The sequence below is a fragment of the Hyperoodon ampullatus genome, assembly GCF_949752795.1.
Source record: "Hyperoodon ampullatus genome assembly, chromosome: 2".
NCBI classification, from domain to species: Eukaryota; Metazoa; Chordata; class Mammalia; order Artiodactyla; family Ziphiidae; genus Hyperoodon; species Hyperoodon ampullatus.
In genome coordinates, this window is record NC_136915.1 from 85382502 (window position 1) to 85670859 (window position 288358).

The 288358-nt window shown below is 39.1% G+C and overlaps 1 protein-coding gene across 1 annotated transcript; it reads left to right on the top strand.

Moving 5' to 3' along the window:
• Positions 1-31945: 31945 nt before the first annotated feature.
• LOC307048575 (pyridoxal phosphate phosphatase PHOSPHO2-like) lies at positions 31946-32691 on the top strand (the record flags this gene model as incomplete). Its single annotated transcript, XM_079697687.1, has 1 exon — positions 31946-32691. The coding sequence occupies exon 1, from the start codon at positions 31966-31968 to the stop codon at positions 32689-32691; it is 726 nt and encodes a 241-aa protein (XP_079553813.1). The 5' UTR covers positions 31946-31965.
• Between the last annotated feature and the right edge of the window lie 255667 nt (positions 32692-288358).

Consider the following 288358-nt stretch of genomic DNA (forward strand, 5'->3'; position numbering starts at 1 on the left):
TTGAGAGTCCGCCTGCTGATGCAGGGGACGAGGGTTCCTGCCCCGGTCCGGGAAGATCCCACATGCCGCGGAGCAGCTAGGCCCGTGAGCCATGGCCGCTGAGCCTGTGCGTCCGGAGCCTGTGCTCCGCAACGGGAGAGGCCACAGCAGTGAGAGGCCCGCGTACCTCAAAAAAAAAAAAAAAGAACGAAAAGAAAATCCAGGCATGGTGACAAGTTCCCTCTTGGTCAGTCACTTCTGTCATCACGGTATCTTTCAGGCCTCCTAGGCTTCCTTTGGAAAAAAAACCTTTTAAGGAATCTGACTTCTATAAATTACAAGTGACAGAAAACCAACCCACCTAATGTGGTCAGGAAAGGGGACTACTGAACTGTGAGCCAGTCAGGCTACAGCTGACCCCATGGGTGGCTGGAACCTGGGAGTGAGGGTCACTGAGGCTCACTTTCTTCTTCTGTCATGTGGGTCTCCTTCATTTTCATCAGGCAGTCAGGCTTTTCCCACAGATGACCTGGGACAGGGTTTCTAACAGTGGCGTGGTATGCATCTTCCCAAATTTTCCACCACAGAGTAAGGGGATCTTTCCTTAGTTCTAGTCTGACTCATCCTAGGTGAAGGCTCTGCTTTCCTTAGCTCAGGTCACATTCCTGCCTAAGGTGACAGGGTCCTTGGGAGGCAGAGTGGGAGAAAGGACAGATCCCCTACAAATGTGAGACATGTGCAAGAAAGGTAATCTGGGTGTGCAAGTGTGTAAGTATCTAAGTGTATTTCAAGAATATGTGAGTGTGTGTATGAGTGTGAGTGTGGGAGTGTTTGTATATATATGGATGTGGGTGAGAGTATGTGTAGTGAGTCTGTGTGTGAATATGTGTGTGTATGTGTGATTGTGTATATGCATGGGAATACATGTATGTATGAATTTGTAAGTGTGTACATGTGAGTGTTATGGGTGGAAATGTGTCCCCCCTCAAATTCATATTTTGAAGTCCCAACCCCCAGTACCTCAGAATATGACCTTATTTGGAGATAGGGTCTTTACAGAGGTAATCAAGTTAAAATGAGGTCATCAGGGTAGACCCCCATCAAGTATGACTGGTGTCCTTATCAAAAGGGAAAATTTTGACAGACACACTCATAGAAGGGAGACCATGTGAAGAGACACAGGAAGAAGATGGCCATCTACAAACTAAGGAGAGAGGCCTAGAGCAGATCCTTCCCTCACAGACCTCAGAAAGAAACAACCCTGCGACACCTTGATTTTAGAGTTCTAGCTTCCAGAACCGTGAGACAATACCACCCCATCTGTGGTACTCTGTTATGGCAGCCCTAGGCAACTAATACAGTGTGTGTGTGACTGTGGGCATCTGAGTGTCAGTGTGTGCATTGACTGGGAGGTGGCCCTAGTTACAAATCAAAAGGTGTCCACGGTGCCTCTTCCTTTTCTTTGCTTATTCAGTCCCACTTACATTTCAAGGCCCATCACAAATCCCCCCTCTCCTTGGCATCTTTAACAGGTTCTCAGTACTCCAGGAACAATTCATGCCGCCACCAATTCGTTGTGTGATTCACAGTAACCTGAGGCAAAGAACCTTCCTCATTAATCTTTGAATTCCCGGTGTTTGTCATACAGCCTAGCACTTAGTTAGTACTCAGATAATACTCATTTTGTTTACTTCACCTTCCATTTGAAATTTTTACTATAAAATAAATATAGAGAAGTATACAAAACAAGACTTTATAACCCAATGTCTTATCACAGAGTGAACATTGTGTAAACTACTGCGCAGAGCAAAAAGACAGTATTGCCAGCATTCAGAAAGCCCCTTACCTTCTGCATGTCTCCTAGTATTTTATCTTCCATTTCCCTCAATTTTTATGGTAATTTTTTATGGTAATCCTTTCATTGGTTTTCTTTATAATTTAACTACTTAGCTAGGCTTGCATCCCTAAATATTATAGTTTAGTTTGCATGACCAATAATGATAAAAGTGTTTAACCTCATCACTAATCAAGAAAATGCAAATCAAAAACATGACATCATAACACTAAACACACAGCAAAATGATGAAAATTAATATGACTGGTAGTGGTGACAAGGATGTTAAAAAAAGGGAATTGTAAACACTGCTGAGAATATATAAATGCTTTAGAAATGTTTGGCATTTTCTCAAGGTGAACTTCTGTGGGCCCTATGACCCCACAGTTCCCAGTAGAAGTGTGTGTGCACGTGCACCGATGACATGCACATGCATATTCATAGCAACACAACCAACTGGTAATAATGATGTGATGGGAAAAATGCATTGTGCTTTGTGTTTGCCACAACCTGATTACTAGTGAAGTTAACCACCTTCTCATGGTTATTGGTTATTGATGGCAGGGGATTCTTTGATTTCTTTTTTTTTTTTTTAATTTTTATTGGAGTAGTTGATTTACAATGTTGTGTTAGTTTCAGGTGTACAGCAAAGTGATTCAGTTTTACGTATACTTTTATCCACTCTTTTTGTTTAAGATTCTTTTCACGTATAGGCCATTACAGAGTACTGAGTAGAGTTCCCTGTGCTATACAGCAGGATCCTATTAAGGATCCTATTATCTATTTTAGTAGTGTGTATTTGTCAATCCCAATCTCCCAATTTATCCCTCCTCCCCACTTATCCCCTGGTAACCATAAGTTTGTTTTCTGCAGCTGTGACTCTACTTCTGTTTTGTAAATAAGTTCATTTGTACACCCCCCCTTTTTTTTTAGATTCCACATATGAGCGGTATAATATGATGTTTGTCTTTCTGTGTCTGACTTACTTCACACAGTATGACAATCTCTAGGTCCATCCATGTTGCTACAGATGGCATTATTTTGTTCTTTTTTATGGCTGAGTAATATTCCATTGTATATATGTACCACAACTTCTTTATCCATTTCTCTGTTGATGGACATTTAGGTTGCTTCCATGTCCTGGCTGTTGCACATAGTGCTGCAGTGAACATTGAGGTGCATGTATCTTTTTGAATTATGGTTTTCTCTGGGTATATGCCCAGGAGTGGGATTGCTGGGACACTATAAAACTCTTAGAGGAAAACATAGGCAGAACACTCTGACATAAATTGCAGCAAGATATTTGTTGATCCACCTCCTAGAATAATGAAAATAAAAACAAAAATAAATGGGATCTAATTAAAAGCTTTTGCACAGCAAAAGGAACCATAAACAAAGCAAAAAGATAACCCTCAGAATGTGAGAAAATATTTGCAAACGAAGCAACTGACAAGGGACTCATCTCCAAAATATACAAACAGCTCATGCAGCTCAATTTCCAAAAAAACAAATAATCCAATCAAAAAAATGGGCCAAAGATCTAAACAGACATTGTTCCATAGAAGACATACAGATGGAAAGACATACAGACATACGCATGAAAAGATGCTCAACACCATTAATTATTAGAGAAATGCAAATCAAGGTATCACCTCACACCAGTCAGAATGGCCATCATCAAAAAATCTACAAACAATAAATGCTGGAGAGGGTGTGGAGAAAAAGGAACCCTCCTACATTGCTGGTGGGTGTAAATTGGTACAGCCACTATGGAGAACAGTATAGAGCTTCCTTAAAAAAGTAAAAATAGAACTACCCTGTGACCCAACAATCTTTGATTGTTTTGCAGTATATCTGCAGAGATTCCTGTTGGACATCCAAGTGGAGATGTCATGTAGGGAGTTGGATATATGTATATGAAGTTTATGGGGGGCTTCCCTGGTGGCGCAGTGGTTGAGAGTCCGCCTGCCAATGCAGGGGACATGGGTTCGTGCCCCGGTCCGGGAAGACCCCACATGCCTCAGAGCGGCTGAGCCTGCGTGTCCGGAGCCTGTGCTCCACAACGGGAGAGGCCACAACAGTGAGAGGCCCGCGTAACGCAAAAAAAAAAAAAAAAAAAAAAAAAAAAAAAGAGTCTGGGCTTACTGAAGTTTATGGGAGAAGTTTAGGGATGGAGATATAAATTTGGGGCCATCAACACATAGTATCAAAAGCAATGGAAGGATTAAATATGAGAGTTGAGAGAGAAGAGATCTGATGACTGAGTCTTGGATGGAGTGAAGAATCCAGTAAATGAGATTGGAAGTAACTGTGAGGCAAGAAGAAAACCAGAAACATCTGATATTTTCAAGTCCAAGAAAACAAAGTGTTCCAAGAAAGAGGGAGAGAGAAGTTATCAAATGATGCTGAAAAACCAAATTAGATGATGACTAAGAAAAGGCTTAAATATGGCAATTCAGAAGGTCTTTAGAGACCCTGAAAGGAGCTGTTTTAGTAACATGCCTAACATTCAGGGGACTTAACCTGAATGGACGGGGTTCAAGAAAGAATGGGAATGAGAAATTGGATACAGAGAGCATGGACACTTGAATAGTTTTGTTGTGAATGGGAGCCAAGAAATGGAGAGGAGAGTTAACAGGAAGAGGAGGAAGATGTGGGGTCAACGGAAGGCTTGTTTTTTTTCAAAAGGAGAATATTACAATTTTGTTCGCTGATATGTGTGATCTGGTAGCAAACTCAAAATGCTTATTCAGGAGACAAGGTTGTTGCTGTGCCAAAGTCCTTGAGCAGGCAAGGGGAGATTGGTCCACCTCCTAAGAGGAGGGGGTGGCCTCAGAAAGGACACACAGCTCAGTCACCATGATAGGAGGACAGCCAAAGTGTGGGCACAGCAGCAGATAGGATGTCAGATTTCATTGCAGGATGAGAAAGTTCTCTTCTGCCTGTTCCTTTTTAATTTATAAAATAAGAAACGATGTTATCACTTGAGAGAGGAATGTATAGGAAATGTTGGAGTTCTAAGCAAAGAGTGTGTGAGATATATTTGTCATAGAGGGCAGGAGGATGAATTGGCCAGGAGAATTTGTTGGAATTCCTGGTTACTGTTGAGGACTTAGCTGAAGTTTGTGGTCATGATTTTAAAATGGGATTAGTCAGAAGGATTGAGTGTTTTTCTCTAGCATTTAGTGTTGGTTTGGGTGTAGGCACAGAGTAGCTGAATTTAACCAGGACTGCAGTTTTATCAGCTGAGTACATGGTGGGAGAGATGAGCAGGAGAGTTGAGAGTGTATATGAGGGAGTGATTTTAGAAGTGGAATTTAAGCTGGGGAAGGGGGGAAGTGAGAATCTGATGGACAGGCAGTACAAGAGTGGTAAGACCAATGATTTGGATATTCTGGGGGAGCCAAAGCATTGTTGGAGTTGAGGTAAAAGAGAAGCTGAAAAGATCATGGTTTATAATTAGAGGAATACTTGAAACTGAAAATTTGAAGGAGTGAAATTATTGGTGATGAAAAGAGAGAGGGTTTGATTATGGAAGTAAGTAGCTGAGGTGGGATACAAGATAATGTCAATGGCAGGTGAAAAGATCAAGGATCCGACAGATCTGTGTGGCCATTGAATCCACCAAAAATTATTACGGAAATAGAAGTGGAGAGAAAGGCAGTGAGTAAGAGACAAATCCTTTCATTTAATGAGAGTAGTTGTCAGAGAGGAAAGTGGATCATTGCAAGGAGAAGTATGGGTGGTATAGCTGAAGTTTGCAGGGCAGAATCAGAATACTGGTCTGGAAGTGGCAATGAGCAATGAAGAGACTGACCACCTCCTTCAGGACAAATGGTATCAGAGAACAAACATCCACCACTTGGGAGAGCTGCAGCAGAAGCAGTGCCTTGAAGATCTACTTGAGATTTCAGTTGGATTGAGAACTTAGTATATTCAGAGAAGTTGAGTAGAAGCTGTTTTTACTCCTGACAGACCATGAGTTCCAGAGGACCCAGGGGAAGGGTTTGGAGGGTGTTGAAGGGAAAGGAGATCGGATAGATTGGGGGATAGAGAAAACTATATGAGGCTGGGTAGGTGACAAGGATGAAAGGCATTGAAATTGGTCCCTACGTCTTCTAAGGAAAGGATGGATAATTAATTTTAAACAGAGTCTCTTTGAACTGGTCTCTGTCAGTGAGCAGTGGTCTGAGAGGAGATGTTGAGTGAATGTGAGCATGAATGTCACACCAGGACTCCCTTCAGTTCTGCTGTAAGTGGGTCCAGGCCAGGGGAGGGGAATTTTTACCAGTGGCCCTTCAATTCTGCTAGTGAGATGTCAAGGCCAAGGGAGGGGCCAGTCTTGCCACTATGAAGCAATCTCTTATAGACACAATTATGGAGAAATAAGACCATTTAGGTAAAGAAGGCTCTGGGTCATCATACTTAACTGATTTTTGTTTGCTGATCTCAGAAGAAAATACTGGGACAAGATCTGCTGGAAAAAATTTTGTTTAAATCATAAGCAGATGAAAACGCTTGGATACTTAAAGAATATTCTTGTCCTTGATGTTTTTAGCAGCTTATATTTAACCAACTATAATTCTTTTTAAGCACCATTTTGTTCAGTCTTTTGAAACTGAAGATTAGTCTTTCAATGAGAAATCTGCATTTCACCGTAAAGATGGAACACAATGCCTTCGGCTCACTTTCTCTGTGGAGGAGCAAGCTTCTTTTGGTAATATATCTTTAGCACATTGTAAAAACAGTGATTGTAGCAAATTTATTTCAGGCAAGACAGACTGAGACATGCACATGTATGGCTCAAGGGCCCTGAAAGGTATATCCTCCATTTCCCATACTTCAAGTAATGAAAAAGGCAGAGGTGACGTCAGTTATCTTTGATTTCAAAATGGGTGTCTGTGATAAAAGAACCAGTGAGGAGGAAAAAAAGTAATTTCAGAATGAGAGATTATTGTAATTAGAGACAGCAGCAGATCTCTGTGCTATGAAGATGTTTCTTTACTTCCTACTTCCTTTGGGAAAATACAGAATCTTGAGAATTTTCCCATTAGGTCAGAACAGTTGTCATTTCTGCCTCAGATTCTAAATATTGTACCTTAGTAGGAATTGTAAGGAAAAAGCTTCAGGTTCTCTCCATGGCCTCAGCCTCATTCCCAAACAGATTTCTGGCAAGAAGCATCCATAATTACATCCACCATCAGCCATCTAGCCCTGATCATTTGATCACCATTATGGATTTTGAATCTATTCTCTTTTGTGCATTCCTGCTACCATTGTTCTAACTCAGACCCTCAGTGTCTTTCAGCTGTGTAATTACTGTAATTTGTGAAAAGGTGAGTATGATGACGTCCGTCTGGGGAAGTTAAGGGAGGGCTTTTAAAGGGGGTGGTTTTTGAATTAAGTATTAAAGAATAGTTAGAATTTTTAAGGGTATTCTATGTGGTGAGGATGTTTTGAGTGAAGGACTCATGATGAGAAAGCATAGGGCCCTTTTGGACGGTACTGAGCTGAGCAGTTGACCAGAATTCTCCATTAAGGAAGATGAGATGGGAAAGTTGGGTTAGGGCCTGATTTAGCAGCATTCTGATCACCCAGTGAAGGAGACTAGGCTGTATTTGGAGAGTTGAGAACTACTTTCCTCCTTTATTTTTGGTTAAAAGGAGCTAATTTTCAGTTCCCTGATGTCTTAGATCACCCTGAGGTAGAAATTGTGCAGGGGTTATAGAGGATGTTAGTTGCAGTAAAAATCTCTCCATGAAGAGACCTGCACATTGCAATGGTGAGGAGACGGGACAATAGTGACAAAATCTGCCACAGAGATCTACCAGCTAATGTGGCTCCTAGTCACTGCCAGTGGGAAGACATTTAGAAGTCAACTGAACACTCCCTCTATATGCCATCAACAGGACTTTGGAATATTTTCTGTTATAATAGACTTTTTGTTGTAATTGTAATTGCTGTAGAAGGATCTGGCCTGAGGACTCAATTTGCTGCAATAAAATACCATAATTTTTAAAAGCCCAAGTCTGATAGAAGCCTAAGTGGAAATGCAGGCTCCAACAGAAGTTCTAATTTTACCTAGAAATAGGACAGCAAAGCAATCGCTACAAAAAAGACTTTATGCTAATTAAGGAGATTGTCTCACAAGGTGAAGATGGCCAGTGGCACATTCAAAGTGCTAAAATGTAAAAATCCATCATCCATTTTACTGTTTCCTGTGTTGTGCCTAGTACAAAGCCTGGCAGAAAATAGGTGCTCAAGGAACATCTCTTGAATGAATGAATGAATATGAAACGTTATGGGCTCAGGAAGTGGTACTTATAATATGCCATTGGCTTAAAATTGCTTTTTTATTGTCATATACTAGGATTATGCAGTAGAAACAAAGCAAAAAGATACTCCACTATCTCCTCCAACTTTTGAGATTCTCCAGACCAGGATGAAGAATAATTTGAAGAATCCACAAAGCAAATAGATTCTGGACACTTGATTCTGACAAAACTATCACACACTTGTTGAAGGCATCCTAGTAAAAGGAGGAGATAAACTAGTAATTTAGGGTTTTGAATTATTGGGAAAGTGTGGAGTCTGTTTACCAAAAGGTTTGATTTGATTTTAAAAATGTGAATATTAAAGCAGAGTTATTTGCATGTCCCTGTTGGCCTTCCCTGGAACCTATTACCTTTTTTTTTTTTTTGCTTTATAACAAATTTAATCAGTTATACATATACATATGTTCCCATATCCCCTCCCTTTTGCGTCTCCCTCCCACCCTCCCTATCCAACCCCTCCAGGCGGTCACAAAGCACCGAGCTGATCTCCCTGTGCTATGAGGCTGCTTCCCACTAGCTATGTACCTTACGTTTGGTAGTGTATATATGTCCATGCCGCTCTTTCACTTTGTCACAGCTTACCCTTCCCCCTCCCCATATCCTCAAGTCCATTCTCTAGTAGGTCTGTGTCTTTATTCCTGTCTTACCCCTATGTTCTTCATGACATTTTTTTTTCTTAAATTCCATATATATGTGTCAGCATACAGTATTTGTCTTTCTCTTTCTGACTTACTTCACTCTGTATGACAGACTCTAGGTCCATCCACCTCATTACAAATAGCTCAATTTCATTTCTTTTTATGGCTGAGTAATATTCCATTGTATATATGTGCCACATCTTCTTTACCCATTCATCTGATGATGGACACTTAGGTTGTTTCCATCTCTGGGCTATTGTAAATAGGGCTGCTATGAACATTTTGGTACATGTCTGTTTTTGAATTATGGTTTTCTCAGGGTATATGCCCAGTAGTGGGATTGCTGGGTCATATGGTAGTTCTATTTGTAGTTTTTTAAGGAACCTCCATACCGTTCTCCATAGTGGCTGTACCAATTCACATTCCCACCAGCAGTGCAAGAGGGTTCCCTTTTTTCCACACCCTCTCCAGCATTTATTGTTTCTAGATTTTTTGATGATGGACATTCTGACTGGTGTGAGATGATATCTCATTGTAGTTTTGATTTGCATTTCTCTAATGAGTAAAGATGTTGAGCATCCTTTCATGTGTTTGTTGGCAGTCTGTATATCTTCTGTGGAGAAATGTCTATTTAGGTCTTCTGCCCATTTTTGGATTGGGCTGTTTGGTTTTTTGTTATTGAGCTGCATGAGCTGCTTATAAATTTTGGAGATTAATCCTTTGTCAGTTGCTTCATTTGCAAATATTTTCTCCCATTCTGAGGGTTGTCTTTTGGTCTTGTTTATGGTTTCCTTTGCTGTGCAAAAGCTTTTAAGTTTCATTAGGTCCCATGTGTTTATTTTTGTCTTTATTTCCATTTCTCTAGGAGGTGGGTCAAAAAGGATCTTGCTGTGATTTATGTCATAGAGTGTCCTGCCTATGTTTTCCTCTAAGAGTTTGATAGTGTCTGGCCTTACATTTAGGTCTTTAATCCATTTTGAGCTTATTTTTGTGTATGGTGTTAGGGAGTGATCTAATCTCATACTTTTACATGTCCCTATCCAGTTTTCCCAGCACCACTTATTGAAGAGACTGTCCTTTCTCCACTGTACATTCCTGCCTCCTTTATCAAAGATAAGTTGGCCATATGTGCGTGGGTTTATCTCTGGGCTTTCTATCCTGTTCCATTGATCTATCTTTCTGTTTTTGTGCCAGTACCATACTGTCTTGATTACTGTAGCTTTGTAGTATAGTCTGAAGTCAGGGAGCCTGATTCCTCCAGCTCCATTTTTCGTTCTCAAGATTGCTTTGGCTATTCGGGATCTTTTGTGTTTCCATACAAATTGTGAAATTTTTTGCTCTAGTTCTGTGAAAAATGCCAGTGGTAGTTTGATAGGGATTGCATTGAATCTGTAGATTGCTTTGGGTAGTAGAGTCATTTTCACAATGTTGATTCTTCCAATCCAAGAACATGGTACATCTCTCCATCTATTTGTATCATCTTTAATTTCTTTCATCAGTGTCTTGTAATTTTCTGCATACAGGTCTTTTGTCTCCTTAGGTAGGTTTATTCCTAGATATTTTATTCTTTTTGTTGCAATGGTAAATGGGAGTGTTTCCTTGATTTCACTTTCAGATTTTTCATCATTAGTATATAGGAATGCCAGAGATTTCTGTGCATTAATTTTGTATCCTGCAACTTTACCAAATTCATTGATTAGCTCTAGTAGTTTTCTGGTAGCATCTTTAGGATTCTCTATGTATAGTATCATGTCATCTGCAAACAGTGACAGCTTTACTTCTTCTTTTCCGATTTGGATTCCTTTTATTTCCTTTTCTTCTCTGATTGCTGTGGCTAAAACTTCCAAAACTATGTTGAATAAGAGTGGTGAGAGTGGGCAGCCTTGTCTTGTTCCTGATCTTAGTGGAAATGGTTTCAGTTTTTCACCATTGAGGACGATGCTGGCTGTGGGTTTGTCATATATGGCCTTTATTATGTTGAGGAAAGTTCCCTCTATGCCTACTTTCTGCAGGGTTTTTATCATAAATGGGTGTTGAATTTTGTCGAAAGCTTTCTCTGCATCTATTGAGATGATCATATGGTTTTTCTCCTTCCATTTGTTAATATGGTGTATCACGTTGATTGATTTGCATATATTGAAGAATCCTTGCATTCCTGGAATAAACCCCACTTGATCATGGTGTATGATCCTTTTAATGTGCCATTGGATTCTGTTTGCTAGTATTTTGTTGAGGATTTTTGCATCTATGTTCATCAGTGATATTGGCCTGTAGTTTTCTTTCCTTGTGACATCCTTGTCTGGTTTTGGTATCAAGGTGATGGTGGCCTCGTAGAATGAGTTTGGGAGTGTTCCTCCCTCTGCTATATTTTGGAAGAGTTTGAGAAGGATAGGTGTTAGCTCTTCTCTAAATGCTTGATAGAATTCGCCTGTGAAACCACTGGTCCTGGGCTTTTTTTGTTGGAAGATTTTTTATCACAGTTTCAATTTCAGTGCTTGTGATTGGTCTGTTCATATTTTCTATTTCTTCCTGATTCAGTCTCGGTAGGTTGTGCATTTCTAAGAATTTGTCCATTTCTTCCAGGTTGTCCATTTTATTGGCATAGAGTTGCTTATAGTAATCTCTCATGATCTTTTGTATTTCTGCAGTGTCAGTTGTTACTTCTCCTTTTTCATTTCTAATTCTACTGCTTTGAGTCTTCTCCCTTCTTTTCTTGATGAGTCTGGCTAATGGTTTATCAATTTTGTTTATCTTCTCAAAGAACCAGCTTTTAGTTTTATTGATCTTTGCTATCGTTTCCTTCATTTCTTTTTCATTTATTTCTGATCTGATTTTTATGATTTCTTTCCTTCTGCTAACTTTGGGATGTTTTTGTTCTTCTTTCTCTAATTGCTTTAGGTGCAAGGTTAGGTTGTTTATTCGAGATGTTTCCTGTTTCTTAAGGTGGGATTGTATTGCTATAAACTTCCCTCTTAGAACTGCTTTTGCTGCATCCCATAGGTTTTGGGTCGTCGTGTCTCCATTGTCATTTGTTTCTAGGTATTTTTTAATTTCCTCTTTGATTTCTTCAGTGATCACTTCGTTATTAAGTAGTGTATTGTTTAGCCTCCATGTGTTTGTATTTTTTATAGCTCTTTTCCTGTAATTGATATCTAGTCTCATAGCATTGTGTTCGGAAAAGATACTTGATAGAATTTCAATTTTCTTAAATTTACCAAGGCTTGATTTGTGACCCAAGATATGATCTATCCTGGAGAATGTTCCATGAGCACTTGAGAAAAATGTGTATTCTGTTGTTTTTGGATGGAATGTCCTATAAATATCAATTAAGTCCATCTTGTTTAATGTATCATTTAAAGCTTGTGTTTCCTTATTTATTTTCATTTTGGATGATCTGTCCATTGGTGAAAGTGGGGTGTTAAAGTCCCCTACTATGATTGTGTTACTGTCGATTTCTCCTTTTATGGCTGTTAGTATTTGCCTTATGTATTGAGGTGCTCCTATATTGGGTGCATAAATATTTACAATTGTTATATCTTCTTCTTGGATCGACCCCTTGATCATTATGTAGTGTCCTTCTTTGTCTCTTCTAATAGTCTTTATTTTAAAGTCTATTTTGTCTGATATGAGAATTGCTACTCCAGCTTTCTTTTGGTTTCCATTTGCATGGAATATCTTTTTCCATCCCCTTACTTTCAGTCTGTATGTGTCTCTAGGTCTGAAGTGGGTCTCTTGTAGACAGCATATATATGGGTCTTGTTTTTGTATCCATTCAGCCAATCTGTGTCTTTTGGTGGGAGCATTTAGTCCATTTACATTTAAGGTAATTATCAATATGTATGTTCCTATTCCCATTTTCTTAATTGTTTTGGGTTCGTTATTGTAGGTCTTTTCCTTCTGTTGTGTTTCTTGCCTAGAGAAGTTCCTTTAGCATTTGCTGTAAAGCTGGTTTGGTGGTGCTGAACTCTCTCAGCTTTTGCTTGTCTGTAAATGTTTTAAATTCTCCATCAAATCTGAATGAGATCCTTGCTGGGTAGAGTAGTCTTGGTTGCAGGTTTTTCTCCTTCATCACTTTAATTATGTCCTGCCACTCCCTTCTGGCTTGTAGAGTTTCTGCTGAGAGATCAGCTGTTATCCTGATGGGGATTCCCTTGTGTGTTACTTGTTGTTTTTGCCTTGCTGCTTTTAATATGATTTCTTTGTGTTGAATTTTTGACAGTTTGATTAATATGTGTCTTGGCGTATTTCTCCTTGGATTTATTCTGTATGGGACTCTCTGTGCCTCCTGGACTTGATTAACTATTTCCTTTCCCATATTAGGGAAGTTTTCAACTATAATCTCTTCAAATATTTTCTCAGTCCCTTTCTTTTTCTCTTCTTCTTCTGGAACCCCTATAATTCGAATGTTGGTGCATTTAATGTTGTCCCAGAGGTCTCTGAGACTGTCCTCTGTTCTTTTCATTCTTTTTTCTTTATTTTGCTCTGCAGCAGTTATTTCCACTATTTTATCTTCCACCTCACTTATCCGTTCTTCTGCCTCAGTTATTCTGCTATTGATCCCATCTAGAGTATTTTTCATTTCATTTATTGTGTTTTTAATCGATGCTTGATTCATCTTTAGTTCTTCTAGGTCCTTGTTAACTATTTCTTGCATTTTGTCTATTCTATTTCCAAGATTTTGGATCTGGGAAACAGAATCTTGGATCATCTTTACCGTCATTATTCTGAATTCTTTTTCAGGTAGACTGCCTATTACCTCTTCATTTGTTAGGTCTGGTGGGTTTTTATCTTGCTCCTTCTCCTGCTGTGTGTTTTTCTGTCTTCTCATTTTGCTTATGTTACTGTGTTTGGGGTCTCCTTTTTGCAGGCTGCAGGTTCGTAGCTCCCATTGTTTTTGGTGTCTGTCCCCAGTGGCTAAGGTTGGTTTAGTGAGTTGTGTAGGCTTCCTGGTGGAGGGGACTAGTGCCTGTGTTCTGGTGGATGAGGCTGGATCTTGTCTTTCTGGTGGGCAGGTCCACGTCTGGTGGTGTGTTGTGGGGTGTCTGCGGACTTTTTATGATTTTAGGCCACCTCTCTGCTAATGGGTGGCGTTGTGTTCCTGTCTTGCTAGTTGTTTGGCATAGGGTGTCCAGCACTGTAGCTTGCTGGTCGTTGAGTGAAGCTGGGTGCTGGTGTTGAGATGGAGATCTCTGGAAGATTTTCGCCGTTTGATATTATGTGGAGCTGGGAGGTCTCTCGTGGACCAGTGTCCTGAAGTTGGCTCTCCCACCTCAGAGGCACAGCACTGACTCCTGGCTCCTCAATTTGGGATGATTTGTTGTCTATTCATGTATTCCACAGATGCAGGGTACATCAAGTTGATTATGGAGCTTTAATCCGCTGCTTCTGAGGCTGCTGGGAGAGGTTTCCCTTTCTCTTCTTTGTTCTCACAGCTCCTGGGTCTCAGCTTTGGATTTGGCCCCGCCTCTGCGTGTAGGTCGCCGGAGGGCGTCTGTTCTTCGCTCAGACAGGACAGGGTTAAAGGAGCAGCCTCTTCGGGGACTCTGGCTCACTCAGGCCGGGCGGGAGGGAGGGGCACGGAGTGCGGGGCGAGCCTGCAGCGGCAGAGGTCGGCGTGACGTTGCACCAGCCCGAGGCGCGCCGTGCGTTCTCCCAGGGAAGCCGCCCCTGGATCCCGGGACCCCGGCAGTGGCGGGCTGCACAGGCTCCCGGAAGGGTGGTGTGGACAGTGACCTGCGCTCGCACACAGGCTTCTTGGCGGCGGCAGTAGTAGCCCCAGCGTCCCACGCCCGTCACTGGGCTCCGCGCTTTCAGTCGTGACTCGCACCCGTCTGTGGAGCCCCTTTAAGCAGCGCTCTTAATCCCCTCTCCTCGCGCACCAGGAAACCAAGAGGGAAGAAAAAGTCTCTTGCCTCTTCGGCAGCTCCAGAGTTTTCCCGGACTCCCTTCCGGCTAGCTGTGGCACATTAGCCCCCTTCAGGCTGAGTTCTCGCCGCCAGCCCAAGTCCTCTCCCTGCGCTCTGACCGAAGCCCGAGCCTCAGCTTCCAGCGCCGCCCACCCGGGCGGGCGAGCAGACAAGCCTCTCGGGCTGGTGAGTGCCGCTCGGCACCGATCCTCTGTGTGGGAATCTCTCCGCTTTGCCCTACCCAGGTATGTGGGGAGTTCCTTGCCTTTTGGGAGGTCTGGGGTCTTCTGCCAGCGTTCAGTAGGTGTTCTGTAGGAGTTGTTCCACGTGTAGCTGTATTTCTGGTGTATCCGTGGGGAGGAAGGTGATCTCCGCGTCTTACTCTTCCGCCATCTTACCCGGAGGAACCTATTACCTTTTGACTTTCAAAGCCTTTTTGCTGTTGGCAATGTCAGCAGGGGATGTAATGCTGACCAAATAAGGGTTGGGACCAAATAAGGGTGGAATTATATAAATGAGCAGCTCCAGGAGTTTGGGGTTTAGTGGGTCTCACTCTGAAGTCACAATCCACACCTGAAGAAACAGGGTTTTGGATAAGGAATCAAAGGTGGCTGGCTCACGCTGTACATGCTGTGTTGCTTGTAGGGACCACAGTATTATGACAGCATCTAGCAAAGCCAAAGGGTTGTACACACAGGTTTGGTTTGACAGGGGAGTGAACAGAGGCTCCTAATCAGCAGGCTCAACTTGAACCTGCTTAAGTCTGGTTGAAAGAGAATAGACGAAAGGGCTAAGGTAGGAGCATTTTCTCCCTTCAGTGCTTGGGAGAGAAAACTACTAGTGCTCTCCAGCATATTGGAGAATGGAATTGTTGTTGTTGTTGTTGTTTAAACCAAATTTGTAGTTGTTATAAAAAGAAGCTGAAAATACCTTGTCATAGAAGGTATGTTGGGGTTCTTCTCCTGTTAGAGAATGCTCCTATACTTAGGTGAGGGGCACACCCGGGATTACAGGTTGGAGGTGAAAAATGAGAATAAACCTTTATCTGGTGGTTTCTTTATATCTCCTCCAGTGAATTCTGACTTTCGATCAGAAAGAGAGGATGGATTTTCTTGCCTTACAGCTTCCGGGGAGACATGCTGTGGGAGTCTCACTGCTTCGAAATAATTCGTGGATGTTTTGTGAAACCTTTTGACCTGGCTGGGAGCCTGGGGCTTTTGAGCATTCGAGAATAATAGGCAGCATTGAAAAGGAGTGGATAGAATGTTTTATTAACTGTAGCTATTTTTATTAACTGGAGTCAGGGGAATATCAGAAAGGATCAGAATTTAGGAATTCTTTGAAAAGTCTTTATTTTACATTGGTTTTATTTTACATTGCTTCAATGCTTTACTCCATGGTGTAACAGACACTGCATTTTCTGCCCTAACAAATGAGAGGGCCAAGATGAGGCTTTGAAATTTTTATTTGTTGTTGAAAGTGGGGGGAATGTGAGTAGGAGAGAGATAGAAGGAGAGTGAGAGAGGCTAGGCGGTAACAGTAACTTTTTTTGAGAGCAATTTCTTTCCTTCAAAATTTATACTATTCACAATATTCACCACCATGTATCCCTCTCTCCTAGCTATACCGACTTTATTGTAAATTTTATCTACAATGCAATTCAATAGGTATGCTTTGAGTACACCTATGTATAAAGCAGGTACTAAGGTGTGTAAGGATTTAGAAATAAGTCCTATGGAGTCTTGGCTCCATAGTCTCTTGGTTGGGCTTGGTTCTCTGCCACTTGTAGGTTTATTACTCTCCCCACCCTCTATCCCCCAACCCCCAAACCCCAAGCCTAATCTTTGTCCTTAGTACATGAAACTGTTAGGAATTTTTGGTTATAAGCAATAGAAACTGATGCTAGCTAATTGAAGCAAAAGAGATATTTATAGAAAGATGTACAAGTTGCACATGAGATCAGAGAAACAGGTTTGGATCAGACAGGAAACATGAAGCTCCAGTATTTCTGGATAGAAACAACTACCCAACTGCCTTATCAGAATGAAGGGCTGCCTCAGTAATAATGGAATTTTAACTGTTTCACTATTATTCTCATAATTCAAATTCTAGGAAGGAAGTATCTGATTGGCCAGTTAGGGTCACATGTCTGTCCCCTTGGCTGGGGATGATGGGGCTGCTTGGTTAATAGACATAATATACCACAAGTGGAGAGTAGATTGTCAGAAATTGGGATCTGTTACTAAATTGTGATGGAGTAGATGCTGGGCAGTCAGGAAAAAAAGCAACAAATGCATTTTACATTATAATAACATAGACCAGAGACTCTCTTCCCTAACTCCAACCTGTGTTAGGTTCTGAGCTGGGTCATAGAAGGTATAGGAACTTGGAAAAGGATGCTGCTGAAATAAGGGGTCGGGGGAGAGCTGAACCTACCTCTTCTACTCCCCACCCCCACATGAGGGACCCATAACCACCCAGAGGAAGAAGCATTTTCTCCAGAAATTGGTAGAGGGGACTCCTTGGTGGAGAATTGCTTGGCCTCTGCCACTGTGACACATACTCTCAGTGTGAGGCTCCCTTTATGGAGTCAGCTGCACATTGGAGAGGCAATAAGCCAAGTATGGTGGGGCCGACCCCAGAACACAGGGCTTCCTGCTATTCCACAATCAGACAGGTGCACTTTAGAACAGTCCATGGTGCTGAGCAATGGACAGCACATGCTATACCTGTCCTTCTGGAGCATGTCTGGCCTCGATGCTCAGGATCCACACAGATCATTTTGTGATGATAGCTACCCATTTGGCCCATACTCGGATATGGTCCCTGAGGTGACTATAACCTGCACTACCAAGCCTGTCCCACTAGGGTGAACATCCCAGACCCTCATCCCACTACAGTGAAGGGGCCTGACTACCATGCCGAAATCAAGAGAGAGCCAGAAAGAAAATTATGAATGTTTACACTGTCTCAGCATTAAAAAAAATCCATTGATGGTGTGATTCTAGGCTTGAAGACCCAAGTTTTCCAGAACCAGAGCTAGTGCCTGCTTTATTTCCCTGTAACTGAGTCTGGACTTTTTAGGGACTGAATTTCCTGCTAGTAATCTCCTGGCTTTCACAGGTGGGTCACTGATGCCCACCATGAAAACTCTCCAGTGGATATCACATACTTGATTGGAGCAATTAATTGAATTTATTTTATGTACATTTAATGTGCACGTATAATGGATTATCCCTGAGATGAATGAGGTAAGGGTCATAGGAAACAGGGAGTAAGGATGAACAGTCAAGCTTGTGGTCCCGCTTCCACGCTCTGTTGTAAGGAAAAATCATGGCACAAAATAAGTAGGGCCACACATATATGTGATTTGTAGAGCTTAAGTGACAAACCATGTCATGCTGGGATGAGCTGTGACCAAGAAACTGTATAAAGAAAATGAATATTGGGGTTCACCTATGGTTCTGATCTTCGCTTACATCAGAAGAGGACTGACTAGAGGTAGGATGAATGAGCTATTTGTGAGGCAGAATAGAAGAAACCCACAATGTTTTAAAAAATATTTTTGACTATAACTCGCAGTAAGAATTATGTTTTACATTGCAGTTCTTATACCCCTGCACACTTCCCCACACTCTCTTGGAAAAAATGCCTTATAAAATAAAGCATCCTTTCTACATGTGATATACTCTGGTAGTCTCTATTCAGTTCTATTGTATTCTATACTTGCCCATTCAATTTCCTAAAAAAATGCTGATTGTGAACCATTAGATTGAATTCAGGAACCACTAAAGGATCACAACACATAGTTTGGTAAGTACTACAAGGCAACTGAGTAAAGGTTCTGGAATCCGTTAATCTAGGTTCAAATCTTGATTCTTCCATATTCTAATTGCCCTAAGTAACTTGATATGTTAGTCAGTTTGAGCTTTCATAACAAAATACCATGAACTGGATGGCTTAAGCAGCAGAAATTTATTTTCTCACCATTCTGGAGGATGGAAATCTGAGATCAGGGTGCCAACAATGGTTGGGTTTTGGTGAAGATCCTCTTCCTGGCTTGCAGACAGCTGCCTTATTGCTGTGTCCTCACATGGCCCTTCCTTGTACATGTGCATGGAGAGAGACGGGGAGAGATCTCTCTCTTCCTCTTCTTTTAAGGCCACCAATCCTACAGGACTCTTACGATGTCATTTACCTTAATTAACCTATTAAAAGCCCTACCTCCAAATTCAGTCATAGTGGATGTTAGGGCTTCAATATATGGATTTTAGAGGGACATAATTCATTCTATAAAGTTGGGTAAGTTATTTAACTTCTCTACTTCTCGGTTACTTTATCAGTAAAATCAGTGTAATAATATAGTGAGTTTGTTATTCATTCATTGACAATATTTATGGTTTATTCAATAAGTGCCAAATCTAAGAGAAGAAAAACAGAGAAAAATCCTTACCCTATAGGACTATTCTGAATAATAAATGAAACAATGATTGTAAAGTGTTTTGCAAAATGTAGTGTTCAATAAACATTTGTTGTTGTCATTGATAATTGGTAAGAGACACACCTAGTTGAACTTGAGTCCATCTGCTGCAGAAGAGCTATCTCCTGTCACATTATGGGTGAGATGATGGGTACTGTTGTTAATGTGAGTTCAGTAAGACTATCCACATGGCTTGAATATGCTCTTCTGTGTGTTCTTCACTTGCCCCAGAGAGTCAGGCCCAACACTGTGATACGCCTGTATCAAGATAAATGGTATGATTTTCCATAACTGATATGGGTAGGAATCATAGGGACTCATAACTGAGGTGGACAGATAGACATAAATACAGCTCTAATGCATCAGTTCAGTGTTGTAATAAAGTTATGAACAAAGATCTGTGGGAGCAGAGAAAGAGGAGATGAGTTCTGCTTGAGGGTGGGAAAGGCTCAGAAAAGTAAGATTTGAGATTTTCCCTCTTAATTTTCAGGTAAAAATTTAGGGCAGAAGGTGAGGGTATTTTAAGCAGAGGTAACAGTGCAGACAAAGATGCATGCATGTGCCTGGGGAAGGATAAGGAATCCAGTGCGTCTGGAGCAAAGTCTGAATTCTGTCTTAGGAGATACAGAAAACAAGCTATCAGGGGGTTTTTAGCAGGAGGGTGTCTGGCAGTTGGGAGGAAAGAGGCAGGCATTCTAGCTGGGAGGTGAGAGAGAGGAGGGCTTAGCAGCTGGCTGTGGGAGAGAAGTAAATACATGTGAGAGCCATTTAAAAGTTGAATTGATGGAATTCGGCTTATTGGATGTTGGGGATGAGAAAGTTGGAGGGGTCAAGATGACTTTAAGATCTTTCACTTTGGTAATCAGAGGGGCCATTATGTGAATAGGAAATGCAGATGCAAGAGTGAGTTTAGGGAAGATAATGAGTTCATGTTGGACATGTTGAATTTGAGTTTTCTACATGGTTTGTATACTCACTAACTTTGTGGTGAAGAGAGAAGTAACCATAGCCTGATTAATGATAGAGTGTTTTGCTTCAGTAAACTGCTAATAAACCCATTAACCCAACTTCCAAAAAAAAAGTTATATTTGAAAAAGTTGAGTTTGAAAAGTAATTTGAATGTCTGGCTGTAACTGAGTTGCCAGCAAACTGGGAGGCTAGAACCTGCCATCTTGCCTGTTTCTGATAGTGCACACACTGTTTCTTTATTTAGAACCTCTTACGAGTATCAATTAAACCCCAGTTAAATTTGACATCTCTTAACCTTGCATTGGATCAAATTCATTGCTACAGCAGAACCCATATGGCAGAGAGACAGTTGTAGGCATCCATTCATTGCTTATGTAGAGTTACTGGCCCAGTGCCAACCAGTAATCACTGCTTTTTGTTAATAGACATGTTTGCTTTACAGTCATTTCTATACACAGGGCTCTGGATTAATTAGATCAAAATCTGTCATCCATCTAAGAAACCACAAGAACTTACTCTCCGTGCTTCTGAGGGAAAGGGAACAACAGATTTTGGCAAATTAAAAAAATGCGTTTGCTTGTTTCCATAAGAACTCAGCAGACTATCTAAATAGCCAGTGCATAAGTAAGTTTTGATAATTAATAAGGAGCATAGAGTAGGTCGGGGAGTTAAATAGATGAGACCTCAAAGGAATCAAGGTGAGATCTTTCTCAGGATATGAGTTAGTTGATTTTTAAAAGCATATTTGTCTTTTGTATTTGTTTCCCTGAAAGCTGACAGATTTTGTTTGGGAGTGAAGAGACCCCCCCTCGCCTTCAGGTCAAAGGTTTGTTTAAGTTGAAGAAATAGCCGCTAGGTTTCTTTGCACTCAGGTTCGAGTGGGAAGAGAGGTGACCTTCCAGGCAGTTCTGTAGCAGAGCCCTGCTGTAACTCTGCCTTTGGGTCCACAGCCCTGAGCGGCCTCAGGCTGAGACCACCACACCTTGGCACCTTCTGCTACCTCGCTAATGAAACCCCCTTAGACATGCCTTATGCTGAATCCTTCTCTGAAGTCACTATTTCCAGACCAAGGTTCTCTTGCAGTGATACAGATATTGTTTGCTATTTCTTATATGGAAGCACACAGAGATTCAAACAGTATCCCAGAGTTTCCACCCTATGTATATGAGTAACTCAGTCTAGTGCCTGGCACGTATTTGTTGAATGAATGAAGGATGGAGGTAGAAAGCAGAGGAATGAAACCCACATCTGTGCAATGATCGCTGATGTTTCTTTGATCTGCATTAAAAAAAGGCTCCAATCTGCTATATACATTTGATCTCTTGATTAAAAAAATAAATCTTTGCCATCCAGGGTTTTAAAAACAAGGTTGATTAGCCTATTATTTAAATCATACAGGTTGTTGCAGACATGAATCTTGCATTTCTAACAATTTCCCATTTCATTGTTTCCAACTACCACCTTGCATTTATTGATCTCTCAGTAATTAGTTCACCATCTAGACATAGTGGGTACTTGGAGACTGGCAGGTTGAAGTTGATAGATCTTTCCCTGCTTTCCATGATGCTTTACTTATTAAACACCTGTGTAAAGATCACACAGTAACCAATCCAAGGTCAGCATTGTTAGGAAGTCCTTCTGGGGGCTTCACTCTCTTTACCCACCTTGACCACTGCATCCTAATCTCCCCAACAAGAAAGCAGGAGCACAGTTTCGTTGCTCAATACTAAATGAGACCTTAATCTCAATTGTGGTGTAAAGTTACCCAGTGAAATTGGCCAGGGAAAGGAAGCAGTAGATGTAGGACAGACTAGGCAGCTGCAGAGTAGATGAGGGAAAAGTGGTTAAAGACTTCATGCTTAAGAGAAGGTAGAACAAAGAAGACATCAGGGCTGATCCCTGAAGAGATCACAAGGGCTGTGGATCAGGAGTGTGTCAGGAGAGGTCAGGTAGAGCCAGGAGAATAGGATCCATGTACAGTTGGGCCTTGAACAACGTGGGGGTTAGGGACACTGACCCTCTGAACAGTCAGAAATCCTAGTATAATTTATAGTGGGCCTTCCGTGTCTGTGTTTCCTCTGTATACACGCTTCTCCATCCTAGGATTCACCCAACAGATCGTAATATTTACTATTGAAAAAAATCTGCGTACAAGTGGACCTGTGCAGTACAAACCCGTGTTGTTCAAGGGTCAACTGAAGTTCAATACCTGTTGCTGTATCTTATGTCTGATTAGCTGATTGTCATGTAGACAAGGGCAAATGGCCAAGCAGTATGCGCACAAAGCTTGCCGGAGCAGTGTTACGGGGGGGAAAACTTTCCGAGCTGGAGCAGCAGCTCTGTGCAGGTCCGCCACTGTCCATTGCATTCCAGGGTGGCACATAGAGATCCAGCAGGGCCAGGTGAGACTGGGGGCTCTCATACTTAAACAGCCCCACTGGACCCTCCTTTGACAAAGTCAGTGGTGTGGATATAATAGTACTATGACATGGCAGAACCCTGACTCCAACCTTATCTTGCCAGCTCAGTGTTAGTAGTGGAGGGAGAGCCAGGCTCTCCCTGTGGAGTCAGGAAGCCGAGTTCCACGTCTTGCAGTTGGATCTGTATACCAGGGCAAACTAGGGGAAGGATTCACCACATCTGCTTCTTTGATGCCAGCCTTTCCCTTGGCATATTGTGTGTGGGGTCCAAGCTTGGGATTGACCAGGACTGATTGTCTTAAACAGTAGGCCATAGCTAGCATCCATGGAATGGCAGGAGCTAGGTTTTTTCTAGGAGGCCAGAATAAGCGGGGGATCGGTCTTGGGCAAGCCAACACTTACCTCTCACCAGCTGATCCAGCGTTGTTTTCATAAGTTTTCAACATATTCTGAGAAAGACAGAGATGCAGAAATAATAGAAACTACCATTTATTGAATGCTTACTATGTACCAGATACCTTATTGAGCACTTCACTTATGAAAGAGATCAGTAGTTGATTGCAACACTTAAAGTATAATAGCATTATAGGTAAGACAACTGAGACAATTAGAGATTAACTAACTGGCTCAAGATCATTCAGTTAATCAATGACAGAGCTGGAATTTATACTCAGGAAGTCTAGCTCCTAATTTTGCACTTATACTGCCTCATTGCCTCTAATGGATTTAGTCTTAAGACTGTGGAATCCGTTACATGTTCTAGTGGTTCTGTTTCTGGAGAGAATCCTTGTAGTTATGAAGCTCAATAATAGATATAACATTATATTAAGAGCATATAGGTATGCTATGTGAAATACAGATAATAACTATTTAACCTTTTTAGCAAACGCTTTCTTTGTTTTGCTTCTGTACAAAACTGACTTTGCTTCTGCCTGCTTATTCCTTTGGTAGTTGTCTTTAAATTTTAATATGCTTAACTTAACAAAGTCTAAAATTAATCAACATCTTGTGATCCTCCTGAATAGTATATGGAATTTAGAATAGTGAACTAATGGCCTTTGCCTTCCTAGTTTCCATGTTATTGTTACCTAGTATTTTAATTCTGTCATTTGTAAACAGTCCAATATTAGTCATTGTTTTGAATTTTTACTCTATTTCAATCAACGCTTATTTAGGATTACTGATACATTTGCCAGTTTCTTTGCTCACCATTGTTTCTTACAACACATTCATTTCCCTCGAGTTTGATTTCCTTCTATTGAAGGACATACTTTAGTCATTCTTTCACCAAAATCTTTTTCTTAATCTTAGTCTAAAACATTTTATTTGATCTTCATTTTTTTTTTTTTTTGACCACGCTGCACAGCATGCAGGATCTTAATTCCCCGAACAGGGATCGCATCCATGCCCCCTGCTGTGGAAGCACCAAGTCTGAAACACTGGACTGCCAGGGAATTCCCTTGATCTTCATTTTTAATAATAATTTAGCCGGATAGAAATCTTCTAAATTGACAGTTATTTTCTCTCAATACTTTTTTCCCCAGCTTTATGGAGATATAATTGACATATGACACTGTGTAAGTTTAAGATACATAATGTGATGCTTTGATATACATATATACATATATTGTAAAATGATTACCACAATGAGGTTAGCTAACATATCCATCACTTGAGTAATTATAATATTTTTTTTGGCAAGAACTTTAAAAATTTTAGCAACTTCAAATATACAATACAGTATTGCTACCTATAGTCACATTATATTCCTAGAACTTATTCATCTCTCTCACTCCCCCATCCCCACCATCTCTCAGCAACTATTGCTGTGCTCTCTGTCACTATAGAACACTTTGCATTTTCTACAGTTCTATATAAATAGAATTATACAATACATACTCGTTTTGTCTGGCTTCTTTCATTCAGCAAAATAATTTTGATCCATTCATGTTTTTGAGTGTATCAATAGCTTATTTTGTTGCTGAGTAGTATTTCATTGTCTAATGTGATAGCTAATTTTGTGTGTTGACTTGACTGGATCAGGGGATGCTCAGAGATGTGATGGAACATTATTTCTAGGTATGTCTGTGAGGGTGTTCCAGATGAGATTAGCATTTGACTTGGTGGACTCAGTAAAGTAGGTTGCCCTTCCCAGTGTGAGTGGTATCATCCAATCTTTTGAGAGTCTGAATAGAACAAAAATGTGGAAGAAGGTACTGTGTTGGAGGCACATTTGAGAGAGCCCAGCTGTCAGTGCTACAAAGGGGAGGTTGGAAGGACACAGGGAAGAGAAGGATGTTCATGTTTAAGAGGTGTGGAGCCTGGGACAAAGCAAAATTTGTTCCCATTACCCTCATATTTTTATGCAGGTGAAATTTGGTTAAAATTCTTTCTCTTTCTTTCTTTCTTTCTTTCTTTCTTTCCTTCCTTCCTCCTTCCTTCCTTCCTTCCTTTCCTCCCTCCCTCCTTTCTTTCTTTTTAAAATTTATTTATTTATTTTTGGCTGCGTTGGGTCTTTGTTGCTGTGTGCGGGCTTTCTTAGTTACGGTGAGTGGGGGCTACTCTTCTTTGTGGTGCACGGGCTTCTCATTGTGGTGGCTTCTCTAGTTGGGGACCATGGGCTCTAGGCGCACGGGCTTCAGTAGTTGTGGCATGTGGGCTCAGTAGTTGTGGCTTGCGGGCTCTAGAGCACAGGCTCAGTAGTTGCAGCACATGGGCTTAGTTGCTCTGCATCATGTGGGATCTTCCTGGACTGGTGATCGAACCCATGTCCCCTGCCTTGGCAGGCAGATTCTTAACCACTGCGTCACCCAGGGAAGTCCCACAAAGGTCATTGTTGATCAACAAATATAAGAGGATCAAGGAAAGCATTTGGTAGGTGCCAGGAATAGGTCTTCTTAAGGTTGAAGGACATAGAGGGGTTATTTTTGCATGCTGAGATCTTAGCCACCAGACACTAGTTCTTCATCTCTATCTCTTTCTGCTGTGGCTATGAATTCCTCCAAAATGCAGGACCTGGGGAATCATGCCAATATACTAGCTCCCAGTGATAGCTCTGTGTAGGGCAGTGAATGTAAGAAGGTGAAATGGGGTATATGAGAAGTACAGGGGTGTGGTCTTGGAGGAGATAAGTGTGGTTAAGAAATACATATTGGGAGCAGATATTCTCTCTTCCTTTAAATTTCTCTAAATGACTCCTCTATATGACATCATGATCTAGACTCACTGAGATGGCCAAAGCTAGAATGTACTGGTGTTTATAATGAGAATAGTAGCTTTTCTCTATTCTTCTGAAATTTCTGCTTTAACTAATATTTTCTTAGGGTTTGATTGTCATAAAACTGGAGTAAAGTCTTCAGTAGATTTTACTGATATGGAAAAATGTGTCTTCCTCCTTCAAAGGAAATGTGTGTGTGTGTGTGTGTGTGTGTGTGTGCGTGTGCGATTGGCTTCTCTTATCACCATAGAAGGTCATAGTATTGCATTTTCCAGAACCAGATGGGGAAACTGGGCTGATTGTGTATTTGGATACTTGTGTCTGGAAGCTACAAACCATAACTAATTAGTGACAGTTGTGGTTGTTTTTGACAGGAGCAAGTTTTATGGCCAGTGGACTTTAATTCCCAGAGTGCTACACAGCTAAGAGAAAACTTTCAGACAGAGCCCTGCTGGCTGGCAAACTGTGGGTACCTCTGCACATAGTATTTCTGTGGGGTGCTCACTATTCAGAATAGCGTCTCCTATCAACATTTTAAAACTGAATATTTCTCACGTAAAACTTGACTTGTTCCTTGTTTTATTAAAGGCTGAAGACCTTAAGGTTCCCATAGATTATGTTTCCGGCCTGCTCTGGTGATATATGTATAAATTGCTATGTTCCAAAGCTCATTTTCTGGCCTGTTGTTGTCCTATAGAGGTTTTTAGTTTCTGCCACAAATAAAGGGTCTTTGGCTCACACAATGTCCAGTGTTGCTGGGAGTGATAGCCATGTCCCAGAATCTGTGGGTGGCCAAATGTGTCCAATGTATACAAATATGTACCAAGAAGTTCCCATCATGACACTGGATATAGAAATATTTCTATAAGGACAAGGTTTAATAAGCATTTTCAGACACCACTTAAAGACCACAAGGGAATTTGGCCTTAATAGGGCTGAATGTGCTCAGATACTATGGCCAAGAACTCAGGTGTTTAGAGCACAGGAGTAGCTAGTTTAAGACTATATAATATATTAATTATTAATTACACTAGTTAATCCTGCTCTAATTCCTGGTTAGTTAACTGCTTACAAATATACAAGGTTGGTAATCAGATTGTTCAGTATGACAGAAACAGCACAAAACCATTAGCAGTTCTGGGAGAAATGATGCAACATGCATACACACATATGTATGTATGTATGTATGCAGTTATATATGTTGTATGTAAATATGGAAGTAGGGTGGGAGGAAGAAATATTAGTAGATTTAAAGTTTGTGGGGATTTTCTCTGGCTACCAGTAGTTTATAGCTTTTCATTACATGTGGACATCAGATTATGATTCAACCAAAAACAAGAGATATTTAAAGTTGAATACAGGAAACACTATAGAGTCTCCACGGGCACAATGCCTGGAAGCTATTCCTCCTTGTACAGAACAACGGGGGTAAGATCAACAGCTGAGAAATCAGCACCCAGAGATGTACAGCACATGGGAACTTGAAGAGAGTGCAAACTCCTGGTTCAGCTATCGGCCTGAGGTCAGCTCTGGCCTGAGGTGAGTCTGGACAGTGACAAAGGGGCAAGAATAACCAGAGAAGTCAGTAAGTCCCTAAAGCATCTGTGATCAGTGGAGATGTAGCTAACATGGTGCTTCCTAAAGCTAGAAGTTGGTTTAATACTAGAGGGCCTATTTAAATAACCTCTTACATGATTCTCTCCTCACCATCTTCCCAGTGGCTGTGGTTGTAATTCATTTCTTTCCTCCATCTTTTCATCTGAGGTTCAAGATATAGAATGCTGAGAATTCAGCAATAGGCAGTAAAATTCCAATTGGGAAACTTTGCTTAGTGGGCTTGGAGACCTAAGGCAAATGACCAAAAATAAAAGTTCTCTTTAGAGCAAACGTGCAGCCTAGTTTCCTAGGAAGCTCCCTCTATCAGCCTCCATGGTTCACTGTTGACACCTTGATTACCTTTCCCAAACTTCTACCTCATCCCTGCCCCATTTCTATCAACAGTTGACACATCTTCATGGAGAAAATAGAAGCTATCAAGTATAAACTCGCATAATTTCTTTGTTCTAACTCCATCCATCCTCATCTTTCCTCTTGACTTGGACTAGAGACTAAGGTCACCCTACCCCATGTCCTCTTGATCTGCTCCCTCTCACTCCTCAAGCTACTACATCCACTCTACTGAAACTGGCTGGCCATTGTTACTACTGACCTTATAGTTGCAAAACACAGTAGCTATTCTTTAGATCTTTTATTTTGTAACATTTCACATAATTGGTTGTATTCTTAGTTTCAAAATATCTTTTGCATTGGATTTCAGGGTACTGTTTTCTTCTAATTCACCTACTTATTACTGATTAATCTCTTTCCTTTTGTTTCTTCCTTTGACTGCTTTTCAATATCAGTCTATTTAGCAATTTATTAATTACAAAGGGAGAAAGAGTATCTTCAGTGGAGAATCCTAACAGATACCAACTCAATCAAGTAATCAAAGTAAACATCATTAATGAGACAAATCAAAATTGTGTTCTACCTGATACGATGCAATGAAAAGAACACAGCATCACTTCTGCGATATTCCTGTCAAAGATGCATAACCTGCTTCATGAAAAACAACAGAAAAAAACAAATAGAGGGACATTTGCTAAATAACTGGCTTGTGATCGTCACAAATGTTGAGGTCGTAAGTGTGAAAGAAAGACTGAATAGCTTTTCCAGACTGAAGGAGGTAGGTGAGACATGAAAACTAAATGCCATGTATGATTCTGAACTGTATCTTTCTGATCTAAAGGACATTATTGGGACAATTGGTGGAACTTGAAGGGGATTCTGAGGATTAGATAGTAGTTATGTATCAATGTTAATGTCCTGATTATGGTTATGTGAGATAACGTGTTGGTAGGAAACATGTATAAAAGTTTTCTGGGGTGAAAGAGCATCAGGTCAGCAACTTACTCTAAAATCATTCAAAGAAAAGGTTCTTTGTATTTGCAATTCTTCTGTAAGTTTCAGGGTTTCTTTTTTCAAAATGGAAAATAATTATATAAAAAATATAATCTGTGCTTTGGATCAGGACATCTAGGTCTGAAAAGAGAGTAGAAGAGATTGGTGTATAGTGTGGGGCATGTAGATGGGGCAAAACTGCTTAAATGGGTTGGAATCTTGGACAGATTCCAAGCCCTTGAATTGTAATAATTACACACTGAGAAAAACGTAGAAAGAATCTTAGTGACTCTATATCCAACCATTGAGAATCAACCTAAACTCAAAGAGAAAGAAAAAGAAATAAATCAGTACAAAGCATGATCACATGAAAATGTGCAAAATGAGACTACTTCTCACTGGCAATGACTAGAAATGGACATCTCTATCTCTGTCTCCTCTCTGTCTCTATCCCTATCTGTCTGTGTCTATCTCTATATTCCCTCTCTCCAACTTTTTCTTGTTTTCTAAAATCTGATGTTAAAAAAAAATTTTTGAGGGAGAGATCAAGATGGTGGAGTAGAGGGATATGGAGCTCACCTCCTCCCACAAATATATCAAAAATACATTTACATGTGGAACACTTCTCACAGAATATGTACTGAAAGCTTGCAGAAGATCTCATACAACCAAAGTTGCAAGAAAGATCTCCGTGAGACCAGCACATCTGGCCCTGGCCATGTTGCCACACTTCCCAGCCTGAGATGTGTGCCTGCTGGTGTGTGAAGCAGCTAAGTGCTGAAACTCAGGCTTCAGTGGACAGGCCTAGGGAGAGGACTCAGTTTGGCTGCATGGAGACAGTCCGAAGGGCCTGGATTGTGGCCCGGGCTGTAACTGGGAGTGCATGCAGGACTGAGTGTGGGTCCTCCATAGGATCCCCATTGTCAACATAAGAAAGGAGGGGTGTGGGTCCACCATAGCCGCATCATCAGTGTGGTCACAGCGGGGCGTGGATCTGGCTGCCGTAGGTCTTGCAAACTTTGTGGATGCACATGCAGAGGTGGGCTGAAATCTGAGCTGATTACCAGTGCTCCCACAGTGGGTGTGGGGCATAGGTGTGGCAGGTCTTCGTGTCTGTAGCTTTATGAGTGTGCATGCTTGCCTGAGGAATGCCTGAACCGATTATTGGTGCTCCCATAGCAGAGGCGGGTCCAGGCACAAGCAGCAGCAAACTTTGTAGGAGTGCACACCAGGTGGAAGACAACATCACAGAGTCACATGTCCCAGTGGACAGCTCCTGGGGAAGATCATGCAGTTGCTTCTTTCCCAGCGGGAGAGCTCCAGTCTCAGCTACCTCATACCACAGCTTAGAACCAGATCTGGTGGATTCTACTCCAACAATTGGGGAGCAGACTCTGCCCCTGACAGGGCTCTGACAACCACGGAGCAAAGAGGAGGCCCCGCCCAACATCTAGTGCAGGCTGTGATCACCACAACACCAATCACACCCCCTATCAAGGGGATAACAGCCAGCACACCCTGAGGAAAGATGTGGCAGGCATCCATGCCAAAAACAGTCCTCGCACCAAAAATATTGGACTCATGCAGGCTACACAGGGACACTGCCATGTAAAAACAGCCCTTTAAGACCACAGTATATAACTGTTTCTCCTAAATTCATAGAGTCAAAGAAATATAAGTAAAATGAAAAAAGCAGAATAACTACTCCTAATTAAAAGAACAAGAGAAGTCCTGTGAAGAACAAACAGTGAAGCAGACCTCTCCAGTCTACAAGACCCCAAGTTTAAAAAGGAGGTAATAAAAATGCTGAAGGAATCAAGAAAGACTATTGATAGAAATGCAGATTACTGTAACAAGGAACTAGAAACTATAAAGAGAAGCCAGTCAAAATTCAACAACTCAACTGCTGAGATGAAAATCAAGCTAAAGACCATAAATATCAAACTGAATAATGCAGAAAAACAGATAAATAATCTGGAAGATAGAATAATGGAAGTCACCCAATCAGAACTGCAGACAGAAAGACAAATTAAAAAAAAAATGAAAGCAACATAGAAGATCTATGGGATAGTATAAAGTGTGCCAATGTACACATAATGGAATCCCAGAAGGAGAAGAGAGAGGAATGGGGATCAAAAATGTATTTGAAGAAATTATGGCTGAAAACTTCCCAAACCTAAAGAAGGAAAGAGATATTCAGGTATAGGAAGCATAGAGGGTCCCAAACAAGATGAACCTAAACAGACCTACTCCAAGACATATAATTAAAATGGCAAAAGTTGAAGATAAAGAGAGGATTCTAAAGGCAGCAAGAGAAAAACAATGAGTCAGTTACAAGGGTATCTCCTTTAGGCTATCAGTTGATTTCTTTACAGAAACTTTGCAGGCCGGAAGGGAGTGGCAAGATATATTCAAAGTTCTGAAAGGGAAAAACCTGCAACCTAGAATACTCTACCCAGCAAGATTATCATTTAGAATAGAAGAAGAGATAAAGAATGTCTCAGGCAAGTAAAAACTAAAAGAATATAGCAATGCTAGACCTACCCTAAAAGAAATATTGAAAAATCTTCTCTAAATAGAAAAAAAGCAAGAATCTGTAGGAAAGGGAAAGTTACAATAGGAAAGGCAAATATATAAAAAGATTGAAGATCACTTAAGTCAGTACCCAGATTAAAAAATAATCAAAAAAATTCTGTGAAAGTGATTACAACTACAATGAACAGCAAAAGGATAAACATGAAGATGTAAAATAGGACATCAAAATCACAAAATGTGGCCCAGCGTGTGAGTGGGGCGGCCCTCACCCGCAGGCACCCGGAGGAGGCCGGAGGACAGAGTCCTTGGGAGTGGCACTGAGGCCAGAATGGCTGCGGATCTCTGGCCTGGGTCAGTGACGAGCCCTGGGGACCCGGCCGGGTTTGGCCTGGTGCTCCCATCAGCACCCAACGTGCACCTCCCTGGGAACGACAACCGACCAGGTCCCTGTCTCTGGTTTCAGGATGTACCTGGCAGGTTTTCTATCAGATGATCTATTGTAATAATGCTGGAGTTAAGAAGTCTCCATTCCTTTGCTTAGAACTAGAAGACTTTTTCCCTTGCATATAGAATAGGAGTAATGTTGGTTAGAAACTGGCTGGTGTTTAAAACTGAAGATTGTCATGACTGTTTAACTGAAGCTCCATGCTGAAGTAAGATTAATTGTCTTGGAAATACTGAATTGGGGTAACCCAAATCTGTTTCTGGAGCCATGAAAATTTTGTTGGTTTTTGACTTTGACAATATAATCATAGATGATAATAGTGACATCTGGATTGTACAGTGTGCTCCAGAGAAAGAGCCTCCTATTGAACTACAAGATTCTTATGAAAAAGGATTGTGGACAGAATTTATGGGCAGAGTCTTTAAGTATTTGGAAGATGAAGGTGTAAGAGAAGATGAAATGAAAAGAGCAATGATATCAATGCCTTTCACTCCAGGGGTGGTGGAACTTTTAAACTTTATAAGAAAGTACAAGGATAAATTTGACTGGATCATTATTTCAGATTCAAATTCAGTCTTCATAGATTGGGTTTTAGAAGCTACCAATTTTCATGACGTGTTTGATAAAGTCTTTACAAATCCAGCAGCTTTTTATAGCAATGATTATCTCACTGTGGAAAATTATCATGCTCATTCTTGCACTAGGTGCCCCCAAAGTCATTGCAAAAATGTAGTTTTGGTAGAATTTGTAGGTAAACAGTTACAACGAGGAGTGAATTATATACGAATTGTTTATATAGGTGATGGCAGAAACGATGTCTGCCCAGTAACCTTCTTAAAGAAGAATGATGTTGCCATGCCACAGAAAGGATATACTTTACAGAAAACTCTTTCTAGGGTGTCTCAAAATCTTGAGCCTATGGAGTCTTCTGTTGTATCTTGGTCTTCAGCTGTTGAAATAATTTCTCATTTACAATTTCTAATAAAGGAGTAATATACCAGCAATTGAAAAAAAAATCACAAAATGTTAGGAAGAGGACTAAGAAATTGTAGATCTTTTAGAACGTGTTTGAGCTTATATGACTACCAGTCTAAAGGAAGTAGATATAGTTATGGGTTAACATACTTGAAAATCAGGGTAACCACAAATCAGAAACATACAATAGATTCATAAAACCAGAAAGAAAGGAACTCAAGCATAATACAAAAGAAAATCATCAACCCACAAAAGGAAAAAGAAAAAGAAGAAAGGAACAAAGAAGAAATACAAAATCAACTGGAAAACAGATTTCAAAAGGGAATAAGTACGTACTTGTAGATAATTACTTTAATGTCAATGGACCAAATGCTGTAATCAAAAGACATAGACTGGGAGATTGGATAATAAAACGAACCTACAATATGCTGCCTAAAGGAGACCCACTTTAGGGTGAAAGACACTTATAGATTGAAAGTGAGGGGATGGAAAAAGATATTTCATGCAAATGGAAATGACAAGGAAGTGGGGGTAGCAATACTCATATCAGACAAAATAGACTTCAAAACAAAAGCCATAAAGAAAGATAAAGAAGGACACTGTATAATGATAAAAGGATCAATACAAGAAGAAGATACCAACTTGTAAATATATTCACCCAATATAGGAGCACCTCAATACATAAAGCAAATACTAACAGGCATAAAGGGAGAAATTGATGGGAATACAATAATAGTAGAAGAGTTTAACACCCCAGTGACATCAATGGACAGATCTTTCAGGCAGAAAATCAGTAAGATAACAGAGATCATAAATGACACAATACAGCAGTTAGACAATTGATATCTACAGGACACTACATCCAAAAAAACCTCTCAAACCCAGAATACATGTTTTTTTCAAGTGCACACGGAATATTCTCTAGGATAGACAATATACAAGGATACAAAACAAGCCTCAAAAAATCTAAGAGGATAGAAATCATTTCAAGCATCTTTTCTGACCACACGGCATGAAACTAGAAATCAACCACAGAAAGATAAATGAGAAAAAATTATTTCATAAGACTAAACAACATGCTACTAAAAACCAGTGGGTCAGTGATGAAATCAAAGAGGAAATTAAAAAATCCTCAAGACATAACAACAATGAAAGCACAACCATACAAAATCTATGGGATGCAGCAAAAGCAGTTCTAAGAGGGAAGTTCATAGCAATGCAGGCCTTCCTCATAAAAAGGAAAAATCCCAAATAAACAGCCTAACTTACCACCAAAACAATAGGTATTAGCACAAAAATAGACATATGGATCAATAGAACAGAATAGAGAGCCTAGAAGTAAATCCACACACCTACTGTCAGTTAATCTTTAACAAATGAGGCAAGAATTTACAATGAAGAAAAGACAGTCTCTTCAGCAAGTGGTGTTGGGAAGGCTGGACAGCCAAATGTAAATCAATGAAATTAGAACACACCCTCACACCACACACAAAAATAAACTCAAAATGGCTTAAAGACTTAAATATAAGACCTGACACCGTAAAACTCCTAGAAGAGAACATAGGCAAAACATTCTCTGACATAAATTGTAGCAATATTTCTTAGATTAATCTCCCAAGGCAAAAGAAATGAAAGCTGAAATAAACAAATGGGACCTAATCAAACTTAGAAGTTTTTGCACAGCAAAGGAAACTGTAAACAAAATGAAAAGACAACCTACACACTGGGAGAAAATACTTGCAAACGATGGGACTGACAAGGGCTTAATTTCTAAAATATATAAACAGGGAGCCGGAGGAAGATGGCGGAAGAGTAAGACGCGGAGATCACCTTCCTCCCCACAGATACATCAGAAATTCATCTACACGTGGAACAACTCCAACAGAACACCTACTGAACGCTGACAGAAGACCTCAGACCCCCCAAAAGGCAAGAAACTCCCCACATACCTGGGTAGGGCAAAAGAAAAAAAGAATAAACAGAGACAATAGGATATGGACGGGACCTGCACCAGTGGGAGGGAGCCGTGAAGGAGGGAAGGTTTCTACACACTACAAGCCCCTTCGAGGGCGGAGACTGCAGGTGGCGGAGGGGGAAAGCTTCGGAGTAGCGGAGGAGAGCACAGCAACAGGGGTGTGGAGGGCAAAGCAGAGAGATTTTGGCACAGAGGATCGGTGCCCTCAGGCACACACCAGCCCGAGAGGCTTGTCGGCTCGCCCGCCCTGGGGCTGGGAGCTGAGGCTCGGGTATCGGCTTTCAGTCGGAGCGCAGGGAGAGGACTGGGGCTGGCGGCAGGAAGAGAGCCTGAAGGGGTTAGTGCTAGCCCGGAGGGAGTCCGGGGAAAGGGTCTGGAGCTACCGGAGAGGCAAGAGACTTTTTTCCCTTTTGTTGCCTGGTGCGCGAGGAGAGGGCATTCCCCTCCCTCCCCTCTGCCTGAGTGAGCCAGAGCCCCCGAATCAGCGGCTCCTTTAAACCCGTCCTGTCTGAGCGAAGAACGGACGCCCTCCGGCGACCTACGCGCAGAGGCGGGGCCAGGTCCAAGGCTGAGACCCGGGAGTTGTGAGAGCAGAGACAGGGAAATCTCTCTGGGCAGCCTCGGAGGCAGCGGATTAAAGCTCCACGGTCCATTTGATGTGCCCTGCGTCTGTGGAGTGCATGAATGGACAGCGAATCATCCCAAATTGAGGAAGTGGACTTTGAGGACAAGATTTAAGACTTTCCCCCCTTTTTTCCTCTTTTTACAACGAATTATCTCAAATTTAGGAGGTGGACTTAGCAAGATTTCAGACTTTTCGCCCTTTTCCTCTTTTTACAACGAATTATCCCAAATCGAGGAGGTGGACTTGGAGAGCAAGATTTTTTATTTTTCCCCCTGCTCTCTTTTTGTGAATGTGTATGTGTAATCTTCTGTGTAAGATTCTCTCTGTATAGCTTTGCTTCCACCATATGTCCCAGGGTTCTATCGGTCCGTGTTTTTTTTCAATAATTACTTTTTAATTTTAATAACGCTACTATATTTCATACTTTATTCTATTTTACTTTACCTGCTCTTTCTTTTTTTCCTACCTTCCCTCCCTCCCTCCGCTCCTCCTTTCCTTCTTTCTTTTTCTTTCCTCCATCCCTCCCTCCCTCCCACCCTTCTTCTTTCCACTTCCTTTTTCTTTCCTTCCTCCCTCCCTCCCTCCCTCCTGTCTTTCTTTCTTTCTTTCCTTGCTCCCTCCCTCCCTTCTTCCATTCACTCTTCCTTTTGCTTTCATTCCTCCCTCCCTCCCTCCTTTCTTTCCTTCTTTCTCTCCCCCCTTCCCCCCTCCCTCCCTCCATTCTTTCTTTCTTCCTTCCTTCCTTCCTTTCTTCCCTTCTTCCTTTCTTTCAATCTCTCTTTCTTTCTTCTACTAATTATTTCTTTCTACTTTTTCTCACTGTTATTCTGAGCCGGGTGGATGAAAGGCTCTTGGTGCTGCAGCCAGGAGTTAGTGCTGTGCCTCTGAAGTGGGAGAGCCAACTTCAGGACACGGGTCCACAAGAGACCTCCCAGCTCCACATAATATCAAGCAGCGAAAATCTCCCAGGGATCTCCATCTCAACACCAGCACCCAGCTTCAGTCAACGACCAGCAAGCTACAGTGCTGGTCACCCTATGCCAAGCAACTAGCAAGGCAGGAACACAAGCCCACCCATTAGCAGAGAGGCTACCTAAAAACATAATAAGGCCACAGGCACCCCAAAACACACCACCAGACGTGGACCTGTCCACCAGAAAGACAAGATCGAGCTTCAACCACCAGAACACAGGCATTAGTCCCCCCCACCAGGAAGCCTACACAACCTACTGAAACAACCTTAGCCACGGGGGACAGATACCAAAAACAACGGGAACTACGAATCTGCAGCCTGCAAAAAGGAGACCCCAAACACAGTAACATAAGCAAAATGAGAAAGCAGAAAAACACACAGCAGGTGAAGGAGCAAGATAAAAACCTACCAGACCTAACAAATGAAGAGGTAATAGGCAGTCTACCTGAAAAAGAATTCAGAATAATGACGGTAAAGATGATCCAAGATTCTGTTTCCCAGATCCAAAATCTTGGAAATAGAATAGACAAAATGCAAGAAACAGTTAACAAGGACCTAGAAGAACTAAAGATGAATCAAGCATCGATTAAAAACACAATAAATGAAATGAAAAATACTCTAGATGGGATCAATAGCAGAATAACTGAGGCAGAAGAACGGATAAGTGAGGTGGAAGATAAAATAGTGGAAATAACTGCTGCAGAGCAAAATAAAGAAAAAAGAATGAAAAGAACAGAGGACAGTCTCAGAGACCTCTGGGACAACATTAAACGCACCAACATTCGAATTATAGGGGTTCCAGAAGAAGAAGAGAAAAAGAAAGGGACTGAGAAAATATTTGAAGAGATTATAGTTGAAAACTTCCCTAATATGGGAAAGGAAATAGTTAATCAAGTCCAGGAGGCACAGAGAGTCCCATACAGAATAAATCCAAGAAGAAATACGCCAAGACACATATTAATCAAACTGTCAAAAATTCAACACAAAGAAATCATATTAAAAGCAGCAAGGGAAAAACAACAAATAACACACAAGGGAATCCCCATCAGGATAACAGCTGATCTCTCAGCAGAAACTCTAGAAGCCAGAAGGGAGTGGCAGGAAATAATTAAAGTGATGAAGGAGAGAAACCTGCAACCAAGATTACTCTACCCAGCAAGGATCTCATTCAGATTTGATGGAGAAATTAAAACGTTTACAGACAAGCAAAAGCTGAGAGAGTTCAGCCCCACCAAACCAGCTTTACAACAAATGCTAAAGGAACTTCTCTAGGCAAGAAACACAACAGAAGGACTATACCTACAATAACGAACCCAAAGCAATTAAGGAAATGGGAATAGGAACATACATATCAATAATTACCTTAAATGTAAATGGACTAAATGCTCCCACCAAAAGACACAGAGTGGCTGAATGGATACAAAAACAAGACCCATATATATGCTGTCTACAAGAGACCCACTTCAGACCTAGAGACACATACAGACTGAAAGTAAGGGGATGGAAAAAGATATTCCATGCAAATGGAAATCAAAAGAAAGTTGGAGTAGCAATTCTCATATCAGACAAAATAGACTTTAAAATAAAGACTATTAGAAGAGACAAAGAAGGACACTACATAACGATAAAGGGATCGATCCAAGAAGAAGATATAAGAATTGTAAATATTTATGCACCCAACATAGGATCACCTCAATACATAAGGCAAATACTAACAGCCATAAAAGGGGAAATTGACAGTAACACAATCATAGTAGGGGACTTTAACACCCCACTTTCACCAATGGACAGATCATCCAAAATGAAAATAAATAAGGAAACACAAGCTTTAAATGATACATTAAACAAGATGGACTTAATTGATATTTATAGGACATTCCATCCAAAAACAACAGAATACACATTTTTCTCAAGTGCTCATGGAACATTCTCCAGGATAGATCATATCTTGGGTCACAAATCAAGCCTTGGTAAATTTAAGAAAATTGAAATTGTATCAAGTATCTTTTCTGACCACAATGCTATGAGACTAGACATCAATTACAGGAAAAGATCTGTAAAAAATACAAACACATGGAGGCTAAACAATACACTACTTAATAACGAAGTGATCACTGAAGAAGTCAAAGAGGAAATTAAGAAATACCTAGAAACAAATGACAATGGAGACACGACGACCCAAAACCTATGGGACGCAGCAAAAGCAGTTCTAAGGGGGAAGTTTATAGCAATACAATCCCACCTTAAGAAACAGGAAACATTTCGAGTAAAAAACCTGACCCTGCACCTAAAGCAATTAGAGAAAGAAGAACAAAAAACCCCCAAAGTTAGCAGAAGGAAAGAAATCATAAAGATCAGATCAGAAATAAATAAAAAAGAATGAAGGAAACGATAGCAAAGATCAACCAAACTAAAAGCTGGTTCTTTGAGAAGATAAACAAAATTGACAAACCATTAGCCAGACTCATCAAGAAAAGAAGGGAGAAGACTCAAAGCAGTAGAATTAGAAATGAAAAAGGAGAAGTAACAACTGACACTGCAGAAATACAAAAGATCATGAGAGATTACTATAAGCAACTCTATGCCAATAAAATGGACAACCTGGAAGAAATGGACAAATTCTTAGAAATGCACAACCTACCAAGACTGACTCAGGAAGAAATAGAAAATATGAATAGACCAATCACAAGCACTGAAATTGAAACTGTGATTAAAAATCTCCCAACAAACAAAAGCCCAGGACCAGATGGCTTCACAGGCGAATTCTATCAAACATTTAGAGAAGAGCTAACACCCATCCTTCTCAAACTCTTCCAAACAATATCAGAGGAAGGAACACTCCCAAACTCATTCTACGAGGCCACCATCACCTTGATACCAAAACCAGGCAAGGATGTCACAAAGAAAGAAAACTACAGGCCAATATCACTGATGAACATAGATGCAAAAATCCTCAACAAAATACTAGCAAACAGAATGCAACAGCACATTAAAAGCATCATACACCATGATCAAGTGGGGTTTATTCCAGGAATGCAAGGATTCTTCAATATATGCAAATCAATCAATGTGATACACCATATTAACAAGTTGAAGGAGAAAAACCATATGATCATCTCAATAGATGCAGAGAAAGCTTTCGACAAAATTCAACACCCATTTATGATAAAAACCCTGCAGAAAGTAGGCATAGAGGGAACTTTCCTCAACATAATAAAGGCCATATATGACAAACCCACAGCCAACATTGTCCTCAATGGTGAAAAACTGAAACCATTTCCACTAAGATCAGGAACAAGACAAGGCTGCCCACTCTCACCACTCTTATTCAACATAGTTTTGGAAGTTTTAGCCACAGCAATCAGAGAAGAAAAGGAAATAAAAGGAATCCAAATCGGAAAAGAAGAAGTAAAGCTGTCACTGTTTGCAGATGACATGATACTATACATAGAGAATCCTAAAGATGCTACCAGAAAACTACTAGAGCTAATCAATGAATTTGGTAAAGTTGCAGGATACAAAATTAATGCACAGAAATCTCTGGCATTCCTATATACTAATGATGAAAAATCTGAAAGTGAAATCAAGGAAACACTCCCATTTACCATTGCAACAAAAGGAATAAAATATCTAGGAATAAACCTACCTAAGGAGACAAAAGACCTGTATGCAGAAAATTATAAGACACTGATGAAAGAAATTAAAGATGATACAAATAGATGGAGAGATATACCATGCTCCTGGATTGGAAGAATCAACATTGTGAAAATGACTCTACTACCCAAAGCAATCTACAGATTCAATGCAATCCCTATCAAACTACCACTGGCATTTTTCACAGAAGTAGAACAAAAAATTTCAAAATTTGTTTGGAAAAACAAAAGACCCCGAATAGCCAAAGCAATCTTGAGAACGAAAAACGGAGCTGGAGGAATCAGGCTGCCTGACTTCAGACTATACTACAAAGCTACAGTAATTAAGACAGTGTGGTACTGGCATAAAAACAGAAAGATAGATCAGTGGATCAGGATAGAAAGCCCAGAGATAAACCCACGCACATATGGCCAACTTATCTTTGATAAAGGAGGCAGGAATGTACAGTGGAGAAAGGACAGCCTCTTCAATAAGTGGTGCTGGGAAAACTGGACAGGGACATGTAAAAGTATGAGATTAGATCATTCCCTAACACCATACACAAAAATAAGCTCAAAATGGATTAAAGACCTAAATGTAAGGCCAGAAACTATCAAACTCTTAGAGGAAAACATAGGTAGAACACTCTATGACATAAATCACAGCAAGATCCTTTTGGACCCACCTCCTAGAGAAATGGAAATAAAAACAAAGATAAACAAATGGGACCTAATGAAACTTCAAAGCTTTTGCACAGCAAAGGAAACCATAAACAAGACCAAAAGACAACCCTCAGAATGGGAGAAAATATTTGCAAATGAAGCAACTGACAAAGGATTAATCTCCAAAATTTATAAACAGCTCATGCAGCTCAATAGCAAAAAAACAAACAACCCAATCCAAAAATGGGCAGAAGACTTAAATAGGCATTTCTCCAAAGAAGATATACAGACTGCCAACAAACACATGAAAGAATGCTCAACATCATTAATCATTAGAGAAATGCAAATCAAAACTACAATGAGATATCATCTCACACCAGTCAGAATGGCCATCATCAAGAAATCTAGAAACAATAAATGCTGGAGAGGGTGTGGAGAAAAGGGAACACTCTTGCACTGCTGGTGGGAATGTGAATTGGTACAGCCACTATGGAGAACAGTATGGAGGTTCCTTAAAAAATTAAAAATAGAACTACCATATGACCCAGCAATCCCACTACTGGGCATATACCCTGAGAAAACCATAATTCAAAAAGCGACATGTACCAAAATGTTCATTGCAGCTCTATTCACAATAGCCCGGAGCTGGAAACAACCTAAGTGTCCATCATCGGATGAATGGATAAAGAAGATGTGGCACATATATACAATGGGATATTACTCAGCCATAAAAAGAAACGAAACTGAGCTATTTGTAATGAGGTGGATAGACCTAGAGTCTGTCATACAGAATGAAGTAAGTCAGAAAGAGAAAGACAAATACCGTATGCTAACACATATATATGGAATTAAAAAAAAAAAAATGTCATGAAGAACCTAGGGGTAAAACGGGAATAAAGACACAGACCTACTTGAGAATGGACTTGAGGATATGGGGAAGGGGAAGGGTAAGCTGTGACAAAGGGAAAGAGAGGCATGGACATATATACACTACCAAACGTAAGGTAGATAGATAGTGGGAAGCAGCCGCAGAGCACAGGGAGATCAGCTCGGTGCTTTGTGACGGCCTGGAGGGGTGGGATGGGGAGGGTGGGATGGAGGGAGATGCATGAGGGAAGGGATGTGGGAACAGATGTATATGTATGACTGATTCACTTTGTTATAAAGCAGAAACTAATAAAAAAAAATAAAATATATAAACAGCTCATACAGCTCAATATCAAAATAAAAACAAACAAACCCAATCAAAAATTGGGCAGAAAACCTAAATAGACATTTCTCCAAAGAAGACATGCAGATGGCCAACAGGCACATGAAAAGATGCTCCACATCGTTAATTATTAGAGAAACGCAAATCAAAAGTACAATGAGGTATCACCTCACACTGATCAGAATGGCCATAATTAAATAGCCTACAAATAATAAATGCTATAGAGGGTGTGAAGAAAAGGGAACCCTCCTACACTTGGTGGGAATGTAAATTGGTGCAGCCACTATGGAGAACAGTATGGAGGTTCCTTAAAAAGCTAAAAATAGAGTTACCACATGAGCCACCAGTCCCACTCCGGGGTGTATATCTGGAAAAGATGAAAACTCTAATTCAAAAAGATGCATGCACCCCAGTGTTCATAGCAGTGCTATTCACAACAGCCAAAACAACCTAGGTGTCCATTGACGAATGGATAAAGAAGATGTGGTATGTATGTATGTATGTATGTGTATGTATATATATATATATATAAAATGGAATATTATTCAGCCCTAAAAGAAAGAATGAAATAATGTCACTTGCAGAAACATGGACGGACCTAGAGATTATCATACTAAGTGAAGTCAGACAGAGAAAGACAAATATTATATCCCTTATATGAGGTATATAAAAAAATAGTACAAATGAGTTTATTTCCAAAACAGAAACAAACTCACAAATATTGAAAACAAACATGGTTACTGAAAGGGAAGGGAGCTGGGGAGGGATAAATAAGGAGTCTGGGATTAACAGGTACATATTACCATATATAAAATAGATAAACAATAAAGATTTACTGTATAGCACAGGAGCTATATTCAGTATCTTGTAACAACCTGTGAAAAAGTATAAAAAATAATATATATATAAGTATATAACAGAATCACTTTGCTGTACACCTGAAACTAACATAATACTGTTAAATCAACTATATCAATTAAAAAAATATTTAGTATGTATATAAAAACTGCATTCTTGAATTGGGGAGATCTGACTGATTATCTGAGTAAAATTTAGGGGTCTAAGTGGATACTCTTCTTTTTGGATTCTAGCAGGTCCTGGGGTACTTAAACATGGTACCTAAGGGGGCCCAAATAGAGACAGTCTCCTATTTGAGCCTTTCCAGAATAGCAAGTCTTTTAAAATGGTGTCTATCAGGGATTATTCCTGTTTTTGTCAGGCAAGCAGGACTTTTGTCTTACAGAGGGTGGACCTGTAGTCTCTTTTCCTTATGAAGGGGAACTTTTTATTTAAAGGGAATGCAGCCTTCTTTTATCATATATGGCCTTAGGTCTCATTGACTCATTTCTACTGAATGGATGTCTGCACACACACATTTGTATGTATCCAGCTATCATGTATCTATGTGTTTATTTACATTTCACAACTGACAAATGGCCATAGTAAAATAAAAAAAGAAAAAAAATGAAAAAGCAAGAGACAAAAACAAAACAACAAATTATTTGAAATCCCATCCAGAAAGAACCACTGTGTTACTTTGTTGTATATACTTGGAGTTTCTTGTATACACTTTCTTGGGCATACTAAGTTTTCCTGGGCAAATATATACATACATATATACATATATATGTGTGTGTGTGTTACCAAAGTAAGATCATACCAAAATATTACTCTGTAATCTGCTTTTTTTCACTGAATAATATTTTGTGGTTATCCTCGCTTGACAGTAATTGTAGACCTACATCTTCTTTTTTAATGTTTGCCTAGTATTTTGTAGATAGTAATTGTAGACCTGCATCTTCTTTTTTAATGTCTGCCTAGTATTTTGTAGGGGAACAAAATTTGCGACCCCAAAATGTCTCTTTGGCATACTGATTGTTTTGAGCTGAAAACAATTCAAGACTCAAAAGACTCAGGAAGAAACTTTGACCTTCCCCCTAGCTGCTAAAGAGTGTAGATAGAAGACCTGTTTCAGAAGGGGGCCATCACCATAGATAACTATTGTGTGAACTAGATGTGTAGACAGGGAAGAACCTAGCAAAGTCTGTTTGTTAAAACTCCTGTGTCCCATCGTCTCTGCATGGCCCCTGCAAACATTTGCTTTTCCATCTCTATGTTAACTGCCTTCCTCCCCTTTGAACTTCCAAACAATAACTCCCAACTTCCTCTTTTGTCTTTAGCTGAAGATGGTATTTAAGGTGAGGGTTTCAGCCTTTTGGGTGAGTTACTGAGTTTTCCTGGGTCTCTCCCATGTATACATGTTATTAAATTTTTGTGTGATTTTCCACACCATTAAATGCTTATATTATTTTCATTTATGCTATTATAATTATTAAGTTGATAGATATCCTCATACAAGTATCTTTGTGCATTTGTTTAATTATTTTCTTTGGATAAATTCCTAGAAGTGTGATTTCTGTGTCAGTGGTTTTGGGATGCTTTTGACATACATTGCCAGACAGAACTCCAGAAAGGTTGTACCAATTACTGCAATTTTTTTGCAGGTATAATTTATACATACTAAAGTGCACAAACTTGATGTGTATTGCTCAATTAATTTTTACAAGTATATGTACCTGTGTAACCACCATTCAGATCAAGATATAGAACATATCCATCACCCCAGAAAGCTCCCCCTTGAGGTAACCACTATTCTGACTTTTGCTGCCATGGATTACCTTTGTTCTTGAACTTCATATAAATGGAATCATGTAATGCATACTTTCATATGTCTGGCTTCTTTTGCTCAACATAATATTTTGGGGATTCATTCTTATTGTTGCCTATATCAGTATCCCTTTTTTAAAATTTGAGAATAGTATTTATTTCATTGTATAAATGTGCCATAGACATTTTTAATCCACTCCCCTGGTGATGGGTATTTGTGTTATTTCAAATTTGAGGCTACTGTGAATCAAGTTGCTGTGAACAGCATTCTACATGTCTTTATGTGAATATATTCATTCATTTCTGATGGTTACATATTAAATAGTGGCATTGCTGGGCCATAGGATAGGCGTATATTTTGCTTTATTAGATACTGCTAAATTGAATATTAATTTGAGTATAAATTGAGGCAATTTACCCTCTCCCAGCAATGTACTAAAAGTTCTAGTTCCTCAACACCTGAAAGTCCTTTTTCTAGCCTTCTCTAGCCATCTTGCTCTAGTTATGGTGGGAAACATTTACCTCCTCCCTATCTTTGATTATATGCTTAATCTAGCTCTTACTAAATTCATTTATTCATTAATTCTTGTATTTAGTTAATAAATATTTATTAAGCTATTATTATGTGCCTGGTACTATATTAAGCCTTGTACATACAAAGATAAGAACAAGTTCTTAAGGAACTTATAGTCTAGTAGAAAAGACAGATACAAACACCTAGTTAAAGTGTGCGATGAATGCAACAGCATAAGCATGTACCTGTGCAGAAGCACATGGTCATACAAAAAAAGAATAATATTAGATGTGAGAGAGAGGGAGTGTCAAACAAGAGCCTTGAGGTTCTACAAAAGAGATGATAATCATAATTAACATCTGTTGAACACATTTTATCCTACGTACTATGCTAAAAGTGTAGTCTCATCCTACTTAGTCTTTGGTGTAGGTTATATTATTATTATGCTCATCTTACAACTGAGTCACCTGAGGCCTGGAGAAGTTAAGCAACTTATCCACAGCCACACAACTGGTAGGTGAGGAAGCTGGGATTTGAACCCGGGAAGTCTGACTCTGGAGCATACAGGAGACCCCTGCCGAGATGATGTGTGAGCAGAGGAATTTTGGAGAAGGCTTTCTAGGTAGTGATAGCAGCTGTACACAGGCAGGAAGATAAGATACAGTCTGGCAAGTCTGAGGAACCTCCAGCAAGAGGCCCGAGGGAGCATGGTAATCAGCAAGAAGAGATTGGATATGAAAGCTGGCAGGGGCCGGATCCGGGGTGAAGTGAAGTTGGAGTTCCTATGATGGCTTTTCACTGGAGAGCATCTCTCCCTCTGCCCCATCACCGCATACCAAACAATATTTTAAATGTTTCATCATGTTGTTGAATGAGCCATTTGGGCACACTTACCAAATAACTGAGCATTCCAGTGGAGCGGGAAGAATTATTTGCAAGTATGGGAGCAGACCCTGGTTTCAGACATGATGGCTCCCACAGTGCCTGCCTGCCCGGTGCGTTCTGTTGAGTACACCCATCTGCTGGTGAGACGGCGGCTTTCAGATGAGCTGAGGACAGTGTTCCCCAGCCCTCCCAAAGGGTCCAGTTATAAAAGGATAAAACCCACACAGTGTTCCAATGTGTAGTGCAATGGGCAACGCCAGGTTTTGCTAAAATAGGATTAAGTTAAGAAACGCACACTGTGAACCATTTGTCTGGTTAAATAATTTAACAGTTCTTGCGTTCCTGCTTCAGTTTCAACAGAAAACGCTTCTCTGGGGGGTTCTCCTTGCGCACATCATCAGACTAATCATGTGGAAGCCTGACTGGTGCCAGTTGGATTGGGGGAGAGCGGGTGGGTGCCTGGTGGTCCCCATGATGATGGGAAAGGAGGCAACGCAAAGTATACCTTTGGGGAAAATGCAAACTTTTCTGCCTGCGGAGTGAGAGTGTGTGTTAGTATGCAGAGCCTGTTGGCCCATTGTTGGAGACTCCAGCTTTCTCAGCAGAATGTCTGGCAGATGGCTTGCATTTGCACTCGCCTTCTGGAGAAGGAATTCGCTACCAACAACATAAGCCGCAGCTTTTCTTTTCAGAATTTACAACAAATTGGCCAGAATGGCGATTTAAAAAAAACATTAGCATCACTATTTCCACATTCCCTTTCTGAATAGGGTAAATGATTCCCTCTCCAACTGTGTCATTTGCACGATTTCCCCCCCAAATGTTTATTAAAATGATTTAGGTATTTCATTATGCAAAATGACTTTTATAAAAAGACTTTTCTTTTTTGCCCCACCGTCACACATAATTTCTTTTGTCACTTGTTATAGAGTGGAGTTATGTGAAGCTAGGACATATTTGTTCTAGTCTGTATTGGATAATTTATTACATTAAGAAACCAATAATTTTCAAATATAATCAGATTTAAGTTTTTAATAAGATTCATCTTCCCATTCACACTTGCTTAATTTAAGGATATTAAATCTGCTCAGGAACGAGCCGCCTCTCAAAGTCTTGTGTGCCCATTAAAGGGCTTTATTCCTGATGTGTTAATAGGATTTAATTACATTACCGTCTTCATGCAGAGTCACAGTGCGATAGTTAACTGTGATTAGCCAAGCAAACAATAGCCTGAAAAGGAAGTGGTGTATAGCAGTTGGTTTATCCGCTTAGAAAATCAAGATGATTATTATTTTAAAATTGATGGTTGCATGCATTTGCATCATGTTTAGTTCAAAAGCTGAAGAGAACAAACTTTCCCTTTCCTTTAAAAAGAAAATCACTTAAAAGGCCACCCACATAAAAGGTGAACAATAAACATTTAACAGAAACTACTTAATTGCCATTTATCTGTTGAATTGCAATGAGATTTTTACTATTGACTACAGAGAGATTTGTTTCAACAATTTACCCTGCTATTCTTTTGTCTTTTTGACTATCACATCCATGATTTGGGGTTCAGAGTGATAGCTGTGTTCCTTGTTAAGAAGTAATGACTTTAAAATTGATCTTTTATCCTGTCTTACTTTTTTTTTTTTTTACTTCTGCTCCTGCTCTTGCCCCTGTACACCTTCCCAAGTTTCCCAATTAGTTTAATGACAGACAGCAGGGCTTCAGGCTTCATGCTTCTATGGCTTGATGAGAGTAGGAGTCAGGATGCAGCCCTCAGTAAATCTTGTCAATTTCTCCATCAAGATCATTTGCATTGGTTGGAAGTGTTGACTTCTGTGAATTTCCGTTTCATGTGAACTTGACAGAACTCAGTACTTTTGCTCCATCACAGATGCCTGTGAAATAGAAGAATGATTTTTAGAGCATTCCAATGAATTAAAAAAAAAAAAAAAAAAGAAAAAGGAAAAAGAAAAAGAACCCAGCAATATGGTATCTGGTTGAACTTTTCACTTCCAAAGTGATTGACAACTTCTGACACATTTTCATGAGAGATCATAGACCTGGCAAACAAAATTTGAGATGATATACAGTCTTGCTTTACTTTGTTAAAATCTGTTATGGAAGTAGAAAAAAAAAGTATGAAAAGGCTTCAGAGTTTTTTTGGGTTTTTTTTTGTTTTGTTTTTTGTTTTTTTTGCTGAGCCAAGTTGGTGGGAGGTGGAGAGAATGGGAAGAGATTGAAGATTCCCTGCACTATTGTTCTGCTTCTCTCAGAGCCACTCCACTTTTGTCTCTTCTATGTGTTGGGATTTTGAATATGTTATTAAAGCAGTTCTATTTTCCAAAAATTTTTGAAAATCAAAGAACATCATTTACTGTTGTCAGGGAGGAAGAAATTTTCCTCTACCCTACTAGGTTCTTCTGGCTGGTCTAAGAATTAAATTGGCGTGAGACAGATTAACAGGAGAAATTCACACAAAAGTTTAAAAACATGCATACATGGGAGAGACCTAGGAAAACTGAGTAACTCACCCAAAATGGCTGAAACCCTCACCTTAACTACCATCTTCAGCTAAAAACAAAAGATGGTGTTGGGGTAGTGGCTTGGGACTTCAAAAAGGAAGAAGGAGATTGACATGGAGAAGGAAGAGTAAATGTTTGGTAAACAAATGTTTGCTGGGTCATGCAGAGACAATGGGACACAGTGGAATTTTAACAAACAGACTTTGCTAGGTTTCTTCCTGTCTAGCTTAGTTTGCACTATATTTATCTATGCTGATGACTCCCTTCCCAGAATAGGTCCTCTATCAACATTCTTTAGGTAGTTAGGGTGAAAGTCACAGAGATTTTTCCTGAGTCTTTTGGGCTTTAAAATAATCAACCTAGGGCTTCCCTGGTGGCGCAGTGGTTGAGAGTCCGCCTGCCGATGCAGGGGACACGGGTTCGTGCCCCGGTCCGGGAGGATCCCACATGCTGCGGAGCAGCTAGGCCCATGAGCCATGGCCGCTGAGCCTGTGAGTCTGGAGCCTGCGCTCCGCAAGGGGAGAGGCCACAACAGTGAGAGGTCTGCGTAACGCAAAAAAAAAAATAAATAAATAAAATAATAAAATAAAATAATCAACCTAAATGAGTCCTTGTGCCAAAGAGATACATTTTGGGGTGGCAATTTTTTCTCCCCTTCCCTGTCCATCCCTCAGCCTGTAGTTTATGGTTACCACCAAGACTCCAGTGCAGATTCTTCCAGGACTGGCTCTGAGCACAGTAGAACTGGGAAGGCAGCTGAGGCCCCTCCTGTGCTGAGGTTTTGTGCACTTCTCCTGGTCTGCTGTATCCTCAGGTCTGTTTTAACTCATATCTGTGTTGCTGGCTCTTTGTTTGGGCAAATGACCACTGCACTTGTTCTATCTTCAATTTCTGCTCAAATGTACTCTCTTCCATGAAATATTTTCCTAAATTTCAAGTTGCAATTGATTTCTTTTCTTCTTGTGCTCCCTATGCTACACTTAACTGTTTTCTACCTTCTATCTGTGACCAGGTCTGTTTCTTACACTAGCTGTTGAGTTCTTAAATCCAGAGACAGGGTCTTGTTTATCTTTAAATGAAATATCAAATAAGAGATAATCCAAATAAATTCTAGCATGTGGGTACTCAACAATGCTAATTCTTTTTTCACCTTTGGCATCCAGCAAATTTCTTTTAGGATATAGGATATGCTTAACACATATTTGGAAAATCGAATGTTTCATTTTCCTTCTAGGTATTTGGACTTCGATTAGGAAATTTCCTTGTATTCTTTGGTACTCATACGTAATTTTTGTTTTGTCAGTTCTCTTACTCATCATCATTGTGACATTGTATTATATGCTATTACTCTTGACTTGTACTGATATAAATTTTCCTTTTCCTGTTCCAACTTTGCTTCCTCTTCTCTTATCCCCTACTCTTTCCCAGCTACAGTGTAGGGGAAGAAATATTTTTCCCCTCTCTATTCCTAGGTTCAGTGGCTGGGGCTCACGAATCAAACTGATGAAAGACAGATTCACAAGAGGAAACCAGTTTTAATTACATACATATGCACAGGAGTTCACAAAGACAAATATGGTTCCAGGAGGTGGCCAGATGATTGATGTTTATATACCATCTTAGGCTAAAGAAAGAAGTGGGTTTTGGGCTTCTGGGCAGGTGAAGTGAGTTAAGGAAAGGTTAGAGGAGGAAGTATATGGTAAATAAGGTTTTACCTTCTTATGCAGATAAGAGTCTTTCAGGCGATAAGAATTATCTCCAGCAATAGCTCTCTTCCTAGACATTTTACAAATGGAAGTTTTCTTTATAAATGTAAATTTCCTTTACAAAAAAGGAAATTTATACTTTATTTTTAGGCAGTTAGGGGAAGCTAAACAGCTTTACCTGCATTTGCTGGTTCTCAGTTGCCTTTAACTCAAAATAATTCATATACCAAAGTGGCATATTTTGGAGTGGCATATTCTGGTACCCTTAATTAACATGTTCCTATCAATATTTATATTGACTCTAAATTATAATATATAGGTGTGGCTCTCCTAGAATCTCCTACTTACCCCATTTATGTAGCATTCCTTCAACTGTCAATTCCTGCATGTTCCTACTATGTCCTCAGACATTGAAGTCCACAGTGGGAATACAAAAATAAGAAATTTTGTTATCCTCAAACTTATATAAATAGATTATAACTGAGTGGGAGAGACAGCAAACATGAATGCAGAAAACTGTAATATTCTAAGCTAAATGAAGTATAGTTTCTACCAGTTTAGCAGATCATAATAGTCCTTAATAAAATATTAATGCACTTTATTTATTTACATGGTTAATTATAAACACAGTTAACATTATTTTCTCGGAGTTCATACTTAATGAATCTAGTTTGAATGAATCCATAAGAGGGCAATGAATAGTTGTCCACACTCATACAGTTTTTCAAAAGCTATAAGCAAATACTGTCAAAAGGCTATCCCTGTGACTTTGTGGTTACTGAAAAGGCAACCAAATAGAAGACTATCTTATCATAATTATTAAAGTTAGAGATAGATCGCAGAAGATTAGAGATAGAACAGAGCATGTAGAGTATGAGGCGAGTATACAAGTTCACTGCTGAGCAACCCTGTTTTCCTACTCTGAGTTCCTCCATGTGGATAACAGCCTGACGATTATCATTATTTACATCCTATACATTTATTTGAGTTATTACCCTCAAGTATTTTACTTCCTCCTACACTTCATTTCAATCATTGTTTTGTGTCTTCTATCTTCACTTCCCTGGAGCTTCATTTTAGTGTTGCAGTCTACTTGATCACTTCTCTACTGTTCAAGTAGCATTTCTTCTAGAGTTTCTCATAGCCAGACCATGTGCACATGCACGTGCACGCACACACACACACACACTAACTTGCACAGTGATAAAGAGAGGCCATGTCGTGTGGACAGTGAAAAGTTGTTTGGTGCGGTTGAAGTACAGGGGCGGTGTGGGGAGAAAAGGGTGGGAGGTATATAGGGGATAGTACAGTTGATGAAGACCCAAGGGAGCTGGACTGAACGCAGAAGAAAATTCTGGATTCACAGTATGGGAACAGGAACTATTGTACAATCACAGGTTAATTTTCAAAATAGGCATGTTCTGCAAAAGTAAAGTGAATTTCTAAATCTCTTTTAATTTTTTTTTTTTTTTTTTTTTTGCGGTACGTGGGCCTCTCACTGTTGTGGCCTCTCCCGTTGCGGGGCACAGGCTCTGGAAGCGCAGGCTCAGTGGCCATGGCTCACGGGCCCAGCCGCTCCGCGGCATGTGGGATCTTCCCGGACCGGGCCATGAACCCGTGTCCCCTGCATCGGCAGGCGGACTCTCAACCACTGCGCCACCAGGGAAGCCCTAATTTTTTTTTATGAAAAATATTAGAGTCATGTCTTTGGAGAGAAATTTGGTCCTAATGTATTAGAAAATAAAACCTACAGTCTACTGGTGTCTTCTTCTCCTTTTCCTCTTTCAGGGCCCAGTTCCAAATTTCCCCAGTGATCTATATTTCCCTTGAAGTTTTGTGGTACCAGTTAGATGCCATCTTTGTAATTTTTTTTAATATTAAGAAAAATTATCAAAAATCTGTAAATTAGACTTAAGAGGACAATTACATATCCATTCTAGGTTTATTTACTTTTCTGAGAGAATGTATCATTCATTGATTTGTTATTAATGGCCTGAAACAGATAGACTGCCAGATATTTCTCCAGCAAAAATGGGTTTCTTTGGAATCAGCAGAGAATTGCAATTCAGAGTCTGCAGTTATGGCAAGCCATGTGCAAGTCCCCCACTGCAAGGGAAAGAGAACTCTTTTATAGAGGGGAAAAGGAAGTTGGGAGGGCTACAGTAAACAGAGTCCATGGCTTTTCATTGGCTGAATCCTTGCAAAGAAAAAAGAAGAGTCTTTCTTCTTCCTGCTGGGCTCTGCTATTGTCGCAGGGTATGAGAGCTCCCCTTCTGGTCTCCTGACTCAGTTTAATTGAGGTTTCTGTTTACTAATTTTATACACTATCTACTATTTTTTTTAATTAATTTATTTTATTTTTGGCTGTGTTGGGTCTTCGTCGCTGTGTGCGGGCTTTCTCTAGTTGTGGCGAGTGGGGGCTACTCTTCGTTGTGGTGTGCGGGCTTCTCATTGCAGTGGCTTCTCTTGTTGTGAAGCGTGGGCTCTAGGCACATGGGCTTCAGTAGTTGTGGCACGCGGGCTCAGTAGTTGTGGCTCACGGGCTCTAGAGCACAGGTTCAGTAGTTGTGGTGCACGGGCTTAGTTGCTCTGCAGCATGTGGGACTTCCCGGACCAGGGCTTGAATCCGTGTCCCCTGCATTGGCAGGTGGATTCTTAACCACTGTGCCACCAGGGAAGCCCCTACATTATCTACTATTAATTGAGGGCTTGAACTATGTGAAGTTATATGTTGACTCATACGTTTGTATCTAGTTTTGATGGAAATTATTTTTGTTCAGCAGGTAAGGTAACCAAAAAGTTTTGATTTAGTGCCTTAGAGGACTCAACCAGTTTGTATCTAATTTAACAATCTTATTTTAATATTCTTTATCATTTCTTTATAAAATTTCTACTGGTGCTCTTTAAGTTAGTTTACCATCTTACTGTTTTCTTTGTTAATTTATGAGCACAATACATTCTTTCACATGGGTTCATTTTATTTTGTATAAGAGTCATGTTTTTGGATATTTTAGGGGAACAATATACTTTGATAATATAATCATAAATTCTTCATAGGCTTTAAAAAAGTAAAATACCAGAACTTGTATGCCCACAGAGTCATCAGAGCTAGTTTATGAGCCATGTACATTTGATAGTTCTGACTCATTTTGATCTAAAATAATACTTTACAGCTTGATTATCCTCCTTGGTTAGTAGGTATCTTTGTACAGTATTTGTTTTTTACCTCCCAAATCCAAACCTTTAAAAAGGATAGGAATTTGTTACCACTGAGGATATGTGGGAAAAGAGCAGTGATGCAGGATCTGAGGGAGGTTATATAACAGGACTTTCTTAAATGCTTTCGTTAAAGACAGCATTTGGGAGTATATCTATAGTTTTCCAGGCAAATACTATGGTTTAGTTCAATTCAACTAACTTTCATGGAGCATTTACCCTGGACCAGGCACTGTGAATGGGCCTGGGGATATAAAGATGAATGGGTTGTAGTTGTTGGATTGAGATATTTATAGCAGAATATAAGGCAAATAGCAGTGTGTGTATATGTATGTGTATAGATAGATAGTGGTTTTTTCCAAGTTCCACTGCAGAGGAGAAAATGATTTGTTTCATCTATAGCTATTAAGGAGTGACATCACTTGGGCTTCTTTCTAGGAATAAGTTGGTGTTCCTCAAGCTGACAAGTTTGGGGGAAGAAAATGTGCAAGTGTGGTATTAAGGGGCTTGACATATTTTGAGCATTGGATGTGGTTCAGCATTACTGGAGCATAAGTTCAAGGTGGAATGATGAGAAGGATGAAGGGGTGAGCTAAGTAGGAGTTGGCTCATGGAGGACCTACGGAGGACTTTGAACACTGTATTGCTTCCTTTGTTGCTGTAACAAATTACCACAAATGTAGTGGCTTAAAGCAACAAATGTATTTTCTTAAATGGGTCTGCAGTCTGTGTTTCTTCTGGAGGCTCTAGTGAGGAATCTGCTTCCTTGCCTTTTCCAGCTTCTAGAGGATGCCTGCCTTCCTTGGCTTGTGCTCTGTGCCCCCCTACCCCCATCATTCTGTTGTTACTTACTTTCTCTGACTCTGACCCTTCTACTTCTCACTTATAATGACCCTTGTGATTACATTGGGCCCACCTGGATAATTCCAGATAATAACCTCCCCATCTTAAGACCCCTAACTTAATCATATCTTCAGAGTCCCTTTTGCCTTATAAAGTTACATATTCACAGATTTCAGAGATTAGTATGTGGACGTCTTTGGGAGGTCATTATTTAGCCTACCACAAGCAGTATTATTACAGTCTGGGGAAACCATTTGAAGATTGTGAACAGATACTGTATTGACATAGTGGTTCTGAAAGTCAACTGGAGTGTTGCAAGTGATTTAGATCAGTATCTCTGAGATGGGTCTGGGAGCAGTAGTCTTAACAGGCATCCAGGTGATTCAGATGCAGGTGGTTTTGGAATCACTCCTTGGGAGACACTATTTTGATGGCTGGATGGATAAGGGACTAGAGAGGGAAGAGCTTAGAGCCAACAAGATTTGTTGGTAGACTATTGCAGTAGCACACAGTAGAAGGTAAATAATACATTTGTTGATCAACAAAAACCTTCCAAAGGCCCTGGGAGAATATAGTATATTCATGAAGAGCATGTATGATGTGTATGTGTTAGCATATATATACTACTATATATAAAATAGATAAACAACAAAGACCTACTGTATACCACAGGGAACTATACTCAATATTTTGTAATAACCTATAAAGGAAAGGAATCAAAAAAATAGATATATATGTATGTATATCTGAATCACTTTGCTGTACACCTGAAACTAACACAACATTGTAAATCAACTCTATTTCAATAAAAAAAAATTTAAAAAAAGAGCACATATGATGGAGTCAGACAGATCTAGTTTTAATTTTATCACTTATACTTGTCATCTTGGCAAGTTACTTCATTTCTTTAAGTCTCAGTTTTTTTATCTGAAAGTGGGAATAATAATATCTATCTTATGTGGTAGTTTTGAGGATTAAATACAATGTGTCAGAAAAGCACTTGGCGCAGTGCCTGGTGAATAGTAAGCACTCACAAATAATGGCTACTGTTTTAAGTATCATTATATCTAAAGGACAGATGTTATTTTCTAGCAAAATGCTCAATTTAATTCTAAAATAAATGCAGAATATCTGTGAGATATTCATCTGTTTGTCATGCAGTTAACCTGAAGCTCTACAGAAAACAAAACAACAACATGAAAAACTCAGAAGTGCCCCTGGAACACAAAGTCAGCACACCTTGCTTCTTAAATGTATAAAGCATTCCTCAGGACATGTTACTCTTTGATTCTTCAGATCCTGTTTTCTGGCACTTTGTGGGCCCAAAGGGGATGATCAGCCTAAAGGCAGAGGATGTAGACAGAGCAGAGGCAAAGCATCAAATGCAACAGAGAATGAGTAGCCGTTAGGAGAGACCACTTGTTAGAACACGCATGTGGAAATAATGGAAAGTCCTATCTGCCAAAATATTGGAAGCAAGAAAATTTAATAAAACAGGACTTTGAGTTCAGAAACTCCTCTACTTATAACTTATAGAGAGTTTTAGGAATTTTCAGAGAAATGAGATCAAAATTTGTCTCAGAAGAAAGATGTTCCAGCTTTTCCAGCCAGACAACTTTAGTGGTCACATGTGGGCATTACAACAAAGGGCAGTAGAGTGTTTCTTTGTGTTTATGAATAAATAGGTTTAGGAATAGCCTTTCAGCACTAACCTGTGATCGGGTAGAGGAGCTTCTGCTTTGTGATACGAATGGATTCCCTTTCTTACTAATTAAGTGATAGAAAATCATCCTTAAGAAAGTTTCTGTGTAATGAGGCAAACACATTTGCTCGCTGAAGAAGGTGGTTGGGGGAGGTGATTGTGTCAGTGGGTAGGAGACAGGAGCAGAGTGAAGCCATTGGTGGCAGGTGGCACCAACCCTGTCCCTTCATTCCTGCTTGTAGATGTGTCCACTTAGGTTGACTGGGCAGCCCACTTGGTAGAACACTATTTGTTAGGAGAGAAAAGTGATCACCTATACCAAAATCCAAAGGGAATATTTAGCCTACTTAAAATAAGAAATTGCTTTCAGGTAGGAACTATCTGTTGACATTCAAACAATTGCTATACACTGCTTATTGACAATCACGCTTAATTATTCATTAAAGTTAGTCCCTAAAAGGCCTGTACTTAACAATTTTTTGTTAATCTAGTTTATGAGACTACATTTTGAACCATATCAAAACTGTATTTTGGGGAAATATTTCACAGTTCCATTTGAAATAATGTGGTTGTACTGAATTATCCCATTTTGCAGATGAAGAAATTAACAGACCCTGTTTTACCTTTGAGACTAGTACTTTTCTGCTAGATATGGAAAGGTAGACACACCCAAATAACATGTGGCCCTTGGCATGTCAGAACTTTAGCAGTAAGTGACCATGACAACATCATTAAACCATAGCAGAAGTGGCTGTACCTATCTTTAATTAACCAGTAAATACTCTTCAAAGGTTTTAAGATACATTTATGGCACTGACCTTAGGCAAAAAATCCAGAAAGAGAACATTCAGCAAGTTGTGTCCTCAGTGAGAGGAGAGTACATTTCAGTTTGGCAAACTTGACCAGCTGGCTCATCAAGATTTCTGTTTCTGATGAATGGATAAGCCCTTGACTGACCTCCTCTCTCTCCTGCTGAGGTTGCTTTTTGGTGTTTCTCTGTTTATTTACACCTCACCATAGGGTGGATGTCAGTATTGGTCATGGGTTCAACCTCCAATTGCAGCTCTTAGGGAGACTGGGGAAGGAAGGATAGAATGAGGTCTGTGGGTTATTTGTTGCCCTGTATCCTTGCTGTAGTCCTCAGTGCCATCTATCAAGTGTCTGTGGGTTGGCCCCAAGGCCCCTCAAAGTGAGCTGGGCTGAAATGAAAGGTAAATCATACAAAGATGAGATGTCTCTTTTTGCTGGAATGGAGGACTGAATTCACATTGCAAAGAAAAAAATAGAATGTTTTATACAGAGTAATATTGTTTTATCTTAGCAAATGTTTTTGTGTTGTGTGTGTATGTATGTACACACTTGTAACATATTCTCTAAATATATTTTTAGTAATTTAAAATTTAATTCCAAAAAAATTGTAGGGGAAGGGATAGTTCTGAACTCATTCTATGAGGCCACCCTCACTATGATACCAAAACCAGACAAAGATATCACAAAAAAAGAAAATTAGAGGCCAATATCACTGATTAACACAGATTCAAAAATCCTCAACAAAATACTAGCAAACTGAATCCAACAATGCATTAAAAGGATCATACACCTTGATAAAGTGGGCTTTATCCCAGGGTTGCAAGGATTCTTCAATATCCACAAATCAATCAATGTGATACAACACATTAACAAACTGAAGAATAAAAACCATATTATCATCTCAATAGATGCAGAAAAAGCTTTTGATAAAATTCAACAGCCATTTATGATAAAAACTCTCCAGAAAGTGAGCATAGAGGGAACCTACCTCAACATAATAAAGGCCATCTATGACAAACCCACAACTAACGTTGTACTCAATGGTGAAAAGCTGAAAGCATTTCCTCTAAGATCAGGAACAAGACAAGGACACCCACTCTTGTCACTTCTATTCAACATAGTTTTGGAAGTCCTAGCCATGGCAATCAGAGAAGAAAAAGAAATAAAAGGAATCCAAATTGGAAAAGAAGAAGTAAAACTGTCACTGTTTGCAGATGACATGATACTATACATAGAAAATCCTAAAGATACTACTCTACCAGAAAACTACTAGAGCTCATCAATGAATTCAGTAAAGTTGCAGGATACACATGTAGCACACAGAAATCTGTTACATTTCTATACGCTAACAACAAACTATCAGAAATATCAGAAAGAGAAATAAAGGAAACAATCCCGTTTACCATTCATTCAAAAAGAATAAGACTGCAATTTTGACCATCACCATCCGGTGCTGCTTTTCTTCCTAATTAACATTAAGATGGGAGTCAAGAGATGGTTGAATAATATTCTTACTCATAGAATCAGGAGATATCTGAAGATCTTGACCTCACTAAAGTCTTGCCTGTTTGTATCATTACATGTGGACAGATGATACCAAACAAAGTTAGTTAACAGTTTTTGTTGTCTGACAGTACAGTTTCAAGAAGTTTGATGGAAAATATAACTCATTCCTGATTGCCTAAAATACCTGGAAAATAGCCCTCTTTTCTTTCCTTCCTCTGAGTAGCAAGGCTCCCTAGTCAAAGAATATAAATGGTATGTAGAGACACTTGGTGGAAATCTTTGATCAGAAGCCTGAGATAATATAAACTTTAAGAGAGTGTTTCTCAATTTATCGTTCTGTAGGATATCAAAAGTGTTTAAATTTGGAGTCAGCCTCACTGGTTTGAACCTCAGCCCTACCATTCAATAACTGTGTGACCTTCATGGGTTATCTAACCTTGCATGGCCTCAGTTTCCTCACCTGTAAAATGGCAATAATAATAGTACTTACCTATAGCTATAATTATTCAGTTTGAAGAACCTGGAAAAAATAAAATTAAGTAGGGATCTTTACTGTAAGGCTTCTCAGGACCTTTAATTTTCTGAAGTGATCCTCCAGGAAGGAGATGTGATAAGTGGCACTTCTCACAATGATTTGACCATTGAACTTCTGATTTTCCAGGAGTGTTTTGTGGACCCCTTATTCTTTGGAACCTCTGTTTTAGGAGGATTGAGCTGGTGGCAGACAGGAAGATGAGTTGACTTGGGAAAAGACCATAGCTGGGGAAATTCTCCAGGACCTGAGTCTGGAAGGAAGGAGGACAGTGGAATGTCCAGGTGTTGAGCCATGAGGCAGTGGCATTGGGTAGAGAGGAGGGAGTGGTCAGAGGAAATGCTCCAAGGTTGGATCAGGCTGGCGACTTGCTAGAAGTGAGAGTTAGGAGGAAGGAGGAGTCATGTGAGATCCTTCCCCACCCAGAGAGAAACAGAAGGCCAGGGGAGAGTGCCATGTGTTTAATTTTCCGTTCTGATTTAAATTCTGCTGCTTGTTGTCCACAAACTAACAGCGTGTCTCTGGAGTCTCTAGGGTATTTTACAGTAAAGCCACATATTTTCTGAAGTTGGGTCAGGACTGAGCATATGAAATTCCTCAAGTGTGAAATTCCACTTAACCCCATTAATGCTTATAACCCTGAGAAGGTATTGTTTATAATTCACTTCTAGTTGCTAGTGGATATTTGCATTTGCCAAATATTTTCAGTTCTATCTCAAACTAAGTTTATTTTAGGGAAGAAAATTTGCCTTCTTGTCAAAAAGCTGAGAAGAACCAGCCTCCCCCTCCCACTCCTGTGGTTTGCACATTTGGCTGCAACTGTGTGTGTGTGTGTGTGTGTGTGTAATGGTATTCTGAATTTCATAATACTTAGGATAGTAAAACCTTCATTTATAAGAGTCTTTATAGTTTACCAAAGGTTTTGACATAACGATCTTGCTTTATTCTGGTAAACCATGAAATAGATATTGTTTAGCATATCTATTTTTTTCCCTTTTATACAAGGCGAAGAAAGTGGTGAGGGTATACAGTTTCATATGCCAATCTATAGATGCTTTCCTTCCCCCTGGGAATTTTCTACAGCTTTTACACAGAGCTTTCATACATGGTTGGTGCTGAAAATATTAAGGCAATTATTTGAATTACAAGGATAAACCCATTTGTGTGTAAGTGCAGTTACTGAACCATGTTCACAGTGTAAAAAAGCCTGGTTGAGATGCAGCTGGAATAATTTTAGCCCCCTCATTCCTGCTCCCAAACTGAATTATATACTGTAGCTTTATTTAAATAGCCTCACCCACGTACAAACATGTGCGAACCATAAAGTCACATAATTCAGCATTTGCTTTAGGTTTAAAAAATTTTTAATGACCTTTGACTGTCTCTAAAGTAATTACTCTAGTTAATATTTTAGAATCATTTCATAAAAGTCCAAGATATAGATGTTTTTGAGTGGCTGTTCAAGTGCACTCAAGGACGAATAGAAATATCTACATTTTCTGCAGATGGAGAACTCTGTTCTGGCCACCACCTAGATTTTAATTAGTGAAAATCTCTCATGCAGTTTACAGTGATGATTGGTTTAGAAATCAAGCTTTCAGCTTGTGTTCAACAGTTATCAGTAAAAGCCACCACTTGTGGAACATTTACTTTGTGATTAAACCTCTCAACTATCCTGTGAGGTCAGGATTTGTGCCCCATTTTCAGAAGAAGAAACTATGGCTTGGAAAGACTAAGCAAAAGAATTGGAGTCCACCTCCACTGACCCCAAAGCCTGCATCTCCCACTGGCTAAAAAGCCACTGCTTGTGGGGCTGACACATGTTGTCTGAGATTTTGTTTAGAGAGTTTAGGTTACCTAGAAACTTAGAGATATTGCAAAACATCAAATTTAACTTCCACTCTTTATGGTCCCTCTTCTTTTTGTCTTATACAAAGGGAATGAACATAGGTAACTAACAGCAACAACAAAAATAACAGTGATGAATTATTGATGATAATTTAATCTTTTAGTTTAATGAGGAAACTGGCTATAACTTTTGAGCTGTAAACATAGTGGATGAATATTCACATTCAACAGCCAGGAAGTGGAATTGGAGGAAACCACTTCAGTTGGGGTCTGTAGTGGTGCTTAGATGTCCTGCCTAGATCCCCTTTGCCCGCTGGTGAGCTCATTCCCCACTTGTGAGAATGTTGGCTTCTCATGCTTACAGCTTTCCCCTCTCAAGAGAAGTGGTTTCTGACTTACTATGAAGTCTATCCCTCATCCCCAGGTTGGGGCCAAAACCGATTGTCTTATTAAGTGATCAAAATCCTGGTTTGCTTAGGACTGTCCCAGTTTTAGTGATGAATGTCCTGTGTCCTTGGAACCCCTCAATCCCAGGCAAACTGGAGTGACTGATCACCCCCTTGCCCCAAGGGGGACCTCCAGTACTGTGCTGCAGTGAGTGGGCCTGAGCTCCATGTGGGACCAGGCTAAAGCTGGTCTCTAGGCAAGACCCATTCCTATGAAAGAGATCCCAGAGCTCCCTCACCCTCTCTGCCATGTGAGGACCCAGTGGCTGGCTGTCTATGAACCAGGAAGTGGGCTCTCACCAGATATTGAATCTGCTAGTGCCTTGATCTTGGACTTCCCAGCCTCCAGAACTGTGAGAAATAAATGTCTGTTGTTTATAAGCCACTCAGTTTGTGGTATTCTTATTATAGAAGCTTGAATGGACTAAGAACACATGTCAAACCAGTACCATTTTAATTTGAATTCTTCTTTCCTGATTGCTCAAGTGTGGTGTGAAAAAAGAATGTATGTCTCCATATATTTTCAAACCTGGCTTAGCTGTGTAAATGATTAAACTACATTTTGTGTCGAAGAGTATTTCTGACTTGAAGAATATGATGTCAAATCTCTGCATGTGTGTAAGGGTGTGGTATGTGTGTTTGTATATGTGTTAGCACAGTGAGGCTTCTTTTGTGCTGCATGCTCTGAAGATGAGCAGAGTAATTCTTAGGTCTTGAGAACAAAGCGCCTGTAGACTTACGTAGGCAGCATGGTACAGGCTAACACTGTGGCTGGGAACCAGATGTACTTGTGTTCAAACTTAGATGCTGGCTCTATAGAGCTATGTGATCTTGGGGAAGTTGCTTAACTTTTTGGAACCTGTTGGTGGGACTAAACATAGTGTTCAGGTTTGTGAAGATTAAATATACGAATGCACAGTGCCTTGCTGATAGTGAGTGCTCCCCAAACATTTGCCATCGTAGATCTTCCTTGGGGTATGCTGGTTTGGATGAATTCATTTTAAGCTCAGTTTTGGAGTATTTTATTGTAGATAACTTGAACAAATACACTACTACATTTCCTACCTGCTACTTGTACAGAGCTTTTTGTTTCTCAGTAGCTTTAAATGAGCCATCTCATCTGAAGTTTATAGCCACTGTCAGGTCATCAGGAAGGCATTTTATCCCCTTGGACAAGGCTACAGAGGTGGGTTTCAAGTCACATCTCCTCCTTATTGGTGTTTCTTCCCAATGTAAGACGGGCTTGCCTCAAAGAAGGGGTATTTCCTTTACATCTGAGGACTATGAGTACAGCAATTTCTCAGGTGTTCCTTTCAGGACCTTCTGAACCAAAATTAATCCACACTTCTCCTTTGAAAGGAACAAAGGGGAAAAATACATGCTTTCTTGTTCATAACGATTGCCAGTGCTTTTTTTTTTTTTTAATTAAATGAGGATGGATACCTTCACTCATCCATCCTCTTTTTAATTTCCTATGTTCAATTTGATTAAGATGTGTTTCTTGAAGATATGTGCTATCTGGTTCTTGGTGTATAAAAAGTTTAATATCTTTCCCTCTTTTATTGGACTAGTAAGGCATTTGACATTAAAAATAATAGCTTTGAATTTTCCTGTTGCTGTCTGCATTCAGTAAGGGGAATATTAAGAATAAATGGGAAAACTCATTTAGTTCTTTCTCTGAAGGGTCCTTTCAAAGCGTTATACTTAACACGATCTACTCTATAATCCACAGATGCATAGAATAAATAAAATAGAATGATAACATAAATTCCTTAGTGTCTAATCCAGGAAATGAATGTCTGTTAAAGAAATATGGCTACTAATCTTTTAAAAAGTCACTGAACACTTATTTCTTCCCTTTGTGTTTAGCTGAAGTGAGCATGTGAATTTGTTTTTAAGGAGGGGAGTTGCAAGAAACCTTAAGAAAACAATATTCTGTTTCACTGTTTAAATCTGCAAAGTGAGTTCAACCTCTGAGTTTTATCCTGTGCTCCACCCCACATCTTTGTTTTTGGACAAAGACTTGGATTTGGACAGAATTCCTTGACAATGTTAGAAGGAAGAAGAATAAGCAAACAGGCCGAGTGTCCTGCACTAAAGTACACCAGTGTCCTGATAAGCGTTCCAGACATGATGGAGTCAGATGGAGTAGAAACTTTCTGGTGTAGGCTTTCAAACAAGAAGGGTGGTCCACTAAGTCTATGTTTTTCTCCATATTGGCTCCATAATAGCTTAGTCATTCTAAAGGACTAGGGCTCCAAATAATAAAAATCTGGGTATAAACCTTCATTTCTCCAGTGCTAACTTTACTCTTTGTGCATCAATTTTTGTGGCAGCCAGCTTCCAAGAGTGCCCCCAATGATCCCCACCTTCTGGTATTGACACTCTTGTGTAATCACCTTTCATATTTACCAGTTGGCTTGTGTGACCAATAAAATATGAAGAAATGATGGTATGTCACTTCTGAGATTAGGTTATAGAATACTGGAGACTTCCATCTTGGTGGTCCTCATACTTTTAGATCACTTATTCTGGGAGAATCCAGGAAAGCTTACAGGGAGACCCACATGGCAAAGACCTGAGGTTTCCTGCCAAGAGCCACGTGAGTGAGCTTGGTAGTGGATCCTCCAGCCCCAGTCAAATCTTCACCTGACTGCAGCCCCAGTCAACATCTCGACTGCAACATCACAAGATCCCAGATTATAACTACCTAGCTAAGCTGCTGTTGGATTTCTGACCCTCAGACACTGTGTGAAATAATATGTTTGCTGTTGTAAGTTGCTAAGTTTTGGGGATAATTAGTTATGCATTAATAGATAACTAACACAGTTGACCCTTGAACAATACAGGAGTTAATTGCAGTATAATTTGTAGTCAGCCCTCCATATCTGCAGTTCCTCCACATCCTTGGATCCAACCAGCCATGGATTGTGTAGTACTGCAGTATTTACTATTAAAAAATATCTGCGTATAAGTAGACCCATGCAGTCAAAACCCCTGTTGTTCAAGGGTCAACCGCACAGTTTTCTCATTGGCAAAATGGGAATAATAATATTAGTATCTACCTAGGTACTAAGTGAGATAGTATATGTAAATGGCACAGAGTTAAGTATTCAATAAATAGTGTTATTAGCTCGTGAGTTGGCCAGTTGATGCTTCTCTCAGATCTAGAAATAGCATATATAACTGTTTAATGTTGGTACTTTTGCTTATGTTGGTACTTAGTGTCGTTGTGTAGATCGCCATTTAGCAAACACTATTTTCTTTCTTTTTGCCAGTCCTACCCTGCCTCATCACTGCTTCCAGTAGAGGGATAGGATTCAGTTAATTCACCAAATACTGTTTGAGTCCCTCCCTTGGTGTGTCTTAGAAAATCAGTCCTGAGAGCAAAAAGGATGTTTTGGAATGGAACTTTTGCAATTAGCTTTTCTCTTTTGACAAATTTTTCCATTTTGAGAGAAGATGAAGAGTAAGAGGTAAGAGTCTTGGATAGAGTCAGGGAGTGAATCTAAATTTATTTTCAGTAAAAATGGAAGAAATCTGTTTGACCCTTTTTTACTTTATTTTAATTCACTTTAGTGTGAGTTAGTATATATTTGTAACACAGTATTTGTATATTATTGACTTTCTTCTCTTGGACAAGGAAAATGAAGCTACTCTCAAATATTTAGTGGAGAGGCACTCATGCTTCTTTGGTTAAAGTCTTCTTGGTTCTAGCTTATAGCTCTAGGAATTTAGGAGAGGAAAGGGGCACCTAACTAGTTGGCCAGTGTGAGAGAATTGACCTTGGCAATCAGTGGGAGAAACAGATGTCACATGTGGTTGTCACAGACTGTTCTCATGGGCTGGTTCTTTTAGCATTCACTGCTGTGTATGCTATAGATGGGTCAATACCGTTTTGAATAAATGTGTTATTTTCCTCCATAGTTAAAGGTTTTGGTCAACCATGGTCTTTGCTGTGAGGGATATAGAGGATAAACAAAGTAACTTCTTTCACAGTGAGGTGGGGTAAACTGAAGCACTGAACAATTACGTTATTTATCTCAAGATAGATAAAACTAAAAGCCAGATACCTAACTTCCACAGTAATTGACATGTGGATACTGCTTCATTGTTATGAGTGCTATTATTTTTAAATCAATGCAGCAAGCCATGACAAATGCCATGGATTGTGGAGATAGAAGATTTGTTTTTGTGAAAGTGGTACTATTCTTTCTTTCTTCCTTTCAATTAAATATATTCAGGTGAATTAGATGTCTATGAGTCTTATAGTTCCCTTTGGTCTCCAAATCTTTGTATACCAACAGATTTATCAAGGATAGACCTAGAGGAAAGAGCTATAAACTAGTGATCCAAGGAGGCAGGGTGGTTCTCTAACCTTTGTGTGGAGTTGTTGATGGACTTAGGTCTTGATTGCTTGTTCTTGGGACAGTCTCAGATGTGTTTCAGTACACCAGAAGGCTCCTATTTCCGTTTTCTTTCTCTGAGTCACTGCCCAGTCATTAGCAGAGAGGTGGTCCTCGGGCCTAGGGCAAACAGGGATGAGTAGTATGAACCTTTCACTTGTATTAAGCAGAATACCTTAAATTTAATTTTTCCTAAATCATGCGGTGCTATAGCATATTGACTTGCTAACTATAAGTTGAATGTTATTTGAGGAACAGTATCCAGCTTCTTGTTTTATTAATATTTCTATCAATCAATTTCTAGGTTATTTTAATTAACAAATTCTTATATTTAATGCAGTAGACTACACTTTTCAAAGCACATTTGCATATATTGCCTCACTGAATCTCACATAACATTTCTGTTCACATAGCTGTGTATGTAACTTAGGGCATTCCCAAAAAGTCCTTTGTCATCTCCTCTGTTAAATCTCTTGTTTAGGGATTTTTACATGAAATAATCTGGGAAACAGGCTTGTACTCTTGAATAAATTACCAAGACTACCAAGTGGTACCTAGAAGGGGCAGTTGTGTTTTATAGAATAACTAGCAACTTCTAGAAATAACTGATGGAAATAACTCAAACAAAGTAAATCAGAAATGAATACCACAGAAATACAAGGGATCATAAGAGACTACTATGAACAATTATACACAAACAAATTGGACAACCTAGAAGAAATCAGTTCCTAGAAACATATAACCTGCCAAGACAGAATCATGAAGAACTAGAAAATCTGAATAGACCAATTACTAGTAAGGAGATTGAATCAGTAATCAAAAACACCCCAACAAAATACAGTCCAGGACCAGATGGCTACATTGGTGAATTCTACCAGATATTTAAAGAAGAATTAATATAAACACTTCTCAAACTCTTCCGAAAAGTAGGAGAGGAGGGAACACTTCCAAACTCATTTTATAAGGCCAGCATTACCCTGATATCAAAACCAGACAAAAACACTACAAGAAAACTATAGACCAATATTCCTGATAAATATAGGTGCAAAAATCCTTATTAGCAAACTGAATTCAACAATACATTAAAAGAATAATACACCATGATCAAAAGGTATTTATTCCAGGGATGCAAAATGGTTCAACATTCTCAAATCAACCAATATGATACACTACCTTAACAAAATGAAGGATAAAAATCACATGATCATCTCAGTAGATGCAGAAAAAGCATTGGACAAAATTCAACATCTTTTATGATTAAAAACTCTCAACAAAATGGGTATAGAGGGAACATGCATCAAAATAATAAAGGCCATATATGACAAACCCACAGTTAACATAATACTCAACAGTGAAAAATTGAAAGCTTTTCCTTTAAGATAAGAAATTAGACAAGGATGCCCACTCTCACCATACCATATTCACCACAGTATTGGAAGTCCTAGTCAGAGCACTTAGGTAAGAAAAAGAAATAGGAGGTATTCAAATTGAAAGAAAGAAGTAAAACTGTCTCCATTTACAGATGACGTGATATAGAAAACGCTAAAGACTCCACCAAAAAACCATTAAAACTAATAAACAAGTTCAGTATCAGGATATAAAATCAGTATGCAAAAATCAGTTGCATTTCTATACACTGGTAACAAATGATCAGAAAGAGAAATTAAGAAAACAATCCCCTATACAATTGGGTTAAAAAATAAAATACCTAGAAGTAACTTTAACCAAGGAGGGGAAAGACCTGTATGCTGTACTATAAGACATTGATGAAAGAAATTGAAGACAGAAATAAATGGAAAGATATTTTGTGCTCATGGATTGGAAGAATTAATATTGTTAAAATGCCCATACTACTCAAAGCAATCTGCAGATTCAATGCAATCCCTATCAAAATTCCAATAGCATTTTTCACAGGAATAGAACAAGTAATCCTAAAATCTGTATACAACCACAAAATATCCTGGGTAGCTAAATAGCTAAATCAATTTGAGAAAGAAGAATGAAGCTGGAGACATCACATTTCCTGATTTCAAACGGTAGTAGAAAGTTGTAGTAATCAAAACAGTATGGCACTGATATAAAAGCAGACAGAGCGCTTCCCTGGTGGTGCAGTTGTTGAGAGTCTGCCTGCCGATGCAGGAGATGCAGGTTCGTGGCCCGGTCCGGGAAGATCCCACATGCCGCGGAGTGGCTAGGCCCATGAGCCATAGCCGCTGAGCCTGCACATCCGGAGCCTGTGCTCCGCAACGGGAGAGGCCACAACAGTGAGAGGCCCGTGTACCGAAAAAAAAAAAAAAAGCAGACAGACACATAGATCAAGGGAAAAGAATAGAGAGCCAGAAATAAACCCACACCTATATGGTCAGTTAATTTATGATCAAGGAGCCAAGAAGATACAGTGGGGAAAGGATACTATAATCTCTTCACTAAATAATGTTGGGAAAAATGGACAGCCACATGCAAAAGAATAAAACTGGGCCACATTCTTACACTATACACAGAAATCAACTTAAGATGGAGTAAAGACTTGAGTGTAAGACTTGAAACAATAGAACTCCTAGAAGAAAACATAGGGGTTAATCTCTTTGATGTTGTCTGTCTTATTTAAAAAAATTATTTGTAGGGTCTCTTTAATTACTGTGAATATAAACCTTTTATTGGGTACATGTGTTGCAAAAATTTTTTCTTATTTGTTACTTGCCTATTCACTTCTGTGATTGTGTACTTTGATAGAGTTCTTAATTTTAATGTGATCAAATTTATTAACTTCTTTTAAAAATGGTTAATGCCTTTTGTATCCTGCTTAAAGAATATTTATCTTACTTGAAGCTCATGGTGATATTCTTTATTTTTTACTTCTAGAAGGTTTATTATTTTGCCGTTTCAAACTTAAATCTGTGATAAATTTAGAATTTTTTTGTGTGTGTATGGTATAAAATAAGGGTTAAGATTTTTTAAGTGGATATCTAGTTGACTCAGTGTCATTTATGAAAAAATCATACTTATCCTACTGTGCGGCAGTGCCAAACTTGATTGTAAATTAGGTGATCCTGTGTGTGTGGTTATGTTTCTGGAATCTCTATGCTGTTCTTTTGTGTGTTTTTCTATTTTTGCACTAATACCACACTGTGTTAGTGTAGCCTTAAGAATAAGTCTTGGTATCTGGGAGAGCAAGTACTCATACTTTTTTTCTTCTTCTACTATATCTTTGCTAATCTGCATCCATTGCATTTCCAAATAAAAGTTGGAATTCTCTTGTCAACTTCCACAAAATATATCTTTTGGGGATTTGACTGAATTTGCATTAAATCCATATATAAGTTTGAGGAGAATTATCTTCACAGTGTTGGGCTTTCTAATTCATTAATGTGATAAATGGTTCCGTTTGTTTAGGGTTTTTTAAAAAATTTTTTTAAATAAATTTATTTATTTATTTGTTTTTGGCTGTGTTTTGTCTTCGTTGCTGTGCACGGGCTTTCTTTAGTTGCGGTGAGTGGGGGCTACTCTTTGTTCCGGTGCGCAGGCTTCTCATTGCGGTCTTGTTGTGGAGCATGGGCTCTTGGCGCACGGGCTTCAGTAGTTGTGGCGCACGGGCTTAGTTGCTCCGCGGCATGTGGGGTCTTCCCGGACCAGGGCTTGAATCCATGTCCCCTGCATTGGCAGGCGGATTCTTAACCACTGTGCCACCAGGGAAGCCCCATTTGTTTAGGTTTTCTTTAATTTTTCTAAGTAATGTTTTATAGTTTTCTGTGTAGTAGTTTTGCAGGTCTTTTGTTATTCATATTGATTATATTTTGATGGTATTATAAATGGTATCTTTTTAATATGCCATTTTCAAGCTATTTGTGACTAATACATGTAAATAAAATTGATGTTAAAGTATTGAACTTTATCCAGAAAACCTGATATATTCATTAATTCTAATTATTTATACATTCTGGTTTTTAACACAAAAAATCATATCATCTGCAAAACAATGAGAATTTTTTTTCTTTCCAATCTTGGTATATTGTTTCTCTTTCTTACCTTAAGGTACTGTCTAGGCCCCCAATCAATATTGAATAGAAGTAATGTTAGAGGTTTTCATGTCTTATTCCTTATTATCAGAGGGAAAGTTTTCAACATTTAATATTTATGTGTCACACTTGCTATATTTTCAGTGTGTGCTTTTATAAGATTAGGGAAGAGTTCTAGTCCTAGTTTGTCTAAGAGCTTTGTTTTAAAAATTGTGAATGGGTGTTGAATTTTATCAAATATTTTTTTCTGCATTTATCAACTAATCTTATGATTTTCTCCCTTATTATGTTTATCTGGTTAATTATATTGAGTGTTTTACATATCTCTTATAAACAGCATATACTTAAAAAAAAATTTAGCCTGACCACCTTTGTGCTTTAATTGGAACACTTAGTTCCTTAACATATGATGTAATGTCTAATATACTGAATTTAAATCAATAATTAAAAATTTTTTGTCTTCCTGTTCTATATTTTTTTCCTTTTTTATCTTTAGATTTATTATTTTTAGTATTCTATTTTCCCTTCTACTCACTTAATAATAAAATTAATTCACTCTTTTTGTATTCTTTTATTGGGTGTCCTAGAGACTGCAACATCACTGACTCATCAAATTCTACCGTTTCTTAGCACTTTTGCTTTTCCCCCCAAAGTACAGGATTCTTAGAATCTTGCTATTGAAAGTGTGGCCCAAGGACCAGCATCACTGGCACTACCTAGGAGTTTATTGTAAATGCAGACTATCAGGCTATCTGACTTAAAGAATCTGCATTTTAACAAGATCCTTGGGTGTTTCATATGCACATTAAAATTTGTGAAGTATTGCCTTAGAACACTAATTACATAACTATTAATACTATCCCAATTTATATGCCATTAATGCTGTATATTTTAATTTCATATACATCAAAACTCATAAACATTATTATTATTAGGTTATTAGTTTATGCATTTAGATTTACCCACATATTTACCGTTTTCATTGCTTTTCACTAATTCCTACATCTCTTCCCATCCATTAGGGATCATTTCCCTTCAGTGTGGAGAATTGCCTTTAATATTTACATTAATGGGACCTGCTGTTGATCATTTTTCCTATTTTTAATTCATCTGAAAATATCTTTATTTCGATAAATCTAGAATTCTAGGTTGGCAATTATTTTTGTTTTGTTCTATTTTCCATCCTATTTTTCTCTGTGTTTCATCCTAAGTATTTTCTTCTGATCCATCTTCCTGGTCACTGTTCTTCTTTTCAGCTATTTTTGGCTCATGTATTGAGTTCCTACTTTTGGTTACTGTATTTTTCAGGTATAGAATTTCCATTTTGTTCTTTTTTTATAGGTCCCAGTTCTCTGCTAAAATTCTCAAACTTGTATTTTATCTCTTGAAACATACTAAGCATAACTAAAGTCTTTGTCTGATAACTCTATATCAGATAGCCCCTGTATGTCTCTTCCTCTTGACTATCATTCTTGGTTTTTGTTAATTGTGTCTGGTCTCCTTATGTCTCTCAGTGTTTTTTGACTGAGTGTTGAACATTGTTCAGAACAAATATAAAAACAGTTGAGTCCCAGGCTGATATTATCCTCTTCCAGTGAACATTTGCACTTATTTATTTTAGGGTTTAGGGCACTAGTAATCCTGAATCATTGACACCCAGCTTCAGAACTGGAGATGACTGGAATTTCGCTTCAGCTCATGAAAGAACCTGTTTATTTTTGATACATGTGGTAAAGGGAAGAAGAGGAGATGGGTTATGATATTCTAACAAGGTTGAGGCACTTAATTATTTATTGTTGTTTACCTTTAAGAATTTCATGCATCTTAGTTTTATATTCTTCACAACATTACTAATTGTTTATGACACAGATCATACAGTATTTTTGGGTTATCATATTCTCTTCCTCTCCTTACTCTCTCCCTAGTTCTCTTTCCTAGAGCTTTTTCCTGGATTTTGCAGGGGCAAAGAATAGGAGGTTCATAGAAATAGTTGCTAATGTGACATGTAAAAATTATAGTCCTGGTTAACAACTTTGGCCTCTGTTCTTAGGGACCCTGGACTCCTACTGCTACAATTTGAGGCTTAGGTGGCTCCTCTGAAAGGCAAACTCAGAAAGAGCCCCAAAAGACTCAACTGGGCTGTTTAAGTCATTAGTAGCTTTAACAATCCATGACTATTTAATTATTGGTTTAGAGTTCATCAAACAATATGGGCTAAGGGTGCCTTGCATGAATTAAATCTACCATCAGATATTTCCTATCTTGCACCCCATTGTCCTGTGTCATTCTTCTCTTGTGCTTAAAACTCCAAAATTTTTCATTGAAATGGTAAAAAAGAATGCTGACATTGATAGCACAGTAAAAATTTAAGCTGGGCATGTAGCTCCTGAGAAGTAGTTCTGCCTTCTCTGTGCAGGACAGGATGTTCTCAGCCTCTGTCTCCTAAAAGTTGAACAGCAGGGGAGATAATCTGGAGGCCAGTGTACTCCACGGGGGGATGTGTGAGCATGAGTAACTGCCCGTTACCACCTGCTGGGCTCTTTCTCCCTAAGAATGAACTTAGACATTGCAAAGCATCACTATTACCACCCCTGCTGGGGCCCCTGTCTCAATTATGACACCTGGTCCTTTTTGTCTCTATTGTCCCACCCTATCATTTTTCATTGAAGTAGTATTTTTTAATAAAGGAAAATGGAATTATTATTATTTTTTCCTTCACAACTTCTGGCAAAAACTTTACTCTTCTGACTTATTCTCACAATATTTTCATTGGTATAGCTCTGCATCTTTTTTATTATTTTTAATGCTTTCCAAAGGTATAACATGCCCTCAGGTGTTGAATTGAACTCAGAAGAGGAGGTAAAAGAGTCTCCTTAGGCAATTCAGTCACAGACATATTTTATTTGGCCCACAGAGCATTTTTAAATTATTTGAATTTTTATATCTTTAAGTGAACTGCACAGTCTCCATCCTCCCTATTGTCTTAAGCCAGCCTCCCACCCTAGTGTTATTCCTACCTGGTCCCTAACATTTGGCAAGGTATCTTATCAAAAACTGGCCCGCTTTTGCGATGAGATATTTGTCTCTTCAGCAGGCCTAGAACTAACTTAAAACATTCTGAAAAGGAGAATTTGATTCTCTGTGATACATCCTTAAAAAGAGCCTGGAGGTATATTGTTGAAACACTGCATCTCCCTCTCATTCTTCCCTCTTGGATAATGTTCATCTTGTCTCATGGAGACAGGAATCCCTGGGGAGTGGGGATGCTAACAGAGCTGCTATGGCACCTCCAGTAGTTTTCCTTCCTATTCTGTTTCTCACCTCCCAGTTTCTTTCCTTCATGCCACTTGCGAGACAGGAAGTAGTTATTTTATTTAATTATTTGCTTACTTGCTTTTCTGTCTCTTCTGGGCTCTACCTTTCCTGAGGGTTTAAACTGCTGTATCCTGGCATTTAGTGAAGTGCTTTGCAAAGGGAGATAATAATTTTTGATTTACTAAATGAATAAAAGAAGAGAGGCGTTGTGCGTGTTCAAACACTGTGTACGTTTTTCTCCTGTGAGTGCTCTCTTCCCCCGTAGTCGCTGGTGTTTAGTGGATGTGGGGAGTTCACGAACGGTGCTCTGCTCCCGCCTTGCCGCCAATGCTTGTGTGCAGTCCGACAGCAATTTTTCCATGAGGGGCCATGAGCAAAAGAGTGAGAAATATCTTCAAAGGGAATCTTGGTAGTTTTCTTGTTGAAGATATGCCTGTACATTTAGTGTGATCCAAACAATAATAAAATTTATTGGGTCACACACCTGGACATGGAGAGGTAGGGGAAAAGTTTCAGTGTTAATAATTGATGATGTGATAAAAATACAGGTTCTTTCTATGTCTCTGCTCTGTAGCCCTGGGCTGGCTTCACACTGGGACAGGAGCTCCTTGTGGTTGTAGCTGGTAGTTTTGGGGCTACATACTTTGTCTTTCACTTCTGGTGTGTGTGTGTGTGTGTGTGTGTGTGTGTGTGTGTGTGTGTGTGTGTGTGTGTGTGTGTGTGTGTGAAAGAGAGAGAAAGAGAAAGAAAGTCCCTCTCCCCCAGTGCTTTAACAAAAGGCTCTTTCCTTTTCATCAGATTGGACCAAACTGGGTCACATGTCCATGTCTAAACTAATAATTCCCTCTGGCCTTTGTTCAAATGCATCTTTTTAGTAAGGCCTTCCTGACCGTTTTGTCTAAAATCCCAACCCCAACTTTGCAGCTTCATTTCTCTTTAGTTCACTTACCATCATCTCACTAGCCATCTATTTTTCTTAGCTTTTCCTTTGTTTGCTTATTGTTCATAATCTTGGTGCAGAGATTTTGTCTGTTTTGTGTCTAGAACAGTACTTGACTTAGAAGTCCTCTAATACATATTTATTGATTGAATAAATGAATGAAAGTGGCCAGGGGGGTTTCATGGGACTCTTGGCTTTAGCCTTTTTTTTTTTTTAAAACAGCTTTACTGAAATAAAATTCATATACCATACAATTCACACTTGAAGTGTACAATTCACTGGCTTTTAGTATATTTACAGAGCTATGAATCCATTACCACAATCACTTTTAGAACATTTTCATTACCTGCCAAAAAACTCCCCACCCCATTATCCATTACCCCCCAAGTCCTACATTACCCTTAGCCCTAGGAAGCCACTAATCTACTTTTTGTCTCTATAGATTTACCTATTCTGGACATTTCATATAAACGGAATCATACAATATGTGGTCCTTTGTGACTGCCTTCTTCACTAGGATGTTTTCAGGTTTCTTCTATGTTGTAGCATGTATCAGTACTCCATGCTTTTATTGCTGAATAATATTCCAGAGTTATGGATATGTCACATTTTATTTATCCTTTTGTCAGTTGATGGACTGGCCCTGGTTTTTAAACCAATCACTGTCAAGGGGGATGGCTTTGTCATGATTGGCTTATAATAACCCTGGCCCACCTTGGTGTCAGTTCCTCCAACTAAAGTACTGACTCATGCAAAAAGGGGGCCAAAGTGGATACTAGTGGTCAACCACCATCATATCAATATCATGTCACAGAAAGTTTTTTCTTTCTTCCTTCTACCTTTAAATTATCATATTTTCCTCCTTCCCAGTCATTATGGTTTCTTTTTTTTTTCATATTGGAGGGTCAATGGCTTGTGGCATTAAAACTGTAGTAAGACAGAAGGAAGGTCAGCAACAGAGTGAATCATGTTAGCTCTGTCTTCCGTTTAATTTCCTCATAAAAAAATCTCTCATTTTTCAATGGACACTGAAGTGTTACTGTGGAGGACTGCAATAAAAAAAAATCACCATTCACCTAGGATGTAAAATACTTTCCCAAGGCAGTCTCTTCTTAATTTCCTGTGTTCTGTCTGTTGGAAGGCTCACCCGTGCAAAGCCAATATGAGCTATGCTATATTTCAACCAAATGCCTTTTTATTCTGGAGGACTGTGTTTCTTTCTTTTCCAAGTAATTAAGCCAGTCAGGGAAAAATATCAAATGTCATTTTGCTCATTTTTGTTTCCTTTTTCCCCTCCGATCAAGGTTGGAACATTCTTCTCATCAAGAGTATTTCCAAAGACAACTCTGTGTAGCAAGTGAGGACACTGTCCACACTTTTTAATTCAGTGGCAGAGGCTTTGGGAAAGTAGCATGCTACTTGTAGTCCAAGCAAAAAGGTGTAAATGGCTTTATTGAAAATCAATATGCTCTTGTGAAGTGCTGCTCGTTTCTGAGTTCTTCACCATTTGTCATTTTGCACCGATGAGAGTTGCAAGGAGGTTTACAGCTGTGGGTCTCTGAGTCTGAGGTTTTATTTTTTTTCCTGTGTTTTCTACCATGAGTATAAGGTTAAAGGATCATTTGGTGTATTATTTGTTTACTCTTTGGAAGAAGAGATGTGTGGGATTTTTTTTTTTTCTTTTTGATGACAGGAGTTGAACTGCCACCGAGGAGTGCTGTCACCCACAGTGTAGTTTCATAAGTGAGCTCAAATTTGAACAGACTTTGGAAGGGCGTTGCAGGCTCCTTAAGAGTAGGAATGCTGTAGAAAACTCTCCCTTAATCCCAGAGAGTGAAAAGTTGAGACACTGTAGTGTTGAGTTCTGTCAGTATGGGAGGGCAGATGTCCTCATACTGTATAAAGAGTGCCTAGGGTGCCACCAGAGTTAGGTTTAATTCTGACCATTATTGTAAGAACACAGGCTGATTTTCATTGGTTACAGTTTGGGTGAAAGATTAGCTGTGAGATTAGATTTATCAAAAATTATGTGCTAGTTACTGCTAATGTGGCAGCATCTGAGGAAGATCAGGGTCATTTGTGATGACTTCATTTGATTTGTACAGATTTCGATGAATTACATTTTTCCTGTGCTGAGAAACTAGATATTTCATCATAAATTTCCACCAACCTTTAAAAAAGTTTAACCTTCATTTTAAGCCTAGAGAGAGCATAAATCTGAACAGTGAGGTATGGGTGATGTTAGCTGTGTCACAGCAAGGTCTTAGTGAAATAGAGCCTAGGAGGGGGCTATGGAAGAGAGAGGACTGGGAAGTGGGCCCTTGGACAGTTTTTGAATGAATCAGTGCCCAAAGGTCACCTACTTAGTTATTTATTTATACTATTTTTCAAGTGCCTTGCAATTACATGGTATTCAGTGCATTTAGCTGACCTGAATTGAATTGGATTTACAGAGAGAGTGAGGCATGACCTCAAATTATTTTAACTTCTGATTGTGAATGAAGTGTTTTACTTTTCAGTGTTTTAGGCAAGCATGGAGGTGAGGACAAGCCCAGGAGGAATGAACAGTCTCATTTCTTAGCTTCACATTTGTTTTCCCCTATAAAATTTCTACCTGTACTTAAGCAAATAATATTCAAATTTAGCCTTATTTGTCACATCCTTAATGCAGAATGGTGCCTCAGTTTCTTTTTAGTAAGTCCTGAAACCTTTAAGACCCTTCCCTTTAAGACCTTTAAGCAATCCCAGCAAGGCTTCTAAGTCCTTAGAGAGGGGCTATTATTACCAAGTGTTACTAATATTTCATATTGTAACTTCAACATCACCTGTTGTACAATTTGATTACTAGTTAATTAGGATTCTGTATAACTTGATCAGAACCTCTGGAATTAAATCATTTTATATTAAAAAAATTACCAAATTTGATTGTTCTAAAAAAAGATTATTAGAGTGCCAATCAGGTGGTTAGAAAAAAATTGCCATCAAATAATAAGACTAATCTTATAAACAAATTGGAAAACAACCAGTCTAAGATTGTTCCCAAAGTGTGCCTCCAGGGAACTGAGAGCAGGTGAAAATCTTCCTAATGGTTCCTTGGACTGACCTCTTGTAGCTCCAATGTCTGTAATAAAACAGTGGATACATATTTATTGTTGTCATGGATTGAAAATTTACTTGTGATATTTAGTAAAATAAAACCTAAATATAACCACCATTGTTCTGACTCATAAAATGATTTAATTCATTCACTTATTTGTATGTACATGCCTTATTTATTTTTGGTGGCTTGCTGAGTTAGGTGAGATAAACTAGATCACTCCAGAAAGGTTTTTCAGAATATACTCTATTGTGCAAAATTAAACCATCCATCTGCTATTATTTGGGCAATCAGATCATCCATTTCTTTTCTTCTTTTATTTCTACTGTATGTCATATTGTAAGGTAGAGCTGATCCCAGTTTTCTAGAATGTGTTGAGGGGAAATGACATTGGGAGCATTCATTAGTGAGGTTTTGAAATTGTTTCCTAGGAAATTTGCCTCATGTTGGTCTGGCCTGACCAGGTAAGAAAATGTGGAACGACTGCTAGCCAGAAGGTTTGGTTGCCTCAGTCACTTAGACTGGACAACTCCATGCCAAGAAGACATGACTGGGAATCTACTTTTTGTTTTCACAGAATATGACTGACTTGGGGGCATTTAAATACATATTACATGTTCTTAAATAAATGAGGAATGCTATATGGAAGCTTTACAAAAATAATGAAGAAACCTAACTACTGAATAGTATATTGAGCACTTAATCTTATATGTTATGTTTAATTTCCTTACGGGATTTCACAGACTTAGCCAGTTTTGCTTATCCTCTTCCATATCAGTTTTTTTTTGTTGTTGTTGTTGTTTGCTTAGTTGTTCTTGTGAACAAACCTTTTATTTCAGATAAAGTCCCCTATAATCTAACTAATTCAGAGAGAGATTTTCTATCGCTTCAATTCTCTCTTGATCAAATCTGACAGGTTTCCCCTACCTTTCAAAAACCACACGTTTTGTTTTGTTCCCTTTATCATTATTTACCAAAATTTTATCTAAGGAAAATAAAAATGAAATAGATGTTTTTCATGGGTGTAAGATGAGATCTTGGAAATTCTATAGAAATTTAAGAAATTAGTATTATTAACATTCCTACTAGAATGGATAATATTATGACTTTTGGGAAGGGACCTTTCTGTCCCTCTGGTTAAGTTTTGGAGACAAGAGTAAACACTCACTTACTGACTTAATAGTGGAAGGTTACTCGAAGGATATATCAATAACTGAGTATAAAAAGAAGTTCTCTGATGTATCAGTTTTCCTGAAGTGTGTGATGTGCAGTATGTTTCTTAAATACCAACTATCAATAACAATGATAATGTTAATAATGAGCATTTATTGAGTACTTACTATGTGCTCTGTATCTTACAGGGATTATATAATTAAATCTTCAAGGTGACTGTGTAAGGTATATATTATCTTCGTTTTAGAGACGAAGTGACTTGGAGAAGTTAAATGATTGTTCACAGTCACACAGTTTTTAAGTGGGGATAAGACTCCGTATAGATTGAATCCAGGCCTTGAGGTATTTTGTGTATTGAGTGTATAGAAACTTTTAAATGGTTAGTACTATGTTCACTGACTCGAAAACCTAAATGTAAAGATCTTTCCGTCCCCACCTCATTTGCCACTCCCAACCCCTCCAAACTGGTTAAGCCCTCTTACCAGTTTCTTTATAATCACTTGGCATTTTTAAATGCACATATGAATAAATATGAGTATATATTACCTCATTTTTAAAAACACAAACTGTATCATTTATATATACTAGATTGTGCATGTTTCTCTGTATCCTGTAGAGCTTGAACTCTTACCTGCCTCACTCACCCCACCATTCATGACCATCTTTGAACAGAATGGCCTGTTTATCTCTGCATGGACCAACCCCCTCGGGTTGCATGGTTTAAGTACATTAAACAATGGAAAGCCCCACAGGGCAGAGTTTATGACAGGATGCTCAAAGATGGCTGCTCCTCCTGACGTCCAGTACATATACACTTGTCTTATGATGCATAAATTGGTTCCTCCAATGGGGCTAAGGCTCTGGCTCCCCCTAGCATGGATGGGGGGCAGTGAGTTGGAAACACTCCGCTCAGAAATTGTCTGTAAATGATATGGGGGCAGACTCCCTTGATTTCTCTGTATATTCTTTTAGTATAGTAAGGTTATATATATGTGTGTGTATATATGTAAACTTTATTTTTTAGAGCTGTTTACAGAAAACACTGAGTAGAATGTACAACGAGTCCCCATGTTCCCTGTGTCCCCACACATGCACAATGCATTTGTTTCAATAGCTTATATTTTTGCTTGCTCTTGTAATATACTAACTCCAAACAGGGCTCATATTTAGTTGACAGTATGTTGAGAGAACCTAGTTTGTTCAGGGCTCCATGTAGGCTGGGTCAGTAGTGAGTGAGGGGAGGGTTAAGTAGGTACCAAAGCAAAAGTGCATAGACCAGGCTCTCAGAATCCCAAGTCCAGTTAAGTAATCAGACCACATATATCAACTGACTGGAGAATTTATTTCCTGAAAAATGATACACTAATAAATAGAAAGTAATACCCAATGAAAGGCACATTTACTACCTCAGCAATACAGATTTTGAGATCATGTGAATGTGGGTTCGACTGAAACTTACCTTCTATACTACTTCAGGTAAAAGGTAGTACTGAAGAGTGAAAATCAGTTTATGGAGGACATACTTAGTCTAGTTAAGGCAGTGAATCGTTTTCCAATATTTCCCAATCTGCTTTAGCATCAAGCACTTAAATGGCTACAATGTGCTAATAATTATTATAAATGGTTCCCAGTTATTTATTAAGACAGGTCCAATGAGCGCATTACTTGACAGTATTTGGCCTTGATTCAACATTTTTTGAGCCGCTTCCCTGTGACCGTAAGAGGCAGCAGCATGCCATGAAAAGGGCCTGGGCTTTGGTGCCAGAGACTGGCATTTCCACTGTGCCTTAACCACACATTAGCCTGTAACCTTGATCACATGACTTCACCTTTCAGATCCTCAGCACTTTGTAATGTTGACGTGAGGATGGATATCACGTGCCTAGCCCGGTGACTGGTATGTGGTGGTTTTATCGTAAATATATGACCCCCTGTTTAAAAGGTTGGAGAATACAGACTTTGTTTATAGAGCAAGACTGCCAAATCTTAGCCAATGGGAAATGTAACAAAATGTTTTTTTAAATATACATATTATAGTTACAATGACCTGCCTTTAAGTTATTCTAAACAACTGAGATTACTATGGAGTTGAATTTAATGAAGTTGATCGAGGAAGAATTAACCAGGGGATTCTGAGATGTGGAAGCTATTCCATGGTGTGGGGCTACTTAGACCTGGGGAATTAAGGTAGGAAGGTCTTAAATACCTGCCACATTTTGAAGGCCTCAGAAGACTCCTCAGGTAAGTATACTGCCCATTTAAACATGCTGAGCTCTATGTCAATGTCTTAGGTACCAGGTAGCAGTCCTAGTTGGGATGCAACCTCTGAATCACCTGGATCTTGGAAGGTGTGGATGTCTTTCAGCAAACAGGCAGTGGGGTCGGTTTTTTGATTGTTACCTCCAGTGAAGGACACTCGTCCAGGAGACAGCTGCCAAATTGCTAGCCAAGCTTATCTATCCTCTGGAACATTTTATTCACACACTGCTTCCAATGTAGCCTGTTTTCTAAAGAGGTTTCTGCCATTAGTTTTGGAGACAGGATTTCATTCTACCCTGCAGTCCCATTTTTTGACTGGTGACCTTAAGAGGGTTATTATGTTGTTGGCTATAGAGCACTGAAATTTTATGACATGCCATATGGAACTAAAGAAATAAGGATGTGACCTCCTTTGTATGGTATCATTAGTTCTGAATATCACCCATCTCCTGCCTTTAGCCATTTTTCTGGCCCCTGGATGAGATCTGTACCAGTGGTCAGAATTAATATTGTTTTGGCTCCTAAAAGCTGCAGTTTTCCTGAGGTGGCAGTTGTGGTAGAGCACTTTTTCCCTCTCTCCAATTTCGTAGATACATCCACACATGGAACTGAAATGGCCTCTCTCAGCTTGCTGTGCACATGGGACCTCTACACCTGTTCAGTCGTGAAACCACTAATGAGGCCTCTCCTGTCCTATTCAGGATTTCAACGGAATATGAAATCTCATTACCCAGAGTCAATGAATGACATCTGTTCCCCGTCCCCCTCCTGAAGCCAGCATTCCAGCTGTTCAGTGCTGTTAAAAAGATGTGCCACTCAGAGGGAGAATTAGAGCCCAGAAAAGAAGGTGTCCCTTCCTGGCCCAGCCAGAGGGCAGATGGAGCTTTCCAATGTCCTGGCCCCCATTTAGACCTTTGTCCTAAAAGAATTAGCAAAAAGGAGACTTCGTTACTTCAAACTAAAAAAAAAAATCTTCTGAAACAAGTCAAAACCTGGAAATGAGGGGTTTTCTTGATAAGGAAGATATTAATCTGAAATCATCCAGCTAAATGGATAAATGCTTGAATTGATTAAATGTTAAATTGATTTAAAATGAGTACAATATAAAGATTATTTTTATAGTTTGCCTTCTTACAAATCCTTTCAGAAAGAGGATGGCTATAAATAAACGTGAATATGCTAAATAAATATATACCATGAGATTTTTATTTGGGATGTATTCATGCATAGTAATAGACATGTAATACAAAATCAATATAATCATAGAACTACCACATCTAAAATATTTCAGTGTTTTCATTCATTCATTTATGGAAGTGGTCACCATATAAGCATTTATTGAGCATCTCTTATGTGTCAAGCACTATAATTGCCGCTGTGGATGCAAAGATGAATATAAGCTCAACGTTTAGAAAAGGTTAAAGTAAATTGTGATAGGCTGTGTGGTAAGTCCTATAGCAGATGGGTTGGAGGAGCGGGATCATCCCTCCCTGCGGTGTGAAGGCTTCAGAGGGGAGGAAACACTAGCCGGGATCTTAAGAGTGGCCAAGAAGACATGGGCAGGAGGCCATTTAAAGCAGAGGAGGCAACATGGACAAAGGAAAGCAGGAAGGAAATGTACAAGTTTCCTTCTTGGCTTTGGAAACTTGCAAGTACTTTGACTGACTGGAGAAGAGGCCCTGAGAAGAGAGATAATGTGGAGTAGGTTCTTCCAGGTCAGCTCATGCAGAGCCTTTTATACCAAGATAGAGTTTGGGCCTTTTGCTGCAACAGGAAACTTATTCTTCATTGTCAGGAGTAGACTCTCAGTAAAAGTTTATTGAGCAAAGCTGAATTTCACTGAATATTTTTAAAATTCTTATTTGTTTTGTGAAACTGTTAAGTGCACATGGTAACATGTAAACTGTAATTGATTATTTTATTATGAAAATAAGTCTACAATTCTACTCCTGCCCACCCAGATGAGGTCTCACTCTCCATAGGCAAACTCTTCTTCCTCCTCTCTTCTTTCTCTTTCATGCGGTTTTCTTCATATTCCAGATAAGATGTTCAGCTTTTATCAATATTTCTTGTTTGATCACTCTTAGGTAATACGTAGAGGTAAAAGATAATGATTTAATTTGCTTTTTGTCCTTCACTCCTTCTCTTCTGCTCTCAGAGTTTGGTTATTCTCAGTGCTGTGATTATTTTATTTCTTCTTAATTACTTTATTAATTACTGTCATAACTTTTAATAGCATACTTATATCTCTGGCTCTTGTTCAGTCAAATTTGATAGTATCTCTTGTCTTACCACTTTATAAAATGGATACCTTTCCCTTATACTTTCTTCCAACTTTCCTCCCAGCTTTCTTCCATCTGTCTTTGTTAGCTGCTGTCCTTTTATGTTTAATTTGTCAAGGTGTTTAAGGTTTACATCTTGTACTATGAGTACAAGTCAGCACTAGTCAGTATTGGTCAATGTTAGGTCACAGTGTGCTAGGATAACACTTTGATCTCTGTGTTACAAGTCTAAGTCACTCAATGCAGACTATTCTTAGCACTAAGATCAAAGGCAAATGTATCCCCCCTTCTTTCATTCCACTAATTAATTGAAATGTGATGCATTTTACTTTATATTTGGAGCCTCACTTCCATGTGTACTTTTTTGTTGTTTTCCTGGATTTCCATTGGCTTTCTGTTGTTCTTGCACCATTTTGTTTTAAGATAGCTTCAATTTCTTTTTAAAATTCTTAATGTTACCTTCAGTCCTATTGAGGGCTCATTTTAATTTTTCTGGAATCCTTCCTTCTACAACTCTCTGTTTTCCTACTGTAATCTGGACTTGTCTTTTCTTAAGTTTGCTGCATAGTTGTCATCCTGGAATCCCTCATTATTACTCTCCTAGGTTGTACCACTATTTTATGGTTCCTATGTCATCCTCTACCACTGTGCTTCCAACACCAACCAGGTGTCCCTGGCTTCTAGGCTCCAAGTAACATCCCCTTAACACCTTTCCTCTTTATTCCTCTAGCACATGCATTTCAATGGAGGAAATATTGCCCCCAAGGGAGGTAAAATGGTTCTTGGGGGAGGGGAGTCTTACCTTTAATGTAGAAAGCACAGATATACATACAGTGCATAAACAGATATACAGTGTATCATAGGGGGATGATTAGGAAAAATATATCTAAAAAGTCTCAGAGGAATGATAAGGAAAAAATGTTAAGAAGTACTGCAACAGTTGTTGATTTCTGCATTGCCTTATGTTCCCCTGTTTTCTCTTTCAGCTCTTCTAACATTTTAAATTAATTTTCCATATTAAATTCCCTCTATTTAACTACCTGGAATAAGTTCTGCTTTCTTGGAAGGATCCTTCCTGACATAATTATACGTTTCATTTTGTTTCTTACTTGTTTTTCCTCCTACTAGGCATTCTATTTGTTAGATCCAACCATGTTGCTATGTGCACGTCAAATCCACTGCTTCAGACTGCTGTATATTATTCCATGGTGTACCTCTGTCACATTTAACATACCTCTCTCAGTGATAGACACCTAGATTGCCTCCAGTTCCCTCTCTACAAAAAACCTGAAATCAGCCTTCTCATTCATACTCCTAAGGACCTGTGAGAATTACTCTGAGATGAAGATGCAGAGGTGAAATTGCTGAGTCATGTATATAATCATTTTGATTGCAAGGTTGTTCTCCAGAATGTCTGCATCAATCTATGCTCTTACTAACTTTATAATTTTTGCCAGTCTAATAGATATAAAATGATATCTCCTTGACATCTTAACTTGAATGTCTCTGTTTACAGATTTAAAAAATAGCTCTTTATATATTTGTTGCTCTTTTGGGTTTCCTGTTTTATTGGGGTTTTGGCATTTCACAATGATGTGTTTAGGTATGGGTGGTTTTTTTTTTTTTTAAATTCATCACATGAGGCATTTTGTTTGTACTTTTAGTCTGAAGACACATGACTTTCTTTAGCACTGGGGAATTTTCTTGTATTATTTCTTTAGTAATTTCCTCCCTTTTAGTTTTTGGTTTTCTCTTTATGGGACACATATTAATTTGATACTGATACCTTCAGGAATTTTTTTTCATGTCTTTAATTCATTTGCTTCAATTTTAGAAAATTTCTTTGACTTAATTTTCTAGTTTTCTTCTACAAATTTTATCTTCAAGAATAAATTAAAATTTCTAATATCTTAATTTGTAATTTTCACTAATTATTACTTTCTCACAGCACCCTGATTTTGTTTTATGAATGTGGTAGACGTTTTACTCTTTCTATTTACATTGATTAGACTTTAAAAAATTATCTTCTTTTCTCTGACTTTTTTAATGCAAATTTAAAAACTTTGCCTTCATACTTCTCGTTTTCCTCATGTTGCTCGTCATCAATGGTTATTTCTTTGTATCTAAGAAAGTAGGATTGGATATTGGGGTGGATTTCGTCTCCTCTTGTAGAGGTAGGAGTGTTTCCTTGAGGTCTCTTCTCTGGGAGTTTTAAGGGGAGCTTTGTGTGGGGTGGATGAGGCAGGGCAGAGCTTGTCAGTATGTATTTACTTTATGATGAGGTGGGGGAAGCAGCTTACAGGCTGTGGGCTCCCAAATGCCAGAATAAGGTCTTTTCTCAGGGACACCAGAGAACATGCTGTAAAATTTGCTCTTCCCTTCCGTTCAATCTCTTTAGAGAAGATCTTTTTTGATCTAGGAGTAAACACACTCTGCCTACATTCTTCCTTGGCCAGGCAGGTGATAACTTGCATTTTGATGGATGAAATTTGTCTTGAGTATGGTTTTAGAAGCTCCCTAATCAAGACTGTGTATATGTCCATCTTCATGGGAAACAGAGGGCACCCTCAGTATAAAATATTTAGAGGAGGTTTACTTATGAAAGAACTGTTTACAATGATATGGGTATAAGGAAACCATAAGAAATGGTGCAGTAACTCAGTGTCTTGGTGGCAACTGAGCTGTCACCATGCTGAGACCCAAAGTTATCAAGGCAGGGAAGTTTTGCCAGTGACCTTGTAGGGAAAGAGTCACCACTTTCCTCCCTTCCATCTTTACAAGTGCTCCACATTGGCTCAACCCAGGTGAAAGCCGGAGAGCATGGGAACGAGTTGATATGATGTACATAGACCAGCTCCCAGGACAGAGACTAGGGTGAAGAATGGCAGAGAGGCAAGCTGGCAGGGCAAATGGAAAGTATTCAGCACAATAGGTCTGCATTGTTTGAAGCTTACCTGTGGCTTCCATATATTTTGAGAAGGCTTGACACCAGAAGCTGCTTTTTGCTGTGTACTGGAGATAGAAATGAATTAAAGGGCCGTCTAGCTTTGGGCGAATCTGATGCTACACTTTATTAATATGTCACAGAGATCACCTGGAGTATGAGTATAGCAGGGTGAAACTAGTTGGATTTTAGGGCCCACATCCTGAAGTGGAACAAATACAGTTACTTAACCTGGTGAAACATGTGACAGAAGTAGGAGTGGCATCTTTCCGGACACAAATAAAAATTACTAGTGACTTTTTAATTTCAGTAATCAGTAAATAAAATTTAGGGGGCTATAATGAGGAGAGATATGAACATTTGGAACATTTTAGCATTTAGAGTTTCTAGAGGTAAGTGCAGTCTCTGCTCTGGGTTCTCTTGCTTAGGAAGCAGAACTTCAATTGATCTCCTTCATCTCAGCCCTGATCCTAGTGTAGGATCTATGGATGTTGAGTTCAGAGGCTTTCTGAGGTTGACATGCATATCTGATGTTTGTCAGTACAATGTTGGAGTGTCCTTGGCCCACTTCGATCTTCTTCTAAGTGCTGATGGCAACTTCTCAGATTTGGGGGAAGTGGGAAATTTCATGTACTCTAACTTCTTGATCCTGGGAATAATGTGTCACTGCAGAGCTAAGGATGGAATCATTTTGTACCTGATCTTCCTGGTTTTCTTGTACTCTGAAATGATGGAATGTGTAAAAACAAAATCTAAACACGTACTTTTGCCAGGATTATTCTTCATTTGTTTGTTTCTACACCATCTAAAGGGCTTTGCTCAGTAGAATGCAGTGAACCACTGCTACCTTTTTCACCTTTTCAGTACCTTAGACTTAATACATTATTTGCTTGGAGTTGTAGGCTCCACATGGATATAGAAAGAGAGATACAGCTCTGGCCACTTGGCATGCTGTAGGAGCACCCATGCTTAGAAAGTCCATGGCTTAGCTTTCATGTTGATACAGACCATCCATTTCTGAGCTTGAGGGTAGAAGATAGTTGGAGAAAAGTGAAACACCTTTCTAATTTTTTTCAGGCCTTCAGGAGTACTCTGTTGGTAAGCCTTAGTAGGTTATTTTTTCCTAGAAAATTATCCATTATGTGAAATTAGAAAAAAGAGTCTTTTACGATCCTTCAAATTGTCTTTGAATCTGAGATATTTTCCCTTTTTTCTTATTTTGTATGTTTATGTGCTTTTACTCTGTTTTCTTTATTTTCTATTTTTTGGTGTTTTTAACCAGTTTTAAAATTAATTTTTAAGCTTTATTGTTTTCTCTTTTCTAATTCATTCATTTTCTAATTCATTTTCCTTCTTATTAATTCCATTGTTCTGCTTCTTTTCTAAAGGCTTATATTGTATTTTTTTTTTTTTTTTTTTTTTTTTTTTTGCGGTATGTGGGCCTCTCACTGTTGTGGCCTCTCCCGTTGCGGAGCACAGGCTCCGGACACGCAGGCTCAATGGCCATGGCTCATGGGCCAAGCCGCTCCGCGGCATGTGGGATCCTCCCAGACCGGGGCACGAACCCGTGTCCCCTGCATCGGCAGGCGGACTCTCAACCACTGCGCCACCAGGGAAGCCCTTATATTGTATTTTTTAAGGTGGATGCCCAATTTTCACACTTTCTCTCTCTCTCTCTCTCTTCAGAGAAGTACTGAGGCTACTATTTTCCCTCTGAGTTTTGTTTTGGCTATTTTCCATAGGATCTCATGTCCTGTGTTTTCATTATAGTTATTTTCTAGATATTCTTGAGTTTCTGTTTGGATTTCCTCTGTTAACTTCAAGAATATTTTATCAGGAGATAGGGAAAGGTTACATTAGGAAATTATTTTAAAAGATAATATTCTAAATAATTAAACTTAAGAAAATAAAATACTGAGTGATAAAAGTCAATGAAAATGTGTGAGAGGGTTGAAGGGATTTCTCTGAATCAGTAGCAAACTGCCTTTATATGTGGACTTTGAGCCAGCTAAGGCTGGGAGAATTAGCTGAGACAAATAAAAGTAGAATTAGAGGGCAAGTTTAGGTGAAACTAAAGGGAAAAACATTGTCAGTGTGTAAGCACTTGAAGCACATTCACAAAGATTGCTATCCTATCTATCTAGTCAAGCTCTTATTGATTTCTTAATGTCTGAATTACACAGGGTAGCTCTTGACTACATTGTGGGCTGGGTTATAATTGTCCATACATTAGACTGTAAGTCCCTTGAGGGCAGAGACTGTGTCCAGTGCAGTAGTAATCTCTGGTGTTCACCTTACTGAATTGTTCTGTGGCTGATGATGGTTGGTGAGGTCAAAGTTTCACAGAGTAAGCAATTAAAATGCCATTAAATGTATTTTAAAAATAAATAAAACTTCTAGAAGGCATCTGCTACTAATCTAAATTAGGTTAGTTGGCATAAAAATCTGCTTTCAACCAATCATCAGTTTGGGAAATAATATTGCCCTTCTATACATGCTGATGCATATTTTTCTCAAGTGTCATAGTATTCAGAATGTGGTTCTTTAAAAAGTTTTCAAAGTGTCCCTTGCTTTGAAATCATATGTCTTTTTCATTTGTATATTCCTTTGCTTGGTTTTCTCAGGTCTCAGCAAAATGCTTGCATAACTGCCTGACCTTTTCACAAATTATGGCGGTACTTCGGTACATATTTCTGCACTTGGTCTTCTCTGTATATAGAGGTCTCTGTTGCACTCAGAGCCACTTCCTGGATCTGCCTGTTGGGCTAGTACGGGCAGTCATTGCTCTGGGTGTTTATAATGAAGCAAGTGCAGACTGAATGCACCAGAGAGCACATAAAAAGATAATTGCAAATTTATTCATGCGAAGACTCAACCATGACATTTTAAATCCATGGTGGGTAAAACCACTGTATTTAGTGCTTATTGCAGCTCCCCTTAATAGATAATAATAACAATAATAACACAATAATAACAACAATAAAGAGAGCAGCTGTCATTTATTGAGTGCTTACTCTGTGTCAGATAACTGTTCAGCACTTTCCATGGACTGACTCACTAAATCTTTACAACCAGTGTGTGATGTACTAACTGTTACTTTCCCCATTTTGCGGACAAGGAAACAGAGAGGTTAAATTTCCCAGGTCTCTGAAGCAGTCAGTGGCAAATCTGGAACTCAAACCCAAAGCAGTACCACTTTAGAGCCCTCACATATTGCTATTACACATTGCTGCTTCTAATACAAAAGTGTTGGACTTTAAATAATGATCTCTTCAGTGACTTAGACGTTACCAACAATAACAACCATTAGTGAAACCAAAGAATTTCAAAATTGGAAGAAACTGTAGTGATTAACTAGTCAAATATCTGTTTTCAGATGAGAAATTGGAGGCCCAGAGAGAGGGAAGAGCAGAGTCACAGAGGTAGAAATGGACAGAGCCGGGAGTTGAATTCAGGTGTTTTGCTTCCCAAGACGTTGTCTTTTCAATGACATTATGTTCTCTCTTCTTGATTTTTATCGTGAACTGGCTTCTATAGAAAATGGGAAATTTTGCTGTTCCTATTTTTAGTCTATAATTGTGCAGAAAAGGATCAGGGACAAGATATCTGTTGAGCATCTGTTATGCACTGGCTCCTAATAATTCTGGGGTGCAGGTGCTACTATCCTCTTTGTCGAACTGAGGAAGCAGAGGTTCAGAGAAGTTAAAAACCTTGACCCAAATCCTGTAGATAGTAAATGGTGGCACCCCATTTTGAATTCTTATTCACCTGGCTTTGAAACTAATAGTCTTTGCACTTACTAGGCTGTCCTTTGATAAAGGACCTCAAAGAGACAGAACTCATCAACCATGTATTTTTAGTTCTGTCTATTTGTTCTCATTGCATAGATCCTTGTGAATTCTGGAAATGTGCTTTCCCCTCGTTTTGCAAATAAGCCTGCTTCAGCCATCAATGCCATGGTGAAAGAAGAGGTCTTATAGATCTCTCTGCTTTTTGGTGAAAAACTTCCTGAGTGCCTCCTGAAGAAATTCTCCACCACCGAGAAGCTTTTTTATTTGTAATTGCTTCTTAGGTAAGACTATCAGAGATCTCTGCCTCACTGCAGTATCTGGGTTGTAAATTGTCTGCACTTTGTCTTGCTGGGATTTTGTGGTTTAATTCTTTCATGCCACTAGCATGGAGCTACATTTACAGACACAAAGAGAGGGACTAATGTTTAGCTGTCTTGCACCAGCTTGCACTTTGGCTTATGTAGTATCCCAGGAAAAGAGTCTGTATCCAAGATAATCCTTCCTCTGGACTTGTTTCCTTTCTGTGTTTTGACCTTCTCAAAAGCAGAAGTGTCACCTTGCATCTCAGGAAAAGAGAAGGGGAAGGATCTTTGAATCGCCAGGTAGGATAGCTTCTCTCGCTCAGCATTTTTCCTGTTCTGCACAAGAAAAACCTATTGCTACAGTCTCTGTTTGTTGGAGCATCACAGACTTCAAATGCATGGTATTTCATATCTGACACTCTGAAAGTAAATCCAATACATTAAATCATTTAATACAAATGAGGTATTGGGGCTGTGAAATGTCTGTAAACATTTGGTGAGAAATTTTGTTCTTTTTGTTGTTTTGCTCCCCTAGTTGCCATTAAAATTTCTGGTTGGGGCTAATAGTGTTTATCTTCCATAATATTGTAATTGTTACTGTTTCTTTGGCTCCTTATGAAATCTGTTCCAGAAATCTGATGCAAAGAAGCACAAGGACCTTAGTTTTCATTCCAGTGGTTGTGGTGACAGTGGTGAGTTTGAGTAGGGGAGACTTAACTGGTGAGGCAGAGGGTAAGAGCTTAGACCTAGGCTATTGATTTCCTTGTTTCTCTCATTTGTCCATATCCATAAGGCCAGTGGTAGTCAATCAAGCAACAGGAGGGGGCCCTGGTCTCTTTTCTTGCCTTCCTCATAAGGGCGGTCATAGGAGATAAGTAAGTAGCATAGCCCATTATGTTGTTTCTGGTTCCACATCATCTAGCTGGCCTCATCACGATAAACCCATTTCCACTCCAAGGACTCAGGCAGTTCTTTACAATGCACCATTATAGCAGAACTACTTCCCTATGCAGGTGGCAGCCCAAATTAACATAATAGTATCCTAATGGGCCACACCACTTTTAACTTGCCAAATATGTTTAAAGTACATTTCTCAACAGCAGCGTCATACCCAGTCAGTCAAGTAATCCATTTACCCACTTGTTCCTGGCTGAATTCAGGAAAGGTCATATGTCTGTCTTGTAAAACAAAAAAGAATTGTTACAAGACTGAGACCAACCGTAGCACGTTTCAAATGCCTTTGGCTCCTTGAGTAGCCTAAACTTGACTAATCTCATGGTAGGGTTGAGACCTACATAGCCCATTCTAATAATGAAAAAGAAAAGATAAAACAAAAACAAAAACCCTTCCACTCTTTGATTAAGGGCAGTACTTCATCTTTTGTGTAGAAAGGGATGATTGTTATCCACATTCAGGGAGCTTCTGTGAGTTTTTCACATGTGACATGGCAATAATCAAGAATGCCACATGAAGGAATATTGGAAAAGTAATTAGATCTTCTTCTGTTCATTGTCTAATTAGAGGGCAGGTTAAAGTCCAAAGGAATGAAATTAAAACCTAACCACTGTTAAGGCACCACTGTTAAGGCTGTGATGTTTTTCACTGAATGCCACCAGAGCACTTGGCACTACAGGGGACCCACGAGGACACACAGGCCCTGAAGGCTGATGAGTGTAAGGCTCTAGGTAGGATGTGGCAGGGTTTGATTTGAAACAGGGAAGCTGAGAATGAATCTTCAAGATGTCAGAACATAAGTATGAATCCTTTGTAGAAAAAAGAATAATACTAATATATAGGAGTCTCAATTTGCTCTGCTTCCAGGTTATTCGCATGTTGCTGATAGGCTCTGTGAATGGTTACTTCTCCATTGTTACTATATTTTTGTGGGAGGTGGGCCCACTCCTAAGTATCAGGGACTTGTGAGTCGCAGCAGTGGTCACTGCACCACTGGCAAATAATGAGGTGTGTGTACATTAGCGACAACAACAGAGTCAGCACAGCCATCCTCAAAAGCCCCTGGACTGAGTCCGTTACGTTCTTAACAGGAGAGGGCTAAACCATGGAAGAAAAGCCCTCACACGCACAAACATACTGTAGAAGGGAAAGCTGTAAATTACCGGCCTTCTTCCTGCCTGGATACAACGGAAGGTGCGTTTGGAGAGCAAAGCTTCCTCAGGCCGCCTTGCTGCTCTCCCCTGGGTGAGCTTCTCCACGCAGTGGCCAACGCTGGAGGCCCGAGCACAGCTTTTCTCCCTGGGAAGCAGTGGGCTTAAATATTTGACTTCTTACCCAATAACTGTATGCCAAAGGAATAGCCACCCTGGGCTGAGGGGCCAAAGTAGATGGCAAGTAAAGTTTTATGTTTCAAATATGAGCAGGGGGTTGGATTACTCAAGTGTCCACTTTTCCTTTTCCTATAAGGTTCCCTTCTTCTGAAGACGTAGGAAAGAAGAGGGGTTGTTTCCCACCTGCTCCCAAATTGTCCACCCCATCATCACGCACTGCCCCCATCCCTCCCAGGCCCCATACCCGCCCTGAGCTGCCCTACCTGCAATTCCCGCTCAGGGTCTCTCTCCACGATACCTGCCTGGGACGCAGCTCCCTCCACGAAGCCAGCGAAGAATGTGGCCAATCACACTTTCTTTGCTGGTTCATCTCTTGTTCCCACAGTACCATTCCGCAGGGTTGTACATTTGGTATATTATTAACTAAAAGGAATTTTCAGGTAGGGAGGATGTTTAAACTGTTCTCTAAGTAGGACTTTTCCCATATTCTGTGGCAAACCCATCTGAGGAGGTAAACTTTAAAAGGGAATCCCCTTGCAGTTGCCCTACTTGTTAATTCTGTTCTCCCTTCTAAGTCAGCCCTTTCAGCAAGAGTGTGTCTTTCTTCTAACCTCCACCATGTGACTCTCTATGAATCTTCTATTCACAGAGGTAGATCTTAGTCCCCATGCTGAGTTTTTAAATATGAGTTCCTCAGTCTGGACTAACAGACCCCCTCAGCCTGTACTCCTAGCTCCATATCCACAGAATTCTGAGCCTGTGTAGATAATCCAGAGTGGGCCTGAACACCAAGTCTGGTCACCTATGAGGTTGTCCCATAGGTGTGAGATGTAAACATACTTCTTTATTTTTCTCAAAATTTAAACTGTTGAAACATGCAGGCAGACAGACACACACATACGCGCGCATGCACACACACACACACACACACACACACACACACACACTTCCCAAGGACAGAGACGGTGCATTTGACAGTCATAGCAAGAGGCACTCTTGCTCCTGCCCCAGGTGTCTGCATTATGGTGCTCTCACAATGGCATCCTTACTTTTTTATGCAGTACTGCAGCAATTTAACTTATCTCCCTACTTCTCTTCTCCCACCTTCAAATCATTTCTTTTGGCCCCCCAGATAGAAAGAGTTACGCTGGGGCCACATATTCTTTGTGGATTCTTGCCTGGCTTCTGCAGTACAGGGACCCAGCAGGAGCCTTCTAAGGGCTCCATAAACGTTTAGGCCCAGACCACCCCCTGATTCGTTATTCAGTATGGAAGAGTTGCATTCTTTCTGGTGAAATTTGTATGTTTCTTGGAGGGAGGGAGATATTGGTGGTAGGAGAAAAGTTATTGAGCTGGCTCCTGATCTATTTATTTTCCTTTTCCAGATATTTTTTCTCTTGTATAAGTAGTTACCTCTTTTATAAAAATAACTATGACATATGCCTCTTCTCCTCTTTCTAGAAATCCTTAAGATGCTTCCCACCTCTCATGACAAGCTACAAGACTTTTCAAGGAAATATTTTCCTGCAACATTGGATCATCTCTTTGTAGCCAGATTTGGGGCCATGCAGCCCTGAGTGGAAAGATACGATTCCATGTTCTTTTGGGACTGAACTTAAGTTTGAGGCTGGAAGAATATTTTAGCAGTTGAACGTTGCTGGTTTCTGTCCATAAAATCCTATTTCACTAGTAGTTACCATGTCCAGTAACTCTAGGCTTTGAAAGGGAAGACTGTCATATGATTTAAAAAAATGTAGGGAAGAATGTGCAAAGAATGAAATGTGATAATGTGATTTTTCACAGCATCCATGACTTGAGTAATAGAAGTGTCTTAAAAGTCTATTTTTAAGTGGAACTAGGGTTGATGAGTTTTTCATATATTTGGAATAAGAGAAATGTACTAATGGACTGTTGAGTGGTACCATGGTTTATCTTGGACAAGCCAAGGTGAACAGGTACTAATCTATTCTCTGCAGAGCTGGGGTTTGTGCAGCAAATTTGAATTATCCAAGTTCCTCTATACAGTCTGTGCAACATGAAAAGTCAGTATAGAAAATCCTTATTGACTTGATGATATGGCTGTATGATGAAAGCAGTAATCATGTTTAGAACAGCTATGAAACAAAATGCAATCCTCATGCTCGCTCACTGCCCATGATAGGATTATATTCCGATTGACTGAAGATGTGGTCAGCAGGAGGATCATTTGGCAGCAGAAGAGGCCGATTTTTCTGATGATCCAGAAATCAGATTTTGATTCTGATGATTAGATATTTGGCTTATAGACTTCTCACTCCTAAAGAATGCTGCCAAGGTCAGTCTGTCTTATATACTTTGGGGAATGAATGAATCATGGTTTATTATAACAACAAATAAGTCAACTAAAGCCTGGCGACTCACCGCTGTTACTGTTCACCAAGCAAATGCATCCCTCCTGTCTGCATGGCTAGTGTGAGATTTACGGATGCTAGAGAGCTGCTGTTTAGTTTTATTATTTGAGGAAAGAGGATAGACATTTATTTTGAAGGGAATTTAATTTGAGAATATGACGAATATTGAAATACTCATGATATAGTCTTTTTAAATCAATTTCTGATATTCTTCTCTAATTTGAAATTTAAATTGAGAATTTTTTATTTAAAAGCAGTGATATGTTTGATTGAAGAAAATAACACAGTATAGAAAAGTATAAAATCAAAGTCCCACGCATGCCCCACGCCCAGCCCCACTTCCCAGACATCACCACGTGAATGGTTTGTTGTGTACAGTGCTAACTGTGTGTCAAGTGCTGTGCTAAACACTTTACATGACTCTTCCATGTAGTCTTCACAGCAACCGTATGCAGTACATACTGTTATTATTCCCATTTTAAAGCAAAGCACAGAGAGTTTAAGTATTTGATTTAAAGTCATGGAGGTCATTACTAGGAGACCTGGTTGCAAAATGGAGCCATCTATTTTCAGATGTCTTGCTTTTAATTAAGGATTATACTATCTATCTTGCTCTGAAATGTGCAGTCCCTTATCATTTAGTATTTCTTAGTCATACTTCTATAGAAATACATGTAGATCCACCTCGTTCTTTCTCATGGTTGCATAATAGTCTATGGTATAGATGCGCTGTAATGCACTTACTTAATTCACTATCGAAGATTGTCTTCACTTTTTTACTATTACAAATATTCTTTTACAGATACCTTAACTCAGGTATCAAAATATTTTGTAAAATAAATCCCTGTAGGTGGAAATCATTGGTCAAAGAGTATATATAACATTTCTAACTTGGATTAATATTGCCAAGTTGGCCCCCCAAAAGTTTGTACTAAGTTGTAATCTTGCCAACAATGCATGAGATTCAAGATTAAATATTATGAAACTATTAAAACCATTACTAATCTGTAAAATATGGTATCCCACTTTAAAATTTGCACTTATTAATTATGAGTGATATTGAATATCTTTTCTTATAAATATTTACTGGCCATTTATGTTTCTTTTAATATAAATTGCTGGCTTATTCTTTCCCCTATTTTGCTTTGGAATTATTCTCTTTTTCATATTATTAGTCTGTTATATGTATTGCAAATTTTTTCCCAGTTTTAAAATTACTATTTTGGAGAATTCCCTGGCGGTCCAGTGGTTAGGACTCTGCACGCTCACTGCTGAGGGCCAGGGTTCAATCCCTGGTCGAGGAACTAAGGTCCCACGAGCCGCATGACACTGCCAAAAAAAAAAAATTTTTTTTTTATTTTGACTTTTGTCAAAAAGAATTTTTTAGGTTTTACATATTCAAATTTAGCAATCTCTTCATGGCTATTGGGTTTTATTTCATGTTTAGAATTACCTTTCCCATCCACCTAAGTATTGTTTTAATACCTTTGGACTTTCATATTTATATATTTGGATTTTTGCTCCATCTACAATTTATTTTTGTATAAGCAGCAACTTATTTTTGCAAATGACTTTTCAACTGGTTCAACACTATTAAATACTTTTTACAGTATTTATTCAGTTTGTTTGATAAATATACTATTAAGTTCATTTTCTATTATTTACCTTATAATATACCAAGCATCTATGTTTATTAGGGTCTGATTATACAAGTGTCAGTGGCAAAGTTTCTAATTAGTATAGCTTTATAATATATTTTCATATCTGAAAAAGCTATAACTCCCCCAGTTTTCCTCCAACTGTTCTCACATTGTTTATTTTTGTAGATGAGCTTATGTATCATTTTTTGAACTTGGAAAACATTTTTCTATATTAATTTAGGGAGAACTGATATGTTTATAATATTCTCTTTCTATCCAAGAATAATGTATACTTTTTATTTATTCAGATTTTCTTTTAAGTCTCCCAGGAGATTTTTAAGGTTCCTTCTAACAGGTCCTGCTTATTTCATATTACTTGAATTATAATTCTTTTTTCTTTTTTTTTTTTTTGCAGTACTCGGACCTCTCACTGTTGTGGCCTCTCCCGTTGCAGAGCACAGGCTCTGGACGTGCAGGCTCAGCGGCCATGGCTCACGGGCTCAGCTGCTCCGCGGCATGTGGGATCCTCCTGAACTGGGGCACGAACCTGCGTCCCCTGCATCGGCAGGCGGACTCTCAACCACTGCGCCACCAGGGAAGCCCTTGAATTATAATTCTTAATGACAGTTATAACATGGAGCTTGTGGCAATGATCTGTTTTGCTTCCCTTCTGCCTCCCATGTGTTCTCCACTTCATTGTCCCTTTTCTGTACCATTTTTCCCATATATCTGGCTCCCTATGTTTTGGTCTTCCCTCTTGCTCTTTCTGCTGCTTGTTCTAGCTCAGAAGGAGAACATATTCCATGGTGGAGAGGCAGAATTAGAAGTTGACTGTTTTTCCATGACCATCAGCTTCCCATAAAAGGATGAAACTATCGTTTTCTATGTTTCCTTCTCATACTCCTTCAAAGATGCTGAAAGAATAAGTTGTTGCTTTAACCAGTGTTAGGGAAATTTTGCGTTTGAGGGCATCAACTAAACCAGGTTTTGGAAAGTGTGATCTGGGAAACTCAAGAATAAAAATCACCAGATATACTTGGTAAAAGTGTAGATTCCTGCCTCATCCTTAGACCTGCAGAATCAGAATCTTTAGAGGCGATACCTGGGAATCTGCATTTTAAATATCCCAAGTCTATGCTTTTAAACGGTGATGCGCATGTGAACCATGCGGGCATCATGTTGCAATTCAGATCAGTGCAGATGCTGATTCAATGGGGTTGGAGTGGAGGTGAGATTCTGCATTTCTAACCAGCTCTCAGGTGGAAGTGGGCAACTGTGTGTGGTCACACCTTGAACAATGAGACTGTAGAGATTTTTTGCTCTCTGAATGTGAGAATCACTGAACTGACCTAGAATGGGGCACTGACAATAGAAAGAAGACTTTCCTTTAAAAAAGAATCCTTTAGGGCTCCCCTGGTGGTGCAGTGGTTGAGAGTCCGCCTGCCAATGCAGGGGACACGGGTTCGTGCCCCGGTCTGGGAAGATCCCACATGCTGCGGAGCGGCTGGGCCCGTGAGCCATGGCCGCTGAGCCTGCGCGTCCGGAGCCTGTGCTCCGCAACGGGAGAGGCCACAGCAATGAGAGTCCTGCGTACCACGCAAAAAAAAAAAAAAAAAAAAAAAGAATCCTTTAGAAGGAGAATGTGCATTCTTCTTTGTGGGGCACCTTGTATGTAGAACTCTGGCCCTGCCCCTCTTTCTTCTGTTTCATAAAGTTTAGTCTATTCATCACTTCCACATTATTCTACCCTGATTCTTGAGCAAGTTCCAACAGAGGCAAGGGCTGTAGTAGCAACCTCTTCCAAGCCCTTCCTGGGAAGGCCCGGCCATGACCCCTGGCATGATGGACTTCCACAATGTTGTTTTATTGAGGTGTAATTTGAGGCTTGCAAAACATAAAAGACTTCTTCATAAGATACCAGTGGTAGTGGAAGTTTTGGTGTCCATCTCCCTTCCAACCTGACAGACCTGCTGGGGTGGTATGTCCAGTGTGACTTGAGGGCCCCCAGCATTGGGATATGACTGGAAGGTTGAATAGACTACTGCTTATAAGCAGAATCATAGAGTAAAAACTAGGATTCTCTTCTCATCTCTATTGCTGACCCCAGGAATGAGAACCTGAATGACACATTAAACCCTCTCTGCTATGACTGTGTCTAGCCTTCAATCCTTCAATGCCCTTCATCCTCTCATAGGCCTTGCCAGCACTGTTTTGCTGCTGGCACCCCACACTTGAGATGGCTGGCCCATGCTACCATGCTGGTGAGTCTATGGTCACGGAACGTAAATTTCTGTTCTTATACAGCACCCTGATTTTTTTGGAAACCACACCCACTATTTTGCCCTCCATAAACTGAATGCTAACATTGCTAAGTGAACAAGCCAGTCGTGCTCTCTTCACATGAAAAATTCCTTGATGGTTATCAGCAGGGCTGCTGAATATGACCATGTATTGCACAACTCCAGGGAATGTGATTCACATTTGTAAATGGCACTCCTGAGGTTCTGCAGTGTTTTTCTGATTCTAACACACTTGCAAAAATCATGGAATTGGGAGGCAAATCCAGATATTAGGGGAATGTTGGTCAGAGGAAAGACAATGGGAAGAAAAGAAACATATTGTGGCTATTCAAGTTTCTGTGTAAAAGGGAAAGTGCTCCTCCCTTACAGATGGCCAAGAAATTGAGAATAAATGACAAGACTGTATTAAGACTCTTATATAAAGTGACAGAAACTTAAATCAAGCCAATTTAGACAACAGGGGAGTTTAATGGCCTATGTAATCTAAGAAAGGGCTGAGCAAGGCAATGTGGGGAGGACAGTGATACAGCTGAGACCAGGAGCTTCTGTAACCAGGGTTTCAAGGCTGTTAGAATTCTTCTTTTGTCTCTGAGTGTTGTCTTCATTCTTTCTCTGCAGGCTTCCTTCCTCTGTGTGGTAGAAAACATGGCTTGCTGATAGCTCCTGAGTTTTGCATTTTAAATCTTCCAATCCTAGACTCTGATTCTCTTTCTTGGTTCCAGTGTGCAAAATCCCGAGGGAAGGCTCTGGTTGGTCTGGCTTAGAACTGTTGGCTGTGGCCAGGTAAGCAGGGTCAAGTAGAAAGATGGCAACTCTCCCATGGGAATCACACAGTTAGAGTAGAGTTAGGTTTGGAAGAATTCCCAGAAGAAGAAAGTCTGCTGGGCAGGCCAAATAGTAGATGTCCACTCTGAAGCTCATTTGCCCTTCTACTCACACTGGAATCTCAGGGGGTTGCTATAAAATGTATGAAATCCCATCTGTATTCAGCAAGAGTGCAGCTCTCTTCCGGCCTGCAGTTCCACTAAAGCCTTTACGCTAATGCTGTTATAAGGGGCAGCTGTATCATAGCAATAGTTGCTTATTTATTCACTGTAGTGACACTTACATTTCACTGAGCAGCTGCTGAAGCCAAAAATGTTCAGCAAGGGCAAAATGTGATAAAAGCGCAATGCAATTTGCTTGCACATTATTAAGTTTTAATTTTTGGTTCAGGAATAAATTTTGTTTTCAGTAGCTATTTTCAACTTGTTTCTACATTTGAAAAAAGAAATGAATTACTCCCATCCTACCAATTAAGCTGGTTAGAAAACCCTCGTAGATTTAAGACCTGAGTTAACTCTGAGTTGAAACACAGGGTTTATTTGGACGTGGGAGTAGTGTCCCACTTGTGCTAGGGAATGAATTTACAGTGGAGTTAATTTTTCTGCATCACTATTCCTTTACCTGTAAAATGAGAATAGAATTAACACCTTGTGGTGTAGATCAAATGAGTAAATGAGTGCACAGCACATGGAATGTACATCACTAAATGTTAGCAAATGCTATTACATTGTGAATGCCATGTTTTGTCTTAAATGAGTGATTTTTTAGTCAACAACTTTATTTGCAAGCAGCAGACAGCCTCTCAAAAATTAGGGTTTATTATAAGGCTACATTAGACAATGTCATGGGCAAAGAGGGCCCGAGATTAAGTACAGGTGGGCCTCAAAGAGACAGGAGTCAGGAATGGAGACAATCTCTCTTTCACCAGGGCCATGTGGTTTCTTACTCCTGATTCTCTGTGTTTCTGTTCCATTTTCTTCTTCTCAGACCAGCTCCTTCTCTCTGTTCGTGCATTCTGCTCTCATGGCCCAAACTAGAACTTACTCATCTCTTTGGTTTGGCACCAACTCCAAGCTTAAACCTATGTGGTTCTTAGTTCCCGAGCCTATCACAAAGTGATGCATTCTCGGTGTCTTAGTTGAATTCTTGGTAGAGAATAGCTGGCCTGCCCTTAACGTTGGATGAGATGTGCCACCCTGGTACATCCACTAGCTGTGATCAAAAGACAGAAGGGTCACATAAAACCACCTGGGCCTGCCCCTTCAGCAGGGGCTAAGGGCCAGGCAATTATCAGAGAGAGGACTGTGGGCCAGAAAGGCATCTGAGACCATGTCTGCTCCAAATGTTATGATGAAATGATGAGTTACCAAGAACTTTCTGATTGTAAATCCTGAGAATGGGATTGTTTAGTGCCCAGGGCTACCATGGTGGCAGGAGTGCCAAACACTGTGCTCTAGAGGTTGGTGCCAAGCCAGCCTCCAGACATAAACATTGTACGGTAGTTATATCAAGGGATGAACGTTCAAGAGAACAGCTCTTTAACTTGTTTGAGCCTCGGTTTCATCTATAAAAAGGTGACAATGTCTACCTGATAGGGTATTAGTATTAAGTGAGGAAAGGCATCTTATACCTAATCCAAGGCACTTGGCACGAAGTAGGTACTCAGTAAACGTTATTGCCTCTTTTTTTTTTTTTTTTCCTTTTTGCTTCTGCATTGCCCACTGTGGAAACACATCCATTTAAAAGAGGCAATTGAAATGATTTTCCTGTTTTGTTGTACTTGAAAATAAATTCAATTATTTGTAGGTAATTGATTTAAGTGATGTCTATCCAACAGCTTACTAGATTTTTCCTGTTTCTGATGGTAAAAGGAAAATCAGAGCCACTTAATACTTTTTATTGATTTCTTGAGATAAATGCTGATGTGACTTTGCAAATACAGTTTGTGTATTGAATTTGTAATAACAGACTTTTTCAGGATCCTCTCCTAGTATACAGCTCTCTCTTTGTAAAATGGTGGTGGTGCCTCTCAGATGCAGCCTACCTGGAGGGGGAAACATTTCATAAGCTGCTTCCTGACCTCATTCAATATTTAGAAAAGGGCACCTGGTTATCTTACCTTTCTAACCCCAAATGACGTACACTCTCTTCTGGATGAAGCAGTCTTACGTCTTTCTTCCAAGGCTCACTCCTGCATCTCTGCTGTTAAATCTCCCTTCTCCTTCCTCTGGGCTTTCTCCTGCAACTGTGCTCTTCCTTTTCTGAATCTTTAACCTCTCCCTTGGTCCACAAAGAAGTTACCCTTTCCCTTATCTTAGAAAAGTCCTCTCCAACCTGCTCCCTTTTCATGCTAACCTCCTATTTCTCTCCTTCACTGCCAAACTTTCACAAAGGGTGGCATGGGTTGATTTTCACTGCTTTCTCGTGCCTCAGTCACTCTTGAACCGATAAACCACAATTCCATCACTCTACAGATTCTGCTCTCCAAAGCCATGAATGGCCATCTAACACTAAATCACATAATGTCCTAGTGTCTGATATTGTTTACTGTTCCTTATTGAGATTTGCTGCTTCCTTGGTTTCTGTACCATAAGACTTCACTGCTCATTTTCCTACCTCTCTGCAGATCTCCTTTCTTCCTCTCTACCTCATATTCCATCTATTGGTTTCTCTTGTAGAACTTGACATGTTTGACTAGCTTACTTAATTATCGTGTGTCTCTACTAGACTACAAGCTGCAGGAAGGCAGGGCCCATGTCTTTCTTGTTCACCATTATAATCCAGTGATATTACCATTCTCCTGGTCTCTGAGGATGCCTTAGTCTCCTCTCTCCCTCACTGTCTTCATCTAACTAGGCACAGAGGCCAGTTCTACCTCTAAAATGTCTCTCAACTCGATCTCAACATTCCCATTCCCACTGCTCAGCTTGAAGCCCTCCCCATGGCTCAGCAGAGCTGGCTGGAAGATGAGTTGACAAATTGATACCCCTGCTTCCAGCCTGCCCTGCACCACTCTGTCGCTGCCAAACTGGCCTTCCTAAAACATAACTTGGATTGCCTCACACCCTGCTTACGGACTTGCAATTCTTCACAGTCATTACTGAATCAAGTCTGTATTCCTTCCCCTTCTCACGCTGCTCTGTTTACCCGTTGAGTCTTCCCTCCTGCTACTCCCTGTCCTGCTGACTTGTGTGCTTGCAAGAAACTGGCTGCCTTTGGGCTGCCAGAGAGGGACCAGGGAGTTACTTTCTACATCTCTAGAGTGGTGTCTGTGTCACTCTAGAGCTTCAGGACACACCTATTCAATTGGAAAGGTGAGACAAATTTTAAAAATATTATCTATAAGACCAACTAAGGAAAAACAACAGCTAAGCACAAGCAATATCCTGCCTATTTAATTCAACTTGGACTGAATATGACTTGACTTGGCGGGCAGGATCAAATCTAAATGTCTCATGATAGAAAGGGACAGTAAAGAAGAGGGGTAAACACATGGACTCTGAAGCTAAACTGATTGGATTTGAGAAGCAGTCCAGCCATTTACTAGCCATGTGACTCTGAGCAAACCACTTAATCTCTGACTCAGTTTCCTCATCTGTTAAATGGAGGTGCTGGAGTTGTTGCAAAAACTACATGAGTGAATACATATAACATGTTCAGAAGAGTACCTGTCGCAAAGTAAACACTGTATAACTTTTAGTTATTAGCAGTATTGACTCAACAAATATTCATCAAATACGTATAATGGGCAGGCACTGCATAACTCTTGAATAAATTATGAGGGAGGAAAGAAGGAAGGAGAAGGCAGAAGTTGGAAAAGAGAAGTCTAGGGTAATTCTCAGTTTTCTGACTTGCACGGACACTCGGTGAAATGGATACAATTCACTAAGGGAAATACAGAAAGAGAAGCAGGAGGTAGCTCTGTGTGTTCAAGCTTTATGTTATAATTTCCATTGATTTATTTCTAGACCTTTTCAACAAGCCATTGCCTCTCAGAATGTGGAAAACACAAATGTATATTATTAAAAAAAAAAAACCTTTAAGGACCAAGAAGAATGTATCTTTAGGTAGATTAGAAAAAGTTTTCAGAAATGGGAAGAAGTAAATGTTTAAGGGCCCTTTTCCAAATAATCCCTAAGAGAAACCCCTGATGAAATCAGAAAATGCTACCAGAAGATGGTACAAAAATTAGTCACTCACTCAACTTTTTAAAAGTAAGGTAAGAATGTGAGCACCTGCTTTCCCTGTTTCTCCATGGACCCGACTGGGTCACGTTCTAGGTCTGAGCTATGCAGTGTTGCTTTTTCCTTAAGTTAAAGCAGCCAGTATTCAAAGGATAATTGACAGAACAACAGTGATGGATATGAGAAGTTTATTAATAACCATCACTTAGCACTTATGTGCAAGACATTGTATTAAGGACTTTACATGTAGCGTTTAATTAGGTGGAATTTCATATACCTGTAGAATATTAGTGACAAGATGGAGACTTGGAGCTAATGTGGTCCAACCCCCTCATTTTATAAAAGAGCAAACGGGAGCCATGGAAAAGTTTAGATAGCTTGCTAAGATCTCATAGTAGTTATTGTTACTAACAAGCTGGCCACATGACGAGGCTGATGAATATCCAACTGGACACTATGAATTCACTCCAGTTCCTCAATGTTTTTTCAGGTATTGGCAAAACAAGTAATTTCTGCGGCTTGTGTTTGCCTCACAATTTAACTTACTCTGTACCTGATGGTCCTTTAAAAAGACAGCGTATAATTTTCAGAAACATGGAATTACATCTTTTGTGTATTATGAACCCAACCCACTTTGGTTTTTGAAAAACATGAATATTGCATGGAGTTGAATTACCTTTTTTGTGTTTTAATCCTCATTTATATCCCTTTTTAATATTGTACTTAAAAAATTTAGATAGAAAAATTGTGATAACATTGTGTGTGTGTGTATGTATTGAAGAAAGGAATTTACCTAAAATTTCTACCTCCTGAAATAAGCTAATCCATTTACTCTGCACTGTGAGCCTTTTCTTCCCACTAAGGTTAAAGAAAGAAAAATCACACGATTTGGGGGGTTATTTTCCCTCTGGCTAAAAATGGCCTGGTAAATACCCTGAACAGTCTCTCTGTCTCTGAGTCCTCTCACATGTTCCATGTTCTGCATCTTGAAAATCCAGATGCTCTGGGCTCCAGCTTGGTCTCTGCCTAACACCTGATTTGAAATATTGCACTGGAGCCATCTGCCGTATTTGGGGAATAAAGGGCGGGGTAGCAATGCTTTTTACAAATGTGTACAAATAGGGCAATCAAGAGAAGGATAAGATGTGGATGCCTGTTCGGTGCCAAGCCCTCCAGTCAGCTATTCAGTGGCTTCTTAGGGTATTTGTGTTCTCGGCCTCACATCAAGCCCAGCTCAGCCTGTGCATCTTACCATTTCTTGGCAGGGAGATATCTGTTATACCCTCTGACTAAACTGAACATTTTTAATGGTGAAGTGAGAATTCTGAAGTTCGAAAACAGACTGTGATGGTTTGAAAAGTTGCTTTTCTTGAAAGATGCACTTGAGCTCCTCAGCACCCTTTGTGACACGCATCTCTGGAACAGCTATGATTCTTGTTTCTCTCCCTCACTGTGGACCCATTTCCAACTGAGCTGGATGTGTGCCCTTTCCAGCTCTGTTCAGGGACTTTGGTGGGCTGTTTGCAGGTTTTATTGAACATCTGTAAATCCTCAGCTTGGGTGTGCTTCCAGCTACTACTTTAATCTGTTCCTGGGATACGGCGCTCTAGGTTTTTAGCAGAGGGGGCTGGGGAGACATCTGTTCTCTGCTGCAAGTAGAGGATTGAATAGTAAACTCAGTTTTCCGTGTGCTAGGAACATGATGAGGTGCTCCTGGGAGACCTCAGTTACCTTCTTTATCACAATGTGCTCTCTTCTCTCAGAGAAGTGAAAGCTTTGAGCATCGTGTTTTTCAAGTTATTGCAGATGAAGCACACAGGGCCGCATGGGGCAGGGAAACCATACATAATTTTTTTCAAATGTTTATTCTTTCTGAGAGAGGAGCATGAGGGGAGGCATGCGGCTGTGTGGCTCACAGACACCGAATGGAGAGGTGTGGAATCAGCAGTGAGAGGGTGGGAAGGCAGCTGACAACAGCTGGGGCAGAGGGCGCAGAGGACTGGGGTGGGTGTGCGCAACAGGAAACCACACCCACCAGCATAGGTGCTGTGTGCTCCGCGCCAAACCTTCCAGTCTCACCCTTCCTGGAGGCTGGATCTGTGTGCGCTCAAGACCTGTTGAGGTGCGGGCTCGTATGTGAATTTTCCAAGGCTTTGGCTCACGTATACTTCAGCCTCTCCCCAGAGCACACCGCTTCCATCCAGGAGAAAAGCGACTTAAAACCTGCTGTCCTAGCGCTTCTCCAGGAAGCTGTCTGTGACTCTGGACTGCCTCAGATCTGTTGATTTCAACCAGACTTTTCAGCATGTTTCAGTCAGTCTCTCAGGAGTGAGTCTTTGCTGAGATTTTTTTTTTTCCCATTCCACGGAAATGTGAAATACTCCTACAATTTTTCACACAATCTGGGAAGTTCAAAGATTCTTCTCTAATCTTTGCAGACACTGATAGTCAATTTAGAACTTTAAAATCCAAAAACTCAAGTCAATAGAAAAGTTTTTCTTCAACTAAAAATATCCATTAATTGAATTCTCTGAACATTTGAGCCTCCTCCCCCTTTTCTACCCACCCATCCTACCCCACATGCCGAAAGAGTAAACGGAAGCTACTTTGTGGTGACCCTGGAGCTTTCTTGTGGTCATGAGAATATTTTAAAATGCATGTGTTAATAGGGTTTAAATTGAGGGCCTCCTCCTCTGGCTGGAGTGCCCTGAGGAATTGTCTTCCTTTTATAAGAGGAAAAGTAATTCCTAGGAAGTCCTTTCTTTCAAAGAGCCCCAGCCTGACAGTTCAACTTAATAAATAAAAATAATAGTAACAAATGCCATTTATTGACTACTTACCGTGGGCCAGACCCTTTATGAATGCTGCCTTCAATTCCCTAATATCCCTTCAAGCTATTATTATTTTCCCCATTTTGAAGAATAGAAAATTGAGGCTCAGGTTTAAGTGAGTTGATTAAGCTCATACAGCTGATGAGTGATGGAGTTGGAATTTGAACTCAACTCTATCTGAATCCAAATCTCATGATCCTTATTCATGTCTTTCTCTAGAGTTAATTATATTCTCTGAGATGACTAAGAATATTGAGCAAATTGTGTTTGAGACACATTGGTAATTAGCATAGTAGAGATAGTAATCACAGCATTTGCTTACTAATTACATAGTAGTGGCTTAATAATTACAAGAGGCTTTACAATGCCTTTCTTACTTAGTTCTCATAAGTCTGGATCGTGTCTTCCTCAACTTCAACCATAGTTGAGTCACCCTAACCAAGTGACACAACTTGTCCCTGGTAGGTATCAGGACACTGCAAAGTCATCTACTGAAATTGTCCAAGACTCAGGGAGCAGGAATGACTCCATTCCTGACCTACTTCTGCTTGGTTCCAATCCCCTAGTCCCAACTCCAAAGGATAGCCTCTTTCACTTTCACCCTGTTTTTGTCTTTTTGATTTGTTAACTGCAATTGTTTGTCCCAGCTGGACCCACAGCACCAAAGACTTTGGTTGTCATTCACTCTGATGTTATTTGGCTGATCTGGTAGGACAGCCCACTCAGAACCAAATTAAATTGGAAGGTCAGCTCAGCTGTGAAGTTGTCAGGGAGGAAACCCTACCCAGACTCAGCTTGAATCGGGAGGCTAGCCAGGTCATTTCCTAGAGTGCCCATAATTCAGAATACTCGAATACCTGTGGGGTTGAAACTATCCTTGGAAATATGATGGAGAAAAATGATATTTCTAGAACTCCTCTCAGGGAGAGTACTGTATAAATTATGAGAAAAACACAGATAAGCTGCTTTGGAGGGGAGGGTGATAAGACACCCAAGGTAAATTCTTGGGTAGCAATAGTTGGCAAGAACTAAAAGGACAAGAAAAGGCAGAGGAGATGAAATGTAGTGGCCAGGAGCGCAAGCTGCTCTTTCTCGTCTTAGCCCTCAACGTCTGCTATGGATAATGCAGATATTAAAACAAAACAAAACAAAAAAACACCTGATTAAGGACCACCAAATTGTTAGCTTGCTAGGTCACCAATATGTCTTATTCTGACACTGACCCCACCAGTCTCAGTACCTTGATGCTAGAAATAGGCTCCTTGACTAGTAATCGAGTACCAGCCCTTTCCTACCCTGGTGAAGTAGGTTTAGACTGGTTGTAGATATCACCGTCATCATCATCATCCCAGATGAGAAGCTCTGAAAGGCTAAGTGAAATACTCGAGGTCATTCATCCAGGAAAAAGTGATGGCTTCTAAAACTACATCAAGATCCTTCCATGGAAGGACACCTTGAAAGGGAAACAAATACTATTCCAAAACTCTAACAAATAGTCATAGAGAACTGGAACTAGTCTTAACGTGTTTTCTGTCAAATGCTACCTCTGCATTTCTTCCTAGTATGTTAGGAATGCTTACTTCTTAAACACATAATAACTTATGTCCAGAGAAAGTGAACCATACTAGTACTTGCCTCTTGTTCTAGAACACATTCTTAATGAATGATACTAACAACATGTATCTTTAGTGACCACATTTAAAGGGTGCTTTAATAGTCTTTCTTAGTAGGGCACCGCCATCATGCCTCCAGCTAGCCAAGAGTTAGGCTGGCTTCCCTTGGTTCAGGAGCATTTCCATTAAAGTATCCGAGGAGTTCTTTGGCTTAAGACTTTATAAGTTTCTAAAAAGTTTAGAGGGGAGGAAGTCAAGATGACCTAGGAAATAAACCATACATATTACATCAAAAGTGAACTTGAGTTTAATGTTAAAAAAATTAAAACCACACGCAGGCATCTCTGTGGTGTGAAAGTTCCGATCCACTCTCACCAGAGCATTCTTGAAGCTCTAAATCAGGAGTGGTTTGGGGGTTGTGATGCCCTTCTTCAATCAGTCTTGCATCTCTCCTTGGCTGCATCTCATTCACAACAGATTCCATGGGTGCATGGTCCAGAGGCAGTGTCCTGGGACCTCCTCTAGGTGGCTGGTCTTGGTTGTTAGCTGAGTCCTGCCCCTGGAAATCCATGTGAAATCCATGTGGACTGTGGGGCTGGTTGCAGTCACAGACCCACTGAAGGCAGTGTAACTCATGGCTTGTGTTTCTTAACCAGAAAGTGAAGCACATTTGGCTCTGGTAGAACTGGAGGGGTTGGGTGTCTTCCCTTGTTCTACCTGTTTAAAATTAACAAAGAGTAATAGTTTGGGGGAAGACCCATTCAAAAAACAAAGGAAAAAGAAAAAAAAGAAAGAAAAGAAAAAGTGAGGAGGCTGAGAAAGTGGGCCCAGCCCTTCCACACTTGCTTCAACCAGATCTGCTCTGTCATTATCTTTTTTATGTTCTGAAGTTCTGAATAAGATTTTCATTGAAAAAAGGAGTCCGCTATAAAGTTAAAAAATTGAAAACCATTTATCTTGCTCAGTCCCTTCATTACACACATGAGTAAAATGTGCTATAAGCAGGTTTTAATAGCGAAGGAATATCAGAAATACCACATATTGTCTTTCCCCATTTTGGGATGAGTGAAATATATTATGGAGTATAATGATGACCCGTTCCTACTAAATACATATGGTCAGATATAATCTGTGTTCGTACAGTCTCTCCAGAAAATATTATTGCCATCCGTTAGCAGGAGTGTTCAATCCATTTGAAAAGGATGAGGAAAATTCCTTGGGAATAATATCTTCTCCCTTAGAAGTGTTTCATATAACTGCAAAGTTGCTGCCATATGGTTCCTGCAAAGGTTCTGCCAAATTCCCGTGGTTCTCACAAGAGCTCCTACCGCCTCTGTTCTTTTAATCTCCTGCTGCGGCTGGCAGACATGGGAGAGACAGACACGCTGCAAAGGGAAGTCGACAGAATAAAATGAAAGCCCTACAACTGTGTTTGTGTCGGTGTAGATGGGGGTCCCCCCTCCCTCAGCTTGCTCGCAGAGGTGGGCGTGAGAACCTGTAGGAATGTCTGGAAGAGATCCTGGGGAAGTCGTTTTGCCCAGAAGCTGGAGGAGAAGCAAAAGGCAAGTGTTAAGTCTCTTGGAAGGCCTGGGTGGCTGGGGGTAGGGGTGTTTCAGCGGGGAGAAGATTTGGAGGATTTTTTTTACCTTCCAGAAGAAAGAGAACTGTACCTGGAGGCTGGTCTGCATTTATAAAACAACGTAACAACATATAGAAAGACTACCATTCCCGAGTTAATGTTCTGGCAGGCAGGGGAGAAACAGGCTTGGTGCCCACGTGGGGACTGGTTTCTTTTCTCCCTTACGTGATTGCTTTGAGTCCCTCCTGATTCTTGGTGAGCTGTATTATAGTCTCTCCCCGAAACCCATACACTAATTCCAAGTGGATGACAACTTCCTTCTTTAGAAAACCTCAAAATACTCTTGAGGTAAATGGCAGCATTACAACTTAGGCTTGTAGAGTCTGCAGTTGTAGAACATAAGCTATTGCTTGCTAATTTTTGACCTTACACTTTGAAATAGATTCCTTGAGATTAGTAAATAATTATTAGCTGCGGAATGGTGCTTGCTAAGTTGGGTGTGGATTCATTTTTTATACCTTGTGTGTGCATTGATTTTTAAAAATCTTTCATAATAACTTATGTGGATCATCTGTTTTTATTTCGTTTTATCGCTGTTCAAAGTAGGTAAGGTGAAAAGAGAATTTCGGCATCTCCAATTCATTCTAAAAATTACACTAAAGAAGTAAAATAAAATTTCTGGTCCAGGCTTGCTAGGCTCAGCAAGCCCAGTGGGCTTAATGTTTCTGACCTAACATTACTTCTTCACTAGCTATCGTTTTTGTGGACTCATCAAGAGATTTGCCACACATGTTGGAGAGCAGTGAGGTTGCCATCGAAGAACGCCCGTACTAGTCCTCATGCTAACCAGAGGTCCCTTTGTGTAAGTTCTGTGGGTGATCTTCCCTGCCTTGGTAAATGTTTTCCACTGCACTCTTTCCACGGCTCCCGCTCCTGCACCGGCTTGGACTGTTGTGCCTCTGATGTCCGTGGGTGGGCCTGGGGCTTCTGCTTGGTTAGACTGAGACACTGAATGGCTCTCACACCCCGTCTCCCTCTCCTTCTCCTTTATCTGTATTGTCTCTGCATGCTTGAAGATGAGGTAATTAAATACATCCTTGAAGGATATAGAAAACAATAGCCCTCTCCTTTTTGCCTGATTCTGGGGGAGTACAACGCCTTAAACCACCAGGTTGTCTTGTCAAATGAGTTATTGTTTTTCAAAATATAGCCTGAACAGCATCCTTTATAAGTAAGCCTCCTGGCTTTCAGTTTAAAGTGATATTTGCCAGTAAAAGCCTGCCAAAAAATAAATAAATAAAAGCAGGCTTACCGTTAAATATTGATTTAAGCTTGGAAACTGGCTCCAAATTTTGTTATACCAGTCTTGATCTCCACGGCCTCTGGGCATCTGTTTCAATTTGGTCAAATTGAAATGGGGAGGGACAGTGCCAGGCTAACAGCAAGGTGATTCAATATAGTAGGATGAGTTGTATTTGATGAAAAAGAGCCAGACAAAGTTATCTATAGATCCTGAGGACAGGTGAACTGGGCTCAGATAAAATAAGAGCTGATGGGCATCTTGACTTATCCCATGGGCTGACTTAAGCCAGTGATTATTTTTTTGAAATGTAAAAAAAAATGTCGAGTTATCTTTTGAGGGCAGTACGATTTTTTTTGTTTCTGTTTTTGTTTTTTGCCTTTCCGTATATCCTGCTAAATATAAGCTTTTCCTCCAACTGGTCTGGCTGGGAGCTTTCCCCCATGATCTTTCACATCACTGGTAGGAACGTTAAAAAGCCCAACTACAAAACTTTTCTTATGAACCGAATTTCTGAATTCTTACCTGGAAGTTTTCTCCTATCTAGGGAAAAGATAAGGTTCTCAGAAGAATTTTTTCATCTGGAATGTATATGCTTGACACTTGTTATATTATTCTCCTCTGTCTCTGACAAGAGAAGGCAAACAGGCAGGGGAGGGTTAAGGTTCCTGAAAAAAGGGCCCTTGATAAATCCGAACTCTGTGGGTGCAAAGTGCCTGAGATCCATTAGTTTTGACAACCTCAGTTACTCCGGTGTCTCTCGTCATCTGTAAAGTTAACAAGGGCTGATAAGACATGATGAGGCTGGGTACTGGTCTGTATTTCCAGACTCATCAATATTTCACAATACCATTTTCTTACAATCAGATACATTAGTTTGCCAAGTGTGGATGCCACTGGATGTTCACCCAGTGCTGGTGTTTAACAAAAGCCCTGCTTTTAAATCAGAAGATACAGGGGCCTTGAGGTGCACCTCGCTTGCCACTGTACCTTGCTTTCAAATGCACATTCTAATTCGGGTGAGAAAGTTGGTGTTTGACCTCTAGAAACTGCTACTGCCTACCTTGAAAAATATATTGTTCTGCTCTACGGGCAAAAATGCATCCATCTTAGCCACATTCTCATATTCTTTCTTGTTCTCCGGCCCTGACGATGCCCTTGTGTTTCTTTGTACTTCACACTGTAGGCAGTAGAATCAGGCACCAAAGGGTGAATTTAATTTGGAACAGACCTCTGTCTTGGTAGAACTGCCTTTACTCAAGCTCAAACGCAGCAACCTGCAATTTCCCAAGGCAGTACCTCACCTCGCGCTATCACAGGCTCTAAAAATTAAGTCCAGCCTCAGCACCTCTCTTAGCTCACCCAGCTCCCAACAACAACACAGAGTGGTTGTGGACACAGAAGTCAGCCAAGCAGCAACGGTTCTCTCCCTGATGTAATCAAATGCAGTGCACGGGTATCACTTGATTAACAGCTGCGGTATTAATTTCCCTTTTTGGTTGCTTGACTCACAGCAAGAATCATGTCAAGGCAGCAGAGAAGCAATTAAATTGATTTTAATCTTTGTCAGGGAAGATAACATGCCTCTTTCTCTTCTCATTTAAATAATTAAAGTTTCAGGAGGTATTATTTCTGGCTTTAAAGAAATTGGTATCTTAATGTAATAGAATCCTTGTAATTATATACTTAATGGTTCTTAATAAGTTAATCATGGTTTTTCATTTAAAATGTATTTTTTACTTATTAAACTTTTATTTGTTATAGTATCTTTGCTTTTAAGGAGAAAGGGGAAAACACAAAGAGAGATACAGTTCTGTCATTTCTCATTATTAATCCTTTCAACAGCTTTCTTCTCCTTTTGTGGTGTGTTGGACTTAAGTTTGAAGTAATATTTTTACATTTTAGTGCATTTAAAAGAAGCCCACTTCTTATAATGACAACATATTTATTTTAATGATAATGGAGGTTTGGGCTTCTATGACAATTTTCTTATAGAACATCATATGTATTTAAATTGTGTGGGGCTCCTTTAAACTTAAAATTTCATTAAGGTCTTAGAGAAATATTGGAAAAATATTGCAAGTGGTTTCATTCCTGTTTGGTATTCAGTCCAATATTATATAGTTATTTTACTCCTCACCCCAATATTGTGAAATGTACCATAAACATTTCTGAGGAAGGAAAATAGGGGCAGAATTCATAGATGAAGTGGCCTTTCTCACTAGATGCTGGATTTCAGCTGTCATGCATGTGTAACCCACAGGATATTGAGCATTACATAAGTTAACTGCCATCAACCTGAGTCTCTACCACCGGGGTGAGTGACTCCTGAAACAGAAGAAGTGTTATTCTGGAGAATGACTAGTTCTTATTTCAGACCCTAATCAGGAAGTGAGTGTTTCACCAAAAGCTTTAAAAAATGCTTCCTCTTTCAGGATGGTGAACACTGATTAGGAGGAGAGAGCACACCTCACACAGAGACCCTGGGCCCTGGACCAAACACACTGAGGTTAGAGAGAGGCAAAGCCAGCCTGGAGCTGGCTCCTTTATCCAGGGTTTTGGAGGGACTCAGCCTTCTGTAGAAATTAATTGGCAAAGATGGAATCTTCCCTTGGTATTTTGAAAGAGAGCTGCTGCTAGCTTATATACTATGAATTGCCAAATGTCACTGCCTCTGGGTGGACAGATTACAAAAAGACACCTCCTCCTCCTGGTATGGCTAGCAGAGGATAGGCTGGATTTCAGCCCCTACTCTTCTCCCTCTGCCTTGCTGCTGCCAAACTGGGTGCTCCTTGGCAGTGCAGGCTCTGCACAACTGTACATGGTTTGATCATGCATAAGCAAGACTGTCAACTTCTGATACAAACTCTGAAGCAAGGAGTGAATATATTCACTCCTCTGCAGATGGCAGAGGAGGTGAGCAGTATGGGCAGAGAGAAGCATCAGAGAGGCTGCAAGAAGAATGCTCTAGGGCAGTGCTCCACAACCTTTTTTGGCACCAGGGACCAGTTTCGAGGAAGACAATTTTTCCGCGGACGGCGGGGGGTTGGGGGGATGGGTCAGGCGGCAATGAGAGCGATGGGGAGCGGCAGATGAAACTTCGCTCGCTCGTCTGCCACTCACCTCTTGCTGTGTGACCTGGTTCCTGACAGGCCTTGGACTGGTATCGGTCCATGGCCTGCGGGTTGGGGACCCCTGATATACCTCCCCCAAGCTCACTGACTACAAGGCTTATTTCTATAGAAACACTGCCCCTGTTTGGGGATTTGTCTGTCTTTTTTGCCCCTAGTCCCTAGCACAATGGGCCAGAGGATTCATTCATTCATTCATTCATTCAACAAACATTTATTGAGCACCTGCTATATGGCAGACACTATTCTAGGAACTTAGGATACAGCAATGAACAAAACAGATAAGTTCCTACACTAATAGAGCTTATGTTCTGGTGGAATAGTTTAGTATTTACACAAGTAAATAAACAACCAAGACATGTGTTATGAGGAAAATTAAATAGGGGATATGATAATGACTAGATAGGGGTGATACAGATGGGCAGTAGTGGGGGAATTCTTTGAGGAAAGGACATTTGAATTGATGTCTGAATGTCAGGATTCAAATGTAGGAAAAAGGTGTGTCTAAATGATAGAAAGAAGGAGAGTGTGACTCGAACTGAATGGGCAAGAAGAGAGAAGGGGTATGGAGATGAGTGGGAGGGTTCAGAGGTGGTCATGTCAGAGAAGGAGGTGAAGGAGTTAGGCAATGTCAAAAGCTGACCCATGCTGCTGGGGTCATGCTGCAAAGCCACACCCTGCTACAAAGGTTCTCCAAAACTTCATTACCACAAAAAATGTTAGGACACCATCAAGAAAGTGAAAAGACAACCCACAGGATGGGAAAAAATGTTGACAAATCATATATCCAATAAGGGATTTATAACCATAATATATAAAGAACTCTTACAACTCAATAATAAAAAGGCAAATAACCCAATTAAAAAATAGGCAAAGGATCTGAATAGACATTTCTCCAAGGAAAACATACAAATAGCCAAAAAACAAATGAAGAGATGCTTAGCATTATTAGTCATCAGAGAAATGCCAATCAAAATCATGAGATACCCCTTCATACAGTATGTAGAATGACTAGAATAAAAAGTCAAATAATAACAAGTGTTGACAAGAATGTGGAGAAATCAGAATCCTTGTACACTTCTGGGACTATAAATGGGAATGTTAAATAATTCAACCACCTTAGAAAACAGTCTGGCAGTTCCTCAAATGATTAAGCATAGAGTTACTGTATGTCCCAGCAATTCTATTCCTATATATATATCCAAGAGAAATTAAAGCATATGTCCACACGAAAACTTATACACGAATGTTTATAGTGGTAGTATTCATAATACCAAAAGGTAGAAACAACCCATATGTCCATCAACTGAGAAATGAATAAACAAAATATGGTATATTCATACAGTGGAATTTTATTTGGCCATAAAATGAAGTACTGATACATGCTATGACATGGATGAACCTTAAAAACGTTATGCTAAATGAAATAAGGCAGTCAAAGGACCACATGTTATAGGAGTCTATTCATATTAAATTTCTAGAACAAGGAAATCTGTAGAGACAGAAAGTAGATTAGTGGTGGTTTAGAGGCTGGGGGAATAAGAAGATACAGGAGTGATAGTTAAAGGGTACAGGATTTCTTTTCAAGGTGATAAAAATATTCTAAAATTAACTGTGGAGATGGTTGTACATATCTGTAAATATACACCCAAACCACTGGATTGTACACTTGAGATGTATGGTATGTGAATCACATCTCTATAAAGCTGTTAAAGAAAAACACTAAAACCCCCCAAAGCCTAAGGGTACACTTCAGACTCCCTCAGAGTTTTAGGCTCTTCAGATAAAATTTACTAGTCCAGATCAGAATAGCTTTGTGCCCAAGGGAGAATCATCAATGAAGCTATTCTTAGAACACAAAGCTTTTCTTCCTAAAATACTGGAAAGGAGCAACACCTTGAACACCACAGGAAACCCATAAATATCTAATTTGCACCACTGCATGATAAAAGCAGCTTGCTTCTCCCAGTCATTGGCAACACTCAAAAATATATTCTAGCTCTTTGCCTGCTAATAAGGATATTTACGTTTGCTCTTTGCACCAACTAAATAAGCCCTGTTTATTCCCACAGTTTCCCTGCCGCCCTGGTACACCTGGACTGTGTTTGGAAAGGAAGTAGAGAGCCGTTCTGGGACAGACTCAGTGGTGAAAAGTGCAAGTGCTACGTGAGAGTCATTTAAATGAATGCATTTGGAATCATGGGTTTCTAAGTGAGTCTGGAATTTGGAAGCTATTTCAGTTTCCTAGATGACAGGAAGTTAGCCACTGTATTGTACTACCAGTAACATGCTCTTTGTCCTGCAGATGACAGTCATTGCAGATGCAAATTTTAAGCCCTTTAAGACAGGAAAAATCATATTCATTTTTGTACCCTCTCTGTTAGTGCTTTTGTATATAGTATGTGTTTAGTACTTTTTAAAATTGAATTTCAATTAATAGATCACTAGAGTTTAAGGACAAGATCAAGAACATTTTTCAGTGATTGAAACGAATAAGATTGAATACATGATGGATTGTATTAGCCAAATGTAGGTCTGACTCAGCCTGGGAGCTGGCTTATAAATGTAATGCTATTGGAACCAGAGAGTCTCCAGCTGCTAATCAGGAAGCCAGGGAAGGGAAGGTGTTATTGTAAGTTGTTATAAACAGGAAATGTTTATATCTTTTAGCTCAGTCAGAGAAAGCAAGACACTGCATCTGGTAGACACAAGCATTCAACTCAATAAGCTGAGGCTCTGTTTGGGTGGCAGAATAGTTCACTAGGTTTGCCACAGTTTATGTGAGATATCTAATTTCCTCCCTCTCATTATGAGACAAGATTTCCAGTAGTTGGAGTACATGGGGTTGTGCATTTGCCAGTCACAGGAATCAAACTTTCCTCTATACTGACCAGTCACAAGGTACTACCCATGTGTGTGAGGTCTAGTCTAAAAGAGCCCGTTGGCCTCCTTTATGGAAAAAAATTTAACAGTGATTTCCATCGGTTTCTTTCTAACCTTTCCTCTTTTCTGCCATCTATTAGAATAGGACATGTTTTCTTGTCTTCCCTCTGTCCATTCAGATTATGTGGATAATTCGGAAATATGCACATCTCCTAAATGCATTTTTGAATGTATGAGATGTGCTTTGAAATCCTAGGTGTAGGATACTGATGCCATCTTTACCACTCATATGGCTCTTAGCACTTTATAGCTCAATTTTCTGCTTAAGAGGGTGCCGCTTATAAACCAGCAAATACAGCAAGTGACTAATTAGCCAAATTAATGAGGGCTTGTTTACTTGAAGTCCCCAGTGCCCTTGGAACTTGGGATGTTTCATTATTACAATCTGCAAGTGGTTTCCTCCAATTAATTTTTAACATACGGCTCTTGCCTCTTCCCAGTAATATGTAATGTCCTCATACTTCAGAGGGGTTTACAAGCATTAAATAAATCATTTTTCCTTATAGGGAATTACTGAACGACTGGAACAAAAAGGAATCATATTGCTTTTTGGCCTACTTTACAAATTTTAGTCCGTAGGTCTAGAGGAAAATAGGTAAAGAGCAATTGTTAAGGCCTATTCTGAGAAACAAATGGAAAGGGAAAAACATATGTAGATATAAAAGGAATTGCTTCTTTTCCACAGAATGAGTGATAAGCAAGCTAAGAAAAGTCAATCTTCTTACTTATAGCCCCTTGTGAGATTCCATGATTGGAGACAAATTCAAATCTAAATAGGCACATAGAAGCATGTGTTTAGAGCACATTCAGAAGTGATGTGTGCATCTAGAGCATATACAGAAGTGAGGTGCATGAGTGATGTCACAGAAATGGTGAAGTAGGGAGCTCTAAGAATTGGTCCCTCCACTGAAGCAGCCATTAAGCTGGTAAAAGCTGACAGAATTATGTTTTCTAGAACTCTAGAATCTAATAAAAAACTTGCAACAACTGGGGGAGAGCTTAATGAAAAAGAAATTGCTAAATTTCAGCATTAAGGAAGTCTCTGTTAGATCACTGACTCTCTGCTGAGAACAAAACAGAGACTTGAGGGATCACACATGACAAAAAATACAGTCTTTGCCAAAATAGTTTAGAAAAATCGCTTAACAATGGATGACTGAAGCCCTCAATAAAAAATAACAGCAAACCCTGGAGAGGGAGAGAATCTGATTTCCAGAGTTATCACATTATAATGTTCAAAATGTCACTGAAAATTTTAACAAAAATTACAAGACATGCAAAGACACAGGAAAGTATGACTTATTCACAGGAAACAAATTGACAGAAAACATCCTTGAGCCAGATCAGACATTGGATTTATTAGACAAAGACTTTAAATCAAAGATCTAAATGAAACTATGAATAAAGAACTAAAAAACAACAACAGCAACAACCACCAAAAAAAAAATGGGGAGGACAATGTATGAACAAATAAAGAATATCAATAAAACATTGACATAAAAAAAATGAACCAAATAGAAACTCTGGAGCTGAAAAGTACAGTTGAATGAAAAATTCACTAGAGGGATTCAACAGCAGATTTGAGTAGGTGGAAGAAAGAACAGCAAACTTGAGGATAGGACAATTGAAATTAAACAGTCTGAGGAGCAGAAAGAGAAAAAAGAATGAAGAAAAAGGAACACATCCTAAGGATTTGTGGGACTTCACCAGGCATTTCAACATACACATTATGGGAATTGCAGAAGGAGAAGAGAGAGAGAAAGGGAAAGAAGTAACATTTGAAGAAATAATGGCTGAAAATTCCCTCAATTAGATGAAAGACACAGATCTCCACATCCAAGAAGCTCAACAAACTTCAAGTAGGATAAACTCCAAAGGATCCACGCTGAGACATCTAGTACTAAACTATCAAAGGCTAAACACGAAGGGACAATCCTGGGAGAGCAACATAAAAGCAATTCGTTACATACACCTGATCCTTAATAAGATTAACAGTTGTCTTCACATAAGAAAGTATGGAGGGCAGAAAGCAGTGGGTGACATGTTTAAAGTGCTGGTAGCAAAAATTATGCCAGCCAAGAATTCTATATGTGGCAAAACTATACTTCAAAAATGAAAAAAGAAATTAAGACATTCCCTAATAAACAAAAGCTGAAAGATTTCATTGCTAGTGGACCTGCCCTATAAGAAATGCTAAAAGGAGTCCTTCAAGCTGATATGAAAGGACAGTGATTTGAAGCCATACAAAGAAATAAAGAACTTTGGTAAAGGTAATGACAAAGGTAAATATAAAAGCCAGTATTATTGCATTTTTGGTTTGTAACTTTTTTTTTGGTTTCCTATATGATATAAAAGACAAATGCATAATATATTAATTATAAATCTATGTTAATGCACACAAAATATATAAATATGTAATTTCTAACAATAAGAGTCTATAGTACGTGAGACTTCCCTGGCAGTCTACTGGTTAAGACTCCGTGCTCCCAATGCAGAGGGCACGAGTTTGATCCATGGTCAGTGAACAAAGATCCCACATGCTGCATGGCACAACCAAAAAATAAAATAAAATAAAATAAAGGTGTCTTAAAAAAAATCTATAGTACATGCAGAAATGATGTACACATCTAGAACACATATAGAACTGAAGTCGGTCTCTAGAACACATGCAGAAGTGAAGTGAGCATCTTCAGCCTATTCAGAAGAGAGAGACTGATGCCAATGATTAAATTATAATTCATTCAAGATAATTGGTTCTACTTATACTTGAAACTTAAGTTGAATTGGGCTGAATTGGGCGATTGGGATTGACATGTATACACTGAAGTGTATAAAATTGATGACTAATAAGAACCTGCCGTATAAAAAAAATAAATAAAATAAAATTCAAAAATTAAAAAGAAAAGACCAAAAGATTTAAATGAACAAATAACAAACGAAGATGTTTGACAAAGGAACAAATGAAAAGATGCTTCGCATCATTGGTCAACAGGGAAATGCAAATTAAAATGATGAGATACTACTTCATACCCATTAGAATGGCAGAAAAATAAAACAAATAGCAAAAAGCTGGTGATGTTAACTTTTGACAAGGAAGTGGAACAATAAAAAAAAAAAAGAAAATTTAATAATTCTACCTTTGTATTTTGAAAACAGGCAGTCTCATATATTAGGGGCTGAGCTACATATGGTATTAAGTTTGGAATGACTTTTAAAAAAAGAAAGAAGAAAAGGTTTTTTTTTTTACTGCCAGTGATCAAGGTGGTATTTCTCAAAATTGCAACAACAAAATTAGGATAATTTACATTTGAGTCAATGGAGGAGATGTCATGAAAAGGAAGGTTTGATGTCTTGAAATTAATGGAAACAATAAGAGCAAAGGAAAGATTTCAGCGTCTGTACATGCCAGTTATTCACTTAGAATGTGGAGAGAATAGGTTTTGAGGTTGCCTTTGATGAAAGGGAGTCTGGTTGCTTGACTTGTAAGGGTAAAAGGGTATTCCAGGTAAAATGGGTGTTGAGCAATGATTTTGGAAGCTAAGAAAACAAGGGTCACTTTACAATCCAGCCCTTCTTTGTAGTGAGTGATAAACTCAGGTTCTTAGAAGAAGAAACAATAATCATATCCTTAAATATGTAGTTATGCCTAACACTAAGATAATAATGAACTGTCAGTGGCCTAATAACTATCTTTCCTTAAATAATCTAAGAGTATTCTCAGCCTTTCCCATCCCCTAATCTGCAAAAAAAGAGTTTTGGCTTTGTCTGCAGTTTCTTTACCTTTCTTGCTGCCTGAGGAGTGTTCTGCTATTACCAGGACAGAATTTTGGGGTTTGTGATGCAAAATGAGAATGATAGCGTGAAGGGAGGGTAGAACAACCAGAGTGCTCAGACTAGGTGTGGAGGAGGAGATATTTTTAGAGAGTTTCTAGGAGAGTGGCATGAAAAGTGCTCCAAGGTATGAGGAAAATAAATGGGAGAAGAAATTAAAGTTTTAAAAAACATATAACTGTGGATTATATTTCCTTTTCACATGCAGTCCAAAGAGGTTGAGTGATTTTGAACATACTCTGGTTGCTGAACAGTGGTTCATTGACTGTGCACTGTTGAGACTGAATCACCTGACTCCTGGCTTCAACATGCTTACACGTATAATAGTGAAGTTCTAGAAACCAAGTGAACATTAGGTAGAATTTGGGTTAAAAGGCACTGACACTAGTCCTTTTCCAATCCTATATCTGAGACTTAAGTTTTTGTTTTATTTAGAGTTCTTTCAAAATCATCTTTCAAGACTCAGCTCCAACATGACCTTCCTGTGGAAACTTTTCCTGATATTCCTCATTTCTCTAATGGAATCGAATCTTCATCCTTTGGGTCTCACTTCTCCATTGTATAGATTTCTCTCATTTCATCTAAGGCACTTGGGTGAATTTATTTGTCTCTCCAATTGACTGTGGGATCTTTGACGGCAGAAACCATCTTTGTTTCCCTGGAGCCTAGCGCTGCACCTGGCACACAGTAGACACTTAATGCTCATTTGTTGAAAACACAGCTTATTAGCCATTGTTCCTGCTTATTGTTTCTCTCCATTTCCACGCCTATGTACTACTGATTAGTGAATCTTTCTGAAGAACAGTAAAATACACAGTGACTTCACACTATTAAAATGACAGTCCAAATTCATTAGTATAGCATAAGTTCTTGGTAATCTGACTCTAGACTATTTTTCAGGCTTGAATAATTTATGTGCTTCTTTTTTTTTTTTTAAGTTTTTTCAGTGGGAAGGAAGAACCTTATAAAATATCCCAGCATAAACCCTGCCAGCCCCTGAATTTGCACTTGTAGACTATATATTAAGGAGAGCTGGGACAGAGAGACAAGAGATAAAAGATCACACAGGAGGATGCAAGTTATTGTAAATGTTCTAATTTCTATGTTAGGCTGTGGGATCACTGGTGTTCATTATATTTTAAATAAGCAAGCAAGCAAACAAACAAATAAATAAGAGCCACAGGAACCAATGATGAAAGTATGTCATAAAAAGCCAGAATATAATTAATCCAATTCCACAAACTTGAAATAAACAAAAGAGTAACTGAAAGTTGTAATGTAATGGAGAAAAATACTACAAGTAATATAGCCAAAGCTGCTTGTCTCCTGTCTTGAATGTCTGAGATCCTTTCTGCTTTCTCCCTATTGCCTTAACTTGTGGGATGGTCACAAATACTAGGCACCTATATAGGAAAGGTATTCATATTTTATGTTAAGGATTTCTCAGTAATTACTTTTTGTAGATGACCCTCAAGGTTCAGTGTGTCCAAAAAAATCTGTCTTGTTAACATTTTGAATTTCTGGACCCACCTCCCAGAAATTCTGATTCATTAGGTTTGGTTGTATGATCAAAGAATCTGATTTTAAATAATTACTCTTGGGGTATTTTGATGCAGATGATCCAAGAAAAATATGTCATTATATGACTTTGGAACATCAAATTGAGCTGCAGACTTAGTGGTGTAGAGATGTACAATGACCCTGAAGACACTCTCAAGAAGAGCGTCAGAAATGGTTAGAGTAACGGGAGCATTGATTTGAGGCATTTTCCAGGTTTAAAGGGTCTAAATGTGTCTAATCCTTAAAGCCTCACTCAGCAGCAACTAGTGGGAGATGTCATAATGGTCTACAAATATTTGAACACCATAAACATCAAAGATGGAGAGAACTTATTTAGCTTGTTGGAAGATAGTATGATTAAGAGTAACTAAAAATGTCCTCTGGGCTGAATTTAAGATTAGCCTTCTGAAAGTAAAGTGATTAGATTTCAGGGTAGATTCTTAACAAAAGTGATAAATCAATAGAGGAAAAGTAGAAAAAAATTGATCCACAAATGAGATGAATTTACTTGTATTTAAAAGCTGGGAATGATAGCTCCCAAATTTCTTCTAGTCTGCATTTCTTTCTGTAGTGCCTACGTGGACCTCTCTCCCATCTGCTCTCATGCTTGGCTTTGGCCTTGGTAGGTTTTGATTGGTCCTTTGTCTTGCCTCTGGGGACATTACAATGTTAGCCAGCCTTGATACTCCAAACCCACAGTTGTTGGTCTCCCTTTCTTCCTTTATTCAATTAATATTTAAGCACTTATTATTAAGCACCTGTAAAGTGTCTTTTAAGCCTAGGCACTGGTTATCAAGACAAACAAAAGCTTTGTCTTCAGGGAGCTTATATCCTTGGGGGTTACTGATTATTATGGACTGACCATTTGTGTCCTCCCAAAATTCATATGTTGAAATCCAAACCCCCAATGTGATGGTGTTAGGAGGTGGGGCCTTCGGGAGGTAATTAGGTCATGAGGGTGGAGTCTCCATAAATGGGATTAGTGCCCTTATAAAAGAGAACCAAGAGAACTCTCTAGCCCTCTTTCTACCATGAGGACACAGTGAGAAGTTGGCTGCAATGAAGAAGGAGGCTCTCACCAGACACTGAATCTACTGGTGACTTGATCTAGGATTTCTTGCTTCCAGAACAGTGAGAAATAAATGTCTGTTCTTTGAGCCACCCAGTCTATGATAATTTTGTTACAGCAGTCTGAACTGACAAAGACACTGATAGCACCCCACTTGCTGTGTTTCTAGTTGGAATTGGTTGAATTATTTCTTCCAAGAGCTCTGTCTCATGGGAGAGCATAAAAGGTCTTGGTTGTGAGCTAACTCCAGAACACAGATAGCTGGGAGAAATACCGTTATGACAGAACAGGGCATGAGCCTTATCCCAATTCTTCTTTCCAACCCTATCTGACTCATCTCTCTCATAGCCTTTTATTATTAACTCAGCTGAATTTGCACCATTCACATTGGCAAACATGCAGAATTTATGAATTCCCTTTATTCTGCATTGCCTCACCAGCAGAGAGGTCTTCAGGGCATGCAAAGCTGGGCCATTTCCCCAGGCCCGAGTTCTGTATGCTGGCAAAAGGTAGTAGACAGGGAGTAAGAGATGACTTTCAGGTAAAGCACAAAGGAAAAACACACCCACTCATTTGGTGAACTTAGTACCATCTCCTAGTCAAAAAAAATGGGACAATTCTTCCCTCTTCCAGACCTCTTGTCCTTTCCATCTCAGGCTGCCAGTTGCTCTTTTATGATTTGCTCATTCAAAGCTGATGCTTACTTGAAAACAAACACATGAACAAAAACCCACTTAATTTCATCCACAAGTAAGTGTTCCATGGGCAGATTAGGAGTTAGGGGTTAGTGGCAGACAACACCACATGTATCCACACCTAGAAACATTCTGTGGCTTAACCCAGCCTTCTGCTTCCTTGGGCTCTGTTTGGGTTCTTCCAGTGTCATGGTTTCTGTCCTATTACCCTGGATCCAGTTAGATCTAGAGCTTGAGGGCAGGGACAGAGCCTTCTCTTCCTTTGGTAATTCCTGACTAGGCCAACATTTGAGGGCCCTGATGCATTTCACACATTATTCCCTTTAATTTTCACTACAACTTCATGCAACATGCTTCTCCCTCCCACAGCTAGGTGAGGATGTGGAATACGCCACGTAGAGCTTTGCCTCCTCTGATCTCTGGGTTTTCCTCCTTCCTATAGATAGACAAAGTAACCAAGGCATAGTTACTGGACTCCAGGATTTTTAAAGTTTTTTTTTAAATATGTTTTCTGGGTTGAACTTAGAACTGCGATCGTCTTGATTGAATGAAAGTACTCAGCTGCCCTCTGTGAAGAGGACACACGCAGATATTTCCGAGTGATTAACGAATTGTGGAGAGCCTTGCCAGAGTCATCTTCTCTGAATATTTTTATAAAATGCATGGAAGGGAGTAACTATAGTCCTAAATGTAAGTAAGGGAATAGTCTAGAACTGCTGTTCATTATGGTAGCGACTAGCTATATGTGGCTATGGAGCACTTGAAATTCAGCTAGTCTGAACTGAGATGTGCTGTAAGTGTAAAATACACATCAGATTTAGAAAACTTAATAGGAAAAAAAGAATGTAAAATATTTCATTAATAAATTCTTATACTAATTTCGCATTGAAACAATATTTTAGATACATTGGGTTAAGACATACTATTAAAATCAAGCTCCCTTGTTTCTTTTTACTTTTGAAAAATGTGGCTACCAGAAAATTTAAAATTAGATATGTGCTTGCATATATATCTATTGGATAGTGCTGGTCTAGAAGAGATTTTTTTTTTTTCTGGGACAGCTTTTATCTAACCATTTAAACTGGCTTAGAATTAAACTGCCACCTCTGTTTTAAAAACATCTGGCATGTCACACCCAGGCATAATTATTTTTCTTCTATGACTATGTTGCTATAGGAGGAGAGTTATGGTATAATAAAGAACAACTTGAGCTAATAACTTGTATATGAAAATAGTTACATCTTCATTGTGGGAACCACGAGCCACCCATACGGTTTCACTGCACACACAAATCTCTTTTATAATGATGCTTTTTCATTCATTTGGCATGCTTTTATTATTATTAATACCACAATGAAAACGCCATATATATCAGGTTAAAAGCATCTCTTTTGGATAATCAAACCTATAAATCTTGTGACTGCTCAGATATAGCCAATTAACTCCCTGTTCTCAGAACTGCAGTGTACCAGATGGTGCAAAAAGGGTGGCCACATAGTTCTTGCAGTGCTCTTGACTGAGTGATGTAGTCACAAGAGCCACGGAAGCTAGTGAGGAGGTTCAAGTTTTTCAGTCACCAAAAATGCTCATCTTAAGCACTAATAAGAAATGTTTCTATTCCTTCAAGTGTTGATGTCTTCGTTAGCTAAGTCAAAGTTCTCATCAGTACCTTAACAGAATCCTTCATGGTACGCTAGCAGAACCCTTCTTTATACCTCTGATGCCTCATTGTTTGATAACAGAAGAGGTTGTTTTTAATTGAAGTATAGTTGATTTCCAATGTTGTGTTAATTTCTGCCATACAGCAAAGTGATTCAGTTATATATATAATATATATAATATATATATTCTTTTTCATATTCTTTTCCATCATGGTTTATCATAGGATATTGAATAGAGTTCCCCATGCTATACAGTAGGACCTTGTTGTTTATCCATTCTACGTATAAAAGTTTGCATCTACTAATCCCAAACTCCCAATCCATCCCTCCTCTCCCTCCCTCCTTCCTCCTTGGCAACCACAAGTCTGTGCTCTATGAAAAGAGGTTTCTTAAAAAATAAACCAGGGTTAATACTTTATAAATAACTCTAATCACATTTCCTACCTGTTCTGGGCTATTACTTTGTTGCTTTCCTATAGCACTAAGTTGCGTTGCTGTTGTGTGTGTTGGGGGAACAGGGGTGAGAAGGAGAAGCAAATCTGTAGATAAACTGCAGTGCAGTCAGTAGGCAAAGTAGGATCGACATGGGTGATGATCTTTTGTTTTCATTCAATTTTTAAAGTCTTTGTATAAAAATTTCTGGTTACAATGTTTAAATGGTTTGGTTGGTGCTACCTAAATAGTTATTGAATTAACTAGTTCTACCACTAAGGTAAAATACACACCTTGAAATTTCAAAGATTAGGAAACTACACTTCATGATCACATGAAATCTGGCTTGAGGGTGTGTGTGTGTGTGTGTGTGTGTGTATGTATCCCCTGGGCACAATCTCTTTAGGATATCTGGTATCTTGGTTTTATAGAATTAAAATTTGCCCCATGATTTTAATGTTTTCTTTTCTTAAGCTGTGTTTTTAGATAATGGTTGCTTTTGAATGTTTTAGAGCTTATAATGGCAGACTTTTGAAGTGCCTAGATACGGTTTAAAAACCTAAATAAAATGAAACTTTCATATTTGTACACTTCTCATTCAATATTGTTTCTTGCCTCCAAATCTCCTTCATAAAATATTGCAGATTTCAGTTTCTGTTTGAGTTGTTCATCATTCCTACAAGCTATAGCTGACCTTTTCATAAATTTGTTTTTGGATAAAAATGATGACCTAGAAGATATTGCACCAAGTAAAACCCTGCCCAAACCTGATAAGTGGGGTCCAAAATATCCAGTTCTATAGAGTGAAGTTTCAAGATATCATGAGCTTAATAAAGCGAGGGTGGAGAGCTTGTTCAGCTAGCTGCCACAGAGTTTGTGGGATTTAGCTGAGGGATCCAAATCTGCCTGCATCCCAGTTGCGGCATGATGCCACCTAGTGATGGTTGTCCTCTCTGACTTAAGCTGTATCACTGGCAGTGATCCAGCGTCCTATGAAAGGCACTGAGTTCTCTGACAGCAGCAGCAATTCCAGGAAATCCCCTGGTTAATTTGTGCCCATTTCATTGGCCTCATCTGGGGAGACTGATTCAGGAGAACCCTGGGGATCCAGGGAACCACTCTCCTCCTCCCTACCTCCCAGGAAGAGGCTGCCTGCCACTTCCAGGAAAACACGTTCCCCTTCTCATTCCACTCCATTCCTTCCCTCCTCATAGAAGAACTGTAGCCCACCAGATCTGAGAACAGGATTGGGTGGAGGGAAGGAGTCAATTACATCGTATCTTTATTGCGGGGCCTGTTAGTATGGGGTTTTGCTGCAATTTTGTTATTTTCAGTGAAATATCGTTAGGAATGAATTTGGCAGAAACTGTGCCCTCTATTAACATGAGTAGTTCTAGATTTTAGTTCCCATATAATTTCAGCTCATGCCTGTAGGTGACTACTAAATATGTAGATACTACTTATTTTCAATTTTTGGTTTATTTATTTAGCTGAGGGATATCAACTTCATTAGGTATTTTACTAAATTTTTTGTTTTGTTCCTCCTCCCCTCCCTCCCGAGGCTTTTGATTGATTAAAAAAAAAAAAGAATTGAGGCAATTCATTTGCTAATCACAGATGAAAGAATATCTAAATTTCTTTTTTCTTTCTTTATTTTCTTCGTTGTGGCATGTGGGCTTCTCTCTAGTTGTGGCATGAGGGTTTTTTCTCTCTCTAGTTGTGGTGCGCAGGCTCCAGGGAGCATGGGCTCTGTAGTTTGTGGCACGTGGGCTCTCTCACTGAGGCGTGCAAACTCAGTAGTTGTGGCGCCCAGGCTTAGTTGCCCCACGGCTTGGTGGGATCTTAGTTCCCTGACCAGGGATTGAACCAGCATCCCCTGTATTGGAAGGCGGACTCTTTACCACTGGACCACCAGGGAAGTCCCAAGAATATCTAATTTTCAAACAAGGTAAATCTCCTGTGAAAGAACTCTTCTCCTTTTCTGAATACCTATAGCATTTGATTTGAAACAATTGTACTGCATTTGAGTCTTATCTCCCCAACCAGAATATAAAAGATTATCATTAATGACATCTAATTCATCTTTGAGTACCTCACATTGCCCACAGTAGACCTTCAATAAATGTTAGAAGAAAAGAACATGCACATACACATGTGCTTATACAATGTTTTGTAAAAACCAACAACAAAAGATACAAGGCATTACCCCTAATCATAGCTTCTCAATCTCCTCCAGCCTGAGTGAATAAGCAACCGTGAATGTAGATTGCTAAAACATTATGTAATCATGCTTAGCACACATGCTTCACAGAGTTCCAAGATGTTTTCACCCTCCTTTGTCACTTAACTTATTTGACTATCTGATCGAGGCACTGGAGATTGAAATCAGCTGGTTTTTTCATGCTGTAAAAGAAATGGAGCTGTAGCCACGGTCTTAATAAGCTTTCATTCCAGTTGAATGATTTTATCCAGAGAGACAGCTTTTTCTGAAGGCATGTTTACCCAATTCTCAGTAATTAAAACCTCCTCTACTCCAACTAGAACTGTGAAAAGTTCTCAAGGAAATTCAAACACCTTGAAGGTGCTGTGGGAAGGTCACTTAATGTAACAAGATATTTTAGATATGTGGGTTCTTGTTGCATGGAGTGAAACAAAAAGCTGATTTTGCTTAGTATTTTCCATGAAGAAGATTTGGGCTTCAGTGACACGGTGCTCAACAAGGCAGAATCTTTTCTTAGAGCTAATGAAATTGTCTCTCCGAGTTCCAATTGTATGATAGTCATGGATTTAGTTTTGTGCCTGGAGCCTTAGCTTGAGAGAAATGGAGTAAATATGCTAGTGGGTTGGGGGAGAGGATGTTGTAGGAGGAATTTAAATGGAAATATGCGACTCTAAGCCTGGTTCCAGAGACAGTCTTCAGAAGAACACTGAACCCCTGCATCTCATGTGGAATTCTTTATGGATGTGCATACATGCGTTTTGTGGGTGGGTGCACAGCTTTCATCAGATTCTCAAAGGAGTTCAAGGCTCCTCAAATAATTAGAACCTCTAATTCAAGGGACTCAGCTGAGCAGGTACATTCTAATGGCTGTTTGGAAAATTTAGGGGATCATGTCCCTAGGATTCCTTACAGATGATTATAACAAATTCTTTGTGGATATTTGTGATTCACCTGGAAAAAAAGGTAACATCCGGGCCTTTGTGTATAGTTGTGCCCTCTTAAACTTGTGCTGAAATCATGACTGTGAAGAACAGAGCCTTAAGGGGACAGACTTGCTGGGGAGCAAAGTGAGGGGGGGAAGGGACAGAACATTTATGAAACAGGTCAACCAAATGGAATCCAGTCAGAGAACAGCAACTAAGATGGTGGAGGCTCAGAAATTTTGGAGCAGGTTAAACATGAAAGAACAGAGAACATCTACAGGCCGTAAGACATTGCCTAGGGGAGGAGATCCATGCTAACCACCTTTACATATCCTATGGAAGAGAAGCTAGGCTGTTTTTACTTTGGGTGTCTGAGAAGGGTGGAATCAGGGAAAGAGTGGTATTTGTAGATTTGGAAGTAGCATAAAAAATGCTCTCCTTCTGTAAGAACCATCTAGCACTGGACTGAGATGCCTTATGGGAATGAGTGTACAAGATGAGGTTAGGCAATCATCCACAGGGAGTGTGGTAGAAGAGACTCTTAACATTCAAAAGACTTGTAGTAGATGATTTCCAGATTCATTAGTTCACTGTCAAGTTGTCATCTCCACTTAGATGTCCAGAAGGCACCTCAGACTCATCATATCCACATCAAACTCATGAATTTCCCCTTCAAACTTGATCTTCTCTAGTTCTCTGTTTTCAGTGAGTGGCCCCACCATGCACCCAGTTATGCAAGCCTGAACCCTTTCTACTGCCTCTTTTTCAGTCCTCATTTCTGATCCATCACCAAGCCCCAATTATTTACCTCCTTAATTTATCTCAAAAATGTTTTTTTTTTGGCTCTAACCCTATTGCCACTCCCCTACATCATGCCACTAACCCCTCTTCCAGGCCACTGCAGTAGCCTGCCCATTGCTTTGTCTGCATCCCCTCTTGCTCTTTCCAGGCACTTTTCATACATCAGCCAATGTAGTCTTATTAACACAAGTCTGAATAGGTTCTTTCTCCACCAAACTCTCTCCTCTGGCCACTTCTTAACACTTCAGTGACTTCCCACCGCTTTAGCCACAGGACCTTTGCACATGTAGTTACCTCTGCGTGGAATGCTCTTCTTCATCCCCATGCCACATCCTGCTCCTAGCCCTTCACTTCTTTTTTTTTTTAATTTTTATTCATTTATTTAGTTATGGTTTGGCTGCATTGGGTCTTCGTTGCTGCGTGTGAGCTTTCTCTAGTTGCGGCGAGCGGGGGCTACTCTTCATTGTGGTGCACGGGCTTCTCACTGCTGTGGCTTCTCTTGTTCCGGAGCACAGGCCCTAGGCGCACGGGCTTCAGTAGTTGTGGCATGCGGGCTTAGTTGCTCCGAGGCATATGGGATCTTCCCGGACCAGGGCTCGAACCCGTGTCCCCTGCATTGGCAGGCCCATTCTTAACCACTGTGCCGCCAGGGAAGTCCTCCTTCACTTCTTAATACCTAATTTTCTTTGAGAATTCAGTTCAGCCATCCCCTGCTCAGTTCTCTCTGACTTTTCTGTTAAGCAGCTTCCTCATTGTACTTCTTATGACAGCAGACTCTTCACAACCTCTTCCATGCGTGCCATGTAGCATTTATTAGTGTGAGCCTTTGATTAATGTTGTCTTCCCCAGTAGACAGAATTTCTATGAAGTCAGGGACTGTGTATTTTTACTGACACAGAGCTTAGTAGCTGCTCAGTGAGTAACTCTGAAATTCTATGATCCTGATCCAGGAGCTTGGGGATAAGGATGAGGTAGAGGGGCACTGAGTATGCCAAGGCTTGAGGAGGGGCCCTTAAAGAAGAGTAGTTGAGGAAGCTGAGGACGAAACTGACCCACTTCCCAGATTTGCAGGGATCCTCAGTAATGGCAGCCTCAGAATGGTAGTGGTTCTGGTAATTCCTTAATCCAGTGTTTGATTCTTCATTCCATCGGGAGTTTGTGGTACGGCAGGGGGCAGGGGGATCTTTCTTCTTACTGAAACAGAGAAGATGAAGCTGGGAAGAGAGCCCCTCCCCTCTTACCCTGATTAACAGGTAGTGCAGCCCTCCCTTAAACCTGCTTAGATCCCAAGGGGAGAGGGTCTTTGAACTGGCCTGGGTCTAGTTCCTGAACTGACTCCTCTAACCCAGTTGTACATCTCATAGCCTATGGTTGCTCACCCCAGTGCTTCTGCTCCTGTCACACATCCCCTTGGACTCCTTTTTTTGTGTGTGTGTGGTACATGGGCCTCTCACTGTTGTGGCCTCTCCTGCTGTGGAGCACAGGCTCCGGACGCACAGGCTCAGCAGCCATGGCTCACGGGCCCAGCCACTCCGCGGCATGTGGGATCTTCCTGGACCAGGGCACGAACCCGTGTCCCTTGCATCAGCAGGCAGACTCCCAACCACTGCGCCACCAGGGAAGCCCCCCCTTGGACTCTTATGTTTCCTGCAGGCAGAACTTCTAGCCAGTGGTTCAGCCTCATGGACAGGACCCAGAAACATCCCACCAGAGTCTATCACCATAGACCATTTCACCACATACCATAGTCAGAGAAAGACCCATGGCCATCTATTCAATTCAGCACATATAGCATGTTTATTCTGCAAAACATTACATTTGGACTTTACTAATAAAGAAACAAGGACCTGAATGGGAAACTAGATTTCTGGAGGCCACTGAGGGTGGCAAGGTGCACTGGGTTCTATTTTTTTGATTGTTATGGTGGTACAGTAACAGAATTGTGATAAAGTGCAGTTACATTATTCATATCTTATATTCAGGCTTAAAGCGAATCTTTTTCCAAATTTCACAATGCAGTGAAATCTAGGGCAGCACACTGTAAGTCACTCAACAGCATCTATTGTTCCCCTCTGAGTGCAGTGAATTTTGGATTACATCACTCAGGAGTGAAATGCCAGCACTAGCGCAAGGGCCCAAAGGCACCACTCTCTTAAGAGGATACTTTGGAGGAGCCTACTCTGCCCCAGCTGGCTGCAGTTTCCCCTGTATCCGGTCTGGTGGAACAATTGGCTTTGTCCTGGTAGAAGTAGCAATTTGATTAACAAAGGGCACCTTTTGCTTCCTTGGGAGATCAGAGGTGGGTCTTTGGGGTCAGGAGCAGCTCTAGTTTGGGTGGGATGTAGCTGCAATGCCAAGACTCTTCGATGGTGTTCCATGTAAAGCGGACCTGGAGACAGTGGTTCAAGTTAAGTAGTTTATTTAGGAAGTGATCCTAGGACATTATGAGGCAAGACAGGAAGGCTGAGAATGTCATTGCTGTGGGCCCCCACTGGGGACCCCATGAGAGACTGCAGAGCATCCTTTAGAGCTCTGAGGGCTGAGGAAACTGATGTGGTTATCCTCTGACTCCTACCCCCCATCATGAGGGTCACTCCTGAACCTCATGGCCTGCTCTGAGCCCAGACTAAGTTTTCTCCTCAGCCAGAGAACCTACCCCCACCGGTAGAGATGCAGGAAGGCGTAGGCCTGTGTGGGGACTGTCACAGAGCACCTCTGGGATGGGCTGAAGTCATCTGGACACTGACACCATTTGTAAGACCATGTGAGGGAGAACCCCTACCAGCTGGCACACCTATGCTCACTTGCCTACTGCTTCTTTGTGTCATTGTGTGGCTGGGCACTGTCACCTTAGCAACTAACAGAAGTGGGGATGCACCACTGGGCTGTGGTCAGCTGGGCCCATGCCTGGGACCTCAGGCTCTGGGCCAGGGGCAGTAACTGAGGGAACAGAAGGTGGGAGGAGAAACTGAGGTGACAGCATCAGGGGATGCCAAAGCAAAGGCAATGAATGAAGATGGTGATTTGCCTTTCCATGCTGCTCACAGGGACCAGTGAGGGATTGGTGGCCTGGGACTAACTCCCTCGTAACAGCACCCTCTTCCACATGTCCTCCTTAGGTTGTGCTTTTTGTGACATTCCTCTCCATGCTATGGTGTTCTCTTTAACCAGATTCCCATATTACCAAAGGATGGGTGATAAGGGTAGAGGCTGTTTTGTGATTTACAGCAGGCCTGCGTTTGTCCTGCTGGGTGTGGTCTTGCCTGAGCTGTGTTCTCTGAATTGAAATGAATTGAATTTTATCCAGGTAAGATCCAGGGCAAGAAAACAGGTTTATGCTCACCTGCATTCTGGTTTATCCATGCGTGAGGCCAGCTAACAGAGTTAATTCAAGCTCGTTAATAAATCTGTACTAACTCCCCTGCCTTCTAAAATTTGGACTAGGGATCAAAATAGATTAAAGTGGGCAGCGTTCATTTTTCTTGTTGTTTTGGGTTAAATGGATAAGGTGAATCAAGGAAATGGATCTGATTATGCCGGTTTCCATCACAACGTTTCATTGTAACTATCATTTGTACTTTTTCCCCTTTCCCACTCATTCCTTGCCTCTCTCTTCATGTGTTTCCCTTCCTTCCATCTTTAATTTAGTGATCTTTTCAAATAAGATATTTAGAAAAAGTGCTGACTCATAAAGCTGGCGTCCCCTCCACCAAAAATTAGACTGTTCACTTCTTTGAAAATAAAACTTATAGCAATTTAACCCTAGGATAGAAGAATATAAAAATATTTTTCAATCTAATTTTAATTCAGGTGCACGATGCCCAGTGGAATGGTCTTAGAAACTAGACAAAAATTAGAGTAATAAAAGCCAACCATACCTTTGCTTGGTAAGACATACACTATTATGCCTTATAAATTTCAGTCCTTCTGACTAGCTTCATTTTAACTAGCTGAGAAAAATATAATCTGCTAAAGATGGTTTCCAGTGTTCAAAGTCACCTGAGACCTAGCCAGTGTTCAGTAATTACAGCCTCACAATTTATAGGAGATTCCATCCCCACTAGTCCTGCCTTCTCATGTCCGCATTTGTAACATTGTTCATTATATTCAACCTGCTGCCATCACTCTGGAGCTTTCAAAGGTATTCTGGGGGCTATCTTGCTGTAGGACATGGATAATGAAATAGTTAGATGTGACTTGTATTATAATCGCCTCACCTAACCCCCATTTAGCTTGAAAAGTAGACTTAATAAAAGCAGGAGTGAAAGGCACTTTATGTTTTTAATAAGGAGTTTCATATGGCATTACCTGCTGTTTTTCATTGTGTGTCTCGTCTCATGGTTTTCCTTTGAGATACATGACAGAAGAAAGCCAAGCACATCTCCTAATCTTAAAGCACTTTAAGAATCTATTGCAGTAATCTACTAAAATTGATCAATAACTTCAAGCTAACAGGGTTGATTTCCAAAGTACATATGTGTACTTACAGAGATAGGCACATTCATTCACTAGCAAGAGAAGGCCATCTTATGTCCAAGAAACTAGAGGATTCCACTGTATAATAATTTAATGTTCTGTTTGCAAAAGGTAATTATAAAACTCTCATTCCATCTCCTGCTCTGATGGGCTCAGGATGAATTTAAAATGGATTAAGAGGAAATGGATAAGATGTTCTGTATTGCTGAACTCTGCCCGGGTGTCATGATATGCAAACAGTGAGCAGAGCGCTGAAACTACTAAATACACACTGAAGAGATGACAGGCTCAAATGCGAGAGCGCCTGGATCTGCCAGAGAAAAGCGCTCCTAAAAATAGTGCTAACAATTTACAGAAGAGAAATCCTGACTGTGGTGCAAAAATCTTTGAAGGCAGAGCTGCTTGGAGCTGGATGCTGTAAACATATTCATGATGTTATATTAAGAGAGGCATCTATTTTCTATGCATTAACGTCAGATGAGAAAGGGTAACAGCATCTATGGACCTGTAATATGTGAAGAGAGAAGAATCTGGCTGGTAGTTGGAAGGCTTCATTTCTAGATGAGGCTCTGCTGCTAATTGGCTCTGTGACTTCAGCAAAGCACCCTACCTCTTCAGGCCTTATCTATAAAATGGGTCTGTTAAACTGAGGCTGGTTGCCCTGTGCTAAAAGGTGCTGGCAGTTTGGATATTCAGGAGTTTCCCTAATTCTAGCCTAATTATGATGCTAAATGAATATTTAGGGACTACATTTCTTTAAAGCTGTTTGATACCTTCCTTCTTCTTTGATGTCATTAGATGTTTTTAAATTAAAAAAAGTAATGTATTCTCATTTTAACAAGTCAAATAATATAGAGATGTAGAAAGAAAAGGATTCAAATTTAAATCTCTCTCAAATCCTCCTCTGAAACCCCCTCGTACCCCACCTGAGGTAATCAGAGATAACAGATTGATATATATTATTCCATTGTTTTCACTGTACTTTTAAATATATACTTATATGCAGGTTGTTCTTTAAATAAATTCTTTGATTAAAATGACATCATTTTTCTTGTAATGATTTATCATGGACATTCTCCTAGGCTAAGGGTAAGCAAACTATGGTTCACAGGCCAAATCTGGCCATGCTAAGTGCATTGTCTGTAATTATCTTGCACTCCAAAGACAGAGCTAAGTAGTTGTGACAGACCTCTTTTGTCAGCAGAGCCAAAAATATTTACTATCTAGCTCTATAAAGAAAACATTTTCCAACTTTTTAAAATATGTGTAGCTCTATTGCCTTATTTTTAAAAAGTTGCATTATATTCCATAGAAAGGATGCTCAATATCAATTCAGCTCAAGAGGCTTAGGTAGTTGAAAAGTCCAGATGACTATGGGCTTCAGGTGCTGTTAGATCCAGGGACTGAAATGATGTCTTCAGGATTCTGTCTCCTACTGGTTCTTGTTTGAGCTTTCTTTTCTGTAAGCTTACTTCTCAGGTTGTCTTTCCTCTTTTACTGACAAAATAGCTGTCATCAGTTCCAGTCTTAAATCTCATTCAACAGTGCTAAGAGAGTTTTTTTTTCCCCCCAGTAGTTTTATTAGAAATCCTTGGTAGGGCTTTCATTGGCCTAGTGGCTCATCCCTGAACCAGTCACTGTGGTCAGGAGCCAGTATTCTATGGCTGAGCATAGGCCACATGCTCCCATCTGGACCTGAGTGTGAGGCTACTAGCCTTACCAAAAAACATGGATTGAAAACAAAGAAAGTGTGGTTATCCACAGAATAATTGGGGTGAAGTTATTGACAAAAGGGAATGAATACCAGGAACTTGAGATGACAAATACCCACTCCAAGCACAGATTTCCCAAAGTGCTTTGCTGGGTTGCAGATTTGTATTTTAAAATTTTCAGTAAATATTGCTGGAGTACTTTCCAAAAAGTATGTTATAATTGATCATAGTTGGTCTCATCAGTGATTCTTGAGAGTGTTAGGTTTTCTGTATTGTCACCTGCACTGGTTATTATAACATAATTTTTTTGATTGATCTGATGTTTGAAAAATGGCATCTCATTGTTTCAGTTTGCATTTCAGTGACAGCTAGTGAGATTGAGTATCTTTTCATGACTTTATTATTGGTTATACATGTTTATTCTTATATTAAATATCACTTTACATCATTTGCCAATTTTTTTATTATGTTACTTATCATATGTATAGAAGCTCTGAGTATATGAAGGATACTAATCTTTTGTCCGTCATATGTGTTGAAAATATTTTTCATCAACTTTTGTCTCTTGGCCTGATTCACGGTATCATTTACTACATTAAAGAAAAGTACATGTTAAACTCTCTGAAGGAGTATTTCTAAACGTAGAAATAAATCTCAGTCTCACTGGACTGAGAGAGCTGGGTGAAAGTATTATTGAAAGTTATGTTCACCTCTATAAATATATTTTAAATGCTCATCTTCAGAGTTATGTAATTTAGGTGTGTAAATAGAGCACCACCCAGGTTTCTCTATTGCTGTGTGGTATTCAGGGACAGATCTGGGCTCAGATACCTAAGAACTCAGTTCTCTTCATCCAGGAGGGGTTATCTGTTACTGGTATGGCTCATCTCCACCACTTTGGTCAACTAACAGAAGCCAAGGACTGTTTTTGCTTAAAAATAAAGATGTTGGATTCATTAGCTCTCATTCAGATCTTCAGTCTACCAAAATTACTTCAAATTATGTAACATTTTTGCCTAATCGTAAGACACTTTTCTTAAACTTATTTTTTCATATAATTATGAAAAGGAAAATCGCATAGAGAAGTGTTTGTGTGTTTGTGCATATGAGCAGAACAGCTTCTAAATCATTACCATAAAGGTATGAATACTCCATTTCTGTGTGCAGAGTAGGTGTGCAATAGAATAGGATTTATTTACTTTAAATCTGGATTGAACAATTGACATAATCACACAGCAAACTGACAGACAAAAGGAATGTAGGTTACATTATTTTTCTGTTCTTAATGACCTAAATATCAAGAGTCTTAAAGTAGTTTTAATTACCCAACACAGTCCTACCATTTTGCATTAGATTATGGTCTTTTAGAGGTGTGACACAAAATTGCCGGAGGGATTTTCTTTTTCTTTTTTTTTCCTAAGCCATGCCTATCCATAGCTTTTTAATAAATACATCAAAAGAGTTAGTTTCCCCAAATCCATAAAGCCCTTTTATATTGGTTGTTGTTTTCCTTAACCGATTTTTGCATTAGGCAACCTGGTCAAAATTGTGGGTAGGCATTTTCTCTACTGAAAGAAGAAACTGCTTTGGCATCAGTCACAAAGCAGCAAAGGGGAATATACAGGGTAGTTGGCTGAGGGCCAGGCCTAACTACTCTGGGTCTGTAGTCAGCCTTTGATTAAGTGATATATATTATGTATTAAGTGACCTTTATTACATATTATGACTAGAAATTAATGTCCTAGTTAATATAATATCTTATAAAGAAAGAATTATTGTATAAAATAAACACAGGTCACCAGTCGTAAAGAATTAGACAATTAAATTCTAAGTATTCGATATATGTGAAAGTATTTTGCATGAGTCATACCTGTGAGTCTCATGGTGTCTGCCTCAGAGTCATCATCAGCAAAATAAATATCTACAATTAGCATACTTCCTGCCAATGCTGGTGAAGAGAGAGTTATAAATATTAGAATGTGAAGCTAAATCAATTAATCCTTACCCAAAATACATTCCTTCAACTTGCATGCCTTCTGATTGAGGATTAGTAATAGTAACAAATACAAGAGTATCCTCCTCTCCCCCACCCCACCATTAAACCCATCAATCTTCTCAAAAATTCCATAAGGTAAACACGATGAATTCCCCCTTTTTACAGATGAGGAAATGGAAGAACAGATAGATAAAGCACCTTGTCTAAGGACACAAAGCTAGTACGGAAAAGCCAAACCCAGGCAGCTTAGCCCCAGGCCTATTTTAATTTATCCATTAGGATTGCCACCTAAGTTATTGTGATGGTCTGGAATGGGGATTTAGGCTTGGTGACTTTAGGAATATTTCCTCCCTCCCTCCAAACACTCATTGTTTTAGCTTCTGGTGGTGATGACACATTTACCTCCACCACTGCCCTACTTTACAGATTGTGTGGAATGAAATATCATAACTGGTTGCTATACACACTGCTGCTCCTGACTTGCTAAACTGTTGGCAGCCTTAACCCTCATTTTTAGTTCCACCTGTTTTCTCTTACTCTGCTCACAGTGGGAATGAAAAGCAGCCGAGTTTCTATTTTTGTCTATTAATTGGTCCCATTACATGGAAGCCATTTTTAAATAGAGCTCCCACCTTTTCCAAGTTTAGCAATCTGTTCATTTCTTTCTTAGTCCAACCCCTTAATCATTGTGAGGGCTCATCTCCCAGCTTTCTCCAACATCGCTATGTTCCTGTGGAGTCCAGGATGGAATGAATATTCCGATACAGGTCTGGCCATTGAGAATGGGAAAGCACTTCCCGGCCCTCATGTGCTTTGTGATTCTTTGCAGTATCCAAGTTTCCAGTTTATATTCTTCCCATGCCTCTGTCTTCTGTGTCCATGCATTTTTATTCAACAGCATCCCTTTAATAATGAAATGATGCAAGGTTTACTGCATGGGCAGAGAAGTTGCTCTGCTCCTTTATTCCCTACATATACCCAATGCAAACAGTGCCAGATTATATTTTGAATCTTGTTGAAGAGGTTATCAGCAGAACACATTTCAAAACAATGATTAGAACCACAACTATTCTAAAGTCACAATTGGAATGCTCATGAATTCAGAATCTCTGTTAGGATTTTTGAGACTTTAAAATTTGAAATAGTTAATTTGGAAAAAAAATGGCCAAATACATATGATTTATTTTTGCTTAAATTACTTAGTTTGATAGCCAATAGTTATTTAAAAAGACTAAAGTTTAGTGACATTCTGCTATTAAGTTACTCTGTTAAGTTTTTTTGGGTTTTTTGGTGGAGGATGGTCCATGGTTTTGTGAAAGTGATAAAACACTAGATCCATCTTTGTATACCTAGGACAAAATAATTAGCTTCACGTCCTTTCGGAAAAATGCCCAATTCAAGCAAATAGCTACTTGTTTTAATTATACAGGTTTTTAATACCAGAGAAAGTTGAGTGGCTATTCTTAGAAATTTAGGAGACAGTGTATAAAATCCTATGCCATAAGCTGGGTCTACACCTGTGGATGACAGAATCTTTAGTACAGAACTAAGAGGCTGAACAGATTAAGAAATGATCATCAATCTACACAATTTAATATGATTCCCCGTTTACTGTCACTAATTTTCATTAATAGTCCTATATTTCATTTGAGAAAGGTGAATTATATCTTTCTCTTTTCCTTACATCCACACCCTTCTTGGTTGAAGGATCTGGGATTTACAACACTGGGTACCTAGAGATTAATGAACAGTGTAAGATATATGGATCCTTTAAAATATCAAAGATAATCTCTTGATAACTATATTGGTTATTTGGCAGCTGTCTTATAGATGACAGAATAGACTGTGAATTTTTACAGAGTAAAATAATTCAGCATTAAGGACAACTCCTGTCTTTAGAACACTATTTTGAAAAATTTGTCTGTATAGTCTGAAGATTCAATTAAATGAATCAATTGTGTTAGCATATTTGTGTTAATTTAAAAATAGTGCATTGAAACAAAATTAAAATAATACATATGTAAAATTAAGAAAAAAAGACAAATTCTCCTCTCTTATTCTTTTAATTTTAATTGTCAAAAAGGAAAAAAACACAAAAAGATTGATAATATTGATAATATCTACTGTAAAAGAAGATATGGAAAAAAGGACTGTGCACTGTTGGTGGGAGTATGAACTGAAAAGAAATTTTTGGAGAAGAATTTGGCAAAAAACAAAAAACACCATCAAAACTTTAAATATGTATACTGTTTGACCCAGAAATTTCGTCTTAGTAATATATCATACAGAAAATTTCAGTTATCCTATAGAAAAGTTCAAAGATGTTCATTCTAGCATTATTTGTAATAGAGAAAACAGAGATAACTGAAATGTGTTACATGAATTATAATGCATTCTTATGAAGGATATGTGACTGTACAAAATGTGGTCAATACAGATATGATAAGTTGTCAAGAGAAAGAAATGTGGAACAGTACCTCATTCATGTAACATGCTATGATTATTTTTTTCTTGCATAACTTTTTGCTTTTCACTTAGGTTAATAACTATCTTGCTATTTTGTTTTCTTAGTTTTCTATGTACTTATCCCTTATTTACCTTTAATGTTTCCCTAAATTTTCTTAATCTTAATCTCCTCTGATGAAACACATCAGATATTATATCAATTTCATGTCCTTGGGGACATCTGTCCTGGAGTTCACTGATCTCCTCAACGCTCAGCTGGTTGCTGTCTAGTTCTCATCTTGATCTCCATTTACCATCATACCAAGCAGAACCCTTCACCTTTCTCCTGAGTTGCATCTTCTGTTTCCTGCATGAAATGCCTTTCCCTTTTCTGGTGTACTCCATCATTTTGACAAAAGCACCTCCTTCTATAACTTCATGAGATAGTAAGTGTTTTGCAACCGTTAGTGGATATTGTTGGTGCCCTCTCTGGATTGTTTTGATATTCAAAATTCCATATCTGTTGCTGGATATGACTACAAGCACTTCTGGCTCTCCATCAAAGGGTTTCTCTTTGTTCATACACAGGAGAGGCTCTCGGGCAATGATGGATCAGCTTTTTCACCCCTTGGCAAGGATGGTTAAGATGCATGTTCTACCTGTCTCCTGCTGTTTCTCAGGAGGATGGAGTCCCAGTTGTTCATAGAGGGGATCTATTCAATAAAATATGCTTTTCTTGCTCCCCTCTCTTCCTTGCCTGAATTCTCCATTCCCCTGCTAGTGCTCCCTGGGATCACCTGCAAATAAACTGTTTGCACCAAAACCCTCATCTCAGGGATTGTTTCTGAGGGAACCCAAATCAGAGGTATCTTGCATGCCTGAAAAGATCTTTAGAGTTGACCCCCATATTTATGGCTATTTTAGCTAGATATAGAATTCCAGGTTGGAAGTCATCTTCTGAAATTTGAAGTTATTGCTCCATTATATTTCAGCTTCTGTTGTTTTTGAAAAATTTAATGCCATTCTGATTCCTGATATTTTGCACGTAACTTGATTTTTTTTCTCTCTGGAACTTTTAGGTCTTTATTTTTGTCTATAGTGTTCCAAAATTTCATAATAATGTGCTGTACTGTAAATTCATTTTCTTTTATTGTGGTGGGTATTGGACAAACTCTTTCAGTTTGTGAAACTTCTACCCTTCAAATCTGGGATATTTTTCTGATTTTTTAAATAATATTTCTCCCTCATTTTCTCTGTCATCTCTATCTGGAACTCTTATTATCTGATATTGGACCTCCTGAACTATCCTCTAACTTTCTTAATGTTTCCTCCTTTTTTCCCCACTGCTGTCTTTTTGCTTTACTTTTTGGAGATTTTCTTATTTTTCCAACTATTCTATTGAGTTTATTGTTTCTTTGACCTTAGAATTTAATTTCAAGATCTTCAAATGCATTTTTTTCTTTACATTTTTTACAATAATATTTATTCTTATTTTGTGGTTGCTATTATCTTTCCATATCTCACTAAGGATATAAATGATAGCTTTTATTTGAGGTTTTCTTCTTCGAGAGTCTCTTTCCTTCAAGAAGTTTCTTCTCCCTCTCTTTGTGAGCTATGCCTTTTATGTTAGAAAATTTTCTATCATCTGGTGATCCCTGGTTGTCTCCTTAAGGACACTCAAAAGTTGATTGAAAACTCTGTGGGCATGAATGGAGCTGCCACCTGTGTGTTTCATTGTAGTATCACGTGGTCAGACTACTATATAATCTTTATGTTTACTACTTTTGATAATTGAGTAATCCTTCATAGAGTAAATATAATGTAATAATGACTGATATTGAGCTACTGATTGATACTGAGTTGCCTTTAAAGTTCTGCTACTAGAAATAATTCTCAGATGGACATCTTTTTACATGTATTGAGTTATTTCTTTGGAAGAGAGTTCATTTTCTGTGTTTGTCAGGAAGATTCAGGGGAGCAGGAAATAGTAATCAGGCCTCTGTGGTGGCAACATTGTAGTAAGATTATTGCCTTTCCTCAGAATAAACCTCTTTGTGAGCCTAGGTCAGTGGATTAAAGAGTCTAAGTCTCTTTAGAATTTCTCAGTTGCAAAGCCAGATTCATCTTAATTTGATTATTGGAGTATCATTCTGTTGTTCAGCTTTAGAGAGGAAGATATTTTTCTAGAGGTGGTACTTTCTTAGAGTGCCTAAGAATGTCATTGATAGAGAAATTTAAATGTAGAATTCAATGGTTCCATATTACTAGAACTTAAAAATTTGGTGATTGTAATGGTCATAAGTGATATAGGATGGCTAAGCATTTAGATGATATTTTTCTTAGTCAGCTTTACTGAGGCATTAATGGGGTGGGTCTACAAAAAATTTCCTGTTAATACTTCTGTACAGAAGGAACTGGACTGGCATACCAATCTGCTTCTCTCAGCAACTGAGCTCTCTGGTAATGTATCTCTAATTTGTCTCTCTTTTATCTTATTACCTGGGGATAGTTGACAGCAAATAACAGGTAAATGGATGGACTTAAAGCCATTCATTTACTCTCCAAAAAAGCATTATTTAACCATTGTTATGGATTGCATTGTTTCTCCCTCCCAAAAAATGTTGGAGTCCTGACCTCCAGTACCTTAATATATGACCTTTTTTGGAGATAGGTCTTTATAGAGGTAATCAAGTTAACATGAGTCATTAGGGTGGGCCTTAATTCACTAAGACTGGTGTCTTTATAAAAAGGAAATTTGGACACAGATACATTCATAGAGGGAAGATGATGTGAAGAAACATAGGGAGAGATGCATCTACAAACCAAGGAGAGGTGCCTGGAGCAGATGCTTCCCTTATAGGCCTCAGAAGGAACCAACCCTGCTGGCACCTTGGTTTTGGATTATTAGCCTCCATTAACCATGAGACAATAAATTTCTGTCACTTAAGCCCCTTGTTTGTGGCATTTTGTTATGGCAGCCCTAACAAATTAAAATAACCATTTATTCTATTCTAGCTTGTTAATCCACCTCCTTCTGCCATTTCCTCCAAGTACTTTTTCACTGAAGAAAATCTTAGTTTTAGGAGAATGTTAAGTTGACTTACACTAGATAGGTAATTGTTTTCTAACCCCCCCCCAATACTAACTAGTAATATATTTTGAAAGATAACTTTTTTCCCTCTCATTTTTTCTGAGTTTGGAAAAAATCTCATTAGAAATATTGTTTTCAAATACATTAACAACCCAATTAAAATATAGACTTCTGGGTTTTGCCTGGATTGTAGGGATAAAGCTAGTTATGAACCCAACACTTAAGCTTACTAAGTTTTCTCTTCTGTTCAGATCAAGCTGGCAGGTCTGTAATAGTAAAAGCGCTGAATGGTCATTACCAGTGTGCAATGAAATTATTGATGAACGTTTGACAGTTTGTAAGGTACAGTAATGTTACTCAGATGTTTTGTTTTCTTCTTGTGACATGGGCAGTATGGTAATTACAGTATATTTAAAATCATTGCTTACAGGGAAATGACTCACTCCATTATACAGTACTTAGTTGGATACCTGGCCATGGATATAAACAAATATCTTTCTGTTTATGGCATTTCCTAAGATATGAGAAATCAGACAGAGGCTTATGTTCTTTATAAAGTTTACAGTATATTTTTCATTTTAATGAGATGCCTGTTTAAATTCAAAACTAGTGTTTTACAGTGACATTTCGTATGCACTGACATGTCATCATGTCATACACATGCTAGCCAGGACTTATAAACTAAAACACCAGAGCAGTCCCAAGAGTCTCCAAATAGCTATGGAATGCGTATTATGCATGAATAGGTGGAGTCTCTTTGCTTGTGCACTTGCCATTTTTTACTGACCTTGTTTGGAGCTGAACACTGCTGCAGGCGCCCTTAAATTGATGACCTATGACAGGTTCTCAGTTGAGTAGTCAAACAGCCAAATTTACTATAAGTTCTTTTTCTATTCTTTCTGGCCCATTTGCCCAACTAATAATAGTTACTGTTATTCTTGACTCTACTAGTGACTGAACAGTCACTTTTTATCTAGTATTTTTTATTCAATAAAAAAAAGTCCAGGGGCTTCCCTGGTGGCGCAGTGGTTGAGAGTCTGTCTGCCAATGCAGGGGACACGGGTTCGAGCCCTGGTCTGGGAAGATCTCACATGCCGTGGAGCAACTAGGCCCGTGAGCCACAACTACTGAGCCTGTGTGTCTGGAGACTATGCTCCGTAACAAGAGAGGCCGTGACAGTGAGAGGCCCATGCACCGCGATGAAGAGTGGCCCCCGCTTGCCGCAACTAGAGAAAGCCCTCACACAGAAATGAAGACCCAACACAGACATAAATAAATAAATAAATAAATAAATAAAAATTAGGGGAAAAAACCCCAACAGTCCAACTTATGGGAAAAATAATTGTGTGAAGAAAGAAACCAAAAATTGACATATTTATTATTCATCATGGTCAAAGACCTATCATCACTTATGTCCTCATTAAGTGTTATTCATGCTGGAGTTGAAATTGACCGTATATTGGGACTGGTCTGCTCTTAGAGTTTTCGAATTGGTCTCCCTTTCACCAGCTTGTCAGTTTTCAGTTCTTCTAACAGATAGACATGTCAAGCGTCATGAAATCTTTTTGTCTTTCAGTGGGTCTCCAGCTTTAGAGGCTAGAGTGGCTGCCATTTCAATCACCTACCTCCACCCACAACACCCTAGATATGACTTCCCTGGGCAATTACCATCCATTCCCTTGGCTGAAATAGATGCTGATGACTCTCAGGACCATGTCTCCCATTCCCCACCTCGCTCTTAAACTCCAGACATATCTTATGATTACAAAAATATTATTGAGTGCTTTCTGTGTCCCACGGGTATGTCAGACTTAACATGTCCTAACCCAACCTGTTATTTTTTTTCTCTCGAACCCTTCCCCTTCTCAAAGAGCATTGAGGCCTCCATCAATAGAATTGTTACTCCTATAGTCTCTCAAACGAGAATATCTGTTGGTCTTCAGCACCTCTCTTTCCCTTACCCCCTCATATGTAATTATCATCAAAATCTATTAATTCTTTCCTCTAAATCTCTTTGTTCCTTCCTCTGGATTCCCGCCATGGCAGGCTTAGTTTATGACCTTATTATTGCTTACCTGCACAATTGAAGAATCTCCTACTTCATCTTTGGCCATTTTCTCTTTCAATCCTCCATTCACACTGTCTCCAGGGTTATCTTTCTATATGAGATCAAGATCATTTCAAGCCCTGCTCAGAATCTGGCAGATTCTGACTTTCAATCTGCTGCTTTTGCATTGACGTTGAAAGGCCTGTGCAGTCTCAAGTTAAACCAAATATCAGAGCTCCAGGTAAAGCTCCATTTCTTACTATGCTAAGTGAGTCTGGTTCCCTACCTCTGTGATTCTTTTTAATTCACAATGATTTTGCAAAGCCTGTGTCCCCTCTGTCACAGAAGGGCGCTGCTATTTGTCCATTTGCCGGAACTGGAAACCAAAAACCTCACAGTAATCCTCAACTCTTCTTTCTTCATACACAGCCCCAAATCAGATTACATCATTACCCTAGATGTTTCTTATATATGCCCAAGACTTTCTAGCTCTACTGTTACGAACCTAGTAAACTACCATTGTCTTTCTCCTGGATTCCTATAAGAGTTTCTGACCTAATCTCCCTGCCTTGGAGCCTGCTTCTTTTCCATCCTTCTGTTTGTCACATGATCTATGTTTTAGAATGCACAGTTTGTCAGGCCCTCCTTTTAAAAGCATTTCAAAGGTTCTCCACAGATTTTAGGATAAAAATTAAACTGAAATTGGCTCCTGCCTTTTCCCCAGCTGCATGTTCCTCTACTTTCCTTCTGGCCTTCTCCCTTCCATGCTTTAGCCATACTGAACTTCTTCCCTTTTCTTTAACATCGTATACTCTCTTACTTCCAAGTCTTTGTACACGTTAGACCTTCTCCCTGGAATCATCCTCCCTTTCCTCTTCACTTGGCTAACTCTTATTTAGCTTTTAGATCTCAACTAAATGTAACTTCCTCTGGGCAGGATTCCTTCTCATCCCTTGGTTATATTAGGTGCCTTCTCTATGTTCTGACATAACAGCCCACTTTCCCTTATTAGAACATTGATCATAATTGACTGTAATTACTTGTTTAATTAAGCCTCTCATGTTTCCCCAGCTATAAAGTGAGGTAAGGGGGGATATCTTGTCTATTATATAATCCAAGTCTAGCATAGTGCCGGGTAGCTGGAACATACTTGATAAATATACACTTATTAGGCTTGTAGTGAGACAAACACAGAGTACTTTACGAAAACGCCTACACAAAGCAGATGTTGAACCAATGAATAGTGAATCAATATTCTTCTCCTTGACTGAAATGTCTTTCCTTCCTTTGCCTGTGTGGTTAAAAACAGAAAATCCTTGAAGAATCTGATCAGAAGTCATGTTTTAAAGTCTTGCCAGATCCCTTCATCTTCTCCTCATTTATACCCTTCTCTGCATGCAAATTAACTCCTTTCTGGCTTTGCATTTCTGGTAGCATAAACATCTGTTAAAAACTATAATGTATTGGGGTGTTTATGGGAACACTAAAAAACAATGAGATCTAAGATTAGTGATCATAACTCATTTATCTTTGGCTACTAGAGTACCTAGCTCATAATATTTACTGAACATATGAATGAATGAGTGAAAAACTAGTGAATTAATATCAATGCCTACATTCCTTTGTCTGGTCTTCATAGGTCCCTTCCAATTGTCTTTTCTTAACCTTCTTGAGCATCTCAGTTCTTAGTTCTTTACTTCAACAACAAATCAAATGTGGCTTTGCTCACGTGACTTGTTCATTTTCTCTCCTACACCTTTACACACATCATTTTACCCACCTCTCCCATTCCCCATGCCTCCTGCACAGCCCAAGTTGAAATTCCTGCCAGTATTTGACCTCTGACTATTATGGTTATGCATTTATTTAGTGATTTCCTTGCTCTTTTGTCTTCTGTTTACAAAATTAAGATTTTCCATTTATACTTAGTACTTCTTTACTTTTTTTGGTTCTTTTTTTTAAAAAAATGAGGTAAGATTGGTATATAACATTATATAAATTTCAGGTATTCTACATTATAAATCAATATTTGTATGTACTACAAAGGGATCACCACCATGAGTCTGGCTACCATCCATCACCATATAATTGATCCCTCTCATCCATTTGCCGTCTCCCTAACCCCCTTCTCCTCTAATTACCACCAGACTGTTCTCTGTAATTATGAGTTTGTTTTGTTTGTTCGTTTGTATTTTAGCTACCACAAATAAGTGAAGAAAGCAGTGTTTCTTTATTTTTCTGACTTATTTCACTCAGAATAATACCCTCAAGATCCATTCATATTGTTGCAAATGGCAAGATTTATTTCTTTTTTATGGCTGCATAGTATTCCATTTTCATATATCTGTCAGGTCTTCTTTATCCATTCATCAATTGATGGACAACTTAGGTTGTTTCTGTATTTGGGCTATTATAAATAATGCTGCAATAAACGTAGGTATGCATGTGTCTTTTCAAACTAGTGTTTTCATTTTCTTGGCATAAATACCCAGAAGTGGAATAGGTAGATCAATGGCAGCTTTATTCTTAATTTTTTGAGGACTCTTTGTACTGTTTTCCATAGTGGCTGCACCAATTTACATTCTTACCAACAGTGTATGAAGGTTCCCTTTTATCCACATCCTCCCTAACACTTATATTTTCTTGTTTTTTTTTTTTTTTTTGCGGTACGCGGGCCTCTTACTGTTGTGGCCTCTCTCGTTGCGGAGCACAGGCTCCAGACGCGCAGGCTCAGCGGCCATGGCTCACGGGCCCAGCTTCTCTGCGGCATGTGGGATCTTCCTGGACCGGGGCACGAACCCGTGTCCCCTGCATTGGCAGGCGGATTCTCAACCACCGCACCACCAGGGAAGCCCTTTCTTGTTTTTTTGATAATAACCATTCGAATAGGTATGAGGTGATATCTCACTGTGATTTTGATTTGCATTTCCTTGATAATTAACGATTTTTTCATGTGTCTGTTAGCTATTTGTATGTCTTCTTTGGAAAAATGTCTATTCAGATCATCTGCCTATTTTTGTTGTTGTTGAATTGTGTAGGTTTTTTATATATTTTGGATATTAACCCCTTATCATATATATGATTTGCAAATATCTTATCCCATTCAGTAGGTTTCCTTTTGTTTTGTTGATGGTATTCTTCACTGTGCAGAAGCTTTTTAGTATAGTATAGTCCCATTTGTTTATTTTTGCTTTTGTTTCCCTTACCTTTGGAGCCAGATTGGAAAAAACATCACTGAGACCAATGTAAAAATGTTACTGTCTATGTTTTCGTCTAGGAATTTTATGGTTTCAGATTTTATATTTAAGTCTTCAATACATTTCCAGTTAATTATGGTGTAAGATAGTGTTCTAGTTTCATTCTTTTGCATATAGCTGTCCAGTTTTCCCAAGAACATTTATTGGAGAGGCCTTTCCCCAGTGTATGTTCTTGGTACATTTGTCATAAGTTACATGTCCATATATGTGTGAGTTTATTTCTGGGCTCTCTATTCTATTCCATTAATCTGTATGTCTCTTTTTATACCAATACCATACTGTTTTGAGTACTATAGCTTTGTAGTATAGTTTGAAATCAGGGATTGTGACACTTCCAGCTTTGCTCCTCTTTCTCAAGATTGCTTTGGCTATTCAGAGTCTTTTGTGGTTCCATACAAATTTTAAATTTATTTGTTCTAGTTCTGTGAAATGTGCTATTGGCATTTTGATAGGAATTGCATTGAATCTGTAGATTGCTTTGTGTAGTATGAACATTTTAACAATGTTAATTCTTCCAATCTATGAGCATGGAAAATCTTTCCATTTATTTGTGTCTTCTTCAGTTTCTTTCATCAATGTCTTATAGTTTTCAGTGTACAGTTCTTTCACCTTCTTGGTTAAATTTATTCCTAAGTATTTTGTTCTCTTTGAATGCATTGTAAATGGGATTGTTTTCTTAATATCTGTTTTCTGATAGTTCCTTATTAGTGTATAGAAACATCAAAGATTTTTGTATGTTGATTTTGCATCACAGAGCTTTACTGAATGTAGTTTTTAGTTCTAAGATTTTTGTTGGTGGAAACTTTAGAGATTTCTATAAATAGTATTATGTCATCTGCAAACAGTGACAGTTTTACTTCTCCCTTTCTGATTTGAATGCCTTTTATTTCTTTTTCTTACCTTGTTGCTGTGGCTAGGAGTCCCAATACTGTGCTGAATAAAAGTAGTGAAAGTGGGCATCGTTTGTCTTTTTTTCTGATCTTAGAGGAAAAGCTTTCAGCTTTTCACCACTGATTATTATTAATTTTTTTAAATTTTATTTATTTATTTTTGGCTGTGATGGGTCTTCATTGCTGTGCTTAGGCTTTCTCTAGTTGCAGCGAGTGGGCGCTACTCTTTGTTGTGTTCTTGTTTCTTGAAGTAGGCCTGTATTGCTATGAACTTCCCTCTTATAACTGCTTTTGCAGTGTATTCTGCTGCATTTGGATGGAATGTTTTGTATATATCTATTAAGTGTATCTGATCTAATGTATTATTTAAGGCAGATGTTTTTCCTTTTTGATTTTCTTTCTGGATGAACTGTCCATTGATGTAAATGGGGTATTAAAGTCCCCTATTATTATCTCATTCTTGTTTATTTCCCCCTTAGGTCTGTTAATATTTGCTTTATATATTTAGGTGCTCCTATGTTGGGTACATGCATATTTACAAATGTTATAGCTCCTCGTTAAATTGACCCCTTCATCATGTAATGCTGATCTCTGTCATTTATTATAGTCTTTGTTTTAAGGTTTATTTTATCTGATACTATTCCAACTTTATTTTGGTTTCCATTTACATAAAACATCTTCTTCCATTCCTTCACTTTTAGTCTGTGTATGTCTTTAGATCTGAGGTGGGTCTCATGTAGGCAGCAAATAAATAATTCTTATTTTTTTTAATCCATTCAGCAACTGAGTTTTTTGATTGGAGAATTTAGTCCATTTACATTTAAAGTAATTATAGATAGGTATGTACTTACTGTCATTTTGCTAATTGTTTTCTGGCTATTTTGTTGTTACTCTGTGTTCCTTTCTTCTTTTGTTGCTCTCTCCCTGTGTGGTTTGATGACTTTCTTTAGTGTTATGTTTAGATTCTATTCTAGTTATTTTTTGTGTTTCTTTTGATACTATGGGTTTTTGCTTTGTGGTTACCATGAGGCTCACATATATCAGTCTATGTATATACCAGTCTATTTTAAGTTGATAGCAAGTTAAGTTTGAACACATTCTAAAAATCCACATTATTACTCCCCCTTCCCACATTGTTTATCTTTGACATCACATTTTATATCTTCGTATTTGGTGTATCCCTTTACTAATTGTTGTAGTTTTAGTTGTTTTTACTACTTTTATCTTTTAACCTTCATATTAGCTTTATGATTGATTAGTCTGCTACCTTTACTATATATTTACCTTTACCAGTGAGATTTTTCCCTTCTTTTGTTTTCTTGTTACTAATTACTGCCCCTTTTTAAGCTTAGAGAAATCCCTTCAACATTTCCTATAAGTCCAGTTTAGTGGTGGTGAAGTTCCTTAATTTTTGCTTGTCTTGAAAACTCTTTATCTCTCCTTCAATTCTGAATGAGAGCTTTACCAGGTAAAGTATTCTTGGTTGGAAGATTTTTGGCACTTTGAATATATCATGCCACTCCTTTGTGGCCTGCAAAGTTTCTGCTGAAAAAAAATCTGTGGATGGTCTTATGGGGGTTCCTTTATATGTAACAAGTTGTTTTTCTCTTATTGCTTTTAAGATTCTCTCGTTTCCTTTAACTCTTAACACTTTGACTGTAATGTATCTTGGTGTGGATCTCTTTGGGTTCATCTTGTTTGGAACTCTCTGTGCCTCCTGGATTCAGGTTAGGGAAGTTTTCAGCCATTCTTACTTCAAATAAATTTTCTGTCCTTTTCTCTCTCTTTTCTCCTTCTGGGATCCCTTTTAATGCAAATACATTCCACTTGATGTTTTTCCATACATTCCTTAAGCTATTTTTTACTTTTTTAACTTCTTTTTTCTTTTTGTTGCTGTGTCTATGTGAGTTCCACTGCCCTGGCTTCCAGGTCACTGATTCTTATGCTTCATCTAGTCTGCTGTTGAACCCCTCTAGTATATTTTTCAATTCAGTTACTGTATTCTTCACTTCTGTGACTTGTTTGTACTTCCCTTTGTTGAAGTTCTCTCTGTGTTCACCTATTCTTTTCCCAAGGTTGGTGAGCATCTTTATGACCATTACTTTGAACTCTTTATCAGTTAAATTACTTATCTCTGTTTCATTAAGGGTTTTCTTCCTGGGGTCTTATTTTGTCCTCTCATTTGGAACATATTTCTCTCTGTTTCCTCATTTTGCTTGACTCTCTGTGTTTTCTTCTTTGTATTAGGCAAAATAACTTTCGATCCCAGTCATGAAGGAGTGGTCATTGGGAGAGGTTGTGTTTCAGTCTGCTGTCTGTGCAGTGCCCTGGAGATGATAGCCTGACAAGAACTGTATCTTTGATTGTTTAAGTATTATGGGGCCCAGAACTATAAGCCCCTGCCACCAGTGCCAGGTGTTGTGTGTGGAGTGAGTGCACCCTCTGGGTCTGGCAAGGCAGGAACTGTGGGGTGGATAAGAGCTAGGTCAGGGCGAGCCCTCCCACTATGACCAGTGACATAGGAGCCATGGAGGATGAATGCCAGGCCAAGGGTCACTGTGAGTGAGTGCCATGTGGAGGCAGCCTGCTCGGTTAGGGGCTTCAGGAGAATGCCAGGGTGGGGCAAGTGGCTTCAGTGAGGCAGATAGGGAGTGCCAAAAATGGTGCACACAAACTCTAGGCTAGGAAAGCAGAAGGAGAAGAAAAGAAAGTGGTGCTCACCAGCGCCTCCATCCCTAGAGAGCATTCCAACAGGCCTCTGCCCCGCTGGTATATGCCCTAAGATTAATCTCCTTCACAAATGGCCCAGGCTCTTTTCAAACTGCTGCTTCTATGCTGGGACTCAGAGCAAATGAGTATGTGCAGGAGTCCTTTGAAAGTAGAGTCTCAGTTTCCTATAGCCCTTTGGTTCTCCTGGATGTAAGCTCCACTGGTTTTCAAAATCAAATGTTTTGGAAGCTTGCCTTTCTGTTGCAGATCCCAAGGGCCTGATGTGGCACTCAGACCCCTTGCTCCTCAGGGAGGAGCTCTGTGTTTGTGATGTCCCTCTTGCTTGTGAGTCACAACACTGGGGGTGAGGGTCCTGGCAAGATCACGTCTCTGTTCCTCCTACCCATCTCAACATGGCTTTTTTTTCTTCATCATTTTTTGAGGAAGAGCTGTTTTGCTGGTCTTCAGGTCCTTTTCAGAGAGAATTGTTCTATATGTAGTTGTAGCTACCGTGTAACTGGGGGAGGAGGTGAGCTTGGATCTTCCTATGCCTTCATCTTGAACCTCTTCCTCTTGGTGTTTTTTTTTGTTTGTTTGTTTGTTTTGCGGTACGTGGGCCTCTCACTGTTGTGGCCTCTCCCGCTGTGGAGCACAGGCTCCGGACGCGCAGGCTCAGCGGCCATGGCTCACAGGCCTAGCCGCTCCGCAGCATGTGGGATCTTCCCGGACCGGGGCACGAACCTGTGTCCGCTGCATCGGCAGGCGGACTCTCAACCACTGTGCCATGAGGGAAGCCCTCTTGGTGTGTTTTTAAAGGTGTTTTAAAATCTCCTCAGAGATTTTAAGTTTGCCAGGGGTCAGAGAAAGCTGTGTAAGTCAAGATGCAATTCCCAAAACTCAGTGGCTTAAAGCAAAAGACTTCTTTTAAAAAAATCATTCATTCCATATATCTGTTGTGGGTCATTTGGACTTTTTTCAACTTTGTTTTAATTTGGGACCCAAGCTGATAAAGCATCTACTATTTGGATTGTTGCTGATCAGCATAGCAGAGGGAAAGAGATCACAAAAAATTTACACACTGGCTCTTAAAACTTTACCTGGAAGTGACACTGCTCATCTGTGAAGCAAGCCATTTTACTACACCCGATTCTAAGGGGTGGAGAAATGCAACATTATTGTACACTTGCAAAGAGCGGAGGTCTTTGATGGACAGCACTAATGATCATGTAAGGCATCTATTCCATTTGAAGGTTTGTATAGATTTTAGTACAGAGCTTTGAGCATAGGAGGAATCAGTAAATGCTGGTTAACTCTTTGCTTGACCTAAGCTATATTCATTCCACAATTCTGCCTTGACTTGATTTTGAATGGCGGTTCTCTTGGAGATGAAACCCAAGCTCTGAAAAGGCAAGAAAATGAACTGTGCCCAAAATACAAAGGCAAAAATCATTTAAAGTGCTTTAGCACTTTCTGAACTTGGCAGTGATAAAGACCTCACTAATAGTGTAGATGAACTTGATATTGTGGCCCTATTTAAAAAGCACTAAATCCTTCCAGCTGGAGATAATTGATGGAATGGCTATATCTCAGAGTTTCTCTGGCTGCCACTAACAATGTTAAATTAGATAACTAACAGCAACGTTTTGAGGAGATGGAAGCCATCTGATACCAGAGAATAGAAAATAGAAACAGAGAAAAGCATCAGAATCCTGAAAGCTGTTTGTGAGTTTTCTGAAGTTCAGGCTGTACAACCTTAAGAAGTTGAGTTGTAAAGATAATGAACATGGGAAAAGTGATATATATTGTATAGCCTTTTAGTTGTGCTTCATGTGGGAGGATAACCATAGTGTGAATAGAAATACCCAAAGGTGTCTGTCGTGTCTTGTTCCCTCTTGTGTCTATTAGTAGCCAGTGAATTGTGATGAGAAAAACAGGGCAGTGTGGGCAATATAGTGTATTATAGAGTTAAAACCCTCAATTCCATCATTTGTAAAACAGAGATTATACCTTGGAAAAAGTAGCTACCTCACAGGGTTGCTGTGATGATTTAAAAAGATAATGAATACAAAGAATTTAGCTCTATGCCCAGAATTCATTAAATGTCAGCTGTTATGATTATTGAACAATTTTCTTCTTATGTTGGTTATTAGTGTTTGATTTTTTTAAAGATAGTGGTATTTGTTCTATTTCAGAGACCGAAGAAATAAACATTCTACCTTTGATAGGAAAAAAAAGAATAAAACAGTTCCTATTTTGCCACTCAAAAATCAGTGTTTTTCAAACTGTCATTTGTGATCAATTAGTAGGTCATAAAATTAGTTTAAGTCATGATCAGCATTTAAAATAGGAAATAGAATAGAAACATGAGAGTGTATTTGATGTTCAAGAACAAATATATTTTCATGAAAAGTTTATTTCACGTGTGTAGTATATGCCTTTGTTAACATGTATTTATACTGGGTTAAAATTGAAAATGCAATTCTAACTCTTGGATGTGGCCATAAAGCCTGAAAGTATTAATTCTAAATAAATGTACATGGATCTCCGTTTATCAAAGACCCCATACCCCAAGGTATGCCTGAATTTCTCTTGAGGATAATTTTCTAAAAATGTTCTTATAAACCACATTTGTTACGTATAGGTATGAAGTACTAAAAATGACGACAAATTGTTTCATGGGGTTTCTGGGGTAAAAGAAAATAATGGGTTGAGGAATTTTCTCCCTGTCCCCTTTCATATCCCCAAATCCAGTGAGGTTTCCTTTATAACCATTCAAACTATAGCACATTTCAAATGTAAGAATGTGAGTGTCATTCTGAAATCCTAATGAAATCTGCCTTAAGATTTAAACCCTTGGCCTAGCAGTACAGCCAGTGTGCTGATCTATTCAGCTTTCATTACTGGATGGCCTAAGCACTACTGGAACCCCAAACTTCCATTTTTAACAAGCTAAGCACTTCCCAAATATAAAACAAAAGCAAATGAAATTAAGAAGTGGTATGTTACAATTGGCCTCTGAAGTGCAGTGGTCTTTCTTTTGGCTTACAAGGCTGGATGTTCAGGCTTCAAATTTTCCATGGCTTCTCTTCCTCAGAGTATGAAGCACATGAGAACAGGAGCCTCAAACTGGTTTTTCTGTCTTTTAGCACTTTTGAATGCACTGCTCAGTCAAGGAAAGCATCATGAGACACCATTTAGTTAAGGCATTGGGCCAACGCATGGAAGGCTCTTCACATGGAGGAAACACAATAGACCATCATTCGCGAAGTCTGCTGTATTTTCCTGGCTTTTCCCTGAAGAGACTGCTTCACTTGCAGCTCTGTTATTTGGTGTCTATTTCTCTCACACACCTTTCCTACCCTCCTTGTATTTTCATTGATGTTTACAAACCATTCTGATCCCTCCATAAAAAGAAAACCAAGCTTTGCATCTCATGTCATTGCATTCTGCTACCCACACCCTGCCTCCCCATGTTGTGGTTATCTACTGAGCTCTGGGTCCCTGCGTTTTGCAAGTTTTAGCTCCTGACTCCCTATCAGTCTCTCAGCACCACTCCTGTCATCCTTCTTGGCGAATGGTTTATTTGCATATGTAAGCCTTCAGTCAACTGGCCTCTTAGTTCCTGGTCTGTTCCCCCTGCCCCCCATTAGCTGGTCCTAACTGTCCTCTCAGCCACTCACTCTGTGATCACATCCTAGACCTTATCTTTACAAATAAGTATGACCCTCTGCCACTACAGATTTCCCCCCAGATTTTCTGAGGTACAGTTGACAAATAGAAGTTGTATATATTTAAATCGTACCGTGATGTTTTGATATAAGCATACATTGTGAAAGATTACTACAATCAAGTTAATACATCCATCTTGTGTGTGTGTGTGTGTGTGTGTGTATGTGTATGTGTGGTGAGAACACTTAAGATCTACTCTGATAGCAAAGTTCCACAATCTCAGTTTTTTTTTTTTTTTTTTTTTTTTTTTTTGCGGTTCTCGGGCCTCTCACTGTTGTGGCCTCTCCCGTTTCCGGACGCGCAGGCTCAGCGGCCATGGCCCACGGGCCCAGCCGCTCCGCGGCATGTGGGATCCTCCCGGATTGGGGCACGAACCCGTGTCCCCTGCATTGGCAGGCGGACTCTCAACCACTGTGCCACCAGGGAAGCCTCACAATCTCAGTTTTAAACAGCTCGCTCCTTGACCCATACTATTGATATCTGCTTCATGATATTCATCTTTAAATAATCTCAGTTGGATAAAGGGTATTTGTTTTACGGGTCTATCAAACATAATTTTTTGTACCCACATACTTCTTCACATAAACTTTTTCTCATGCTCTTCTTTGGTTATTTTTAACAGATATGATAATGGCTCATAATTAAACTGTGGAAAATGATGAATGTCTTTTGGGATTTCTTTTTCATCTCTCTCTCCAGTTCTACTCCAATCCCCATTTGTTTGCTGAGTCACAAACTGTGCCCCTTGTTTTACAGAATTTCTTATCCCTATATTTGAAGTTTGATCTCTATCAGTTACTGTCCCTCTTTCATTCATTCACTGAACTCTGTGAATTAGATATTGATGTACTCTTATAACAGTTGCTATAGTTGAGGGTTTATTTGGTTGATTTATGGGATTTGGGTCTATTACTTTAATGGTTTGTTGCAGCATACACGTGTAAACATCACCTGATAAATACTTCTTCTTTTGTAGCAAATTAGGAAATTACCAATTCATTGTATCATTAAACATTTCCTGCATGTTTTTGTTCTCTTAAGAAAAATGAGAGAATGCTTATATTTTGCATTCAGTCTTTACCATTGCTTTTACATTCAATAATAAAACAAATATTGAAATTCACGAACTCAGCTATTTTTGGAATAACCAATTATGGGTTCATTGTATTGTAGTTATTTTAATAAAAATATAATCGGTTCACAAATACTTGGCTTGATCTTTTCATTGAGGAAGGAGGTTGTTTTTCACTCTGCATTAATTTGCCTTTGCTACTAGAACATAATTAAGTAAATTAATTCCTTCAAGATTTTCTCAAGCACTTCTTGTGCAAGTAAAGGTGCTAAGAAAGCAAAGATGTTTAATCTGTGTTTCCTGTTCTAGAGCTACTTGTGAACTAAATGAAGAGACAGGGCTGAGCCAATGGTTAACCACACTGCAAGCATTTCAGATTTTTGCCCTTAAAACTTTAAATAGCACTTTAATTGTGGCAGACTGGCTAGCTGTTTACCAGACTAGCATCCCCCACCCTCCTTGACAATTAGCTAGATCGTATTTTCCAGAATCCCTTGCAAGCAAGTGTGGACATATGACTATGTCCTGGCCAATGGAATGTAGACAGAAGTGATGAATCCCACTTTTTAATTCTGTCCCATGAAATGGCCATACAACCCTTTATTGTCTCTCTTATACTATCTGCTGGCTGGGTGTCTACACCTAAAGCTGTCTGAAAGTCATGTATTGAATACAGCAGAGCCTCTGTTAGTTTAGGTCCCTGAATGAAGCTGAACTGTCTATGCTGTCACTCCCTGCTGGACAAAAAATAAATCTATGTGTTAGGCCCACAAGATTACAAGGTTTATCTGTTACAAATTCTAGAGTCACAATAACTAATGTACAAATGAACTTAAAAAGCAATCCTGTTCATTAGAGTGAAGAGTGTACTTTCATTTTGTGAGAAAATGAGGCTCATAATATATTTGAGATGCATCGTTATGGAAGCTAAATATGGACTTGGTTGTATAATGGGAGACTGCCATGAAATCTAGGAATCACAATTTATTTGCTACTGTTTACTAGAGACTATGAGAAAAAGGAAAAGGGAGTGAGGTCATGGAAGGTCTTGGGAGTGGATGGGAGCATTACAGGTGTAGTAAATTATTTGGTAATGACATTGTTATATGTTCAAATGCCCATTGATAGGGCTCCCTGGTGTCTTGGATCTACTCTAGACTGTCCTTATTCATTGCCAGGGAGGGTGGAACTTAATTAAATAAATGTCATTGCCAGGCCCCAGCTGACTCTTTTTCACAATTCTGATCTCTGGACTTCTGTATTACTTGTATACTATTAAGATTTTAAAACATTTACCTTCTGGCCTATAACTATAATTAATTTTTCTACGTGCTGTATATAAGTCGATTTGAGAAGATAATTACCCTCAAACAGTATTCACAATTTTATTATTAGATCCATGGTATTCACTGAAAAGTTAAGTAGTTTGATTTTACTCTGAAAGAGGAAAATGTAATCCTATGTCATTAAACATGTGACATTTAATAGCAAATGTTACAAATATCAGGGAAAAGTGTCATCTCTTTTCTTAGACTTAGGCAATAGCTCGAAATCATGCTACATTATAATTTTATTCATACTTGAATGACTTTTTGATAAAGCATTTTGTTTCCTTTTCTGAGTTCCTAACTGTTCTCCTTTTTTTTTTTGGTTATTGACAGAAGAGACATATGCTTTCATCATGGCATTTTTACAGAAATACATATGCAAGTAACTTTTTAAAAGAATATATGTGGGAAGCAAGCTTTTTAATTTTTTGCATGTCATAAAATATCTTGATTTTGTCCTTACAGTTGATTGATAATTAGCTGGTTATAGAAATATAGGTTCAAAGTAATTTTCCCTAGGAATCTCAAAGGAATTGTGACATTCTTTTAAAGCATTCAGAGTTTGTATGTAAAGAAACCTGCCCCCCTCCGAAATTCACAAGTTTTAGATTTTCTCTTTGTGTTTGAAGTTCTGAAACTTTATCAGAGTATTTCTAAGTGTGCATCTTTACTCTTTGTGCCTGGCACTCAGATGGCTTTTTCTGTATGAAAACTTAAGCGTGTGTGTGTGTGCGCACGCGCTTAGGCTCAGGGAAATTGTCTTTTCTTATTTCAATACCTTTCTCCTCCCTATTTATTTATTGCTTTGGTTTTCTCTTTTTGTAACTGCTTTTAAATAGTTCTTGGATTTTCTAGGCTTGTCCATATTTCTTGACTTATTTTTTGGCATATTTTCCCATTTTGTCTTTTTGCTTAATATTCTGGGAGATTTCCTCCTCTTTATCTTCTGTCATTCATAACCATTCTATTATATATATGTTTTTGCTGAGCCAGTATCACTACCTCCTAATATTTACATCTGAGTGTATCATACTGCACAGTATCTATATGCATGTTTTCCAGTGTAAATCCAAGATCTCAGGCATTTGGTAGAACATTCTAAGTCTCTGGGGGTCCACAAAGCATTGTTTGTGACAACTATTGTAAGAGTTTATACCAGAGTGGGCCTTCTACATCTGTGTCAGACTTTCTACTCTTTTAAATAAAAGAGCACTTTTCTAATCCCAAATATTTCTGTCAATATAACATCATTTAACTGACACTTCAGCATGGTAATGATTCATCCACCAAGGGGTAACCCGAGGAATCACAGCCTTATTTCCCCACAGTTTTGAGATGGATCGTACTCAGCCACAGCCTGTGGGGAGACAGTAAGCATGGATGTAGATACGATGACTGCTAATGTTTGTTCTTCTACTAGCAGCTTAGTTCTTCATTAATAATTACTGTGGTGTAAATGGCTGGGTGAACCCCAGTGCCTCATGTGATGGGTCTCACTCTGGGAAGGTGGAGTGTAGTAGATCAAAGCAAGCTGCTCATTTGGAACTCTGATTTATATTTGACAATATATATATTGTTCTGGTGAAGAAATAAGCCTTACAAGTTTTCTTTGTTTTTGAAATAAAAACAAAGTAAAGTCTGCATTCTCAACCTATGTTGCTGACCCAGACTTTGTTGACAAGTAAAATTAGTTTTTTGAGGAGAAAGTAGCTAAAGGGCTCTATTTGTGATTATTAAAGATTGAATTATATATGAAGTGATTCACCTTGGGATCAAACTTTATTCCCGGTCATCCAAACAACTATCTAAAGTTGCCAAAGAAACACAATGAAACAAGTTCTTGGAGAGTGTCATTTGAAAACTGACCAATAAATAAAAATAAAATTTTAGGAGTTTAGAGCAATAATAAAGATATCAATATACTCTAGGTGTGTAAAATCTTGCTAGGAATTTTTACTGGACAGAAGCCAAAGCTAAGAAAGAAGCCTGCTACCAGGGAGCACAATGTCTTCTAAAGACAGGAAAGCAAGACTGGTACTGAGAAGTCCCAAATGTCTTCCAAGAATTTCAATAACTCTAGTACAGAAGTATTTTCAGGATTTAAGGCAAACAGAAGGTCTGTAAAACATTCCTTTATGTTTTTTTTAATAGGATATTGAGTTCTGTACCAATTGCTCATTTTTTCATTCACTTATTTCTTCATTTATTAAATTTCTATTATGTTTTGGGGACTGTGACAGGCATTAGTGATTCATAGTCCTGGTAATTAAGGGGTCCATAATGTTGTACAGAAGATATACAAATTATATTTTTTGTGTTTTTTGAGGTATAATCTCCATAAGATAAAATTCACCAATTACAAGTGTACAATATAAGTTGACAAATGTATACAGTTGTGTAAACATCACTGCAGTCACACTATTGGTCACATTTCCATCCTTCCAAAAGCTCCCTTGTTCCTCTTCATAGTCCTCCCGCATCCACCCATGCAATCACTGTTCAAATTTTTGTTGTGATAGTTTTGTTTTTTCTAGAATTTCATATAAGTGGAACAATATAGTACATAGTCTTCTTTGCCTGGTTTATTACACTTAGCATAATGTTGGGTTGGCCAAAAAAATTCGTTCGGGTTTTTCATGTTACAAAAATACCCGAATGAACTTTTTGGCCACCCCAATTCTTTTGCGATACATCAATTTTATTGCAAATATTGTTAGGTTTTTTTGGTTATTCATCGAAGAGCAGTATTACTTGAATGGATGCACCAAAATTTGTTTCTCCATTCATCAGGTGGTAGACGTTAGGGTTGTTTCCAGTTTTGAGCTCTTATAAATAAAGCCATTAACAACATTCACATTTGGGTCTTTGTGTGAACATATGTTTTCAGTTTTGGGGGGTAAATACCTAGGAGTAATAATTTCTGAAAATTTGGATAAGTGTTTAACTTTATAAGAAATTGCCAAACCACTTTTTAAATATAAAAATTGTAATAACACTTTACATTTTCACCATCAATATATGAGAATTCCAGAGGATCCTTACTCTTGCCAGCATTTGATACTGTCACATTTAATGGATGTGTATTGTTACTCATTATTATTTTACATTACATTTTCCTGGTGCCTAATTATATTGACTATTTTTTTATGTGCTTATTTGCCATTCAATGTCTTCTTTGTGGAAATGTCCTTTCAAATCTTTCACTCTTTTTTTTTTTTTTTTAAAGTGAGGTTGTGAGGTTGTGTCTCTTTTTGTTATTGAGTTGTAAGAGTTCTTTACATATTCTGGTTAAAAGTTCTTTATCAGATATATGTTTTACAAATATTTTCTCCTACTGCATGACTTGACTTTTTACTTTCTTGATGGTGCCTTTTGAAGGCCAAATGTTTTTCATTTTGATGAAGTCGCATATATCAATTCTTTCTTATGGTGCATGCTTTTTTGGTCCTTTGTAAGAATTGTTTCCCCTAACTCATGGTTACAAAATTTTTTTCTTAAGTTTGTCATTTAGAAATTTTATAGTTTTAATTTTTACACTAAGGTCTATGACCCATTTCTAGTTAAATTTTTCTTATATGATGTGAAGTATACTTCAAGGTTTATTTATTTATTTTTCTTGCAAATAGATACCTAATTGTTTTAGCAGATAATTTGTTAAGAAGACAGTCCTTTCCTCATTGAGTTACATTATCACCTTTCTCAGAAATCAGTTGACCTATATGTGTAGGTCTATTTCTGGGCACTCTATTTGGTTTCTTCAATCTATATGTCTGTCTTTACCACTACTATCCTGTTTTGATTATTGTAGTTTTAAATTAAATGTTGAAGTCAGGTAGTGTGATTCCTGAAACTTTGTTCTTTTTTTCAAAATTGCTTTGGCAGTTCTAGGTCCTTGGATTTTCCAACTAAGTTTTAGAAAAAGCTTGTCAATTTCCACAAAAAGCCAACTGAAATTTTGATTGATATTGTTTTGAATCTATAGATCAATTTGGGGAGAATTGACATCTTAATGATATTGAGTTTTCTGATCCATTAATATGGTATCACTCTCTATTAATTTAAGTTATTTTAATTTATCTCAGCAAAGTTTTATAGTTTTCAGTGAACATCTCTTACATGTATTTTTTAATGTATCCCCAAATACATCATATTTTTAAAGCTACTGTAAATGTTGGTGTTTAAAATTTAAATTTCTAATTATTTTATGCTAGAATATATAAAAGCAATTAATTGTATGTTAGTTTTATACCCTGAGAACTTACTAAATTCATCCCTTTCATTCTATTTCCTTAGGACTTTCTATGGGGATTATCATGTCAGTTGTGTAAAATTACAGTTTTTTTTTTAATTTTCTCACTTTTTCTTGCTTTAATACACTAGTATCTAGAGCCTTGAGTACAATATAAGTATAATAATACTTATAAGACTATAATTATTGAGAATGGATGTACCTCTCTTGTTTCTGATTATGAAGGGAAGTAATTTAGTCTTTCACCATTAAGCATAATGCTACCTGTAGGTTTTTTTTTTTTTTAAATAGATGTAGGAGGGCAGGAGTTCCCTTCTCTTTGTAGAATGCTGAGAATCTTTATCATAAATGTGTGTAGGATTTTGTCAGATGCTTTTGTTTCATTTATTGAGATGGTTATGTTGTTATTCATTTTTTGGTTGGTTAATATAGTAAATTACTTTAACTGAATTTTTGAATGTTAAAACAATCTTGCATTCTTGGAATGAAACCCTCTTGGTTATGGTGTATTATCTTTTCATATATTGCTAAATTTAATTTGTTAAAATTATGTTTAGGATTTTTGTATCTATGTACATGAGATATATTGTTCTGCAGTCTTCTTAAAATGTGTTTTTCTGGTTTTGGTATTGGGGTAATACTGGCTTTATCATAAAATGAATTGGGTAGTATTCTTTTCTATTTTTCTAGAAGAGTTTGTGGAGACTGATTATTTCTTCCACAAATAATTGGTAGAATTCACCACGGAAGACATCTGGGCCCTGATATGTCTTTGTGGGAAGGGCTTTAAGTATAACACTTTAAAATGCATATAAGGCTATTCAGATAATCTACTTTTTCTTGGGGGAACTTTGGTATATTGGGCCCATTTCATCTAAGATGTTAAATTTTTTTGCTCACATTTGTCTGAAAAAGTATTTATTTTGCCATTATTTTTGGAAGATAATTGACTGAGTAAAGAATTTACGTTGACAGGTTTTTGGTTTTGTTTGTTTGTTTTTTCTCATTTTAGTACCATGAAAAGAACTTTCCACTATCTTTTAGCTTGCAAAATTCCTGGTGAGAAGTGAGCTGTATTGTTATCTTTCCTTCATTGTACAAGATGTATCTTTTCTCCTCTGGCTGCTCTTATGACTTTCTCTTTAATACTAATTTTCAGCAACTTGATTATGATGTGTCCTTGTGTGGTTTTCTTCATGTTTCTTCTGCACTGCTTTTGTTGAGCTTCTTGGATCTGTGGATTTACAGTTTTCAAAAAGTTTAGAAAATTTTTATCCATTATTTTTATCTGGGGTTTTTAGAATTGATTATACTGTCTCCCATATTTCAGTTAATCCCCATGGTTTTTATCCATGTTTTATACTTGACCTTCTTCATGTCTGTGTGTTAGGCCTCTCTAGACCTCTTCAGGACAGGGCAGCCCTTTGTCCACCTGTAACCTCCTCTGTGCACATTCTGTGATGTGCCTTTCTTGGCCCCTTTTTCTCAGTGATCACTTCTCCATACTCTTTACATAGTCATATGCAGGAATTAATTGAAATCTTTTGTCTATTAATTGTTCCTTTCTCATGCTCATGAAGGCCTCAGCTCAAATGGCCTTCTTTGACTACCTTGTTCAATATTAAATTTTCCCAGGGTTGACATGAGTTATGTCTCTCAAAACACTTGTAATTCTCCAAATGGTCTTATTTGTTCACTTGTTTCTTATCTGCCCCACCAGAATGTAAGTTTCATGAGGGCAGGAACTTTATTTTGTTCACATTATCCCCAGAAACTGGCACAGCTCCTACCACATGGTAAACACTACATAAATATTTTCTGATGAAACAGTGAATTCATGAATTCTCAACCTGACAGTCAGAATGTGTCATAATTTGGTGTCCCTTAATTTCTCTAATGTGAATCCTTGGATGCCTTCAAGCTTATATTTTTATCGTATCTTACCATGAGTCATGATTTTGAAACTTGCATATGCCCTTTGCTTTTCTTCCTCCGTCCTGAAGTTATACTTGTTCTTTAGGGCCTGATTCAAATCATCTTCACCTTGAAGATTTCTCAAAAGATCACTTTGCCGTTGTTCTTACTGTGAAATTTGTGTAGATGGTCTAAGTAACAGTTTCATGGTTTGTTTTATATTTCTTTATTTTCTAATTATTTCATGGTAGAGTGTTTTCTCCCTAACAGACTTATAAGCTCCTCAAAGCTAGGATCCCTTTTTAATATAAGCTCAGAAGAGTCTAAATTAGGCATTTAAGAAAAATCTTATTATGCTTAGTTTTATGTAGATATATAAAGATAATGGAATTGTCTTTCTAGGTGTATCTACACATGTAGGTGGCTACTTTAATAGCATCAGTTATTTATTTATTCATTCCATAAATATTTTTTGAGTGCCTTCCATGTGCCAGGCACTGCTATAGGTGCTGAGGATACATAAGTGAATAAAATAAAAATAAAAACAAAAATCTCTGACCTTTAAAGTATTTTACTTTTTTAATTGAGGTATAATAGCCATATAATATTATACTAGTTTCAAGGGTACAAAATAATATTTGACATTTGTATACATTACAAAATGATCACCACAGTAAATCAATTGTCACCATACACAGTTACAAAAATTTTTTCAGCTCACTCCCTCTTGCAAGAGCACTGGAATCACAACTAACTGCTGAACAATCATCTACAGGAAGACACTGGAACTCACCAAAAAAGATTCCCCACATCCAAAGACAAAGGAGAAGCCACAATGAGATAGTAGGAGGGGTGCAATCACAATAAAATCAAATCCCATAACTGCTGGGTGGGTGACTCACAAACTGGAGAACAATTATACCACAGAAGTCCATCCACTGGAATTGAGGTTCTGAGCCTCACGTCAAGCTTTCCAACCTGGGGGTGAGGCAACGGGAGGAGAAATTCCCAGAGATCAGACTTTGAAGGCTAGTGGGATTTTATTGCAGGACTTCGACAGAATTGGAGGAAACTGAGACTCCACTCGTGGAGGGCACACACAAAGTAGTGTACACATCAGGACCCAGGAGGAGGGAGCAGTGACCCCATAGGAAACTGAACCAGACCTACCTACTGGTGTTGGAGGGTCTTCTGCAGAGGCAGGGGGTGGCTGTGGCTCACCACAGGGACAAGGACACTGGCAGAAGAAGTTCTGGGATGTACTCCTTAGCATGAGCCCTCCTGGAGTCCCCCATTAGCCCCACCAAAGAGCCTGTAGCCTCCAGTGCTGGGTCACCTCAGGACAAACAACCAATAAGGAGGGAACTCAGCCCTACCCATCAGCAGTCAAGTGGATTAAAGTTTTACTGAGCTCTGCCCACCAGAGCAACACCCAGCTCTACCCACCACCAGTCCCTCCCATCAGGAAACTTGCACAAGGATCTTAGATAGCCTCATCCACCAGAGGGCAGACAGCAGAAGCAAGAAGAACTACAGTCCTGCAGCCTGTGGAACAAAAACCACATTAACAGAAAGACAGACAAAATGAAAAGGCAGAGGACTATGTACCAGATGAAGGAATAAGATAAAACCCCAGAAAAACAACTAAATGAGGTGGAGATAGGCAACCTTTCAGAAAAAGAATTCAGAATAATGATAGTGAAGATGGTCCAGGACCTTGGAAAAAGGATGGAGGCAAAGATCGAGAAGATGCAATAAATGTTTAACAAAGACCTAGAAGAATTAAAGAACAAACAAACAGAGATGAACAATACAATAAATGAAATAAAAAATACACTAGAAGGAATCAATAGCAGAATAATTGAGGCAGAAGAACAGATAAGTGACCTGGAAGACAGAATGGTAGAACTCACTGCCATGGAATAGAATAAAGAGAAAAGAATGAAAGAAAGAAAACAGCCTAAGAAACCTCTGGGACAACATTAAATGCACCAACATTCGCATTATAGGGGTCCCAGAAGGAGAAGAGAGAGAGAAAGTACTTGAGAAAATATTTGAAGAGATTATAGTTGAAAACTTCCCTAACATGGGAAAGGAAATAGCTACCCAAGTCCAGGAAGTGCAGAGAGCCCCAGGCAGGATAAACCCAAGGAGAAACATGCCGAGACACATAGCAATCAAATTGACAAAAGTTAAAGACAAAGAACAATTATTAAAAGCAAAAAGGGAAAAACGACAAGTAACATACAAGGGGGCTCCCATAAAGTTAACAGCTGATTTCTCAGCAGAAACTCTACAAGCCAGAATCGAGTGGCACAATATATTTAAAGTGATGAAAGGGAAGAACCTACAACCAAAATTACTCTACCCGGCAAGGATCTCATTCAGGTTCGATGGAGAAATCAAAAGCTTTACAGACAAGCAAAAGCTAAGAGAATTCAGCACCACTGAACCAGCTCTACAACAAATGCTAAAGGAACTTCTCTAAGTGGGAAACACAAGACAAGAAAAGGACCTGCAAAAAACAAACCCAAAACAATTAAGAAAATGGTAATAGGAACATACATATCGATAACTGCCTTAAACATGAATGGATTAAGTGCTCCAACCAAAAGACACAGGCTCACCGAATGGATACAAAAACAAGACCCATATATATGCTGTCTACAAGAGACCCACTTCAGAACTAGGGACACACACAGACTGAAAGTGAGGAGACAGAAAAAGTTATTCCATGCAAATAGAAATCAAAAGAAAGCTGGAGTAGCAATATTCATATCAGATAAAATAGGCTTTAAAATAAAGAATGTTACAAGAGACAAGGAAGGACACTACATAATGATCAATGGATCAATCCAAGCAGAAGATATAACAATTATAAATATATATGCACCCAACATAGGAGCACATCAATACATAAGGCAGCTGCTAACAGCTATAAAAAAGGAACTTGACAGTAACATAATAATAGTGGGGGACTTTAACACCTCACTTACACCAATGGACAGATCATCCAAAATGAAAATAAATAAGGAAACAGAAGATTTAAATGACACAATAGACCAGATAGATTTAATTGTTATTTATAGGACATTCCATACAAAAACAGCAGGTTACACTTTCTTCTCAAGTGCACACGGAACATTCTCCAGGAGAGATCACATCTTGGGTCATGAATCAAGCCTCAGTAAATTTAAGAAAACTGAAATCATATCAAGCATCTTTTCTGACCACAACGTTATGAGACTAGAAATAAATTACAGGGGAAAAAAAACGTAAAAAACACAAACACATGGGGGCCAAATAATACATTACTAAATAACCTAGAGATCATTGAAGAAATCAAAGGGGAAATCAAAAAATACCTAGAGACAAATGACAATGAAAACACGATGATCCAAAACCTATGGGAGGCAGCAAAAACAGCTCTAAGAGGGAACTTTATAGCAATACAATCCTACTTCAAGAAACAAGATATATCTCAAATAAACAATCTAACCTTACACCTAAAGGAGCGAGAGAAAGAACAAACAAAACCCAAAGTTAGTAGAAGGAAAGAACTCATAAAGATCAGAGCAGAAATAAATGAAATAGAAACAAAGAAAACAATAGCAAAGATCAATAAAACTAAAAGCTGGTTCTTTGAGAAGATAAACATAACTGATAAACCTTTAGTCAGATTCACCAAGAAAAAGAAGGAGAGGACTCAAATCAAGAAAATTAAGAATGAAAAAGGAGAAGTTACAACGGACACTGCAGAAATACAAGGCATCATAAGAGACTACTACAGCAACTTTTTGCCAATACAATGGACAACCTGGAAGAAATGGACAAATTCTTAGAAAGGTATAACCTTCCAAGACTGAACCAAGAAGAAATGGAAAATATGAACAGACCAATCAAAGGAATGAAATTGAAACTGTGATGAAAAATCTTCCAACAAACAAAAGTCCAGGACCAGATGGCTTCACAGGTGAATTCTATCAAACATTTAGAGAAGAGCTAACACCCATCCTTCTCAAACTCTTCCAAAAAGTTGCAGAGGAAGGAAGACTCCCAAACTCATTCTATGAAGCCACCATCACTCTGATACCAACACCAGACAAAGATACTTCAAACAAAAAAAATTACAGACCAGTATCACTGATGAATATAGATGCAAAAATCCTCAACAAAATACTAGGAAACAGAATCCAACAACACATTAAAAGGATCATACACCATGATCAAGTGGGATTTATCCCAGGAATGCAAGGATTCTTCAACATATGCAAATCAATCAATGTGATACACCATATTAACAAATTGAAGAATGAAAACCATATGATCATCTCAATACATGCAGAAAAAGCTTTTGACAAAATTCAACACCCTTTATGATAAAAACTCTCCAGAAAGTGGGCATAGAGGGAACCTACCTCAACATAATAAAGGCCATATATGACAAAGCCACAGCCAGCATCATTCTCAATGGTGAAAAACTGAAAGCATTTCCTGTAAGATCAGGAACAAGACACGGATGTCCACTCTTGCCACTATTATTCAACATAGTTTTGGAAGTCCTAGCCACGGTAATCAGAGTAGAAAAAGAAATAAAAGGAATCCTGTAAAACTGTCACTGTTTGCAGATGACATGTTACGGTACATAGAGTATCCTAAAGATGCCACCAGAGCTATCCTGTACATAGAGTATCCTAAAGATGCCACTAGAGCTAATCAATGAATCTGGTGAAGTTGCAGGATACAAAATTAATGCACAGTAATCTCTTGCTTTTCTATATACTAACAATGAATGATCAGAAAGAGAAATGAAGGAAACAATCCCATTCACCATTGCAACAGAAAGAATAAAATACCTAGGAATAAACCTACCTAAGGAGACAAAAGACCTGTATGCAGAAGACTATAAGACACTGATGAAAGAAATCAAAGATGACAGAAACAGATGGAGAGATATGCCATATTCTTGGATTGGAAGAATCAATATTGTGAAAATGACTATACTACCCAAAGCAATTTACAGATTTAATGCAATTCCTATCAAATTACCAATGGCATTTTTTACAGAACTAGAACAAAAAGTCTTAAAATTTGTATGGAGACACAAAAGACCCTGAATAGACAAAGCAGTCTTGAGGGAAAAAAACCAGAGCTGGAGCAATCAGACTCCCTGACTTCAGACTATACTACAAAGGTACAGTAATCAAGCCAATATGGTTCTGGCACAAAAACAGAAATATAGATCAATGGAACAGGATAGAAAGCCCAGAGGTAAACCCATGCAACTATGGTCAACTAATCTTTGACAAAGGAGGCAAGGATATACAATGGAGAAAAGACAGTTTCTTCAATAAGTGGTGCTGGGAAAACTGGACAGCTATATGTAAAGAATGAAATTACAACACCCCCTAACACCATACACAAAAATATACTCAAACTGGATTAAAGACCTAAATGTAAGGTGAGACACTATAAAACTCTTAGGGAAAACATAGGAAGACATAAACCACAGCAAGATCTTTTCTGACCCACCTCCTAGAGTAATGGAAATAAAAACAAAAATAAACAAATGGGAGAAGAAGAAGACCTAAATAGACATTTCTCCAAAGAAGACATACAGATGGCTAAGAGGCACATGAAAAGCTGCTCAACGTACTAATTATTAGAGAAATGCAAATCAAAACTACAATGAGGTATCACCTCACACTGGTTAGAATGGGCATCATCAGAAAATCTACAAACAACAAATGCTGGAGAGGGTGAGGAGAAAAGGGAACCCTCTTACACTGTTGGTGGGAATGTAAATTGATACAGCCACTATGGAGAACAGCATGGAGGTTCCTTAAAAAACTAAAAATAGAATTACCATATGACCCAGCAGTCCCACTACTGGGCATATACTCTGAGAAAACCATAATTCGATAAGACACATGCACTGCAATGTTCATTGCAACACTATTTACAATAGCCCGGTCATGGAAGCAACCTAAATGCCCATTGGCAGACTAATGGATAAAGAAGATGTGGTACATATATACAATGGAATATTACTCAGCCATAAAAAGGAACCAAATTGGGTCATTTATTGAGATGTGGATGGACCTGGAGATTGTCATACAGAGTAAAGTAAGTCAGAAAGAGAAAAAATATCTTACAATAATGCATATATGTGGAATCAATGGTACAGATGAACCAGTTTGCAAGGCAGAAACACAAATGTAGAGAACAAATGTACGACCACCAAGGGGGGAAAGCGGTGGGGGATGACATTAATAGTGGTGGGATGAATTGAGAGATTGGGATTGACATATATACACTAATATGTATAAAATTGATAACTAATAAGGACCTGCTGTATAAATAAAATAAAATAAAATTCAAAAACCTTTTTTCTTTTTTTTGTGATGAGTACTGTTAAAATCTACTCTCAGCGACTTTCAAATATACAGTACACTATTAGTGACTATAGTCATCATACTGTACATTACATCCCTATGACTTATTTATTTTATAGCTGGAAATTTGTACATTTTGATCTTCTTCACCCATTTTTCCCTTCCATCCCTGACCGTTTTGAGCCTATGTTTTTTGGGGGGTTGACAGACGAGAACAATTTAATAAATAGAATATATTATATGCTAAGTAGCTATATGTAAAGTAAGAACTTCAAATCTGAAGGAGAAAAGGAACTCAGCAGTTTAGTTAAAATATAAGTATTAGGTCCTCAAAATTTTATATAAGACATTTGCCATATCTTCTGTTTCGATATAGATTCTATGATCTGTTTTAAAACAATAAAGAACTATGTGGGTTGAAAGGGAAAGAACATTATTTTATTTGCTTCAGTGTGGAGTAATTAGCAAACAATGAGTATAGTCTTCTTTTAACTTGATCTGAATTATCTGTGCTTTATCATGAGCCACAGAAGTTGATTTAATGTATCCTTGAAAACGGCTAAAGTGGAAATTTCATTCATGACTGTAATCCACACATCATCAGGAGAGAATGTTTGTACTTTGGTTTGCTTGGGGTATGTTCCTTTCAGTTACTGCTTTCTGTGTCCCCCTCCCCATTCTCTCCTCAAACCCTAAGTCTGAAATCTTAAAATAGTCCTTTCACCATCCTCTTTTCCAAGAATCCACTCCAACTGGGGCACATAAGTGGACTCTTTGCAGCAATTTAATCTCAATCTCTTCTCAGGACCTTTGTCCATAAGGGCCTCTTAATAGGCATGTAGCCAGTGGGCTTGCAGGTAAAACTTTTGGTTCAGCAGCTATGTTTCCTGGAATCATATATTTTGATCATTTAAATTGTTTAAATATCCTCCAGCTTCTCTAATCCTACCCTCCCAACAGCTTGTTTCCATTTCCTGGAGTATGTAGCCTACTTTCAGAAAGTAGCCCTTGAAAAAAGGTTAAAAATTGGGTATTAAAATTTTTTTTATAGCACAGGCAAAGACTAAAAAGAATATTATTGTATTAGCAAATGTATTGGTTGCAGAAATATTAATGACTATTAAAAATAAATATCTATTGATACTAAACTTCTAAATTGTGAAGTAGTAATGGGTTTTAAAGGTAAATATTATATGAACTTTTAAAATGTGTGATATAAATATAATACAATAACATTTATAAGATTCATATTTTAAAGATGAGATTAATTTCTATTTGTTTTTCATTTTTATAAATGTCAAAGTATAATGTATTACGAACAATTCAGGGAATAGAATTTTTGAAATTTCCTAGGGCATTCATAATTTATCAGTGTTATCTGTCTTTTCCCAATACAGCTTGGATTTTGAGAATAAAATTATAAAGTAGAATGTATTTCACTCAGGTACAAGGTTAGCTGGGTTTAGGAAAAAAGAGAAGATTTGAAGGCTATATACCACTTCTCCCTGCCACTCTTCATGTCATTTTTTTTTAACATGTCTGCACGTCCATTTATTCATTGAACAGATATTTATTGATCTGTTATGTGCCAGACACCACTCTAAAGGCTGAGGATACAGTAATGAAAAAAATATTCTGTTCCTCATGCAGTTGATGGTCCAGCAGATATGCAATGGAATAAAAAGGCAATGCATGTGATATGTTTGATAGCAACATGTACTGAGGCAAAACAAATAAAGCAAGAAACATGGTTGAACTTTTAGATAGGATGACCAGGAAGAGCTTCAATGAGAAAGTGACTTAAAGATTTAAAGGAATAAGAGAGCAAGTCATGTGGTTACCTGGGGAAAGAATATTCGAGGCTGAGGAAACAGTAAGTGTAAAAATCTTAGGTAGGAACGTGTTTGGTGTATGAAGGAACAGAGGATGCCAGTGTGACTGGGATGGAGTGATTGAGTCAATGAATGCATTGATCTTCCTCTGCCTATATGAATGTAGGAGTATATGTAGTCTAATGTAATGTTTGCCTACCATTCCTTAGGGGTTCCAGACCTAGCCCAAATGAAAACAATTCAAGCTATATTAGCTCAGGACAGTGCTTATTTACTTTTTCTATATTTATTTTTAAAGGCTTTATTTTGGAGGGAGCAGTTTTAGGTTTACAACAAAATCGAGAGCAAGGTAGGGAGATTTCCCACATACCCTCTATCTCCACACATGCATATCTTCCTCCATTATCAACATCACTCACCAGAACGTACATTTTTTTTTTTACCAAGGAAGAATGTACATTGACATGCCATAATTACTCAAATTCTATATTTACACATCATAATTACTCAAATTCCATATTCACTCTTGGTGTACACTCTATGAGTATGAACATATGTATAATGACATATATCCATCATTACAATAACATAAGAATATTTTCACTGCCCTAAAATTCCTCTGTACTCCATTTATTCATCCCTTCCCGTCACCTCTGCAAACACTGACTTTTAAAATTGTCTCCATAGTTTTGCCTTTTCCAGAATGTCATATAGTTGGAATCATACAGCATGTAGCCTTTTCAGATTGACTTCTTTCACTTAGTAACATGCACTTAAGTTTCCTTCATGGCTTTTCATGGCTTGATAGCTCATTTCTCTTTAAAACCGAATACTATTTCATTATTTGGATGTACCACAGTTTATTTATCCATTCACTTCCTGAAGGACGTTTTGGTTGCTTCCAAGTTTTGTCAGTTATGTAAAAAGTTGCTATAAACATCCCTCTGTAGGTTTTTGTGTGAACATAAATTTTCATTTCCTTTGGGTAAATACCAAGAAAGGTGATTGCTGGACCATATGATAAGAAAATGTTTAGTTTTCTAGGAAACCACCAAACTTTCTTCCAAAGTTACTGTATCATTTTATATTTCCATCAATAATGTATGAAAGTTCCTATTGCTTTACATCCTTATCATCATTTGGTGTTGCTTACTTAGTCTAAAAGAAGTGTTGTTTCTGACATGAATTAGAATGGAATTAATCAGTCTATTCCTTGGCTTTGATTGAAGAAAGGATTTTGGGAAATGAAAAGCTGTAATGTCTTGTTTAAATTAATTGAAATATCTAAATTTAAAAAGCAAAACAGAAAAAATAAAATTTTAGAATTGATATTTTTCCAACTCCAACTTAATTCAACAGACATTTATTGAGATTCTCTAATGTAAAATGTTTGCTGCTGGCTCCTTTTGGGGATATGATGAGCAAAAAAACCTGTGGACTACAACTTTCTCAATTCCAGGGATCTTTAACAAAAGAGTCTAATAATCTTTCCTAACAATACTGTTCCATTTATTCATTACTTTGCTCTCAGGGTCTTGCTTAACTTGCTTGCATGCTGATTTCTTAATAAAGAAACTTACTATGCCTCCGTGAAGTAGTAGATATTAATACTATTCTCAATTTTTGCAGAATAGTAGAGAGATTTCCAGTGTTTGTCCTTAGATGCCTGTGCACCCCTGGCTGTACTCTGTCTTGGAGTGGATGCTTGTAGACAGCCACTTTGCACCTGCAGCAGTGGGCAGACTGAAGCATAGCTCCCATGTAACTTCAGAACATGCTTCTTCTATCCCAGAGGTAGTGTAGTGTTAAGCAAATAAACTTTCTTCGGAAGGAACGTTTTGCATTCACTGTCAGAGCTAATAGGTATCTGTGATAGTTCTCTTCCTGATAACTCTAGATACTGTGGATCTTCTCTTTTTTATTCAGATATATTGAGTTTTCACTTCTCACCCTTCACTTTGCTCCCTCTTCCTCTCAGTCAGTTTTTATGATTTTCATCTGATGGCCTTATACCTGGATTCACTCTATTTTGAGAGATAGTTTTATTTCTCACAGATTGGTGGAGGTTATTTGGTACACTGTGTTTGGAAGGATTCTGAGACTGAGTCCAGGTTCAGGAGGAGAGAGTGTGGGGATTAATCTGTAGTGAGAGAGTGGGAGGAAATAGTGGTTGTAGCAGGACCTCACTGTATTGTTGACTCCCATGGATGGTGAAAAGCCCCGCCCCTCAACCTACCATCCAAATCACCCTCCTTAATCCCATAAATTGCAACATGAGGTCAAATCATGCTCAATCAAGGCTCTTGAGCTACCGTATCTCAGCAAATGTTTGATACTTGGAAGAAACTGTTTACTGTATATAGAGGGTACCCAAGATATGCAGATTTGTGATATATGGATTTTAATGGGATGAAGCCTTGAATAGTTGAAATCACTCGGGATCTTCTATTTCAGGCCTTCTGCTTTATGGATTGGCTTGGTCAATGGTATCAACAGGCAGGCTGGATATCTAAAAGACTCATTGAATTTGAAGGTCCCTGAAAATTTGTGGGGCTTATTTACCACTTTCTGGAATACATGTTGCTAAGGCATTTAAAGCTTCTGCCAGTTCCTGTTCATAATGCCCAATAAACTTGATGTCATCAATGTAGTTCTGTGAATTGATATTCTGTGAAATGTCAGGGTGATCAAGTTCTCTGTGTGCTAGGTTATGTCAGACAATGGAAGAGTTGAAGCAAGAAGGTGAGGGTACACTGCTGTCCCTGGTAGGTGAGAACAAATTGATTGTGGTGGGACTTGCAATTTGGTATAGATAAAAAAGCATTTGCTGGGTTAATAGCTATGTACCAGGATACAGAGGTTGTACTGATTTGCCCCTTTAAAGATACTACATGAGGAGTAGCTGCTGAAATTAGAATCATCAATAACTTTACAATAACCCATGATCCATCTGCCTTCTGTATAGGCTAAAAAGAGAGAATCACATTGGAATGTTTTAAGAATAATTATCTTTTCACCTTTCAAATCTGTGATGAAAGCAATGATCTCTGTAATTCCATCAGGGATTAGTTGCGGCTTACTACTCTGTTGGCAGAAGAAGTTTCAGATGCTGCTACCTCACCAGTATACCATAATAGCTCTACCTTTGCAGGTAAGAGAGCTCATATGGCGATTTTGTGAATTTGGCTCACAAGAATGACTTTTCCAATTATGTAGCCAGGATGTGGGGATGTAATTGGAGGTCCAAAACTTCATTTTTATCAGTTGACCTCCATAATCCCCACGTTGACTAGGGGGCCACAGGGCATTATGGGTTAGCGTCAACAGAGCTAGAAACTAGTAATCTCGAGATAGGCCTGAATGCTTTTCTTTTCCCAGAGTATGATCACCGTATATGAGCATCCTTGTGGAAGGCTTAGAAGAATATTCTGGAATATATTTATGGCAGTGTTGTGTGAACCTTCTGCAAAGGGTCCAAGAACTCTGAGCCTATGAACTTGCACTGGGTGAGAAGTTGTACTTCATCATTGTGGTGATCCAGGTCAGATTCCTGCTCAGTTGACCTAGAATTTTTCTGATTATAATTATATTACATATATAATTGTTTAGTGGGCTGCCTATTTGTTTTATTGAAACACTGTGATCAATTAGCCACTACTGAAGATACCTGCAGGTCAGACAGGATTGCTTTTTATGGTAATTATGCCTACCTTATCTTTAGTGGTTAAGTGATACTACTTGGCTCCTAATGTTCCAGGATTCCACTATTTACTTTCAAATCAGGAAGCCCTTTTCAGTGATGGCATTTCTCACGGTCATCCCTAGCGTGCAAAAGACAGCCACTCAGAGCTCTTCCAGGAGGATGGTGTTCCCTTATTAATGCATTTCTCAGTGCTTTAGTGAAGGGAGTATCCTCTGGACTCTCTCAAGGAGCATAGTATTGTGGGTATTCCGTTCACTCCAGTGTTCCTATCTTTCTAAGCCTTTCAGTCCTTTCTTCTGTTTTACACCAAATAGGTTCTGGCATCTCATCCTGATTGAATTAGGTCACTTTGGAGTTCGTATTTCAGTAATCATTCAAGCAAACTGTTGGAACCTCTCACATTTACTTAATTCTCTGTTAAGTTAAACCATCATAATATATTTGATTTGATCCAACATTATATTTCATCGTCATGGGTTAATAATCTTAGAATCTACTCCCCTATTGATTCTCCAAGTTTCTACCAATGTGTATTTGCAAAATATTGCTCTTCATTTGGAATATGAACTCTCTTCTCCCAAATAAGACTTGGCACTTACCTTCCTGGAGAAGACTCTGTGACTGTGTGAGTGCTGACTCTAGTCTTGAGGCAGTGAGAGGTGATGAGGAGAACAGATATCCTTTTTGAAGGCATCAGCCATAGAGGAGGTTATCATAGAGTCTTCAAGTATGATAAAACTACCCTCCTCAAAATGTGGGAAATGGCTTCTGCTGGCAAGAGAGGCTCGGGGATATTAGATTAAAAATACTTAACCTGTCTAAGTTGAACAAAATTTCTTCCTTCCAAATGTCAGGCATCCATTCCTTACAAAGAATTCCTAAACTTTCACATAAAAACTTTGTCTCTAAATTCATCTTATGTTGTAATTCTGTAACTCATGAAGTTATATTTTGATTAGTTATATCTGCCTTATGACTCCAAGAAATGAGGTTCTTTTATGGCCACCAAAGACAATATCTGGTCCTCTATGACTTGATGTCAGAGAAGGCTCATTCCTAGCTCTTAAAGTTACAATTATTACTGTAACTGTCAAGTTCCTGAGCAATTTTGTCACTCAAAGCCTTGCCTTCAGTAGAAAATTCATCCTAAGCAGCCATAGGTAATAATTTGTCTTCTTGATACTATTGCCTGATACAGATTACCAGTCTCCCATTTGCCATTTACAAGCAGATTATCACTGTGTTCAAAGTTAAAGAGGTAAGTAACTCAGTTACAGAATTCTATCTTTGAGGGTCAGTTTCTGAAGTCCACTTATGTTACCAAGTACTCTATCAATCAAGGTCCAGAAATAAACCATGATAGATATTTCAAAAGGAGGGCTTTAATATAAGGAATTGGTTACTTGGTGTATTAGTTACCTGTTGTGGCATAACCAATTACCTCAAAATTCAATGGCTTGAAGAAATGAGCATTTATTATCTCACACAGTCTGAGCTTCAGATTTCCAGGAGCAGCTTAGGGTCTCTTGTGAGGTTTTAGTCAAACTGTCAGGTGGCATGTTAGTTATCTGAAGGCTCGGCTCGGGTGGAGGATCTGCTTCCAAGATGGCTTACTTTCATAACTATTTGCAGGAGGCCTCAACTTCTCACTGGCAGTTGGCAAAAGGCCTCAGTTCCTCATCACATGGACCTCCCCACAAGGCTGCTTGAGGGTCCTCATGACATAGCAGTTGGCTTCCCTCAGAGAGAGTGATCTAAGAGAGAGAGAGCAGGAGGAGGCCATGATACCTTTCATGACCTAGCCACACACCATCATTTCTGTCATATTCTGTTCATCTGAAGCAAGTCACTAAGTCCAGCCCATAATCAAGGGGAGATGAATTAGGATCCACCTTTTGGAGAGAACAGTGTTGAAGAATCTGTGACATATTTTAAAACCATCATACACTGGCATTAGAAGACTGAAAGAACAGAAAGGGAATACCACGGTAAGTCCAATATTAGTATTGTAGAAAGCTGCTGCTACTCTTGGGGCTGAAGGAACAAAAGGGTACTGGTCTGTGTCCAGCTCACTGACTCTGAGTGATGGATATCCTGTGGCTGTTGTGTGGATCTCTAAGGAGGCTACTGCTTGGCTACTGTTCAGCTTCCTGAGGGAGAGATGCAATGAGGCTGGTGCTCTCTGAGAAGTGTGTGGTGTCTCTGGTACTCCATCACTGAAGGGGCACAGCCAGCTGGTGGTTGTGACTTTGAGGGGGTGTGGCATTGTTGGTATGTTGGCTGTTTTATGCTGCTGGAGGAAAACTTATAGGAACCATAAACAGAAAGAGGGTTCGTTCTTTCCTTCTCCTGTCTTTCAGTTTCATACCAGTCTCTTTCACTGACAGAAACTAAACAAGGGTCCACCTGGCAAGAGAATATTGAAAATAGAGTGCAAAGAAGCAGAGTATGGATGGGTTATTTGGCACTGAGAAACAATAGGTAACTAACTGACACAGCTTGATTTTGGTTTGTGTTTTTCTTGCAGGCACTACCTCTCAAATCCTACTGGTTAATTCTTTTTGTTGGACTATGAAGGCCATCATATCTGGTCCAGATCCCTGTTACCTCTTCATGGTAAGTGGCTGGTGCTTAGTATGAATTGGATACTCTGTATTTGAAAAGTACTCAAGATAAGCAGATTTATGATAGATAGAGTTTAATGGGATGAAGCCTTGGAAAGTTGAAATAATTCGGGGTCAGCATCACCCCCAGCGACCAGTTGGCTATGTGGACATGGAGGCTGTACAGAGGTTGGATACCTGGAAGTCTCTGTCACGCCAAGCAATAATGGTTCACTCTCTCTTCCTTCTCCTCTGCCATGTTGTTTTGGAAAATCTGATTAACTGTGCCCCAGTTTATAGTTGTTCTATAAGGCTTGCTCTGGCCAGAGCTGGACCAAGTGACCTCCCGAAGGTTTGCAGCTTTGGAGAAGGCTGTGAATTGGGCACTCTTTTGAGTCTCTGCCAAAGAATATTGTCATTGCATGAGTAGTCTGGAGCCTTCCCCTTTCCCAGGTAGTCTTTGAACAAGGAACCCAAGTGGTCAAATTCTTCCCACTCCCTCTGCCAAGCACTCATCCAGTCCCAACTGCTTTGCAATTCTTGGACAGGTTTTGTTCCCAATCTAAACTCTGGGACCTGTCACCAGGAGCTCTAAGTTGCTCTGGTATCTGGTATCCAGGGAGTGTCTGCAGCCCATGTGGGTAGAGCAGCTCAAATAGATTTCTGCCATTTTAGCCCACACCCATTCTCTCTTTACACTCTCATTGCACACCCTTTAAGGGATGCTTAATGCTAAAACAAGTTTAGTAGATACAATTAAGAATTTAATGGAAAAATGAACATTAGAAACTAGCAATTGGATAAGATTTTCCAGTTCCTCTTCTAGTTGATGAGGTTTTATCTGGCTTGGCTGCCCACTTCCTGGCCAAACAGTGAGGAGGGCTGAATCTATCTTTGTCTCTGTCTTGCTTTTCCTTTTAGGGATCTCCTTTTCTTCTCACCCAGGTGCTATCTTGTTCCTGCTCTGATGGTGCCTTTGTGATTGGATGACATGATATAATTCACAACTTCTCCGTGTGTCCATTTTCTTCATCATCCATCTCTTTGGATGTCTAAGTTATACTTTACACGTAATATGCCTGAAACTAAGCTTCTGATTATTAAAACTCCCCTAACTCCCCCAAGCTTTTAGTTTCCTCAGTCTTTTCATTTCAGTTGATGAAAACACCATCCTTCTAGTTGCTCAGGCCAAAACCCCTCAGAGTTATTCTTGTCCTTTTCTTTCTCTTATTCTTCTCCATTAATCTGTTAGCAAATCTCATTGGCTCTACTGTCAGAATCTACCCACTTCTCACCATCTACTGCCACTGCCATCCTAGTCCACACCACTGTCATCTCTCACCTTGATCAAAGGAATAACCTCCCACCTGATTTATCTGCTTCTATCCTTGCCCCACTTCTGTATCATCATAGCATGATCCTTTAAGAATGAAAGTTGGAGCATGCGGTTCTTCTGCTCAAAACCCTCCAATTGCTCCCCACTTCACTCAGAGAAAAAACCTGAGTCTAAAATATTTACAAAGGATCTTTGACGATCAGGCCCCTCACTCATCCTCTGAACCTCATCTTCTACTTCTCTTCCCTTTGTCCCCTCCACACTCTCGTTTTTTTGTTTTTCTTTTAGCAAATCATACAAGTTCCTCCCTCATGATTTTTGGATTAGCTTTTCCCTCTGCCTACAATAGCCTTCTTGCTCAGATATTTTCATTGTTTGCTCCTTCCCCTCTTTCAAGTCTTCTCTCAAATGCCACCTTCTCAGTGAGGACTTCCCTGATAATTGAATTTAAAATTGAAGCCACCTCGACTTACTGCCTGGCATGTTCTGTCTCTCTTCCCTGTTTTATCTTTATTCATAACAATAATCATCATTGGATTAACCCAAGCAGCCCAGTAAAAAATAACATTTTACTCACGTATTGTTGATCATCTGTCTCCCCCTAGTATAATGTAAGCCATATGAAGACTTGGATTTTTGTCTCTTTTGTTCATTCCTGTGTCCTGAGTTCCTAGAGGAGTGCTTGGCACAGAGTAGGCCTTCAGCAAATGTTGGTTGAATGAATGAATGTATAAATATATACATGAAAAAATAAATCTCTTAAATGTAATGTGGGGGGTACTAGATGATTTATAAAGTGCTTCGATTCCTAAATCTAAGAAAGAGGCTCAGGCTGAGGTTCCTTCTGGGCTTCAGTACTAGGCTATACATTTAACATTTGGTAATAGACTAGCACTGAATCATCAAAATTGCTGCCAGCCATAAACAATCACCCTGGCCTTATTGACTGTGCATATAGGCTAGATACCAACACTGCTTCCACCTAGGACTATCTGAATTTTAAAAGGATTCTCCTGAAGATTGAGAAGCCAAAGGTTATCATTTTGTAATAGAAATCTCAGCATTCTAGTGTGCCAGTAGTAGGAAATATTTGACATTCATCTCACCTCTAGAAAGTGTCTATTCTGTATACTCACAAGGTTAACCCTGAATTTTTATGTAAATCTCAGAGATCTAAACATAGTAGGAATAAAATTTATGTTTATGTTTTCTCCCTGGGTTAGTAGAATTTTCCATGGCTTGGTTTATTTGTTGTTCAGCAGTTGAGTGGAAAAACAAAGCAGTTTTTAGTTTTGAGTTCTTAGGAGTATATCTGAGAAGGTTGACACTAAGAAGGAAGCCCCCAAGGAGCTATCAGTAATGAAACAATTAGCCAGCAAGGCCATATCCAATAGGTGTCAGAGTTTGACAGTGGCATAATGGGCATTGTTACGTTACAAAAAATAATATATGGAGAAGGATTACTTGGAAAACTGTGACCAGATCTCCAGTTCACTGACAAAGTATAAAATGATTCATTCATTTACTTGTTCCTTCATTCATTCAAGAAATTTTTATTGAGTGCCTACTCTACGCCAGCCACTTTTCCAGGCATATGTGATATGTGAAACTCCTTTTCCTGTAATGGGTTGCATATTTTGTTAATTTATTCATTCAACATTGATTGAGTGCCAAACATGTGCTAGGTACTGTGCTAGGTTCTGGATATACAAAATAAGTTGGTATGAACCTTGTCATTGGGAAGCTTTCCTTCCAGGAGAAGGGAGACATGTTTTAGATATCTGGGCAAGGTGCAGGCAGAGGGCACAAATGAAGAGGTGGTTAATTCTACCTCAGAGTTCTAGTAAGATAAACAAAGAATTCCTAGAGAAGGGGGTGTCTGGAATGAGCCTTGGCAAAAGTAGGCGTTTGTTAGGACAGGAGGTTGGGAGTGGGAGGCAGGTTTTGCAAGCAAAGGGATTCAGTAAGAGCAAATGCAAGGTGTCATGAAAGAGCATGGAAGAGTCAGGGAGTTGAAAATTTTTGAAGTCAAGACACAGATAATTTAGGGTCTTCTATGTCACTTTAAGAATTTTGCTTTTTGTTCTGTAAACTGTGGAGAGCCTTTGAAGGATTTTAAGAAGGAGGGTTACATGATCTTTCTTGGCTTTTAAAGGTCACTATTACTTTGGTAGCATTTGGAGAATGAATTATAGGAAGTGAGATTAGAGACAGGGAGTTAGTTAGGGGGTATTTCTGATTTGATATAAAGGGTGATGCTGGCTGAACTCTGGCAATCAAAGAAAGAAGTAGAGAAGGCCATAGGTATACAAAATGTTAAGTTCATGGAATTGACAAGGCTTGGTCCGTGGAGCTGGGAGACAGAGAGAGATAAGATAAAGGGAAGAGTAAAGAAGGAATTCCTGCTTTCTTACTTGAGTTAAAGGAGTAAGTAGTGGTGTCTTCTCGGAGACAAGAAACTCAGGACGAGAGCAGGTTCTTAGTCTTGGAGGTAAGTCTGGTTTTGGAGTCGACTGTGTGGTCTGGCTAGAGATCCATACATAGCATCCACCAGTAGGAACTGGTAAACTCATTCAGAAGGTTTTTGTAAATGAGATGAGTTTGGGGATCACAAGCATATGAGGGTAAGCTGAGGAAGAGTCTGCGCAAATACCTTCCCTGCAGGACTCCACAACCTCTAAACCATAAATGGGTTCATCATCTGAAGTGGCTTTTTTTTCAGTTAACATATTTGAATCAAGATCCCAAAGATGTAGCTGAAGGAGAATGGTGTAAAATGACTTAAGATGGTTCTAACCATTAGTTCCATAGTTAAAAGCAGGGAGAATCTGCCTTAACTGAAGTGACCATTTACATCTGACTTGGAGGCACTGGACAGGAGCTGATCGGGACCTGATGGTCCTTTTCCACTTCCCCTCATTGCTGGTTAAAATTTAAAATGGAAGCATTAGAACTCTGTTTAACACAGTTGGAATCTATTCTCCCTTGCTAAGAGGTTAGGCTTGAAATTTTCCTATTTTATATGTAACATATATAATGTATATAAAATTACATATATATACTTTAATAATAAAGTTTCCATGACTTGCCTCCAAAATATTTGATTGCTTCCATATCTGTGGCCCCATAGCACTCGATTAATACCTCTATTTTTGTTCTAATCAAATGCTATTAATACTGTTTTTTCCATGACACTCTCTATTAGACTGTCTCTAAGGACAGAGACATCATAGTCTCCATCACTGTACTCAGCATCAAACAGTAGATGTTCAGTTAAATTTTTGAGTGAATGAATAATCATTTATGGAAATAGCATCTGATTGGCCTTTAATCTGTTTGTTTTCAAGCTGTAACTCCCCCTCTCTGGGAAGCAGGTGATTTTATTATCCCTATTTTACACATGAGCAATGCAAGCTGATGAGGTGAAGTGGCTTGAGCAGGTTACACAGCCATGAAGAGATGGCACTTGAACCTGGGCTTCTTCATCCTAACTCCCTCTCTTTTCTCTCTGCATTGCTGAGCCTTACCAAGAAGATGCTTTAAAGGGGAGGAGACTAAGAGCACTGGCCCCTCCAGAGAAGTATGGAGTAAATGAGATTTTGTCTCAGAACATGGAAGCTGGGAATAGAGGTGAAAAACTACATCCACTGCCAATTTTGTCTAGAGTAGCCTTGAAAACTAACATTTTATAAAGACACCACTGAGCTCAGATTTCCACAAAGGGCAGGTCATGAGTAATCCTGGCATTATGTGCTCTCAGTCCTGTGACCACAACATAAATGCCAGTGAAAGAAATCTTACAGTTTGTGAACTCCAATTGAAAATGCAGGTGTGGTTGTAAAGAGCTAGGAATACAGGGAGTGTAAGTTACAAGGGTAGATGTTAAATATTCATCTCAGGAAAGGATCATTGGGGTTTATAATAGTATTGACTGCACTCTAGTTTTATTTTCTAGGTTCAAAAAAAAAAAAGCCTTCTGTTGCTGCAGAATCCAAGTGAAACTTTTCAAAATTCCGTATTTAAGGGAAATAGATGTTATTCAGTGTAGCGGAATTCAGTATGCTTTCAATAACAGGAAGGTAAAGCGGATTCTTAGAAAGTAAGTGCTGCGATGGTTAAATTAGTCTAATAGGGGATGTCCCCTCTAACATTTTCAGGTTAAAAGCTCATTTACTTAGGCTCTGTGGGGTGGTGCATAAAGGTCAGGTTAAAAAAAAGGAGGAAAGAATAAAAGAATGTAGTGAGAATAAGACTTCTGCTCTCTATTAAACATATAGAGCTTTAGCTTTCCCACCTTCTCCCCCTCTCCCCCCACCAGGTAATGCTGATTGAATGCCTTTGGATTATTCCCTTCTGGCCCTATAATGGGCTGGTGTACATTGTATATTATATCTGCAGCTTAAAGATGGCAGTGAGCAAACGTTGATGCCTTCTCTTCTTACAACACCCAAAGAATTGGAATTTGCAGCTCTGTTTCTTGGTGTTTACATGTGCATGGGGGTCTCTGACAGGGTCTCTGATTTCTCTATGTGTATGCATAGCAATTTGTTGCAAAAGCCTTGCATTCAGTGGTTTAGTTACATCTCCTGGCACAGACACTTTCTTTCAAAGATCTTTGGGAAAGGGAATGCCACTATGTGCAGTCATTATCCCCATAAAAGAAGTCACCAAACGGTGTCACCTCATTTCTCCTTCCTGCCTCCTTGCTTCATCTCCCTGACTACGGTTTCTAAGCACACTCCTCAGCTCTGTTCTTTCATTGGTTTTCCCTTGGCCATTCAGTCACTTATCAAGGAACAACAACAAAAACAAAACCTGGGTGTTTGGCCAAATGACCTTTCTATTGTTGTATCTTTTTGTCTGGTTCCATTCTATGATGACAGAATGGCAAATCCTTGAAGGCAGGTGCCATACTTATCTGTAATTTATCTTCAAGACCAGGCATCTTTTGGATATTTGTTAAATATTATATGTGACACATTATAAAACTTTGAGGAAATAACTCCAGAAATACTTTATTCTCTCTTTTTGTTTTATTATTTTTCATTTTTAGTGGCTGGTGAAAATAGGAAAAGGTGGAGGTAGTCATTTAGACAGGGAAAGACATTTCTCTAAATGTCAATACTTATGAAAAGCCATTTTAAACCTTTATAAATGATTATCTTCCTTGGTACTGATGAGGCAGTTTCACATTGCTGCTCAATTTATTTACTCAGGAGACCAATTTATTTCACTACCTCTGTACTAACTGTTTGCATTGACATCTAGGTCTGCTTTGAGCAAGCAACTGTGACAAGTTGTTTATTGAACTGTAAACAGGTATTGTCTGAATCTAAACAATGGCTTTATCTAATTAGGAGACCCTGGGCATCATCTTAGCCCCATGTGGCTATTCTGCCCAGTCTAGCATCTCCTGCAGATTTCCCATGGCTTTTAAAATCTTCTTGCTCACATTAAAACTCTTCATCACAAAGTGAAGAATATCCTTATTTTGTCCTGTAACTTTACATACTGGTGTTTTGTGCAAAAAAAGGACTGACTGTAATAAACAGAGCAAGGGTGGCCCAATTTAGCATGGTTAAATAAGAAAAGGAAAACATGAATGAGATATAAAAAAAAAGAAGAATGAATAAAGATGAAGCAGGCCTGTTGCTTAGGCTGTAAAATTATCTTGTATAAATTAGAAGACAGTTTCTTTCCAAAAGGGAACTCAATGAAATGATGGGATAGGAGTTTTCAGACAAAAATACAGGTATGATTATGGAAAACATGATAGGAGAGCTGAGGGGTGAAAAGTTAATTTTCTGGACTTAGATTGAAATAGAACATGTTCGAAAGCACTTGGGAGCCCTCATCTTACCCGCCATTGTTTTGTGTCTGAAGATGCTAATTGAGCACAGAAATCAATGTCTTTTGTTTTCAGCTGTCAGCACTTTTCTAAAAGGCTTTGCCCAGTACTGGAGAGAGGAACTCTTAAGGAAGCTTCACTTTTTGGTAGCTGTTACTATTACAATCTCCTCTTGGAATGGGAGAATTAATTGCAATTTTGAAAAAAAAAGTCACTGCAGTGAGGTTTTCAAACGTGAGGGCAAACATAGATATTTTTCTTAAAAAAACTGATAGGGGGATGCCCCACAGGCATACATTGAAAAGAAAAGGCTGTATCAAAGCAAGCAGGGTGAGGAGGTATCTTTTTTGTCACTATATACCTCTCTGTTTATTTCATCATAAAGGCGGATTTTCACATTCTTTTTGTCTCTCCCCAGACGTTGAGAGTTGCTTTCTTGGTTGCTTCCTTAACGATTTGTGTAATTGGTTTCACTCACTGAGGCCCAATTGGTAGGTTCATTGTGAGTGCCTCATGAAATATGAATCTATTTAAAAATTAATCGTAAATCAATATTAATTCAATAAAATATTTTAATCTGAGGTATGAATATTTTATACCTTCACAAAGACATGTAGATTTCAAAAGCCATTTTCATGTTTCTGACAGGCTGTCCAGTTTTGCCAGGACGACATTCAAATATTCCTCCTCTCGCTGCATGGTGCGGGCTGCGGGCTCTCTCAGCTCGAGCTGCCCAGGTCAATGGTTATGTTTATTCACACTGCTGAAGGAATGCAAATGAGATGTACACTGCCCAGGAATGCAGGAAAGTTTACCTTGTTTTAATCGAGTTTATAGTTTCTCTGGTCTCTGCCTGGAATACACTTAAAGGGGGTCTCAAGCAATCTTATAGGTTAATCCTTGTTCTCACTGGGTTTGACTCATATCAGACCTGGCATGCCGAGGCACCTGAAGCCCGTCCCTGACAAGGGGCTGTAAAAAGATGGACTGCCACTGATCTAGGCGAAATGAGCCAGTGGCACCCGTCTGATAAAACTGGAGATTTACTGGAGCAGACAGGCCCGAGCTTAAACAGACTTCTCTCTCTATTGAAACCCTGTCTGTCACTTGAATCAGTCATCTCCCCTGTCAGGCATCATCAGCTAAAACAATGGAGTGGTATTTGAGTTTAGCAGAAAAGAGGGCTATGTCCGATAACAGATAGGAATGTGTTATTCTGATCAGCAGGGTTGGGTCCTCTTGTGTTTTCTGGTCTGAATTATGAGAGGGTGGGTGCTACTCCAGGTGCAGGATAGAGCCATAAAGACTTTAGAACTAAGGTAATGTTAATGAATTAGGAGGGGGAAAATGGTTTCAGTACTGATTTCAAGACAAGAAGTGGTAGGTAATGGCTAAAACAATAATTTTTCTCCTGCTGGGGTTTCTACCTTCATTTGTCTTTAATGTGCCTGTGCTACCTGATGCCACACTATGATGGTGGACAGAATAGGCTCCCAAGGAAGAAAATATAAGCTGAACGTGTTAAAAATTCATCCGCATTGGTTTCTTCTTAAGGGAACAATGGTAAAAGAGGGAATTGAATTACTGAATGTTTTCTGTGCAAGGCCCAAGCCCTGGAGAACAAGTCTATATAGGCTAGAATAGCCCCAAATTAGGAAGTGGATACTATGAACACAGTGGAGGATTTACATAAGATGCCTAACAGAAAAGAACAGAGTCCTTCACATCTCTGTGGGTCCCCAGAGCCCCTTGCGGAGCCTGGTGTGCAGTAGGCCCTCAGTAGACATTTTGCTGAAGGAATGAATATGTATTTATTCATTTTTGACAGTTATTTAATTTGCCTTTGCAGTGTTCTCTGGACACAAAACAGAGCTCTAAAATGATATATATGCTTAACTTTTTCAGTAATTTATTATTGTATTTTAATTTTAGAGGAGAAGGTTGTAGCTTTGTAAAAATGGTATTGCTTCTGTGTTTTGAAGCTAAGGGAATGTCACTACATCAATAAGGTCCCATGACAGGGCTCTCTCTTCTGTGTGTGGGAGGGCACTGGCAGTAAATGTTCCCTCCGACGTGTCCCCTGGCACTGATATTACCCTCCTCTTCCATTTCCCCCCTGTTTGATCGGTTGGTTTCTTTCTTAGTGTACCTGAGTGGGTTGCCTTGTCCTCTTTCATAAACCTATTGAGTGGGAGGTGTGGATCAGTGCACACAGAAGGGGTCTGCTTCTAAATCAAGAAATGGCCTGGATAGGTTGACCAGCTGTTTTGTTTTGCCCAAGACTGTTCCAGTTTCAGCACTGAAGTTCCCACATCCTGGGAAACCCCCCAGTCCCAGGCAGAGAGAGACAGTTGGCTACCTTAGACACAGCACTTGAGATAGTAAGTCTTTGACCTTTATGCCGTGGGTTTCAGGTGAATCCTGAACTTCTGGAAGTTACATGGGTTTGAAGATTGAGAAAGACTGTGATACATTTCATGATTTTGCTAAAAATAATAATATGAAAATAATAGTCATATAGATTAGAAATCACCCACTTGGTGATCTTATTAAGTTCCATTCAGACTCACTAACCACATTTAGTATCAGTGTACAAGAAAGATGTGGCATAGGAACCACAGATTTTTAACAGACTAGGGTCAGCAGTATTCTTCCACACAGGACTAGACAGCTCCACTGGTAGAGCCAACTGTCACACCCAACCTCCTTGCTTCTAACCACTCTGCTGTGGTTAACAGAGATTAAAGATATTAACTGTAGTGTGCTCACTGTTAGTGGAGTTATTTATTGGTATCTTCCCACTAGCTCATGACTTCTTTAGGGGCAAGGATCTGGCCTTACTCAGCCTTACATTCTCCCCCAGGCCTTGTGGCTTTGTGGGGTGGGGCAGTCTTTTGGCTTTTTGGAGGCTGCCTACTCATTTGGCAGTAGTACTGGTATATAAAAGCAAACTCAAACACACATTTGCAGTTCTTTCTCTCACTTTCCCCTCTTTTCTATCTTCTCCCACCTATCACCACTATTGGAGCTTACTCTGGCTCTGTCCCATGGGAAATGTGTGGGAGAAATCTCAGTCATTTATATGGGGATGACAAATCAGGTCTTCCTGATTCATGTGTTTGTGTGTGTGTGTGTGTGTGTGTGTGTGTGTGTGCGTGCGTGTTCGTACATAGATGAGAAGAGGGACACATGGTGGTTTCGTTCATATTCATGTATCTTTTCATTCGGACAGATTTTAATACCCAGGCACTTGTCTATTTCTTCCAAACTGGGAGAAAAAAATATATATATATATCATTGTTCTGTTGCCTAACAGCAGCTGTTGCAGCTGTTTGGAGAGAGGACATATGTAAATATCCCAAAGGTATGACACTTTAAATGATGACACTTTATTTAATAGTTAATGTTTTGATTTCCAATAATTTAATTTCTTTGTTGTGGAAAGCAGTATGGCATAGGGAAAGCCACAGTGAGTGCAAATGCTAGTTTTGCTGTGATCTTAGGCAGGTAAATTAAACATTCTGAGCTTTATTTTCCTCAACTAGAAAGTGGGATAATGTCTACCTTGTAGGTTTTTTGTGACATTTAGTTAGAAGTGTTGTATGAAGTAATGATCACTGGCATATCATGATGGCTATATAAATGGCAACTGTTAAAAGTAAGGTAGAGAATTCAGTTCAGCCTAAGAAAGTGCTTTCAGATATTAACTCTGTCTAGCAAGGAAATGGGCTGCCTTGGGGGTGAGTGAGCTCCACATCACTGGAGGCACTGAAAACAAGGCTGGATCATTATCTTTCTGTGATATAATAAAGGGAATTTCTATACAATGTAGATTTCTATTATTTAATAAACCATATTAAAAGTTTGATAATTCTCACCTAAAATTCTTTTAATAAAAAATGCTGGAATTAAAAGAATCACTTCCTGATCATTTTCAAGGTAAATATATGAAGTTGGTAGACTCAAGTGCAGACTAGAACCTGCTTCCAGAGTGGGGAAACCAGGAGTAATGCTCCTTTTAGAATCATATTTTGTATCCCTCTTGTCTTGGCTGTTCTAGAAGGCACTGGAGAACAGAGGACTAGGGAACCTGGGATGTCTTACTTCTTCTTTGTCCTCATGGCCCCCTGACTTCTTCATTTCTGTCCCTAGGATTCCCTCTGCTGTCAGAGGGCTAGTGAGGACTTTCAGAGAGGAAATCTCCAAGAAGGGTGTGGTCATTTAGCCCCACAGCCCAGAAAGCCCCTGGCAAAGTGAGTGGTTACTCTGGGAAGGTTGAGAGAGAAAGTTTGAGAGTGACTGAATAATTTCCAATGCTTGTGTGCATTGTGAATTCCTATACATTAGCTTTGCTCTGACAGTATTTGAGGGAGCTTCCAATAATAGTCCTCTTATATGGGCTTCAAGATGACTCCACCTTTGATGACTTTTGAGTGTTTGTATGTGATGTGAAAAAAAAGAGTGGTGGCATTGCTGAAGTTTTAAGAACAATGTTTTGCTAATTTTAGTACTCTGGTACAGTACTTTAGACTGTAAGCTATGGGGCTGTAGGCTTAATGTCATCAGCAGTTTTCTTTGTGTTTTTAGTACTAGGGAATGTAACTTCCTTTTAAATGATGATGCTTTAAAATTTGTTAAGGAACTTAAAATCTCAAGTTCTCTACAGAAGAGATTAAATTTTTAAATTGGTATATAATTGACATACATTATATTAGTTCAGGTGCACAACATAATGATTCAACATTTGTATATATTTAGATTAATTTTTTAACATAAAAGTTTGAGGTATACAGCATTTTCTTTAAATCATCTGAATTCATAACTATTCAGAAAAGATTTTTTGGGAAAAATACTTGGCTGAATCCAAGGTATCTGAAAATTGCTCAGGACCATTTGGACAATGTCTAATCACTTTCTACTTGAAATAATGTTTTACTGTCTCTGATGAAAGAAGTAATATAGTCTTAAGGCTGGGCTTTCCAGTTTACCCTCAAATTTGCCTTCCCATTAATCCTGTGACTTCCATTGTAAGCTTTCAATTTTTAGTGGAATTAAAAAAAATGAACTAGAACTACTTTTCTTTCTCATTTTTAACTGAAAAAAAATGTACAGAAATGAAACTCCAAATACATACTACAGGTTGGGAGGAGGTAGAAGATAAATATCATCAATGATTTACAGTTACTTTTCACCAAAGACTTAAGATGTTTAAAATATTATTTACTCTAAAAGATTTATTAGTTAAACATTTTGGATTTTTTGTGGATATGTCAGTTAGGGTCCAGTCAGGGAAAAATCATTCTCTCTAGGTGTTTCAACAGAGAGAATTTAATATTGAAAATTGCTTCCACAGGTGATGGAAGGGTCCAGAAGCCACATAGGGGATGATGTAGCATCCCAGGTGGTAATAAGAACAGGAAGACACTACTGTTCCTGGTGTTGGAATAACAAGAGAAGTTGGTGCTATCAGAATCTAGAAGCTGGGCTGTCTGGTGGGTGATGGAACCACAGTAGAAAAAAGAACTCTCTAGTAGCACCTAGCTTTTCTGGAGTCACAGAGAAGACTTAGTCCCTGACATTATCCAAGATATCTGGGAAATATGGTTTGCTGTGATTCAGAGCAGAGCATGACAAAGGTGGTGAATTTATTTGAGAAAATACAGGAACAAATTACTGAGACAATGGGAATCAGTGTAGATGTTGTTTGATGCATGAAGATATATGATCTTTTTGGCATCAGAGGTGAGGTAGCTGGCCTTTCATCATCTTGCATCTTGGATAGCATCTCCAGAATGGTGGCTGATTTGTACTCATTACTCCTTCCTCACTCCTTCTTTTGTAAAGGTGCAATGTAATCCATCCATTATGGGCATGAAATAATTAAATAGTTTAAGCCCAGGTGGCTGTAGCCAAGGTATGATGCTTAAAACTGTGAGACACCAAGTATTATGCTCAGTCTAAATAATGCTCTCTTCATTCCAGTAATATGGGAACTGAAGTGTCCACTGACTAGCAAGTGTATTCATTCCTCTGAGACACAGACCAGATAGACTCAACAGAGGGTTGTGGCTCAGTGAAAATGGGCAAAATCCATGTGTAGTTAAAAAGGCAACGGTCATTCTGAAGATAGACAGAAGGAGAGGAGTTCTCATGTTTCAGCACTTGTGTGGGTCTGAACAATAGCTGGTAGGAACAGGATGTGCAAAAGCTATAAAAATACAGTTATTAAACACTTGACACTTCAAGTGTAAACTTTGAGCAGTTGCTAACGGAGGGGCTGAGAAATCCTTATAGTTGAAATAAAAGCTCAGATGAAAGAAAACAGGAATTTCAATTTTTGATAATGTAGGATGCAGAAGAGGATCTGTGAATGATTTTAAAAAATGGTGAAAGAAAAAGGATCCAGACAGAATCAGAACATCCACATTTCCCTTACAGATTGAGTAGTTCCCTAGTGGGAAGAGATAGGAAGGCAGTGCCTGAACAATACCTGCACATTTTGTTTACATTTTTAAAGAAAATTTAACTATTTAGTTTGTTCAGGCGTTCAACAGCTATTGTGTTCATTATGTGCCAGGATAAAATGATACACTGGATTAAATATTGTCCATGCCCCTGGGAGCTTATAGTTTAGAAGAAGATACTAATTAGTGACCAGAAAACTCCAGAAAAATTTGAATTGTCATTATAGAGGAAGTGAGAGTCCTGGGGAAGTACCTTGGAGGAGTACCCAACCTAGATGGGATGCAAAGGAGTACAGGGGAAAGATCAGGGGGAAAAAAGCCAACTAAATTGAGCCTTCAGGGATGAGTAGCAGTTGTCTGGGAGGAGTATTTGGGGAGAGTATTCCAGGCGAGAGAATAGCATACATAGATTCCTGTGGACAAGGAAGGCATGGTGTTTTTAAGGATCTGAAATAAATTCAAAATGGCTGGTGGGTTGATGGTTGTGTATTAAGTGGCAAGATAAGAGATGACAGAGGTAAGCAGGATTCAGGTCCTTATAAGTCATATTGAGAAATTTAGATTTAACTCATTCATTCATTTATTCATCCATTAAACACAGTTTTTAGCTAATCCTAGGGGACCCATAAGCTAGGTGCTTGGCACAAAACGTAAAGAGAGACATGTCTTCTACACATAAAGAACCCTATAGTCTATCCAGTGAGAAAAAGGAAAAAGCAGTTTCAATAAAGCATGAAAAGTCCTATGATAGGGCAGCTATGCTAACACTTGGTTGCCACGCAAACACTCAATAGAGGCACTTACTCAGATTTTATCTCTGGAGATAGTGGTGATGGTGGTGGCTGGGGACATAAGAAAGATGTTCCAGAAGAAATGACATTTAACATAAAACCTAAAGCATTATTAGGAATTAGGAGAAAAGATAGAGGTAGCAGTATTCTAAGCGTAGGAAAGAGGACATGCAAAGAGCGAGAAGCAAGAAAGAACGTGCCTCATCTCAAGACATGAAAACATTTCTGTATGGCAAAAGAATACAGGCATACCTCGTTTTATTGTGCTTCACAAATACTGTATTTTATTTATTTATTTTTTTACAAAGTGAAGGTTTGTGGCAACCCTGAATTGTCAGATGACGGTTAGCAGTTTTAGCAATACAGTATTTTTAAATTAAGATATGTACATTGTTTTTCTTAGACATAATGCTATTGCACACTTAGTAGACTATACTATAGTGTAAACATAACTTTTACATGCACTGGGAAACCAAAATTTTATGTGACTCGCTTAATTGTGATATTTGCTTTGTTGAGGTGGTCTGGAACTGAGCCTGCAATATTTTTGAGGTATGCCTGTAAAAGTTTTGAAACCACGTTAAGGAGTTTGGATACATCCTAAGAGCACTGGGAAGAAACACTTAAGAGTATTCAGTAAAATTACTGGATATAAGTATAAAGAAATCAATGGATTTCCTGTATACTAGCAATAATCATTTAAAATGTAATTGTGAACAAAAGACATCAACAATAATATTGCTAGTAATGGCAAATCCACAGGAAGTGCTATGACTGGCGCCAAATCCTCTGCTCTGAGGCCCTCTGTGGAACCTACATCTCCTAGTTCGGTGCTCTTCAGGGCACTGTACTGTTCTGGAATCTTCACTGTGCAATTCCTATCTCTATTGAAATGTTTTCTCCCCTACTAGGCTTCTCAGTCCACTTTTGCTCCAGTTACAGTAGGGGGACAAGCATTTAGCTCTGTTCCTGCCTGTAGGCAGCCTGGGGACGTGCAGTCTACATGGGGCTCCTTGGGCTGGGGCCTTCAAACCTCAACACCTGGAGAAGGGCAGTGGCTTCCTGAGTCTGGGTTCTGTCCTGATGCCCCTGTCCTTAATCTCACTGGCTTTATTTCCAGAGTTTTCTTTTTCTGCCTGTCCTCATTCTTGCTTTTTAAAGTTCTCCCCACTCAAAAACTCATTTGCTTCCCAATGCTTCTGGTTAGTTTCCATTCTGCACACACTATATTGGATAACATATTGACATTTTAAAATGCAATTTTATGATTCTGTGGACATGCACATAATTTTCCCAGCATGCTGGCCGCAGTAAACACATTTCTATCAGTAAAGGCAAGGGGCATAGACGGCCCAGATGTGAACTGGTTTAAGGTGCTCTCTAAACCTTAGTTAAATGACCTAACATGCTACTTTGGAATTACTATAATGCCTTTAGGAATGACATTTATCTGGCTATGTTTAATTTTCTAAGGCAATAGATTCAAGAAAAAAACCCAGGGAGGATTTATTTGCTCAGTACTTTCTGTGGTGATATTTTTATTTTGTATTAAACATACGTACTATATAAATTCAGTGCTTCCACATTTTATCATGGTTATGGGATATTTAAAATATCACATGCTATCAGCATAAGCATGAAACTTGTTTACCGAATTTCTTCCTGAGCCGAGTCCAGACACTCCTTAACTTAGAACAAATCACACATACAAAATGAAGATAAAATGCCAACATCCAGAGCAATGCAAGTAAATATTATCATGAGCACTGCTGGAAGAGAGGAATGAACATTGAGCTTGGGGTAGGAGAAACTGTGTTTGCAACCCAACTTTTCTAATTAGTAGCAGTGGGATGGCAGATAAACCTGAGCCTTGATTTTCTCGTACAAAATTAGGACAATGGATTTTTCCTTCCTTTCTTTTCTTTGTTCACTTATGAATTCATTACTCTTACTGAATGCCTAATATGGGGTAGGTATTTTGGTAGGTAAACAAACACTCACAGTCTCCGCCTTCATAGGTTGTCATAAAAGTCAAATGAGACAATCATAGCAAGTGCTACCATTTATCAAATGCCTACTATGTACCGCAGACTTCACATTATTATCTCTGTTATACCATGTGCCAGGGACTTGTATACATTACCTGTTGTCCTCGCTTAAACTTCAGGTAGTTCTTACGCCCCTGTACACGTGAGGTAACTGAAGCTCAACTAAGAAACTTGTCCAAAGTTAGATAACTTCTACAGGGCCTGACTGGGATTTGAACCATGGTGGATCTCATTCAAATGACCCTGATTTTCCAGTAGAGCCTGTGAATATGGAAGTTCTTTACAAACATAAAGCACCATATAATAAGAAATATTATTTACTATTATTGTTATCTATATCCATATATGATGCTGTAAAAACAGATAAAAACCAAAACCCAAACAGGAAATGGGTTTAGTCATGTTATTATGGGGATTCTCATTAAAATGCTTTAGATTCCTGGTTTTACAGTTTGAAATTTCCATTCTCTTTTTCCCCTGTGGGCACACATTGCTGCTGTTCTTTTTCTGTCTTCAGATCATGGCTGGGCTTTTGGTAAGCACATTATTTAAAGAAAGAGAATTGAAATGTTTTTGTTGGAGAATCACTGTGTCAAGGAGGTTGTGTACCTTCTTGATGATGAAAATGCCAATTTCTCATAAAAAGGCAAAAACTCTCATTTCAAAAGGGTGAATATAATGTTACTTAACTATTTTCAAAAGGCTACTTTTAGGTCACTAAAAAAGTCCGAATATAAGAAAGAATAGTCTCTGAGGTCTGTAACATTTTCATTTGATTCAAGAATGGATAAATTTTAATTTATTTTAACCTCTTGCCTTTTGGTATTTGGCTCTTCTGACAGGAAGCATTTGTCTTCTGAGAGGTTTGTTTTCATACTATAGCCTGTCTTAACAGGGAGTCTGTTTTCATATATTCGTGAAAGCTAAATAAGGTCCCAAGTTTTTTGACACAAAGTACATATACTATTTCAATAGCTTAATTGAAATTTTAATTGAAATATAACATAAACAGAAAATTGTAAAACCTAGAAGTGTATTTTCACAAAATAGGCCATAATGAGTACTCCCAAAAGCCTTATTCTTGCTGTCTCTCAAGTGTGCTATGCCCAAAGGTAACCACTATTCTGATTTCTATTATAAGAAATTAGTCTTGTCTGCTTTTGAACTTTATATAAATGGCAATAGCATCCTATAATATGTACCTTTTTGTGTCTGGCTTCATTCACTCAACATTATGTTTATGAGATTCACGCATATTGTTCCATGTAGTAGTAGGTCATCCATCTTTAAGGCTGTGTAATGCTCCATTGTATGAATATGCCACAATTTATTTCTTATTCATTCCACTTTATGTAGGCATTTCAGTAGTTTCTAGTTTGTGGCTGTTAAATTACTGCTACCAAAATGTTCATTGCAGCTCTATTTACAATAGCCAGGAGATGGAAACAACCTAAGTGTCCATCATCGGATGAATGGATAAAGAAGATGTGGCACATATATACAATGGAATATTACTCAGCCATAAAAAGAAATGAAATTGAGCTATTTGTAATGAAGTGGATGGACCTAGAGTCTGTCATACAGAGTGAAGTATGTCTGAAAGAGAAAGACAAATACCATATGCTAACACATATATATGGAATTTAAGAAAAAAAAATGTCATGAAGAACCTAGGGGTAAGACAGGAATAAAGACACAGACCTAGGATATGGGGAGGGGGAAGGGTAAGCTGTGACAAAGCGAGAGAGTGGCATGGACATATATACCTACCAAATGTAAAATAGATAGCTAGTGGGAAGCAGCTGCATAGCACAGGGAGATCAGCTCGGTGCTTTGTGACCACCTAGAGGGGTGGGATAGGGAGGGTGGGAGGGAGGGAGATGCAAGAGGGAAGAGAGATGGGAACATATGTATACGTATAACTGATTCACTTTGTTATAAAGCAGAAACTAGCACACCATTGTGAAGCAATTATACTCCAATAAAGATGTAAAAAAAAAATTACTGCTGCTTTGAATATTTGTATATACATCATTTGATGCATATATGTATACACTTCTCGTGGCTATAGACCTAGTGATGAAATTGCTGGGTGTTAGAATATTAAAATTTTATGCTTGAGTAGATACTGCTAGTTTTCCACAGTGGTTGTGAAACCACATACAAGCCCCTGTGTCCCTGTCCTTTGAAGTAAAAGGCTTCTGCTTTAGTCTCCCAGGTCTCCCCTGAGTCTCAAAAGATTGGCTCAAGTGTTGATGATTAGGAAACATGAAGATGTAGGAACAAAGAATGGCTGTTGGGCCAGGGGACTGGTAACAATTTAGACTATTAATCAGCCATGTAGCAGAGTCACCTAACTCCCAGTTCCCTGAAAGATATAGATAAAGCTCTGACACATGTTCCTAAGTTGTTTTTTAGGAAACAGACCCCCACTAGATGAAAACTGACTGCAAGCATGTGATCCCAGAGTGGTTGAAACCAGAAGGTTGGTGATGCTCTAAACTTCACCTTGATGCCCATCAATCAGAACGGTACACAAGCTTCTCATGCCCCCTGTAGCCCCCTCCCTTACACTGCCTTTAAGAAAGCCCTTTGCCTGACCTGAGATGTTAAGATTTTTTTTTTTTTTTTTTGCGGTACGCGGGCCTCTCACTGTTGTGGCCTATCCCGTTGCGGAGCACAGGCTCCGGATGCGCAGACTCAGTGGCCATGGCTCACGGGCCTAGCTGCTCCACGGCATGTGGGATCCTCCCGGACCGGGGCACGATTCCGTGTCCCCTGCATCGGCAGGCAGACTCTCAACCACTGTGCCACCAGGGAAGCCCTTACGATGGTTTTTAAGGACACTAGTCCACCATCTTCTTGGTCAGCTGGTTTTCCTTGCCTCAGCACCTTGTCACTTGACTTATCGGCCTGTCATGCGGTGAGTAGCTGGACCTGAGTGCAGTAACAGTTGCACTAATTAAAAAATCTCACCAGCAGTATATGAGAATTCCAATTGTTCTACAGTCTCACCAGACTTTTTAATGTTAACCATTCTGGAGGGGTATAGTGGTATATCCCTGTGATCTTAGTTTACATTTCCCTAGTGATTAATGAGGTTGTATATTTTTTTCATATTTTTTATTGGCTACTTCTGCATCCTCTTTTGTGATGTGTTTTATAGTAGGTAGAAAAATGTCTCCCCAAAGATATCTATGTCCTAATTCCTAGAACCTGTGAATATGTTAGGTTATATGGCAAAGGAGAATTAAAGCTGCAGATAGAATTAAGGTTGCTAATCAGCTGACCTTAAAACAAGGAGATTATCATAGATTACCTAGGTAAACCCAGTGTAATCACAAGAGTCCTTAAGAGTGGAAGAGGGAATTGGAAGGGAGAACCAGAGATGGCAGTGTGAGAAAGACTCGCTCAGTGTTGCTGGCTTTGAAGATGGAAGAATGGGACCATGGGCCAAGGAATGCTGGCAGCCTTTAGAAGCTGGAAAAGGTAAGGAAACAGATTTTGTCCTAGAACCTCCAGAAAGGGTGCAGCTCTGCTAACACCTTGATTGTAGCACAGTAAGACCCATTTCCACTTCTAAACTATAGATAATAAATTTATATTGTTTTTATCCACTAACTTTGTGGTAATTTATTACAACTGCAGTAGGAAATTGATACATGTGCCTTCCAGTCCTTTGCCCATATTTCTATTGGGTCTGTATTTTTGATTTGTAGAGGTTACTGATATATTATGGATATGAGTGTTTTGTTGAGTTCGTTTAGGATTTTGCATCTATGTTCTTAATAGAAGTTTACATAATTTTCCTTTCTTGCAAGGTCCTTGTCAGTTTTGGTAACAAGGTTTTGCTGACCAAATTAAAATCACTTTGAGATGTGGTCCCTCTTTTTTCATTCTCTCATAAAGCAGATATAGATTACTGTTATTTGTTTATTAAATGGTGGAATTTACCAGTGAAGCCATATGGGCCTGGAGTTTTCTTTCTGATAAGATTTTTTTTTTTTTTTTTTTTTTTTTTTGTGGTACGCAGGCCTCTCACTGTTGTGGCCTCTCCCGTTGCGGAGCACAGGCTCCGGACGCACAGGCTCAGCAGCCATGGCTCACGGGCCCAGCCGCTCCACGGCATGTGGGGTCTTCCCGGACCGGGGCACGAACCCGTGTCCCCTGCATCAGCAGGCGGACTCTCAACCACTGCGCCACCAGGGAAGCCCTGATAAGATTTCTTTTAATTAAAGAATTTAATTTGCTTAGTAGATATAAGATTGTTCAGATTTTCTATTTTTTCTTATTTTGACTTTGATAACCTGTATTTTTTCAAGAAAAATCTCTTCTAAGTTTTCAAATTTATTTGCATAAATTTGCTTATAATATTTTCTTTTTAAAATGTTTGTATTATCTGTAGTGATGCCCTCTTTTCATTCCTGAATTTGGTAATGCTTGCCTTCTCTCCCTCTTTTTTATCTTGATGCATCTTGCTAGAAATTTATTAATTTTAACTTTTTTTAGAGGATAAAATTTTCGCTTTGTTGATTTACTCTATTATGTGTGACTTTTCTAATTTCATTATTTTTCTTGTTCTTGTCTTTAATATTTCCTTTCTTCTAATTTCTCTGCATTTAACTTGCTGGTTTTTGAAAAGCAGTACTTAATCACATAGTATTTAAGTCTTTATTTATTCTCTGATATATATGCATTTTAACACTAACATATCTGTCTAAGCACTGCTTCTGCTACAAATCACACATTTTGATATATTTGTCTCACTCAGTTAAAAATATTCTCTAATTTCCTTTCTAACTTCTTCTTTCACCCATGGGTCATTTACAAGTACATTGCTTAATTTCCAAGTATTTGAGAATTTTCTAGTTATATTTTTCTTATTTCTAGATTAATTCCACTGTAGTCAGGGTATATATTCTCTTTGATTTCTGTCCTTTGAAATGTGTTGAGATGTGCTTTATAGCCAAGCATTATGTCAGTTTTGGAAAATGTTCATTTTGCATTAAAAAGATGTTCATTTTTTAGTTATTGTGAGCAGTGTTCTATGTATGTCAAATAGGTTTAGTTTGTTAGTCAGGTTGTTCAAATTTTCTGTGTCTCTATGATATGTTAATATCTACTTGTTCAATCAAATATTGAAAGAGGTTTGTTAAAATCTACCCTGATTATGGATCTATCTATCTCTTTTCATTCTGTTAGTTTTTATTTGGCTTTTTGAGACTATGCTATTAAATACGTACAACTATAGAATTATATTATTTTCCTTGGGGATTGACCTTTTTTAACATATAACATGTCCCTCTTTATCCTTAATAATCCTTCTTACTTTAAACCTACTTTGGCTGGTGTTAGCTTCACTATGTTAGCTTTCTTTGGCTAGCATTTGCATGGTATATCGGGCACCCTTGTGCACTGTCTCACATTCTCTTGGCCTCATATGTGATTACAGCATTAATTTTGATTCCAGAAATAATTATACAGAAATAAAATTTTAAAATTCTTTGTAATATAAAGATTTAGATCAGCATGTCAACTGGTCTCATATACCAGGAAAACATTATTAGAGTAATCAATACCAGTATATATCCTAATGAAGTTACTGAACCTGAATGTTTTAAAAAAATAAATGGACATCAAGACAAAACTCAAACCATGTACCAAGGGGAAAATATCAGGTTGATGATATTAGATTCCTCCCTATACCTCAATGCTAGAAAACAGTATCTGTTGCATTCTTGGGGAATATGTACCCCAGTAATTTTCACATAGGCAAGTTGTCCCTGAAACCTAACAAGCAAACATGTTTGTGTTCAAGAACTTTAGGAATACAGAATTTACAAAACAAATAATCTAAATTTAACTAGATGGCATAATTCAGCCCACCTAGACATAAATCAAAATAAAAAATTTTGAAATAATGAAAATACAATAAAAATATGAGTGATGAGCATCTAATCCATCTAAATATATAAATAAAATTTGAAATCTGCCACAGTTAATGAAATGTAAACGTTATAAACCTTAACAGTGTGCAAATAAAATAATCAGAAGGGGGAGAAAGTCTAAGTGAGCCAATTTCATGCTTTGTTATAGTAGGGAATCAATAAGTAGATTCCACCTAAAATTAAAACATTTAGTTTATTATATATAGTAACTCCGACCTCCCAACATTTTTCATAATGCTTTTAATTAGCTTGTGAGATTTTTTTTGACTTCTTATTCAGTTAATTAACGTGTAATCAAATTTACTCTATGTATGAGGAAAGAAATGCCTGAAACAGTGATCTCTAGTTGTTAACCATGGCTTTTGGGGGTGGTAGGCTTCTGATAATTGTTTTCTACTTTTTAATGAAAAAGTTCTTTTCCTTATTGTTTGACTTTTCCTTTTCTTATAATGAACATGCATCATTTTTTTTTTTTTACAAAATCCATAAAGTTATTTTTCTAAAAATAATAGAGACAGCAATAGAGCCTTCTTTAGTTAGATAAATTTTTCTCACCTTTTTCTAAATTACTTTTTAGGAGGAACTTTATATTTTATCTTAAAAGATGCTAGTGATTGAATTATTCTTTGTCATGGTGCGCCTAATGTGATCAATTTTTATTTGGGTATCACTAATGAAGAGTGAAATTCTTTTCCTCTGCAACTCCCAGCATTCTCTATCATTCAGTATAACCTTTCATATCCCAGACTTCCCTGTTTTAAGTCAGGTCTGTCATCTCTTCTTCTTAGATCTATGAACAGACAGTGTCACCCAAAAGGACACTCTCTGAGGAACAGGATGGCGGTGGGGTGCTTCTGGTTTGAAAGCTCGTCAGAATGACAGCCATTCTACTGTGTACTACACAGTACAGTCAAAGAATTAAAATGCAGAGTGCTCTGTTTTATTATTGAACATGGGGAGGACAGGAAAAATTGGTTCACAATTATTGAGCGCCTGATATATGCCAGGCACGGTCACAGCAATCCTGTGAGTTAGGTGTTACCAATTTCTTTGTACACATGGAGAAACAAACTTGGGGAAGGCGGATGAATTGCCTCTGGTCACGAGGCTGTCAGGGAATGCTTGTGCTCCACTCTGACCTCTTCTCTGTTTCTATTACTGCTGTGGAAATGTTCCCATTTGCTTTTTTAAAATTTTACAATTTTGTTTACTACACTCAAAAAAAAAATCTTAAACTTTTACCTTTGATACATTTTGCTCCAAGTTGTTTACATTTTAAGAATTTCTATAAAGACAATAGAAGCAGACGATTCCAGTCAGAATCAAAATTTAATGGTGAAATGAGATCAAACCCACAAAGAGTTAATTACTCTAGCTCTAATTAAGTGTAGTCTTCTTAAAAGAAAAAAAAAAAAAGGCTGCTTTATCCTGGCAAGAAGCCTGTGAAAAAGGGACGATCTGTCACAGACTCACAGAACACAGTAATTAAGGTCTGAAACGCTTCCCAATCAAAGAACAGGAAGAGTTCACTCAGAGTTAACTGTTTAAACAGCATCCCAAGTGAAATGGCATTGCCACTGTATGTTTTTAGATTGAATTGATTTAATTTCTTACTGTTTGCTTCTAAGTAGGAATTAGAGCCTCCATTAGGAATTGCTAACATGCCCATTCTGGACTCTCTAAGCCCAGGACAGGAGAAGAGGGAAGGACGGATGTGGTGTGCATGTTATGGATGCTGCAGCCAGAACCTGGTCACAGGGCTAATCTTTGCAGCAGGCAGGAATGATGAACGATGAATGAACCCACACTGCATTTACATGTCTCATTTTGAAACTAATCATTTACATGCTCTAAGTAAGATGTTATGCTTTCACAAAAACATTAAAATTCACAAGTAAATGAAAATGTGTATATTGTTCCAAAAGTATGCTTAAATTTTGCATGTTTCATTTCACAGCAGAGCCCCAGTCAGTCAACACATTCATGTGGTGACACCTGTAACTCACACATGGTGGTTTAATTTAGTAACAGTTGATTTCCTTTCATAATAAAACGATCACCTGAACTCAGCTTCATGGATTGTTCCATTGTTCTTCCTTGCTGTCACTGTGAACCAGTATTTAGGCTTTACCCAGGACATCGACTCCAATTATACAATATAGCAAATGAGCAAAACTGTTGAAATTGTCACTTTCCTCTTACCAAGGTTGTGAGGATTGCCATTTTTCTCAACTCACTGGGAATTTGTTTTTATATGCATGTCACACAGTCATTTGTTGTTTATATTAGGGGACAGATTTGGTAAATCATATTTAGTTATGTGGCTTGTGAACAGAAATATGTTTCTCACTTTTTTTTTTTTTTTTTTTTTTTTTTGCGGTACGCAGGCCTCTCACTGCCGCAGCCTCTCCCGTCACGGAGCACAGGCTCCGGACGCGCAGGCCCAGCGGCCATGGCCCACGGGCGCAGTTGCTCCGCGGCATGTAGGATCCTCCCGGACCGGGGCAGGAACCCGTGTCCCCTGCATCGGCAGGTGGACTCTCAACCACTGCGCCACCAGGGAAGCCCTGTTTCTCACTTTTTAAAAGCGATTAACTATTTCAATTACCTGCTAAAAATAATAGCTAATATTTGTTATTATTAGCTAATAACAAATATTAGCTAATATCTTGAGAGGTATTATAGACCCTTTTGTGCATTGTTCTTTTTAATATTTTCAACAACCCTATGGATAAAGTATTATCATTATCCCAGTTTTACATGTGGGAATCCGAGATTAGGTACAATAACTTGCCTTGGGTCACATAGAGCAGGATTTCACACCCATATAGTTTAACCATGAAGGCTTGGTTGCTGTATCATATGTCCTCTTTAGAGAAATGAATGACAGGTGCTCTTAGCCTGTGCACCAGAAGACTGTTTAATAATTAAAAGGAGTAGGGAACCTTTTAATGGTCTAACATTATGTTCTGATAGTGGCAGATTAACTAGGAGGATATGTCTCATATCTATACTAGCAAAATTCTAGATCATTTAAATCAGTGAAATGATAGAAGGATGCTTCGGGTTTTCACACTGTTATCATTTTTGACTACGGGATGCCATGTAGAAGCTGAGCAAACAGAAAAGTCAACCATTTATGAAACTAGAGGGATATCTTCTTCCTCCATCTTATTTCCTCCTTGTTCTGCTACTCAAGATTAATTTAAAATCTCATCACCTAACTGTGGGTGTATCATGTTACTAACTCATTCAATCCATTATCCATTCAAAAGGCATCTCACATTGGAGAAATTGTGATATCCAATGGACCAAGACCATGAACTATTTTATACTTCTAAGTATGATCCAAACTCTTTGGAGAACCTCTGGCCTCTGGCACAATATTTTCACAGACACGAGAGTTTAGTTTCCTATGAGCTCAGTGGTATTTAACGATAAATCCTGAACTACATGTTTAGCAAAAGCAGTGGGAAAATGGATGTCAAGTCCATTAATCACAGATGAAAAAAATTATCTGGGTTAGAATGTCAACCAGGCATAAGCTGTGCTTTGCACTGTAAAGTCTATTCAAATGACCTCCTGATTAGGTCAGCTTGTCCTTCTGCCCTGAGATATTTTAAAAACAGAAACTGGCAGTTAGAGCTATAATCCTTATGATACTTTAGGCTGTGAGTAGTAGATATTTGGTCATAGGGACAACTGTAAGCAACTCCTGTGTAGCATTTTGCTCAGAGCTGTCAGCTTGACCACATCACATACAAAATTGATATAAAGCTGAATGCTCTGCAAAGTAAATATATCCATTAGATGAGAAGTGTTTCAGGGTAATTTTAAATAGTCTGAAAATATGCATTTGTAACTGAAGGATTTATTTAAAACTGATTTTGGGAACAGTAAAAGTAGGGAAAACGGTGTTTACTTCTTATATTCTAGATAAAAGGAAGCACTAAGAAAAGAAATCTGAATTGTACCTAACAGAATTGATATGGTAGAGAATGTGCTGTTGGCATTTGTGACTGTATTAGAAATGAGGTGATATTAACTGCTAACCATTTGAAAGTTGCAAATGCCCATTTATGAATTCCTGGTGTAAATGCACAGAGCACAATCAAGTACATTTACAACCTATGAATCACTAAAGACTTGGGAGGCAGCATCTCCTCCCTGGCAGATGCTATCCACATTCCTCAGCTCTCCCGGTGGCGTTCAGAAACAGAGGCTGCTTCTGGAAAGAAGAATAAAGACTCCAAAAGGTTTAAATTAAAGTGGCTTTGAAATGAAATGCATTTTAAAAATGTGCTTTAGTGCTGCCGTAAAATGATGCTATTGTTGTATTTGTCATACTTCTGTTAAAAATGAGGCCATTTATACAGGGATATAGACAATGAGCCGGGAGGGAGAATTGGGAGATGTTGGAATGTTTGATGATATTCTTTTCCTTCTTGGGCATTGGGAAATTCCGCAGTTGTCATTCGCATTAGCAGAATGTAGAACATTAGCTGAGCAATGCCAAGATACCCTCATGGGAGGAACCAAGGCTACTTAACCTCTTGAATGCCACATTGCTAGAGGATTTAACATGTATGGAGGAGTTAGAGGAAATCATTTAGGGGGGAAATATGATTCTACAAAACATGATGGTTAAATCCAAAGGATAGGGATATCATGATGTCTGGGGATAGCCTCTGCTGTCCATCAATTCTGGTACCCTGGGGGACATCCTTTTCACTTCCTGCTTTGCATATTTCAGTGTGAAAATGAGACTGCTCACCCTCCCCATCACTCCCACCCCTCTCATCCTCCTCTACTCTTCTCTATATGTGCTCTTGGAAGAAACCCCTGGCAAACAGAAAACTTGAAAAAGCCTGCTCATTCATAGCTAACCTATTCTGATCTGTGCATCCAGTGAATGTTGTTTCACTGTTTATCTTAAGACCCATTTATTTCAGAAACTTCTTTCTTAATTCTTAGGTTTTATCCTATACATGTCCCAAAGCTCCGAGTTTGAAGATGAATGTATTTATAAATTTATTCTTGGAGACTTATGATTTACTTCTATTTATAAAAAAAAAAAAATTATTGGGCATCTCCAATGAACCAGGAGCTTTGTGTGGAGTACAGAGTGAACAAAATACAGTTTCCATCCTCCAGGATCTTACACTGCAGGGTGACAGTTAACACATTTGTTTGCAAAACAATGTGTACAATTCTTCCTTCCTCTTCCTAAAAATTAGCAGGAAAAATAGCTATGTAGAACACTCCACCCTCCACCCCAAGGATCATAAATACAGGTATTTAAAAATAAAATTTTGATTAGGAATTGGGAACAGAAAGTCCTTCTATAAAAAAATAGCTCGTGATTAAACAAAGTCTTATTCTGTTTATCTTAGGAGAAAATTCATATTTAAAGAACAACCAACCTGCTCATCTTGTATATTTTCTCTGCTTCCTTAATTCCCAAATGTTTAGTTCATACTTACATTCACTAATTTATCAAGTTTTCTTGAATTTTTCTGTTGTTCCCCAAATCAAGAACCCACCATCTAAGGAAGGAGAAAGATATAAACAGAAAGTTGTAACACCTAATTAGTTTCTATTGGAGAAGTATGAAGAAAGTTCTGTAGGAGCAAAGAAGAGGCAAAAACTAACATGGCTTGGGGAGGAAGTGAGAGTAGTCTTTTTGGAGATGATAAAATTTTTCCAAGTAAAGAAGCAAGGGAAGAATATTCCAAGCAGTAGAGTAGCATATACAAAGAGGCTAGAACAATCCTGGAAGGTTGAAAAAATGTGGTTATTCGAAGGTTTCTTGAGAATCAGGCTACAATGAGATCAAAGAGGTGGGCAAATAGATAGGAATGTAAAGTGTGGAGTCTTACATGGCAGGTAAATGAAGCTGGATGGTCTTTTTGGCAGAGGGAGTTCTGGCAGCTTTTTGAACAGGAGCATGGCACGGTCAGTATATTATGATCACTTTATGAAAAGAAAGATATTAGAGTGAAATAAAAAGAGATATCTTTGTGATGTCTGAGAAGTGATGGATGGCCAGCTATGGGTCCATGAGGGTAACCTCGAGAAGAGATTCCAGGAGCCTGAATGTGACAGTGGTAGTGAGGCTGCAGAAGGGGAACACACTGGAGAGGTTGTCAGTAAATAAAATACATTAAATAGAAGGTGGTGACTAAGTTGATATGAGGTGAGGGAGAGAGAAAAGACAAGAATGAATCTAGATTTATCATATTACCCAATTGATGGTTGGTGGCACAAGGCAGTTAAAAGGAGCATGTGCTAGGGGCAAGGTAATAAGTTTGGTGTGGGACGTGTTGAATTCCATGAGTCTGTTGGGGACTGTAAATATCTGCCTAAACTAAACTCTAAACAGGGAGCCTGTCACTTATCCCAACACACAGTGCCAGTCAGTTGAGAGCTCTCCTGCTTTCTACATGCTTCTCTGTTCCCCCTGCTCCAGGACTGGGTAGCAAGATAGGGGAGGAGGAATAAGAGCATCAGGTGAGGGAAGAGAGAAAAGGCTGACCATGGGCTCCCTTTGCTTTCCAATTACAATTACATCAAGTCTCAGCTAAGAGAGGTGAGAAACTGCAACTCTAAATTGAGTTAGGAGCATCACATAGTAGACAATATTGGGTATTTTAATTACAGATATTGCTGAGTTTTTTCTATTTCAGTGACTTTGGGGCTTTTTGTTAGCTAAAGGTAACAGGAGAATAGCTGGAATAGTGGCAGAGGAAAAACTGGTGACACAGAGAAAATTTGAAGGGACACTGGGTAATCAAAATAAAGTGTTATAATCACCATGAGGAATCTACATAGAGGAATAAAAAGGGTCTTAGATTGAAGCTTGGTTAACACCAACATTTAAAGAGCTGGCAGAAGGAGAGACATCTTTGGAAGAGAAATTGCTGGGCAATGATGCTCTACACTTTGTTATGGATTTAAACTCATAATATTTTTTTTAAATTACCCATCTCTTCAGATAAATAAACTTAAGTTTAGAGAGGGAAATATTACTCCCAAGGTCACATAGCTAACTATGTGGCAGAGCTAGGATCCGAAGCCTGATGGGATTGATCTCAAAACCATTATGCTGGGAATTCCCTGGCAATCCAGTGATTAGGACCTCTAGCCCTCACTGCCAAGGGCCCTGGTTTGATCTCTGGTCGGGGAACTAAGATCCTACAAGCTGCGTGGCCAGAATAACAAAAACAAACAAACAAAAAATCAAAACCATTGTGCTAACTATTCTCTAAATCTTTAAAAAATCACTAATTTAGAATTATGAGAAAAATATGAATAAAAAACTGAGTGATATTAGAACCAATAATACAATGTTGAAAATTTCAAAGACAGGGTTAGTAAGAATTCTGATGCTGACTCAAAGTATTGCAAATGAAATTGGCATAAGATTAAAGATACTGCAAATCTTCAATACCAAATGGTAAACCCTAATAGCAAACTTGTGCTTTTTCCCTGATGTTTCCTACAATGTGGGCTGATGCTCAACTCAATTCAATGATCAAGGTCAGCTGGAGACCTTGATCAATGTCAGTGACCTGCTTGTTTCTGCAGTGGCCTTATGTCTGGAGGAAGCGCAAGGAAACCTCCTTCATTGCTCCCACCCACCCTGTACCTACACTTCCTTTGTAAGCTTTTTTCAGTTGTGCCTCATTCTTATGAAAAAAAGTCATAAAAATAATTTTACATTTGGGTTTCAATTATGTACTGAATGAGGATCTTTAAGCAACATTATCATTAAAAAAAAAAAGAAAACATGGCCTTTTCTGAGTTACTTCACCTATTTAAAAACATGTTTGTAAGGGAATGCCTAAGCTGATTCAAGAAGCGTAAAACTCGGGGAGGGATAGATTGGGATAGAATTTGTACATTGACATGTACACACTGCTATATTTAAAATAGATAACCAACAAGGACCTACTGTATAGCACAAGAAACTCTGCTCAATACTCTGTAATAACCTAAATGGGAAAAGAATTTGAAAAAGAATAGATACATGCATATGTATAACTGAATCACTTTGCTGAATACCTGAAACTAACAAAACATTGTTAATCAGTTATGCTCCAATATAAAATAAAAATTAAAATAAAGAAGCGTAAGACTCACTTGTCATTTTAGTCTTCATTAGTAAGGATATGAAATAAGAATAAGGACACACCCTTAACTGAAAATAAGGTGAGTTGTGGTTGGAGAAACAGGAGCTCCAGCACACAGCCAGGGGTAGGAGCCACTGTAGGGCAGTGCCTTCCAGCCATTAGCAGTGAGTTTTTTTCTTCTTCTTAAAGACTTTCTTCTTGCTTGACCAAGTCTTCATTTAAGTTTTAATTTTGGAATTTTTCTCTGGTAGAAACATCTTACAGAGCAGTGAAAATAAGGTTAAGTTGTTCCTTTTGAAGGAAGGCTGATTACTGAGGTGAGAGAGGCCAGCCACAACCAAAAACAGTACAGAATTTGTACTGTTCAATGAGAAATAAAAGTCTGCAGCATCCTGATTTTCTGTTCTCTGTATGCCTATTCTTTCTACACTTACAGCCTTGCAAATGCCATCTTCTAAAGAGTGCCTTATTGATAGTGCAATTTTTAAGTAAATTGAAATCTTTCTCTTTCAATCTAAATGCTCCATCTCTCTGTCTCTCTCTCTCACACACACACAACTGAATTAATAGTTTAGTTGGCTATTAACAGAGGCTATTTTGCATGCTAATTGCCCCACATGTAGACCAGACCACTGAAGAAGGACTCTGTCCTGATCCTAGTGATACTTGTTATTTGATTTCTTATATTAATTTTTTATTTGTAATCCCAGGTTTTGTTGACCTTGGAGAACCCTCTCAAAGAGCAATCTGAGAACCGATTTCAGTGGGTAGACAGGCATATGGAGAATAAGAAATAATAGTGTAGTCAGGTAGGTCAAATTTGGATTCATATTTCAAAGGTCAGAAGTGCAAATTCCATTAAGGTTGTACTTAGATAAGATTTCTTTTAAACCAGTTTTTTTCATCTTTACTTTGAAAATTCTTTCCTTTGAAAAATCTATAAAATAATCTATGATCCAGGATATTTTATATATTGGGAAAAAGCTGAGTTATAAAAATAAATATCATGATCATGACTAAAAATAAGATCTTATTACAATGAACCTCCATTGATTTCAATATGAAACAAGGGTTCAGAGGTGAATGGACAAATTTGCAGTTGAAAATACTCCTTTAGAGAAATTGAAGATCCTACTGTCACCAACAGAATTCTTGTTGGAGTCTTGAAGTGATAGACCGGTTTAGTTCTGAGCAAACTCTAGGATGTGGGTGTGAATTGGCTAAGGGAGTCTTGGAGGTAGAATGGTAGATGTCTTAATTTGTAATAATTCAGTCCATAGCATTCTGCCCCTGACCCCCCAAAATTCATGTCCTTCTTTCATGCAAAATACATTCATTTCATCCCAGCATCCAGCATCAACTCTATAGTCTAAAGTCCAAGGTGTCTTCTAAAACAGATATGGGTGAGACTTGTGGGATGATTCATCCTGAGGCAAAATTCCTCTCCATTTATGAACCTAAGAAGTCAGGCAAGTTATGTGCTTCCAAACTGCAATGGTGAAACAGGCATAAAATAGATATTTCCATTCCAAGAGGGAGAGGTTGGGAAGAAGAAAAGGGTGATGGCTCCCTAGCAAGTTCAAAATCTAGCAAGGTGAATTCCACTGGATCTTAAAGCTAAGAGAATAGTCTTTTGGTTGATATTTCCCCTTCCAGGTTGACTGTGGTAACAACTTCACTCCCACAGCTCTGTGGGGTGGCCCTGCCCTTTGGCTTGGTGGGGCACCACCTTTGAGGCACTGGTGAAGGAATCCTGGCCTCAGAAACAGGAGAGGTGGCTCTATCCATTGAAACCCAGGAGGAACAAGCCCTGCCCCCTGGGCCTCTGGCAGGAGAAGCAACATGATGATCTCTGAATGGCTTTTAGGGTCTGTCTTCCATTCCTTAAGGAATAGTGCTAAATTGCAGCTGAATAGCTTCATGGTCCCATCCTGTAAAATCTGTGTCTAGCGGTCTTCCTTCATTCTGTCCCACTTTCTCTCTCTCCCTAAGTTCAAAATTGGCAGTGTCTTTGCTGGTATAATCCTATCTTCTCTTTATTGAGCCACACTTTCACTATTTTCATCTGAACACGCTTTCTCATTTTTTTGTAATATGGTCAGGCCAAGAATTTTCCAAATCTTTAAGTTCTGGTTGCTTTTTGCTTAATACTTCCTTCTTCAATTCATTTCTCTTTTCTCACATTTTACTATAAGCAGTCAGGAGGCTCCAAGCTTCCTTCAACACTTTGCTTAGAAATCTCAACTAAATAGCCAGTTTCATTGCTTTTAAGTTCTACTTTCCATAAAACACTAGAACATAGTTCAACCAAGTTATTTGCCACTTTATAACTAGGGCCATCTTTCTTCCAGTTACCAATAGCATGTTCCTCATTTCCCTCTGAGATATCACCAAAATCGCCCTTAATTGTCCATATTCTAGCATGTACCTTAAAACTCTTCCAGCCTCTACCTATTGCCCAGTCCCAAAGCTGCTTCCACATGTTTAGGTGTTTGTTACAGCAACATTCCACTTCTTGGTGCCCAAATCTATCTTAGGGAGCTCAGCCTGCTATAACAAAATAACATAGACTGGGTGACTAAACAATAGACATTTATTTTTCATAGTTCTGGAGGCTGGGAAGCCCAAGATCAAAGTGACAACAGATTTAGTTCCCTGATAAAAGCCCTCTTCCTAGCTCGCAGATGGCCATGTTCCCCCTATGTCCTCATATGGTGGAGGGAGAGAGCAAGCTCTCTGGTGTGTCTTCTTATAAGGGCACTAATCCCTTCAGAAAGGCCCCATCCTCATGACCTCATCTAAATCTAATTACCTTTCAAAGGCTCACCTCCAAATAGCATCACATTGGGAGTTAGGCTTTCAACATATGAATTTGGGGCAGGGGGACATGATTCAGTCCATGGCAAAAGAGAGAAGGAAGAAAGAGAAGTATTTTTTCCTTAGGCTGTGACTTCCCTGCCTCATCTCTAGCTAACTCACATTATCTGTGGACTAGGAAAAAATTGAGTGAGTCCTCTTTTCACCCGTCTCCATCCTTATTCCTATAAACACATGCTTTATTAATTCTATCACACTATGATCTTGAGCAAGTTATTTAATGCTCCTGGGACTCCATTTTCTGGTTTTCTTAGGGCTGGGTAAAATCAAACAAGTGGGGGGGGGGGGTGTGTATGTGTGTGTGTGTGTGTGTGGTGGTGTATGTGTGGTGATAGTGATGACTAGATCAGGCAAGAAATTTCCCTGTTAGCATCTTAACTGTGACCTCCTGGGGGCAGGATTGTGCTCCTCAGGAGCACAATCCTTTTGATTCCCTTGGATTTGTTGATGATTTAGTGATGGGCCTACTGTTTTTTTCTGGGTTACAGTTGAATCCAACAGGAGGGATACACTTAAGAAAAGGGAATCCATAGTCTCTGGCTCCTATTCCTTAATCATGGACTTGCTGGTCCTCATCTCCTTGAATCCCTTTTCTGGTTCATGCATCCCTGGCGAGTTCTCATAGGATCCAGTGATCATTATCACCAGGGAGCTTCCTCCCACTTCTGCTCCTGCTCTGGTGTACCTCTAGCTCCCTCTAGCTCCTCCTTCTGTGGTCCGCTGGTTGTCACAAGCCCCTCAGCCCTCTGGCTGTGGCTATTAATCCTGAATGGTTTTGCGAAGCCACTGACTACCACGGGTTTACTACTTTCTATTCCAATTATCACCTACTGAAGGAAGAAACAGCTCCTTTTCTCTTTAGTGTTTCTGACTTCTTAGGCCACAGTACAAAGACGCCTTGCTCACTGAGTTCTAGTCACTGGCTCTAACATAGTATTATTTCAGTTTATTTGGAATTTGGCACAATTTTCCTTAACTGAGTTTGGGAGACAAATAAAGGGATTTTGTATAGTACCACACACAAATCATTCCTCCCAACCAATGTTCCTTACAGAGTCCTTGACCGAGTGGAAAAGCCCTTAATCCCTCTTCCCTCAAGTTGATTTGTGGACCTGTCCAGACTCCCTTCTTCCCTCCCCCTTCCTTTTCTTCCTTTCTTCCTTCTCCTCCATCTCCCTTGCTTCCTTCCTCCCTTCCCTCATCCTTCCTTCTTGATGACTAATAGATGTGCAGAGGCAAGACCTTGAGGAAAGAGTTGGGAACTGACCACTTGGTTGGGGGGATGTGGGGAGAGCTACGACCAGGAAGGTACAAAGAAGTGTTAACGGACTCTTTCTTCACAAGGCTGCCTCTGTGAAGGCTGATCACTAATCTCCCTCCTGCAGGGCTGATCAGCATTTGGCTACATCCCTTGCTGCCTGAGAGACTGGTAGGCTTGGAGGTAGTTTTCTTGCTCCCCCAGACATGATACTTTTGAAACATGAACTTGAGGGGAGAGACATCAGTAGGAAAGAGGGTTTGGGTAAAAACTATTTATATTTTTTTCTACTGCAAATAACCCAGAATGAGGCCTGTAATATAAGATGAGGAACTAAGGACAAAATGTAAGCCCTGTTTTAATCTACCTGTTTGTCTTTGTGGGTTTAAGTTAACCCTTATTATTGAGTCTCCATATATTGTTTTCTAATTAAAACATATATATGTCTAATGAGTTTTCAGAATAATAAGGCATTTATAATACTCTAATGGAGGACATTCGTTTCATCTTTATTTACTTAGCAGCATAATCAGAACCAATTTAGAAAGGTAAGATGTGGTCAGAGGAAATTTATGAAAAGTGGCTATTAAGAGATAGAGCATACGTATGCAGACTACAGTTAAATAACGGTAAGTAGGATGTGTTTATTAAATGATGCAGGGATTTTATCCCTTCATTCTTGATGTCTCTTAGTACCTGACATTATACTGCTATGGTTTCCATGGAAACAGCACACACTCTTCCTTTCAGCTGACCTAAAGTTCAAGCCCTGCTGTTGCAATAGAAATTCTCAGAAACACCTCCATTTTTATTAAAAACAAAAATACTGAATCTATGCAAAAAGTAAAAGCAAGAAAAGAGGGCAAGAAAATCCATTGACTATATTGCAGAAAAAAAAGAGAATGTGCAATATTTTCATTAAGAGGGAATCAAGAAACAATTTACTATGCTGGAGGTTGAGAGCGTCTGTCATTTCCTTCCCCTAAACTACCTTAGAATTGATCCTCCTGAGCCTGCCTTAACATCTGCACCTTTCATTTCTAATTCAATGTGTTCTACTATTTTTAGTTTTCTGGAAGTATTTCTTTTACTGATTTAAGAACTTGTTTCTCTGTGACTCACAATAAAATTGTTGATTTTGTCCGTAAATTGTGGCTTTAACAAAGAGAGGTTAAATTTAGGGTGGGATTACTGGAATAAGACATTTCACATGAGGTTACAAGGTGGGTCTTGTCCACAGCCTCTTTTTGTTTGGTTTAAGATACTTTGGGTTGAAAATAACAAAAACTTAACTTTGATTGGTCTATATAAGAAAGTGGATTCATTGGCTCATGTAAACAAAGGATCCAGAGGCATAGTTTGATCTGGGTTCTGGGTCTGTTTCTCTAGGATTTTCTTGACTCTGACCTCTGTGTGCTAACATAGTCCAAGGCTGCTTCACTGTAGCAAAATGCCTAAAGCAGTTACCCAGATTACATTCGCCTACAAGAGCAAGAAAATGGGGACATCTTTCCAGGATTCCCTATCAAATAGCTTCTTCAGCTCTATTGTTCTGTTTGGGTCAAGGGCCACCCATGAGTGGGCGGGACATAGGATAATGTTGATTGGCTTTTAGCCTGAGGCACATGTTCCATTCCTGGGTTACAGTGGGGTCAGTCTCTTCCAAAGCATATGGGCTGCATGGCAGAGGTATGGATATTAATGTAAAATTGGGGGAAATTAGCAAGAGAAGAATGGATGGATGGTGGGGGAACAGTCACTATCCACTATAAAGGGTTAACTTATGAGTCTCAGACCACATTATCCACAGTGCCCAGCACGTACATATCTCTACTGTAGTTGTGAATCTCATTGTACTTCCAAATCAAATCTCACATTTGAAAGAGAGATGTTGGTTAGCATGCAGTCTTATTTTTTCTTAGTCACGATTTAACCTTCTCATTTAACCCTATTTAACATTGCAGCCTATCTTCCTAATCACAATATCTTGTCTTACTCTACTTTTTCTTTCTTCCATAGTACTTAGCACTTTCACCATACTGTGAAATGAATGTTTATGCTTGTTGTTTATTATGTTCATTGATGTATCCCAAGCACTTAGCGAATGGCATGTAGATGCTCAATAAGTATTTGTTGAATGAATAAACAATAAATGAATAAATAAATGAATGGATTGAATAAATGAATAATTGAATCTAGTCAGATACTTTGTGGCCATTTACTAAGGCAATTTAATTTTCTGATTTTTGACAACTGGAAATAGTGCCCTAAGATACCATTCCCCAGGGATTTTTGTCCCTGCAGGTTGTTGTGCTCCTGTAGGCCGGTGACAATAACACCATCCTGACTTGACCGTTCTGAGAGGGATTTGCTTCTTGGTCTTTGAAATCCATTTACTTGCTCGGGAATGAGAATGGTGGGCTAGAAGGAAAGCATGGTTCTACTGTAAGCTGTAAATCTCTGCCTCAAGCAGTCAAGGTCACTCTTGGCTTGAAGGAGTTAACTGTGCTTTAGAGGAGCTCTCTGCTGGCCTCTTAAAGTGCTGGTGTGATCTAGAAGCACCCATCTTCAAGCCTCTCAGGACAATTTGAAGTCTAATGTCAACCTGAAAAGAAAATGTTTCCCTCAGTTTAGGGTGAAATCCACTTCTTTTCTTTGCAGTGTCTATTCATCCTGGACAGCCTGGCTCATGAACCACGCAAGCAGGTTCTTCACAAAACAAACCTTGAGACAAAGGCCAAATTGGGAATGGGCCCTGACGGGTAAATTGTCTGCTCTCAGTGGCCTGAGAGGAGGAATGAAAAGTCCTATCTGCTCTCGTGAGAGAGGCTGACATTCCTGTGCTGCCTAGCTTGCTGCTGATGCATGTTCAGGGTGTTTTGATTGCTAAGGGCTCATGATAACTTGCAGTTCAGCTCTGTCTGTTGGCCTTTCAAACTGATCCCAGGAGTCATACAATGGGTTCCTCTTGAGTACTATGATGCATTTCTCCACCACCGGGGTGTCAGAGTAAAGGATTCGGGAGACTACCTTCTGGAGAGCATATTCCCAGATTCAGCAAATCATTCCACACAGATGCTTATCCTGTGGGCTCTTTTACCCTACACCCGAAATCCACCTGAATTCCAGGGATTACAACCACACTAGTCTGTATTCCCGTCTTGCTGTGTGTAGCACTCCCAGTCAGAAATCAGCTTCACTGGGGTGATTAGGTAAAGGTTCTGCTTATATGGTTTTCTAGCCACAGTCCTTGACTCTAAGATTGAACAGTTCACCCTGTTCTGGTAAGCTATATGTAAGAACCATCAGAAGCAGGGGTGATATTAAAACATTTAATAATCTGTGCAGCATGAGCTTGGGACATTGCAAGTGGAGGCTGGCCAGTGAGAGGAATATATCAGTCCAGCACAGAGAACCACCTGTGTGAGCTGTGATTTCAGCCTCTAGTTCCCTTTCACCATCTGTGGATTAAATGGTCACTGTTTAGAGTTTTTACATGTTATCTTGTCATCTGTTTCTCCAGATGAGAAGACTTTTCTTAAGGGAGGTAAGTGAATGACTTGCTTAAAGTCATGGATAATTTAAATGTAACCCAAATAAATCCTGGAACCCCGCTAATCCAAACTTTGTATGTTGTCCCATGCAAAGAAACACAACCTGGAAACCCAAAGTGATGATACATATTGTGAATCCTTTTTTAGTTCTTCAAGGAAATGACAAAGAGGAAAGTGCATCTAATAAATGGCTCAAGTCATCTTTTCTCTCCACTGCTTCCTTTCTTAGTGTATTTCATGTAGATTGCAGCTGCTACTCCACATGCCTTTCTATTTTCCTCCTGTCACACTCTCAAAATGTCTTCCAGAAACCCCACATACATGGGTTAAACGATCCTTTTTCTACTGTTGAAGGGCGTGCCATGAGGTCTTGTATAAAGGGCTGGTCTGGCCAGGCTGCAGGAGGGGGGCCGACAGACTAGGAAACCGTATTCCCCTTGACCCCACCAGCCTAGACCTCCTGATTCCCTACAAGGGAAGCACCTGGAGCCCACTGAGAAATGCAGTGCTTCTTGCAGTCTGATGGCTTTCCTAGTGAGAAATCATTTTTGGAAATTTCAGTTAAATAAAATTCTGCACCTCATTGCACATATTAGTTGTAAGTGCTAGGACTCAGACCAAACCCCAGGGTTTCTGGGGTCTGTGAAACTGAGAGTGTGTCTCTGTTACACTCAGCACATAGTGAATACACAGCAAATATTTATTAAATAAATGAATAAACCTTGGATGAATTGAGACAAATAATTTAGGAAGAAAATGACATTATGAGGAAAAAGACATGGAATAGTTCCTTCCTTCCTTCCTTCCTTCCTTCTTTTCCTACCAGGGTGATTTGAATTGACCGTCTGCATTGAAGAAATGCATCAACGGATGGTTCCATTCTTCTGTTCACTCTGAGCAGACCCTTTGTAATTGACTTTTACATTCTGTCTGTTTTCTCTTCCTGTCACTTTTCCCCCTCTCTTTTTCAATGTATCCATGTGAGTAATTTTCCATTATATTGTTATATCCAAAAGCCTCTGACAGGGTGGCAGTAAAATGACACAGCTAAGTGATACAGATTTTAATGACTTAAGGCTATAATAATTCCTAATAGAAACATAAGGAGAGATAGGGGTGATCTTTCAAGACATAAAAATGAAAAGTGGACCATGGAAAAGACGTTTATGAAAGTTTACTGTGGCAGGGAAGGGAGCAAGACAGGTAAGGGCAAAGTTGGTAAAGGCGAGTACCTAAAATAGATACCATTAGTAAAGGGAAGAAAGTCACAGGAGAGAAAAATAACATTTTGAAAGTATGCAAGAAAGAAAAAAATAAGGTGACAAAGGGAAAAGGTGGACTGGCTTCTTAATAGGGAAAAAGAGCAAATAAGAAATTACAGAAAAAGGGAGGAAGGCTTGTCTTATGAGCCAGGCTTGGTGACAAAGGGTAATAGCAAAAAGAATACTTAAGGCAACAATAGTCAGTGAAGAAAGACAGTGCTGAGAAGCAATGTGTTTCAGAGTATCCAGGGTAGGAAAATCACTGCAGTGCACAAAAGCAGAGAATGGAAGTAGTGAAGGCCTGACAATTATTTTTGAAATCTCATGGAAGGTTATTAGGTTCCTAAGAATTTGAAAAGGGAAAGGCACAAAATTTGTATTTTTGCAGAGTGATGAAAATGTGCTAAAGTAGGTCACAGAGAATTTGTGGATTTGGTGGTTTTCCTTGCTGCCAAGGTAAACTTTTGGTGAAGCTAATAAAGTGGCTAAATGATAAATGCATGGCCAACTTGCCCATTGGCTCCAGTTTGGGCCTCTAAGGGCCCTGGGTCAGATGTACACCTGTTTCCATCCTCTCTTCCCATCGTGTACAGTCTCACTCTTTGTTCACCTGTGGTAGACGTTTTCTTTGTTCATCAATGTTTCCCCTTCTCTTCCCTTCTGCACACAGGACTGCTTCTCCCCATCCTTGTGCAGATGGGCATGAACTTGTCTGGGTGGAAACATTCAAAGGCTAAGTTATGATTCTCCATGTCCTTTCTTTCTCTGTGTCTTAAAGTATACCGTATTAACAGAAAACTTGAGGCCCAAAGATAAGGGGAAGATTGCCATTGAAAAGACAGTTTCCCAGGAGAAAGAAGCACTTAATGCCATGGAGGGTCACACAGGAAGCACCAGTGAGGGTCAGGAGGCAGAGGGAGAGGAAGGAACTGGGAGCGAGCCTTTTTATGGTGGTTTCTGCAGGAAGGAATGGGTGAGGCAGGGTAGGCAGACTTAGGGTTGGCCGGTTTGAATGATTTCAGCGGCCTCTAGGGCATAGAGGCTGCCCCTAGTTGTCTAGTACCTGGCCCTGGCATGATGAGGGTGAATGGATAGTGGCTCTGGGCATGAGAGCCTGGTAGAAGAGGTGGTTGGCAGTGTGGGCTCTGGGTTGGTTGGTTTGTATTTGAGAGTGTGTGCCCTCATGAGGAGGACTCTTCCTGGGGAGTGGGGTAGGAGTGGGGGGCAATGAAGGAGGCAGAGAGCCAAAGCAAGGTGACAGGCATATTACTGGGTTATCCAAACAAGACATGTTCAGCATATGCATGCAGGGCAAATGTTAAAACATCAAGTTTACAGAAGCTAGAAGCATGGATAATACACCGTCCCTCAGTGCTCATGGTTGCATGTGCTGATAAGGAGATGGCAAATAATTCAAAGCACTTGGAGTTCTGCTGCAAGGGACTCATACCTACCACGTGACTCTGCGTGAGGGAGAAACAAACTATTGTGGCATTAAGCCACTGAGATTTGGGAGTTATTTTTACCACAGCATAACCTAACTTACCCTCACTAATATACTGCCACACCAATTGCTATGGGAATTCAGTGAGGTAACGAAAGTCAAACACTTCCTGACGCACAATATAGTCTCACTGGAGTTAGCTACTACTATCATTATTTGCTAATATTATTCTTCTGCTTAGATTGTTCCTTTTTTCTCTGACATCTGGTGAGTTCATATCCATCTCAGATGAGATCAGCTGACCTGTATTATGTAGCTGTGTGCTTACACTTGTGATCATATTTATCCTCAGAACAAAAGAGTAGGAGAGTTATTAATATAATAGCACTAATAATAATAATACTGACAACAATTATGATTTATATTAACACAATATAAATATATAATAAATAAAATATAATATATATTAATATATAATAATTGTTGTTATTGTTATTTTTACATTTTAAAGATGAGGAAACTGAAGATCAGAGAAGTTATATAACTTGCCCAAGTTCATACAGATAATATATGGCTCAGATAGGATTTGATTCTAAGTCTGTCAGGCTCCAATGCCTAGTTCTAACCACCATATTGTAACATATATCGCACTGCCAGGATAGCTCACAGATTGGAGAGATTCAGTACAATGAGGTATTTAGCTGGAAATTGTATAAAGATAAAGAACCTTCTTGGCACCAGAAACAGCCTTCCATCAGCTTCACTGCTCAGTCTGCATTTAAAGATTCCCTCCAGGCAGCCTGTTCTCCAACTCACAGCCTTGGGAGAAAGCTAACATTGCCCATGAGCCAGGACAGGATTGTGAAGTCACCCTTGCCAACACAGTGCCATGTTTCACTGTGGCTGCTTCAACCTCTTTCCTGTTCAGCATCCTCCCTTGCACACTCCTGATTGGCTGCTTCCTTCTGCCTTTACTGCCTCCACTATAGAGGTGGGAAAGCCCGACAACCACTTGCTCCACTTCCCTGAAAACTAATGGCGGCCATGGGAAGCAGCTCTGAACCATGGGGCACATCTCACTTCCAGGTGAAAGAGACAAGTACAAGAGGAGACAACTCTGGTACCACCATTTTCCCCTTGTCCCTGCCCTGAAGACAGATGGGAAACTTGGAGCCATAGCAGTCATCTTGTAACTGTGAGGCAATGAGCATAAGGATAAAAAGCCAAGGGTTGTCAGTAACAGCTACATGAAAAACAACAACCACCGGCCCCCTGGACTCTTGTTATGTAAGAAAAACAAAGATCTCTTTGTTAAATCTATTGTTGGTCTGGTTTCTCTCTTATTGGCAGAAAATGTGTTCCTAAATTACATACCACATCATTATAAATCTTCACATATGTCATGAAATACCATAATTGAGATTTATGCTAATTTACATAACTAGTTTTCAATTTTGGATAATTTAGATAACACCATTGTAACTACTTTAAATAATCCCATGTAGGACATTTTTGTGTGTAAAACCTTTTCCATATTTATGATTATTTTCTTTACTCAGGATAGATCTTTCTATAGTAACTTAAGGTTCTTGACACATATTAACAAAAAGCTTTATGAGAAGTTTGCACCAATTCTCAACATTTTGCCTCTTTTAAAACACTGTATGTATGGACTCTGTCCTTGTTTCACAAATAAAGAGCATGAGCAAGCTAAGCAAATCAAAATGAAATTCTGCCGTCTAAGTTTTGTGTATTTTCATCTTAGGAAAAAGCTGTCCTGATGTATGTTTCAAATTGTTTGAAAAGTATAAAAGAATAAAACCTTATATAAAGTATAGAATTCATATTATATAATAGTTGTATATAAATGAGTTTTTCTTATATTTATCAAGGTGGATGCTCTGGTGAGGGGTTGCAGATGTGTTAATTTGAGTAAAAGACTAAAATGGAATCATACAGTTTTTTGTATGGGAACAGATCTTGGCGTGCTATTTGGAGCACACACGTAGGGAAGGGGTGGAATGGGTAGGGTTGGGGGACATGTACCTGGTTCATGTGGCTTCAAGCATGCTTCCCATATATAATCTTACTTTAGTATTTAAATACTCTCGTTACAGATTCCATTTTACAGATAAAGAAACCGTACTTGGCAAACTTAAATACTTTGCCCAAGGTTGTGGGAACAGTTAGTGGCATTGCTGGGGTCTTAGCATAGGTCTGTCTGATTCCCACATTTCTGCACTTCCCATGCCTCCTGTCTACAAAATTGGGGAAGACAGTGCACAGAGAGGTGACCTGATTTACCCCATGAAGAGATGGATCTAGAACACATGCACTTTTCATTCCATGCTTTGACCTCTCAAGGGAAGCAGTTAAAACATAGTGAATGAGATTTAGCAAAGGCAGCCTTTACTGGTATTTTGATTTGCCAAGTGACATTGATGCTGTTGGATTGTAGCAGTTATATCACATGTCCCTTAACCAGTTTGGAGGATAAAGTTAAACTGATGAAACATCATCATTTATGATGATGAAGGATCTTTTCAAGGAAAAGATATCGAAAACAAGCTGTGGGGCTGAGGAAATTAAAAGTGATGTCTCGAGTCCAACAACTCAAGTCTAGCTGTGTTACTCATGTGACCCTGGACAAGTTATTTAAATCTCTTTGTGTCTCAGTTTTCCCGGCTTAAAAATTGATATAAATAATGACATAAGGATTTTGGATGATTAAATGCGACAAAACATGCCACCTCTGGCATATACATTTAATCAGACAAGTCTAGATTGTAATGGTTTTGTAACTGGATCCATTCACTTCTTTATTTTCTTAGAGAACTTTAACTCTGTGCTAAATTTGCCTGCCACTTCTCTACTGGCCACTGCCTGGCTGAACGCCTCGAATCTAGGTTCTGCCCAGCAGACTGAATGAAGCTTAAAAGTTCTGATTCTAAATGCTATGCTTGGAGAAGGGCGTTTCATGCAAAAGTTTTAATGGAGGTCAGTGTGATGGACTTCCAATTTGCCAGCCTTCCTTGTAGTGTGTTGGGGCCATGTGACTACTTCTGGCACTCGAACTATGAATGGAAGTGATGTGTACTTCTGGATCAGAGCAGTTTGGAGCCAGCTAGGTGCCTCTTTCATCTGTCTCTTCCCTTGTTGAAATAAGCCCACATGTTCTAGATGGTGTAACTCTAAGATTCACAGGGCCTATTGGGCCATAATGGACTTTATGTGAGCAAAACATAAATCTTCATTGTTTAAGTCATGGAGAATCTGGGGTTTATTAGTTACTAAACAAAGTTTAGGGAAGTGGTTCTCTAAATGTGGTCCAGGAACTTCTAGGTGTCCCTAAGACCCTTTCAAGGGGGTTGGCAGGTAAAAACAATTTTCATAATAATGCTAAGATGTTGTCTTCACTCTCATTCTCTCATGATCATACAGCAGAGTTTTCCATATGCTATATGTTTTGTGATGATGTCATTGATCTGAGGTCTAATGGAATGTATCTTTGTGTATTCTTCTGTTTAAGAGGGTCTCTGTTTTAATTTCTAATGTGGTGAATTTTGATAGGTGTAAACTACATAAGCAAAAGGTCTTTGGGAATCCTTAATAATCTTTAAGAATGTAAAGGGGTCCTGAGACCAAAGAGTTTGAGAATCACTGGATTTATCTACCTTGCCTAATTATAGAAATTACATGGGCAATCTGTAGTAGGATGTGGTGATCCCAATCTCTTTTTTTCTTAAATTTAACTTGTAAAGCCTTTATGAAGGAAGTGCAGAGTAAAAGACGAATGCATCTTTAATTCAATAAAGTACTTGATAAAATAATTTTTTTAAGGGACTAGAGATTGGGTGTTGATGGAATAGTCAGAGATGGGGACAGAATTTGAAAGACTGGATCACAGGAAAACTAATGATACATAGCAGAAGGAATTGTGTAGCAAGCACATTTTATTGCTGAGTATGTTAGTCAAATGTTGGCTGATGGTTTCTACCCATAACATTAGCAAGAATTTTTGTGAATAAACTATGAAAAGATAGGCAGATAAGTTTAAGAGACTGGCTGTGCTCTGTCTTTCCTAAATAATTATCAAAAAAAGAAACTAAGATTTGATAAATCATATAAAAAATCTTTATACATCTTTTATATATATTAATAATAATTACTAATTCTTATAACCCATAAAAAAGAATTTCAATTATAACATCCATTTTATAGATGAAATTGACATTCACTATTAGAATCAGAACTTTAAATTTGGTGTATTTTTACTGCAATGTCCTTACTTTATATATAATGCCAAGCTGGTTTGATGAAATTATCAAGGCAGAGATAAACAGAGATGGAATTATCATGGGGTAAGGGAAGAAATCATGGTATTTTTTCTGACATTGTGTTTTTGAACAGTTGTCCCTGAAATGCCATTTCTACATCAAACATACAGTGCAGGTTTTCAGCAGAGACTTGTTGCTTGTCACTCTTTCTTAGACTCAATTCAAACATCTTCAGTGGTTTCTAATTGTCTGAAACCATTTAAGATTCTTCTTTGTACATTCAGTGGCAAAATAGGTATTAAGTTCCTATTACCTAGGAGACACTATCCTGGGTGCTGGAGATACAGCAGTAAACAAAACCCACAAACATCCTTGCCCTCTTGGAGCTTACATCAAAGAGGGAGGCTGAGAATAAACAAGATAAATATATAAACAAACATATGTTAGACCATGAAAAGTGCCAAGGAAAAAAATAGATCAAAGCAGGGGGCTTGTGGGAGTTGGGGAGGGTGCAGTTCTAGACAAGGTGGCCAGAGTAGGCCTCAATGGGAAGGGGACATGTGGGGAAAGGCATGAGAAAGTGAGGGAGCTTTGTGGTTATCCAGAGGAAGAATCACCAAGGCAGAGCATATGATAAGACAAAGGCTGTGCGGTGAGAGCTGAGAAAGCAACAAAGAGACCACCTGGGCTGAAGCTGAGTGAATGAAAGCTTGTCAGCCATTGAAAGGATTTGGGCTTTCCTGTGAGCAACCCGAATGCTCTTTCAGCATTGTGAGCAAAGGAAAGACATGCTCTGACTTGCATTTTGACAGAATCCCTATGGCTCTGGTGTTGAGAATTCTGTGTGCAGGAGGGGAGGGTAAACTTGGGGAGACCTGTAAGGAAGGTGTTGAAGAAATCCAGGTGAGATGACATGGCTCAGTCCAGGGTGCAGTAACAGAAGGGTTGAGAAGTGCAATTCTGGCTGTATTTTGAAAGTAGAGTCAACAGGATTTTTTTTTTAGTGATTCTTTGTGGGTGTGAGAGAAAGAGAGGCATCCAGGATGACTCCAAAATTTTTGGCCCAAGCACCTGGAAGGAAATCAACTAGGAAGAAGAAGCTTGGAGGAGGAGTAGACTTAGCGAAGAACACCAGGCAGTTTTAGTGCTCATGGTACTGGGATGCCTATTAGGCTTCCAAGTATAGGTGCTCTGTAGGTAATTGGATGTCTAAGTATGGAGGTCAGGATACACATTGGAGACAAAAACTAGGAAGTCATCAGAATAGAGAGGGTACATAAAGCCACGAGAGTGGATAAGATCATGAAAGATATGTGTGTAAATAGAAAATGGAAGAGGCCCAAGGACTGAGCCCCAGGCTCCATTATATTCAGAGGGTGGGGGAGAAGATGAGGAAGAAAAAACAAGGGAGTGTGAGATGGAGCAGCCATTAAGGAAAGAGCTCAATCCAAGTTTCTGATAATCTCTTCATCCCATCTGCTCCTCCACAAGCTCCATGTATCCTCCACATGATGCAAACTGCTCACAACTTTTCTTCCTCTATTTCCTCACTGACATAATTCCTATATGCAGCATCATGCCAACAAGCTCACTTCTGACATGACGTTGTCCTGATCCATCTTCAAGGACATTTTAAATGCCTTTATTATATCCTCAATTTTCTCCCTTTTCTTTGTACCCATTACCACATTTTTAAAACAACTCATGTAGCAATTCCACATTCCTTTTATCAGAGTCCTTTGTGTACGTGTGTGTTACTTCTCCAGTCTATAAGCTTTTTGTAGTTAGAGACCATCCACCTTGCAGAATGCCTTGCCTGCTGATTAAGCAAGATTGCATTTTATTGAACAATCACTGGGCAGGTATGGACAGGAGGAAGATGCAGAGAAACATTGGACACTGTATACTAAATAACTTCATTTGTCACTATGTGTTGCTGTGGGAACAAAGAGATTACATTTCTATAATAAAAATATAAGTAGTGATTCATCTGCTTTGGATATAGGACGGAACTTACTGCCGTGCTGCCTTTTGATTTTAAATTTCTCTTCGAAATCAGCTAATTAAAAGAGAATCAAAAAATTTTAAAAATCTCTCAAACAGACACAATTCTGAAGTCTAATAATTTTAATAAAACATTTTTCCATAGATAAATATTTCCTTAAAATAATTCTAGAATGCTATTATTTTTGTCCAGGGTTGCCTTGCATGTTGACTTTACCTGCGGGAGTAGTACTGGGTTTTCCACCTCCAGTTAGTTAGTTATTCCCAGTCCACCATTGATGTGGATGCAACATGAGTGAATGGTGCTTTGGAGTTTTTCAATAGACTGTCATGAAGGCATTTGGGTGGGTGACCTTTGTTTAAGTAAATAAATAACACATAACTATTTTAATCTTTTTTATCAAGTCCTACCATTGCCTGGTAAATAATGTACCTTAAATGTTAGCTGGGTTATGAAAACCATTAAAAACAAACAACAGGAAGATTCTGACCAGATGTACATAGACCCAAAACAAATAAATAAAACAGGGCAAATGTAAAACTTCAAAAAAGGCATTATGCTAAGTGAAATAGTCAGAGAAAGACAAATATGGTATGATGGCACTTATATGTGGAATCTAAAAAAACACAACAAACTAGTGAGTATAACAAAAAAGAAGCAGACTCACAGAGAGAACAAACTAGTTGTTACCAATGGGGAGAGGGAAGGGGGAGGTAGAGTATAGGGGTAGGGGTCCTATGTATAAAATAAATAAGCTACAAGGATATATTGTACAACACGAGGAATATAATAAATATTTTATTTAAAAAAAGGCTTATCCATGAATGGACATTTTTATTTTTGATCTTCAATATTGACTGGCTTGATTTCCTTATTTCCACGCTAGGTTCTTTCTTGCCCTGGAGACTCAATGATTTTATGTCTTGTGGTTCCTAAGTCACAAGATGTCTGGAATTAGGTAGTATGTATTTTTCTTTCCTTAGTGTGAGCCTATAAAACCTCAGCAGTTTGTATTTTAAGGCAATCAAAACTAAATGGAGTCTTGCATAATTGGCTCCCTCTTTCTAATGTTTCTATAAAAACAAAATACTATAGACAGCCCCTGAAAATGTAGAGACCTTTTTCTTCCTGAATATAGATGGAATGAACAGTCTTTATATACACACACACATATATATGTTATATATGTATATGTATATATATATATATATATATATATATACATACATATAAGAAAGACCACTTTGGGCTTTGTGCATATATTGTAGAATGATCAGAAATGTGGGGAATAATTGGAGTAATTACTGTTCTTAAATATGAAGCGCCAATAGGAAAACTTTTGGATAACTGGAGCTTTCAGAGCACCAAACTGATGACAGATTGTTACTATTATGTGAACTCCCTTCAAAATATCTCTGAAAATAAAAATAAATGGGAGATAAGACCAGTGAAGCCTCAGAACTTTTATTAAATCACCCAACTTTTCATTTCTATATCTTAAGAATAGTCAGCCCTTTTGCTGCTAGCACAAAATGACCCATATGATGTGTGCAATGGATTTTCTTATCCTTTTATTATAAGAAATATCTCTCCTTCCTTTTCACCTTCTGGGGGACTTTTGGCCCTAGATCGTCTAGAAAACTTGAAAAAAAATACCTGAAGGAACAATGGAAGCTGACTCGGCAGATCTGGCCATGGGTTGGGTGACAGGCTCTGATACTGAGTTCAGGATTATTATTTTGATGGGAGATATTTTTAGAATCAAACACAGTACTTTAAAAGAAATGGAAACAGATAGTGTCTTTCTTCTAAAATGCTGGCACTTTGATTTGTCCAGGACAGAATTCGTGGGAATGAGGCCTGAAAAGTACAGCTGACAGAAAAATCAGCATAATAAGGCTCCAGGGTAGAAGTGGGCCTTCAGAAGCTAGTTGAGGATGAAGATAGAGGATAGTCAGGGTGGGAGATTGTTCTAGACATAGAGAAGCAGCCCAAAAGAAGAAATAGAGTAGAGACTTGGGGACTAACAGAAGTTGCTCTTGCTAAATAAAAATGACAGAGAGGAAGGTCAGGTGTGACAATGTATGAGAGAACATAAGTACAAGGTTGAAAGTGAGCGGGGATTTAAAGAGACTTATGGCCGGAGGAGAAGGCCAAACAGAATTAAATGACTTGGGAAATAACTGGCATATCCTAATGGAACTGTTACTGCTAGGTGAATGTCTATACTTTCTGGAATTTTCTGCTAGGCAGAGAAGGGAGAATATAAATTAGGTTAACATATTAATTCTTGGTTGGTTATTAAGCAAAACGAGAACTCAGAAGTCTTTACCTGCAAGTGAGGTGACTGGTCAGGGGAGCATTAAGATTGTCTTCTAAGGTACAAATTCTGTATCACAAAGATTAAGTGGAGGATTCTTGTGAAAATGGTTAGAATGTGAAAATAAACCCAGTTAATTTATGGGTTAAATATATGGAATATATATGGGAGAAAAGATTACTTATAAACTCACCAAAGTAAAAATATTATTGGAATAGAGATGATTTCCTCATCTGTATTTTCAAAAGTAATTGTTACTATTACCTGGGAAAGGCCAAGAAGATGCTAGAGATAGAACAAGTGAAGAGAAAGGTATGATTTTAAGTCTAATAGGTACCTGTATGATTTGGGCGTTAGGGGAGAAATTGATAAAATTCAATCATTTTTCTATAACAGGAATAATAATGCAAATAGGACTTAATTGGCTTAATTTAAAAGGTTCAAGTGGACACTGTTGAACACTTTGTAAAATGAGTAAATTCACCATAATTTCGTACATTAACCAGAAGAGTTGAAAACTAACTAAAACGTGACTTACAAGGCCCCCATATCACATTATTCCCTTTGCTTATTATAAACAGTAGAGATAATCCTTGTCTAAATAGGGGATGGGGCTGGAAGATACAAAGCCCATGGAACCAATAGGTGGCATTTTAACTGTATTACATCCACTTGAATATATGAGACCACCTGTATTTGCAAGTTATTGAAACAACTCCATATTATATTCGCAGTACCCTTGGCATTAGGTAGCTTTTCCCCTTCCCCTTTCATTTTAGGAAGGTTTCTAGCAAAATTTCAGATTAGAGGGATAGAATTTAAAACTAAAAATTTTAAGTGAAAGCTTTACATTTAAGCTGATGAATAGTGAATATTTGGATACTAGTCACATTGATATGTTGAGAGATGGTACTTTACTTGATACTTCAGAATATAATAGAACATTTTAATGATCATACTGCTGTACAGTATGTGAAATTTTCAACATTGTTAACTTTTAGGTGAATAAACATTTACTAGAAAAATAACGTAAAGAGTTCTTGGCCTCTCTTCTAAGTAGTTTTTTTCAATGAACTGTTACTTGTTGCTGTGAAGGGGCTGCAGGCTCGGTGATGTTCACTGGCTCCCCTATTGAAGAGTCAAACATTTTTATCCTCCCTGGTATCCCCAAGACAGCCTTAGCCACGTCCTGAGCTTACCAGTCCCATTGTCCTTAGTCCTAAACACATGCCACTAACCTTTTTATTCTGTCCCTGCAATCCAAAGCTGGAAGCTAACACACCCAACACTTCTTACAACTAGTGATGGGACCACCTTGGATGGTGTGAAAGATGGAGTCAACTTTAATCTTGGAAGAATATCAGAGAAGAAAGGCAAAGAGAGATGAGAGAGAATGAAAGGGTGGTGATTAGTAGAGAAGTTCCAATCCTGCTAATTCCCACCTTTTCCACATTATGGCTCTGTCCCTTTGCTCAGCTTTCCTTCCCCTCGTTGTACTTACCTCCAGCTGATATCATTATATATGTATCTGCTTATTTATTATTGTCTCCTCCTCCTCCACAAGATGTTATCTTGTTCAGTGCTGTATGTGGAGAGCTTAAAGCAGTGTCTGACACTTAATAGGTGCCCAATAAATGATGTTGGGGGATAAATGAATGACTGAAGGAATTAGACAGCTGACATCAGATCTCAGAGTGGACAATGGCTTCCATGCTTTTAGGTTACGGTCTTAAATATTTTATCAAAAGAATTAAAACCTTGTTTCAAAAATACTGAGCATCTGTATTTGATGATGATAGATGTTATCTAGACATTGTGGTGATCATCTTACAGTGTCTATATACATTGAATCATTCTTGTACACTGAAACTAACATAATGTTATATATCAATTATATCTCAATTTTTAAAAACTGTTAAATTAAAAAATGAACAAAGTGAAATTTAACAACAAAAAATTATAGAGCAGCGACTTCCCTGGTGGTCCAGTGGTTAAGAATTTGCCTTCCAATGCAAGGGATGCGAGTTCAATCCTTGGTCAGGGAACTAAGATCCCACATGCCTTGGGGCAACTAAGCCCGCGTGCCACAACTACTGAGCCTGTGCGCCTCAACTAGAGAGAAGCCTGCACACCACAACGGAGATCCTGTGAGCCGCAACTAAGATCCAATGCAACCAAAAAAAAAAAAATTTATAAAAAAAATTACAGAGCATCCTTTTTACTGCTTATTATATACTATTAAATAATAGATGCTCAAACATATTAATGTGTTTGAATAAATTTATTGAAGATGAAAAATTAAAGGAGGAATAAAGGGGGTCAGGAAGGATACAAGAAGAAAGGAAAATAATTATTTGTGTGAGACTGAAGGAACCATGGCTGGGGGGAAAGCTAATGAGAAGAGCAGGCAGTGGGATTGTAATGCATTTCTACCTCCAGGTGGGTCTAGGCTGAGACTGTCTCAGCTAGTAAATATTTCTTGCCCCTTCAAATAAAATTTTTAAATGTGTGTTTGTGTCTACTTGGAAGCCAGGCTAAGGGCCCGGTGGTGGAAGAACCAAGAAGGTATGACCCTGGTGGCAGCCTTTAGGTGTCCTCTGCGTTCCAGCTCTCGTCCCAGACTTGCATCTCCATAAAACACGGGCTCTGAGGACCCACCCACCTCTGAAGGCAGCTTATTGAGGCCACTTGGTCTTCTCACTTTCTCCCCATGTCTCCCCACCTCTCATCCCAAGTAACTTATTAAAATGTCTGCCACCCACAAACTATACTCCTGCCATCTCTCTATCCCTCCAGTGATGTTGTAAGGCTCACTACCAGTTGGGTTATCAAGCAGCTGTCTGGCTTCCATTCATCCTCACTTTTGAACTTAGCAATGGCTTTAGTTAAGAGTTGTGTGGAAAATGAGTTAAGTACAAATATTTGAGGGTAGATTACAGGAGCATTAGTAAAAAAAATCACTAAATGTGGTTATGTGCTAGGTAATATAGAGTTGACACAAAAGGAATTTTTATGTCTTTAAAATCTAACTAGGTAGAACCAATTGGGCTTAACACATGACACACATTAATTACTTCATTTCATCTTTATGACCACCTGATGTAGAAACAGATATTCATGTTGTACATAAGGCAATGGAGTTTTAGAAAGGGTAACGAACTTTCTCCAAGTTATAGTGCTGATTAGTGAAGGAGTCAAGACTTAAGCCTAGATCCATGCTCTAGCCACTGCCCAGGCCGTCCCAGTGGGAATTTATTCTCAGTGGTAGAAAGGATTAATAAAAGAAATAAGGATATTGTTGAGAAATCTCTACAGGCTGGTGCAAATATTTATAGAAGTGGAGTAAATTACAGGGACATATCTCTGCCTTGTTTCTGCCAGTAGTTTCCATAACACACCCTAGACTCATTTATATGCCCTCAAATACTGTCTATTATGAGTCAGGTGTCACACCTGAACTTGGGATATAGTGGTGAAGAAAATAGAATGGTTGACTTTATTCATATAACCTCAGCCCTGCTACCGTCTTGGGAAACAGAGCTCTTTACATGGCCTACAGCCTGAGCCTTACCCCGCTCTTGAACCTATAAACACACTCCGCACCCCTTTACTCCTCCCCTATCCAACCTGCCTTTTTTCCAGCTGGCTTCTGCCATTTACCAAGACCGCTTACCTCATGGTCGGTGGGAGGGTTCTGGGCAGGGCCACATAATAAGTTCATGGGTCCTATAGGTGCTTCTGCCTTTGTGGGCCCTTTTTTCCTTTAAAAATAAAGGTAAATATTATATTTTATGACTGTGATGGCATCGAGATGAATGTAAAAATATTACATATTAAACATTTTTTGACCTAAAAGTTTATATATTTTCCCTTATGCTTTTAAAATAAATGAAAACATTTTCATAGGCCCTTAAAAGAATCGTGAGCCCTTGGTTCTTTGCCTAAAATGACTAAAGCGTATATTGATCATGGGTCTAGGCATCGTTTGGCAAAAAAGCTATTGCTTACCTATTGCTTCCCAGGAAGTCAGACAAAATTAGGCAAGAAATACCTTCTTTGGTTTATTGCTATCTGTCTGTGAGTGACTTTTCTGGGAGTTTAAGACTTCTGCCCTTTTGCTTGGATGCTCTAATCATCACTCAGTTGTCACTTGGTAATTGCCTAATTATATTATCTGGTGATAAGTGAAGTTTTTAAGGGACAAACTCTTCCAAACAGCTGTGGTTGGATTTGGATTTGGTTTTGATACTTTATTTAACTTACAATTGCATTTGTAAAGTCATAATTAGTCTAATTTATTTAATGACCTCCATCACAGGCTGTAGAATATGTAGAATATTTTTAATTACATATGAATCAACACCGTAATTTTAGAAGGGTTCCAGTGAAGTGGGCATTCACGTAATTCCCACCATTGGTCCTTAGCCAAGGATGTAGTAATTTTTCCCCTTACAGTAAAAAGGGTTTTAATGAATACAGAATGTTTTTCTGAAAGGTTGAATTCACTTAGTAATTTAGAGATATATCTTTCTCTTTTAAAGTTTTGGAATCTCCTTCCTGACCTTTTCTATTCTGTGCCCAGGATAAATATATTTCTTTGGATAAAGTTAATGATGTTATAACTGATCCTGAACAAAAGGTTAAGTTCTATTAAGGACCACAATTGAATTTTATCTGTCAAAAGTGTTTTTATCTGTGTTTGTGTTTTTCTTCTCAGTTTAGGTGTGTCTCAATTCTCCTTTACCTTAGAACAAATCTGTGTTATTTTTCACTTTTAGGGAGACTGTGACGGTGACATTCTGAAGAACCTGAGTAGGGAAGAGTGAAACTTGATTATTTTTGTCTACTTTGCTAACGACAGTTCTGGAAAGTCTGGATTGCACTATGAAAAGTTTGTGTGTTTAGCGAAATGTTGTCCAATTGGCCAATCCACTTGGTTTTGGGAAATGTCCCAGAAGCTTGGCAAGAACAATTTCTCAAGAGAGCACGAGTCCTGCCAATTTCCAATTGGCCAAGACTCATTACAAGGACAACCTTCTCTCTGAGCAACCTGGCATTTCCACTCCAACTGGAATTTGCAACACAAAGATGTGCTTGAGAGAAAGACTAAACAAAACTTTTCACATTTCTGCTCCAGGTGAATCTTTCATTCTGGCATGTCTGGTGAATCTTTCATTTCCTATCTGGTTGCTTCAATCTTCTTTTGATCGCTGACCATTTCAAATATTAGGGAACAGTGGGCACATGACAGTTTAGTTTCAGAACTGAGAAAGAACCAGGGCAAATGCAGGATGAGTGAACAGATGTACTTTTATACATAAAAGGCATTGAACCTGCCTGAATAGTTCAAATCGTTGTTAATGAAATTTTAGATTTGCTGTGTGAGGAAACCTGCCTATGGCATTGGCCCTTGCTCCAGGGGCTCCCAACCCCATGCCTGTTTGGGGGATGGTGAGAGCTGTGCTCTTTGCCTGGCTGCGTCCATTTGTGAAAACATGAGAGTGCATGGCAGTCGCCCCTACAGGCCTCTTCATTATGAATCTTCTTTTCTAGTCACAGCCAAGAGCAAAAGCCCTCAACAGAACTGAATAACATTCAGGGCCTAACTCAAATAGGGTTAATTTGCTTTCTACAAAAAAAGACCTCAGGAAACTAAAAAAAAAAAGAAGATATTTGCCTAATTGGAATTTCTAAACAATACTTTTTTGTTCATAAAACAAGTCATTTTAATATGTTATTTTTACACAGCCATTTGTGATAGTTTAGATAAGCAAGACAAAGATATCCAATACACCAAGTAAAATTTTCCCCCCGAAGATTATTAGCTGGGTGTGGCTGGGAGGGTTTAGAAGGCTTGGAGCCCATACATATCCCTTTGGCAAATCTGGCCTCATTTTACCCATAAACATTGTCAGCACTGTTACCTCTGAGAACTAAGCCTAGTAGCAGATTAGTTGAGATGGTTCCTTCAGTGGGTTAATTTATCCTTGGCCTGACAATTCTGGTTTCCTTTTTCACCACACTCCTCAGTCCCTGTGTGTTTTAAAGTGCTTCTGCAATTTTGCTCATGCCTGGTGGCTCTTATCTGCCTGACCATCGGAGCAGGTTGGTGTGTTCCCTGCCCTGCCTTGTGCAGATGGTGCAGGAGGGAGCCAGGGCACTCAGGAGCAAGGCCAGCCCAGGTCCCCGTGTTCTCTTCTTGGCCGGTATTCCTGCGGTATGAAGGCCATCCTCTGGAAACCTCCTCCCCACCTGCCTTTTCAGTTTCTGTTGCAGTCATGCCATTGTAAATCCCTTGGCTACCAGAGAAATTCCAACCTAGAGGGGCTTAAGCAGGTGACGGTCTCTGGAAGTAAGCAGAGATTTGTGTGTGGCTCCTATTAGGTCTCATTCCTCTATTACCAGATATTAAACTCCATGCTCTTTGTATGGGATGCCTTGGGCATCATAAATGAAGACTGAATGAGTGGAAGAAGAATCCCAAGGGACGCATCCCTATCAGCTTTCATGCCTTTGATGAACACTAGACCTTCCTAGATTGTCCCACAGGTGTCCACTCCAGTGTTTTATCACTTTATTTATGTCCATCAGCACATATTTTTGCAACCTTCCTGGGTGCAACGCATTGTGTTATAAAGGCAACCTACGGCCTGATAATTCAGTGTCTTTGGCACCAGCAATCCAGTTGGAGAGGTGGCATCTCAGCAGACGATTCTGAAGTGGTAGAGAGTGCTTTAATACAGACATCCATGGGGTGTGGAGGGAGGCCAGGAAGAGAACCTGACCCTGACTATGGGGTTAGGGAAGTCTGCCTGGAAGAGCTGTCACTTTAAATTGAAAAATCAATTGGCATTAGTATAGTAAGCAAGTGAAGAGGTAGTAGAAGGAAGACAGATTAGCATTTTGAAGGTATAGAGACCCAAAACTTGAGGACTTAAAAGTAAATTCACAAGTTCTTCATTGTATCCAAATATCTACTGTTTTTCTGCAGTCCATTTCCTTTCATTGAATTAACTCTGGAGATGAAGACTTCCCTCTAACTCATAAGATGTGCAAGATATTTTCATTCACCTTTTGCACACTCCTATAAAACCTTTACAATAGTTACAAATCATTTTAAATATGTGGTTCCCCAAATCCAAAACTCTAAGGCTAAGCATGGCCTCAATTTCTGCATCTGTGAAATGCAGCAATTAACAACACATGTTCAGGGACAGATTAATGTGAAATTAAGGATGCTTCACCTCCCTGCTTCTCTCACTTTTTCTGGGCCTCTTCCAAAACCCTAGGCATATGGTTGCCAGGTTTAGCAAATACAAAAGTACAGGACACACAGTAATAAATTTGAATTTCAGATAATTAAAAACATGAATTTTTTTTAGTATAAGTATGTCCCAAATTTTTCATGGCACATATTTCTAATAAAAACAATTCATTATTTATCTGAAATTCAAATTTGACCAAGATTCCTATATTTTATCTGATAACCCTACCTGGGAGGTAGCCTAGAAATAGTACATTAGTAATGCTGTATTCCTCTTCTCAAAGGCAGAACCCGAATTGTATAAGCCACTCAAAACCTGGATTCTCTCACTTGTGGTTCAGTTTGTTATCATGATTAGCTAAAAGCACTTAACACTACCATTATTAAAACTATTGTGGCTATTGCTGTTATTTTGGTAGAAATAGGCCTTGCTAGAGAAAGGTCTCAACATTTCATGGCCTTTGCTGACATATTCAGCTTGTGATGAACCAAGATCGTCACCTATTTTTACTCTTGTTTAATTACTTTTTCCTATGTTGAAAATACATTTGCATCAGGCCCTCTCTATTCACAGCATTTGAGTTAATCTGTAGCCTGATCTGAACCATATTGCTAGCCACTGCTTCTCCTATCAGTACATGAAAAAATTACATGTAACTTGGAGTCAGAAACAAGATGCTCTCACTCGTGCAGAATCCTATGAAAATATTATTGAACCCCTCACAAAAAGGGGGGTAGAAAGAAATGCTCTTTTGAGGCCAGTGGTCTGCTTTCTTTTGGAGCTGAGTCCTTATTTTCATGATTTTGGAGTCACCAGAGAGTTCTTTCTCCTCCCCCAGTGGTCATTGGTGAGATTTGCATCAGCTCACCTCACCCTAGGCAGTAGCTCTCTGGGTGTCCATTCTGACAGTGAGCAAAGGTTTCTCTGGGTGCTTGCCACAGGGAACTGATTGTCACACAGATACAACAGAAGTCTATTTTAGCCATGCTTGTGTTTGCCTAGATCCATTCCCCCCACCAGGTTTTGGGTATCCCTCAAACCCGACAAATCTAATGAATATTTAATAGGGCACTGCCAACATCTCAGGGTTGGTAGGGCTCTGTGAGCACGTGAGGAGGGGTTGGTCCTGCTCTACAGCATCTGGAATGTAAAGGGACCTCACTGTGCTTAAAAAAAGAATGTTTTCTTCTCAGTTTCTTAAGGTTGCTTTGGCAAGCACCTAGGGAGTAGGCTTGTAATATTTCTTACATACTATGCTTGAAATCACTAATGCAAAATCAGTTATCCCACCATCATTTTCAACACTGTGTGAGAAGTAAAGAGTTATACTAATGGTTCAGAGAATACAGTTGGCCCCCGTGGAAGTTGTACTGCTTTATCGCTGGTAGTTCTCACCCCGCACTTAACCTTGAATGATTTTCCTATTCCAACCAGTGTCCCAGTGCCATGATGTCACTCTCTACTTTTTAGTTTCCATACCCCATGTCTGCACTAGGGAATACTCCAGGGCCAGTTGAATCACTTGTTTGCCGGCTCACTCTCAGCTACAGTTATCTCTGCACTGACCAGCCGACACTTAACTCATCATCAAATCCAGTCCAAAGTAAGGCTCTGTCCATTATCAAAAGACACAAAGGCTGTTTCCCAACATTGGAGAAATGGACAAGTGTTTCTTCCAGGAGCAATTGGACTGCTCTTTCAGAAAAGTCCTAGGACAATGTCATAATATGAGGAAAATGTGCTAGATAAGCACTGAGAATTAAAACTTGGTCTAAAATAGGTATAAACTTTCAGTTACAAAATAAGTCGGGCTTCCCTGGTGGCGCAGTGGTTGAGAGTCCGCCTGCCGATGCAGGGGACATGGGTTCATGCCCCGGTCTGGGAAGATCCCACATGCCGCGGAGCGGCTGGGCCCGTGAGCCATGGTCGCTGAGTCTGCACGTCCAGAGCCTGTGCTCCGCAACGGGAGAGGCCACAACAGTGAGAGGCCCGCGTACTGCAAAATAAATAAATAAATAAGTCATGGGGATGAAATGTACAATGTGGGGAGTATAGTCAATAATGATGTAATATCTTTGTATGGTGACAGATGGTAAGTAAACTTATTATGGTGATCATTTGGAAATGTATAGAAATATAGAATCACTATGCTGTACACCAGGAGCTAAGACAGTGTTGTAGGTCAGTTATACTTTAAAAACACACAAACAAGCTCTCAGAAAAAGAGATCAGATTTGTGGTTGTCAGAGATGAGGGGTAGGGGGAGGGAGAATTGGATGAAGGAGGTCAAAACGTACAAATGTCCAGTAAAAAGATAAATAAGTACTAGGGATTTAATGTACATTAAAGTATTATATTAAAGTAAGTATATTTAACACTGCTGTACATTATATATGAAAGTTAAAACGGTAAATCCTGGGCTTCCCTGGTGGCGCAGTGGTTAAGAATCCGCCTGCCAATGCAGGAGACACGGGTTCAAGCCCTGGTCCGGGAAGATCCCACATGCCACGGAGCAACTAAGCCCGTGTGCACCACAACTACTGAGCCTGAGCTCTAGAGCCCGCGAGCCACAGCTACTGAAAACCACGCGCCTAGAGCCCGTGCTCCACAACAAGAGAAGCCACCGCAATGAGAAGCCCGTGCACCGCAACGAAGAGTAGCCCCCGCTCACCAATACTAGAGGAAGCCACGCACAGCAACAAAGACCCAGCACAGCCATAAATAAATAAATTAAAAAAAAAAAACAAAAAAAAAACGGTAAATCCTGAGAGTTCTCATCACAAGAAAAAATATATATTTTTAAAATTTGTTTAATTTTGTATCTATATGAGATATTGGATGTTCTGTGATAATCATTTCATGACGTATGTAAGTCAAATCATTATGCTGTACACCTTAAATTTATATAGTGCTGTATGTCAATTATATCGGGATACAACTGGAACTAAAAATGAAACTCGGTCTCATTTTTTTCAAAAGGTGGTACAGCACTAAATGATTGCTAGTCTTCAGTGCTTTTACTAATGATATTCATCATGGCAGCTGACACATTTTCAGGGGTTTTTATGTGCCAGGCTCTGAGATATGGAATTTATCACAACATCTCATTATATCCTCACCTTCTGATAAGGCATCAATATTGTTTTCCCCATTATACAAATGCAACATTGAGTACTTAAGGAATTTCCCAGATTCATAAAGCCAGTTCATTTTGAAAAGGGTAGGTGGAAGGTCAAGATAGAATTGGTGGGCTCTGGCTTTCAACAATAATCCAAGTTTGGACCAGGTGCAAGACTACCTGTACTTAAATCCTGGATCCACCGTTTGCTTAGACACTTTTGACTCAGCTTCTTTGTTGACAAAATGAATCTACTATAGCATCTACAGCAGAGGGTTGTAAAGATTAAAGGGACACCAATAACATTAATAGATACTTACGAATGCTAATCATGTCCCAGGGACTGTTTCTAAGTTCATTTGACGTATCTGCTTATTTATTTCTGACCACAGATCTGGGAAGCCAACAATACTATCTGCTTTTAGAGATGGGGAAGCTGAGGCCCACGGAAGTTAAGTAACTTTCTCAAGGTTATGTAAAGAGCTCTTGGTGGAGCTGGTTATGAATCCAGCAGTCTGTACTTGGAACCACTACATCCCATGCCTTCAGTAATATAAACAGAATACTCAGCACAGTGCCTACCACATGGTAACTGCTCAATAAATGGTCATCTTTCAAGAACATGACTCTGTGCCAGGTGCTATGCTAGCAGTTTATATAAGTTATTTCAAAAAATTCTCAGGGGGCTTCCCTGGTGGCGCAGTGGTTGAGAGTCTGCCTGCCGGTGCAGGGGACATGGGTTCGTGCCCCGGTCCGGGAAGATCCCACATGCCACAGAGCAGCTGGGCCCGTGAGCCATGGCCGCTGAGCCTGCGCGTCCAGAGCCTGTGCTCCACAACGGGAGAGGCCACAACAGCGAGAGGCCCGCGTACCGCAAAAAAAAAAAAAAAAAAAAAAAAAAATTCTCAGGACTACCTAAAAAGGTAGCTATGAACCCACTTTTGCATATTTGGGCACTAAGTTACATATGAAATACGTGACATCTCTTTCCAACATCACATTTCTAGTGGGTAATCATACTGGGACATAGACCCTTTGCCTCTTAAGTCCCCAAACCTATGGTTTTGACCATAGCCAAATGGCCAGACCACTGTTGCTATTTTGAGAAATCACAGTCCCAAATAGTATCATATTTTTATGCAAGCCTTTTACATTTTCTGTATCTCTTAAATGTTCCCCATGTAATCTTTTTGATACTTATTTAGGTTTGGTTTCTGGAGTTATGAAATTGACCATGTTTTACAACTTCTTTTTTCTTTCTCCCCTCTGCTCTAACAATATAAAATCTTCACATTAAGTGTTTCCCATCTCACTGGGAGCACTGGCACTGCAGGAATCATTTTTCATTCTAAAGCTTTGCTTCACTTTGGGGTAATATATCAGGCGATCAGTCACAGCAAGACACTAAATGCCAGATCTTGCATTGTCGGCTAGGATCATCCTTTGAACACCTGTCTCCAACCCTGAAAGGGGAAATGCCCTAATGCACAGAAAACATGGCTATTTGTAAGGAGGTGTCTGGCTACTAATGAGTCACCAGGAGTGATCTAAAGGAATAAAGCTACCCCAAAGGAGACTGGCCACGTTCAGTAAACTTAGTGATATTTTCAATGGGTGAGGATTGGAAGGGTGTTGGTATACTCTAAGGAAGAACTTATTTGGCACCCTTCTTTCAGTCCCATTGGCTAGAAGCTGGAAGTTGATACCACAAACTTGGTGGCTTAAAACAACAGAAACTTATTGTTTCACAGTTCTGGAAGCTAGAGATCCAAAATCAAGTGTCAACAAAGCCATATTCCTTCTGAGACTCTTGATAGAATCCTTCCTTGTCTCTTACTAGCTTCTGGAGGTTGCTGCAGCCCTTGGCATTCTTCAGTGAGCAGGTGCCTCACTCCAGTCTCTGCCTCTGTGGGCACAGGTGTTCTCCCTCTGTTTCTCTGCTTTCCCATGGCATTTTCTTCCTATGAAAACACCAGTCATATTGGATTAGGACCTACTTTCATGACCTCATCTTAATTTGATTACATCTACAAAGACCCTATTTTTCAAATAAGGTTATGTTCATAGGCACAGGGGACAGTTAGGACTTCAATGTGATTTTGGGGGGGAGGTAAGATCATCACAGGTTCCAGGGATTAGGATGTAAATATCTTTGAGGGAACCATTACTCATTCTACCATATATTCCTAAGTGACAGTTGATAAGATCGAGTATCCCAGAGCATAACAGGCTTGCCTGAGTTCCCAGGGAGGGTCTGAGCTGAGTCTAGAATCCAGATCTGTGGACCTCCTGGCCTATGAAACTTCTATTTGAGTAGACAGGTGCTTAGTCTACTGTCACAAATAAAGAGTCCTTGGGTGGAAATTCACAGAAATTGTGTTAGAATCATTGACCGAGACAAACATTTAGAAGTTTCAATGGCTATTTTTAGGGAATGCAATGGCCTGGCTTTCTGGCCTTGAGGAAATCACCTTTTAAATTTGACCTTAGTTATGTGAGCTCTGAAACAGGATTATCAGAGAAACTTAAAATGAAATTGGCTGATAACTAATTAAAGCATCCTAACGAACCAAATGAGCAGGGAGAGCCTCGGAAGGAAGGAGCAGTACTTGATGTTAAAAGCTTGCTGGTGGACACAGGCGTGGGTGTGCTATCAAAGAGAGATCAGGGCAAACTTATTGCTGGCCCGACGCCCTCCTCTGCATGTCAGAATACTTAGAAGTTAGCTCCTTCCTCCGATGATAGCTCTTAAAATCTAAAGCCCACGCTCCTTCTTTAGTACCAATTATTAAAAAAGAAAAAATAGAACATTTCAGCTATTTTAGCCCTTCATGCCTTTTCTCTACTTTTCATTTTCTCTTAAAACTCTACAGACCCTAAGATGAAACCTTTTTCTTTAATTAATAAAGGCTTCATGAAATGCTTCAGCAAATTCACACACCCCATTGTCAAACTTAGAGTTTAACTTGGAAAGATGAAAAAAGTGAAATTTGGAATCTCCCCAAACTGCAATTAGGTCAAGTGGAACTATATTTTAGAGACAGAATCAGGAAAACCTCCTTCGCGGATCTGTATCTCTAAATAGATTGACGATTTGCTAAGGCTCTGGGTTAATCGTGATGAGAAGGGAAATGGCTGCCTTTGCTGTCACTTCATACACTGGCAGCAGGAAGAGTTTGGAAACGTGAATGTGACATTTTCCCACTGCTGTGTAATGTATCTGTGATATAAGGGGCACACTTTTTCTGAGGAGCTCACCTTTTCTTTTGAAAGCTTTTTCTGTTCAAAGCAGGAGATAGTATTGGACAGATTGATGCACTGAGACCTGAACTCACAGGTACAATCCCACTCAGCTCTGCCCTCCCCACTCCATTTCCCCAGGTGACTTAGGGAATCAGTTGGCCTCTCTTGCCATAGATTCCTAACCTATACATAAGGAATTGGGTGACTCTTTAAGGAATCTATCATTTTACATTGTTAAAGCAATAATCTCTTCATTACATTTGCTGTTATCCTGAGGATCTGTGTAAAATTTCACCTCTTAGTGCACAGTGGTTCACTGTAGCTTTGCACTGCCTCATGGGTCATAATAAAAAAATATGTTGTGTGAGAAGTGATGGAGGAAGAAAGTCCAGATCCTCTGAATGGTACCCTCGGTGGAACCTACGTTCTAAATGTTTTGTGGTAATAGGGAGCATGACAGTGAGAATCCTCAGAATTTCCTGACGTGTGCTCCCTAGAAGATGAATTCCAGAGGAGCCATCACTTACGGTGGTGCTTTGCTACAAAGAACAGAAAACTCTGTTACGTTGCTACTCAACATGTGATTCATAGACCAGCATCTGCATCACCTGCAGGGGCCCCAGTCCAGATCTGCTAAATCAGAATTTGCATTGCAACAAATCCCAGGGGATTCATTTACTTATTAAAGTCTGAGAAACACTTTCCTTTCGATTACACTGCCGTAAATAGAAAATGTTTATTTATTTAATTCAGTAAGAAGTCCAGGAGTAGGCCGTTGTGGCTCAGTGCGGCGTCGCAGTGATGCAATTGGGCACCTAGGCTTTGGCCATCTTTTTGCTCTGCCTTCCTCAACATGTAGCGTTTTGCCTTCATCCATCGGTCTTCGAACACAAGGTGACTACCGCCCCACTAACGTCTGGCCAAGAGGAAAGGGGAAGGGCAAAAGTAAGCAGAAAAGGATAGAGGTGAGGCCTTGCTTGTAGATTTTGGAAGGTGCCTGCCCTGAGTGTCTCCACCTCTTACTGGACGTAACTGTGGCACACGGGCAAGGTTAAACACAAGGCAGGCTGAACTATAAGGTATTTAATGTGCTAGCCTCTGTACTACAGAAGGCAGGAGAAGTGGGCTCTGAGTTACTCGTGGGTGACCGATCCATTGCATCTGCCAGATTTGTTAATACATGTTCATGGAGGAAAAAATGGTCAATTATGTTTGGGAAATAAATCTAATTAGATTTCTTTTACACAGGACTTCTTAAAGGCTTCAATATGCCAAGGTGTATTTTAAGTCTTCCAGAGGGGAAATACAGTATATAATGTTTTCCACTCCTCTGGTTATAGAACGTTTTTCCCCAGGAATCAAATTTCTGCCAAAAAGTCAAATACCAAAAGAAAAAAAAAAACAAAAACAAAGGAAAAGGTGGATTGATATCACGTGATTACATATTTTAGAGCAGGGGTCATCAAACTTTTCTGTGAAGGGCCAGATGGTCAATATTTTGGGGTCTGCAGCTGTATTGTCCCTGGCCAACTGCTCAACCTGCTGTCAGAGTGCAAAAGCCTTGGATAATATGTCAGTGGATCGGCCTGTGTTGGCAGCGTTGTGCCCATGGGCCATAACTTGCTGCCCTCTGTTTTAGAGTTAGCCACAGCAAGAACAAGATGAAAGAGATAAAATCACAACAAGGTCTACTAATATTCTGATGATGCCCTCACTTCTACAAAATATTTTAATATAAATTAATATTTACATTGTATTTTTATATTTAATATAAATATATTTCCACATTATATGATATAAAATATTACATACACACACACACACACACACACACACACACACACACACACAATCTCTTCTGATTTTTTTACCTGTGAAAAAGATGATCACTATTGGGTGGTTTACTGAAAAAAATTAGAGTATAATGCTCTAAATTTCCCTAAGAAATGAAATCATTCACCAGGGCTCTGGCTATTACATCTCACTAATTGTCTAAACATTATAATGCTTTGAATGTATATGTTTTTCTTCCCCGTGTGCTCAGAGAATTTCTTAAATTTGTCGTATACATTCTTTGAGGGAGGCCACAATACAACCGATTATTCACAAGGGCCTGTAAAAGCATTGCAGGTATTTTGGATTTACTATGGGTTTTTTAAGTTTCTAGACCTTAAATTCCTCCATTACAAGTCTCCTTCCAACCGTATTGGACTTTTAAAGGCCACTCATCTCCACTGCCACCAATGGTGGCACCAGTATTATGTGCCACCATTATACTGGGTACATGGGTCTATCATAATGGCGTCTATGGTGTTTTAGTGCATTTGCTTATTTAAACTTATGTGTCTTCCCCTAAGAAACAATAAGCTGCTTGAGGGCCAGGCCTGTGCACGTTCTTTTTGCTCCTGTGCGCTCAGTGCTGAGCAGAGAGTGTGATAGATGAACAGTGTTGAGTGAAGTGTCCTGTGTTAACCGCAGGGGTGGGGCTGGTGAGAGAGCGGGGAGGGTAACTTTACAGCTGCTGGGCTGCCATGGTGTTTCAGAGTCAGGTCTTCTGTACTCATTGACACACCGTCTCTACCCCTGCAGATGGCCATCCATTCTGACTGCTGGCATTTTCTGTCATGTCACAGCAATGGGAACAGATCCCAAGGTGACCACGTCGATATACCTGTGGATTGAGTTCAGGCCATTAAATTGCCATCATGCAACCTATCTAATGCCATTATAGCCCAGTTCCAGCAAAGCAGAGAAATAAGGAAAAAAATGACTCAATTACCAATGTATGTGTGCTCAGACTTTCAAAAGAGCCTGAAGGAAGAAGTATCTGTGGTAGATGGAATGATACATACACACACACACACACACACACACACACACACACACACACATACAGCCACCCCTTCGGAGGGGAAGTTTGTAAACTATAGGAGGAAGAGAATTATTAAACTAAAGCTTCATTTGGATGCGAGCCCAATTCACTCTCTCTGGAATCCTCCACAGCCAAGTCTGTTTTCTAGGGGCTTATGGAAGAAATTTTGCAGATTCAAAAGAGGGAGTTTTGAAAAGCTGAGACCCTTAAATCATATTTATTATACCTGGTGACATACGTTGCCTTGTATTTTACTTTGGGAATGAAGGGAAGAAAGAACAGCATTGCTGGACTACAAAACTGGGTGAAAGCATATATTCAGTGGCATATGATCCTGATACCACTGCATCTTGGATTTGCTGACTATCAGGTGACTCTTGGAGACGTTGTTATGGTAATTTTGATTTAGAATTTTTCCCTGGAAAATGTGCTTTAGGAGAGTTCAGGTATTTTCTTGATGTAGCAAGCTAACCAAGTAACGCCTTGCATGGTGCACTGTGCTGCTCTCCTGCCTTGGTGTCATACACTTCCTTTTTATTTGTTTTGTTGTTGTTGTATTTGGCTTGTTTCTTAGGGAAATACTTGAGCAGAATGTCCACTTCTCTTGGCTTCTTACAATTTTATTATCATTCTTTCTTGTCACCTGCTCTTGCAAATAGACCTGGGAACTTTGGGCATCCTTGTGCCTTAATAGTATTTTTAAAATGCCTCCCACCTCCTGTTTAATTAACTGTAATCAGGAAGGCTAGTTGGTGGACACATGGTGTCGTCGCTCTGTGAAATGCTGCCTGATGGCTATAAACATGGCCATATGTTCTCTGTGAAATATGGCTATAATCACCAGCAACAGGAACAGCTGATGGGAGAGGAAGGCTCGGCCCCTAACTTCCTCCTGCTTTATTCTCAAAACCTGTGAGGTACTTTGCAGGTCAGCTTAATATTTTCTCTCAGCCATTGCTGCTTCTGCTAAATTTCCTTTGTATTTTAGCTTCAGTTCTTTCCAACATATATTTGAGCTAGAAATTGCAATTATTAAAGGAATATATTTAGTACCTTTCTGTTTAACATCACAACACTTTAATTAGGCTGGCTTCTCTTTAAATCCCGCACTGCACACGTAACACGGGTTTCTCCAACTAAGTGGTTATCAAGAAAGAGGATAAAACCATCAAAATTTTCACAGTGAATGAACAAGAATTTCTCAGCAAAGTTCAATAGATTTGCCCTGAACCGGTGCAGCTTATAAAACCCTTGAGCCTAATTGCTTTCCTGCATTTTGGCAAGGAAAATAGCAGACTTGCAACAGAGTAGAAAGAAGAGGTTTGGAAGAAAGTGTCTTTTAAGAAAAGCTTCCAATGAAAATTTCAATCAATATTTTTAATCCCAGAAGACTAGATAAAATATGATATTATGTTCCTTGCACTGAGAGATTGTGACGAGGGTTGTTTTTCAGTGTAGGTAGGAGAGCAGTGTTCCCCCTTCCACTACAGTGTGGACAGTGAGCTCTACCCCAGCATTTCAATGATGCCTCATATCTGAGGTTTAAGACAGTGGCCCTCAGATGCCACATCCTCATTGAAGCAGGGTGGATTCCTGGTTTCACGGCTGGGCTGGGAGGCACAAATGTCTGGCTTCCCTGTGAAAGGCGGTGAGGGGAGCCGAGTATGAGACATGTAAGGTGCTCCACGTCTCTCCACTTAGCATCGTTTGACTGTTTATTAAAGTAGCCAGACAAAATTGAGTGCAGAGTAGAGGCACTGATGGCTCTGAAGCCTTCACTTTCCCATTTAGAAATGTTTTAGATTATTAAATTTGATATCAAGTTTTCTACCTCTAAGAGTATATATGTATACATATATACCATTGAAAGCTTATTTTGTTGCCTCTTTAATGCTTTTGGGGCTTTGTTAAAACAGGGCTCTCACCCTTTACCCTTTTTTGCTTTTTTTTTCACCTTGTATGTACTGCTCAGGCTATTAAACTGTGTGCAGGTGATTGATCTCTTTAATAAAAGCAAGTTCTTTAGTAAGCAAAGAGTGATAAAGATAAACAAATGTACTGGTTTGTCCAGTGCTTTGGAGATTATGGTAACACTAGGGCATCAAGAAAGCCTATTAACAGATAAGTTAGATGAAACACATCCATTCTGATCTCAGTGAGTCAGGAAACCGTTCGCTTTAAGTTAATTTTATCCATGTTTTCTCTTCATTTGTAATACTTTGTGGGTTTTAACAGAAAATATTTAATAGTGTGCAGTGCAGTCCATAGATAAACGATGTTGGCAATTTCTCTGCCTAACTGCTTGTCAAGCCCTTTAGCAAGGTACACAATGCCCTGCAGTTTATCACCTCACTTTCTAGATTGTTTTGGAAGATCATTGAGAGGGCTGAGACTCCCCAGAGTACTGTGCTCTAATCCTGTCATATTTTTTTAAAATGCTGGAAAGTGTAAGGTTACATGGTAAGATGGTTTTACATAGGCATTTCTTGAGCTTGTCACCATGGCACACTCTTTCCATGGTAACCACTGTTTCCATGGCATGTACCGTAAGATCCTCTGGAGAAGCTGAGGGGTTTATGAAGATGCTTACCCACCCACAAGTGTGCGTGCAAACACTTGCCTTCTTTCTCTCTCTCTCACACAGGCACAGATTCATCCCACCATTTATGTGAATTTAGGCACATTTTCTAACAAATTCGCTAAGTGGAGCAAAGCTAATTTTAAAATAAAATCTGCTTTTCTCCCTATTATGTGATGAGACAAATAACCACTGATGTGGCCTTTGGAATGATGCAGAAATGTAACAAAAGCTGGCGTTGTTCTCAATGACATGGATTAACTGGATAAAATCTTGGAGGCAAAATTTGACAGGGAAAACAGTCAGCCTTGGACCAGATTTTCTAAATTTATCTCCATTTCTTGGACTCTGAGCTAAGTCTATACTCAGCATCACGTTAGATGCTGTGGTGCATAAAAGAAATTTATGCCCACGGGGACCTTGCATTTCTGCAGCTTTGGGGGAATAAGATTTAGAAATATGTAATAGTTAGAAAACAATATAACCCTGTAAATAATCAAAATAAATTGTTGTAAGATAACTCCAATATTTTTAGGTTTGGGGGCAAATTATGTAGCTGTTATTTATTTTAAAATATTTTTTCTACCACTTTTATTCTTAGGACTGGAGAAAACAGAACATTTTAGGAAAATGTAATTTAGCTAGATGTAATGGTGAATGACTTTTTGAGGTGCTATCTGATTAATTCTCAAGGTCTAACAACAGTTCTGTTCTTTTGTCATTGATTTCTAAATCGTATCTTATCCTTTTTCAGTATAGGTGTTTCCTTCGGAAATTAACTTCCAAACACTTTAAGTAAGATGTGGAGCTTTCATCTGGTCCATGAAAATCCAGTTATACTGGATCTTCATCCTCATGAATCTTTTCATAATTATCCTTTTGCTTTCACCAAGCAGAACATAATTTTGGGGTTAAATAATTGTATTCAAATTCTGGATCTCTAACTCATTGACTTTGTGGTCTTGGCCAAGTTAACCGACCTCTCTAAACCAGAGCAGCAAAACGTTATTGATACAAGAGTGTGTATATATGCTCCTTTTAGGGTAATAATGAAGATTAAATGAGATATTGATATGCCCAATAAATAGTAGCTTATTTATTACCTATTCAACCAATATAGGATTGATTTCTGGCCCTTGGGGATTTAGCATACAGACAATGAAGGAGGAAAATATGATAACATGTGACCCATTGAAATGGAAGCTCCACGAATACAGGGTGATGCTTTGTTCTGCTTTGTTCACTACTGTATTACAAGCCCTTCCAACAATGCTTGCACATAGTAGATGTTCAATAAATATTTGTTGAAAGTTTAAATATGATAGGAGAAAAATAGGTATATAACCAAACCCAGGATATAAAAGAATGTTAACCAGAGGAAGTGACATATAACAGCACCCTGAAGCAATAGTGTGTTAGTCTGGGAAAGTAGAGGGACGTGATTTTGTGAGTATGAGAGATTCACTTTTCACTTGCTTTTGATCTGGGGTCTGTACTTTTTCTGTGTTGTCTCCATGGCTAAATTCTTATATTTTTTGTTTGTGTTTCTGACAAATTGATGTGCAGTAAGAATAGACCTTTACTTAGCATTTGAAATATCCAAACTGGAATTCTTAACTAAAGCTAATACTAACTTCTGACAATTTGGGCCTTCAGAGATTGCAGTGGCCATGTCCTGCTTGCTCACTTAGTCTCACTTGTGTATGCACTCATGTATTCATTCATTAGAGACACTGATTCCACACCCACTCTCTGCAAGACAATAGCTATGGACTAAAGTGGGAACAAAGATCGACCAGCAGACATTGAGTTTATCCTTAAGGAATTGACAGTTCCTGAAATTTGGGGGTATATGGGGGAACTGATGATAAGAGGAGAATAGGATCTTTCAAAACCATGGGCTATGCCCAGTCTGTCAGCAGCTTTTGGCATAAGATATAAAGAAATCAGCAGATCATGCACCCAGATCTTTCCCTCCTAAAGATGAATCAAATGAACTGTTAAAGTAAGCCCTACGTGACTATGGTTCTTGGAAACTGATCTTCTAAAGGGAAGTATATGTAGGCATACCCAATTCATTATTTTTTTTCAGAGAACACTTATTTTGTTCCCAAATGTGTCTAATACTTTCCATAAAGAATTTTCATATTTCCTAGAAAGAAAAATATGATAACTGTATGGAACAACTAAGGGAACTCAAGCCTAGAGGTCCCATGGAGACTTAGAGTAAAGACAATAGAAATTGTATATTGAAATGACTCTAAGATGATGTTATAAAGGTGGTGTGTCTCAAATCATACCACACAACAACATCATCAACAACAACAATGAAGGATTTGGGTGGGTGGAAAGGAAGGGAGAAGGTATGAGAGAGAACCTACAAAGGATGAAGGCAGAAATGAGTCTGGTACATTATGTTAAGTGAAAGAAGCCAAACACAAAAGACCACACATTTTATAATTCCACTTATACTAAATTTCCAGAGAAGTCAAGTCTATGGAGATAGAAAATGGGGCTGCAGGTGCTAATGGGTTTAACTGTAAATGAGCATGAAGGACCTTCTTAGGGTGATGAAAATATCCTAAGACTAATTATGGTGATGGTTGCACAACTGGGTAAACTTACTAAAAAATGAATTATAAAACCTAAAGTAGATGAATTTTATGTTATGTATATTATGCTTTAAAATGTTTTTAAAAAACAACAGAAGGAAATGAGTCTAGTATGAGTAAGGGATGACACGGAAATTGATATGGTTGTGGTAAGAAGGCTACAGTCCCAGAGCACAGAAATAAATTGATCAAAGTCACACACTGGTAAAAGTTAGAACTTGGTAAAAGGTAGAACTATCTGGCTACAAATAAGACTAGATAAGTGAAGTTGTGCCAGCTAGGAGACAATATTGGATTAATTGAGAAAAAAGAATGGGTTTTATTTGAAAAGCTACCTGGAATATTTTTCTACTCTTCAGTAGAAAAGAGGCATGCTTGCTGAGAGTGGCATTTTAAGAAGCTTAATTTAGTGGCAGGATTCATAGGTGGAGCATTTTTTAATGAGTATGATTATCTAGGGGAGGTGAACCTAAGTTACAGCTATAGGAAAGAAAAGGAGAAGAGACGTTTTGAAGGAGGAAGAGTCAGGTTATGGTGACTGATCCCATAGGATTAGTTGTATATCAAAGTGCTTTGTAAACTACCAAGTGTTTAAAAAAACATAAACAATGAATATTTACTATTGGACATATTAGAAGCAGTAATCGAGCAAGCAGAGAAACTCAAGATGTTGGAGAGGAAAGTGATAATTGTGGGCATAATATCATTGAGGGGATTATGGGATGGGATTATGGGTAGAAAGGAAGGTGGCAGAGAAGTTAATTCTGCACAGCAGGCATGTGAAGTACTGCCCATGTCAGCACCACACTGGAGACTGCAGATGTTTATTAGTTAGAAGTTCTGGTTGCATGTGACAGAAACCCAACTCAAACTAATTTAAGAAAAATGGAATGCATTGCTGCACTATACTAGAAAGTCCAGGAATTGAGTGCTTTAACAGCATGAAAACTCTGCCTGTTTAAATTGCTCAGCTCTACTTTCCTCTGTTTTAACTCCATTGTTAGGCTGGCTTCCTTTCCCTGGGGCAAAAATAACCACTGACGACTCCAGACTGCCATGTCCCTTGTAGTTAGCAATTCCAGCAATTACATGATATTCTGTCCCAGTCATTATCAGGTGAGCTGCCAGGTGGACTCCAGTTGTTCCCACTTGGATCATGTCCACGAGAAAACCCCTGTGGTCAAGAGCATTGGTTCTCTTATTGGCCAGACCAGGGCCCTTTGTCCCATCCCATTGGAACAAACAGCCTCAATGAGCCAAAGGGAGAGTGTGGTTCTATAGCTAGAAGATGGGGAAAAACCCAAATAAACCTCCCAAATATGCCCACTACATGATGTAGCGTTGGAATCTCATAAACTCTCTACAGTAAGCTTTATTGTTTCCCTTTTAGTGATGTGGAAACCAAGCCTTGGAAAAGTTGAGAAATTTGTCCAAGGGTCTATAGCTACAGATAAAATTGTAAAGCTGAGATGTTAATTCAGGTCCGTGGATTCCAAAGCCTAGCCCCTTTGAGAGAATAGTTGAAACAGAGCAGGTATATGTGGAAATAAAAAGGGAGGAACATGTGAAAGTCTCTCCTTTGAGATATTAACTTCAGGTCCATCAACTTGAATCAGGAGGAAGTGTCAGAGAGGGAGAGGTGGGAAAGTCTGGGGGCTGGGAAGAGTGATTTGGTAGTTTAGGCCTGAGGAGAAGGTTTTGAATACCCACTTCAGATTATGAACCAGGATTTCTATGAGAGGTGACAGGAGATTTTGGAGAAGCCAAATTGTAGTTGGAGCTGGTTACTCAAGTTATGGGGTTATTTCAGGAAGCACTCTGTCACCATGGGACAACCCAGAAGTAGAGACTGGGCATTTTATATGACCAAGTCATGGTATTTTTTTATAGGAAAAATACCGTGGGCTTGGCTCTGTGTTAGATTCTAATCCTAGAAGATGGAATGGCAGGCACAGTTTGGTCAACAGTGTAGGAGGTGGTGAGGCACGTTTCAATGGCTGGCCTGATGCAAGCTGGCTGCAGATAGAAGCTGGAGAAGGCAGAACTGAAGGAGCTGAACAGGAGGTGCCCACTAATAGGAAGAAAGTTTGAATGTTCAGCAGGGGTGTAAATACTATGAATAAGTGACTGGAGTTCAAAGAGCTGCTGAGGAAGGAGAGTAGTAGTCAGGAAATGGAAACAAAGGGAAAGACAACTCAGTCTCATCTGATTGAGTGTAAGGGTAAAACATAGTAAGAGATGCAGATAATCTGACACAAGCCAGGTCTTCTTCCAGCTAAGGATATAGAAAAGCTTCTGATGGATAGAGGTGTGCTTGACTTCCTGATGATATGGGGTATTACAAAGAACATGGAGTCAGATCTTGGTCTGGACCATGGTCTGCTACCTCTGCTACTTGCTGGTTGTATGACCATGGGAAAGGTATTGATCTGAATGTGAGTTTCTTCATCTATAAAATAAGATAAGGATACTTATAGATATTTAGCACTACTGTGGGTAATATATGCATATATGGAGAGAGAGAGCCTAGCATTTATAGATATAAATGGTAGCTTGTGATCATAAGAGCAAGTTTTAGGATGTTTTTCCCTTTAAAAAGTTTAAGTTTTACTCTGAGGCAAGTAAAGAATGGAATTCTGAGTTCTGCTTTGGCCTGAGAAGTCCGAAGTGGGCCATCCTCACACCAGATTAACTAGCCTAATTTCTTTTATCCTTTCTTCGAATAACTGAAATTTTACTTGCCATATTTTTAGCATGAACTTGAACATCATCCAAGCTCTTTTAAAATTGTGAAACCCTGTGTTAGATGTGCTGGCTTTGGGAGGATCTATGTGGTGATTTATTTGGAGGATTATTTTGCATTGCCTGGGTCTCCCTCTTGGGATTCACCTTGGCTATGCTTGTGGGGACAATTGTGGGTTTTATATATAGTAGATGACTGTGTTCTACAAGTATCCAATCACTCTTTTATTCTCTTTGACCTTATAAATATCTGATCACTATGCTTAAGAAGCATGAGCCATATCTTCTTGTTAAAAATCTTTCAGCTACATGATATCCAGTCTATATCCACTGTGACTTATGTGGATACAAAGAGAACTGCAATCATTGAGATTTATTTATTAATTATTCATTCATTCAACAAAACTTTATTTGAAACTTTCAATATGCAAAACATGGCTAAGTACTGTAGGAAATACACATGAGAATAATACATATTCCAAAGCCTCAAGGAAATCACGGTCTGGAATACTGCCTGTGAGCTATCAGGTCTTGTACAGCCACTGGGCAAGTGCTTCTCCCTTCACCTTGGTCTGCAGTGTACGTGGAACAATCCTAATAGTTTTTCTTTTCTTAATCAGCTTGAGAAGAAAAAAGTCAACAGGGCCTTTCCTTTCTTTGATATTTGAGATATTCTTGGAATGGTATTTCATTGCCCTTTGGTGGAATAGCTCATGAAATCCAAATAATACTTTGTGTAAACTATAGACTTCCCTGAAAAGGTGTGCTTGAAATTTTTGACTCAGCCAACTTTCTGTCAAGTTAAACACCCAATGTCAAGAAGGAATTTGAGCATTTGTAGAAAAGTCTAACAAATTCTTATGAATTAAGAAAGAGTTAAAGAAATTCATTATAGTCAACAAGTTTGTAGAACATTTGTTTTGTGAGACATATCCCCCAAACTTATCTTTTTCCAGTTTTATTGAGATACAATTGACTTACAGCTCTGTATAAGGTTAAGGTGTACAGTATAATGACTTGACTTGTGTACATATTGTGAAATGATTACCACAGTAAGTTTAGTTAACATCTATAATCTCATATGGTTATAAATTTTTTCCTTGCTATGAAAACGTTTAGGATTTATTCTAACTTTCAAATAGACCATGCAACATTGTTAACTAGTCATTATGTTGTACATTACATGGAGTTGGTTCTCACTCCAATTTTGCATTTCTAACTACCTACATACTATGGAGGCATAGTGGGAGGAGGCCTCTTTCAAAAGTTCTCTCAAATCAGCCTAAAGGGTTTATTAAAAGCAGAGAGTTCAAGTGCTCTAAGTACTGTCCCTCATTTTTCAGTGGAGGAAGCTGAGGCTTGAACAGACCAGAAAGCAAATTGAGGCCACCTGTTTAAACAGTAGCAATATAAAGACTTGAAACCAGGTCTCTGGACTCATTTTCATTGGACATTCTTGGATCATTTGTTTTAACTTCCTAGCAGTTTACAGTTAACTTGTTGAATTATGCCCTCCAAAATACTAAGAATAGAACCTATTTTTCCCATTCTCCTACTTGCCCACCAGTCACTTGTCATATATAGATTATTTTAGAAATATATTTCTAAACGTTTAGCTTTTAAGTTTCACCAAATTTCCACCAGTTCCCTTTGATCCCTCCTGATGAGTCAGAATATTGTAAAGGTTTAGAACAGGGGTTAAAAAAAAGAACTGGGTTTTGGTCTTGTTCTACTATTTATTAGTGCCCAGAGCAAGTTATTTAATATTGGCGGTAGACTGCATTAGTGTTCTGCAAAGTTTCACTTTGTTCTACCTCTTCCTTAGGGGTCTATATTTTTCAACTCCAATGATGTTGATTTTGGCTGTGGCATTTACTCTGTTCAAGATATCAAGAGAAGTTTGATCAGAATGTTAACAGCATAGAGTACCAATGTTAAGTGATTTGGTTTGGTCTCTTGTGCTTCTGCTATCAGCCGTGAGAAGAGGATGCTCTGGGTAGCTGCTAATCCCAGACCCAGAAGAGAGAAATTTTGAGCAGACCTAAACCCAGTTTGCAGCTTGGAGTCAAACCACACTTGCAGCCTGGAGCCTAGTCAGCTAATCCCAATTTAGTCCATAGAGACTTCCTAGACAACCAATAAACTTATTAGTGAGAAAAATAAATCTTTGTTGTTGTTAAGTCATTGAAATTTTGTGTTGTTTGTTATGCAGCATTATCATAACAATAGCTGACTAATACAATTTCTCTATGCCTCAAATGCCTGATCTATAATGTGAAGTAATAGTTGTACTATACATATTTCCCCAGTGTTTGAAGATTCATTGAGACCATTCATGTAACATATTTAGAACATTGTCTGTCACATCGTAGAAAATTGTCATCCATTATTATAGATTATTATTTACTGAAGCACGCTCTCCCCAAAGTAAGCACATAAATAAAGACATGTTAGTGTGCTTATATCACCTCCATAAAATAGTGTAAAACCTGCCAATGGAGGCGGAGTACAGGCAAGCACAATGAGAGATGCACTTATCACCATTGGTTATACTTTTCCTCCAACTCCCAAATTCTTGCTGGGATAATGGGCAACATGAACCCCTTGATGGGTAGTGGGTCTCTTCCTTCTGTAAAATACCTTAGCTCTTCTGCCTATGCCTGCCATCTCCAGAGCAGATTAAGAATGTAGTATTGGTGGCTGGAGCAGGTACCCTTGGTATCCAGCTGATATCCCCTGGGCCCATGTCTGAGTTTCACATGCATTGAAGGCTTTCTACCTCAGACACTTGTATATCTCTATTTTTCAAAGCTTATTTAGCAGGATAGCCAGGAAGTGCCTCTGGGGAATCCCTCAAGTCATGAGAAATGGGAGTTGGCGGATTAGTACTCTAGCTTTCTCAACCTTCTGTGAGACATTTTGAGAAATATTCTACTAAATTCCAGCAGAACTGAGCCCCAGTTTCCAACAATGATAACCTGTTCATTGACATGTCATTTACTGGGTTTTCTTTCTTTTCTGTCTCACTATCCCTTCTCCCTCACTTGTTCTTCCTTGGATCACATCCCCCTAAAACTGCCTGAACTCAAGGCTCTTTCTCAGGACCTGCTTTTGGGAGTAACAGACTCAGACAGTGGATTAACCTATCTTTACCCCTTTTACTTACTCTATCGGCTGTGGGCCAGGGGTACCATGGTAGACATCTACACTTATGTTGACAAACTGGCAGTATGTTTTAAGTATTTTCCCCTTAATTTTGCAGGTAACAAAGCCAGTATTTTTATTTGGATAGGCTTGTTGTCTCAGTGGAAGGGAGCTGCTTCACCCAAGGTTATGTACCCTCCACAGTGTCAGCCCACATTAAATAACTGATTGATGCATGGGTTCAAAGCTTGGCCCTCCCTTGCTTCAATATATACCTCTGAAGGGGATGCCCAGCTTCCTAACCAACCACAGAGTTGGGTTGGCTGAGGCTTCTGTACAACTGCATTATAGTTTAACTCCTCCTTCTGTCCATTGCTGCTTCTCTTTCTCCCCTGCAGCTGCCATTCCCAAGAGCACTTCCCAATAAACTTCCTGCATGCAAATCTCTGAATGTCTGTGTCCAGTTGGTTCCAGGAGTGGTCCTAGGAAGTAGACTTTAAAATGGGAATTTGGAGCTGGAGCACTCCAGAGGCCAGCTGGTAATGAGGACTCAATCACAGGTAGTAAGTAGAGTCCTGATTGTCCTTGGCTTGCTATGGTGGTGCAATTGTTGAAAGCAGTGATGAGCTGTGATGGGATCCCAGTGGAAGGGAATGCCTTGGCTGGTGCAATTTGAGAGGTATGGAGGAAGTGGTCATCGTAGACTATGAAACCAGATAGTTGTTGCTTTGAACTGTTCATGATTTAATCAGTGGAACAGAACAGAGACTCCAGGAGTAGACCTACATTTATAAGTCAATAGATTTTCAACAAAGGGGCCAAAGCAACTAATAAAAAAAAATTGTCAAAAAAACTGGTTCTGGAACACCTAGAAATCCATGTGGATAATCATATACTTTGGCCCTATTTCATATCATACACAAAAATTAATCCAATATGGATTTTAGACTTATAAAATCTAAAACTACAAAGCTTAAGAATAATTTAGGGTATGCAAAGATTTTATAAACAGTATAAACAACAATAATAATTTTTTAAATAATAAAATATACTTTGTAAAATGAAAAACTTCTGCTCATGGAAAGAGACTGCTAGGAAAATAATTAGATAAGCCACAGACTAATAAAATATATATATTAAAATGTGTATTGTATATTAAATAGTTGATTAAATAAAATAAATATACATATTAAATAAAGACCACAAATCCAGCTATATCAAAGTATTTCTTCCATCCAATAACAAAAAAAAAAAAGGCAAAAGATTTGAACAGTTCAGACCCTTCCCAAGGAAACATGATAAATAAGCACATTAAAAAACTGCTTGACATTATTAGTCACAGGGGAAATGCAAATATCGTCAGAATTAGATACCACTTCATACCTACTAGAATGGCTGAAATTAAAAAGTCTATGAACAGTAAATGTTGGCGAGGAGATAGAGCAACTGAAACCCATAAACACTGCTGGAGGGAGTGTCAAATGGTACAACCAGCTAGAATATAGTTCGGCAGTTTCTCATAAAGTTAAATATAACCTACCTTATGACCCAGAAATTATACTCCTAGGTATTTACCCAAGAAAAATGAAATAATATGTCTGAAGAGAATTTCAGAGCAGCCTAAATCACAATAGCCCCCAAACTGGAAACAACCCAAATTTCCACCAACAGGAGAATGGACATACCAATTTAGTATAGTCATACAACACTACTCAACAATAAAAAAAACCTAAATGCTGATAGATGCAGCAACATGGATGAATTTCAAGAACACTATGCTGAAGGAAAGAAACAAGGAACATAAGAACAATTGTCTGTGAAGATCTAGAACAGGTAAAATTAACCTACAGTGAAAAAGACCACAATAGTAGTTTCTTCTGGGTGTGGAGGTTGACTGAGAAGGGGCAGCTGTGAACTTTCTGGGGTGATGGAAATATTTGATAATTATATTGATAGGGATATGGTTATATGGGTATATATGCAGCCACAGTTATATTGTTGTATTCATTTGTCACAAATCATCAAACTTGAAAACAGAGTGTTTCACTGTATGCAAATTATACTTGAATAAAAGCAAGGGTAAAAAAAATAAAAGCAAGTACACCAAGGACTTACCAAAAATTTGGGTACAAGATTTTTGAGCTTGATTAGATTTTATATTCTTTTCCTTTAAATGATTTATTGAGCAAATGATCATTTTGGAGAGTGTCTTTACCTAAATAAATTGCGGTTACACATTCCCAATTTAGATATTCTTTCTGGGACAACAATTAGAAGCATAGACCAGGGCGTTCCTGGTGGCGCAGTGGTTGAGAGTCCGCCTGCCAATGCAGGGGAGGCGGGTTCGTGTCCCGGTCCGGGAGGATCCCACATGCCGCGGAGCGGCTGGGCCCGTGAGCCATGGGCACTGAGCCTGTGCGTACGGAGCCTGTGCTCCACAACAGGAGAAGCCACAGCAGTGAGAGGCCCGCATACCGCAAAAAAAAAAAAAAAAAAAAAAAGTATAGACCAAAATGATATATGCAAGTTGTTTATTGAAGTATTTGATGTTATATTTAATGGTAAAAAGTTAAATGATACCAAAATGGTCAAGAAATTATGGCATATTTGTATGCTGAATTATTTCATAGCTAAAAATATTAAATAACTGTTGTACAATGAGAAAATAGTAATAATAACATTAGCAAACAACATAGGATATAAAATTGTACAGATAGCATGATTTCATCCATGCAAATAATATGTGCATGGAAAACTCTGGACATATATGTACTGGATTGCTAGCAGTGGTTATTCTAGGATTGTAGATGACTTTTATTCTTCTTAAACTTTATTTTCTGCATTTCTACTTATTCCTTTTATAATCTGAAATAAATCATGAGTTATAAAGTTTTACAGTAAAATGAAAGTTAAACCTAATAAAGCCCTGAGCTTTCTTTCTTTGCCCTTATGGATATTCAACTATAGGTAAATCATCTATAGAAGTACATGGGAAACCCATGGAGCTTTCTCAGAAATCAACTTGCTCAGTTCTTACAGCAAGAGGATATGAATTAGGTTTTTTTTTTTTACTTTCCTGATGAAACCAGCTCTCCTCTCCCTCTGGCAGTCTTCCTCATCTCTCCTCTCCATCCTGCTCCAATTCTGCTGTTCTCTGAACCATGAAGAGCAGTGATGCTCTTTAGGAGATTCTAGCAAACACTGATATCACCAACTTCCATGCCATTCTAAAAATTTGGCTCCATTTCCTAGTCTGTAAACTTATTTTGATCAGAATTGGAATTAACGCAATAAGAAGTCATGTACATCTCAGCCCCACTGTTTGGTATTTTGCTGAAATTGAGTGAGCTCAGGATTCTTTAAAAGATCGCCCTGCACCAGAAGGTTTTCTATAAGCTTGCAGGCATCGGGCACAGTGATTACTGTAGAAAAAAATTTTTTAACAATAAATCAGTTCATTAAAACCAAGGCAATGCATAACTGCATATAAGAAGCGGAGAAAGGGAGTGAGGGAAGAAGAAGGACTCTCAAAAATCTCTCCATGATGTTTTATTTTATTTATCCAAATGCCAATCCAAAGGTTGCTACAGGACAGTGCTTATAAAACAGGTCTGCAAAGGGAATCTCTACAAAAAATGCTGCCTCGCCCGCTTCACTGGCAGTTGAGTTCACAGTAGAAATACATTCAATTCCACATAGTAATAGTGCTTTAATAACAGATGAAAATATGTTTTATGGTGTGTGTTGATAACTAAATGCTTATCCTATATATAGAAATTCAAATAATTGGAATTTCTCATATCCAGCATCCAGTTGAGACCACTGGAGAATACCTTGATATAGAAGGTTAGAATCAATAGACTGTGTTTTGGTTATTTTTCGGAAGATGTCTGCTGTATGTTTAATATACTATATTTGTATTATGGGCTCTGGTTCCTATAAATCTGGGGTCTCTCTTTCTTGAATGAATGAGGAGATAAGCAATTGAATTTGAAAGATACTTTATGCAACAGAAAAGCAATTTTATTCCTGGTTATCAGAGGGCAAGAAGTGAACTAGCGATTGAATGCTAAATATTTTTAACCCTTGGGATTCTAGTTTACTCTGGGCTCAATCCATCTCAGCTATAAAGGAGGAGTATTTTGTTGAAAGTTTATTCAATTTAAGGTAATTATCTTTTACTGCTAATGGATGTGGATTTATGTTACAGAATCTCAAATTTCCATTTTTATAGAAGGAAAAGAGGAAGATTTCCATTTCTTCCAATGAGGACACGTGAATACTGTTTTGCTCTGACGAGGGCTTTGTGATAGACTTGTGTTGGTTTTAACCATTGTTCACAACGGTCCCTGAAGTTCTTGGCACTCTCAGCCAAATAAACGAGGCTGACATTTTCCCAGCACATTTCATGGTGAAAACCTTATTGTTCTGCTCCATTTGTTCTTCTCAAATAATTTTTTAAAGAATTCTATGACTTAAAAATTACTTGTTTTAAATTCTTTACTCCTGAGTCTTTGAGAATAATAGTACTGTATTACTTATGTATGGATATAGCTGACACTATTTCAACTGAATATTTCTGAAAAGTGTACCATGTCAAACGGCGATGTTTTTTGGCTTATCAGTTTATAGCACCCATGTGGTAGCCAGCCTCTGAGATGGGCCCCAGTGATCTTCCCCATCTGGCACTGATGTCTTTGTATAGTCCATACCCACATTGTATCAGAGTTGGCCTTTGTGATCAATAGTATGCAATGGAAGTGAAGGTGTGTATCTTCTGAAATAGATCACTTGAGACATTGCCACTCTGCCTCGTTCCCTCGGACCACTTACCATGTGATAAGGACACTCCAGTATTCCTATATGGGAAAGGCCCATGTGGCAATGAACTGAGTGAGGCATCCACAACCAGCATCAATTTACCAGCCATGCGATTGAGACATCTTAGAAGTGGATGCTCCAGCTCCAGTCAAAACTTTTGATGATAGCTGCCCTGGCCAGTATCATGACTACAACCTCATAAAAGATCCTGATTCAGACCACTCAGCTAAGCAATGCTCAGATTCCTGACCCACAGAAACTCTGAGAGATAACAAATATACACTGTTATTCTAAGTTGCTAATTGTTGCGGGTAATTTGTATGCAATGGTAACTTACCACTGAAAAAAGCCTGCAAAGCACAAAAACAGATTTCTCACTTAATAGAATTTTATAACACCATGCTAGGATGAGAGTAACTCTGGGAGTTGGACATTATAGACTGTAACAGTACACTTTTTTTTTTTTTTTTTTTTTGCGGTACGCGGGCCTTTCACTGTTGTGGCCTCTCCCGTTGTGGAGCACAGGCTCCGGACGCACAGGCTCAGCGGCCATGGCTCACGGGCCCAGCCGCTCCGTGGCATGTGGGATCTTCCCGGACCGGGGCACGAACCCGCCTCCCCTGCATCGGCAGGCGGACTCTCAACCACTGCACCACCAGGGAAGCCCAATACACTATTTTTTAAAATCAGTTTCTGCAATTAAATTTTTTGTTACCAACAAATGTGATCATTGCTTCTAGTACTTTACTTGCTAAGGTCAAAATTCTCCATGGGTCAGCTGACTTAGATCTATCTCTTAGTTCAGCAAGTATATTTGCTTCAACATTTGAATATCCATCAGAGTGTGATTCACGACTCCAGGAGTGATTAGTCATTAGAGACAACTTTCTAACTGAGTGGTGAATTCCTAACATATACGTTAAAGAAGGAGGAACTACAAATGATAGCCTCTCTTAAGAACTGTGATATAAGGAGGGTAGGATGTGGTAAGTAGTGTCTGCTTCCCAAACTGGACTCTTCTCACACTGACAAAACCCTTTCCTGCCTGGATCAGGTTGACCTGTCAACCTTAGAATAAATAGAAAACCTAGCGGTGGCAATACAAATGTACATACACACACAAAATAATGTATGTTCCTCAATAACTCAACTGAGTACATGTTTATTGAGCCCTTGCTGTATGCAGTCCACTCTGCTGGAATTCCAATTAATAGAAAACACAGATTCTATTTCCTGACCCATTCTGTTCCATGATCTTTAAGACTATGACGAGCAATTCTGGATGGAAGCCTCTCAAATCCCTCCTACCCAACTGACTCTTAGATCTCTTCCACTTGGGTCTGAAGCCATTTGTTTGGAGATTTGATCTAAACATTTATCACTTGTCCTGCCACATGGCTTCTTTTTTGGTTTCCAAAATTTCTCTCCCTTGTTTACTTAGTCCTGTCTTCCTGGTACTTAACTGTTGGCATGCTTCACTATCTACTCTGGTTTCTTAATTACTGGTTGACCTCCTTCCTCTTTAGTTCTCTTATTTCTGGTTTAATTCATTGAAATATATTCTATTAATAAAACTGGGTCTCTACCTTTAAGAAACTTATAATTAAGTAGAACAACACATGTGGCAGAGGAATGCACAAATTCTGCATTCTGCTCCCTGTTCCCTAGAGACACTAACTGTCCATGAATCAGCTCCATTTCCTACTACTCTGCCACTAGGGCTTACACTGTGGGAGGGGCTCTTGATTGTACCCTGTGGAAATTAACTGTTCAGGTTCTCAGACCTGATCTCATGAGATTTATAGTTTAGTTAAGGAAGTAAGACCTGGTGGAAAAAAGTTCCAATAGTAGGGGATTTCAAAATGACAATAATAGAAAAGATCTAATGAGACACAGAACACAATTGTTATTAAGTGACATTAATGGTCATTGATTGTCATAGTATACAAAAGAAGGTGTGGTTCCTCCTGGTGACTCACCAGGGAAGGCTTTTCAGAGGAAATAGTATTATGAGCTTGGTCTTAGATGCCAAATAAGATTTGGATAGGCCAATTGGAAGAGGAAAATTGAAATGCATAAACATGAGGATCACAGTGAATGCTTAAAGATGAATGCTTAAAGATAACAGTATGTAGGGTCTGGTCAGAGGACCCTGAGCTAGGTAGATCCTAGCTCAGGGTCCTGTGCAGAAGCCTGAAAAGGGAGTTTGGGGCAGGTTGTGATCAGCAAATGAGATAATATATGGGAAAGAGCTTTGTAAACTTCAAAGCAGCATAGAAATATAAGAAAATATTATTACAATAGCAGAAACTATGGTGGTTGCCAGTGAAATAATATTTGACTTAAGGCTTTGTTATTTTTTTCAGAGGAGATGTTTGAAGATCATTGCTTTGACTAGCTCTTCTCCATGTTCTGTTGCCTGTAGCTGTCTTTCTGTCTTACTGACTTCTTTTCAGCCATCTTTAGTACAAATGGTGAAACTGTAGAAGAACTTCAAGGCTTTGCTCTCCACTTCCTTTAAAGGTTCTTCATCTCTTTAAGAGTTTAAACTTCTTTTTTTAACTGTGGCAGCTGCAACTCCCAGAGGTCCGCCTAGCCTCCAGGTTTGTTTACCACTCAACAGGGATTTGTTTACCACCTGGTAGGAGAGGAGTCAAGAAGATAAAAGCCAATCAGGGCAGTAGAAAGACAGAGCCAGGCAGAAAATACCAAGAAAATAAGATTAGAAACACCAGGCTCATGTAGAGTTGACTTTAGCAATATGGTGACCCTGCGAAGCACGCTGAATGCACATGTTAAATCACTTTATTCTGTAGGTTGTTAGAGATATAGTACATCTTCTAATATGTGTCCACTGAACATGCCCCACCATTTTAAACTTTCATTTCCCAATCACTTCATTTTAAATCCCCCAATATGTATGTTTCTGGCTCTCACACTGTAAATTGGCTGGTCAAATTTTATTTGGGGTGAAGTCTCACTTGCTCTGATGAATAGTTAATAAAATACCATTCATTCTGAAATACTAAGACAACAATGCTGTTCTTTAACAAAATTCTTCGATAGCTAAAGTTATATTGACAAGCTTGAGGTACCATTGATGTCCTAAAGTAACATCTGAATCCACAAGTCAAATTATTTTAAGCCAAGCCTAAGTGCATTTTATTATCTTTCTTTCAAAATTGGTGATCTGGTTATGGTGTGAGTATAGTTATTTTTCATTAATTAGAATAGCCAGTGAGCCAGAAATTCTGGTTATCAAAGAATCTGGAAATTCAAGGTTTTGGTGTAGGAGTATTTTATTGGTTAATGTATACTATTTATAAGTTTAAAGATTAAAAATATTGTTGAATTATTTTGCTCATGGAACCATTTAACATGTATGCATTTATAATCTATTTTTAGTCACTCAGAGACTCTAAATATGATAACTTTGATCTTGCTAATTCACTTGAATATGGGGTAAGATACATGAATTTTAAGTATTTAAAAGATACAATTTAAAATCATTGATTAGGGCTTCCCTGATGGCGCAGTGGTTGAGAGTCCGCCTGCCGATGCAGGGGACACGGGTTCGTGCCCCGGTCCGGGAGGATCCCACATGCCGCGGAACGGCTGGGCCTGTGAGCCATGGCTGCTGAGCCTGCGCGTGCGGAGCCTGTGCTCCACAACAGGAGAGGCCACAACAGTGAGAGGCCCGCATACCGCAAAATAAAATAAAATAAAATAAAATAATAAATAAAATAAAATAAAATAAAATCATTGATTGCACTGGTTGTTTATAGCTGGAAGCAACTGTTTCTTAGAGATTGGGGATTTATTGCGTATGACTTATATTAAGGGATAGATAGGGTCTATAATTCAGAATGTCTTAAACTGAAATTTGAGACCATCCCACACCATTAAAACATATTAATAAATCATTCATTCAATAACATTTGTTGCTCACCTACAAGTTTTATGAGAACTTTGTTAGCCAGAAGTATTTTTCAAATGTCAACATCTAGAAATTAGGTGGAGAACAATGAACTAATGGCTACATAGAAGGTTGGTAATTATCTTTCTAGAAAAGCCATGCATTATTATTTGTATTGATGAGGACTTATTGGGAGTTCCCCATAAATATCATTCAGAATAATGTGTCAAGAGCAATCTGGGGCAATTCATGGAGAAGGCAAGTATGCCCGGAAAGCAAGGAGGAGGTGCACGCTTAGTTACAGTTCTTGGGCTATTTTATAAGCCGTTGCTACACTTTAAAATCTGACAGCCCATGGGCAAACTGTGGATATTTCAGAGATTCCAGGTAGAACTGGCATAAAGGTAATTGTATCCTGTGGAGCTTGTGGGAGAAGGTCGGAAGGATTATTAGAGTTTATTAACCATCCTAAGGGCTCTCCTACACACCTTTCTTAGGAACTCTGAAGTTTGCCATTTACTCCTCACTGACCCCTTTAACCTTTAGCCTTTTCTTCCTTCCAATTAATTTTAAGTGTTGCTACAAGAAATCATATTACCAAGCTTCTACTTTGACTAATATATTGAAACGACTAATCAGTACACTGTGCATTTGACCCTAGGCATCTGAGGTTTTTTCCAACCAATTTTCATTACTTGCTAATAATGTCTCCTCCTGTCAATTGGACAGGGTGTACCTTTCCTTTACATAACTACTTACCCCTTCTGTCTGGGGAGTCATTCATTTATTCTAGTTTGTGTCTACCTACTTTTTGTACCATGCTGGGTGCTGGTGGTACCAAAACATTATTTAGATTCCAGCAATCTCAAAAAGGAGCTCATAGCCTAGAGAGAACACAGACACCTAAGCAATTACAGAACAAAAGAAGAAGTGCCGTCATACAGTTGTGATGAACGAGGGCATGGGAACATGGAGGAGAGAGTTACTAACTCCTTCTGGAGCATCCCAGAAAGGCTTCACAGGAAAGGTGATGCTTGAACAGTTTTGTGAAAGATGAACATCTATTGTTCATATGTAAAGAATGGAGAAATAACAACAACAAAAAATAAAAACATGATTTGGGAAACAGCAAATAGTATAGTTGGAGTGCTTGCAGTGAGAAATGAGACATGGAGAAGTAAATAATCAAATCACACTTAGGCATATTTTTAAATTGAAATTAATTCAGAAATTCTCTTCAAGATGGCAGAATGAGCTGATGTATGGGAAGTTCCCCATCCAAGCTAAATAAATGGAGTGTTTTTAAAAGTACCTTTCTTGAGAGCTTGTTTGGAGATTCTAGCAGGAGAGTGCAGCTACTCACATACCTTGGATTGAAGAATGGTCCTCCTGTATCAGGGAAGGTTGTCCTCTTTGAGCATGCAGCTTCGGGAGACATGCACATGGAGAGGTTGGGGGGGAGGGACAGGGACACCTGCCTAGGCAGCAGAATCAGCCCTGGTGATCAGTGAGGTGACAGATGTCACAGCCAGATTGCCCTCACATTCTGAAAGTACCTTTCTGAGCACAATAACAAGAAAGGAAATCTCTAGTTGCAGGGATGAAAAGAGACCCCAAAGCAGTGTGTGGGACTTGAAGCCCCGTTATCTATAGAGGTGCCTTATTATAAGGTCTAAAGTTGGGTCCTACATCATTTGTATGTCAAAGAAACACAAACGGGGCTGTGGAATAAACTCAGGAGAAATTCCGTGCACTGATTTTAGGATGAGGTACAGAAGCATCCCATAGATGTTGCTATGTAGTGCTGTTATTGTCATTGCTTTCTACAATGTCTATATTTTTAGCTTTGATTTCCTCTTTAACCCACAATTTGTTTAGAAAAAGAGCTGACATGCTGCTGGGTGGGATTTGCTGTGGGGTGTGGTGGGAGTTTGCCTTTGGGTGCAGGGGCACCCCATTTCTTCCTCATGGTTGCCATAACAGGGACATTTGTTTCCAGTCACAGAATCTTCTCTGACAGTCTTCGGGATCAGAAGTCTCACTTTAGGGAACTGAATGGTATCTGTTCCTCAGTGGGTGGATGTGTGGGCAGGACTCTTCCCACCTTGCATAGTAGCCATAAGTGACCCTTCTGCTAGTTCTACCTAGAATCTTTCAAATATCCACCCAGTTTTCTGGCAGATTCTCCATCGTCCTCTCTTTTGTCTATGTGGCTTTTGTTGTCAGTTTGTCTCACTTAGTTTATTTCTTATATCTTTTACAAATTCCTTACTCTATGTTTTTCTGGCACCTTCACTCCCTTTACCCTGCATATTCTGCTTTCCAGTGCCTTTTAGGATTTGTTTGCCGATTTATTCTGTGATATCATTGAAATTTTGCAAGGGAGGATGGGTAACCTTGTGTGTTTACTCAGCTATCCTGAAGAAGAAAACTATCTACTCTGTCGTCCAGTCCATATCCCTGATTCTTTAAAACCTAAGGAAACTGTATTATTTATTAAGGTTTCTCCACAGCCACTGAAGGAGAGTAAAATTGCTTTAACACCTGAAAGGATAGGAAACTGTTGTTTTTTACACTTACGTGATATTTCCAGATAGTACTAGTCCCTCAGGAGTAACTCTGGCATATCACGGTGTCCCTTTGTCTTAGAGATTCCATCTGCTAAAACACTATGTCCTCCCACACCTGCTATGTGAGTGAGCTACTCAAGGATGGTGTGACTGATGGGTAGTTTTGTCAGTTTAGCAAAGGGAGGGCTTTCATAGTAGCCTATGAGACAGCTTCGATTTGTGGGGCTATGTAACAGTAGGTTTAAATATCCCCTTTTCTGTCTAAGTCCGGAGCAAAAAAAAAAAAAAAAGATTCAAAGACATTACTTAGAAGGCTTTCAGAGTGGTTCCTGGAATCCGGGAGCCTTGTATATTTGATTCAAACCTAAAAAGACTCTACAGACTGGAGACCAGCTAACGTGACCTGTGGCAGCAGAGCAGGGGTTGCATCTGAGAAGGGACCACCTTCGCCTGACAGAAGGTCAGGGGTTCCTTTTTCCCAGGGACCAGATAAGGAATCTGTAGTGTCTGCCTAGGGTCATTTACAAATGAAGCCCAGGAGGGCCTCCTGCAGGGACTGAAGGAACCTCAGCCAACACAGGCTGCCATGTTCTGCTCAGACGTCGGAGCTGAGGGGGAGCCACAAGCCAAAAGAGAGAGGCTGCCCACATGGCGTGTCCCACCTGAGCGTGCGGGAGAGAGGGCTTCAAACACTAGCCGGGGGTGGAGGAAGCCAGCACGGATCACACGTGTGTCAGTAAAGTAAGATTTCCTGCCCCGTATCTCCTCTCCTTCCTTTATGACCTCTTCAACCTTGGGGATGCTGCAGGCCACCCACCCAGTGGGGGAAAAAGAATAGAATTTCTAGGTAGGGGAATAAGAAAGTCACTTGTGCCGCCTCCCTTCACAGTCTGCTTCTAACCTGAAGCAGACCTGAGCTGGGGAAATGGGAAGAAACTGGAAATCTAAAGGCAGTGCAGAGCTTGGAAATGACCAAGTACATGACATGGTACTTGGTAATTTAATTATTGATAGGAGACATCCTGGAGATTAACATGTCCAGAGAACATCTTAATAGCCAAGAGTGTCCAGAGAATTTGTGGGACCTGGCTGAAATTTCCTCAGGGCAAAGAGAATAAAAATACCACAGGTTGCTTCATGAGTGCATCTTTCTTATTATCTCAATGTCTTACTTGTTTAAAGCAACATTATTACAGACACAATCTTCACCCTGCCTCAGGGCTAGTGCCACACCCTGTGGACTGGTCCCGATCTCTCTCTGGCAGAGTCCTCTTAGACAAAGTGTGGGACACGATAATCTGGGGTCTTAGAATCCAAGTCCCACCATGACATGTTGTCACAGCTCTGAATTTTTGTTCTGTTAACTGGTGCTTTATCAATTTCATTAGTTCAGGAATCTGAGCTTTTTTTTTTTCTAACATTAAACGCTAGATGCAAGGAAAGAAAATGAAGACCTCCAGATCAGTGGTTTTTAAAGTGAGCTCCCTGGACCAGCAGCATTAACATCATCTGGGAGCTTGTTATACATGCAAATTCTCAGACTTACTGAGTAAGAAACTCTGGACCTGCGGTCCAGCAAACTATATATATATATATAGTTTATATATATATAAACTAAAATATATATATATATAGTTTATATATATATAAACTAAAATATATATATATATATATATATATAATTTATTTATTATTTTTTTGCGGTACACGGGCCTCTCACTGTCGTGGCCTCTCCCATTGTGGAGCACAGGCTCAGGACGTGCAGGCTCAGCTGCCATGGCTCACGGGCCTAGCCACTCCACGGCATGTGGGATCTTCCCGGACCGGGGCACGAACCCATGTCCCCTGCATCAGCAGGCGGACTCTCAACCACTGCGCCACCAGGGAAGCCCGGCAAACTATATTTTTAAAAGCCCATGAAGTGGTTCTGATCCACACTAAAATTTGAGTACCGTAGATGCTCAACAGAGCCTCACTTTACTGAGCTGTATTACGACTTCAGTATTTCTAAATTTTTTTACACTTTTTAAAAAGGAGGGATATTGCCTGGCATAATATGAATCATTTGGGAAAACTCTATTGCATATGATTCCTTTCTCATTTTGGAGGATGTTATTCAAATACCACTTGGGTTCCTTGAGTACAGAATTTCTGAAACATGTTGCTTGAACAGAGGTGAGTCTATTACAGTCTGAATTCCAGCTAAAATGTCTCCTAGTAATTAAGCTGGAGACCTGGCAACAGAAAAATCTGGGTCTGAGTCCTGTTATTTGCTTCTTACTAATTTTATGATTTTTTTTTTTTTTTTTTTTTTTGCCGGGCTGTGTGGCTTACAGAATCTTAGTTCCCCAACCAGGGATTGAACCCAGTGCCACGGCAGTGAAAACACCAAGTCCTAACCATGGGATCAACAGGGAATTCCCAATCTTGAGTAAATTGTTTAACATTTCTAAACCTCAGTTTCATAAAATTTGACACCAGGATGACAACAGTCTTATAGGACTGTGGAAAGGCTAATATACTGCATATATAATGTGAGCAGAACACTTAATTCAGGGCTTGATGAACAAATACACTTTCAATTCGATAGTGGTTGTTATTATAACTGAGATGTCCTCCACACAGTTTGGACTGCACCTCAGGTGTCCTAGTCTATCTCCAGAAAAGAAAGATTGCCACTGATCTGCCACAATCCAAGAAGCCCAGAAGTTCAGTAGTTTATTCCTCTCAAAGACCACAACTGTCCTAGACTTCCCCAGACCTCATGAGGACCCTCATTCAGAAGTTGACCCAACTTTTTCTGTAGTTTTTTCTTTTTTTGTGATTGAGTAGAAGCCAGCCTCAGTGAGATGTCTGAAACATAGAACTTGGACAACCTTCTTGCCCTTCCCAGCGGCCGTGAATGTTAGAGTGACAGGGTCCCTTCCTTGACTTTGGCAGCACTGCTTGACTTCCATGGCTAATTTTCTGCTCCAGACCAGCAACTTCTAAAATAATAATTATACCAAACAAAAGCCTTAATTTCTCAGTCTTAAAGCATTTGAATTCTAGATAATTGTTACAACAGAGTTTTCTCCTAGAACAGTAAGTATCTATTGTACTATCTTTGGGTTACAGTAGGCCATTTAGGTGATTTTCTCAGGACGAAGGGAGTATTTGACTTTTCCCTTTTTTGTGAGAAAAGAAAATACCTCCAATTTTAAAGTCCTTCTAGTTTCTATCAGTCCTACCAAATTTTAGAAATATAGCATCTAGTATAATAGAGTCATTCAGAACAATGGATTGAAAAAAAACCTGTCATCCAATCTTAGCTCTGCCTCATGCAACTTGTGTGATGTGGGAAAGATGTTCACCCTCCCTAAACCTCCACTGAACCATCTACAAAATGAAGAGAGTCCAAAGAGCATCTCCTTCATTGCGCCGTTGGGAAGGTTATATGAGAAATCAAAGGTAAAGCATTTAGCTTGGTGGCTGGTACGTGGAAAGACTCTTTGTTGTGTTGAGTCTTTTGAGCAGCAGACATCAAGATAAGCTTAGAGGGGGGAGTATGCCTGTGAAGGATAAAGGGGAGGAAACCAGTGAAGGCAAGGAGGACTCATCTGACACCTGAGAAAGGAGAGGGGGAAGGAAGGTTGGGTCGAGTGAGTCTCATGCAGTAACACAGTTCTGAGGAAGTTTTGGCCAGGCTAATGGGAAGTCTTCAAGCTGAACTTGTCCTTTGGAGGGTGCTGCATCATACAGGAACAGCTCACGACTAGTATTCTGCCATGCTAACTCACTGCCAGGAACAGCTAGGGGAAGTGTGGCCTTGGCACAAATGGATGGTAGTTTCAAAGGGGCAGTAACTCAATCTGTCAGTCAACATGCCTCCTGCAGGATGAGATCTGAACAGTATGTTTTCATGGCCATCACAGCTGTTTTTGTTGTTATTTAGGATAAGTCAGAGCTGTCTTGGACAACCGTTCAGACTGGGCCCTGCACAACAGCAGTGGTCAAGGGGTAAAAAGAGGCCTGAAATCCAAATCCTGCTGCAACTGCTAAGCCGGACCCCTATGGAGGAGGTACACCTGGAGGGGACACTTTCGTCTAATTCACACAAAGGTGTATTGGGTCAGGGGTGTCTGGTTAAGGCATTTTATGCTACCTGAAAGCACAGAAACTTTGAGAAGAGTAGTATCTGTGTGCATACATGAGCCTCAAGTCATGAGTAGGAGGGGGCACTCTGGTGAGATCCACTGGGAACTCACACTGTAAACTAGAAGGCCCATTAGCATAGCATTAACATTCTCTGGAGGAAGGGGCAGGATGTGGAGGATCTTTTCCAACCAAAAATGTGAGTTTTGGTAATTAATCATTTGAATATAAGAGTGTCTCTTCTGTTGAAAGCAATCAAACTCATCACCCAGTGAGAAGGGTGAAGTTCTAAAGACTTCATTTATCTCAGTTCCTTTGTACTCAGCAGTGTCTGTGCAAATTGCTTATAAAGTGAAAAGCATGGGGGAAAAGGCACATAGAAGTCTTCTGAGGAAAGCTTTATTTTAACTCTAGGCATGATTCTCCATTTATTATCAGAGGGAACTATATCAAATATTCCTGTGCTGGAAACAATGATTAAAATCACCTTTTCATTTGATTCTAAAAAAAAAACAAAAGCATGTAGGCTGTTACAAAAAAAAAAAAAAAACAAAAAAAAACAAAACCAGTGCCTGGTCTTCCAGCTCTGAAGAAATGAATGACGCAGTACATGACAGTGTGACTCTGGCTGCCCACCATGATTTTGTGTGGCACAGACACCTAGAGCAGGTTCATCTGTGATGGGTTCGCACAAAGGTGATGAATTAGTTAACAGTCTACATAATCTTCATGTGCCACAGCTAAGATTTCAGGTATTTTAAATCTAAATGAAGGCACTTTGCTTATCCTGCGTAAATGGAACTTACAAACAGAACTGCAATTTCATTTAATAGCTATAAACCATTACTCTAATGGTTTGACAAATACCTGTGAGGATAGACTGCAATATTTCATCCAAGAAAGGACTGAATATTAAATAAATGTAACCTCCCAATGGGTTCTACTTTAACCCCCTACTAATTTTGGAGGGTGGATTTAAAAGCTGAAAGCATTTTAGAGTAAATGTTAGGGGTGGATGCAGCAGGTTCTGTGGTGCAGATTAGCACTTTATCCCAGTAATCACAAATCCTTTTTTCATCTTCCATTATCACTTCAAACTCATCATTGTAAAGTGCAGAACTTAACTCAGAAGTTGGAAACACCATTGCTTCATGTCTAACATCCTGCTGGGGAATTTAAGCAATTAACTAATTTCGCTCATGCTTATTACTTTTTTGGAAAAAAAAAATCTAACACCAAACATTTAGAGATCTTATCTAGGTTGATATCAATGGAGTCAAAAGTGCATGCCTGATGAAATGGAAAGAGGAATCATCTTTCCATAGTTAGAGAATATATCAAAGGGACCATCTCTTGATTCAAAGAATGAAGTATCATCAAGGGACTTTCAAATAAGAGGCCTCATAAGTTGGAAAATCTGTATGGTGTCTAGAGCCAGAAAAAATGGTTTCTATAATTATCTTCTGTAATTAAAGATATTTTTTGATGTTGGCTGATGATAGTGAGAGAAAATAGGACAATGCCCCAAGGACAGATGTGTTAAGGAGAAATGTGATAAGGAAAGGGGAAGTGTTCTTATGGAGCATAATAAAAATTTAGTTTCATTTGATTCATAAACTTTTTTCCTTCTGAAGACATATCACTTATATGCCCTACAAATGAACATTTGATGGTTAGAAAAAATAAACTATGGGAGGGGGAGACACAAAAAATTGACCATGTTGGTAATGACCAGAACAAAATAACAGCAGCTACAAATGCTTAATTATAACTGGCTTTAAAAAAATCTGAAACTGCAAGAGGAAAAACGTGCTGAAAGCTTCCGATTACCCTATAGCAATTACCAGAAAGCCAATCAAAAGACAATTTAGACTTTTAGAAAAGTGTGACTTATCAACTTATTCAATAGAACTTTTCTTTTTTTTTTTTCTTTTAAAGCTAATTAGATGGTGGTTTAAAAACATTGCATTTCACAGGAACACAGATTTTGACTAATAGCATGGACCCATAAACCAGACCAGAATCACATCGTTCACTGTCGGAAAGACTGTCCCTGTCACTACACCTATTCATTTCCTAAGCCTTTTCTTGGTTTCCAGATTTTCCTATATTCAGCTGCTGCACCTGCAGCATATCCAGAAACTGCTGGGAGGAGACCCCTGTTTCCGACAACAAAGCAGGCGTGGGGCACAGCACCACGTTCTGATGAAAAAATAACATCCCTATGAATTTTCTAAATTGCATAATGTTTTTTCAAGTGACAGGAAAAGGATACAAATACATATAATGAACCGATGTGAGGCATAAATTAGCCCCCTTTGTAGCCTGATGGGGATTTTTTAAAAAAAGAGTACATGATGCACGAATCTCCATCCTCCTCTCACCTCCCGCTCCGGACACCCGCCCCCCCACCCCGAAACCGATCTACTCTGGCTCGACAGCACATCTCATTTGTCTACAGATGTAACAGCAGCCGCCACCCAGAATCCACTAGTATACCTATACACCAGCGTTGAAACCGTTTTCCTCCCACAGAGAGCTTGAGATGCTTGTGAGCACAGGCACACACATGTGCACGCACACACAAAGAGAAGTGGGAAGAGGGTGTTTGAGATTGAGGGTAAGTGTTCCCTTCCATTTTGGGGGTGGACCAGCTATAGACAAATTCCTTTTTTTTAATCACTGCATTCATAGATGTAATTCCTAATGGCGATTCTTTCAAGAGAGGTTTGTGTGATACCCGAAAGCTGAACTAGCTCTGCATTCAGGGGAAAAAAGAAAGAAAAAGCAGCCTCTGCTGTATTGCAACTTGCTTTTCATTGGAAAGATGCTGAAGGCAGAAGTGTACAATTGCTTGCCTTTCAATATTCCATTTGCAAGAACATCTTTTTATTGATCTCTGTCTATACATCCTGAAAGTGTGTGGTGTTAATTTGTTTTCTGAGATATAGATCACATAGTGTTGCCAACACTTATGCTTCCCATTAAGGTTCTTTGTCATGTGGTTTATTTCGACTTCTTCTGCAGCAAGCTCACATCTGCTATTGAAGACAGAACTCTGTACAAATCTAAACAAACAGAACAAAGCAGAACAAAACCAGTTCCTGTGAAAGCTGAAGTCCAAGTAACTTCAATGGCAGTTTATTTCACAGTAGCAATATGTTTTGTTTTGACATGTATGGGTGCTTTAGTAATCACTGAAAGTTAGTTTCATAGACAATTTCATGGTGACAAATTCTTCTCTCATTCATTGAACTCAAAAGAAAAATGGGATTTTCACATTGACGTGTTTTGCTGCATTTTAAAATGGGAGGGGATTTTTGAAATTAAAAGTCTACTTCTCCACTTATTCAAGTATAACAAGAGTTTTAATAGATCAAGAGGATTTTTCAAATTATTTTATTAATGCTACAATTATTGAGTACTACCAACATGCTGCTGGCCCTTGTGTTGGGAAATTTATTAACACTGTTGTATTTTGCTTTCTCAATAGCCCACTCAGATATATGTTTCCCCCATTTCACAGATGTAGAAACTAAGGCTCAGAGAATTTTAATGGTTTACCCATAGGGCAGATTACAATGCCTGCCCATTGGTTCAGTATTTATTCAGAATGATTCTGAATGCTACAGGTAAAAGAAGGTCATGATTTTAAATCTCACTGGGCTCATAAAATAGGCATTACACTGAGGGTTTATATTACTATTTCCATGGCTCTGGAACTTCATATGCATAAAGTGTTATTTTCTGACATTATGTAGCTTGATTTATTTTTATGGTAAGTCCATTGTAGAATTTGATACATATTTAAACAAGAAAAAGGATATTAAATCTTAAAAGATCATTTATATAAGATTAGAGAAGCTATCCTAAATACACACGTGTGGATAAGGGAAATGTTAACTAAACTGCATTTCATATCTGAGTCATAGTCTCTTCCTGCTTTTCTCTGTCTGAAAAGTTTTTCAATCACCATTTTTTCACTGAGGGAAAAAGGCATTTGGCTCATTCTTTTCAATAGGTCCTGAAATACTGGAGATATTAGACTATATGCAAAACAAGTAATTTATTTAAAGATGTCCAAGGAAGGTCTTGATGCTTAAAAGCTTTAGATATAGCTGATGGATATGGGCACATTGCAAAGGCTTTTTTTTTTTCTTTTTATCCAGGCAAGTGTAACCGAGCAGGACCCTATAGGGCTTTCCGAGGACAGACCCCTCCTCTATATACTCTGCATTAGCTCCTCTCTGAAGTACTTAGATAATAGTAGCGACGCACAGGTCCTGAGTTGTTTTGCAGATGCTAAAACCCCCATTAAGTAAAAGAAATTAACTACCTGATGACCATGAGCATGTAGCCCCTAAACCTACTGGAGCCTGAGGATTGATAAGTGACACCGTCCAGTTACCTCACCATCAACCAATCAGAGAACTGTGCACAAGCTAACCACATACCCTGCAACTCCACTCCCTCACCTGGGCTTTAAAAATGCTTTCCTCAAGCCCATTGGGGAATTTGGGTATTTTGATCACTAGCTGCCCTGGACTCCTTGCTTAGTGCCCCGCAATAAAAGCTGCACTTTCTTTCACCACAACCTGGTGTCAGTAGATTGGCTTTACTGCCCATGGGCAAGCAGACTCAATTTTGGTTCAGTAACACAAATACATCTCAGACCACTATAGCAAGGCCCACAGAGAAAAGGATTGTCTTTTTAGTAGCCTACATCTCCTGCCCCACCACTTTTACTCTAGGTCCTGCCTGGCTGCCCTGAGGACACGTAGGACGTCGGCACACATATAACCCATGAACTGTGGTCCATGGCAAATTGGTTGGGAAGGTCTGGCTCTGTTCAAGAAGGAGGACTAATTTCCCAGAGGGAAGTCTAGAGGTGCCCGCATGGCAGCTTGACACTTTTCAGGGTCCAAACTTGCAGAGCCTTCACTCAAATTTATCCAGATTATTCCTCTTGTTTCACCTCCCCCTCCCTTTCCCCTTCCTGTTAGTGCCCTTTCTAGCCTAAGACTAGAAACTTAAATTTATAACAAAAGCATTCAGTGATCGTCAGGTGGAGAAGTATATGGACTATCATCTGAGATGAGAAAGGAAAATCTCAAGTGAGTTTCCTTTAGAACAGCTACTACCTGACTTGCATTGGACCTTTTGTCTACACGTTACTGAACAATGAAATTCATTTTATTATCTCACTATTTTAGCCATGTCATGGGCCTGCATGAACAATTCTGGAGAAGGAAAGAGCTATAAAAGGGGGAATTTCATTCCTGATTTTTTTTCATATTTGGGAATTTTATTTATATTTGCAATAAAGAATTATAGACATGGGGTAATAAAATTGTGGCAGAAAAGTTAGAATAATGAAGTTGAAAATAATATTTTTCTTTTTCTTTTCTTTTGCTATTTAGTGACTGATTATTTTCAATGATCAAAAAAGATTTTTTTTTCTATTTTCAAAGGATGTATCTGATCAGGGTTTAGTATCCAGAATATATAAAGAACTCATACAACTCAATGACAAAAAGATAAATGACCCGGGACTTTCCTGGTGGCACAGTGGTTAAGAATCCACCTGCCAATGCAGGGGACATGGGTTCTAGCCCTGGTCCGGGAAGATCCCACATACCATGTAGCAACTAAGCCCATGCGCCACAACTACTGAGCCTGCACTCTAGAGCCCGTGAGCCACAACTACTGAGCCCACGTGCCACAGCTACTGAAGCCTGTGCACCTAGAGCCCGTTCTCTGCAACAAGAGAAGCCACTGCAATGAGAAGCCCGTGCACCTCAATGAAAAGTAGCCCCCGCTCGCTGCAACTAGAGAAAGCCTGCGCATAGCAAAGAAGACCCAACACAGCCATAAATAAATAAATAAATCTCCAGAGATACTAAAGCTAGATTACCCTGTATTTTGTTCATTTATTTATTCAAAAACTATTTATTGTTATGTATTATGTACCAGGCTTCAGGGTAGATTTTGAAATTGTGAGGACCAATCTTGTAGCAATTAGTCACATGCAGCTATTTAAATTTAACTTGAACTAAAGAAATAACTTAAATTTAAAATACGCTTAATCACATAAGCCACATTTCAAATGTTAAATCATCACTGTGGCTAACGGCTACCATATTGGACAGCATAGATATGGAACATTTCCACCATTGCAGAAGGTTCTATTGGGCCACATGGTTCCAAAGAGTTAATGGTAAATAAGAAAACTATGGTACTTGATGGTAATTATAGTGGTGGGTGAAGTCTTTTTTTTTTCTCCAAAGTAAAGACATGAATACTGCATTCTCTGCTATAATAACAAGAAAATGCTTGTGTTTGAAGTAGCATAATGTGGTGGAAGAGGAAAGCCTTTTTCAGGGAACATTTAAGCTAAGACATGAAGGAGGAAAAGAAGCTAGTTATGCAAAGGGTGATATCTCATGATCCCACCAGGCCAAAACTATGGAACACCATGCTCTGTTTTCTGGTCATTGCCCTCTGCTGCTTCTCTCTACTGTTTTACCTTGGGGAACTGGATCTAACTCATGGTAAGGATCTAGCTATGACATCTCATCTGAAACTTGAATTCTGAACTTGAAGCTCCAGGTCTAAGAAATATCATCACCTATTACTACGTCCATCTGACTCCAAAGTTTATCCTCCTCTTTGGCACACTCAGAGGCAGTCAGGGACTATATCATCACTCTGTATCCTTCTGAGAGTCCCAAACATATGGGCGCTTGAAAAATATTTTTTGAATAAGACAAAAATGCCCTAGATGCCCTCCATTAGCTCAGATGCAAGAGACAAAAATAGACACATCATGTCTCCTTGGAAGTCATCCCAACCTCTCACATTCACATTTCAGGGGCACCACCATTCTCTCAGTGTCGAAGAGTTAAAACATCAAGTCTTGCTTGTCTTTCCCCCTTATCCCATCAGCTATTGAGCCTATTGATCCTTCCTTTCTATTCTCTCTGCCAGCACTCAGTCCATTCCTCATCACCTCCTGCCACCTAATGTCCTAGTTTTCCGACCCTTTCCGGTTCTGTACCTAATACCCCTGCACACAAACCCAAGATGGCTCCCCATTCCCCACACTCAACTTGACATTCAAGGCTCCCCAACATCTGTTTCATTTTTTCCTTGCTGACCATATCTCCATGCTGTCTGTCCATCTGGTCATCAGACTGCCTTCCTCATCTCATCTTTTTTCTTAACACATACTGTAGTCAGTCATGATTTATTGCTACTAACAATCTTCCTTACCATTCATTCATATAACTGATACTTATTAAATTCCTACCACGATCAGGCCATATGCTACAAGCTGGGGACATATACAGAAAGGCACAATTTCTGCCCCCAGGAAGCTTGTTATCTATTCCCTTTGCTCTGCTAGTCTCAACCCTATTCATACTATTCACCTACAGGAGGACTTCACTGCCTTCCCTCCCCCCAGCTTACAGCAGACAACCTTTCTCTGAATTTCCTCAGCATTTACTGTTCTTAGCTCATATTTTGACAATTGGCTCATTCAATCAACAAACTTTTTAAAAAGTAGTCATTACATGCCAGAGACTTTGCTATTTTCTGTGAAAAATATAATATTATAAAATACGCAATTTCTTCCTTTGAACCACTTACAATATTTACATAAGTGACAATAGTAATAAGTGATGGCCGTACAACAGGGGCTCAAAGGGCATGTCACATTGGTTACCATTTAGTACTACCAAAGACACACAGTAGGCAGCAGAGCTAGGATCTGAACTGTGTCCACCAGCCTCCGAAGTCCAACCTCCTCTTGCACATTTTCAGGAGCAGTCAGGGATTGTATCGTCTCTTGATATTACTCTGAATGCCTAAAACTTATTGACACTTCAGAAATATTTGTTGAATAAAATGATTAGTCCTGTCTTCATAATGTCTTGATCCAAACATCAAATAAGACCTTTTCCTGGGAGTGGAGGAGGCAACTGGTCTCCGGAAGGTGCAGTGGTGTCTGGGTTGCCATGTGGAGATTTGTCAGGGCAGACACGTCTCATCTGCTGAATAAAGGGATGTGGTAAAGAGACGGTCAGAAAATACCATATTGAGTTCCAAATGATCTCACTGAGCGGGTGAGATCTCGCTATAAAATAATAATAAATTTAGAGCTTCTTCTGGGCTGAGGCCTGCTTGAAAGGGTAGAGTTAAGAGGTGAAACTCAAACAATCTGAGTGTTTAAAATGCTTTTTTTTTTGGTTGCTCAGTACGTAAAATTTTACAAAGACCATTTTATTAAGTGAAACAGACATGTAGAGAGCACCTACTGAATGCATGTGTGGGTGCGCTCGCGCGCGCGCGCGCACACACACACACACACACACACACTTCTAGGCGCTATGAGGAGGTCCAAAAAGAATAATGATTAAGTATGAACCAGCATGATTAATGAGCTATCTACTGACAAAAATGCTGTTAATGATCTAGAATATAATGTAATTGAGTGCTAATGGAAGTACAAAGATCCAACAAGAGTATTGTAGAGTGAGAAATTCATTCCAGTTGAGGAAGCTTGGATGACTTAATGGGCAGTGTAGGTTTTAAGTGAGCATGAAATATAGCCAACTATTGACGACAAACGTTACATGAAAAGGCATGTCAGGTAGAGAAAACAACCAGAACAAAAGCCAGAGCAATATGGTTCAGAAAAGAAACAAAGTGCATTGGGCAACATACCCACAAAGGTCAATAGAGAGTCTGCCAGGGAGGGCCTTGCACCTCAGAGCCAGGAAATGGGATTGTATTCTCTATGTGGGGACAGTAAGAAGCCATCTGAAACTTGAAGACCAAAAACCAAAATGATGTAAGAGGGGTAACAGTGATGAGTGATAAAGGCAGAGTGTCCTTTGCATTTAGGGGATGGAAAAACTTTGAAACCTCCATGTCAGCAAGGTTACAGCAAAAATGGCCAAGCTCCTGGGATGAGGGCAGTGTATTTAGTGCACTCCTAGCTCACTTTATTATTACTGGTGTTAGAATTAAAATATGACAAGCGTTTTCCAAAGTAATTTATTAGATCCTCTCAACTTACACTCTTCCATTATTTTCTGCATTTCCTCCTAGCACCCCTGAAACTGTGAAAGATTGGCTTTATTGTATTAGTTCATATTTTAATTGCATTTTACACTTTCTAAAAGACTTACAACCGCTAATACTTTGTGATGAATAAGTAGTCATTTGTGACCACTATTTATTTTTAGCAGCGCATCACAAAATCAGAGTGCAGATATTTTTACATCGAACCAAAATATTCCTGCACAAAGAAACCTCTTTAGGAAAGCAACGGGATGTCAGAATGAAAACCAAGCTTTATTTCAGAAAAAAAGCTGGAGCTGACTTTATGTATGGATGCATCGTCTATTAACTAGCTGTTTGACCAGTATTATATATATTTTTTTAATCTGTAAAAATGATGAGAATTAGTCTCACTGCTCTCTGTGGCCTCACCTATCTCTAAAATGGGTTCCTAGCATATAAAAAGACACTCAAGGTTTGAAATTCAATACCACATATGTTCGTACTTCATGTAATGTTTTTGAATTAAGTCTTGTATTAACCATATTTGAAGGATGCTTACAAAGCACAATAGCACTGGCATCTCATATTTCAAGACAGAGAAATATTCGGGGTATATCTTCACAACATGAACTTGAATGAAATCTCTTACAACAAAGAGTCAGCTGTGGAGTCAGTCCAACCCGAGTTTGTGTCTCTAATCTACCACTTACTAGCTTTGCAATTTGGAGCAAGACAGCTCCTCTAAATCACAGTTATTTCATCTGTAAAATGGAGATAATAATCAGGCTGTGTAAAGACTTATTAAATTAACTGAAATAAAACATGCAAAGTCTTAGCACAGTGTTTTCCTATGTAGTAAGCACTCTAATATTACCTGCTAGTCTAATAATTACCTGACAATGCTGGAAAAACGAATTAGGCATGGTCCCAGCCCTTGAGAAAAACAGCTTGGAAAGGGAGATGCAGCATATTAACAACACTGTCGCACAGGAAAGAAAAGTGCTATTGTGCTGAAAGCAGCACAGATAGAAGACTGGAAATTCAGAATGCGCATTTGCATGTTTTCTATTTAGTGTTTGTACCACTGACCTTCGGCCAGTGGTCTAATAGCCTACTTTCTGACAGCTTTGTATCGTTTCTCACTCCTTGTTCACAAGATGCACATGAGAGGATTCTCCCTGGAGCATGCTTGAGGGTTAGGATGCAGAAGCAACTCTTCCTGTAGCTTCTCTGGTAGTGCCGCTCCACCTTAGGAAGGAGGTGGCCAGTGGGACTTGAAAGAGTTCAGGTTACATGCCCCCCACTGTGGTAGGGTGCAAGGACCCCACCCCTGAAAGAGAGAGTTCTTTGGAATAAGACTTGGCACCTCTAAGAATCTTTCCTCCGCTCATAAAAATATACTCTCTATTTCCTTGATTCTATTGTATAGAAGGCATACCATTGTTGTTGTTGTTGTTGTTTTTTGCAGTACACGGGCCTCTCACTGTTGTGGCCTCTCCCGTTGCGGAGCACAGGCTCCGGACACTCAGGCTCAGCGGCCATGGCTCATGGGCCCAGCTGCTCCGCGGCATGTGGGATCTTCCCAGACCGGGGCACGAACCCGTGTCCCCTGCATCGGCAGGCGGACTCTCAACCACTGCACCACCAGGGAAGCCCCATACCATTGTTTTAATAACAGCGTATGTGTGTGGCAGGATGAAGCCGGGGAACCCAATATATTAAAGTACATATCATTTTGTTAAAAACATTCCAGTTTCAAAAATGTTAAGGTGTTTAACATAAATGTGCATCTAAAAATTGAAGGAGTGTTATCTGTTCTAGAGAAGCCATGAGGATGCACTGCACCTAAGTCCAGAGTATCTCTACAGTTCCTTCAGGCACACATCCCCTCATTCAGCAGTTATTCATTGAGTGTTTGGTATATGACCTTCAGGGCTATGGATGAGGCGCGTTAGGACATGGTTCATGCGAACAGGAGCTCTGAATTTAGACAGACATGTGCGATTACAGTGTGGTGAGGTAAGTGTTGATAGAGATGGATACAAAGTGATGCTACAACATCAAGGAAGTGGTGACTAATGGCCTGGGCCACAGGAGTGGGGGGACTTCGGGAACCTTTGGAGGGAAAGTGATTACTGAAGGATGAGTGGTCCACTTGTCACACCTCCATCCTTTCAGAATGAAACCACACAAACAAGGGCTAGGACCACAGCTGTGCTGTGAGAGCCATTTGTGATGGCCCCAGGTCCAGAATCTGTCTGGACCAATGATCATTTCAATCATTCTGACCTGCAGGTCTTTGCTCTTGTGTCCATGACCTGATTCTGCTGTTTCAGCTCTCAAAGCTCATCTCAGACTTCTTTCCAGACACCACCTGGGAATCATAGTTTCTTGCTCCAACCTCAGCTTTCCCCCTTAGCTACCTTTATTCTCTACCCCCACACACCATGTCTACAGGTAAAAACCACAAGTGCTCTCTGCCTTTTGCCAAGGTGACCCAGCATCACTCGTCTCTCTTGTGACAGGGGAAGAATAGAAACTTGGAAATACTTCAGTTTGGGAGGAGGGGAGGAAAGGATTCTGAGCAAACAGAGGAGCAATGGGGGAAGAGTTTCAGGATTTTATGCTTTACTTGATCTGTAACAAGGGGACGATTATACCTAATTTATAGGGTTTAGTGAGATAGAAATGAACGAGAGTATACATATATGCCCAGGACATGGATGGCACATAATAGATTGCCAATAAATGCTTCTTTTCTTCCTATGCTCATTTGATAGGCAGCTACTGTCAGAGAAGTTCTGTTGGGTCCAGTGGAAGCCAGAGGAGACTTCTTCTACACGTATGTTCAGAGCTGGCCTCCAGAACATTACCTGGATAACTGGCCCAACGGTAAGTGAAAACTTCATGATGATTTCACGAGTTTCTGACTTAGCTGCCACCTCCCACCTCTCCTAACATGTGCCTGAGCAAGGGTCAATCCTGACGCTTGTTCAGACAATCTCGTGTTGCATGGAGAGCTGTTGCATTCTCTGGTTGATCAAATCTTTTGGGACTGAGAATTCTTACTAAAAAATGTGAGTGCACATATATGTGCATGTGTGCATGTGTGTGTGTGTGTTTGTGTGTGGGTAAAGTATCTGGCTAAGGGGAAGCCAGAAAAAAGGGAGGAAGTTAAAGAATGATGCTGATAACCTCCAGAATTTCTGTGTGGTTTAGGTCGGAGCCAAATGGAATATACGATATTTGGATATTACTATTATTTTGAAATTCTTTTTATATCTATAAAACATTTTTGCTAAAATACATCTTGCATAAACTGGAGGATACATAAGTTCTTACTCTGATGTGCAGTTTATAGGCCTAGGAGAAGCACTGGATTTGCATGGAGTGTAGTGATGTCAATTCCTGACCACGAGAATGGATTCATTGGTATATTTCCCCAAGGCAGCCAAAAGGAGACATAATTCAAGGAATGAGCTCATGTCGTAATCAAGAGTGGAAGCTAAGGTTAGTATCAGGGAACATGTATGAGGTGTCAGGTCTAGTGATGTGCACAAGACAATAAAGAGTGGACAAAGGGCAAGAAGCCAGGAGCTGAGGGCATCAGAGACAGTTTGGAAAGCAGACATCAGGTTATAATTTTGTTATTTAAAGCAAGTGTCAGGAAACGAGCAAGGCATATAGTTCTAAATTAACTACAGTTTAAGCATGTTTTCTCTGGGATTTTGGAAATGGCATAAGCACTTAGCTTGAATAGAAATGACCTTGATTTATTTTGAACCAAAGAATAATGGAATCGTAGATTTTCAGGGTTTGAAGAAGGAGCATTCAAATTCAATTAATAGAACTATTGCTAATGTTCAATCTACCCTTGAGCATCCAAACAACTGACTAATTTGTATAACAGGAAGACTCCCTCTTAAAATAATTTTTCCTTTCTCAGACTCTGAAGGATGTGAGAATTTTCCATATCATGTTGCATTTAATTCCATTGACTTCATGTTTCTATCCATTTATCCTAGATTTCCTTTCTAAGTCATGAGAACGAATCTTGTTATCTTGTATGGAAGCTATATAATACATAATCTGTCAAATAATTTCATTAAGTTTACTTTATCAAAATATTTCATGTAGAGCTTTGGGGATGAGGTAGGTGAAATTTAGTGAAAACTCAGAGTTCATTCACCCATGACTGTGTATGCAGCATGCCGATAATAAATTACTGGCTAATTGTAGAATTAGTCTCATTACTTCAGCATAATTCTGTATACATAGAACAAATTCACAGGGAGATGGAGGCTTCATTTTTGACAGAACCATCGTGAAAACTCGTGAATCAAAATTAACTATCATTTCTGAGCCATTTAATTCATAGAATTTCCAGGTTGAGCTGACTTCTTTGGATTATAGATTCCATAGGCCAGATTTACATCTGCCTTGCCCTAAGTTTGGAAGTGACTGATTGTAACTGGATTGACTGTACTTGTCCATTTTGAATGCCTTCATCTACAAATCTCTATGATGAGCTAGGTGCCTTTCTTAAATAATTCCCTATGCAGAGGTGTGTATTAAAAACAGCTTGTCAAATTGACTAAGAGGGAAACTCAGTGTTGCCTGGTCCATCTCCCTACACAGACACATTTTGACACAGTGTATTTAAGTGCTAATAATGACATTAGAAGATGTTGGAAAGAGATCTAATTCAGCATGCAGAAGTGACTTTGCTGTCATCTCCTATTTTCTGTGCAATTGACAGCAGATACTTGGGGCTGAATTTTTATTTCAGGTCAAATTTCCAAGGCATGAGGCTGTCTGTTAGAAACAGATAAGACCAAAACCAATACGAAAGCACTTGTTGGAAGTGTCAGTAGTGCTGAGGGTTTGAAAGGGATGCTTCAGTTTTCTGTTTAGGACATGACACAACAACATATGTTTTAGCAGCAAGAAAAACCAACCAACAGCTCCCTGTCATTTTTCCATGGCTGCTACTGGGAAGATTTCAGAAGAGAAGTCTGATTTCTTTGGGGGATGAGATGATTTTTTAAAAAACATAGTCTCTTTTGTCATTTTATTTTTCCCCTAGCCAATATTTCCCAGAATATTTCAAACAAATCCAACTAACCAGTATTTTTTTTTTTTGAGCACAGGATCCAATATGCTATACTTTAAGAATTTTATAATCAAACAACAAATAGTGCTGTATTACTTCATCTAATGAGAAAAAGGTTGAACATCAATAAAGTTGAAGGTTTATAAAATCATTCAAATGTGTTGGCTCACTGAATTGAATAGGAAAACCCAGGTGTGTTTTAATAGTTACTTTGTCCATGTTCTGAGTTAGACTCTAGCTATTCTGCAGTCCTCTGGCTGGCAAACACGCTCTAGCTTCCTTCAGCGTAGACAGGCTAAGTTAACATTCACCTAGTCAAGATATAGTTAACATCACCATTTCATTGCTAAGAGCTCTTGATGCCTGGGTAATCTTTTGTCAATTTAAGTTTAATTTGAACTACTTCTCCAAAAGTGAAGTTTGTTTTATCCATGAGACAGAAGCTTCAACAACAAAGTTAAAATTTGAACACATTCCCAAGCCTAAATTGACAAAATTCTCCCTTTCCTGCATGAAGTGTCTCATACCCAAGGGCATCGTGTATTTCTTCCACACACCCTGAACTAGAAAGTAAGTGCATGTTTCTCTTTTCCCTTTTTGTGCCTGCTTTATTTTTATTAGTATTACTATTTAAACATTTCCTGTGTTGTTGAATTCAAATTTGTCATTTTATTTTTCTCCTCCAGAAAGAGTGATTTAAAGCCCAACCATGCACATAAAGATATGATTTTGATGTGGTACCCTCAACATTTTGTCATCATCGATGGTTCATTCTTTGAAACAGAAGCCTTGGGGAACCCTAAATTCCAAACCTGAAACTACCTCATGGGAGACCCGATTTGCAGTTTATAACAAAAATGAACCCTCCTGGACTAATTAATCTCAGGAGACTCATGTCTCATATTGTTCCCATTTTCCAGCAGCTTTGCCTCAGGGACAAGCACTTTCCTTCTTTTTGCATTTCTTCTGTGTAGCTGGATTTCTTTGCAATACTCTACATAAACAATGGCTTTTACAACATTATTGCCAAGAGGTCTTTCTGTGAACAGGTCTCTTTCAAGAGTCTGTGAAATTGCCATTACTTTGGTCTGTATTTAATCAACCTACAGAAGGTAAAACCATAAAGCTATGGGCCTTCTTACTTTTAAATACGTGGCATTTTTCCTACAAGTAAATGTTGCCTTTTTAAAATAATCTCTTTCGGAAGCTATGTACCAATTCTGGGAGCTCTGCCATTGCTTAAACTTTTCCAGAAACTTCTCTATTTGAATTTCCTCTGGAGTCAGTGTGCAATTTCTAAGAAAATATTTCATTGGTATTTAAATTGTCAACTCATAATTTATAGTCATCTACCATCTATCTTCACCAATAACACTATTATCCTTTTCTATTAATTATCTGGTTGTAAGAATTGACTGCAGGTGACCATTGCTAACAATAAAATCTGTCATCAAAGGAAGAAGAACTAAACTGTTGTGGAGAGCTAAAAGAATGGATCCTGTTCCCTGACACAGTTCTGAAAAAAGAGATTCAAAGTTTTCTTAATCTATGGGGTCATCACCAGAATAAGTGACTTACCTCTTATGGTCCTCTGTGAGTCTAAAATTGTGTAAATTATTTAGATAAGCTTTGTATATTAATTTAATAATGTAACTACACTTTATTTACAATAGAACATTTTTTTCCTTGGCTGATGATTTTTACTTTTGACCTTCCAGTGAGCACTCAGAGCTATTAAAGCATTGCAGCTTGCCTGGTGTTTTCAGTTTCATTGGAAATGTTTCTCATGAACCAGTTATTCCCTAAATTGGTCCAGATGAAAATGCACACACACACACACATGCATATCAAAAACATTTCTTTCATCAAGAAATTCTTCAAAGTTTTTAAAGCTAATTTCTATATATTCATGTAGCTGAAACCTTGTGTCTCCCATTTAACATGCTTCTTTCACTGTAGCTCCTCCGTTGCTATATGATGCGAGGCCATCACCATGTATGTATAGGCAGTGGCAATCCACCAGAGGACATCTATCACTGGAAGATTTCTTTTGTTCTGGGAGCTTAGTGTAAACATTTGAATGATGATTCTCTATCTTTTAATTCATTCCATGGGCCCTTTTATAAGATGGTAACTTGAAGACAGGACAAGACACCTTTTCTCTGAAGAAGAGCAATATGGAACAAACTTTATTCTGTGAAGCAATGGCTTACAAAGCATTCTGCAAATAGTTAATAGGCTGGGGGTGGGGGTGGTGGTGGTGGGATGAATTGGGAGATTGGGATTGACATATAAACACTAATATGTATAAAATAGAAAACTAATAAGAACCTGCTGTATGAAAAATAAATACATTTAATTTAATTTAAAAAAAAAAAAAAAAACTAGTTAATAGGCTGTTCCAGCCATAGCATAAAGTATAACCTGACATCCCTCCATCTTTTTCCTCCAGACTCTGGTGAGGGAGGAGG